The 288,358-nt window shown below is 45.3% G+C and overlaps 1 protein-coding gene across 5 annotated transcripts; it reads right to left on the minus strand.

The window, feature by feature from the left end:
• Positions 1 to 18,651: 18,651 nt before the first annotated feature.
• LOC147432085 (putative ion channel POLLUX-like 2) lies at positions 18,652 to 192,208 on the minus strand. Of its 5 annotated transcripts, none has more exons than XM_086492093.1 (24): positions 191,744 to 192,208; positions 174,493 to 174,572; positions 174,182 to 174,369; positions 173,800 to 174,089; positions 173,623 to 173,694; positions 161,307 to 161,382; positions 161,097 to 161,195; positions 141,775 to 141,896; positions 126,946 to 127,050; positions 91,324 to 91,410; positions 91,150 to 91,234; positions 41,109 to 41,256; positions 40,900 to 40,976; positions 40,733 to 40,813; positions 20,879 to 21,016; positions 20,691 to 20,804; positions 20,386 to 20,478; positions 19,910 to 20,069; positions 19,751 to 19,827; positions 19,623 to 19,670; positions 19,369 to 19,438; positions 19,218 to 19,291; positions 18,963 to 19,073; positions 18,652 to 18,876 (listed from the first exon to the last, which is right to left on the minus strand). In XM_086492093.1, the coding sequence occupies exons 1-24, from the start codon at positions 191,806 to 191,808 to the stop codon at positions 18,790 to 18,792; spliced, it is 2,547 nt and encodes an 848-aa protein (XP_086348219.1). In that variant the 5' UTR covers positions 191,809 to 192,208; the 3' UTR covers positions 18,652 to 18,789. The 5 variants fall into 5 exon arrangements, with proteins under 5 accessions (XP_086348219.1, XP_086348216.1, XP_086348217.1 ...); XM_086492090.1 differs by having other exon boundaries at positions 141,742 to 141,896; positions 191,744 to 192,204; XM_086492091.1 differs by having other exon boundaries at positions 141,742 to 141,896; positions 174,493 to 174,566; positions 191,744 to 192,202.
• Between the last annotated feature and the right edge of the window lie 96,150 nt (positions 192,209 to 288,358).

Here is a 288,358-nt window from a genome sequence, read left to right on the forward strand (position 1 = left end):
TCTCCCCATACCAGCATGCTGTATCTCCTTGCATGGCTAACTATCGAGAGGACTCAAGTGCAAGGCGGGCATATCTGTTTCTGAGAAGTTCCCACATGCGGTGTATGAAGGAGACAGATCTGGTGAGCGCCTCAACCACTAGTGGGGGGGCAGCTAGCTCTGCTCGGATAATGGCACGTGGTACTAAAGCCTTGGCTCTAATGAGCCGTGAGATCATAGAGATTAGTGGCTTCTCCATGTCCCCCCATCCATCAGTGCGACCCGTCCTCCCATGATGGTCCAATGACGATCCCCAAATCTCAGCTCCATAGAGAAATGCTGAAGCCACCAGGGTGTGAAAGAGCCAGAGCTTCGTCCGAGGCTCCTGAAACTGAACATGTGAACACATCCTCTCCAATCTACCCAATACTGCATGGGCTCTAGTCAATCTAGTCTCTGCTACTCTTCTCAATGAAAATGCTGGTCCACTAAAAACCACTCCAAGGTAGGTGTAAGCATCTGTATACTCCACTGTCTCCTGGCCGTATGTGAATGCGGGCGCTGACCTCCTGATCCACTGTGGGGTGGTATTAAATACCATGACCTTGGTTTTACCAAGGTTGACAAATAAACCACTTTCATGGGCAAACCTATGCAAAGCATCCAAGTGACGTTGCATCCCCTTCGGAGAGTCGGAGATCAACACAATATCATCAGCATATAACAATAGTGGAATCCATGTTCCTGCCAGTTATGCACCTCTATCACCATCTCTCTCAATGTAGTCAAAAACCTCATCCACATACATACCAAACAGAGTAGGAGAGAGCGGGCAACCCTGCTTCACCCCAATAGTGGAATGAACCCCTGTAGATAGGCCCTCTGAGGTGTGTACATGCCCCACTACTGACTTTTATAGTGCCATGAGCCCCCAAATGAGCTCTGTGGGTACTCCCATCTCTTGTAATTTGTGCATCAATCTAGCTCTGGGTACTGTGTCAAATGCTTTGCGGAAGTCCACAAAGCTGAAATAGATCCTCTCCCATGCGATCTGCCCTCCTCAATGATGGCTCTGAGCATCAAGATATGGTCAAGAGTAAAAAAACCTCTCGTGAATCCTGCCTGCCCGGTTGTGCATATCCTCTCCTTCTCTGCCCATCTACTCAGCTGCTGCTCAAGAATGGATGCGTACAACCGTGCAAATGTGTGTCCGATCATGATAGTGCGATAGTTCCCAGGCTCCATAGGGTCTCGTGACATGAAGATAGGTACAATCGTAGATAAGCTCCAAGTATTAGGCAAGCCCTCACACATGGCACGTTAAACATAACTGCTAGGAGCTCTGCTAGTAGATCTCTGGCATGCATGAAGTGCTCAGCCACTAAGCCATCATGATCATATTCTCTCCCAGTCCTCATCCTGTCAATGGCCTTCCTCACCATCTCAGCGGTGAAAAAAGCACATGTATGGGGGCATAGATCGGGGGGATCGGGAAGGGGCGGCTGTCCAGGAACTGTGTACAGAGATGACACGTACTCGCCCAAGTCTCTGTAGAGGTAATGGCGGGGGGGGGGGGGGGGGGGGGGGGGGGGGGGGGGGTTGCTCATGAAAGAGCCGCCATGCCTCACGTGAGTCCTAACTCAAGAAAGATCCTGCTCTAGGCGAGCCAAAAATGCCCTCTTCTTCCGTCGCACTAGGCGTCGGAAGTCAATTTGTGACTACCTGTGAGTGATGTCCCCCAAAACCACCTCCCTTTGAAGTCTAGCTCAAGTCTCGCAGCATTCCTCATCATACCAATTGTTTTGGGGCATGCTCCCAGCACGGCGTCTCTACTCAGGCTGTGTGTGTGGGTATGCCTCTACTGCTACATCATGTAACGTCTGTGTTAGTATAGTAGTAAGCTCCTTCAAAGGTCGCCCTGGCTCTTCTGTACACAAGCCTCTGTAGATCCCATCTATGTATACAAAGTCTGTCTCCCGCGTGAAGGTGTAGCGAGTAGGAGCTGCTGCCTGTGGCCTGTGTGCTACACTAAACTCGAAAGAGATGGTCAGCGACACAAGAGCATGGTCTACTGCCACACCAACAGGTCTGGGTCCAACTGTGAGGTCTTGGATACTAGAGATGAGACTCGGCTGCGCCATGACATAATCCACTGTGATAGCTCCGTGTCTGTGTGGAAAGCATGTAAAACCCGCCGCAACGGGAAATCTCTGTAGGCCATTCAAGATGACCAATCCATGTGCAGTCCCCATGTCTATCAAGTGTCGTCCATACTCAGTATGCTCCGCATTCTGTGATAGTCTGGATAGGCCCGTCTCTACAACATCCAATTCTCTCAGCATCTCCTCTGAAGTATCATAAAAAACTGTCTGATGATGAGCAGTCCTAGCATTGAAATCCCCTAGAATGATGATGTCACCATCTCCAGAGAACCCCCAGATGTCATCATCCAAAATAGAGAAGGGGGACTGTCCTCTGGGTGGTGCATACATTGACGTACTCGGGGGAAAGTAGCAAATAGCAATGTAAAGATATCTGCCTGTCTGTGCTCTCAATCTCACCCACATGTACCTAGCTTGCTCATCCCTGCGAGCTATATGTATCAATGGATGCGACTCCTCTCTGAATAACACTGCCCCGCCCTCTGTGCTCTGATCGTGTCTCCTGTCTACATGCGGTCTCCCATCTGAATCCACTAATGCGAGGCATAGACTGCCCAGGGGCCTGATGTGTCTCAGAGTAGAAGATGATATCTCTTCCACTAAAACTTTCCTCAAAAGCACCTATATCTAGACGCATAGATCCATTACAATTCCAGGTAGCAACTTTGAGTGTGGTCCCATAGGTCTCACACCGTCATGTGGAGCGTGGCTCCAATATCACCACTCTTCCATCTCGGTAAAAAGCAATCTTACCTTTTTCCCTTGCCGCTCTAATCTCTAGCATTACCTCCTGCATATGAGCTATCTGTGAGAGGGTAAGGTCATCCCCGAGGAAGATGCCCGTTTTCTTAAGAGTTGGTCTCTTCTTCAAAAAGTCCTTCACTTCCATGGATGGAAAACAAAGGATGAGTGCCCTTTCTTTTGAGGTTTCCCCCTTGCTCCCGTTTTTCTTGTTGCCTACTCTCCAGGCTCTTGAGTGCATCGGCTCATGAACCCCCATCAAAGCCATGAGTTCTTTTACCTCTTCGTCCACATTATCTTTGTCTTTAAGACCGCAGATCCTCACATGTAGAGAGCGCACACGCCTTCTTTGTTCCTCTTCAAGTGTCAGGTTAATGATGTTGGGTGTGGACGTAGTTGTTTCCTTGCTTTTCCCTTTCTTGGCAACCTCAATCCACTTCTTGGCCTCATCTGCCTTCTGTTGAGTCTTTGTAGTAACGTCCACCCAAGAGGTCGTCATTTCTTTGTGCTGCTCTTCCCCCTCTTTGATGGCTCGCACTTGCTCTTTGATCGTGTTTAGCTCTTCCATTACTGAAGGTTGCAATTCTCCCTCTTCGTTGTGTATTTCGTGATCGTGCCTCTGCGAGCTCCCTCTTGAGTGAGGCAATCTCTTCGTCTTGGGCCGTCACACGATCTCCTAGTGTAGCTATCTTGCTTTCTTGGGCCAACACGCGTTCGTCGAGCATTTTTATTGTGCCCAATAAATTGCCGTTGATTTTGTTAATTGTTTCGGTCATTTCTTCTTTGCATTTTTGAATTGCATCCTCTAAAGGATCAAGCTTATCATTCTGTTTCCGCATACTTGGTCGCCGCAAAAAACGAGGGGGAAATTTGCGATGGTAATAGGAGACCTCCCTATGTGCACCACACTATGCATACATGTTCTCCCCACTTTAAGCATACATGGCATACATTTGTCTTTCCTGCAATTTCTCCAAATCAAAACAAATTTTTTAATTTCCGCTTTCTGCATCTGTCAATTCTGCAATTTCTGTAAGTTTTGCAAATTCTGTGAATTTCTGAATTATGCTTGCAATTACTGTTTTCTTGTAGGGCTAAGAACGCCGTTTGAAACTCGTTTGGGAGTAAACTCGTGTGGGAACCTGCACCTGCCTGGGGGGGGGGGATGCTGGGCCACGCGAAAAAAGAAAACGGGGGGAGGTTACACGTGAAAAAGAACGTGCAAGGGGCTGCAAGTTGCGCGCGCGCGCGAGAGAGAGAGAGAGAGAGAGAGAGAGAGAGAGAGAGAGAGAGAGAGAGAGAGAGATGAAATGATATATTAATGTCTACAAAAGGCCAAAATGACCTACGAGACCAAACTAATAACAATGGTGAGTCTAGTACCAAGTCTGGGTACAAACAAAGAAAACTACAAACTAGAAACTGAGATAGGAGTGCTACCGACTCCCATGGGTGGCTGGTAGCTGAGCAATGGTATAATGCCGCAAAGGTACAAAATGGGGATAAGTGTCACCACGATACAATATAGCAGTAGCATGAGGTCTATCCTGATCGACACTCTGGGTGTCGTGCTAGAATCCTGTGGATCCTCTGCAGCAATCTCCGTCGGTGCTGCGCGGCTCCCCTCCTCAGTCGTGGTCGTCTCGATCTCCCCAACTCTATAGCTCGGTCAATGTGGGTACCACTGGTGTAAGTATGGGTGGGAACCGAGCCCTGTGGTGGTGGTGGCCCCTCTGCCTCTGTGGTATTCGGACTAAAGAAATCTGAGATGCGTCTCTGGGACTGTCTCTGTCTATGCCCTCTCAATAGAGAGTCTCTATGTCTCTATATCTCAAGTAGAAATAATCCGAGACATCTCTGATCCTGATATCCCATGACTCTATCTAACAAGTCCAAACCATCTCTGAATAAACAGTGAAAGCGTCCCCGTATCTCATAGTAGACTGTGCAATGACATATGTAGTGAAACTCTGTCTCTGGCTCTGCATGGCATAACTGGCATATCCTACTGTCTGCTGGTATGCCTCTGAATCTACTTGTCTTAATCCCAAGCTGGTGTAAAGATGTGCGTATCTGGCCTATGGCACATCGTAACCCATGAGATAGATGTGTGTCCATGTAGCTGGGCCGTGTGACAAATCCGTTTGTCGTGAGTTGGAGAAGATGCTCTCTATAGAAATCCCTCTTCGTACCCAACTCCCATGATGGCTCTATCCATGTCCTCCTAGTATCAAGCTGGATAAGATCCTGCCGAATGAGTCTAGTAATCTCCATCCGTGTAAGAGCCAAAGATGGTGCGTCAAGAGAAAACTAGAAACTGGAAAGAGAGAGAGAGAGAGAGAGAGAGAGAGAGAGAGAGAGAGAGAGAGAGAGAGAGAGAGAGAGATGAAATGAAATGTTATATTAACATCTTCAAAAGGCCAAAGTGACCTATGAGACCAGAAAGTTACAATGCGGTGTATCTGATACAAAGTCAGATTAACAAAATAAATTAAACTAGGATAACAAAATATAAATACTGCGGGATCCTAAACTAAGCAGTACAATGTGAAGACAATATGGGAGGAGAGTAGATATCCATCTTCATCTGCACTCTGGACAACGAAAGAGTATGGCTTGAATCCTTTGCTGTAGCCTCCTTCGAAACTGTGTAGCTCCTCTTCTCCATCGGGGTCGTCTAGATCTCCCTAGCTCCAATGCTCGGTCTATGAGAATGCCAGTAGTGCGGGTAGACCTCTCCACCGTTGGCTGCTCCTCTGTCTTCTGTCTCTGGTTCTAGATGGCATAAGCGGCATATCCTGCTATCTGCAGGTGTCCCTCTGAATCTGCCAGTCTCCATCTCGAGCTGATGTGAGGACGTGCATATCTGGCCAATGGCACAACGCAAACCATGCGAAAGATGCGTGTCCATATAGCTAGGTCGAATCACAAACCCATCCCCCGTGAGGTGGAGAAGATGCTCTCTATAGAAAGCCATCTTCGTGTCCAACTCCTGTAACGGCTCTATCCATGTTCTCCTCGTGTCCAGCTGGATCAGATCCTGACGAATGAGTATTAATCTCTACCCGTGTCAGAGACCTCAAGGGTGCCTGTAGAGAGTATTGAAAAGGAGGCAACTTGTCCATGTTGAAACCATGTGTCTGAAACCATGATGCCATCTGTGCATACCAGCATGATGTATCCCCATTAAGAGCTAATTGTTTGGAGGACTCTAGAGCCACCCTGGCATATCTGTCTCTGGTAGTATCCCACAAACTGTGTACAAAGGAGGCTGATCTGGTAAGCGCCTCAATCTCCATAGGGGAGGCAGCTACTTCCGCTTGAATGATATCATGCGGTACGGAAACCTTGGCTCTAATCAGCCGAGAGATCATAGATACCAGGGGCTTCTCCATACGCCTCCAACCATCCTGGCCTATAGAAGGTCCCCAAACCTGCACCCCATATAACATAGTAGAGGCGACCAAAGTATCAAAGAGCCATAACTTTGTCCTAGGTTCTTGGAACTGAACCTGCGAACACATCCTCTCCATTCCTCATAGAGCTCTAGTTAGTCTAGTCTCTGCTGCTCTTCTCAAAGAAAATCTCGGCCCAGTAAAGACTACCCCAAGGTAAGTGTATGCATCTGTATACTCCACAATCTCCTGACCATAATTGAAAGTAGGTACTGATCTCCTGACCCATTGCGGTGTGCTGTTAAACACCATAACCTTGGTTTTACCTAAATTTACACATAGTCCACTATCCTCTGCAAAACTGCATAGTGCATCCAAATGTCGCTGCATACCTTCTGGTGAGTCAGATATCAACACAATATCATCAGCATATAGCAACAATGGGATCCACGTCCTTGCTAATTGGGCACCCCTGTCACCCTCTGTGTCAATGTAATCGGACACCTCATCAACATACATACCAAATAGAGTAGGAGACAATGGGCAGCCCTGTTTCACCCGAATAGTAGAGTGAACTAAATCGGATACCCCTTCCGGAGTGCGTACATGTCCCACCACTGATCTGTACAGAGCCATAATCCCCTAAATCACCGCTATGGGCACCCCCATCTCCTGCAGTCTGCGCATCAATCGAGCTCTTGGTACCATATCAAATGCTTTGTGAAAATCCACAAAGCTACAATAGATCCGTCTCCCATGTGCTCTGCCCTCCTCAATGATGGCCCTGAGTGTCAGAATATGATCAAGGGTGGAGAAACCCCTCCTGAAGCCGGCCTGACCCTATGCTCGTACACCCTCGCCCTCTGCCCAATTACTCAAGTGTTGCTCCAGAATAGATGCATACAACCGTGCCAACGTGTGTCCAACCACAATAGTGCGGTAGTTCCCAGGCTCTGTAGGGTCACTAGCCTTGTAGATGGGCACAATATTAGACAACCTCCAAGTCTCAGGTAATCCCTCACACATGGCACGATTGAACAACACTGCGAGAATCTCCTTTAGCATATCCCTGGCATGTATAAAGTGCTCCGCTACTAGACCGTCATGATCATATGCCTTCACGGTCCTCATCTTGTCGATGGCCCTTTGTACCATCTCAGGTGTAAAGAAAGTGCTCGTAGCTGGGCAAGGCTTGGTAGGGTCTGGAAGGGGTTCCTGTCCAGGAGCCGTATATAATGATGTCGCATATTGGCCCCACACATCAGGTGAAGTAATCACTGGTGGAGGGGAGTGCTCATGGAAGAGTCGCCATGCCTCTCCTGAGTCCCTACTCAAGAACATCTGATATAAGTCTCGCTCCATCTGAGCTAGGTAAGCTCGCTTCTTCTGTCGCACAAGGTGTCGGAAAGGAATCCGAGACTATCTATAAGTGATAACTCCTAAAAGAAGATCCCTCTAAAGCTGGGCTCTCATCTCTCTGCACTCCTCATCATACCAGCTATTCTGGGGCATGCTGCCAGAATGTCGTCTCTTGCCCGGCTGAGTGTGTGGGTATGCCAGTGATGCAGCCTCATGCAGTGTCTCAGTCAGTAGAGTGGTGCACTCCTCCACTGAGAGGCCTATACCATTTGTGTCAGTTGTGCCTTCCAATAGACGGTCCCATATCTCCTCTGTATAAACGAAATCAGTCTCTGGTGTAAATGTATAGCTAGTGTGTGACCTGCCTCCTGATGTCTGGGTTGTACTATACTGAAATTTAACGGACAGTGTCAAGAGAGCTTGATCTACTGCTATGCCCATTGGCCTGGCTCCCACTGTGAAATCCTGAATGCAGGGGACAAAGCTTGGTTGTGTCATAACATAATCCACTGTACTGGCCCCATGTCTGTGTGGAAAGCATGTGAAACCGGCTGCTTCGGGAAATCGCTGTAAGCCATTAACTATGGCTAATCCATGTGTAGTCGTCATTTCCATGAGGTATCTCCCATACTCCGTCTGCTCTCTGTCATCTGAGTATCTGTCAAGTCCCAACTCACCCACATCCAGCTCTCTAAGCATCTCATCTGAAGTGTCGTACAAGACTGTCTGTGAGTTGCCCGTTCGGGCATTGAAGTCCCCTAGGAGAATGATATCACCATCCCTAGAAAACTCCCATATGTCATCATCTAGAATAGAGAAAGGCGACTGCCCTCTGGATGCAGCATACACGGATGTATCCGTACTGGGAGGAAAGTAACATATGGCAATATATAGGAATCGACCTGTGTCAGCTCTCAGTCTCACCCACATATATCTAGCATGATCATCTCTTCGTACAATATGCAGTAATGGTTGTAGTACCTCTCTGAATAGCACTGCTACTCCTCCTGAACCTCTACTCCCATGCTCAGACCTCACATTTGTCCTGTGAGCCGTCTCCCATCTGTATCCCATCACAGGTGGCATTACCTGTCCAGAGGCTTGATGAGTCTCTGAGAAGAATACAATATCCTTGTCTTTGAAATTGTCCTCAAATGCACCCACGTCCAACCTCATAGACCCATTACAATTCCAGGTAGCCATCTTCAGTGTGGTCCCATAGGTCTCGCACCGTCATGCAGTGCGTCGCTCTAAAATCACCACCCGTCCATCTCTGTAAAAGGCTATCTTTCTTTTCTCCCTTGCCGCTGTAATCTCTGGCATTACCACTCTCATTTGTGCGAGCTGTGAGAGAGTCAGGTCATCCCTGAGGAAAATACCTGTCTATTTGAGAGTAGGCCTCTTCCTCAAGAATTCCTTCTTCTCTTCCAACGAGGGGAAGCATAGTATGAGAGCTCTCCCCTTAGAAGACTCTCCCGTGCCGACACTTTTCTTACCTACCCTCCATGCCTTTGTGTGCAAAGGCTTCTCCATCCCCATCATGGATGTAAGGCTTGTGACCTCTTTCTCCACATTGTTTATGTCCTTGAGACCGGTCACTCTCACATGTAGTGCTCGCATCCGCCTTCTTTGTTCCTCTTCGAGGGTCATGTTGATAAGCGTCGGTGTACAAGGGGTTTCTTGACCTTTCCTTTTCTTGGCGACCTCAATCCATTTTTCAGCCTCGTCCGCCTTTTTCTGTGTCCTTGTTATCATCTCCGCCCATGAAGATGTCTTTGCAACACTCAGTTTCTCTTCCTCTGTGATCATCCTAACCTGTTCCTTGATTTCATCTATTACTAAGGGCTGAAATTCACCTTCCTCTAGTCCACTGCTTACTCTATCCACAAGCTCCTGTTTAAGGGCAGAGACGTCTTTTTTGAGTGTCCGTATCTCGGCATTTGGGTTCTCTTGTTTGAGGGCTGAGACTTCTTCTTTGAGTATCTGTATTTCTGCGTTAAGGCTCTTTTTCTCCTTCTTCCATTGTGCGCCTTCATTGAAGACTATCTGAAGAAGGTTGGCCTTCTCCTTCCACCATCCTTCCATCTCTGTTTTCCACTCCTTCATTTCCCTCTCCATCTGAGCCATCCGCTTGTTTGTGAGCACAAAGGTTGCTTTTGCATGCGACTTGCAAACAGGTGAGACATTGACGGCTTCTGTATCCTGTGCCGGGTCCTGTGCAAGGGAGATTGCTTCCATGTTTTGTTGTTCAAGAGATGTACCGGGCTCACTTATTTGCGGCCTATGCAACCAGCAAACACGTGGCCCCCTACTGGGTCAGCTCGCGGCAACAATTTCGTATCTACCAGAGCCCCGCAGGCTTCGCCAAATATCCAGAGAGAGCCTTAGTACATGTCCACACACAAGCAGCCTCCCACACCAAGCTCCCCCCTTGCTTGCAATAACCAACCACCCCCTTTGTGTACGTGAACTTGACACCAAAATTGCCTCTTTTTTGAAGCTCCCCCTCTGGTTAAGCTGCCCCCTTGCCTATGTTAAAATAGGCTTTAGTGTACGATCGTTTAACATATGGCTGGACAAAATTCTGTGCACGTAGCCTTGGAGACTTTGTAGTATCATACGGATTGCTGGGAGAATTTGCTGCGCTATCAGCTGCTCAGCCCCTCACGACACCATCACTTGCTCTGTGTGTGTGTGTGTGTGTGTGTGTGTGTGTGTGTGTGAGAGAGAGAGAGAGAGAGAGAGAGAGAGAGAGAGAGAGAGAGAGAGAATGCTTGCCATGTGTGCTGGCTGCATTTGCACATCTGCAAAGGGACCCACTTCTTGACGAGCTGCCCCTTTTTGCTTACATGAAGCTAACCCCCTGCTTAAGCAAGGGGGCTGCTACAATTGATTAATCAAAAGCTTAGATTAAAGGGGCAGCATACATGAGCGGAAGGAAAGTCCACGCGGCAGCAAGAGGACCCAGGAGTGACGAGAGAGAGAAAGAAGAAAGAAAGAAAGAAAGATTTTTAACGTCTATGTCAGGCCGAAATCGGCCTATGAGACAAATCAAATGTACATGGTGTGTATGTCATCCGTCTATCGGAAAGACAAATGAAACAAAACTGATACAAAACTGAACTGAATGTAGCTAGTGGGGTATCTGAGGAGGGATGGAGCTCTATCTCTAGGGGTATATGCATGTCTATATGCTCAAGGTAGTACAATCATGAGAATGCATCAAGCTATCTAGCTCCATCCTGTACTAATGGGGGGATGTAAGATGTGGTACATGGGCGGGTCTGGTGCCAAGGCTGCCCGGATGAAAGCTGTCGGGTCGGCCCTCATCTGGGCCACTCGCTCCTCAGTGGCACGGCGCTCCCGGGCTCGGATCTCCTCGATCTGTCGGTGGTGGGAGCTCGCGCCCCTGTAGCCTGTGACTCGTGGTCGTCGTCTAGCTTGGCTCACCTCCGCCTGTGGGAGTGTCACTCCCCTCTGAGTGTCTGGTGGGGGAGGGGCGGTAATCCTCTGAAAGAAGTCTGTGAGCTGCGACTGTCTCCCCTCTGTTTGTGTAGCTGTGTGTGGCTGTAGTAGTGTGTCCCGATGGCTCTGTATCTCTAGTAAGAACCGTCCGAGCTGTCTCTGATCTCGAGAGTCCATGATCTCTCGGAGAGTGGGCTGTCCTCTGAATAGGGCCTCATACCTGCCTCTGATCTCAGTGTATGCTCTGCATCTACATACAAAGTGCTCCTCACTCTCCACCTCCTCTGTGCAGGCTCTGCAGACTCGCTCCTCCCTAGAAACACCAGTATGTCTCCCGATCTCAATCTCTAACCTGTGTGAAGCCACTCTCAGCTGACCAATCGCCACCCGTGAGCTATGTGGCATATATGTGTCCATGTAGCGTGGTCTCTGTATGAACCCCCCAGACAATATGGTGAGAAACTGGTCTCTGTAATCTGACATCCTCGTCCCCAAGCCAGGTGACTCCCAGACTCTCCTAGTGTATAGCTGCCACAGATCCTGTCTCAGTACCAAGTTCCTCTCACTGCGATAGAGGTGAATATATGGTGAGTGGGGGTCGTACTGGAATGGTGGTAGGCTCTCCATGTCAAGACCGTGTCCCTCAAACCATGCTCTAACCTGTGAGTACCATGCTCTCTCATGCCCACTCTCTGATAGCTGTATAGCTGCCTCAAATGCTCTACGAGTAAGTCTGTCAGGAGGTAGCTCTCTCATCCTCTGGATGAAGCAGACTGTCTGGAATAGTCCCTCTACCACCATGGGTGGTGTGGCGAGCTCGGCTCTAATAATGTCATGTGGCACTGTCTTTTTGCTGCGGAGCAAGCGTGAGATCATACATACCTGTGGCCTCTCAAGCTGTGTCCACTGGTCAGCTGTCAATCTTGGTGCCCATACTGCCGCCGAGTACATCAAGGCCGGGGTGACTAAGGTGTCGAAAAGCCACCCCTTCGTGCGGGGTTCCTGAAAGTGTGCCTGGTGGCATCTCCGCTCTAGCATGGCCAGAGCTGCATATCCTCGGGTGAGCCTGTCAGCAGCAGCTTGCCTCATAGTGAAGGGTCCTCGTAGGCTGGTGAATGTGATGCCAAGGTAGACATAGGAGGTGACTACATCAACCTGTCCTCCTGCTGCTGTGAAGGTGGCAGCGCTCCTCACTGCACTGGATGTGTGAAAGATCATAACCTTGGTTTTGCCAAGGTTCACAGTCAACCCCCTGTGTGTGCTGAATTCGTCCAAGGCCTCAAGATGGCGTTGCAAGCCCTCGGGTGACTCTGAAATCAACACAATATCATCAGCATATAACATGATGTGGACCAGAGTACCTGCCAAGTCGCTCCCCTCTCCTCCTGCTCGCAGTATGTAGTCGGAGATCTCGTCGATGTAGAGCCCAAAGAGTGTCGGGGAGAGTGGGCATCCTTGCTTAACACCAATGGTGCTAGCAATGGTCTCTGAAAAACCGCCTGGGCAACGAACCCGACCCGTCACCTTCTCGTAGAGAGCATATATGGCCCAAATCATCTCTGTTGGTACCCCAATGCTGTGAAGGCGCTGGTAGAGTCTCTCGCGTGGGACTGTGTCAAAGGCCTTGCGGAAATCCACAAAGCAGCAGTAAAGCCTCTTCTTCTGCGCCTTTGCCCCATCAATGAGGCAGCGCAGAACGAAGATGTGATCAGTGGTGGAGAAAGCTTGTCTGAAACCTGCCTGGCCTGGAGCTCGTAAACCCTCAATCTCTTCGTAGCAGCTGAGCTGTGCCTCAAGTACTGCTCCATATAGCTTGGCCATCGTGTGGCCAATCATGATAGTCCTGTAGTTCCCTGGATCCAGGGTGTCGCCAGATTTGTGGATAGGCACTATGGTGTGCTGTGTCCACTCCTCTGGGAAGCCCTCCCCTATAGCCCGGTTGAAGACATGTGCAATCAACGGGGCTATAGTGGAGGCCGCATAAATGATGTGCTCACTCTGTAATCCAGTATGGTCAGCTGATCGTCTGTGCTGCATGCGGCGTATGGCCCTCTCTACCATCTCTGCTGTAAAGGAGGAGCACGTGGGGCGTGGCTCGTGCGGCTGTGGGATAGGAGGCTGTCCTGGCACCTCGTAAAGTCGCTCTGCATAATCATGCCATATCTGTGGATCCTCAATAACTGTAGTCGGACGTGGCTCGCGCAGGGTGCGCCATGCCGTCGCGCTATCCATGCTCATGAATAGGCGGTATAGCTCAAGCTCCTGTGCCTCTTCGAATGCTCGCCGCTTTTGGCGTGTCAGCGTCTTCATATGCCGTCTGGCCTCTCTCTCTGTGATCTCTCCTAAGGCTCGCTGTGCGTGGAGGCGTCGGTATAGCTCTCTGCACTCATCATCATACCAGCGGTTCTGAGGCATAGTCCTGCGGGGGGGAGTGCGTCCTGTGTGAGTGGTGTGTGGAAAAGAGCTAATAGCTGAAGTGTGGAGAACGGAAGAGATATGTGATGTGAGAACTGAGAGTGGTGTGGATGGGTGGAGGAGGCATAGGCCATGCTCGACCTCGGCCGAGTAAAGAGAGGCTAGCTCATGTGTGAAATGGATGGTGGTGTGTGGAGCTGTGTGGGATGGTATCTCCGGTGATGGAGAAAGAGAGGTATGTGTGGTCGGCTCCGATGGGTATGGGTGGAATGGTGAAGGATGTGATAAGGTGTGTAGCCTCCCTGGGTCCCGGAATATAGTCGACTGTACTCCCCCCTCCCTCTGCAACTCCATGTGGCATACAAGTCAAGCCCCCTGAGGTGGGCCACTGGACCATCCCATTATAAATAACGAGACGGTGCTGGGAGCCAAGTCGAAGTAGATGTCGTCCGTAGGCTGTGACTGGAGCTCTGTCTGCTGTATCTCTCATAGTAGCCTCCTCATCTAGAGTGTGTAGTGCCTCTGGGTCCTCGTGGTCATATGCCTCACACTGCTCACTGCGCGTACGAGCATTGAAGTCTCCCATAAGGAAGACTTCACCCAGTGTGGAGTACTCCATAATCTCCTCCGTGAGGCATGCGTACGGTGACTCCTGCTCAATAGGGGCGAATCTTGAGCCTGTGGGAGCAAAGTAGCAAAGGGCAATGTAGACGATCCTGTCTCGTGAGAGCTCGAGGCGAATCCACATGTAGCGGGCCTGTGGGTCCCGGGCAACAATCTGTAGTCTGCTGTGAAGCCCCTGTCTAAAGAGTATGGCCACTCCTCCTGAGCCACGAGTGGTGTGCTGGCGCATCCATCCCCGATGTAGAGACTCCCACTGGAATCCATGTATCCGTGGTAGCCCTCTCTCTGGGCTCTCGTGTGTCTCTGTAAGTAGAATGATGTCTCCTCCTCTCATCACCTCCTCAAGTCTCTCTGGGTGTGTCCATAGGTCTCCATTGCAATTCCAAACCGTGACATGAATCTCCTCGTGTGTCCCACAGGCCGCGAGTCCCTATGCGATGGTCTTGCCATCAATGATAACCCTACCATCTCAATATACTGCCTTCTTCCCTTCTTTGCGGGCTTGGTGGACTCTAGGCATGCACGCGCGACGGTGATCTTGTTGCATCTTTGTGAGGTCATCATCAAGATAAATCGGGGGGCCTTCTAGCCCTCTCAAGATGACCCTCTTTCGGAGGAAAGAAGTTCGAGACTCCTCAGAGGCGAATTGGAGGATGAGAGCTCTCTTCTTTGGATCTTTGCCGGCTCTCCAAACTTTGGAGAAAGGGATCTCTTCTTCCTTGTATCCCACTTTCTTGCATAAAGCTTTCCCATCGCTCTCGGGTGTAGACCCTTCTTCTTCTTTGATGCCGGTCACTCGCACATTGAGACGGCGAGCTTGTCGCATCTTCTCCTCCTCGATGGTTGTGTGTACGATGAGTACCTCATCTTTTTGGGCTTCCTCTCTTGCAACCTTCTTGATGTTCTTCTTGAGAGAGAGAGAGAGAGAGAGAGAGAGAGAGAGAGAGAGAGAGAGAGAGAGAGAGAGAGAGAGAGAGACGAACCTGGTGTGTGTGCCTTCTGCCGACTGCACGCTCTCTGCACGCTCTGTACTTGTTGCGTGTTCTACACAGGCTGCGAACCCTGCACCTCTTGCTCCTACGGGACCTGGCTTGCGCGTGCGAGAGAGAGAGAGAGAGAGAGAGAGAGAGAGAGAGAGAGAGAGAGAGAGAGAGAGAGAGAGAGAGAGAGAGATGAAATGAAATGATATATTAACGTCTTCAAAAGGCCAAAATGACCTATGAGACCAATCTATTACATATTGGTGAATTTGTTACCATGTCTAAGTACACACACACACACACACACACACACACACACACACACACACACACACAGAGAGAGAGAGAGAGAGAGAGAGAGAGAGAGAGAGAGAGAGAGAGAGAGAGAGAGAGAGAGAGAGATGAAGTGTTATATTAACGTCTTCAAAAGGCCAAAGTGACCAAAGAGACCAGGAAGTTACAATGCGGTGTATCTGATACCAAGTCAGATTAACAAAATAAATCCAACTAGGGATAACAAGATATAAATACTACGGAATCCTAAACTAAGTGGATAGGTGTGAAAGGCGAAAGGCGTGAGATGTGTGAACTGAGCTATACAATGTGTAGACAATTTGGGAGGGAAGTAGAGATCTATCTTCATAAAGATCCATCTTCATCTGCACCCTGGACGACGAAAAAGTATGGCTCGAATTCTTTGCTGTAGCCTCCTTCGAAACTGTGTAGCTCCTCTTCTCCATCGGGGTCGTCTAGATCTCCCTAGCTCCAATGCTCGGTCAATGACAATGCTAGTCGTGCGGGTAGACCTCTCCACTGTTGGTTGCTCCTCTGTCTGTTCTTCTGGGTGTACAATAGCTAGCGTAAAGAAATCTGTAATTTGTCTCTCTTCAGCTCTCCTCAGTAAAGTTTCTCTATGCCTGTGTAGCTCAAGTAGATAAATCCCAAGACATCTCTGATCCTCGTATCTCATGACCCTAGATAGAGGCCCAAAACCTTCTCTGAATAGACAATGAAAACGGCCTCGTATCTCATAGTACACTGTGCAGTGACATATGTAATGTACCTCTGTTTCTGGCTCTAGATGGCATAAGCGGAAATATCCTGCTATCTACAAGTGTCCCTCTGAATCTGCCAGTCTCAATATCGAGCTGATGAGTGGACGTTCGTATCTGGCCAATGGCACATTGCACACCATGAGAAAGATGCATGTCCATATAGCTAGGTCTGATCACAAACCCATCCCCCGTGAGGTGGAGAAAATGCTCTCTATAAAAAGCCATCTTTGTGCCCAACTCCTGTATCGGCTCTATCCATGTCCTCCTCGTGTCCAGCTGGATCAGATCCTGACGAATGAGTTTATTAATCTCTATCCGCGTCAAAGACCTCAAGGGTGCTTGTAGAGAGTATTGAAAAGGAGGCAACCTGTCCATGGTGAAACCATGTGTCTGAAACCATGATGCCGTCTGTGCATACCAGCATGATGTATCCCCATTAAGAGCTAATTGTCTGGAGGACTCTAGAGCCACCCTGACATATCTGTCTCTTGTAGTATCCCATAGATTGTGTACAAAGGAGACTGATCTAGTCAGCGCCTCAACCTCCATAGGGGGGGCAGCTAATTCCGCTTGAATGATACCATGTGGTACGGAAGCCTTGGCTCTAATCAGCCGAGAGATCATGGATACCAGGGGCTTGTCCATACGCCTCCAACCCTCCTGGCCCATATAACATAGTAGAGGCAACCAAAGTAACAAAGAGCCATAACTTTGTCCTAGGTTCCTGGAACTGAACCTGCGAACACATCCTATCCATTCCTCCCAGGGCCGCACCAGCTCTAGTTAGTCTAGTCTCTGCTGCTCTTCTCAAGGAAAATCTCGGCCCAATAAAGACTACCCCCAGGTAAGTGTATGCATCTGTATACTCCACAATCTCCTGACCATATTTGAAAGTGGGTACTGATCTCCTGACCCATTGCGGTGTGCAATTAAACACCATAACCTTGGTTTTACCTAGGTTTACACACAATCTACTATCCTCTGCAAAATTGCGTAGTGCATCCAACTATCGTTGCATACCTTCTGGTGAGTCAGATATCAGCACAATATCATCAGCATATAGCAACAATGGGATCCACGTCCCTGCCAGCTGTGCACCTCTGTCACCCTCTCTATCGATGTAATCAGACACCTCATCAACATACATACCAAATAGAGTAGGAGACAATGGGCAGCCCTGTTTCACTCCAATGGTAGAGTGAACTAAATCAGATACCCGTTCCGGAGTGCGTACCCGTCACATCACTGATCTGTACAAAGCCATAATCCCCCAAATCACCTCTATGGGCACCCCCATCTCCTATAGTCTGCGCATCAATCGAGCTCTTGGTACCATGTCAAATGCTTTACGAAAATCCACAAAGCTACAATAGATCCGTCTCCCATGTGCTCTGCCCTCCTCAATGATGGCCTTGAGTGTCAGAATATGATCAAGAGTGGAGAAACCCCTCCTGAAGCCGGCTTGACCCTTTGCTCGTACCCCCTCGCCCTCTGCCCAATTACTCAAGTGTAGCTCCAAGATGGATGCATACAACCGTGCCAATGTGTGTCCAACCATGATAGTGCGGTAGTTCCCAGGCTCTGTAGGGTCACCAGCCTTGAAGATGGGCACAATATTAGACAATCTCCAAGTCTCAAGTAATCCCTCACACATGGCACGATTGAACAACACTGCGAGAACCTCCATCAGCATATCCCTGGCATGTATAAAGTGCTCCGATACTAGACCGTCCTGATCATATGCCTTCCCGGTCTTCATTTTGTCGATGGCCCTTTGTACCATCTCAGGTGTAAAGAAAGTGCTCGTAGCTGGGCAAGGCTTGGTAGGGTCTGGAAGGAGTTCTTGTCCAGGAACCGTATATAATGATGTCGCATATTGGCCCCACACCTCAGGTGAAGTAATCACTGGGGGAGGCGAGTGCTCATGGAAGAGACGCCATGCCATTCCTGAGTCCCTACTCAAGAACATCTGATACAAGTCTCGCTCCATTTGGGCTAGGTAAGCTCGCTTCTTCCGTTGCACAAGGCGTCGGAAAGCAATCTGAGACTGTCTGTAAGTGATGACTCCTAAAAGAAGATCCCTTTGAAGCTGGTCTCTCATCTCTCTGCACTCTTCATCATACCAACTATTCTGGGGCATGCTCCCAGAATGTCGTCTCTTGCCCGGTTGAGTGTGTGGAGAAATGTTATATTAACGTCTTCAAAAGGCCAAAATGACCTATGAGACCAAAAAGTTACAATTGGTGAATCTGATACAATGTCTGAGTACGGAAATTACAAAGTTACAAAGTTACCAAGTTACAAAGAACTGACACTAAAACACTAAGGAGAAAGGAAATAAGGGGGAGGGAAGGGGGGGAGGAGGGTTTGTGGGTTTAGATGAAATCTCTCATCGGTCGCTGTCAGATCTCATCGACCTCCTCCATGAGAGAGAGAGAGAGAGAGAGAGAGAGAGAGAGAGAGAGAGCTGCCCGAGTATTTGAACCCACTAGTCATGCACACATACTTTTCAGAAATTTGTTCATAACAAATTTTACTGCAAATTTCTGCTGAAGCTTGAAGCTTCATCCTTTTATTTTGGCTCCATATTCCAAGTGGGCTTTATGGAAAGCTCTCAGGTGTATTGGTACTCCGATATGACCATGAGTGCATCCTTTTCAGAAAATTGTAGAGGAATGTCTTTTGAAGGAGGATTGATAACCTGAGCAAAAAAAATGAAACCGATGTGCAGTTCATGTGAAAAAGATTGCCTTATTCAATCTTTGAATAAGAAAGGTTTGCACCTACCGTCTGACCACCCATGGTGTATCCGATAGCAATCTCCTTCCGCAATTGAGCTCGCTCTGCAAGCTCGGCAAAACTTGCAGCCTCACCTGCTTTTAGGTACCGATTGATATCCTACATCATCAGTAATTTTTTATGATTAAGAAGATGACAGAGAGTAAGTCTGATAAAGCGCGATTGTAAGTAAATTAACTGACAAGTAAGAGCTACCAGAATGTAGCATTAAACTCGTATAACTTTTTGACATGATAAACACACCTTCACATAAATCTCGTCTCCCCAAGAATTCAACAGTTCAGTCCATACATCTCCTAATTCACTCTGCTCTGCAACTGTTTCCAGCATTTCAATGTAGAAGAAATTAAGAACTTCTATCAGCTTTCTTTTGGGTGATTGCATTTTCCATTACCTTGAGCTGTAACGAGTCCGGTAATCTCATCAGTCCCAATTGCTTTCAGATCAGGACAAAGATTCATAACCTGGGAGCACGAAGCCAAAATTTGTATCTTTTTCGGTTTTGGGAATGAAAAGTATGGCACTTTGTGAATAGAGAAAACACTGGCTTGGATGCTTCATGTATTTGTGAGTATCAGGATTTGCTCCAGCATGTAATCCTACACCAAATATTTTAAGTGATCTTTGCTATACAACCAGCTTTTCTACCTGCTTTCCAAGCTTATAATCCACAAATTCTGCCACAAGGCTGTTAACCTGCAGCATGAACCTTTATCACAAATTTGCTGTTTATAGTGCATGAACCAATAATGAGTTAACTCATCATAAATACTTACCTCCAGAGCCAACTTTTTGCACACATTCTCAGCAAGAAGCAGTGCCAACACCGATGTCTTATCAGGCCTTGACATATCTGCATACACAAATAAACTCACCGTATTTGATCGGTCTTCTCGACACATGACCATGTTTATAGTTAAAAAGGAATGTGCTACCTCCTGCTCTCCATTTACTGTCTGCAATTACTAAAATGGAGAGGGGCATCTTTGTGCTATCAGGCATCTTCTGCTTCTTGACCAAACATCCTGACTTCGATTTTGGCAGGGGGTGCATTATTGCTGCCTCCACGTCTGTCCTACTCATAGGGTTTCCGACCTATAGTTTCAGTCCACATTCCTAAATCAAAACTAAGCTCAAGTTTTCAATGCTGCAGAACAGACTAGAATTAAGTATGATGGTTTAGAGTGGCTGTAACATAAGGAAAGCTTAACTCCTCCCTTGCGTTTCCAAAGTGATTTCAAAGTGACGGTTTTCTTACCATTAAGGCCCTATCATTATCTGCAATACTTTGTGAACATTAAAGAATGGTTGAACAGGTACAATGTGGAAAGCACCATGCAGTAAAGTAACTGTTTTTCTTAACAAGTTCTACAGGTCTGCTTAAAGGAGCATGATAACTGTAAGAATGAACCTGGTGATTGACTTCAACATTCTGGAGTGGCTTGTGGATCTTCCGACTCAAAATGTGCTCCCTTTCTTCCTTCGGTGTTTCAGCCAGAATTATCTAACATCATCACCCTCTTATATCATTAGCAACAAGATTTTAAAACATTCCCTGACAAACTGTGGTTCACAGCCATCAGACATATGCTTTGATCAACTTCAAAAATCTGCACAGCTACATAAAAGCATGCATTGAATGCAGACATCTGTGACACAAATTGGGCTTCAACGCTCACAAAGTGCAGTCTGTTTGACAAAAAACATGAGTTTTACCAGCTCTGTTCCAGGGCCAACATAATCATCGAACTCTGTTATCATTTCAGATACCCGTGGATGCCACCCTAAAATTAAAATTCGCTCTTTGGGCCCTGCCCACCACTCTACAGCCTAAGCATACAACAATCATTTTAAATTGTTACCAACATTCACAAGACTCCTATTCCTTAAATAGCTTTACAGACCTTAGAAACACTTCCAGTTGAAGAAGTGGAAACAGTGTCCTTAGCAAGTTCTCCTTCTACATTACTTGATTCGATGAGAACTTGGGAAGAATTCTTGTAGCCTTCCTTTGCACATATCATCAACACCTGAAATAAATCCTAGAGGACTTTTTAAGGCTAATGATAACAGTAGACATAAGCCACCGCATGCTAAGTTCGAGAAGCATTTTCTTGTGCGAGACCAACAAGCATCCATCCTGTACATATGCAGTCTGGCCAGTCATCATTTGAAAGAGTATAACTTTATCATAAAACATGGATAAATTAATGCATGGAAAGCCACTTGGATCTCTTCACAATGCATGACTCTATTGTAACAAGTTCTGTTTTGGGCTTCAAATCTCATTTTCCCGTCTTAAGCTTCCAAAGTCAGATTTTCACAAAAAAGCAAGCCATTTCCAAGCTTTACGAGTCATTTTCCAACTCCAGATCATTTTCAGACAGGTTTCCCACTCCATGGGATTGTACAACATTAGTCAAGATGCGGTCCTCATCGCTAAAATAGTTAACCTCTTTTATGATCGTGGCTTCTGTGGACAGTTGGACTTAATAGCAGAGAGCTAGTTGATATCATGAACAGATGAAGGCAACTCTTGAAGAGTTGTTTTAAATGCACTAAGGCGAATTCCTTTGTGAAAATTTCTTAATCCTTATTCATACTACTAGCTTGCGCGACCCGCCTATCGGCAGGTCTCACTCGCTCTTACTATGACACAAATTAAATTAATCTAATGATAACTTGTTTACACGATGTCAAATGCCGATTTATTCCACTCCATGTTGGGTGCGAGAGAGAGAGACATCTACCTCCATTCCATGGAAGGCAACACACAAAATGTTGCTTGAGCTGCAACGAAATACAGACAGTGCCGTGGTGGGAGAAAAATACGTCAGGGCTAGCTTTCCTGGACATTCAAGCTTTTAGGGGCTAGACGTGTAGAGATAGTTAGGCAAGCTGCAGCTCGATGATTGCTCATTTACCAGCTATGCCCTTTGCAATGGGTCTTCTTTCGCCAAGTGGAAAGCTCGAATCCTTGTCCGCTTAATATATAGTATAGATAGATAGTATAAATTGGTAACTTTGGTGGGTAGAAACCGCACAGAGGGCATGCAAAATCTCACCACATTGTGGAAGCCTCTTGTCATTAAAAAATGCCCTTTGTGAGAGTAAAAATGTCAGAGTTCCTTTGTTTTCATGAACGTAGGGACACGTGGCCTCCCATTTGGCTAATACTCTTCTTTTTCATCTTTTTAAACTTTTACATATTGTAGCGCGAATAACGTGTCGTGCTCTCTATAGTGTGGGTGTCCCTCAATGCAATGTGCGTGACAATCTCACTCAAACAAATGGAAACTCTCTCAAACAGAATGAAACACAGAAACAATGGATAACAACAGAGATACAACAGTGAACTAGAACATGTAGACTCGACTAGCTCAAAGAACCATGTACAGACTCTGGCGTGGCAGCACACTCAGCTCCAGCCCAGAACTCACAGGTACAAGAGGGGTGTCGAGGCTCAGATGTGCAGGGATGGTGAAGCAGTGCTCTGTGTAAGACTCTCTCTAGACGACTACGTACAAGATAATAGAACTGCCCCAAAAGACTACTCATATGTACCACCGTAAAGAGCCACCAACGGCTCAAAAATGTCAGCCATGTGGTGACCTGGCCACGAGGTCCACTAGGCCACCGTCAGTCGTCGATAGGTACCTTGCCACGTGTCACTCCCAGACCAGGCGTCCATCCAGAGGGTCCGTCCAGTGTGAACCAATCCCAGTGTAACCCACTGTCCAACTGTATGTCCTGTGAAGTGACACTGTAGCCCTGCTACAGGTTGCCTGCCACAAGACCGCTCACCGTCTCGGTGAGAGGAATACTGAAAAAACTGTGAAAGAAAACCACTAGGTGCTGCATCTGTACATTTCTTGAAGCAGGTGCTAGGCCCAACCATGACCTTACATGCCTCAAAAGTGCAGTAAAACACTGTCCTGCTTGCAACGCCTTAAGCCTTTGAATAGGCAAGAACCCAATATGATTGCATAGTCCAAGAATCCCAATCGGCAAAACAGATTGAGGCTCCTCAGCAAAGAGATATGCTCGGTTTGGATCCAACGCATCTTTATCCTCTATAACTATAGTGAGAAGAAAATGACCTGGTCCGCACTTGCAGATGAAATTGTCGAAAAGAGGGATGATCAGAAGCTCGAGTAATAACGCGATGCGGTTAAGCTCCATCTTAATGGAAAAACGAAAAGCATTAACGGCATTGTGATGGCAACCAGGTGAATGCTTGAAATCCCAAAGGAAATAGCCAAAAAGGTTCATAAACTTGCTGCTGTGATAGGATTACACAAAATTTCTCTGCCCCTTTGTGCAGCATGCCATGTATTTACCATGCCGAGGATCACATTTTGCCATCATTGACGATGGCTTAAATGTGTTGGTTATCTCTGCAACGGACAACTGCTCATGATAGGCCTTAGCTGCCGAAATCACTGGGGCATATGATGAAAGCATGAAGTGAATTCTGGGGTAAGTAACCAGGTTGGTTCATCAATCACAGTGGGCTCTAAATCAACAAACACAACTCGAGGAACATGCTTTCCCGCTCCCATCTCGTCTCACTGAAGAAGGTGTCAAAGGCATCATCACCGCCACCAACAGTCTTGTTACTGGGCATCTGTCCATCTGGATAGAGCTCCCAGCAAGCATTTTGACCTGGATGTCAGTCTGACCAGGGGCAAGGGGGGCTGGTTAGGGCGGAGGCAAGGGAGGGGGTGGGTAGGGGCTAGGGGGGGTAGGTAGGGGCGAGGGTGGGGAGGGAGGGCTAGATAGGGGCGAGGGGGAAGGGGGAGTGGGTAGGGGCGAGGGGAGGTGAGGGGGAGGGTAGGGGTGAGGGGGGAGGGTGAAGGGGTGGGTAGGGACGAGGGCAAGGGAGGGGAGGGTAGGGGCGAGAGGGGGTAGGTAGGGGCGAGGACTTAAGGAGGTGGGTAGGGGCGAGGGGTGAGGGGAGGGTAGGGGCGAGGTCTTAAGGGGGTGGGTAGGGGCGAGGCGAGGGGTGAGGGGAGGGTAGGGGCGAGGTCTTAAGGGGGTGGGTAGGGGCGAGGGGTGAGGGGAGGGTAGGGGCGAGGTCTTAAGGGGGCGGGAGCCAATTGGATTGGGTAGGGGCCAATGGGAGAGGGTAGGGACCGATTGGATTGGGTAGGGGCCGATTGGAGAGGGTAGGGACGAGGGGATTGGGATTGGGTATGGACCAATTGGAGAGGGTAGGGGCGAGGGGATTGGGATTAGGTATGGACAAATTGGAGAGGGTAGGGGCGATAGGGACCAACTCGACGGGGTAGGGACCGATTTAATTGGGTAGGGGCCGATTGGAGAGGGTAGGGACCAATTCGAGAGGGTAGGGACCGATTGGATTGGGTAGGGGCCGATTGGAGAGGGTAGGGGCGAGGGGATTGGGATTGGGTATGGACCAATTGGAGAGGGTAGGGGCGAGGGGGATTGGGTAGGGGCCAATTGGAGGTGGATTGGGAAGGGACGAGAGAGGAAGGGTAGGGTGAATGAAGGTTGGGTAGGGGCGAGTGGGCGAGGGGGAGGGACTTAGGGCGAGGGCGAGGGTAGTGATGGGGACTAGGCGAGGGGGATAGTAGGGCGAGGGCGAGGGCGAGGGGGAGAGGGGGAGGGAGAGTGAGGGACAGAGGGTAGATGGTGGCAAACAAAGAGCACCCAACTATCAGGAGCACTACAGCTATCAAGATCTTGGAATTCATCTTGCAGGACGGGCTCTGAGAAGGGAGTTTGCTAGACACAGAGGAGAGCTTTCTTCTGGTCAAAGAAGCAGACACCAAAAGGGTTGATGTTTTAGGGGGGGTGAACTCCTGTAGAGGAGGTTTCTTACTGCTGCTATGCTTCTTCATAGGCGCAGGTGGCACAGTGGAACCATTTGAAGAGGGTGTTCTTTCAAGCGAAGAGTGAATAGAGACTCCATAACAAGGCATAGATTTTGTGGCCTCCAACCACTCGAGCAGATCTTCATCTTACCCTTCAGGTGTAATAGGCTGTTCTTGTTTAGGTTTGGTTTCCATTGACAAAGAAACTTGCTGCACCACGGGATCCATACCACCTTCTAAGAGAATGGGTTGCATGGAGGAGCTAGAATTATGTATCCACATGGCGTCGTTTCCCCAGTCGTGAAGTGCTTTTGTATGTCGCAACCATGGCCTACCAATCAGCAAGGGATAACCTCCCTCTACCTGGGGAAGATTAACTACCACAAAATCCAAGTTGAAAGTGAAATCTTGTACCTTCAGAGGCACCTTGTCGACTATGCCCACTGGGTAGACTGTTCTCTGATCGGCCAATGTAACAGTGAAAGTGTTGGGGTATAGGCGTTTGTGCCTTGCCCGGCCGCCCAGAGTCTGGGCACCCACTGACTTGTATACCTTATACATAGCATAAGTGTATAGGGCGCTGCTCACTCTTGGAGTCTCCCCACCCACATGTATGTGTATCTCCTTCTCTCTCTCTCTCTCACTCTCCGTCTGTGGTGCTCCCCGATCCCCTTCAATTGATATCAGAGTGTAGGTGTGGAGGGAGCGCGTGTGTGAACAGCCACCATGACAGCGGAGAGCCAGTTTCATTCCCGAAATCGCGTCCGCGCGCACGCGCACTTTCAAGAGTGCAAACAGGGTTTCGACTTCGGCATCGGCAAATTCAGCTTTTCGAGGGCGTTTCCACCGGGCGTCCTGGCGTTTTACCCCCCTTTCGAAGCCATTCGAGCCATCAGAAACCTCATTAGAGCTACGGTTGAGGAGCTGCATTTTTCAGCCCTCTTTTGGCAGTTTATGCTGCGTTTTTGGGTCGAAACGGAGGTTTTTGGCATAGCTTTCACACCCGGACTCGGATACATGTGATCTAGGAGTCTACCTTGGGGTTTTGGCACGCTCCGGACGCGCTCGTCATATCAGAATTTTAAAATTCTGAACGCTGAATTTTCTGCAGCAGCAATTGTTTATTGTGTGTCGAGGATTCCACACATGGTTTGCTCTCAGATGTGAGAGTGATATTTGCTGCAAGTTTCCTCACAGGTGGGAGGATACGATGTATGCCTTATGTGGTTTGATGCTCAGGGAGACTAATGTGATTGCATTTTGAGCTCGACAATGTATGCCTTGAGCATGTTTTTTGGCGGTCACAGGTAGAACAGATATTTGTGTACTAGATTTGCAGGTGTTCGCAATGATGTATGCAAAGTGTGGAGATTGGTGCATGCATTTGGAGTGTGGTTTGATGCGCTTTGGTTGCTCATGGTTTTGAGCGTGCAGTCAGTTTGGTTACTGGTTTTGTGGCCGTTTTACTGACGAAACTCTGGCGAAATTTTCCTAGGAGTTTTATGCGCATCATTTATGCGATCTAGGTAGAGATTGCGGGTTGCACTCAGCATTTGCGTGCGGTGTTCTCTGCAGGTGGGAGATTTGTGCATGTGTATGCATCGATACCGCACAGTGTGGGCTTGGTGATTAGCTCACGGGTTTGACAGGCGTACAGTTATCTTGGCACACTCACAGGAGTGAGTATTGTGATGTATGCTTGTGTGGCTACGAGCTAGGTAGCCGGATTCGAGCACTAATGGCTTGAGATTTTTCAGCAGGTTTCAGCTACAGGTTTACAAGTTTACAGGCAGGTTTGAGGGCTTATTTGGGCGCTGAATTTTCAGCCATTGTTTCCTCTTTGCAGGTGTCCATGTATGGCTCAGTTGTAGGCTGATCTAGGACACGTTTGTGACTTGTTTATGCAGTTGTTTAAGAGCTGAATTTTGGGGCTGTTTTGGGGCTGATTTGCAGCCATATCTTACAGCCATATTTGCAGACTTTTGTTGATGCGATTCGAGCCAGTTTAGGGCTGATTTGGTTGACATTTGCTACTCATTGTTGGTTGCTCTTTTGCGAGCATTATGGCTGATTTTTCATTTGACTTCCAGCGTTATGGTCTGACACACTTTGATGGTGCAGATTTTGTTGCTTGGAAGGAGCATATGCTTGTTGCATTGGCGGATTTGGGGCAGGATAAACCCTTGCGTGGTTTATCGGCGAAGCCCAAGTCTATGCGCGATGATGATTGGCAGGATCTTGATGAGTTAGCAATGTCTACGATTCGTTTGCATCTCGTTGAGTCTGTTGACTGGGCAAGTCTCGAGGGAGACTACAACTCATGCTTTATGGCAGAGTTTACATGCTATGTACGTGACATCCATGTCTGCAGGGGAGTCTAGTCCCACTTCTATGTCCATGGGAGAGATTGGTCCCACACGCAAGTCTCGACGGCATAGAGACTTGACATGTTGGCATTGTGGACATAGAGGGCACATTAAGCGTCGATGTTTCAGGCGTTTGAGACAACGGAGGCGACAGATGCGTGATGCAGATTTAGGCATGACAGATGCTAGTGAGATCAGTACGGTGGTTACTGATTATGCTTGTGACGGCGATGTCACATTTACATCTAGCTTGTCTTCAGACGATCTTATGTCTACGGATTGCATATCGGATTGCACATTGTCTTCATATTGGTTACTAGATTCAGATGCTACTTTCCATGTCACGTCGCATCGTGAGTGGTTTAGCACGTTTTCTAGTGGGAGACTTGGTTGTGTGCACATGGCTGATGGTGTTGTGTATGACATTGAGGGTGCAGGAGACGTATGTTTGTCCTTGCCCAGTGGTATGAGATTTACCCTGCGTCATGTGCGTTATGTGCCAGATCTGAGACGGGATTTGATCTCAGTCAGACAGTTACGGGATAGTGGATGTCAGATTTCGCTACGAGAGCAAGATTTTGTGATGCATTTGGGTTCGCTAGTGATTGCGAGAGGTGTCAGGAGTGGTACAGGTTACCCATTGCATGTGGATCACGCGAGAGACGGTGTTGTCTCTGTGATCATGCAGCCAGGTAGACAGCGAGAGAGCAGGCGAGTCTCTTTTGCTTGTGGGTTGCAGGATGCTTTGCATGGAGTGCAGAGTAGTGAGCTCGTTGTGCACACAGTTGGGGCACGACTTGAGCAGTCACACAGAGAGGTGACAGAGTCAGACATGCATGCTTTGCTAGTGATTGAGCAAAGCAAAGAGTCAGTTGTGCGAGATACTTCTATGCAGGATAGACAAGTAGAGCGGTCTTGCTCTAGTGAGTCACGACAGGAGGACGTTGTGCAAGAGTCTATGCATACGGAGTTAGAGCATGAGAGCTCTAGTGACTCACAGCAGATTGAGTGGTCATGTTTGCAGTGGATGATTGCAGAGGAGGCTGAGACGTCAGCGATTATGCAATCATTCCTTTCTATGCTCGACAGTGAGCATGGGGATATAGTTGTGCAGGATATGTCTTCCAGCAGACACCTAGAGCAGCTGGTTTGCTCTGAGGTTGCACGACAGGTTGATGCGTCTTTTGTGGACAGTCAGGAGATGCATGTGGCTGACACGCCTTGTCAGTCAGAGATGCCTATTGCCAGGGATATATATGTGGGTGCATGCTCCGTAGAGCTAGCAGGGCCCGCTAGCATTGCATCGGCATTCGGTGGTCTCATGTATGAGATGTTGATCTTGAGACTGGATATCGCAGCTACAGTGGGAGCATTTGCAGTTGGGGTTGTCAGTCGTTTGTTGACTGATGATGGCATAGTGCACGAGGGAGATATGCAGGTATTGCGTACATACTTGCAGTACGTGTGCGGTACGTCTGGTGGTGTATGGACTTACACGGGAGCAGGACAGCCGGATGCACACGATCACAGCCAGCCAGTGGGCATCGGTTGAGAGCGGTTTTCTCTCGCCTTTTGTAGTCTTTAGACTAGGTTATCTTGCTTAAAGGCATAGTCGCCTTTAAGTGGGAGGTTGTTGGGGTATAGGCGTCTGTGCCTTGCCCGGCCGCCCAGAGTCTGGGCGTCCACTGACTTGTATACCTTATACATAGCATAAGTGTATAGGGGACTGCTCACTCTTGGAGTCTCCCCACCCACATGTATGTGTGTCTCCTTCTCTCTCTCTCACTCTCCGTCTGTGGTGCTCTCCGATCCCCTTCAGAAAGGAGCAGGTCGGGTAGGTTTTAGACCTAAGGCCATCATAGTGAATTCGGACATCAAATTGATTCCAGATCCACCATCAACGATGACGCCGGATAGCTGGTGCCCAAGAATAGATACAGTGAGACGAGGACTTTTATAATCGGTGAGGGGAGCAGATGGATAGGAAATCAAATAAGACTCTGAGTGCTGTACAGGGAGGTGCCCACCACTAGGCCCAGCCCCTGGGTACAGAGACTGAATGACTGACAGGGTGTCACTTCTAAGTGTGGCGTCGAGCCTTAGCATATCGTATAGTGACACCTGTTGAAAAGTATTTTTCAAGATGGCTTCTGCTGTGGGCTTGGCGCCTTCGAACTGGGCTCCCTTTGGGGCCTTAATCTGTTCCAAGTCAGCCACTGCTTCCAAGAAGGCTCCATCGATGTCAGATAACAGGGAAGTTGGTTTGCTCTGAGCAATTTTGAAGGACTCGTCCTTTGGGTCAAATAGACCAGATTGAGGAAGTGGGGACTGGCGAGGTGGACCTGTGGGCAGACTGAGACCAAGAGCTGCTCTTTGTGCCCGAGTAAGGACACTAGCAGGCTCCTCCACTTGCAGTGGCTTAACCACATGAGTAGCAGGTGATGGTTGAGGCACGGTGTTCACAGTAATCAAGTTTATCTTCGGGAAGGTGAATTCTTGCTGGTTCTAAGTCGAGCTTGAAGACGTGGATGCCCTTTGCGTGGGACAATCCTTACTGTAGTGATCTTTTGAATCAGGGCAATGACGACAAGGAGGGGACCCCTCAGGTAAAGGACACTTGCTCTGATAATGCCCATATTCTCCGCATCTGTAGCAGAGTATGGGCCGATTGGAAGGACGAAACGGGGGACGAGGTGGTTGCTGCATGGAGTTGGAGGCTGAAGTGTAGAAGCTCTGAGGGGTTGAGGTGGCATTAGCATTATAAAAACTTTGAGTCGAGAAAGTACTTGACATACCTTGGACAGCAGGGGTATTGAGCAAAGGTGGCATGTAGTTGGGATGGTTGTAGTGGGAAACCATGTTGGATGCTGGTGCTAACCCCTGTTGGAGAGTAGGACCAAGACTTTGCTGTATTTTGTGCAATCCCTTTATATAGTAGCAATCCTTATCTTCATGACCCGATTTTTCGCAGAAGTGGCAATAAGAGCAAAGGGGACAGTCCTATGGAGGGTGTCCTGGAGAGCGGCATGAACTACACCATACCATAACCTTAGTCTCCTGCTGAGACCTGAGCTCTTCTAACTCCCTTTTAAGTTGATCATAAGCCTCTTGATGTGGAGGCTTCTCTTGTCTGAGAGAAAAGGATCTCTCTTCGTGAAGGGACCGCTGTAACTTTAGGGCTTCCAGTTCCCTTCTTAAAGAAGTCAAGGGGTCTGATGGACTGTCCATGAGTACAGGGGCAGTATCTAACTGAGGAGAGTCAGTGAATTGCCTTCTTGCTCCCTCTATTCTAGTAGCAGTAGTGACAAAGTCCTCGAGACTGGCTTCAAGACGGAGACTTTCTCTGAGCTTTGGTTGAGAAGTCTTAGGCAGAGCCTTCTCTAGCCACTTCTTCACCATGAATTCCCCTGGTTGCTGAGTCAGCTTGGCGACCAGGGACTTTGTTCTGGTCATGAGCTCTGCAAATGTCTCCTTGGGCTGGAGCAACAGGTTGGCCAACTCATCTAGAATCTTCTCTTGATAATCCCCTGGTCGGAAAGCTTCACAGAACTGCTGTCCTAACATGGTCCAAGTAGTAAAGTGGTTTTCAGCAAACTGACTGTACCATTTATCTGCAAGACCATCCAAGGTGGACGGGAAGAGCACCAGGTATGCGTCTTCTCTGTTGAGGCCACAACCTCTGCAAAGAGAGACAAACCTCCGAGCATGGTCGTCTGCATCTTCTGCGGAGAGACCTTTAAAGGTAGGGAACTTGATGTTCACCTTTGCCAGAACACTTGTGAGCTCCTCCATGGCCTCTTGCTCCTGGGTCTGTTGCTCACTAGCTTGCTGTAACAAAATGGGGGAGAGCCTTACCGGAGAAGGTGACGTGGAGGCTGTAGAACCGGTCGAAGGAATGGAGGTAGCCGTATGAGTAGGTATGGGTGATGGGGTTAATATGCTTCTACTAGGCACCAAGGGTTGACGCCGTTTGTTGTAGTACTTCAGAGGACTCAATAGTGCACTTTGACGCTCCAAAGACCTCCTTGTATGTGTCATGCACTAACCGCCAACCCCACCAAGCTTTGGGCAAGAATACCTTCACTTGGGCAAGACAACCTTCACTTGGCTGAACATTGGTCTAGACTCTACTAGACCAGGGCAAGTGACTAGACCACCTGGCCTGGACCAGGACGAGGAAGGACTAGACCAGGGACGAGAAGGACTAGACCAGGACGAGCACTGGGTGGCCCACGGTGAGAGAGGACCAGACCAACAAGGCGAGAGACTAGACCAGCTAGATTAAGCTGTCAAGGGTGAAACTGGACCAGACCAACAGGCTGCACAAGCGAAGCGAAGAACCCAGCTACTCAACAGCGTGAGACTTCAGTTGAGGTCCCACCGTGATCGCCAAAATGAGAGCACCTGTAGCGTGGATAATGTGTCGTGCTCTCTATAGTGTGGGTGTCCCTCAATGCAATGTGCGTGACAATCTCACTCAAACAAATGGAAACTCTCTCAAACAGAATGAAACACAGAAACAATGGATAACAACACAGATACAACAGTGAACCAGAACATGTAGACTCGACTAGCTCAAAGAACCATGTACAGACTCTGGCGTGGCAGCACACTCAGCTCCAGCCCAGAACTCACAGGTACAAGAGGGGTGTCGGGGCTCAGATGTGCAGGGATGGTGAAGCAGTGCTCTGTGTAAGAGACTCTCTAGACGACAACGTACAAGATAATAGAACTGCCCCAAACAACTACTCATATGTACCACCGTAAAGAGCCACCAACGGCTCATAAATGTCAGCCATCTGGTGACCTGGCCACGAGGTCGACTAGGCCACCGTCGGTTGTCGGTAGGTACCCTCCCACGTGTCACTCCCAGACCAGACGTCCGTCCAGAGGGTCCGTCCAGTGTGAACCAGTCTCAGTGTAACCGTGTGAACCAGTCTCAGTGTAACCCACTGTCCAACTGTATGTCCTGTGAAGTGACACTGTAGCCCTGCTACACATATATACCTGCAATTATAAGGTAAGTGGAAGTCTCTGTAATATGTAATTATCGCTCTCTATCTATGTTCGCTCTCTAAGTGTCTAAATGCCATTATTTGCTCTCTGACTCTTTTTCTCTCTACATCAGACTCCATAATAGTCACGACTATAGTCCGCCTCTTCAGGTAGAAGATTCCGACAGGATCAAGAGGCCGACCTAGGGTTCGCAGGGCAAGTTGACGCTCTTCCTGAGCACCCAATTCACCGCCGAGAGCTCTCGCAGTGCAACCTCTCCCACTAAGATCGCAATGTACTCCATTTTCATCAACATCCCCATCTACCGCTAACACATCATACCATGACTTTGAGACAGTTGAATGATCAAGTTCATTGGAAAACTAAAGATGCCACTATTTTGATTGTGCACCATAGCTATAAAAAGAAGCGATGACCAGGGGACCGTGCGTCATAAATGAAGTAGGGCAATCCTCTTTGGATGTAAGATTGCCCTCTCCAAAAGGGCAGCCACAAGGGACACAAAGCACATAAGATGTAGCTCGTTGATGGAGCTTTTCTTTTAATCTGAAGGCAACCCACATGCCCCCAAATTCATTATCAATGATGCATGGCCATTCATCTTTGGCTAGGCGCTCATCAACAATCTCAAAATCTCCTTCTGTAAATTTTGCACCCGGGGTAGAGCCTCCTTCTTTCTTTGAAAGATAATGACAGAGATTAGGAGGGGAGATTCTCTTATTAAAGAACAGAAGAAAAAGAGGTGAGAGAGGCTTGGATGTAAAGGAGGGAGAGCAACTAACAACATTGGGTGGCAATATAGTGCAAAAGGTATGCAAAAATGGAGAGTGTAAGGTAGCACCAGTAGATGCCTTACAACTTTGAGCAATAGAGAGTGTAAATGCGGTTGAAAATGGGAGGCAGTACTTGGCCTTTATCTGGGTTCCAAGCCATCTCCATTTTCCATCCACCTGCTGCTTGTGAAATGCTTGACAATGCCACCATAGGTTGAGAAAATATGAGAAAGACTAATGAGAGTGCGTGCTCGACCGGCCAAATGCGGCAATAGAAGCATTTCGGAGACGGATTGAATGCACGCTGTGTCTCTCATCATCTGCATATGCACCATCATCTATATAAACAGGTTCCGTCAAACGCGACAGGAGAGCAGAAAGAGCTGCTGGATTTGGGGTAAGACGAATGTCTGAGGCTTCTTGAATGATGATGATGACGGTCTCTACTTCTTGAGTGGGATGGGTTGTTGAAGTACGATCCTAAAATGAGGTCTGTCTTCTGGTTGCTCATCATCCAACTACTACCGGTGAAGCTCCCATGAATGCTTCCTGACCTCATTGCGATTTCAAGAGGAACTTCAAAGAGAGAGGGGGGGTGGGGGGAGAATGCATACCTTGACTTGCACAATCAGCACTGCTCGTCTTGCGAGTCACGGTATGCCAGCCTACTCACATGACACGGGAGCTATCTTGGGACGTGCAGAGAGAGAGAGAGAGAGAGAGAGAGAGAGAGAGAGAGAGAGAGAGAGAGAAATGAAATGTTATATTAAAGTCTTCAAAAGGCCAAAGTGACCTATGAGACCAGAAAGTTACAATGTGGTGGATCTGATACAAAGTCAGAGTAACAAAATGACAAAATGACAAAACAAATATACTATGGAACCCTGGACTGCTAGGTGTGAACGGGGCAGAGCAACTAGCTGGGGTAGGTAAATCACAAGAGATCCAGCATCGGTCGTTGGCGGATCTCATCAATCTCCTCCATGGTCAGTAATCTGACTGGGCGTCGTGCATGTCGGGCCAAAGTGATCCGAAGCCTCTGATGCAGCCTTTGTCGATACTGTGTAGTCCTCTGCAGTCGTGGGCGTCTGGATCTCCCCAACTCGGTCGCCCGGTCGATCAGTGTGCCTTTGGTGTGAGGCGACGGGCTCTGCTGTGGTAGTGGCTCCTCCGGGTGTCCAGTGTCTGCTCTAAAGAAGTCTGTGATGTGTCTCTGAGACTGGCTAGCCTCTCCTCTCATCAAGCTCTCTCTGTGTCGGCGTAGCTTGAGTAGAAACAAACCCAAGCATCTCTGATCCTCGTATTGCATGACTCTGGAGAGTGGTCCAAAGCCCTCTCTGAACAAGCAGTGGAAGCGGCCTCGTATCTCGTAGTAGACGTGGCAGTGGCATGGGCATGTCCTGGCCTCTGCTGGTACTCCACTGTATCTCCCAGTCTCGATCCGCAGCTGGTGTGAAGATGTGCGTATCTGGCCAATAGCACATCATATCCCATGAGACAAGTGAGTGTCCATGTATCTGGGCCTCGTCACAAAACCGTCCTCTGTAAGTTGGAGAAGATGCTCTCTGTAGAAAGCCATCTTCGTGCCCAGCTCCTGCGCTGGTTGTATCCATGTCTTCCTCATGTCTAGCTGAGCCAGGTCCTGTCAGATGAGCCTGGTGATCTCGGATTGTGTAAGAGTCAGAGAGGGTGCCTCTAATGAGTACTGGAAGGGGGGAAATCTGTCTATGCTGAGCCCATGCGCCTGAAACCATGATGTCATTTCACCATACCAGCATGCTGTATCTCCCTGCATGGCTAACTATCGAGAGGACTCAAGTGCAAGGCGGGCATATATGTCTCTGGGAAGCTCCCACATGCGGTGTATGAAGGAGACAGATCTGGTAAGCGCCTCGACTACTAGTGGGGGGGCAGCAAGCTCTGCTCCGATAATGGCATGTGGTACTGAAGCCTTGGCTCTAATGAGCCGTGAGATCATAGAGACCAAAGGCTTCTCCATGTCCCCCCAACCATCAGTGCGACATGTCCTCCCGTGATGATCCAATGAAGGCCCCCATCTCTCAGCGCCATAGAGCAATGCAGACGCCACTAAAGTGTCAAATAGCCAGAGCTTCGTCCGAGGCTCCTGAAACTAAACCTGTGAACACATCCTCTCTAATCTGCCCAATGCTGCATGGGCTCTGGTCAATCTAGTCTTTGCTGCTCTCCTCAGTGAAAATGCTGGTCCACTAAAAACCACTCCAAGGTAAGTGTAAGCATCTGTGTACTCCACCGTCTCCTGGCCGTATGTGAATGCGGGCGCTGACCTCCTGATCCACTGTGGGGTGGTATTAAATACCAGGACCTTGGTTTTACCAAGGTTGACAGACAAACCACTTTCGTGGGCAAATCTATGTAGAGCATCCAAGTGACGTTGCATCCCCTCTGGAGAGTATCAACACAATATCATCAACATAGAGCAATAGTGTAATCCATGTCCCTGCCAGCTGTGCACCTCTATCACCATCTCTCTCAATGTAGTCAGCAACCTCATCCACATACATACCAAATAGAGTAGGAGAGAGCGGGCAGCCTTGCTTCACATCAATAGTGGAGTGAACCGGTGCGGACAAACCCTCTGGGGTGCGTACATGCCCCACTACTGACCTGTACAATGCCATGATCCCCCAAATGAGCTCTGTGGGTACTCCCATCTCCTGTAATCTGCTCATCAATCTAGCCCTGGGTACTGTGTCAAATGCTTTGCGGAAGTCCACAAAGCTACAATAGATCCGTCTCCCATGTGCTCTGCCCTCCTCCATGATGGCTCTCAGTGTCAAGATATGGTCAAGAGTAGAAAAGCCTCTCCTAAAACCTGCCTGCCCAGCTGCACGTATCCCTTCCCTCTCTGCCCATCTACTCAGCTGCTGCTCAAGAATGGATGCGTACAATCGTGCCAATGTGTGTCCAATCATGATAGTGCGATAATTCCCAGGCTCCATAGGGTCTCCTAACTTGAAGATGGGTACAATCGTAGAAAGGCTCCAAGTATCAGGTAAGCCCTCACACATGGCACGGTTAAACATAACTGCTAGAAGCTCTGCTAGTAGATCTCTGGCATGCATGAAATGCTCAGCCACTAAGCCATCATGATCATATGCTCTCCCAGTTCTCATCCTGTCAATGGCCTTCCTCACCATCTCAACGGTGAAAAAAGCACATGTGTGTGGGCATGGATTGGGGGAGTCGGGGAGGGGCGGCTGTCCAGAAACTGTTTACAAAGATGATGCATACTGGCCCCAAGTCTCTGTAGATGTAATGGGAGGTGGGGGGGATTGCTCATGAAAGAGCCGCCACGCCTCACGTGAGTCCTGACTCAAGAATAGTTGGTAAAGATCCTGCTCTAGTCGAGCCAAAAATGCCCTTTTCTTCCGCCACACTAGGCGTCGGAAGTCAATCTGTGACTGCCTCCCTCTGAAGTCTAGCTCTAGTCTCGCGGCATTCCGCATCATACCAGCTGTTCTGAGGCATGCTCCCAGAATGGCGTCTCTGCTCAGGCTGAGTGTGTGGGTATGCCTCTGCTGCTTCATCATGTAAAGTCTGTGTTAGTATAGTAGGAAGCTCCTCCAGAGGTCGTCCTGGCTCCTCAGTGCACAAGCGTCTGTATATCCATCAATGTATACAGAGTCCATCTCCCGCGTGAAGGTGTAGCGAGTAGAGGCAGCTGCCTGTGGCCTGTGTGCTACACTGAACTGGAAAGAGATGGTCAACGACACAAGAGCATGATCCACTGCCACCCCAACAGGTTTGGGCCCAACAGTGAGATCCTGGATACTAGAGATGAGGCTCGGCTGTGCCATGACATAATCCACTGTGCTGGCTCCGTGTCTGTGTGGAAAGCATGTGAAACCTGCCGCAACAAGAAATCTCTGTAGGCCATTCAAGATGGCCAATCCATGTGCAGTCCCCATGTCTATCAAGTGAGGTCCATATTCAGTATACTCCCCATCCTGCGATCGTCTACATAGTCCTGTCTCCACCCCATCCAACTATCTCAGCATCTCCTCTGAGGTATCATAAAACACTGTTTGATGATGGGCAGTCCTAGCATTGAAGTCCCCTAGAATGATAATGTCACCATCTCTAGAGAACTCCCATATGTCATCATCCAAGATAGAAAAGGGGGATTGTCCTTTAGGTGGTGCATATACTGACATACTCGGGGGAAAGTAGCAAATAGCAATGTAAAGATATCTGCCTGTCTCTGCTCTTAATCTCACCCACATGTACCTAGCTTGCTCATCCCTGCGAGCTATATGTATCAATGGCTGCAGCTCCTCCCTGAATAACAATGCCACTCCTCCCGAGCCCCGCCCTCTGTGCTCCGATCGTGTCTCCTGTCTATAGGCTGGCTCCCATCTGTATCCACTAATGTGAGGCATAGACTGCCCAGGGGCCTGATGCGTCTCAGAGTAGAAGACGATGTCTCTCCCGGAAACAAAAGCACCTACATCAAGACGCATAGATCCATTACAATTCCAGGTAGCAACTTTGAGTGCAGTCCCATAGGCCTCACACCGTCATGTGGAGCGTCGCTCCAATATCACCACTCTTCCATCTCGGTAAAAGGCAATCTTGTCTTTTTCCCTTGCCGCTCTAATCTCTGGCATTACCTCCTGCATATGAGCGATCCGTGAGAGGGTAATGTCATCCCCGAGAAAGATAACCGACTTTTTAAGAGTTGGTCTTTTCTTCAAAAAGTCTTTCTTTGCTTCCATGGAGGGAAAACGGAGGATGAGTGCCCTTTCTTTCGAGGTTTCCCCATTGCTCCCATTTTTCTTGTTGCCCACTCTCCAAGCTCTTGAGTGCATCGGCTCATGAACCCCCATCAAAGCCATGAGTTCTTTTACCTCTTCGTCTACATTATCTTTGTCTTTAAGACCGCAAATTCTCACATGTAAAGAGCGCACACATCGTCTTTGCTCCTCTTCTAGGGTCAAGTTGATAATGGTGGGTATCGACGTTGTTTCCTTGCTTTTCCCTTTCTTGGCCAGCTCAATCCATTTCTGGGCTTCATCTGCCTTCTGCTGAGTCTTTGTAATAACGTCCACCCAGGAAGTCGTCATCTCTATGTGCTCCTCTTCCCCCTCTTTGATGGCTCGCACTTGCTCTTTGATTGAGTTTCGTTCTTCTATTACTGAGGGTTGCAGTTCTCCCTCTTCAAGTGTGTTTCGTGATTGTGCCTCTGCGAGCGCCTTCTTGAGTGACGCAATCTCTTCATCTTGGGCCGTCACACGATCTCCCATTGCAGTGATCTTGCTTTCTTGGGCAAACACACGATCTTCGAGCATTTTTATTGTGGCTAGCAGGTTGCGGTTGATCTTGTTAATAGTTTCTGTCATTTCTTCTTTGCATTTTTGAACTGCATCCTCTAAAGGATCGGGTTTATCATTCTGCTTCCTCATGCTTGGTCGCCGCCAGAAACGAGGTCTGCAGTTTTTGAGTTTCCTGTAATTCCCTGTAAAATTCCGAATATTGCGCTCTCTATTTGTTTTCAATTTCCTGCAGGTCTCTTCGGAATGCTTGATTGGGTGTGTGTGTAACGGTGTGTGGGTCGACCTCTGAAGCTACAGGCTACAGGCGGGGCGGGGGTGCAGGGACAGCGCGCGAGCAGGGGCAGGAGGAGGGTCAACGCGCGAGCGGGGCAGGTGCAGGGGCAGCGGGAGAGCGGGGGGAGGGGTGCAGGGATCACGCGCGAGAGGGGCAGTGGAGCAGCAGCAGGAGCAGCACTGTTGGGGGGGGGTGTGGGGGGGGGAGAGAGAGAGAGAGAGAGAGAGAGAGGGCTGGCGCTAGCGCCTCCCTGTATAGGGAGCTGACAGTGGCGCTCGTGCTGGGGAGAGCTCAGAGCACACCCGAGGCCGGAGGCAGCATTTTCTTCCACGTGGCCCCTGAATGTTTCTCTGCTTAATCTATAGTATAGATATGACGATCATGAAATGGTCTCAAGATTTTTAGGGATTGATAAAGATTTGATGTGCTTGATCCAAAAGTTTTCTTAGATTGATGAATTTTTGGCTGTAATCATTTAGAATAAACCCTTAATGCCAATATGATATCTCTGAAATTTCTTGAGACCAATTATAATGATCCCCAGGAATCCTGCAATGGATGTTGCAAAATCGATCATGGATTTAAGAGATCCCTTTTTTCTATGCCACAGCTTTACTGAGGAGTCTTGTAATTACTACATAAACAAAATGCATTTTGACTGTGAGCAAAACATATATACATTGTCTTGTTTGTAATCAATTGGGATTTTGCTTACTAACCCAAAATTTGAGGACAATGTTTTCATCTTAGAGGAAGATCTATAAAAGATTTAGTGTTTTAAAGCATACAGACTAAGGTTCCTGCTATTTTTTCTTGCTAGCACATGTTCAATAGGAAGCATAGTCTTTCTTCTTAAATCCCTCAAACTTGCTTAAATTAGATCTTTTCAAGTTCTCTTTATCTTGTGAGCTTGCTTTATATTTTCCCTGTGATTCTCATCAGAGATTCCAAAAAAGAAAACCCAACCGGTCAATTTGACTGAGGTTAGCTGCGGAGCACAATTTAGAGACAAACACCTATCGTGCATTGTACAGGAACTGCTGTGGAATTAACGGTATTTTCGAGGGTGCTGACATGAAAATTTAAGGAAACTCTCTCTGCAGGGTTTTCTGGCCCCACCTGTCATATACTAGTTCTTGAGTTACAGATCTCTCGGTGGTGCCCCACCCCCCCCCACCAAGACCAAACCACCTTTCCCCCTTTCCAATCGAAAAAAAGAGCTAGCTGGCTCTTGTGCATATCCACTTCACCTGAAACATGATAAGATTAACCCAATAAACAAACCTGTAAGGACTCTTCTGAAATGCTTTCCCCTCACCAGTGAGAGGGTCTCGCGTGTATATGGTCTGCTCTTCATAGAGCAATCGTCTACCTCCTCTCATTGTATGCTGGAAAAAGTGATTAGGGTTTGATAGTTCAGGCCAAAACAATACTACTCAGACCCCTAACACCTCAGCTAGCCGCCTCCCCTTCCATACTCATACATACTTTTAACAAAATCTCATGAATAGCAGGGTGAGTCACATTTTTCCGTTGCTACAATGCACCCTATTCCTCTGCCAGCTACAAGCTTCCATACCCTCATTTGTGGATACCACAAACACTGTCAAATTACTTTTATCTTTAACGTGGAATTAAAGGCTACCTTACATCAACCAAGAGTTGCATCTTTGTATGTGTGTATTGACACTACAAAAGACCCAACTACAAAATCGCTTAGCAAATCAACCCAGAGAATTCGATCTACGCAAGCAGAAACATGAATCCTCTCTATGACTCCCCACAGGGACACACAAACTCCATCAGCAAGTGCTTCATCAAATACATAAATAGAATGGCATCTGCCTCCACATCATCAAAAATCCTAGTATAAGTCTTCCAGGTGTGCAAACATGGAGCAATACTGTTTTCACCAATACTGATACTGAAAATATTGAGATTTCCATTTATAGATCAACCCCTATCAGAAAGTAAATTTCTAGGAGTTACTACTGGGAGAAGGTTTCTGGTCATCTTTGAAATTGTAGAAAATGATGCTAGGTCTAATAACTTGGCATTGCAGCAGAATATGACCTCTCATATATCTACTGTAAAATCATAAAAACTACACAACTTGCTAACGTAATTTTTTTTAATACATGGCTTTATTATTCAACAGAATTCTAGAGTGGAAATACCTTATCATATTCTTTAAGCAATAAATGGTCTGGTGGATGAAAATCAACTTTTCCTTCCCGGACAAGGCCACAAACAATAGCCTGAAAAGAGCAATCTAATTTGAGTCTTGTTATTCAATGAAATTTTTTATGCCTTAATGGCATGATACTGGCATACCAAAGTTCACCTGCGAAAGCCCCCTTCGTAACTGTTGATAAGTTATCCCAGCAAGGGTTGGAAAGCTTCTCACGTTTAATACCTGTTCTGTAATTGTGGGCAGCATAATTCAATAAATAGACAAGAAAGGATCTGTCAGGGTGAGAAAAATTTGTGTGAACTTCCTACTTGGTTGGCCATCTGTATTCATTTGTTTTAGAGTGAAGAGAGAAACTTTACTATCATGATCAAGAAGCTCTTGGTACACATCGATGAGTCCTGGCTGCCGAGAGCACTGAACTAGAATCTTGGATGAGAGATTTTGCAATGTATTTATTTTCAAGCCAGTAGAGGACTTAAGCAGCTCTGCAGTGCTCACATTGTAAACCTGTCACAATTAAAAACAATGCAATAAGATAAGAAAGCGGAAAGGAGAGGAGACTAAGAAATGTATATTGAATGTCTCCAAAAGGGCAAAAATCACCAGACTAAATGTGACAACTATTTAGACAATTAATGTGTTTGTGTACAGCACATAAAGAGAAGATAATTAAAGTATACTGGCTGGCCATAAACGGCACAGTAAACTGATATCAAAATTCAAACACAAAAGCACCAATTGAAAATCATTACGAAATCAATTCCATGGCTAGATAGGGTCATTGTTGCTCTGAAAAGCACAAAAACAAAGCTTTTTGATTCTTTTCTATGTTTCAAAGAACAAGAAAAATCTCTTTGACGTTCGGAATTTGGCCATATGGGTTCACAAACTCAAAGTTGATCCTCTTGATTGGCCCTACACATTGACAAGAACGAATTTTGATCACCTCCAAAAATTAGGGTTTTAAGCAACAAAGTAGGGTTTTCACAAAAAAATTCAACATGCCTTTAATTGATATTTCTAGATACTCATTAATCATTTGTAGATATCTTTTGGACCAAGAAAGAAGAGTTTACAAGCATTTGAAAGCATGAAGAGTTTGGAGCGAGCTTTGCGAGTGAGCTGTGGAGTGATCTTTTGAGTTTCTCGTGCCATGTGGCTGGTTCTTCCCTAAAATGCTCACTCAAAAAGCTCGCTTCCAACCAAAAAAGTTCACTCAGAAATCTTGCTCCCAACCAAAAAAGCTCACTAAAAAATATCGCTTGCAAAGCTCCTTTGAAAGATCGCTCCCAAGTTCAATATGGCATAGGCACCAACCTGTGTGTCCTCATTTTTGTGTCGTGAAGGAAAGAAGGTCCTCCCTTCATCTCATCCTCATGTCTTCGTCTCCTTGAAGTGCATCTTCTGCTATTCCTTTGTTTGACATGTGAAGAGGAAGCTTCTCTGTGTGTATGAGAATGTCTCTATTGACTTAGACCTTTATTTATGCATTTTGAAATGTAGAGAGAGAAATGAAATGAAATGAATGAATATTAAACGTCCTTAAAAGGCTCATCCCTACCGGATGAGCCTAGTGATCTCTACTGTGTAAGAGTTAGAGAGGGTGCATCCAATGAGTACTGGAAGGGGGGCAATCTGTCCATGCTGAACCCATGTACCTGAAACCATGATGTCATCTCCGATACCAGCATGCTGTGTCCCCCTGCAAAGCTAACTGTTAAGAGGACTCAAGTGCTAGGCAAGTATATCTGTCTCTGGAGAGGTCCCACAAGTAGTGTAAAAAAGAGACTTGATCTTGTAAGCGCCTCAACCACTGGTGGGGGGGACAGCTAGCTCTTCTTGAATAATGTCATGTGGTACTCAAGCCTTGGCTCTAATAAGCCGCGAGATCATAGAGACTAGAGGCTTCTCCATGTCTCCTCATCCATCAGTGCGACCCGACCTCTCCTGATGGTCCAATGAAGGCCCCCATATTTGAACTCTAGAGAGCAATGCGGAAGCCACCAAAGTGTCAAAAAGCCAGATCTTCGTCCGAGGCTCCTGAAACTGAATTTGTGAACACATCTCTCCAATCCACCCAATGCTGCATGTGCTCTAATCAGTCTAGTGTCTGCTGCTCTCCTCAATGAAAATGCTGGTCCACTAAAAACCACAAGGTAGGTGTAAGCATCCATATACTCCACTATCTCATGGCCGTATGTGAATGTGGGGTGCTGATCTCCTCGTCCATTGTGGGGTGGTGTTAAACACCATAACCTTGGTTTTACCAAGGTTGACAGATAGACCACTGTCGTGAGCAAACCTATGCAAAGCATCCAAGTGACGTTGCATCCCTTCCAGAGAGTCGGAGATCAACACAATATCATCAGCATATAACAACAGTGGAATCCATATCCCTGCCAACTGTGCACCTCTATCACCCTCTCTCTCAATATAGTCAAAAACCTCATCCACATACATATCAAATAGAGTTGGAGAGAGCGAGCAGCCCTGCTTCACCCCGATAGTGGAGTGAACTAATGTAGATAATCCCTCTAGAGTCCGTACATGCTCCACTCCTGACCTGTATAATGCCATAATCCCCCAAATCAGCTCTGTGGGTACTCCCATCTTGTCACAAACTGATGACGTGGCAGCTTGCAGGATCCTAGTGATGCGCCGACAGGCTGACCCTCGGAAAATGTGCCGCAATTTGCGCTGATAGACTGACACATGGCAGCTGTACGGATGCCGCAAATCACGCTGCTGACGTAGTAGAATTGTACGGATTTTCGTAAACTGCGCTAGCGGCAGTTTTTGGAGCCAGTTTCTTTATGGGGATTATTATTTTTAACAATAAAGCTTTTGGGGCTTAATGCTTTTGAGAGAGAAGATATTAAGTTAATGATTTTGGGGCTCTGCTTTTGGGCATCCCTTGTACTAATAAATGAGTTGGTTGGGCCTCACTTCTCAGAGCATCTGGACGTAGAGTCTGAGAGTGAGCACCCGCTGACTCTCTTGTACTTTGAACACAGATTAATAAAAAAAGAAATGCCGTAAGGGGCGCCAGTCTTTGGGGCCAATACCTTTGGGCATGGAACTACACCGGGCCGTGTCATCTTTGTGAATTGTTTTGAAGTGAATCTCTGTTGTGTCGCAGTAGAATCTTGACTTGGGGTGTCCAAGTCTGTTACAGAGGTATCAGAGCACAGAAAGATTCTTCTTCTACGGAGAATCCGATCCCATTTGCAGCACACGTAGACTTTTGTGAAAGAATCTTTGTGTCCCAACCCCAGACTTATTAGCAACTCCCACCCTTCATACATCGCGCATCGGGCGCACTCCCGTCTTCATCCCTCTCTCTTACAGGGCATAAAGCCATAAAGAATCCAAGATTACACATGGGTTCTCGTGAAGTATCTGACACAGATGACACCTCTCACTGGGAAGGCAAAGAAAAGTTGAAAATCCAGCACGGGAACTGAAGAAAAGAATGAAGATTTAGGAAAATGTTTTTTTTTTCAACGAACAAGTTTGCCAGAACGGAGTACAAACGTCAACTGCAGATTGGCACATGTGTGAATAGATTGATTAAGTACTCTAGAGCCCCGAAATTGGCGAGACACCTGAAGAATTACCTGATTGATAAGATTTTGAGAGATGGCATGTAGCCATTACTTCTCCTCTCAGGTAGGGAAGAAAGCCGAAAGGACAGATGAGTGGAGAAAAACAGAACCTGTACCCATAGAAAGAGATGGACAAGAACTCTTGAAAAGAAGATGAACCAAAAGACCACCAGAAGATAAATTTGAGAGTTACAAAACAGCAGCCGAGTGCGGAAGAAAAGGAAAGATGAAAGCAGAACTGGTACCACATTGCGTGGGGCCCGACCCGAATCCGATGAACGAAAGTACAAAACTTTGCCGCTCTTGGGGAAAAGTGAAAGATTAGGAAGCCCTTATTTTCTTTGATGGAGGAGCCAAGGCCAACTTCTTGAATTGGCGGCTCGACTTGGAATTACGCCCGACAGGCTGAGGCCACAGGCGGAGGCAGTTCTAGTGGCACCCGAACGGGATGTTGCCATTACACCGATCATTAACAAACTTTGTTTGCATTGTCAAGGGTCTTTAGGGCATGAGGACTTTTACGCAATGCCCTTGGGAGGTTGTGAAGTCCTCCTAGGAATCCCTTGGTACCACAAGAACAACGCTGTGGTTGACTATGGGGGTACGAAAGCGACTTTTGGCAAACGCAGGGCAAGAGAGATTGTACTTGATGAAATTCAGTTTCTTTACTCGATTTTTCTTGAAAAGACTGAATGATAATTGAAGGTCAAATATGTTTGACCTCGAAAAGAAATGACAAGATTCTTTTGCAATAGAAGCTGACTGTTTCTCTAAAGGCGTATAAGCGAGTTACCTCCTTTACATCGTGAAGATCACATGATTGATTCGTGGTAGTACACCACCGAACCGGCCACCCTACAGCGTTAGCCGAGGCCAAGATAAATAAACAATGAACCAGAACAGATTTCCACATTACGAGGATCGATAATATACTCAACAGACTTCAGAATTCTACTTGCCGAATTAATATAAAGAAGTGTTTATTATCAGATCTGTATTGCTCTTGGAGACGTCTACAAGACAGCTTTCAAGACGATTTCTTGGATTTTCAGAGATTACCGATCATTTGTGGGTTTTCCAGACACTGAGGAAGCATAAATTGCTTATACATTTGAAAAAGAGCGAGTTTTTCTTGCTTGAGATACATTTCTTGGGACACATCATCTCAACAAAAAAAGTACAGATAGATCTGGCCAAAAATGACACTGTCCGCAAATGGCCTGACTTGAAGAATGTTCATGAAGTTAGAAGCTTCTCGGGCTTGCGTTCTTACTACCGGTGGCTCATTCGAAAGTTTGCAGAGATCGCTTCCCCCTTTGCACATTCTGACACAGAAAGGAATCCCTTTCTCGTGGGGGGACCCACAGAGGTGACTGCCTTTTAAACATTGAAAGAGAAATTGACTACGGGACCAGTATTGACTTTGCCGGATTTGAAAAAGTCATTCAAACTATATTGTGATGCTTGTGGTTGTAGTTTGGCTGCGATCTTAATGCAAGAAGGCCATGTCATTGCCTATGAGAGCCGATTGTTTTCAAGGCCGGAATTGACAGCAGAGATTTATTAGAAAGAGCTTTTGGCGGTTATCCATGCTCTTGCTCAGTGGCGACATTACCTACTTGGAGCCGATTTTACGATATTCACTGATCATCAGAGTTTACGCTACTTCTTGTCACAGAAGCAACATTCGGCAAAGCAGATGCGGTGGCCTAACATCTTGTCACAGTTTCACCTCCAGATTGTCCATGTTCAAAGACAAAAGAACTTGGTGGCAGATGCTTTGTCCCGGAAGCCGTTAGTCTTAGCTATTTCCGCGATTCATCATAGAAGCTTCAAGGACATGGTGGATCAGTACGCCACAGATCTAGATTTTTCGAATGTATTCACTCGAATAGATGGCTGACATTTATGAGCCGTTGGTGGCTCTATATGGTTGTACATATGAGTAGCAGCTGTTGGGTCATCGGATGATATTCTAGCTCTATGGTCCAGCGTCGTCGTTAGGAGTAGCGAGTCTATACACACAACACGTCTTCACCATCCCTGCACATCTGAGCCTCGACACCCCATTGTACCTGTGAGTCCTAGGCTGGAGCTGAGTGCACTGCCACACTAGAGTCTGTATCCGTTCTTTGAGATAGTCGAGTCATATGTTGTGGTCTGCTGCTGTTGTGTCTCTGTGAGCTCAGTTTGTTGTCTATTGTTTCTTTGTTTTCAGTCTGTTTTGAGTGAGATTGTCACACACATTGCACTGAGGAGCACCCACTGTAGAGAGCACGACACACTATCTGCGCTACACGTGCTCTCATTTTGACAATCACGGTGGGACCTCACCTGAAGTCTCACTCCCTGTTGAAAATACAAACAGTGAAGCTAGTTGGTTTTACCTAGCTTCGCCTACCTTGCCTTGCACTGTGTGGTCTGCTGGTCTGGTCTCCTCTCGCCCTGGTCCAACTGGTCTAGTCCTCTCTCGCCCTAGTCCTTTCTCGGCTTGGTCCAACCAGCCCTCGTTCCTAGAATAGTCCTTCCTCGACCCTGGTCTAGTCCTCCTCGTCCCTGGTCCAGCCTGGGTCTAGTCACTTGCCTTGTCTAGTAGAGTCTAGACTTGTCTTTAGCCAGTTAAAGCAATTAAGGGTCTTCTTGCCCTAAGCTGTGTTTGGTTGAGCTTTGGTTGGATTTGTGGTCGCTGCATGACACATACAAGGCGGTCATTCGAGCGTCAAAGCGCACTATTGAGTCCTCCATAGTACTACAACAGAAGACGACCCTTGGTACCTAGTAGAAGTCCATCAACCTCATCACCCATACCTCCACATACGACATCACCCATTCCCCCATCCGGTTTCACATCTTCCAGGTCACCTTTCCCAGTAAAGCCCTCTCCTATTTTGTTACAGCAGGCTATTGTGCAACGGGCTCCTGAGCAAGTGGCCATGGAGGCGTTGGCCAGTGTTTTGGCCAAGGTAAACATCAAGTTTCCTACCTTCAAGGGACTCTCTTCAGAAGATGCAGACGACCATGCAAGAAGGTTTGTATCTCTCTATAGGGGTCGTGGTCTTAATAGAGAAGATGCTTATTTGGTACTCTTTCCATCTACCTTGGATGGATTAGCAGACAAATAATACAGTCAGTTTGCAGAGAACCATTTTGCAACTTGGGCAGCTTTAAGACAACAGTTCTGTGCAGCATTCAGGCAAGGTGACTACCAAGAGAAGGTTTTGGATGAGTTGGCCAACATGGTGCTCCAGCTAGAGGAGACTTTTGCAGAACTTATGACTAAAACCAAGTCTCTAGTTGCCAAGCTTCCCCAGCAACCCGGTGAATTTATGGTTAAGAAGTGGGTGGAGAAGGTGCTTCCCAAAACTTCTCAGCAAAAACTCCGAGAGAGTGTCCGACCCGACGCCACTCTCGAGGAGTTCATCGCTGCTGCTACTAGGATAGAGGGGGCTAGGAAGCTATTCAACAACTCCCCTCATGTAGAGACCCCCTCTGTGTTTTCGGAAAGTCCTACTGATCCAGTGACTTCTTTACGTAGAGAACTTGAAGCCCTAAAACTACAATGCGCTCTTCAAGAGGAGAAATCAATCTCTCTTCGACAGGAGAAACCAGCGTATCTTGAGGCTTTGGATCAAATCAAGAGAGAGCTAGAAGAGCTTAAGTCTCAGCAGGAGACTAAGGCTATGGTATGGTGCAGCTCATGTCGCTCTCCAGGACATCCTCCATAGGATTGTCCCTTTCGGGCTTATTGCCACTTCTACGAAAAGTCGGGGCATGAAGACAAGGATTGCTACTATATCAAGGGATTGCGGCAAATACAACAAAGTCTAGGTCCTTCTCTCCAACAAGGGATAGCACCTTCATCTAGCATGATTTCACCCTATGGCCATCAAAACCCGATGCCACCTCTGCTGACAACACCTCCTATGCAAACTATGCAAGGTATGCACAACAACTTTGCATCCCCCAGCTTTTATCATGCTAGTACTCCTTCAGTTCCCCAAAGCTTCTACACTTTAGCATCCGGCCCCATGCACCAAGGGCCGAGACCACCTCGCTCCTCCAATAGGCGGGGAGTATGGACATTATCAGAGCAAATGTCCGTTGCCAGAAGGGTCCCCTCCTTGCCGACACTGCCCTGAAGCTAAGGATCACTATAGTAAGGACTGCACAAAACAACGTGCATCCACATCTGCAAGCACAAGCCAGAACCAACAGGAGTTTACATTCCCAAAGGTTCACCTCATCACAGTAAGCACCATTCCACAGGCCCCGCCTTCCACTCTTGTAGTTGCCTCTCGCGATGGGTTGAAGCAGGTGGAAGAGCTGGCTGGTGTGCTCAAACGGGCACAGAGAGCTGCTCTTGGCCTTAGCCTCCTTGGCGGTCCAATTTTTTCATCTCCAGTCACACAAATGAGTCAAACTCCCTTAGTAGCTGACAAACCAGCAGGTAGTGTCGAGAGCCAACCTACCTCTCTTCTATCAGATATTGATGGTGCTTTCATGGAAGCAATAGAGGACTTACACAACCTTAAGATACCAGAGCAAGATCTAAAAAAAAGATAGAAGCCTACAGCAGAGTCTATCTTGAAAAACACCTTTCAGCAAGTGTCACTGTACGACATGCTTCTTTTTTATGCAAATTTTAGAAGTGACACCCTTTCCATCATCCAGTCTCTGTATCCTAGTGCAAGGCCTAGTGGCGGGCACCTACCTGTGCAACCCTTGGAGTCCTACATGATTTCTTATCCAGCTGCTCCCCTCACCAACTACAAAAGTCCTCGTCTCACTGTGTCTATTCTTGGGCATCAATTCTCAGGCGTCACAGTGGATGGTGGATCTCGGATCAATCTGATGCCATAATTTACTATGTTGGCCTTAGGTCTGTAGCCTACCCGCCCTGCTCCATTCACTGTTACATTGGCGGACCACAAGACAGTCTACACTGTGGGCATAGTAGAGAAGGTGCCTCTGATGGTACAAGACTTCACATTTAGCTTGGATTTTGTGGTGGTCAGTCTTCCTCAGGTGGAGGGAGGATTTCCTTTGCTTATTGGTAGACCATGGTTGCGGCATACTAAGGCATTTCATGATTGGGGAAACGACGCCATGTGGATACATACTCCTGGCTCCCCCATGCAACCAATTTGGCTTGAAGGAGGTATGGTGAAACCGGCCCATAGGGCGGTAGACGTTAGCTTTCACCCGATTCTTTAACACTTGACTATACGACACAAAGCAATGACTTAAAAGAAACATGTAACTGGGAATGGAATTACACTTCAAAACAAAAGCACGGCCAGGAAGCTAGAATGCTCCCAAGCAGACAGCGACACCTGTAGGCCCCAAAGGTTGGCACCCCTTCCCGTATTTCTTTATTCTTTAACAGAGGGAATAAAAGCTGTGATTTCCTACAAGCTGCCCTGCACAATCTGGGCTGAATTCTATCTATTCTGGCCCGATTTCAGCAACATAACTGTACTAGGTCACTTCACAGTCAGTATCCCCACGCAATAGATGACTTTCCCGACGCATAGACACTTTGCAAAACCTGGCGAGAATCTGCAGCACGCTGAATTCTCTGTTTTTTGCCCCGAAAACGCGCCAAATCACCTCTATAGCTGCCCCTTCGCGTCCTCGAACCTCCTGGGGGTATTAGGGACCGTTTAGGGCCGAAACCCTAAACCTGCAAAAATACACAGCAGGCTGTAATTCCCTGTTTCGGGCTCCGTTTCGCGTGCCGGTGACATTCGTAGCAAGTCCTCGAGCTCCCGCACCTGTAGGGCTACTTGCCCTTTGAATCGGACGAGATTTCGCACGTGAAACCTCTCCGAATTCACCTGTACCTGTGGGGGATTAGCCACTAGCTAATCCAATACCTGTGCAAGAGGCTCTTGCCTCGACAATCGCGCATGAACCCACACAACTGTACATTGGTCAAATGAGAAGCACACTTGAGGGGCATAACATAACTGCTCATAGGGGAGAGAGAGAGAGCAGTGCATAGCGTGCAGGGCATCACTCCTGGCACCGTATTGTACATAAGAGGGAAAGGAAGCACTCCATAGCTCTTAACCTGTGATAGAGAGCTTGTAAATGAGCCTCCCAAGTATAAATTCAGCGCCACTTCTTGCATGAGGAAAGTGCACAGAAATGTGCCACTTGGCGCGTTTTCAAGCCATTTCCCGTTTCGGGGTTGCCGCCTAAAAATCTCCCGACCGGTTGCCCAGTTGACTCCGTTGCAAAGTAATAAAATGTTCCCCTTGACATTCCACAGCTAATGACGCGAACACTTTTTCTGGTCCAAAAATAGCAGTTCTCTAAATTTTAGGAGATGCTTCCATGGCACACACTGGTCATCTAACCATCAGTCACCACTGGAACCACATCGAAAAATGCAATGTTGGCCAACTATCAGGTGATTTACACTCGTAGCCCCATCCTGGCTAACCTTAGTCCATTTGACCAACTTCAGTGCTCACTGGCCGTCTCGCCTAAACTCTCAATGTCCGCCTCACACCATGCACCTCGGGCATTGGCATTTCCAGAGGGGTGCTTTAAAACAAGTCAAATAAAATTCCCCAAAAAGAAATCAACAAGTAAAGTTGCCACAGACTTGTGACATACCCCCCTCTTGAAATCGCGAACGTCCTCGTTTGCATGAATATCAATCCATGAGTGTGTATAGCACTTCGTGGACACTGTATCACGGCTGTCAATATTTTCATGTGTACACACCTGGTTACCATGGTACGAGACATACATGCTCATAGTTAACACTCTTGTGTATTCAACACTTGTTAACTCATGTATGGTCTACCTGTGAGACTATTCCATTGACATAGTGGATAGCTTTCACACTATGCCACTGGCTTTAATAGAGTCCATAACTTTTAGTACACTTCGAATCCTTTCAAGCATAATAAACCAACAATTTAAAAATGCGTCAACATATACTCATTAGAAGCAATTGCTGTACTCTTGACAACTGCCAAGACATACTTACCTTTATAGCACTAAACAGACTTTTGGACAACTTTTATTCCCCAAGGGCAATTGCCAAGCAGGGTACACTGCTATTGCACTAAATCCATAGATACATAAGAAGTGCTAGCTCCTAAATCACCCCCCTCTAGCGCAAGTCTCTTTCCTTTTGACCTTAGCTCTACTTGAGTTGGAGAAAACGTAAGTGGTAAACCAAAGGCTTCAAGGTAGAGATGCACATTTGGTGACTCTAACAGTTCACTCTCTGCCATCCACTTTGCATCCATAGGTGGATAATTCTTGAACTTCACCAAATATCGCCTTGTAACCTTGCCTTTGACTTTTCTTTCCTTGTGTGCCATGATCTCTTCTGGGACCAAAATTTCATCAAGCTCTTCAACTTCTGGCTGCTCTTTAACTGGCATATCCTCTGGTACATCACCAATAAATGGTCTGAGAAGACTCACGTGAAAAGCATTGTGAATCTTCCAGTTCTCAGGCAATTTCAGCCTATAACTGACGTCACTGATCTTCTTTGTTACTTGAAAAGGACCATAATAGCGCATACTAAGCTTTGTAAAGAGACTTTCTTTACCTTTTCGCTTCTTTAACCGTGCCTTTTCAAACCGCAGCAGTATCCAATCACCAAGTGAAAACACCAATTCACGACGGTAGAGATCAGTAACTTTCTTTTGCTTTGCCTGTGTCCTTTCAAGGGCATGCTTTATCTTCTGGTACATTTCATCCATATTCTGTACATATTGATCTGCCTGAAAGATCTTTTCCTTGGTATGCAAAATGGGAGGAACTTTCACATGACCTTCGACAATTTCAAAAGGTGCTTTGCCTGTTGAAGAATGCACTGTATTATTGTACGCATACTCAACCAACGGCAAGTACTGCTCCCACTTCGCCTTGTGCTCTGACAATAGCACTTTTTTTTTTTTTCGAGAAAAAGATCCTTCTATTAGTTAATGAAAACTGCCCATAGGGCTACATCCACCTCTGCAGGAGAGGGCCACAACAACCATGATGGGGAGACTCTCCCAATGAAAAAACAACATATATACAATGAGGCTAAATCAAGAGATGGGGGGAGGGAAGAGCCACACAGGTGGACAGTAGTGCCATCTGAGCACCCCCTGGACAGTGGTGAAGAAAGGCCCAGGGCACCAGAGTCGAAGGAAAGCCTCGCGGTGCTCCCGCATCCGGTCGGAGCTGCCCTGTAGTCCCTCAAGCTGTCCTCTGAGAGTATGGATCAACTCTAGCCAAAAGTCACGAACAGTCTCTGCTGGTGGCACAAGGCGAGCCTCAAAGATGCGGAAACAGCGAGCCCGCCAGATGAACCAGAGAGCTAGGCCGCCGATGAGCTCCCAACACTCCTCTCTCTCACTGCACCACTCCTGTGGAGTAAGATCTATAGCAGGCTAGAGTGTAGGTCGCCCCCCCTGAATCACTATCATCATGCTGGTGGAAGATAGCCTAGACTGAAGTGCCGGGCCCGTGAGGGTGGACCAAGCCGCTGCCCCCCAAGTGTACTGTCGAGCCGTGGAGAGGGCAGGCATCAGCCGAAGAACTCGTAGCCACACCTGCTGGGCCGAGGGACAGTCCCAAAGACAGTGACGCTGACTCTCCACCAACTGGTCACAGGCTGCACATGCGGCCGAGAGACCACTATGCACAAGCCAGCTCCCTACTGCTGTGGCTCTGTGTGCGACCAACCACTGGAACAAAGTGACGCGTCTCGGCTGTCTGGAGTCCCACAACCTCTGCCAAAAAGCTGCCAAGAACTCGACTGTGAGGCCCTCCTCCTGCCAATGACGTGCTGCAGCGGGGCGGGCCTCTCTCTGTGATGCAAGTATATGACGTCCAAGCCGAACAGTGTACTGAAAGAAGGGCACTCATGGGCGGTCTACAGAAGAGAAGGGGTCCCTCCATAGCCACTCACCAGGATCCCACTGTACTCGTGCCAGTGGAAAGCACTCCAAAGCCCATAGCCTCCAGTGTCCTGTCTCAAGAGTTGCTGGGTCACGGTCTATGACGCAAGTCCTCCCACAGATGCCCACAACTCGGATCCTCTGGAAACAGCACCCTGCTACCTACGGGGCCTCTACTGCAATTCGCTGTAAACGTCCCCCACCCTGAAGCTCGAAGACAAGGGCTGGGACAGTCTCGAGCAAGCCCTGATTGAAATGAGAACCTCCAATCGTGTGAAGGCTCCCATCCACCGGGGTGCTACTGGCTCGAGAGGCGTGAGCCACTCAGCTGGAAGTGACTCTGAGATGTCCTTACACATGCTCTGCATCCCTCTCATGCCCTGTAGCTGGACAGCCTGCACCTCCTCTGACAAACCTGTGAACTCTAGCCAGTCACTTACAGAGCGCGTTGGACCTGCTGCCATGGGACCCCAAGAAACATGAGGCCGACTCCCAACCAGGTGGCCTCTCTGAGTGCTAACCATGGGGTTCCAGACGAGGGGCTGCCGTAGGCGCTCCTCCGTGCACGTCGGCTGTCTCTGCTCTAGGCCACGCCATAAGAGCTCCCAAGAACGAAGCAAACTCACAGCGAATCGGTCCTCCAATCTCCTGCTCAAACCAACTCGGCGCAACTCTGTAAAGATCCATCTGGTCGAAGGTTGCCAAGGGTCTCCTGACTGAGGCACCCTGGCACGAAGCCTCTGCAGCAAGAACTCCTTCCAGGGCTCCTCGCCTGGAAGAATTCCTCTGACGACGAACATCCCAAGAAGGGCTCTGCTCTGCTGTGCTGGATCAATGATCCCAAGCCCTCCCTGAGAACAAGTGTGATGACCGACCAAGCCACCTTGGCTCTGGCAATCTGAGTGTCGCGACCTGACCAAAGGAAGTTCCTGATCAGCCTCTCTACCTGGCTGATACAAGAACTCGAGAAGATCTAGCAAGAAGTGATGCACCAGATAGTCGCAAACAACACCTGGTTGGCAACTACTACTCTACCAGCCAGCGAAAGTCGTGCTGAGCTCCAATGTAACAGCTTTCTCCTGATGGACAGGAGAAGAGGAGCAATCTGCTGCTCGGGAGACAAGTCCAAACCAACCTGACAACCCAAGTACCGAACTGCAGTCCCTGGACGAATCCACCTGAAACCCTCTCCTGGCATCCAATCTGGCACAGGAGCACTGCCAACCGAGAAAGCCACTGTCTTTCTCCAGTTGATCAATGCACCCGATGCACAGCAGAAGGTCTCCAAAGCCTGCTCACATCTGTGTAAATTGGCCTCCTAGCCCTCTAAGTACAAGGCTGAGTCGTCGGCAAACTCAGCGTCCAAAAGCTCATCTCCTCGTATAGGGAGTGCTAAGCCCCTCAGACCAACCTGCTGTGACACCAAAAATCTGCTCATCGCCTCCGCATAGAACAGAAAGAGAAAGGGGGCAAGAGGACAACCCTGACTGACCGATCGTGTGAGCATGAATCGCTCACCTCTACCTCCTGCCAAAAGCACCTGACTGTGAGCCTGTCTATACAAAGCTGACACCCCCCTGATCCAAGCATCTGAGAAGCCCATCCTGCGTAACGTGCCCTCTAGAAAGTCCCAGTCAACTCTGCCATATGCCTTCTCAAAATCGAGAAGAAGAATCACAAGGTCCTCCCCACGAAGTCATGCCAGGGCAGAAGCCTCCGAGAAAGTGAAGATGTTGTCAAGGATACTGCGTTCCTTGACAAAACCTGTCTAAGTCCCATGTATAAGGCTCTCCAAAAGTGGCTGAATCCTCAAACTCAGAGCCTTGGTAACAATTTTGTAGGCTGAGTTGAGGATGGTGATGGGGCGCCACTGTCGAATCTCATCCAAGGAGCCACCCCCCTTTAGAATGAGGTAAACCAGGCCCTCACTCATGCTATCCGGCATCACTCCTGTGTGCAGAATGTACTGAAAGGCACTACAAAGATCCGGGCCAAGCAGGTCCCAGTACTCCAAGAAGAAGCTGGGAGTCAGCCCATCCTCACCTGGACAGCTACAACGAGGGAGGGCCCTAAGAGCCGTGTGCAACTCCTCAAGCTGAAGAGGTATCTCTAGCTTCTGGCGCATCTCCTCAGTCAGTAGACAAGGCATCTGTGCCCAAACCTGCTCCCTGCATGCATTCTGTCTCTCTGACTGGGGCTCAGCCGACAGTAACTCACGGTAAAAGTCAGTAGCAACTGCACGCATATCCTCAGGCTCACAAACAACTGACCCATCGGGTCTCCTCAACTGATTGACCTTGGCATGCGAGTGCCGAGGTCCCACTGTCTCAAAAAAAGCACCTATCACTCTGTCACCCACCTGAGTCCACTGAGATGCCTGTCGGTGAAAGGCAAACTCATGGCGCCTCTCCTCTGTGCAAGCAAGCTCCTGTCGAGCCTGCTGTAACTGCTCCTCCAACCGTGGACTGTCTGGATGCTGCTCCTGCATCCTCTGTAGTGAAGCAATGCCTCGTCTGAGACGCTGCTCCTCCTCTCTCGCTGCAGCCCGTCAAGCCAGAGACTCCTGGAGAAAAAAGTGGCTGAGCTGAGTTAGGCCTAAGGCCACTCTCTCTGCAAGAAGAGCCTGGTTGTGCATGCCCTCTGTCCAGAGAGCCTCTACCCTCTCTCTGAGTGCTGAGTCCAACAAGACCCGCTCTGGGATGCGAAGCATCGTGCTCCCACTCCTTTGCCGGTCTGCCACTGTGAGGATCACTGGTGCATGGTCTGAGAAGGATGTCCCTGCCAGGATGCCCACTGATCCCCCTAAGTCACTGAAGTGGTCACTAGTGTAGAAGCGATCTATCCGCGATAGATTCACTCCTCCCACTCTGCGGTCCGATCTAGAGAAGGCAAGACTCTCTAGAGGCCTCACAAAGCCAGAATGCTGCCATGTATCCGAGACCCTCAAAGTCATACACAATGTCTCCATGCACAGTAGCATGGCTGCCTCCGATCCTGCCTCCAATCCTGTCAGAAGGGTCCTCCAACATGTTGAAGTCCCCTCCTACACACAAATGGTCAACCTGTGGCAAAGACTCAACAATCTGTGACCAAAACTCTGCACGAGCACTCGCCACATTGGGCGCATAGATGTTCAGGAAGCCCACAACGCCACCCTGAACCTGCATAGTAATCCACTGAGCCCTGCCTGCCACAATAATCCCTCTGCCCACAATGGCCTGCTGCAATGAGTCCTCAATAGTCATACATACCCCACCCTGGATGCCTCCAGATCCAAAAGCAGCTGACCAAAAGGTATCTTAACGTCCACGCAAAATCTGACCACATCGCCGAATGCGGCTCTCAGACAAATGGTGCTCTTGAAGCATAAGGAGATCAATCTCTCCTCGCACAAGGTAACGCTGAAGCCCCTGACGCAATCAGCCCCGCTGTCGCTCAAACTGGGACCCACCTAGTCCGTGCACGTTCCACGAGACGATCCTCATGGGGAGCGAGAGAGAACACATGCTGCCGCAGCAACAAGACGGGCTATCTTCGAGGCTGGCTTGGATGGGGAGTAATCTGCATCCGAGCGTCCTCTAGATAGGCGAGACTGCAGTGAGTGTCTGGCCCAAGCCCAAGCAGAGCGAGCCGTGCGTAAAGCAACCTCCTCTGTCCAGGAGTCCTCATGAATGTATACATAGCAAGGTAAACACTGCGTATCAGCAAAAAAGTACACCACAATGTGCCTACATCCTGCTCAGTCGGGGTGTCACCGCAAACTTGGTCAATGGCCACAAAGTCTGCAGCAAATCTGTAACTCCAAGTTCTCCCATGTGGTGAGAGAACTCGAGAACCTGTGTATGCAACCATCCAACCACTAGGTCGAGGGACCACTCTGTCTCGGTCCTACCACAGAGGGGGAAGGAGAAACCAACTGCTGAGTCCAAGGCCGCTGTCCCCCTAGCGGCGAGGAACAAAGTGTGGACCCTGAAGCAGGCTGCCTCGTGGTCTGCTGCGGAATCGCCGAGAAAGCGAGTGAACCCGTAATCGAAGAAATCCCGGCGGTGTCGGAGGTCAATGCTCGTCAGACCACGAGGGATAGCTGCAACGGAGGATGTCTCAATCTGCAGAGGGGGGGCAAGAAGGGCTGACCCTCTCTCGCTAGGCGACTCGTGGCAAAGCCGCTGCCAAGAGATCTCCTAGCCGGCGGCGAGGGGCCAGTCTCCTGAGTCGACTGTGATACTGAAGCAGGAGGAGGGAGAGAAGGAGCCGGGGAGGGCGGAGGAGAAGAGAAGCGGGGTGGGGCGACAGAGACAGGGGGGCGAGGTGGGGAGTGGGCGGGAGCAGAGGACGGGGGAGGGGATGAGGAGGAGGAGGAGAAATCTAAAGGTGGGGCGGTTGGCGAGGGTGAAGCGGAGGTGGAGGCTGGCGTAGAGGGCTCCTCCTACTCAAGAGGACCAAAGCGGTTCCCACGCTGCTATTGAGTAGGCACGTGAGGGCCACTCTGAGTGCCAGACTGTCGCTGTGGCCCCTGGCGTCGACGGCCACGGGCCTGCTACCACCCCTCCTCCGCTGGAGCCCCAGGCTCGGAGGGTGGCTCTGACTCTGTGCGCTGTGCCGCTGGCTGTGGCTGCGGCCCAGCCTTGGCACGCTAGGGCTGAGGCTGAGGTGCAGGTCGTGGCCTCCTCCATGGACAGGCCTTCGCTAGGTGGCCCATCTGTCTGCAAATGAAGCACTGGTTTGGGAGACCCGAGTACTCCACACTCTGTCTAAACCAACCCCCACTCACCCGAGGCAGAAGGATGACCTTCGGGAGCGTGTAGGTATCTCTGACAAAAACTCGAACTGAAGGGATGCCAGCCGCCTTGGCAGCTACTAATGCTGCCGTACGAGGTGTCTCCAAGAGAGTGTCGATGACGGAGCCAATCCTGGAGAGAAGTGGAAGGTACTCCCTCCGTAAACCCGAAAAGCAGACTGAGATGGGGATGTCTGCCTCCTCTACTAGCACATCCGAAGTCGGGTCAAAACCATGTCGCCACTGTCGAAAGTGGGCGCGTGATGCTCGGATGGCCAGTGGACTCATAGCTATAACCTTGGAGGCCATCTCGGAAGTCTCGAACTCGATCTGGTAGTACCCCTGTCCGAGAATCTGGACATCCAAGATCTTGCCCACCTCTGCGAGAAGGCGGGCCTGGAGAAGGTCTCGCAGCTCTCCTCTGGTAGGACGGGTGCCAAGAACCTTGCAGATGATAGAAGTCTCCTGCAAGCGCTCTACCTCTGCGGCAAGGCTCGCTCGCTCTGTCGGCGAAAGAGCAAGTCGAATGGTGGGCTCAGCGGGGTTGGGCGAGGGGGCTCAGGCGAGTCCCTCTGTGGCGGAGCTGGAGCCTCCATCTGTGTCTACTGCTAAGTCGAACAAGCGGACGGTGAAAAAATTCTGCAATCGAGTGAGCCAAGTGCAGAAGACCTTCGGGAATGATGAGGACAGGGGGGGGGGGGGGGGGGGGGATGGGGGGACGGATAAAGCGGCAAGCGAGAGTTCAAGAGGCTGCGGGGGGGGGGGGGAGGGGAGAAGCGGCCAGGGAAGGGGGGGACAGCGGACGGGCTTGGGGGTAGCAAGGGGCGAGGGCGGCGGGCAGCAAAGGGCAAGGGTGGCGGGCTGGGCTGGGCGAGGGAGGCAACGCGAGGGCGAGGGGGGGAGCGAGAGGCAAGGGAGGCAGCGCGAGGGCGAGGGGGCAGCGTGGGGGCTGGAAGCAGTGCGAGGGCGAGAGAGAGGGGGGGGGGGGGGGGGGGGGGGTGAGGGGCAATGATGGCACAACAGGGGGGGGGGGAGCGTGCAGCAGCAGCGAGCCTCAGGGCGATACAATCTCCTTTCTCTGACACATAGCACTTAAGCAGATCCAAGACAGTAGAATTTGCCTCTTCTAACTGCCCATCTGTTTGTGGATGAAAGGACGATGAGAACTTAAGCGTAGTGCCCATATTCTCAAATATGCCTCTCCAGAATAGACTTGTCATCCGTGGGTCACGGTCACTGACAATCGATTGTGGCATACCATGGTACTTAAAGATATTGTACATAAAGAGACGTGCCATCTGATCTGGTTTTATCTTCTTCCTCACAGGAATGAAGTGAGCTTGCTTGCTGAATCTGCAAATAATGGTCGATATTCCATCATTTCCTGTCTGTGTTCTGGGAAGATCAAAGATAAAATCCATAGCCATACTTTCCCATGGTTTATCTGGGGTCGGCAATGGCTGTAACCGCCCAGGTGCCTTTTGCGTGTCAAACTTGACCTTTTTGCAAATCACGCATGCTCGCACAAAGGCATCCACATCTCTCCTCAAGGTAGGCCAATAAAAGAATGTCTCAAACGCTTTTACTGTAGCATCTATACCACGATGCCCTGCATACGGTGGGACATGACTCTCTACCATGACCTTATGTCGCAATGGCCTAGTGACACAGAGTCTGCCATGCATCATCATAAAACCATCTCTGAGGAGGTAGTGCTCATGGCGTTGTCCTTCCTATACTGTTCGAAGATCCTTGCAAAATCTTTGTCACTCGCATACTGTTCCTTCATGTCATCAAGCTGATGATGATAAGGAATTGACACAACTGAAATTTGTGGCTTTCTTATTAACGCATCAGCCACAACATTCTTTTTGCCTTCCACATGCACAATTTGGAAGTGAAACATGGAGATAATTTTTGCCCATCGCATATGCTTTTCCGATAGCTTTGACTGTGTCAGAGAGTATCGCAAAGTCTGATGATCCGTTTGGACAACAAAATCAGTACCTAGCAGATAGTGTTTCCAACTTAAGAGCGCATGAATCACAGCCAGTAACTCTTTTTCATAGACCTGCATTCGTCTTTGGCCCTTGCAAGATTCTGCTCTCATAGGCTACTACCCTGCCATCTTGCATTAGTAGCACTGCATGCACCAATGCTACTGCCACAAGCGTCGCACTGAACCACAAATGACTTCCTAAGATCTGACAAAACAATGACTAGATCTGCAATCATCTTTTCCTTTAAGAGATTAAATGCTGAAATCTCTTTTTGGGTCCATCTGAAAGTGACCTCTTTCTTTTGCAAAGCATGTAAAGGTGAAGCAATCTCTGCAAAGTTGCGAATGAATCTTCTGTAGTAAGAACGTAGCCCTAGGAAGCTACGGACATCGTGCACAGTCCTTAAAGCTGGCTATGTCTTGATTGCTTCCACCTTCGCAGGATCCATTCGGACACCATCCTTTGACACAATTTGTCCGAGGAAGTGGATCTCTTCCAAGAAGAACTCGCTTTTCTTGCCATTGATGAGCAATCTGTTCTTGCGCAACTCTTCGAACACAATGGTTAAGTGATGCCTATGCTCCTCTTCATTCTTCGAGTAGACTATCATGTCATCAAAGAATGTGCCAACAAAGTTCTGATATGGACGGAAGATCCTATCCATCATCCTATTGAACGTAGGAGGAGCATTTGTAAGAACAAATGGCATCACTAAGAACTCGTAGAGACCAAATGTCGTTCTAAAAACGCAGTCTTGTGCACATCCTCAGGCCTAATTCGAATCTAATGGTACCCACTTTTAAGGTCGATCGTGCTGAAAATCGCCGCACCCTCTAGGAGGTCAAGAATACCACCAATCCTTGGAATAGGAAACCTATTTTTGATGGTATTCTTATTTAACGCACGGTAGTCAATACACATGCACCACGAGCCATCCTGTTTTGGAGAGCAGTAGGGTGACGAGCCTAGGCTGAATCAGCCCTTTCTCTAAGAGGTCCTCCACTTGGCTCATAATCTCTTTCCGTTGCGCCTCACTAACCCTATAAGATGGCCTATTTGGTGGGCTACAACGTGGCACCAAATCAATCGCATGATCCTCGGGCCTCTCCGGCGGTAGTTGAGATGGTAATGAATCAGCAAAACAACCATTAAACTTTTGCAAAAATGCTAACCTGTCTTTATCTAACACATATAATTTGACTGGCAATTGTCTGAAACATCACGTGCAAAAACCAAGTACGCAGAAAGATGATTCTTTATTACAGAAGTGATAGCAGAAACAGATACAATAGAGACTCACTCTCCTCTTAGCTTTACATCCAAGATGTGAGTTTTGCCCCTATGCTGTACAGTGATCTTTTTGTTGTAGGCATCCAAGACTCCATGCTCTCCGAACATCCACGGGATCCCCAACAAGACATCACAGCCTTCCAGCGGCATGATGTAGAACTCTTTTGTGTCCAGATACGACTGAATATGCAGATGCAGCTTTCCAATGATGGGAGTAACACACTCTGAGTGGTCAGGACATGCCAATCCTACCTCTGTGGTATAGCCATCTCTTCAGCTCTGATGCCCAGCTTCATAGCTAATTCTAGCGTGATAAAGTTCGCTTTGACACCTGGATCAAAGAAGATAAATGCCATCTGGTCTCTAACTTTACCCCACGCTCTGCATAACTCACTGGCATCTGTACTAGGCCTGTCGCCCAACATGTCTGGCACTAAACCTGCCGAGGGCATAGGCTTCTTTCCTTTCTTATCCTCTTTGTCATCTGAATCAGCTGGCCTTTTCTTTTGTGGACAGTTGGCTGCAAAATGACCAGTCTGCTTTCATATAAAGCACTTGCTTTCAGCCATCAAGACCTTCTTTTCCTCGGGCGTCTTACGCATAAAAGGCTTGCTTTTCTGCTTCCTTGCCTGTGCTCTAGAAGTCTCGGCTGAACCTTTGCCTTTATTGAACCTAGCTGGCCCCTGGGACGCTTCGGGAGCCGCTCTCGTAAAGGGCTGCTTTGCTGCATTTTTCTTTTTCTGCCCTCCTTTCTCGTTGCTTGGAAACCCACCGTCTTCTCCTTTCAACAAAGCAAGACCAGTGTTAGCAACTTCCATAAGCTGAGTGAGGGTAGCCACTCTGTTCTTGGTACAGTAATCGCGAAGCCCTTTAGGCAGCCCACAACAGTACTTCTCTATCTGCTCTGTCAATGGCAAAAATATGTAGGAGGTCACTGAGAGTAATGCTTTACAAAACCTCCTATTGTACTCCAGCAAGCTCTTGTATGTAGCCGAAGTAAGCTGGTGCCAATCTGTCATGACATCGGCTTCAAATTCATCTGACAGCCAAGCAGATGCAAACATTTGCTTGAAGTAAACCCAAGTGGCGGGCGTCAGTCCTTGCATTAACAATGTCATCCACCATGTGAGCGCATTGTCCTTTAAGAAAGTGGCAGCTTTCCTTACTTTAGAGGCCTCCGTAAAATTCCCTCCTACATAAGCTATATCAAACTGCTGGAAGAAAGTAAGAGCCTTTGCTTTATCCTCGAAGCCATTAAAGGTGTTGAACTTCACAGCTGCACCTCCTTCTTTGTATGGTTTTGGCTTCTCTATTGGCCTCAAATTGTCATAGGGAAGTGTCTGCAGCATGGGCACTGTAGTAGGGACCATCTGTGGCCCTTGGTCATTGAGATTATGCATCAAAGGTGCCATATCTGGCTACTGTCCAGAAAAACCAGCCATGCCAAAATTGACTTGTGGCACCCCAAACTGGCCCTGATTGCCCTGAAAGCCTTGCTGCATGCCAATGTTACCATACATGGGGTTTGGCGTCATGCCATGCATACCCCCAAACACTGTTCCAAGTACGTACTGCTGGTTTCCAGGCGCATAACCAACCATACTTTGGAACACGGATCCACCCCCGAAATACCCAGGATGTACCGTGGGTGGTAGGAAAACCTGACGCATTGCCTGGAGACTGATTCACTGTCCATTCAATGCAACATTTTGACCCTGAAAGGTGGCGGGATGAACCGGCAAAACCTGTGGAGTAGGGATCCTCGCCACCTATTCGTGGACAGGAGGGACCTGTCTAGCAGGCGGACGTGACTCCGCAACATGTGAATGCTCCCTATCCTGCTCAGTCGCATGGGGGACCTGGGCTTGAGCCTCAACGGGCTCTGTACGCTGAGGGCATTCCCTTGCCTGCTGTGACTTTAATGGTGCTTGCAGATAATCCATAAACCTGGGATTCTGCACCAACTATGTGAAGACATTCACAGCAGCAACTAATTGTGTCCTAAACGCATCCTCTTCAAAGTGCCCAATCATGAACCCTTGAACTTGTTCTCGCTGTGCATTCACACTAACAAAAGGCGTAGACAGTGGCAGTCGTGAACTCTCGCCAACTTCATGCTGTTACCCTGGGAAGAGGAACCCTCTTCTCTCGCATTGTCTCTCCTGTCAACCATAGTGTAATTCCAAGTTCTTGTGCTTTGTGTCTTCGCTGCAAACCAACCAAGGCTCACTTCTTGAGGAAAAAGTGCTCTTGTCCCGGCGACGGAACCATGAAACCGGCCCATAGGGCGGTAGACGTTAGCTTTCACCCGATTCTTTAACACTTGACTATACGACACAAAGCAATGACTTAAAAGGAACCTATAACTGGGAATGGAATTACACTTCAAAACAAAAGCACGGCCAGGAAGCTAGAATGCTCCCAAGCAAACAGAGACACCTGTGGGCCCCAAAGGCTGGCGCCCCTTTCCGTATTTCTTTATTCTTTAACAGAGGGAATAAAAGCTGTGATTTCCTACAAGGTGCCCCGCACAATCTGGGCTGAATTCCATCTGTTCTTGCCTCATTTTGGCAGCATAACTGTACTAGGTCACTTCACAGTCAGTATCCCCACGCAATAGATGACATTCCCGACGCATACGGACACTTTGCAAAACCTGCCGAGAATCTGCAGCAAGCTGAATTCTCTGTTTTCTGCACCGAAAATGCGCCAAATCACCTCTATAGCTGCCCCTTCGCGTCCCCGAACCTCCTGGGGGTATTAGGGACCGTTTAGGGCTGAAACCCTACACCTGCAAAAATACACAGCAGGCTGTAATTCCCTGTTTCGGGCTCCGTTTCGCGTGCCGGTGACATCCGTAGCAAGTCCTTGAGCTCCCGCACTTGTAGGGCTACTTGCCCTTTGAATCGGACGAGATTTCGCACGTGAAACCTCTCTGAATTCACCTGTACCTGCGGCGGATTAGCCACTAGCTAATCCAGGTATAAATTCAGCGCGACTTCTTCTTGCATGAGGAAAGTGCATAGCAATGTGCCACTTGGCGCGTTTACAAGCCATTTCCTGTTTCGGGGTTGCCACCTAAGAATCTCCCGACCGGTTGCCCAGTTGACTTCGTGGCAGAGTAATAAAATGTTCCCCTTGACATTCCAAAGCTAATGACGCGAACACTTTTTCTAGTCCAAAAATAGCAGTTCCCTAAATTTTAGGAGATGCTTCCATGGCACTCACACTGGTCATCTGATCATCAGTCACCACTGGAACCACATCGAAAAATGCAATGTTGGCCAACTATCAAGTGATTTACACTCGTAGCCCCACCGTGGCTAACCTTAGTCAATTTGCCCAACTTCAGTGCTCACTGGCCGTCCGGCCTAGACTCTCACTGTCCGCCTCACACCATGCACCTCGGGCATTGGCATTTCCAGAGGGGTGCTTTAAAACAAGTCAAATAAAATTCCCCAAAAAGAAATCAACAAGTAAAATTGCCACAGACTCGTGACATATGGATCCAGTGGTTCATCACAGCTCATTGTCAGTACAGTCGAACCCCGACCCTGAGAAGCCCATCCCACCTGACAGATCTGACGAAGACCTGCTGTAGTGGTTGGAAGCTACCACATCGATGCCGTGCTATGTAGTCTCTATTCAAGCCTCACCTGTGCCTGTAACACTCTCTCTCCCAGCTCCTTAGGCCGACACCAGTGTCCCAAGCCCTACAGCCAAAAGTGTGTCAGTCAAAGAAGTAAGTGGGTTAGTCCCTGACGACCATGATTCGAGTGTTCATCTGATGGAAGCCGTCGGCCTTGGTGAACCTATAAAACATCACCAAAGGGGGAAGAAACCTCCTCTGCATGACCTCGCAATGTTCCACCTCTTCCTCTAACATCTCCCGGGGCTAAAGCCCCGCCCACTCAAAAGCACTCTGCTATGTCTGTGTTTGAAGACTTACCCTTCGAGGAGCTTCCACCAGGATGGTTATAAGAGGAGTATGCAGAGTTTCCAATCAATAAAACACCAGCCTATGATGTCTCAAAGCTCCAAGAGGCAGCCCACTTTTCATCTTCCGAAGCACCCTCCCCAATTACACCTCCTTACCCGTTCAAAGAAGTCAACCTGGGCGACCCTGACAACCCTAAGCACGTCCTATTAGGAGCCTGGTTATGGGAGCATCCTGCATTATTTGATCAGGTAATTTCTTTTATACACTCTTTTAAAGATATTTTTGCTTGGTCCTACAAGGATTTGGAAGGGATCCCACCTGAATTGGGTGTCCATACTATCCGTTTGGTTGAAGGGGCTAAGCCTGTCAGAGGCCGAGCTTACAAGCTCAACCTAAAGTATGCAGAGGCTGTCAAGTCAGAGCTCAAAAAAATGCAAGAGGTAGGGATCATTGTACCTATGGAGCACTCTGAGTGGTTATCACCCATGGTGATAGCACCCAAGCAGCGGTCCAAAAAAATCCGTGTGTACATAGATTACCGCGCTCTGAACAAGGTAACTATCCCATATGGTTTTCCCACACCTTTCACTGAGCACGTGCTAGAAGATGTAGTAGGGCATGTATTGTACAGTTTCATGGATGGGTTCAATGGATACAATCAGTTGGGCATCCATCCAGGTGATCAGCTTAAAAGGGCCTTCGTGACTCCCTGGGGTATTTTTCATAGTTACCCGGAACGGGAACGGGGAACGGGAACGGGAGGGTCCGGAATGGGACGGGAACGGGGAGGAGGAGGGGGGCCGGAACGGGAACGGGGCTGGAACGGTCCACCTAAAGTAAGGATTGAATTACCTCTATTCACCTTAGTCTCAAATAAACTCCTAAACAACCCCAAAACTGCCCCCTAACCTACCCTCAAACTGCACTAAGTATGTTCCCCGAACAGCCCTAAATCTACCCCCAAAAGCCCACTTTTTTTCCCAAATGCATACTTTTTCCCGTTCTGCCCCAAGTATCGCCGTTCCGCCTCATGTTCCGCCTATTCCGGAACACCGTTCCGGTTACACCCCGTTCCGGAACGGCGTTCCATTCCCATCTCCGTTTCGGGAACGGGACTCATCCGGAACGTCGTTTCGGAACGTTTGGGCTATGTTCCCCCCGTTCCCTGTTACAGTGGTATTTTTATCTACACTAGAATGTCGTTTGGATTGAAAAACACTCCACCTTCCTTCAATCGAGCAGTATATCTCATATTCTATCCTTTACTTACGGATCATCTTTGCATCTTCATGGACGATTTTTCGACCTTCTCAGGTGCTCAATGTTCAACCCCAGTGGAAAATCTAGAGGAGCATCTCGCTCAGCACACTACAGTTTTCCTCAGGTGGAGAGAGGCACGCCTAAAGCTCAATCCTAACAAATGTCATTTTTTGGTCACTGAGGGCACACTTCTAGGCCATGTGGTGTCTGCCAAAGGTTTAGCACATGACCCAGAGAAGATCGTGGCCATCTTGAAGTTACCACCTCCCATCGACCCGAAAGGTGTTCAGAGCTTTGTAGGCCTGTGTACCTCCCATCAACCGGAAAGGTCATCAGAGCTTTGTAGGCCACACAGGCTATCATCGCAGGTTTATACGAATGTATGCACAGGTGGCTCAACCATTGACCCGACTCACTAGTGCTACTGTACCCTTTGAATGGTCAAACCCTGAGGCTGAAGCATTTGAATACCTCAAAAAGCGCCTAACTGAAGCACCTATTTTAGTGGCTCCAGATAGGTCTCTCCCTTTTCATGTGCATACTGATGCCAGTCAACTGGCTGTGGGGGCTGTGCTAACACAGCCTAGTAAGGAGTACAACCTGGATCGCCCTGTTCACTATGCAAGTCGCCTGCTCACCAAAGCAGAGCGCAACTACAGCATCACAGAAAGGGAAGGTTTGGCTATGGTGTATTCTTTCCACAAGTTTCATCATTACTTGTTAGGGGTTCACTTCACTATCATCATGAATCATCATGCTCTACGCTATCTTTTGAATAAACCCAAGTTGCAAGAAGAGTCTGGAGGTGGCTACTGATATTCCAGGAATTCAATTTCGAAGTAGTTCTTAGTCCATGCAAGCGGCATGTCATGGCCGACCATCTCTCTCACATACATACAAGTGAGCCCGATACTAGGGTTGATGATGACTTTCCAGATAGTCATCTCTTTAAGGTCGACACGACCCCATAATGGTATGGAGATGTGTTACATCTACTCTCTACTGGCCTATATCCTGAGAATGCTTCTCCCTTGCAAAAAAGAAGACTCTTGCTGAAGTCTCGAACTTTCTCTTTGATTGGTGGACAGCTCTACAAATCTGGGCCAGATGGTGTGATGCGCAGGTGCGTCTCTCCTCACGAAGTGGACCACATTCTGGAAGATGCACACATTGGTCCTATAGGTGGCCATTACCCTGGTCACATCATGGTGCAAAAAATCTTACAAACAGGCTTATGGTGGCCCTATCTATTCAGAGATGCTATTGCTCATGTCAAAATTTGTGATGTTTGTCAGCGAAGTGCGCCCAAGCCGAGTAAGCAATCCAATCGCAGTCTGCAAGTATCTATGGCGTGGTTGCCCTTTGAGCGATGGGGCTTGGACTTCATTGGTCCAGCTAATCCACCTGCTCAACCCGACAATCGTAAGTATCTCCTATAGCAACGGATTATGCAACCAAGTGGGCCGAAGTGGTGGCTACCATCGACTGTACAATCGCCACTGTCGCAAAATTTTTGTATGAAAATATTTTTTGCAGGTTTGGGTGCCCTCTGGAAATCACCAGTGATCGAGGTAGTCATTTCGTCAACGACCTGCTCTCCACACTCCTCACGAACTATAAGATTTTTCATCGCAAATCTTGCTCTTACTATCCTAGAGCAAATGGGCAAGCTGAGAGCACTAACAAAGTGCTAATCGCGCTTCTCAGGAAAGCTTGTCAACTGCATCCAACTTCTTGGGCTCAGGCTATCCTCGGCACAGTTTGGGCTTATCGCACCTCCTTCAAGGCAACCACTAACTACACCCCATTCCAGCTAGCTTTCGGTTTAGAAGCATTGGCACCATATGAGTTCAACTCAGGTTCAGCAAGAGTGCGAAGTGTTCGCGTCACAGCGGGGATGGCTTCCACAAACCTCTCTCGTCTCTCAATGTCAGAAGAAAGCAGGATGTTAGCTTCACATGCCTTCCAAGCCGAGCAACTTCGTCGCAAAGCGTGGCGATCACGCCATCTTAGAAAGCCAAAAATAACACAAGGTTCCTTAGTGCTACTCTATCAGGCTAAATATTTAAAGAAAGCTAAGAAGCTGGTCCCAGCATCGCAAGGGCCATTCATGGTACAAGAGATTTTGCACACGGGGCTATCCAGCTAGTCACTCTGGCAGGCGTTCCCTTGCCACTAGTTCATGGATCAAGAATTAAGTGCTATCACTCACTTCCTTGAATCTTTAGAAATCTGGGTATTTTATCCCTCCCACCAACAACCTTATGACTGTCCCATCCTCAGATCTCTCCGGCTTTCGACTCTATAAGTCTTCCTCTTGTCAGTTCGCATCTCAGTTGTAATCGGTGATCTTCAAAATTCTCCTCGTTTAACTGCGTGCATCAATTTGCTCTCTTATCATTGATAGAATTGGGCTTTTAGATTCCTACTAGGATCTAGCGTTACTGCTCTGTTTGTTTCTACTGCCTCTCTCTCCTCATGGATTTGTTGAATGTCCGAGGTTCAGCTCTTGTTGATTGATCTTTGATTTTTGGTATTGTTCCTAACACATTCAAACCTGCTCTGCTGTATCTCCCTTCCCCTCTTATCTCTTATGGTGATCTCTCACACACACATTTAGTTCCTTGCCTTTCTAGTGCGATCTCTTTCGTAACACTCCTGCTCCCATACTCTTTTCTTTGCTCTTTCCCTCTCTCTCAGACGTACATACAAGTTTGCGCGAAGGTGAGAATGGTTGCTCTAACCTTTCTGATCGACCAGATCCTAGTTAAAGGAAGCAGGCATTTTTTTACGGGCAACCATTACAACTTCCTTTCTCTCTGGTGCACTATGCTGCAACACATCACAACTTCCTTTCTCCTTTCTCTCTAGTGCAGTATCTCCTTTCTCTCTGGTGCAGTATGCCTTTTACTCCTCACCACCCCTCTCTAGCTAAATTCCCCTCGCCCACCCTCAACTCCCTCGCCTTACCCCCCTTCCAGCGTTCCCTCTGCTCTAGCCCTTCAACAACCCTACCTCGCCCACCCTCTAAAACCCACCCTCGCCCTTACCCTCTATTGCCCTCGCCCCTACCCTCTAAACCCCCTCTCGCACCTACCCACTAAAAAAACTCCCTCACCCCTAGCCTCTAACCCCTCTCGCCCCTAGCCTCTAACCCCTCTCGCCCCTAGCCTCTAACCCCTCTCGCCCCTGCCCACTAAAACCCTCTCGCCCCTAGCCTCTAACCCCTCTCGCCCCTGCCCACTAAAACCCTTTGCGCCTTACTAAGCCGCAACCATGGTCTACCAATCAGCAAAGGGAATCCTCCCTCCATCTGAGGAAGACTCACCACCAAAAAATCCAAGCTAAATGTGAAGTCTTGTACCTTCAAAGGCACCTTCTCTACTATGCCCACAGGGTAGACTGTCCTCCCGTCTGCCAATGTAACAGTGAATGGAGCAGGGCGGGTAGGCAACAGACCTAAGGCTAACATGGTAAATTCGGGCATCAGATTGGTTCCAGACCCACCATCCACTATGACGCTGTAGCACGGATAATGTGTCGTGCTCTCTACAGTGGGTGGTCCTCAGTGCAATGTGCGTGACAATCTCACTCAAACAAACTGAATCTCCCTCAAACAGACTGAACAGAAAGGAAACAATAGACGTCAACAGAGCTCACAAAGACACAACAGCAGACCACAACATATGACTCGACTATCTCAAAGACTGATACAGACTCTGGCGTGGCAGCACACTCAGCTCCAGTCCAGGACTCACACGTACAATGGGGGTGTCGAGGCTCAGATGTGCGGGGAGGGTGAAGACGTGCTCTGTGTATCGACTCACTCTAGACGGCTACGTACAAGATAATGCCACTAGCCCAAAACGACTACTCATATGTACAATCAAGAGCCACCAACGGCTCATAAAGAACATCATCTAAGTCTATCCCCACTGGGTGGCGGTGGTGACCTAGCCACGATGTCCACTAGACCACCCTATCCCTGCCACGTGTCTCTGCCCAACGAGTCCGTCTAGTGTGAACCGATCAGACCAAAGATCAGAACAATGGGGGCGTTGAGGCTCAGATGTGCCGGGATGGTGAAGACGTGCTCTGTGTATCGACTCACTCTAGATGGCTACGTACAAGATAATGCCACTGGCCCAAAACGACTACTCATATGTACAATCATCAAGAGCCACCAACGGCTTATAAAGAACATCATCTAAGTCTATCCCCACTGGGTGGCGGTGGTGACCTGGCCACGATGTCCACTAGACCACGCTATCCTTTCCACGTGTCTCTGCACAACGAGTCCGTCTAGTGTGAACCGATCAGACCAAAGACCAACTGACCAAAGCCCAACTGTAAACTAACTGTCCTATGAAAGTGATTGTAGCCTGCTACAGGTTGCCCGCCACAAGACCGCTGCCCGTCCCGGAGAGCGGAACTAAAGAATTGAAATATCGGCGATCTACTGTTGGCGGTTCGATGATGGAGGAGGAGGAGGAGGCTGATAGAAAGGTGGGTAAGGAGATGGAGGCCAAGTGTATGGTGAGGGGTAGTGGCCATGAGGAGGGTACATCGGGTATGGAGTAGCCACCCCATGAGCAGCAGGCTGCATCGGGTGAGGGTGAGTAGGTGGAGCTGGTGGAAACCCAGGAAAAGACTGGGCAAGCTGAGAGGGTGGAACAAGTTGTTGGAATCGAGGGAAGCCGTAGAAGTGCTGAGGAAAGGTTGGGGACTGGGAGGGGGAGGAGGGTCCATGAAATTGTGATGAGACCGATCCTGCTGTCTTAGACTCCATATTGGTAGGATTTGCTTTCTCTGCTGTTTGAGAATCCCCTCAATGTGCTTTGGGAACGTCCGTCTGTGTCTGTATCTGTGTTGCCATAGCAGGAACTTGCGGAGAAACCAGGGTTGTAGTTGTAGTTTTAGCTGTAGCTAGAACTGTCTGTGAAATGGCTACAGCTTGGTATTTTGCACATGAGGGACACAGTGTATGTACCACAGGAGAGAGGTCCTCAACTGCTGCGGTCATATCATTTGCCTCTACTAACTGTTTTTGCTGAGTGTGGACAATATGTTTGAGGTCCACTACCTGTTGAGTTAAGATTCTTATGCGATCTTGAGTTGTAGCAATGAAATTGTCCCTATCCATCGCTCATTGAAGATGAGCTTGCACTTCCCTTGTCATACCGTCATAGCAAGCGCGATGCAGACCATTGGTACCTTGCAATGAGAGGGCTACATTCATAATCGTCGAAATGGCTCTTCTGTCCACATCTAAAATTCTGTCGGCCTGAGACGCAAAAGTCTCATATATGTCATGCTTTTCATACGTAGGTGTCCCAGAGCTAGATGCCCCTGCAGTACCCCTAGGTGCCCCTGCACTAAGAGTAATACGTGGTGCTGGCGACACAACTGGAGGTTGTGTTTTAGTGACTGCAACACTACTCACAAGAGGTGGTGTGAAAGTTGAGGTGGTCACAGAAGTAGACATACGCACTGTTGGTGTTGTAGTATGGACGTCAGAGATTTTGACCTGTGATTCTGAGAAGGGTAGTGTTGCTATTTGCTCAGACGAATCTTTTTGTACCTTTTCCCTCTTGCGCAAGATGCCTTTCCCTTTGGCCATTTTGGAACGGTCTTGTTCTTTTGGATCATCTTGAAGGGTGAGAACAACTGTTGCATCTGCCTTTTGCTCCATAATCTGCACTACCCAATACATAATAGGGGCTGCATAGCAATTGAACCTTTCCGTTTTCCCTTTACGCTGAGTCCGAAAACGCTTTGCCCTATCTTGTAGCGCTTTAAACAGCAGATGGTGAAATGGATACGGCAGGCAGTGGTAGAGACAAAAAAAAGCATCGCATATTGTTGGAGAACCTGGAGAAGATGGAACCCCCTTTCTTTCCGGTGTGCGCAGTAAAAAATAATACTGTAACACTGAATGTGAGTCTGGATGTGAGTCCAACAAAAGTTCGTGACAAGCATTTGCAGTTTCTTTTGGTGAGAGATTCGAGAAGGTTTTGGTTGCGGACAGAGGTGCCAGCACAGTCAATATTCCCATAGCCTGTCCGATATCCTCCACTGTAAGTGTAGTACCATTCAGCTTTGGAAAAGTGAGCAAGAGGGAACTTAGCTTAGCAGTAGAGATATTACAGGACAAACCCTGAGCCAAATTTTGAAGGCCCAAGTGTATCATTTGCTGCTGAGAGAACACATCCTTGAGTGCCGAGTTAGGCGCCTGTAAATGATATATTATTAGTAAAGGTATCTTGGAGAGGGCACCAGACGGGCGAGGCACCTGGAGAGTGGTGACCTTGTCAGCAGTGACTTATTGGGGTGAATCTTCCTCTGAAGATTCCTCTCAAAGCTGCTCTGAACTAGGAGCATAGTCTAATTTACTGTCAGAGCTATCCCCAAAGCCAGAGGACTCTTCCTCTGATTGGAGATGCTTTTCTCTATTCTGACTGTGCCAAGGACTTCCACTGAGAAACTTGGGTAGCAGGGTGACGGAGCTTGGGAGGCACCCTGGCTATGGGGAGAGGTTGGAGTCAGGAGTACGCTTGGCGCTTCTGATATGAAGAAGTTGAGGCTAATGTACGTTTAAATTGAAGCTAAAGCCAGGTAAGTAAGCTTTCGCTTTCTAGATGTTTTCTTTTTTTAATGTGCTTTTCTGGTCTTTGCTTTTTTTCTTTTTCTGATTGCCTTTGGCGCAGCAGCTAGGAGGCGAGGGCGCTGGGAGGGAGAGGGCTGAGGACGGCGAGGGACTTAAGGGGCTTTAGGGGCGAGGGCGAGGGCGAGGGGTTAGGTGAGGGCAAGGTGGAGGGTCGAGGATGAGGGGAAGGGGAGGGCTAGGGCGAGGGCGAGGGGAGGGAAAGGCGAGAGGCGAGGGCGAGGGGTTAGGTGAGGGCGAGGTGGAGGGTCGAGGGCGAGGGGAAGGGGAGGGCTAGGGCAAGGGCGAGGGTGAGGGGGGGCGAGGCGAGGGGGAAGGGTGGGCTAGGGCGAGGGCGAGGGGAGGGACAAGGCGAGAGGCTAGGGGGCTAGAGGAGAGGGCGAGGGGGAACAAAGGCGAGAGGCGAGGGGCTAGAGGCCAGGGAATGGGAAAGGGCGAGGGTATAGGGGCGAGGGCGAGGGTATAGGGGCGAGGGGTAGTGAGCGCTATAGGGGATAAGGGGGGTGAGGGCGAGGGGAAGGGGAGGGCTAGGGCTAGGGGCGAGGGAATGGGAGAGGGCGAGTGGCGAGGGAATAGGGGATAAGTTAGGGCGAGGGAAAGGGGAGGGCTAGGGGTGAAAACAGAGGGTGGTAGAGGAAGAAGAAGAGAATTTTAACGTGCAGGAAACTATTCAGAGATCATAAAGATCAAGCCGAGGAGTTGAACGCAAGACCTGCTATTGAAGAGGGTGCGATTGAAAAAGGTTTTTGAAGAGGAAAAAGAAAATGGCATAGACAATCTTCCCCACGTGGTTATAGAAAGACCGTTACGGAGGGGTTAGGGGAGGGGTTAATGGTATTTTCAAGGCACTCACAAGCAAAAAGAAGAAGAAATCAAAGGGAAGGAGTGAGTTACAGCAGAAGCAATACACATCAGGTACAGGTACAGCAACCTTCATAAATACCCCACTCAAGAATACTCATGCATTTATGCATAGTAAGAGAACTGAGTTTCACATGAGACGCTATAGATCAAGGAATTCTGTGCTTTGAAAAAGGCCCGAGTCGGGGTTGAGGAGAATAGGTTATGCCCCAGACTAGAATCATTCCTGCACACACAACACAAGGGATTTACACAGGACAGAGATTGAAGACAGAGAGGGAAGGGTAGAGTTGATCCAATTCCGGAATCAAACCCATTGAGCTTAACAGAGTCTGCAGAAAGAGAGGTGTTTAAGGAGAGGGTGTATGAAATAAGATGAAAAGGAACAGCAAGGATGCCGAAGATAGTGATTCTAAGGTTACTTAAAGGTTCAGAAATCGGCAAGCTCACATATGATTGTAGACCGGTTAGACCCTTGAGCGGCAGCTTAAGCATGATAGCATTTGATCCGAGATCCATTGACTAACGGCAGTGGAACTCCTTCGAGAGTGGCTAATTGTACAGCTCCGTGGGGTAGAATCTCCATCACCTTATATGGTCCTTTCCATGCTGGGACCAACTTCTTTGCTTTTTTTAGAAACTTGGCTTGATAAAGTAGCACCAGTGCTCCTTGCGTTATTTGCGGCTTTCTGAGATGGCGATCATGCCAGGCTTTACGACGAAGCTGCTCTGCTTCCAGAGCCAGTGAAGCCAAACTTCGGCTTTGTCCAAAAGGAAAAGACGAGAGACAGATGCCGACCCCAAATCTCCATTGGCAAAAGACTGCCCACTCGCGGAGATCCTGCGTTGAATTCGAAAGGTGCTATCGCTTCCAAACCGAAAGCCAAGTCAAATGGGGTATGATTGGTTGTGGCTTTGAAAGAAGTTCGATATGCCCAGAGTGTACCGTGGATAGCTTGAGCCCAAGTCGAGGGATGAAGATGACATGCTTTCCACAGGAGTGCTATCAGAACCTTATTAGTGCTTTCTGCTTGCCCATTTGCTCTAGGGTAATAGGAACAAGATTTTCGATGAAAAATCTTGTAGTTGGCAAGCAAGGTTGAAATTGTTTCATTCACAAAGTGACTACCCCTGTCACTGGTGATTTCCAAGGGACATCCAAACCTGCACAAAATATTTTCGTAGAGAAACTTGGCTATCGTAGTGCCAATGCAGTCCGTTGTTGCTAGTACCTCTGCCCACTTTGTTGCGTAATCTGTAGCCGCCAAGAGATACTTCCGTTTGCCGGGTTGGGCGGAGGGAGTAATTGGACCTACAAAATCTATGCCCCATCTCTCAAAGGGTTGCCATGCCATAGAGACCTGCAAAGGACGGTTTGATTGCTTGCTTGGTTTAGGGCCACAGCGCTGACATACATCGCATACCTTTACATAGGCAATTGCATCGCGAAAAATATAGGGCCACCATAAGCCACAATGGAGATTCTTCTGTGCAGTAATATGACCAGGGTAATGGCCACCAGTGGGACAACTGTGGGCATCCTCCAAAATAAACTCGACTTCATGAGGGGAGACACACCGCCTCAGAACACCATCCTACCCCGATTTGTATAGCTGGCCCCCAATCAAAGTGAATGGCCAAGATTAAGCAACACAGGCGTCTCTTCAACAGTGGAGAAGTGTTCTCTGGGTATAGGCCAGTAGAAAGCAGATGCAAAACATCGCCGTACCATTCCGGAGTGGTATCCACCTTAGAGAGACTGCTATTGGGAAAGTCGTCAGCAACCCCTGTTGCTTCTTCACCAATGTGAACGTGAGAAAGGTGGTCGGCAAGGACATGATGTTTGTCGGGCTTGAGTACCACTTCGAAATCAAACTCTTGAAATAAGAGTAGGCATCGCCATACTCTACCTGCAACCTGAGGCTTGTTGAGTAGATATCGCAGGGCATGGTGATCAATAATAGCTGTGTAGTGGACTCCTAATAAGTAATGCCGAAATTTTTGCAGAGCATACACAATAGCTAAACCTTTCCTTTTTGTAGGGCTATAGTTACGCTCTGCCTTGGTGAGTAGGCGACTCGCATAGTGAACAGGGCGATCCAGGTTGTACTCCTTACTAGGCTGAGTCAGCACCGCACCCACATCCAGTTGACTAGCATCTGTATGGACATGAAAGGTGAGAGACCAGTCGGGAGCTACTAAGATAGGTGCTTCAGTGAGGCGTTTTTTAAGGTATGCAAAAGCTTCAGCCTCTGCATTTGACCATTGAAAGGGAACAACAGCACTGGTTAGGCGGGTTAGGGGTTGAGCCACCTGTGCATACATGCGTATAAACCTGCGATGATAACCTGTGTGGCCTACAAAGCTCTGTACCCCTTTTGGGTTGATGGGAGGTGGTAGCTTTAAGATTGCCACGATCTTCTCTGGGTCAGGCGCTCAACCTTTAGCAGACACCACATGGCCTAAAAGTGTACCTTCAGTAACTAAAAAATGACATTTGTTAGGATTTAGCTTTAGGCGTACCTCTCTGCACCTGAGGAAGACAGCAGAGAGCTGAGCGAGGTGTTCCTCTAGATTTTCCATTGGGGTTGAACATTGAGCACCTGAGAAGGTCGAAAAATCGTCCATGAAGATGCAAAGATGATCCGTAAGCAGAGGACAAAAAATGAGATATACCGCCCTATTGAAAGAAGGTGGGGCATTTTTCAACCCAAAAGACATTCGAGTGTAGATAAAAATACCCCGGGGAGTCACAAAGGCCATTTTCAGTTGATCACCTGGATGGATGCTCAATTGATTGTCTCCACTAAACCCATCCATGAAACTGTACAATACATGCCCTGCTACATCTTCGAGCACACGCTCAGTGAAAGGCGTTGGGAAACCATCTGGGATAGTTACCTTATTAAGAGCACGGTAATCTACACACGGATTTTGTTGGACTGCTTCTTAGGCGCTATCACCATGGGTGATAACCACTCAGAGTGCTCCACAGGTACAATGATCCCTGCCTCTTGCATTTTTTCTAACTCTGACTTAACCGCCTCAGCATACTTTGGGTTGAGCTTGTAAGCTCGGCCTCTTACAGGCTTAGCCCCTTCAACCAGAGGTATAGTATGGACACCCAATTCTGGTGGGATCTCCCCCAAATCCTTGTAGGACCAAGCAAAAACATCTCTAAAAGAGTGTATGAAAGAGACTACCTGATTGAGTAATACGGGATGCTCCCATAACCAAGCTGCTAACAATACATGCCGAGGGTTGTCAGGATCTCTCAGGTTGACTTCTCTGACCGGGTCCAGGGGTGTAGCTGGAGAGGATGCTTCTGAAGATGAGAGGTGAGCTGCCTCCTCGAGCTTCAGGACATCATGTGCAGGTGTTTGATCCATTAGAAACTCTCCATACTCTTCTTGTAACCGTCCTGGTGGGAGCTCCTCGAATGGTAAATCCTCAGACCCAGACATAACAGAGTGCTTTTGTAGTGGGTCCGACTTGGGAGATGCTACAAGAAGGGGGAAATCTTTGGCGAGTGCATGCAGAGGAGATTTCTCTCCCCTTCCGTGATGTGTTATAGGTTCCCCAAGACCGAGGACTTCCATCGGCGGGTCATTCGAAGCATGAGAATTTGGGGCTGACAAACTTACTTCTTCGAGTGTTGTACTGTCCGCTGTAGGACTTTGGACATCTGTGTCCTCCTGAGGAGTTTGAAGAGAGAGTGTTACTGGCGGCACAAGTGAGTGTTGAATAGAGACCATGTAGCATGGCATCGATGTGATAACTTCCAACCACTATAGCAGGTCCTTGTTAGACCCGTCAGGTGGGATGGGCTGCTCAGGGTCGGGGTGTGACTGTACTGACAATGAGCTGTGATGAGCCACTGGATCCATCCCTCCTTCAAGCCGGATTTGCTGCATTTGGGAGCCAGGAGTATGTATCCACATGGCGTTGTTCCCCCAATCATGGAGTGCCATAGTATGCCGCAACTATGGTCTACCAATCAGCAAAGGGAATCCTCCCTCCACCTGAGGAAGACTGACCACCACAAAATCCAAGCTAAATGTGAAGTCTTGTACCTTCAAAGGCACCTTCTCTACTATGCCATAGGGTAGACTGTCCTCTGGTCTGCCAATGTAACAGTGAATAGAGCAGGGCGAGTAGGCTGCAGACCTAAGGCTAACATGGTAAATTCGAGCATTAGATTGAATCCAGACCCACCATCCACTATGATGCCTGAGAATTCATGCCCAAGAATAGATACAGTAAGACGTGGACTTTTATGTCGGTCAGGGGAGCAGCTGGATATGAAATCATGTAGGACTCCAAGGGCCTCACAGGTAGGTGCCTGCCACTAGGCCCTGTACCAGGGTACAAAGACTGAATTATTGAGAGCGTCACTTCTAAGGGTTGCATCTAGCCGGAGCATCTCATACAGAGACACTTGCAGAAAGGTGTTCTTCAAGATTGCTTCCGCTTTGGGCCTAGCTACTACAATCTCGGCCTCCTCGGAAACTTTGACCTGTTGCAAGTCAGCCACTGCTGCCAGGAAGGCTCCATCAATGTCCGAAAGCATAGAGATTGGCCTATTCTTTTCAGCACTTACGGGTTCGACATTTTGAACAGGTTGCGGAAAGGTTGGACAGGATGGTCCTGTTGGCAAACTTAAACCCAGGGCTGCTCTTTGTGCTCGAGTGAGTACGCCAGCAGGCTCTGCTGCTTGTTGTGGCCGAACTGTATGTGTAGCACGTGCTGGCTGAGGGGTGGTGTTCACTGTGATGAGATTGATTTTCGGGAATGTAAACTCTTGTTGGTTTTGATTCGGGCCTGAAGATGAGGATGCCCTTTGTTTGGGACAATCTTTACTATAGTGGTCCTTAGACTCCGGACAATGTCTGCAAGGAGGAGACTATTCAGGTAAAGGACACTTACTTTAGTAATGCCCATATCACCGCATCTGTAGCATAAGGTTGGCCGATTAGACGGACGAAACGGGGGACGAGGTGGTCACTGCTCTTGTTGTTGCATGGTGCTGGAGGCTGAGGTGTAGAAGCTTTGGGGAACTGAGGGAGTACTAGCATGATAAAAGCTGGGGGGTGCAAAGTTCTTGTGCATACCTTGCTGCATAGGGGGTGTTGTCAGCAGAGGAGGCAATGGGTTTTGATGGCCATAGGGTGAGACCATGTTGGATGCAGGTGCTAGCCCTTTTGGAGAGAAGGACCTAGACTTTGTTGTAATTGCCGCATTTCTTTGATATAGTAACAATCCTTATCTTCGTGCCCTGATTTTTCGCAGAACTGGCAATAAGCCCGAAGGGGACAGTCCTGTGGAGCATGTCTAGGAGAGCGACAAGAGCTACACCATACCATAGCTTTAGTCTCCTGCTGAGACCGAAGCTCTTCTAGTTCTCTCTTGATTTGATCCAAAGCCTCAAGGTGCGATGGTTTCTCTTGTCTCAGAGAGATTGGTTTCTCTTCTTGGAGGGCGCGTTGTAGTTTCAGGGCTTCGAGTTCCCTGCACAAGGAAGTCAAAGGATCAGCAAGACTACCTTCCAAGAACACAGAGGGAGTATCTATGTGAGGAGAGTTGTTGAACAGCTTCCTAGCCCCCTCTATCCTAGTAGGAGCTGCAATGAATCCCTCCAGAGTGGCGTCGGGTCGGAGGCTCTCTCGGAGCTTTTGCTGAGAGGTTTAGGGGAGCGCCTTCTCCACCCACTTCTTAACCATGAATTCACCGGGTTGCTAGGGAAGCTTGGCAACCAGAGACTTGGTTTTGGTCATAAGCTCTGCAAAAGTCTCCTCTGGCTGGAGCACCATGTTGGCCAACTCATCCAACACTTTCTCTTGGTAGTCACCCGGCCTGAAAGCTGCACAGAACTGTTGTCTTAAGTCTGCCCAAGTTGCAAAATGATTCTCTGCAAACTGGTTGTACCATTTGTCTGCTAAGCCGTCCAAGGTGGATGGAAAAAGTACTAGATGATACGAACCTCCGTGCATGGTCGTCCGCATCTTCCGAGGAGAGTCCTTTGAAGGTGGGGAACTTGATGTTTACCTTCGCCAACACACTAGCCAACGCCTCCATGGCCCCTTGTTGAGCCTGTTGCTTAATAGCCTCCTGTAGCAGAATAGGAGAGAGCTTTGCTGGAGAAGGTGATCTAGAAGATGTGGAACCGGATGAAGGAATGGGGGATGAAGGAATGGGGGGTGTCGTATGTGGAGGTATGGTTGATGAGGTTAATGGACTTCTACTAGATACCACAGGGCCTCTTCGGTTATAGTGCTTCAGAGCGCTCAGTAGTGTGCTTTGACGCTCAACTGGCCGCCTTGTATGTGTCATGCAATGAACAACATAGGTCTAAAACAGAACAAGTGAGGATAGTGACTACACCACCTGGTCCAGGACCAGTGACTAGACCACCTAGCTGGCAGGACGAGGAGCGCTGGACCAGGGCGAGGACTAGACCAGCACCAAGGACCGGGGACGAGGACTAGGATTGGTTGGACCAGGGCCAGAGAGCACCAGACCAGCAGACTATCTACCCAGTGTAAGCAAGTGTGCGGAGCCAGGTAACAACCAATTAGCTTCACGATTTGTATCTCCACAAGAGTGAGACTTCCTTTGAGGTCCTACCGTGATTCCCAAAATGAGAGCACCTGTAGCGCGGATAATGTGTCGTGCTCTCTACAGTGGGTGGTCCTCAGTGCAATGTGCGTGACAATCTCACTCAAACAAACTGAATCTCCCTCAAACAGACTGAACAGAAAGGAAACAATAGACGTCAACAGAGCTCACAAAGACACAACAGCATGCCACAACATATGACTCGACTATCTCAAAGACTGATACAGACTCTGGCGTGGCAGCACACTCAGCTCCAACCTTGGACTCACAAGTACAATGGGGGTGTCGAGGCTCAGATGTGCCGGGATGGTGAAGACGTGCTCTGCGTATCGACTCACTCTAGACGCCTATGTACAAGATAATGCCACCGGCCCAAAACGACTACTCATATGTACAATCATCAAGAGCCACCAACGGCTCATAAAGAACATCATCTAAGTCTATCCCCACTGGGTGGCGGTGGTGACTTGGCCACGATGTCCACTGGACCACCCTATCCCTGCCACGTGTCTCTGCCCAACGAGTCCGTCTAGTGTGAACCGATCATACCAAAGACCAACTGACCAAAGCCCAACTGTAAACTAACTATCCTGTGAAAGTGACACTGTAGCCTACTACAGACGCCTGAGAATTGATGCCCAAGAATAGATACAGTAAGACGTGGACTTTTATAGTCGGACAGGGGAGCAGCTGGATATGAAATCATGTAGGACTCCAAGGGCCTCACAGGTAGGTGCCTGCCACTAGGCCCTGTACCAGGGTACAAAGACTGAATTATTGAGAGCGTCACTTCTAAGGGTTGCATCTAGCCGGAGCATCTCATAAAGAGACACTTGATGAAAGGTGTTCTTCAAGATTTCTTCCGCTCTGGGCGTAGCTCCTACCATCTGGGCCTCCTCGGAGACTTTGACCTATTGCAAGTCAGCCCCAGTGCTACCAGGAAGGCTCCATCAATGTCCGAAAGCATAGAGATTGGCCTATTCTTTTCACCACTTACGAGTTCCTCATTTTGAACAGGTTGCGGAAGGGTTGGACAGGATGGTCCCGTTGGCAAACTTAAACCCAGGGCTGCTCTTTGTGCTCGAGTGAGCACGCCAGCAGGCTGTGCTGCTTGTTGTGGCCGAACTGTATATGTAGCAGGTGCTAGCTGAGGGGTGGTGTTCACTGTGATTAGATTGATTTTCGGGAATGTAAACTCTTGTTGGTTTTGATTCGGGCCTGAAGATGAGGATGCCCTTTGTTTGGGACAATCTTTACTGTAGTGGTCCTTAGACTCCGTACAATGTCTGCAAGGAGGAGACTCTTGAGGTCAAGGACACTTACTTTGGTAATGCCCATATCACCGCATCTGTAGCATAAGATTGGCCGATTAGACGGACGAAACGGGGGACGAGGTGGTCGCTGCTCTTGTTGTTGCATGGCGCTGGAGTCTGAGGTGTAGAAGCTTTGGGGAACTGAGGGAGTACTAGCATGATAAAATCTGGGGGGGTGCAATTTTGTTGTGCATACCTTGCTGCATAGGGGGTGTTGTCAGTAGAGGGGGCAACGGGTTTTGATGGCCATAGGGTGAGACCATGTTGTATGCAGGTGCTAGCCCTTGCTAGAGAGAAGGACCTAGACTTTGTTGTATTTGCCGCAATCCTTTGATATAGTAACAATCCTTATCTTCGTGCCCAGATTTTTCGCAGAACTGGCAATAAGCCCGAAGGGGACAGTCGTGTGGAGGATGTCCACGAGAGCGACAAGAGTTGCACCATACCATAGCTTTAGTCTCCTGCTGAGACCGAAGCTCTTCTAGTTCTCTCTTGATTTGATCCAAAGCCTCAAGGTGCGATGGTTTCTCTTGTCTCAGAGAGATTGATTTCTCTTCTTGGAGGGCGCGTTGTAGTTTCAGGGCTTCGAGTTCCCTACGCAAGGAAGTCAAAGGATCAGCAAGACTACCTTCCAAGAACACAGAGGGAGTATCTATGTGAGGAGAGTTGTTGAACAGCTTCCTAGCCCCCTCTATCCTAGTAGGAGCTGCAATGAATCCCTCCAGAGTGGCGTCGGGTCGGAGGCTCTCTCGGAGCTTTTGCTGAGAGGTTTAGGGGAGCGCCTTCTCCACCCACTTCTTAACCATGAATTCACCGGGTTGCTAGGGAAGCTTGGCAACCAGAGACTTGGTTTTGGTCATAAGCTCTGCAAAAGTCTCCTCTGGCTGGAGCACCATGTTGGCCAACTCATCCAACACTTTCTCTTGGTAGTCACTCGGCCTGAAAGCTGCACAGAACTGTTGGCTTAAGTCTGTCCAAGTTGCAAAATGATTCTTTGCAAACTGGTTGTACCATTTGTCTGCTAAGCCGTCCAAGGTGGATGGAAAAAGTACCAGATAAGCATCTTCTCTGTTAAGACCACGTCCTCTACAGAGAGATAGGAACCTTCGTGCATGGTCGTCAGCATCTTCCGAAGAGAGTCCTTTGAAGGTGGGGAACTTGATGTTTACCTTGGCCAACACACTAGCCAATGCCTCCATGGCCCCTTGTTGAGCCTGTTGCTCAATAGCCTGCTGTAGCAGAATAGGAGAGAGCTTTTCTGGAGAACGTGATCTGGAAGATTTGGAACCGGATGAAGGAATGGGGGATGTCGTATGTGGAGGTATGGTTGATGAGGTTAATGGACTCCTACTAGATACCACAAGTCGTCTTCGGTTATAGTGCTTCAGGGGACTCAGTAGTGCACTTTGACGCTCAACAGACCGCCTTGTATGTGTCATGCAGTGACCACCAATCCAACCAAGCTTTGGGCAAGAAGACTCTAACTCTAGGCTGAACAACACAGGTCTAAAACAGGACAAGTGAGGATAGTGACTAGACCACCCGATCCAGGACCAGTGACTAGACCACCTAGCTGGCAGGACGAGGAGGACTGGACCAGGGCTAGGACTAGACCACGACCAGGGACGAGGACTAGGACTGGTTGGACCAGGGCGAGAGAGGACCAGACCAGTAGACTATCTACACAGTGCAAGCAAGTGTCCAGAGCTAGGTAACAACCAATTAGCTTCACGATTTGTATCTCCACAAGAGTGAGACTTCCTTTGAGGTCCCACCGTGATCGCCAAAATGAGAGCACCTATAGCACGGATAATGTGTCGTGCTCTCTACAGTGGGTGGTCCTCGGTGCAATGTGCGTGACAATCTCACTCAAACAGACTGAACAGAAAGGAAACAATAGACGTCAACAAAGCTCACAAAGACACAACAGCAGACAAGAACATATGACTCGACTATCTCAAAGACTGATACAGACTCTGGCGTGGCAGCACACTCAGCTCCAGCCCAAGACTCACAGGTACAATGGGGGTGTCGAGGCTCAGATTTGCAGGGATGGTGAAGACGTACTCTGTGTATAGACTCGCTCACTCTAGACGACTACGTACAGCCCTCTAACCCAAAACTACTACTCATATATACAATCATAAAGAGACACCAACAGCTCATAAAGAACATCATCTAAGTCTATCCCCACGGGGTGGCGGTGGTGACCTGGCCACGATGTCCACTAAACCACCGTATCCCTGCCATGTGTCTCTGCCCAGCGAGTCCGTCTAGTGTGAACCGAGCAAACCAAAGACCAAGACCAAAGACCAACTGTAAACTAACTGAACTGTAAACTAATTGTCCTGTGAAAGTGACACTGTAGCTTGCTACAGGAGCTTCAGCGATGCCTTGTGGGTGGTACGATTGATATTCTTATGCTTCACGAGCACCATCTTTGTGAGAGCCGCATTCGGCGATGTGGTCACATTTTGCGTGGTCGGTATGAGACTTTTTGGTCAGCTGCTTTTGGCTTGGAGGCATCTAGGGAGGGATATGTATGACTATTGCAGATTCACGGTAGCAGGCCATTGTTGGCACATGTATTATTGTGTCACGCAAGGCCCAATGGATTACTATGCGGGCTCATGGTTGCCTCATGGGCTTCCTGAACATTTATGCGCCCAATGTGGCAAGTGCACGAGCTAAGTTTTGGTCACATATTGTAGAGTCTTTGCCGCATGAAAAGCAGTGGTGTGTCGGGGAGACTTCAACATGTTGGAGGACCCCTCAGATAGGATTGAAGGTAGCCATGCTACTATGCACGGGGCTAAATTGGCAGCATGGGAGTGTTTATGTATGGCACTGAGGATTTCAGATGTTTGGCAGCATGCAGACTTTGTGCGGTCCCCAAACAGCTTGTCTTCCTCTCGCCCTGACCGTGGAGTAGGAGTGAATCTATCTTGGATAGATCGCTTTTACGCCAGTGATCACATCTGTGACATGGGAGGATATGTTTGCATTCTGGCAGGGACTACATTTTCAGATCATGGGCCAGTGATCCTTACAATGACAGACAGACAGAGGAGTGGGAGCACGATGTTGCGTATCCCTGAGAGGGTCTTGCTGGATCTAGATCTTAGAGACCGGGTGGTGGCACTTTGGACAGAGAGTATGGGCACTCAGGGCACCCCTGCTGGTAGAGTGACCTCTCGACTTGTTGAGCTTAGTCGCTTCTTCCTCGAGGAGTCTGCAGCTCGCATGGCTGCAGCCAGGGAGGAGAAGTGTCTCCAACGCGGCATTGCTTCCTTATAACGGATGCAAGAGCACCGGCCAGACTATCCTTGGTTGCAGGAGCAGATGCAGCAAGCTTGACAGGAGCTGACTAGCATTGAGGAACAACATCATGAGTTTGCCTTTCATTGGCACGCAGCTCAATGGACCCAGGTGGGCGACAGAGTTATTGAGGAGCATAGTGACATAAGAACGCTTTTTGGCCCTCTAAAACGACAAAACAGCCGAAACGTTTCGGCAAAACGGGCGAAACGACTTGACTTTTTTTTGCCCCCCTTTTAACCTGTTGACCTCAAACCACCTTTTTGGGGATTTGTTAATCCATGTACAAAGGCCGCCTCGTGATCAAGTCTCACATCTAGATTTTGGTATTTCACATGCCTTGCGAGGTGATGCATAATTATGGGTACATACGTGTAAAACGAAACCTATGTTTTACTTTCTTTGAGCTTCGAAACGAAAGCTTTAAGAAACCTCGAAACCTTGAAACGCATGAAACCTTGAAATGTTTCATGTCACACTGCTGGGGAGTTCTTTGAGACTGTGGGGCCCGGCCATGCGCACACCAGAGATACCCAATTGAGGAGACCCGACGGGTCAATTGCCTCAGAGCCTGAGGATATGCATGCAGTTGCTACTAACTTTTACCGTGATTTGCTGACAACTAAGCCACAGTCCGAGCGTCACGGTGCATGTAGAGAGCAGGTTTGGGGACAAATGCCTTGCCTTGTTACTAAGGAGATGCGTCAGAGACTAGAGTTGCCTCTCCAGCCAGAGGAGCTCCACAAGGCCCTCAGGGGACTCCCTCGAGGTAGCTGTCCAGGGAAGGATGGTTTGACTCCTAGCTTCTTCTTGGAGTACTGGGACATGCTTGGTTCGGATCTTTGTAGCACCTAACAGTACATTTTGTACACTAGAGGGAGAGATGCCTGACCGTATGAGTGAGGGTTTGATACACCTTATTCCCAAGGAGGGAGCCTCCTTGGATGAGATTCGGCAATGGCGACCCATCACCATTCTCAACTCAACCTACAAAATCTTAGCCAAGGATTTAAGTTTGAGGATTCAGCCGCTACTTGAGAGCATTATACATGGGACTCAGACAGGTTTTGTCAAGGAGCGTAGTATCCTTGACAACATTTTCACCTTCTGGGAGACGTCCGGCCTCGCATGCCTTCGAGGAGGGGATCTTGTGATACTCCTCAAATTTGAGAAGGCTTATGAGAGAGTTGACTGTGATTTCTTGAAGGGCACTCTACACAGGATGGGGTTTTCTGATGCTTGGATCAAAGGTGTGTCAGCCCTCTACAGATCTACGAACAATCAGGTGCTTTTGAGAGGGGGAAGAGGGGAACGCTTCAGGCTCATGCGCTTGGTTAGACAGGGTTGCCCTCTTGCCCCCTTCCTCTTTCTCTTCTATGCTGAGGCGATGAGCAGATTTTTGACTTCGCATGAGCTTGGCTTGCGTGGTTTACAGCTCCCTAATAGGGGAGAAGAGCTACTTGACGCTGAGTTTGTCGACGACTCAGCCATATACCTTGAGGGCCATGAGGCCAATTTTGCACAGGTATGAGCAGGCCCTTGAGGTGTTTTGTTGTGCATCGGGAGCTTGATTCAACCGGAGGAAGACGGTGGCTTTATGGGTTGGCAGTGCTCTTACACTTGATTGGTCGCCAGGTGAGGGCTTCAAGTGGATCCCCCAAGGACTTCTGTATGCTATCTGGGTTGTCAAGTTGGCTTCGACTTATCCCCAGAGTAGCAGACGGCTCCCCTCTTGTCCATTAGGAGGAAACTGCTTCATTGGAGTTCTGCACGGCTCTCTTTGGCAGGTAAAGTTGTAGTGGCCAACCACGTGTTGTTGGCTACTATGTGGTACATCACGTCTTTCTGGATCTCCTCGAGCTCCTGCATCAATCAGCTGGAGAGGTTGATTAGGAATTTTTTGTGGTCAAGGCGTGACAATCAGTTAGCGCAGGCCAAAGTGGCTTGGCAGGTCATCACCTTACCATGTTCCCAAGGGGGGCTAGGGATCATTGACCCAGCATAGCAGAGCAGAGCTGGAAGCATTTGGCCAGAGGACTACTTCCAGGGAGGAGCCTTGGAAGGAGTTGTTGCTTCACCGGATTCGAGCTCAAGTCCCTCATGCGGGTGGGCCTTGGATCCCGTCCACCAAGTGGATTTTTACAAAGATGCGTAGAGTTGGTCTGAGCAAGAGATTGGGGGACAGATTTGTTGCGAGCCTGCTCAGATCCTGGGAGCAGCTGAGGAGTGGCCTGGAGCAGCATCAACCCACTTGCGCGGAGAAGGAATTCTCTTTTTTGGAACCCCATGGTTAGTATACAGAGGCCACTTGGTTGATAGCAGGCCTCACATCTCTTGGGGTCCCATGGCAAAGAGTCCAGCCCGCACTCTCGGTGACTGGCTCCAATTTTCAGGCTTGCCCGAGGAGGTTCAAAGCATACAGCTTCGAGACATGAGGGGGGTGCAGAGCATGTGCCAGGATATACCAATTGAATGGCTTACCCCTCTAGAGGTAGAAGTTCCCAGATGGATGGGGGCCTTCACGCGGCTGGAGGTCCTTTCGAGCTTGCTCGGAGTCAGTACCTTGCATGCTCTTTGAGGTTCAAGGTGAGGGTCGCCTTCACAGAGTCTCAAAAGAGGCTTCATAGGTTGCAAAGTGTTGTTTTAAGACGATGTGAGTGGTGGGTATCTGTGGGAGGACTTGTGTCATAGATCCTGACCTAGCAGATCTTGAAACAAGAGACTGGTGGCTTTGGGTTTGGGAGAGCCGACCTCGGCATGAGTGCAGTGAGACCCGGAAGAGTGGTTCTGACAGGATCCTTTCTCTTCAGCCGATCACCCATGGACTCCCTTTTTCCAAGACATAGCTCACTTGGAGTGTCACATACTGACAGCACGGAGGGAGTTTCGTCCTGCCCAACACTTCACTGGCAAGAGGAGGGTCTTACAGCCGAGTTCTTGTCAGGTTTCTGGGAGCGTTTGTGGGACAGCAAGCAGCCGAGGAGAGTTACTATGTTTCAGTGGCTAGTTGCACATAGATCTGGGAGTTGGTTAGTACAAAGCGGCTTCTCGGCATCATGTGCAGCTTGCGACCATCCGCTGGAGAGTCAGTGTCACTATCTGTGGGATTGCCCCATGGCACAAGAAGTTTGGCTTTGGGTTCTTGTGCTGATGTCCGCCCTTTCCACAACTCGACTATATACTTGGGGCACAGTAGCCTGGTCCACTCTCACGGGCCCTGCACTCCATTTTGAGTTTCCTTCCACCAACAGGATGATAGTGATTCCGGGGGGTCTACCTACACTCACAGCTTGCCACACAGAGCTCACACCCCAGGAGTATTGAAGTGATAGAGAGTAATGTTGGGAGCTCGTCTGTGGCCTAAAACTCTGGTTCATTTGGCACGCCCGTTGCTTCCACATCTTTGAGGCCCACCATGTCTCACCGGCAAAGATTGTTTGTGACTTTTGGTTGGAGCTAATTCATACACTCGGGGGTCAGTTTGAGAGACTTCAAGGTAGCTCCGACCGCATGCGGGAGCACTCAGAGGCTTTCTTGCAACTTTGGCGCCTAGGGCCTTTCTTCGCCATGGTCCAAGGTGTTCCTAGATGGCACTACCGACCACGAGTGTGGCTTTTTCCTCCTCCAATCTCGTGATTTAGCCCTGTTTGTACATATTTTGTTTCCTCACTGGGTAGAGGGGTTTGTAGCCCTATGGACAGTTTTATTAACTAATGGAAGGATCTTTTTCTCGCAAAGAAAAAAAGGTTTGCAGACCCTCTGTTTTGAGTCCTCTGCTTCTCTCCTAAGCCTCCTCTCCCTCATCTGCATGTGCTCACGTGCTCCCGCCGTCACCTGCCCACCTCCGGGCGCTCACACCAATGCACAGAGCTTCCCTGAGCTTACCTTTTTGCGAGCAAAAAGTGCAAAAAGTTCCGTTTTCACATGAAACTTCCAGTTTTCCACCGGATTTCGCCATGGATTCCTCTAGCTCGGATGCACAATGTGAAGACGCACCATGTAGCATTCAAATTCCATTTACGCATGCTCTGTACACATGGATTATGGGTACTCTCTAGAGCCTCAACCAGTGTATATCCGCTCTGGAAAACATAAATGTTTAGATGAATATTCACCTGTTCTCCCTTGAAAGGGGCCGTGCAAGGATTTAACGCCCGTCTTGTTGCTCTCAAAAATACTGCTTAGTTGACGAGTGTGCGTATTTCTGAGAACGATACCCATCTCCAGGAGTTGCTGACGCAGATTGCTGCTTTTAAGGGCTCACAGGGTGGTCCTACTGCCACAAAATCATACAAGACTACCAATTTCTCAGGGGAGGAGTGTACAGAATTGGCCATAAATAATTCGATTCACCAATGGACTACGTACTTTGATCTCCATGGGGAGCATGATGAACAGAGGATTCAGACGATTTCTCTCTATTTGCGCAATAAGGCGCTAACGTGGTGGTGTGATATGATAGAGAAGCCTACAACGTGGGCTGATTCCTGTGTGAAATTCAAGAAAGATTTCTCCAAAATGGATCCTTTGAAAGCCTATGCAAAATTATAGTGTCTTTCAATGAGAACTCTGACTTTTAATAAGTATACAACAGCTTTCAAAGAAGCACTTACCTTCAAAGAAAGTAGCTCCACTGAATACAACAATAAGATATGTATAAGAGTTTACATACTCCACTATCCTTAGTGTTAGCACCATGTCTATGGCCATTCAAAATGGCCAATCGATGTGCTGTGCCATCTCAATCAAATATCTCCCATACTCTATAAACTCAGCATCCTCTGAGGTCCTAGAGAGCCCCATCTCTCTGGAGTCTAGCTCTCTCAACATATCCTCGGAAGTGTCAAAGAAGGATGCCTCGTGACATGCTATCTTAGCATTGAAATCCCCGAGTAAGATGACATCTCCATCCCTCGAGAGAGCATAGGATGCATCATGCATCATGATTCATGATCATGCATGAGTGTCATCATCCCTTTGCCTCCATCGAATACCCTGGAACCCATGATTCATTAAGATGATGATGGACCTGAAAATGCTGCAAAAATGTTTGCGTCGTAAAGAAAGGAGGCAATAGAGCATCAGGAACAGCGGTTGTAGAGGCGGCGAAGGAGGCAAAGCGCTTAGAGGCTGAGGTTTTATGTTTGCTAGCTGGAGAATCAGGAGATGCACAACCTCATTGCTTCTCTTTCGTATTGACCTAATAGATCCTCTAAGCAAGCAGCTTGCTACGGCCACTGTGTGCTCAAACACGCCAATACCGCCCATCCATCGCATCACAAGCCCCTGGTATACAGGAGAATCAGGAGATGCACGACCTCATTGCTTCTCTTTCTTATTGACCTAATAGATCCTCTAAGCAAGCAGCTTGCTACGGCCACTGTGTGCTCAAACGCACCAATACCGCCCATCCATCGCATCACAAGCCCCTGGTATACAACGGCTGCTCCTCTCAAACCTTGGAAGGGACTCAATGCTTTCAAACAGATGCAAGGTATTGCGGATGTAGAAATGACTATTGGTACATGGACAAAAAATAAATTGTAGTTCGCTCAAATATAACTTTTTGTACTATCAAGATTTACCATGTTGGGAAGCTATGTCTTCTGCATTTTTGTAACAGTTACAAATATGGCAATATGTGCAAAGTAACTCTGAGTCTGAAGATTGAGGGGGGCCTCTGGTGAACATACCAGAGAGGTTTTCATGCTAAAAGACCATACCAGTGAACAGTTATTTTGGTACTGAAATGAAACCTGAGTACTGTACATGCTTCATGACATATTGCAACCAAAGTTGATAAGTAGGCTTAATTGTGGATAAAGAGATAAGAAGAAACCTCCACAACAAGCTTTCCAAAATAGCTATCCAATAAAGGTTGCAACGCAAGAACAGTGAGAACAGAATCTGCATCTGCTTCATACCTTTACATTCAAACATGAAAGGGTTATTTTCCGGAACTTACTAAGTAGAAGCATAAAAAGACATTACATAATCAGCGAATAAAAATTACTTGTTTGTATTTGAAGCTAACACAATGATAGATTGAGCTTTGTTGGCTCCCACCTTCTCAAATGAGGCAGTATCACTTAGACTACCACTGCAAAAGAAAATACCAAAAGTTGCACTTGAGATTAGATGCTAAGTACAGCATGTGTAAGAACTAACAGAAATTTCAGAACACAACCAGCCTTAAACCTTCTCAAATGAGGCTGTATTACTTAGACTACCACTGCAAAAGAAAATACCAAAAGTTGGACTTGAGATTAGATGCTAAATAAAGCTTGTGTAGAACTAACAGAAAAATTCTCAGATAGACGGAGACTCTACGCTCGCTGCCTGCTGCCGCTCGCCCTCCCTCCCTCGCCAGCACCTGTCGCCACCCCTCCCGCCATCCCTAGCTGCCCCCCCCCCCCACCCCCCCACCGCTCTTGCGCCGCCGGCACCCTCTGCTGCACACGCACTGTTTCCCGCCCTCCCCTTGCCTTGCGCTGCCCTCCCTGTCTGCCCCTCAGCCACCTGCCCGCCTGCTCGCTGCCCGCCATCCCCTCGCTGCCGCCGCCAGCCCGCTACCCCCATCCTTTGCCATTTCCAGCCCGCCCTGCGCCCCCCCCCCCCCCCCCCCCCCCCCCCCCTCCCGCCTGTTATCTTCGTTCTCTGCCACTCGCGCCGAAGTTTTCTTGTGATTGGCTCTGACAAGTGCTGGTTTCTGTACAGTGCTCGTTGGGCCTGTTTTGCAGAGAAAGTTTCTTTCCGTTTCTTCTCCGACACAGCAGCAGACATAGATGGAGGCTCAAGCTCCGCCACAGATGGACTCTGATGAAGTCCCCTTGCCCGACCCCACTAAGCCCACCATTCGACTTGCTCTTACTCTGACAGAGCAAGCGAGCCTAGCAGCACAGGTGGATCGTCTGCAGGCGACTTCCGTCGTCTGCAAGATTCTCGGCACCAGACCTAGTAGAGGAGAGCTGCGTGACCTTCTCCAGGCCCGCCTTCTTGCAGAGGTGGGCAAGATCTTGGACGTTCAGATCCTCGGACGAGGCTACTACCAGATCGAGTTCGTGACCCCCGAGATGGCGTCCAAGGTCATCGCCATGAGTCCATTGACCATCCGAGCAGCTCGAGCCCACTTTCGACAGTGGAGACATGGTTTTGACCCTGCTTCACATGTTCTGGTAGAGGAGGCAGACTTCCCCATCTCCGTCTGCTTTCCTGGTTTGCGGAGGGAGTACCTACCACTCCTGTCCAGGATAGGCTCAGCAATTGGGACTATCTTGGAGACACCTCGCACGGCAGCCTCAGTAGCTGCCAAGGCCGCCCACATTCCCTCAGTTCGCGTTCTGGTTAGGGACACTCACACTCTCCCGAAGGTCATTCTTCTGCCTCGGGTGAGTGGGGGTTGGTTTAGACAGAGCGTGGAGTATTCGGGCATGGAGTATTCGGGCCTCCCGAACCAGTGCTTCATTTGTCAATAGATGGGCCATCTTGCGAAGGCCTGTCCACGGAGGAGGCCTCGACCTACACCACAGACTCAGCCCCAGCCTGCAAGGGCTGGCCAGCAGCCACAGGCAGAGACAGCGCACACATGCAGAGCCACCCTCCAAGTCTGGGGCTCCAGCGGAGGAGGGATGGCAGCAGGTTCGTGGTCGACAACGGCAGGGGCCACAGCGACAGCCTGGCACTCAGAGTGGTCCTCAGGCGCCTGCCCAGCAGCAAATGGATTCCCACGGGGAACCGCTTCGGTCCTCTTGAGCAAGATGAGGTCCCTGCTCTAGCCCCCACCTTAGCTTCCCCCTCGACAGCGCGCCCCCCCCCCCCCCAGAGTTCCCCCCTCCTCATCATCCTCCCCTCCGCCTCCTGCTCCCGCCGCCTCTTTCCCTCGCCCCTCTACCTCTGCCGCTCCCCCCCACCCCTCTTCCCCCTGCTCCTACACCCCCCTCTCCTACTCCAATTCCACAGTCGACCCCGGGGGCAGGGCCATCTCCGACTGCTAGGATATCTCTTCGGAGCGCCTTTGCCACGAGTCGCTTGGCGAGAGAGGGACAGCCTTTCTTGCGACCCCCTCTACAGGTACAGACGTCTCCTTTTGCAGCAGTCCCTCGTGGTCTGATGAGCTTCGACATTCGACGCCGATGGGACTTCTTTGACAACGACTTTACACGTTTTCTCGGCGACTCCTCAACAGACCATGAGGTAGCCTGCTTCAAGGTTCATGTTCTGTTCCTTGCAGATAGGGGGATAGAGGCCTTGGACTCAGCGGTTGGCTTCTCTTTTCCCCTTTGAGGCAGGGACCACACTAAGTGGACTCTCGACTCAGTGTTGGAGTGGTTGCATACACATGTCCTAGAGTTCTCTCACCACATGGGAGACCTAGGAGTTATAGACTTGCTTTCTAATCTCTGACCATTGGCCAAGTTTGCGATGACTCCTCCAGATGCAGCAGGATGTAGACACAATGTGGTTCACCTCTTTGCTGATACTCATTGCTCGCCATGCTATGTATACATTCATGAGCACTCCTGGACAGAGGAGGTTGCTTTACGTACGGCTCGCTCTACTTGGGCTTGGGCCAGGCACTCGTTGCAGTCACGCCTATCTAGAGGACGCTCGGATCCGGATTACTCCCCATCCAAGCCAGCCTCGAAGATAGCACGTTTAGCTGCAGCAGCAGCATCAGTTCTCTCTCGCTCCCAGTGGGGATCGTCTCATGAAACATGCACGGACTTGGTGGGCCCCAGTTTCAGCGTCAACGGGGCCGACTGCGTCAGGAGCTTCAGCGTTGCCTTGTGGGAGGAGAGATTGATCTCCTTATGCTACAGAAGCATCATCTGTGTGAGAGCCGCATTAGACGGTGTACTCAGCTCTTGCGTGGACGATATGATACTTTTTGGTCAGCTGCTTTTGGACCTGGAGGCATCCAGGGTGGGGTATGTATGACTATTGCGGATTCTTTGCAGCGGGCCATTGTGGGCAGAGGGATTATTGTGCAAGGCAGGGGTTAGTGGATCATTATGCAGGTTCAGGGTTGCCTTGTGGGCTTCCTGAACATATATGCGCCCAATGTGGCGAGTGCACGAGGAGAGTTTTGGTCACAGATTGTTGAGTCTCTGCCGCAGGCAGAACATTGGTGCATAGGGGGTGACTTCAACATGTTGGAGGACCCTTCTGACAGGATTGGTGGTAGCCATGCTATTGTGCATGGAGTTGAGCTGGTAGCTTGGGAGAGGTTTTGTATGACTCTGAGGGTCTTGGATGTGTGGCAGCACTCTAGTTTTGTGAGACCCCCAGACAGCCTCGCCTTCTCTCGTTCGGACCGCAGAGTGGGAGAAGTAAATCTATCGCGGATAGATCGCTTCTACACTAGTGACCATTTCAGTGACTTGGGTGGGACAATTGGCATTCTGGCAGGGACTTCCTTCTCGGACCATGCACCAGTGATCCTCACAGTGGCAGACAGACAGAGGAGGGGGAGCACGATGCTTCGCATCCCTGAGAGGGTCTTGCTGGACTCTGCACTCAGAGAGCGAGTAGAGGGGCTCTGGACAGAGAGCTTGGACATGCAGGATTCTCCTGCTGACAGAGTGGCCTCAGGACTAGCTCAGATTAGTCGTTTCTTTCTCCAGGAGTCTTTGGCTTGCCTGGCTGCAGCGAGAGAGGAGCAGCGTCTCACACGGGGCGTTGCTTCCTTGCAGAGGATGCAGGAGCAGCATCCAGACAGTCCTTGGTTGGAGGAGCAGCTACAGAAGGCTCGCCAGGAGCTTGTTAGCATAGAGGAGCGGCGCCATGAGTTTGCTTTCCATCAACAGGCATCTCAGTGGACACATGTGGGTGACAGAGTGACTAGTGCTTTCTTCGAGGCAGTGGGATCTCGGCATACGCAGGCCAAGGTCAGTCAGTTGCGGAGGCCCGACGGGTGAGTTGCTTCTGAGCAAGAGGACATGCGTATAGTTGCTATTGACTTTTATCGTGAGTTGCTGTCTGCAGAGCCTCAGTCAGAGCATCAAGATGCATGCAGGGAGCAGGTGTGGGCACAGATGCCTTGCCTTGTGACTGAGGAGATGCGTCAGAGACTTGAGCTGCCACTTCAGCTTGAGGAGTTGCACACGGCTCGCCAGGAGCTTGTTAGCATAGAGGAGCGGCGCCATGAGTTTGCATTCCATCAACAGGCATCTCAGTGGACACATGTGGGTGACAGAGTGACTAGTGCTTTCTTCGAGGCAGTGGGATCTCGGCATACGCAGGCCAAGGTCAGTCAGTTGCGGAGGCCTGACGGGTCAGTTGCTTCTGAGCCAGAGGACATGCGTATAGTTGCTATTGACTTTTACCGTGAGTTACTGTCTGCAGAGCCTCAGTCAGAGCATCAAGATGCATGCAGGGAGCAGGTGTGGGCACAGATGCCTTGCCTTGTGACTGAGGAGATGCGTCAGAGACTTGAGCTGCCACTTCAGCTTGAGGAGTTGCACACGGCTCTTAGTGCACTCCCCCGTGGTAGCTATCCAGGTGAGGATGGCTTGACTCCCAGTTTTTTCTTGGAGTACTGGGACTTGCTTGGCCCAGATCTCTGTAGTGCTTTTCAGTACATCTTGCACACAGGAGAGATGCCTGACACCATGAGTGAGGGTCTGATCTACCTCATTCCCAAGGAGGGTGGCTCCTTGGATGAGATTCAACAGTGGCGCCCCATCACCATCCTCAACTCAGCCTACAAAATTCTTGCCAAGGCTCTGAGTTTTAGGATCCAGCCACTTCTTGAAAGCCTTATACATGGGACTCAGACAGGTTTTGTCAAGGAGCGCAGTATCCTTGACAACATCTTTACTTTTTTGGGAGGCTTCTGTCCCAGCACGGCTCTGTCGTGAGGATCTGGTGATTCTTCTTCTCGATTTTGAGAAGGCCTACGACAACAGAGTTGACTGGGACTTTCTAGAGAGCACTCTACGCAGAATGGGCTTCTCAGATGCTTGGATCAGAGGGGTGTCAGCTTTGTACAGACGGGCACACAGTCATGTACTTTTCTCAGCAGGTAGAGGTGATCGTTTCATGGTCACACATTCGGTCAGACAGGGCTGCCCTCTTGCCCCCTTCCTGTTTCTGTTCTATGTTGAGGCGATGAGCAGGTTTTTGGTGTCGCAGCAGGTTGGTTTACGCGGCTTGGCACTCCCTATTCGGGGAGATGAGCTACTGGACGCTGAGTTTGCTGACAACTCAGCCTTGTACTTGGATAGCCAGGAGACCAACCTTCACAGGTGTGAGCAGGCTCTTGAGACCTTTCTGTTGTGCATCTGGCGCACTCATCGACAGTGGCTTTCTCGGTTGGTAGTGCTGTTGTGCCCGACTGGATGACAGGTCAGGGTTTCACGTGGATTCCCTCAGGGACTGCAGTTCGATACTTGGGCTGTCAGGTTAGTTTGGACTTGTCTCCCGAGCAACAGATTGCTCCCCTCCTCCTGTCTATCAAGAGGAAGTTGTTACATTGGAGCTCCACACGACTTTCTTTGGCTGGTAGAGTTGTAGTGGCCAACTCGGTGTTGTTGGCTACTATGTGGTACATCACTTCTTGCTGGATCTTCGCGAGTTCTTCTATCAGCCAAGTAGAGCGGCTGATCGGGAATTTCCTTTGGTCAAGGCGAGACACTCTGACAGGCCGCGCCAAAGTGGCTTGGCAGGTCATCATTCTTCCTTGTTCACAGGGAGGGCTTGGGATCATAGACCCAGCATAGTAGAGCAGAGCCCTTCTTGGGAAGTTTATTGTCCGAGGTCTTCTTCCAGGTGAGGAGTCTTGGAAGGAGTTCTTGTTACAGCCGCTTCGTGCTAGGGTGCCTCAGGCAGGAGGCCCCTGGCAACCTTCGACCAGATGGATCTTCACAGAGATGCGTAGAGTTGGTTTGAATAGGAGACTAGAGGATCGCTTCGCTATGGGGTTGCTTCGATCTTGGGAGAACTTGCGGCGAGGCCTGGAGCAACGTCAGCCTACTTGCACGGAGGAGCGCCTAAACCAGCCCCTTGTTTGGAACCCCATGGTTAGCACTCAGAGAGGTCACTTGGTTGGTAGTCAGCCTCATGTTTCCTGGGGTTCCATGGCAGCGGGTCCAGCACGCTCTTTAGGTGACTGGTTCCAGTTTTCAGGCTTGTCAAAGGAGCTACAGGGCTTTCAGCTATAGGGTATGAGAGGGGTACACAGCATGTGCCAGGACATCTCAGAGGCAGTACCAGCTGAGTGGCTCACGCCTCTCGAGTCAACAGCACCCAGATGGATGGGAGCCTTCACGCGACTGGAGGTTCTCATCTCTGTTCGGGCTTGCTCAGAGACTGTTCCCTCCCTGTTTTTCGAGCTACAAGGTGAGGGACGCTTCCAGCAAGTTGTAGTAGAGGCCCCGCACGTGGCAAAGTGTTGTTTTCAGAGAATCCGAGTGGTGGGCATCTGTGGGAGGACTTGTGTCATCGATCCTGACCCAGCTGCTCTTGCGACTGGACATTGGAGACTGTGGGCTTGGGAGTGTTGTCCACTAGCACAAGTACAGTGGGATCCTGGAGAGTGGCTTTGGAGGAACCCCTTCTCTTTTGCAGACCACCCAGGTGTCCCTTTCTTTCAGTACACTGTTCGACTGGGACGTCGCATACTGGAAGCACAGAGAGAGGCTCGCCCTGCTGCAGCACCTCATTGGCAGGAGGAGGGTCTCAGAGCTGAGCTCTTGGCAGCTTTTTGGGAGAGGTTGCGGGACTCCAGACTGCCAAGGCGAGTCACTCTATTTCAGTGGTTGGTCGCACACAGAGCTACAACAGTTGGGAGCTGGCTTGTGCATAGTGGCCTCTCGTCCGCATGCACAGCTTGTGACCACCTTGTGGAGAGTCAGCGTCACTCTCTTTGGGACTGTCCCTTGGCACAGCAAGTGTGGCTTCGTGTTCTTCGGCTGATGCCTGCTCTTTCCACAGCTCGGCAGTACACTTGGGGGGCAGCTGCTTGGTCCACTCTCACGGGCCCGGCACTTCAGTTTGAGCTATCATCCACCAGAAGGATGATAGTGATGCAGGGGGGGCGACCTACACTCCAGCCTGCCACAGAGCTTACTCCACAGAAGTGGTGCAGTGAGAGAGAGGTGTGTTGGGATCTCATCAGTGGCCTGATACTCTGGTTCATCTGGCTGTCCCGTTGCTTCCGCATCTTTGAGGCGCGGCTTGTACCACCAGCAGAGACTGTTCGGGATCTTTGGCTTGAGCTAGTTCATACTCTCAAAGGACAGTTTGGGAGACTCCAGGGCAGTTCCGACCACATGCGGGAGCGCACAGAAGCTTTCCTTCGACTTTGGCGTCCTGGGCCATTTTTCACCATGGACCAAGGTGTGCTCAGATGGCACTACAGTCCACCTGTGTGAATCTTCCCTCCTCCCATCCCCTGATCTAGCCTCATATGTTGTTTTTTCATTGGGAGAGTCTCCCCATCATGATTGTTGTAGTCCTCTATTGTAGAGGAGGTTGTAGCCCTATGGGCAGTTTCATTAACTAATAGAAGGATCTTTTTCCCGAAAAAAAAAAGAACTAACAGAAATTTCAGAACACAACCAGCCTTAAACCTTAAGCAAGAAGGTTTTGTACACCGTGGTAGGGAATTTTGACTGCCACGTGGGAAATACTGTCACAAAATTTCCTTCTTGGTGATCACCTGATCTCACCACCTAGGAAACAAGTTTCTATTTCGGAGAAATTCCTGCCACATTCGGGTCTTTGCTCGACAAGAGGAGTATTCATGTCTACATCAATTTAATTATAGTGGCTCAAGGTCTGTGTCCGTGTCAAATTTGACCATAGTGGTTCAACATGATATTTTGCGATTAAATCATACTCTGTTGTTTGGTGAACTCTCATGAGTCATACTTGTTACAACATATTCAGTTTGATAAAGACTGCAGTGTTTTCTGTTTTCTGTTTTCTGTTGCACGGTCTGTTGGTTTATATGTGAATTGTGGGAAAAGTTCCTAATGGAATCTGTAAGTACTAACCGTATGCGTGAGCTCGCTGCTGCTGTTCGCTACCTTCTGCCATCGCTGAACACCCCCCCCCCCCCCCCCCCCCCTTTCGCCCTCGCGCTCCCCTGCTCCCTGCACGCACTGCCCTACTCTGCCCGCCTCCTGCGCCCCTGTCCTCCCGCCCCTTGGTGGCCCTGCCTGTCTGCCGCTTCCGCTCCACGTGCTCCTCCCCCCCTGCCTCATCCCGCTTGGGTGTAGGCTGGTATTTCAGCCTCCTTGAAAGCGCCTTGACGCCAATGCCATCCTCTTTACAACAGTAGCCACAGAATGGCGGCTTCTGCTCCACCTCCAAGGGACTCTACAGAAGCCCCCTCACCCGACACCACGAAGCCGACCCTTCGACTTGCTCTTTTGCTAGAAGAGCAAGCGAGCTTGATGGCCGAAGTGGAACGCTTGCAAGCCACCTCGGTTATCTACAAGATCATTGGTACTCGACCCAGTCGAGGCGAAGTTCGAGATTTACTTCAGGCCCAACTCCTCTCTGATGTGGGCAAGATCACCGCCCGATGTCCAAATCCTCGAGAGAGGGTATTACCAGATAGAGTTCGAGTCTCCAAAGATGATGGCCAAGGTGATTTCGATGAGCCCGCTTGGCATCCAAGCAGCTCAAGCTTACGTCAGACAATGGCATCATGGTTTTGACCCCACTACAGATGTGCTCGAGGAGGAGGCCGCCTTGCCTATACCAGTCTGCTTCCCAGGTCTGAGGAGGGAGTATCTCCCCTTACTTCCCACGATTGGTTCCATGTTTGGGACGGTTTTGGAGTCACCGCGCACTGCAGCTTCAATTGTGGCCAAGGCCGCAGGTTTGCCTACTGTGCGGGTTCTTATTCGACACACACTCCCTCTCGAAGGTGATATTGTTGCCTCAGGTGAGTGGAGGTTGGATTAGGTATTGTGTGGACTATTCGGGTCTCCCGAACGAGTGTTTTATTTATAGACAGATGGGCCACTTAGCGAAGGATTGTCCTCGCAGGAGATCTCGACCCACAGCAGTTGCGCAGCCTCCCAAGGCTGCACAAGCCCAATAGACAGATACCCAGGACACACAGGCTGTCACCAGCGTGTGACTACTATCTATCCTTTTTGTTGATTTCTTTCTTATTATCTATTTACTTTCACTTTTTGGAAACACCCCTCGGGAAATCTAACTGCCCTGCATTGCATAGCTAGTGTGGAACTGTCCAGAGGGAGTCCAGGCCTGAGGGCAAGAGAGCACTAAGGTTGGACAAGGACTATGGTTAGCCAAGTGGGGTCATTGACTAGCCAAAGTGGAATCCTTTGCTACAGAGGCTACATTTCAGTTTTGGATGTGGCCGCAGTGTACAAAGAGGGTCGGATGACCTAGAAAGATACAATGGCAGCATCTCCTAAAATTTAGGGAACTGCTATTTTGGGACCTGAAAATGTCTTCGCGTCATTACGTGCAGTTTGACATGGGGATCATTTTGTTACTCTGTGGCCAAGTCAACAGAGGCTGCAGGTGAGATATTTTTAGACCCGAGGGTCTAAAGCGGGAAAATGCACAAGTGAGTGACACTTGGCACTCTGAGGCCAGTTTACTACTTATAGAGAAGGCAAAAACGTGATTTATAGCTGGGAGGCTCATTTTGCAAGTCTCTGTCACAGGTTAAGAGCTATGGAGTGCTTGCTTTCCCTCTTATGCACAGTGCGGTGCCAGGAGTGATGCCCTGCACGCTACGCACTGCCCTCTCTCTCCCCTTTGGCAGTATGTTATGCCCCTCTAGTGGGCTCTTCATTTGACCAATGTACAGTTGTGTGGGTTCATGCGCGATTGCCGAGGCAAGAGCCTCTTGCACAGGTACTGGATTAGCTAGCGGCTAATCCCCCCGCAGGTACAGGTGAATTCGGAGAGGTTTCACGCCAGAAATCTCGTCCAATTCAAAGGGCAAGTAGCCCTACAGGTGCGGGAGCTCGAGGACTTGCTAGGGATGCGACCGGCACGCGAAACGGAGCCCGAAACAGTAAATTACAGCCTGCTGTGTATTTTTGCAGGTTTAGGGTTTTGGCCCTAAACGGACCCTAATACCCCCAGGAGGTTCGGGGACGCAAGGGGACCGCTGTACAGGCGATCTGGAGCATTTTCAGGGCTGAAAACAGAGAATTCAGCGTGCTGCAGATTCTCGCCAGGTTTTGCAAAGTGCCCGTATGCGTCGGGAAAGTCAGTCAATGCGTGGGAATACTGACCGTGAAGGGTTCTAGTACAGTTATGCTGCCGAAATCGGGCTGGAACAGTGGAAATTCAGCCGAGTTTGTGCGGGGCAGCTTGTAGGAACCACAGCGTTTATTCCCTCTTTTGAACAATAAAGAAATACCGAAAGGGGCGCCTAAGTTAGGGGCCAATCTGGTGTCCGTCCACTCATACAGGTGCAATCTAGCAGCCTGTATCCCTCTCCCCTTTGTTGTGTCTTGAAAGTACAGGTAAAATAGACGACTAATAATGGGTGAAAGCTAAATCAAGGTTTAAAGTAAAGTCTACCGCCCTTTTTGGATCAAACAGGCCGGTTTCATGGTTCCATCGACGGGATTAAATCACTTTTTCCCATAGAAGTGAGCCTTGGGCAGTTTTCGGCTTGAAGACACAGGGAATTGCAATTATGGCTGACAGACCAGATGATGTGACTGAAGAGGTTTCCTCTTCACAGGGTCAACAGACACATGAAGTGGGTGAGTCCTCAAGACCACCACAGACTGATGATGATATATTGAGGACCCAGTTGGCTACTGCTGTGGCTATGTTCACACAAGTAATGCAGAATCCGAGGTTTTTAGCCTTTCTGCAACCTCCTGTTCCGTCTCAGCAAGTTGGGTCACTGGATCATATTCAAAAGCCTGTTAAGGCTCGAGCACAGGTGATTCATACCGCACAGTCAATGGAAACACCTGTACACTTGACGGAGAACATGCAGTCTCCACAACGTATGCCTAAGGTGCAAGAACAGGTGGCTGAGATGCCAGTTTTTCAAGCTGTACCAGTTCAGCCCGCCACCTTTCAACAGCCTATAGCTGGTTCTAATGGGCAGGGAAGCAACTTACAGGCTATGCAACAGGTCTTCCCACCACCTTCAGTACACCCTGGCTATTTTGGAGGTGGATCGGTATTTCAGAGCATGGCTGGTCATGCACCTGGAAATCAGTTTTATACGCCAGGAACAGTGTTTGGGGGTGCTCAAACGATGATGCCTAACCCCATGTACAGTGTCATGGGTATGCAACCAGGGTTTCAAAGCACTCAGGGACAATTTGGGATGCCACAAGCAAATTTTGGTATGGCTGGAATTACAAATCAGCAGCCAAATATGGCATTTCCAGGTCAAGTTAATAGCGGCCAAGGAACACAGATGAACCCTATTAGTGTTCCCATGTTTCAGTCACTTCCATATGACAATTTAACGCCGCTGGAGAGGCCAACTCCGTACAAAGAAGGTGGCAAAGGAGTGTCATTCACGACCTTTACAGGGTTTGATGACAGGAAGAAGGCTCTTTCATTCCTCCAGCAGTTTGACAAGGCCTATGCAGGGGGAAACTTTACAGAGGCTTCAAAGGTCCGCAAGGCAGCCACTTTCTTGACAGGGAATGCGGGACAATGGTGGACAACTTTATTGCTTCAAGGGCAAGCTCCGTCCACATGGATTTACTTCAAGCAGATTTTTGCAGCAGCATGGTTATCTGATGATTTCGAAGCAGATGTCATGACAGAATGGCACCAGCTTAATGCTGCCACTTGCAGAAATCTGGATGATTACAATCGGAAGTTTTGGAAAGCTCTACTTCCAGTAACTTCCTATAGGTTTGTGCCATTGACAGAACAGATTGAAAAATACTGTTGTGGCCTACCCAAAGGATTGAGAAAATACTGCACGAAGACAAAAGTCACTACTTTGACGCAGCTCATCGAGGTAGCAAACACTGGCAATGGTTTGCTCAAGGGAGAAGATTGTGAATTTAACACTGGCGTCAAGGTAGGATCAGGCAAGAAAAATTCAGCCAAGAAGCACGTTCCCAATGAGGCTCCTAAAGGGACTCAGGAGTCAGCCAACGCAGGGAAAGACAAAGCTACGGCTGAATCAGAAAAAGGACCAGCAAAGAAATGGAAAAGACGTTTTCCTCGCAAGTCAGAAGAGCAAAAGAAGGTCCTGAGGACAGAGAACAAATGCTTTATATGTGAGCAGCCTGGCCACATTGCTTACAACTGTCCTACAAAGAAAAGGCCAGCTGATTCTGAAGACAAGGAGGACAGGAAGGGAAAGAAGCCCATGGCTGGTCTAGTGCCAGATATGGTGGGCGACAAGCCAAATTCAGATGCAAGTGAGCTTTGCAGAGCATGGGGAAAGGTTAGGGATCAAACAGTGCTTATCTTCTTTGATCCAGGTGCCAAAGCCAACTTTATTTCCCCAGAATTGGCTTCAAAGTTGGGAATCAGACCTGAAGAGATGGGGTATACAGCAGAGGCAGGTTTGGCATGTCCTGGCCATACAGAGGCTGTGACACCCATCATTGGAAAGTTGCGTCTACATATCCAGTCCTATGTAGATGCTGAAGAATTTTACATCATGCCATTGGACGGATGTGATGTGTTGTTAGGTATTCCTTGGTTGTTTCGTGTACAGGGAATCCTGGATGCCTACAACAAAAAGATCACTGTACAGAGCAGGGGAAAGACTCATATTCTGGATGTAAAGCTTAAAGGGGAGTCTATTCCTACTGTATCAGCTTCTGCTATTACTTCTGTAATGAAAAAGCATCTTTCTGCGTACTTGGTTTTTGCACGTGAAGTGTCAGATTGTGATGAATCAAATTTATCTGTGCTAGATAAAGAAAGGTCAATGTTTTTACAACAGTATAGTGACTGTTTTTCCGATTCATTACCGTCTCAATTACCGCCAGAGAGACCCGAGGACCATGCGATAGATTTGGTGCCAGGCAGTAGCCCACCAAATAAGCCTCCGTACAGGGTTAGTGCGGCTCAGCAGAAAGAGATAATGGGCCAAGTACAGGAGCTGTTAGAAAAAGGGCTGATTCAGCCCAGTTCATCTCCATTCTGTTCTCCAGTATTGTTGGTGCAGAAAAAGGATGGCTCATGGCGTATGTGCATCGACTACCGTGCACTAAACAAGAATACCATCAAGAATAGGTTCCCTATACCTAGAATTGATGATATTATGGACAAATTAGAAGGAGCAGCTATGTTTAGCAGGATAGATCTAAAGAGTGGGTATCATCAGATCCGCATTAGATCAGAGGATGTGCACAAGACTGCTTTTAGAACGACGTTTGGCCTTTACGAATTTTTAGTGATGCCCTTTGGTCTCACAAATGCTCCTGCTACGTTCAATAGGATGATGGACAGAATTTTCCGTCCACACCAGCAGTTTGTTGGTACATTCTTTGATGACATGATAGTCTACTCAAAGAATGAAGAGGAGCATAGGCATCACTTGGCCATTGTGTTCAAAGAGCTACGCAGTCATAGGTTGCTCATCAATGCAAAGAAAAGTGAGTTTTTTCTGGAAGAGATTCACTTTCTGGGACACATTGTCTCAAAGGATGGTGTCAGAATGGATCCTGCAAAAGTCGAAGCGATTAAGTCATGGCCAAATTTGAAGACGGTGCATGATGTCCGAAGCTTCTTGGGACTATGCTCCTATTATAGACGGTTTATCCGAAATTTCGCTGAGATTGCTTCACCTTTACATGCTCTTCAAAAGAAGGCAGTCACCTTCAGATGGACACAGAAAGAGATTTCAGCTTTTAATCTCTTAAAGGAAAAGATGACTTCAGATCCAGTCATTGTGTTGCCAGATCTTAGGAAGTCATTTGTGGTCCAATGTGATGCCTGCGGTAGTAGCATTGGTGCTGTGCTAATGCAAGATGGCAGGGTAGTAGCCTATGAGAGCAGAATTTTGCAAGGGCCAGAGATGACCATGCAGGTCTATGAGAAAGAGTTACTGGCTGTGATTCATGCGCTCTTAAGTTGGAAACACTACCTGCTAGGTGCAGACTTTGTTGTCCAAACGTACCATCAGACCTTGCGATACTTCTTGACACAGACAAAGTTATCTGAGAAGCATATGCGATGGGCAAATATCTTGTCCATGTTTCATTTTCAGATTGTGCATGTGGAAGGCAAGAAGAACGTTGTGGCTGATGCCTTGTCAAGGAAGCCACAAATTTCAGCTGTGTCGATTCCTTATCATCATGAACTTGATGATATGAGAGAACAGTATGCAAATGATGAAGATTTTGCAAGGGTCTTCGAGCAACTAATGGATGGACAACGTCATGAACACTATCTTCTTAAAGACGGGTTCATGATGATGCATGGCAGATTGTGTGTCACAAAGCCATTGCGACGCAAAGTTATGGAAGAGAGTCATGTCCCACCGTATGCAGGGCATCGTGGTATCGATGCTACAGTTAAAGCGGTTGAGACATTCTTCTATTGGCCTACATTGAGAAGGGATGTGGATACCTTTGTGCGAGAATGCCTAATATGCCAAAAGGTCAAGTTTGACAGGCAAAAGGCACCAGGGTTATTGCAACCACTACCTATTCCAGATAAACCATGGGAAAGTATTGCTATGGATTTTATCTTTGATCTTCCGAGAACGCAGACAGGAAACGATGGTATTTGGACCATTATTTGCAGATTCAGCAAACAGGCTCATTTTATTCCTGTCAGGAAGAAGATAAAGCCAGATCAGATGGCACACTTGTTTATGAGCAATATTTTCAAGTATCATGGCATGCCACAGTCGATTGTCAGCGACCGTGATCCACGCATGACAAGTTTGTTCTGGAGAGGCTTGTTTGAGAATATGGGTACCACGCTCAAATTCTCTTCGTCATTTCATCCTCAAACAGATGGACAGTCAGAAGAGGCAAATTCTACTGTCCTAGATCTGCTGAAGTGCTATGTGTCAGAGCATAAAGGAAAGTGGGAGCAGTATTTGCCATTGGTGGAGTATGCATACAATAATACAGTGCATTCATCAACTGGCAAGGCACCTTTTGAGATAGTTGAAGGTGGCAAGAAAGTTCCTCCCATACTGCATACAAAGGACAAGATATTTGAAGCAGATAAGTATGTTCAAGACATGGATGAAATGTACAAGAAGGTCAAAGTGGCCTTAGAAAGGACTCAGGCAAAGCAAAAGAAAGCAGCTGATCGTCACCGTCGTGAAGTGGTATATTCACTTGGTGATTGGGTGCTTCTACGGTTTGAAAAGGCAAGGTTAAAGAAGATGAAGGGCAAGGAAAGACTATTTCCAAAGCTCAGCATGCGTTACTATGGGCCTTTTCAAGTATGCGACATAATCAGTGATGTTGCATATAGGCTGAAATTGCCTGACAGTTGGAAGATTCACAATGCGTTTCATGTGAGTCTTCTCAGACCCTATGTGGGTGATGTGCCAGAAGATATACCAGCTGAACATCAGCCGGAAGTCGAGGAACTTGACGAGATCTTGGTCCCTGAACAGATTTTGGCACACAAAGAAAGGAAAGTGAAAGGCAAGGTTGCTAGGCGTTACTTGGTAAAGTTCAGAAACTATCCACCAATGGATGCTAAGTGGATGGAAGAAGGTGAACTTGCAGAGTCACCAACTGTGTTATCACTCTACCTGGAAGCCTTCGATTTGCAACCTACCTTGACCCCTTGAGTTTCAAAGCTACATGGATTGTCAGTGTGACAATGGCTTCTGAAACAAATGATGTACATGGTATTTAAAGTGAGCTCAAATGAAATACCTGTTACATGAATGTTAGAGCTGTACAGATTGTCAGTTTGGCAATTGCTCTTATGGAATGTCCAAAAGTTTGGTTAGTGCTATAGAAGTGAGTATTTCTTGTCAGTTTGTCAAGGATACAGTGATTGCTTCTATTGAAGAGTACATGTGTAACTGCATTCTTAAACTATCGGTTTGGGTATGCTCGAAAGTGTTACAGGATCCAACGTGTACTATAAGACAGTGGCAAAATGTGCAGCTACCATTTTGTCATTGGAAAGTTAGTGACTCAAAGCAATGGCAGAGTGCGAAGCTACCACTATGTCATTGGGACAGGGTTCACACGCAGGCAATACATGAGTCGACGAGGTGTTGAATACACCAGGGTTGACAATGAGCATGTATGTGTCGTATATGTGTCGACAGGTGTTGAATACATCAGTGTTGACAGTAAGCATGTACGACATAGATGCAAACGAGGACGTTTGAGATTTCAGGAGGGGGGTATGTCACCAGCGTGTGACTACTATCTATCCTTTTTGTTGATTTCTTTCTTATTATCTATTTACTTTCACTTTTTGGAAACACCCCTCGGGAAATCTAACTGCCCTGCATTGCATAGCTAGTGTGGAACTGTCCAGAGGGAGTCCAGGCCTGAGGGCAAGAGAGCACTAAGGTTGGACAAGGACTATGGTTAGCCAAGTGGGGTCATTGACTAGCCAAAGTGGAATCCTTTGCTACAGAGGCTACATTTCAGTTTTGGATGTGGCCGCAGTGTACAAAGAGGGTCGGATGACCTAGAAAGATACAATGGCAGCATCTCCTAAAATTTAGGGAACTGCTATTTTGGGACCTGAAAATGTCTTCGCGTCATTACGTGCAGTTTGACATGGGGATCATTTTGTTACTCTGTGGCCAAGTCAACAGAGGCTGCAGGTGAGATATTTTTAGACCCGAGGGTCTAAAGCGGGAAAATGCACAAGTGAGTGACACTTGGCACTCTGAGGCCAGTTTACTACTTATAGAGAAGGCAAAAACGTGATTTATAGCTGGGAGGCTCATTTTGCAAGTCTCTGTCACAGGTTAAGAGCTATGGAGTGCTTGCTTTCCCTCTTATGCACAGTGCGGTGCCAGGAGTGATGCCCTGCACGCTACGCACTGCCCTCTCTCTCCCCTTTGGCAGTATGTTATGCCCCTCTAGTGGGCTCTTCATTTGACCAATGTACAGTTGTGTGGGTTCATGCGCGATTGCCGAGGCAAGAGCCTCTTGCACAGGTACTGGATTAGCTAGCGGCTAATCCCCCCGCAGGTACAGGTGAATTCGGAGAGGTTTCACGCCAGAAATCTCGTCCAATTCAAAGGGCAAGTAGCCCTACAGGTGCGGGAGCTCGAGGACTTGCTAGGGATGCGACCGGCACGCGAAACGGAGCCCGAAACAGTAAATTACAGCCTGCTGTGTATTTTTGCAGGTTTAGGGTTTTGGCCCTAAACGGACCCTAATACCCCCAGGAGGTTCGGGGACGCAAGGGGACCGCTGTACAGGCGATCTGGAGCATTTTCAGGGCTGAAAACAGAGAATTCAGCGTGCTGCAGATTCTCGCCAGGTTTTGCAAAGTGCCCGTATGCGTCGGGAAAGTCAGTCAATGCGTGGGAATACTGACCGTGAAGGGTTCTAGTACAGTTATGCTGCCGAAATCGGGCTGGAACAGTGGAAATTCAGCCGAGTTTGTGCGGGGCAGCTTGTAGGAACCACAGCGTTTATTCCCTCTTTTGAACAATAAAGAAATACCGAAAGGGGCGCCTAAGTTAGGGGCCAATCTGGTGTCCGTCCACTCATACAGGTGCAATCTAGCAGCCTGTATCCCTCTCCCCTTTGTTGTGTCTTGAAAGTACAGGTAAAATAGACGACTAATAATGGGTGAAAGCTAAATCAAGGTTTAAAGTAAAGTCTACCGCCCTTTTTGGATCAAACAGGCCGGTTTCACAGGCTGGTACCTCGACAGAGGCCAGCGATCAGCCAACTGATGGTTGGCAACAAGTGCCTGGCCGCTGCCGACAAGGACGGGCTCATCACACTGCACCCCCTAGCGGCCAACCTCCTGCAGCTCAACAACATTGGGTTCCGACTGGGAGCCGTTTTGACCCCTTCAGCAGGACCCCCCTGAGGAGGCTCCCACCACCCCAGCTTCGTCGCCTCCACCGCACCCCCTCCCCCCCCCCCGCCCCCTCCGCCCTTAAATGCCTCCGTTCCGCCTCCCACTCCTCCACCCCCACCGTCTCCTCCCGCTCCTCCTCTCTCCCCGGTGGGGCCCTCAGCCTCATCTCTCGACCCATCCCGCTCTCCTCCTCAGGCGCAGGGGACTGGACACACTTTTGCAGCGCGGTGTTCTCTTGGTGATGCCTTTGCTTCGAGTCGCTTCGCTCGAGAGGGACAGCTCCATCTGAGACCGCCACTTCTGGTTCAAACGTCTCCCTTTGCAACAGTCCCTCTCAGGGGTTGACCAGCTTCGACATTGGTAGGCGTTGGGACTTCTTCAATTACAGCTTCACGCTTCCTAGGTGATTCTTCTCCCAACCTGGAGGAGGCTTGCTTTCGAGTCCATGTCCTCTTTCTTGCAGCCCGAGGCACTGAGGCTCTCGATATAGCGGTAGGTTTCTTCTTTCTGCTATGCGGCAGGGATCCTGCGAAGTGGACCCTGCACTCAGTTCTTGGCTGGCTTCAAATCCAAGCCACTAAGTTCTCACACCACACAAGGGACTTAGGGGTGACAGATATGGTACAAACACTTTGGCCTCTGGCCAGGTTCAGTGTGATGCGGCCTGATGCAGCAGGTTGCGCACATTGTAGTGCATTGTTTGCTAGCACCCAGAGCCCCCCTTGCTATGTCTTTGTGCATGAGGATGCTTGGACACAGGATGTAGCCCTACGGGCTACACACTCAGCCTAGGCCTGGGTAGGACAATCACTTCAGACACCCTTATCTAGAGGTCGCTCGGATGCGGAGTACTCCCCTTCCAAACCGACCTCAAAGATAGCGAGGTTGGCTGTTGTGGCAGCATCTTTCTTTTCTAACCAACCCCATGAGGATCGTCTCATGGAATGTACAAGGATTAGGAGGGCCCTAGTTTCAGTGTTAGAGAGGTCGGTTGCGTCCAGAGCTTCAACGATGCCTTGTGGGAGGTGAGATTGATATTCTTATGCTACAAGAGCATCATCTGTGTGAGAGCCGCAATAGACGTTGTGATCAGATTTTGCGTGGTCGCTATGAGACTTTTTGGTCAGCTGCATCTGGACCTGGAGGTACCCAGGGAGGGGTATGTATGACTACTGCCTTACATATATGCACCCAATGTGGCAAGTGCACGAGCAAAGTTTTGGTCTCATGTTGTTGAGTCTTTACCGCATGCAGAGCAGTGGTGTGTTGGGGGGGATTTCAAGATGTTGGAGGACCCCTCTGATAGGATTGGAGGTGATCATGCTACACAGTGTTTCTGATGTTTGGCGGCACTCAGGTTTTGTGAGACCCCCAAACAGCCTCTCTTTCTCTCGTTCTAACCGGAGGGTAGCAGGAGTTAATCTATCTCGGATGTATCGCTTCTATGCCAATGACCACATTTGTGTTATGGGGGGATCTGTTTGCATCCTGGCAGGGACTACTTTTTCTGACCACGCGCAAGTGATTCTCATTGTGACAGATAGACAGAGGAGGGGGGGTGTGATGCTACGCATCCCCGAGAGGATCTTGCTGGATCCAGAGCTTAGAGAGCGAGTGGAGGCACTTTGGATGGAGAGTCTGGACACGTAGGACACCTTTGCTGGAGCCTGGTCGCGTGGCCTCTGGACTGGCAGATCTTAGTCGCTTCTTCTTTCAGGAGTCTGCAGCTCGCTTGGCTGTAGCCAGGGAGGAGAGGAAGTGTCTTCAACGGGGCATTGTTTCCTTACAAGGATGCAGGAGTAGCATCCATACAGTCCTTGGTTGGAGGAGCAAATACAGCAGGCTAGGCAGGAGTTGACTAGCATTGAGGAGCGGCGTCATGAGTTTGCCTTCCATCGACATGCATCTCAATGGACCCAGGTGGGTGACAGAGTTACTGGGGAATTGTTTGAGACAGTGGGGCCACACCATGCGCACACCAATGCTAGTCAGCTGAAAAGACCTGATGGATCAGTTTCTTTAGAGCCAAAGGATATACATGCAGTTGCTACAGATTTCTACCACGAGTGGTTGTCAGCTGAGCCTCAGTCAGAGCACCAGGATGCATGCAGAGAGAAGGTTTGGGCAAAGATGCCTTGCCTTGTTACCAAGGAGATGAAACAGAGACTTGAGCTTCCCTCCAACTAGAGGAGCTCCATGAAGCCCTCAGAGCACTCCCTTGAGGCAGCTGTCTAGGGGAGGATGGCTTGACTCCCAGTTTTTTCTTTTGAGTATTGGGACTTGCTTGGTTCAGATCTTTGCAGTGCATTCCAGTACGTTTTGCACACTAGCGAGATGCCTAATAGCATGAGTGAGAGCTTGATCTTCCTGATTCCCAAGGAGGGCGGCTCCTTGGATGAGATTTGACAGTGGCGACCCATTATCATCGTCAACTCATCCTACAAAATTCTAGCAAAGGTTCTGAGCTTGAGGATCCAGCCACTACTAGAGAGAATCATACATGGACCCAAACAGGTTTTGTCAAGGAGCGTAGTATCCTTGACAACATCTTCACTTTTTTGGGAGGCGTCTGCCCTCGCCCATCTCCGAGGAGAGAATTTGGTGATACTCCTCGATTTTGAGAAGGCCTACAACAGAGTTGATTGGGACTTCCTGGAGGGCACTCTACGCAGGATGGGCTTCACAAATGTTTGGAGCAAGGGTGTGTCAGCTCTCTACAGGCATGCACACAGTCGGGTGCTTTTGGGACGGGAAGAGGCGAGTGTTTCTTGCTGCACGTTCGGTCACACAGGGCTCCCCTCTTGCCCCCTTCCTCTTTCTGTTCTATGCTAAGGCGATGAGCAGATTTTTGACTTCTCAACAGGTTGGCTTGCGTGGTCTTGAGCTCCCTATTAAGGCAGATGAGCTTCTAGACAATGAGTTTGCTGATGACTAAGCCTTGTACTTGGAGGGCCAGGAGGCCAATTTGCACAGGTGTGAGCAGACTCTTGAGGTTTTCTGTTGTGCATCAGGCGCACTGATCAACCGGAGGAAGACAGTAGCTTTCTGGGTTGGCAGTGCTCCTACGCCTGATTGGTCACCAGGTGAGGGTTTTCGGTGGGTTCCCTTAGGGAGTGCAGCTTGTTACTTGGGCTGTCAGGTTGTCCTGGACTTGTCCCCTCTGAGCAGCAAACTGCTCCCCTCCTCCTGTCCATTCGGAGGAAGTTGCTGCATTGGAGTTTAGCACGGCTCTCTTTGCAGGTAGAGCTGTAGTGGCCAACCAAGTGTTGTTGGCTACTATGTGGTACATCACGTCTTGCTGGATCTTCCCGAGCTCCTGCATCAGCCAGCTAGAGAGGCTGATCATAAACTTTCTTTGGTCAAGGCACGACACTCAGTTAACCCGGGCCAAAGTAGCCTGGTAGGTCGTCAATCTAACATGTTCTCAGGGGGGGTTGGGGATCATAGACCAGCACACCAGAGCAGAGCCCTCCTTGGGAAGTCTGTTGTCAGAGGGCTGCTTCCAGGGAAGAGCCCTAAAAGGAGTTGTTGCTACAGCAGCTTACAGCTCGAGTGCCTCATGCAGGAGGCCCTTGGAGTCCTTCCATCATGTGGATTTTTACAGAGATGCGTAGAGTTGGTCTGAGCAGGATACTGGAGGATCGATTTGCTGCGAGCCTGCTTCGCTCTTGGAGTGGCATGGAGCAGCACCAGCCCAGATAGTTGGCCTCATGTTTCTTGGGGTCCCATGCAAGAGGGTCCAACCCACACTCTAGGCGACTGGCTTCAGTTCTTAGGTTTGCCAAAGCAGGTACAGAGCACCCAGCTACGGGGCATGAGAGGGGTGCAGAGCATGTGCCAAGACATTACAGAGGCTCTTTCAGCTGAGTGACTCACCCCTCTAGAGAGCAATTCCCAAATAAATGAGGGCCTTCACGCGACTGGAGGTCCTCATTGCAGTTCGTGCTTGCTCCGAGTCCGTTCTTCAAGATCCAAGGAGAGGGTCGACTTCACTGTAGCAGGCTACAGTGTCACTTCACAGGACAGGCAGTTGGACAGTTAGCTACAGTTGGTCTAGTTCACACTGGACAGACCTTTGGGCTGGGAGTGACACGTGGCAGGTACCTACGGCGGTCTAGTGGACATCGTGGCCAAGTTACCACCACCACTCAGTTTGGAGATAGACTTAGTTGGTTGGACATTTATGGGCCGTTGGTGGCTCTTATGGTTGGACATATCAGTAGTCGTTTTGGGGCAGTTCTATCTTATCTTGTACGTAGTCGTCTAGAGAGAGTCTTACACAGAGCACGGCTTCACCATCCCTGCACATCTGAGCCTCGACACCCCATTTGTACCTGTGAGTCCTGGGCTGGAGCTGAGTGTGCTGCCACGCCAGAGTCTGTACATGGTTCTTTGAGCTAGTTCTGGTCCACTGTTGTGTCTCTGTTGTTATCCATTGTTGTTGTGTTTCATTCTGTTTGAGAGAGTTTCCATTTGTTGAGTGAGATTGTCACGCACATTGCACTGAGGGGCACCCACAATGTAGAGAGCACGACACATTATCCGCGCTACAGGTGCTCTCATTTTGGCGATCACGGTGGGACCTCAACTGAAATCTCACTCTATGAGGTGCAAATCTTGAAGCTGGTTAGGTTGATCTAGCTTCGCCTCCCTTCTTCCCCGACCTTGCTTTGCAATGTTCCCCTCTTACCTGGTCCATTAGTCCTTGGTCTAGTCCTTTCTCGCCCTGGTCCAACTTATCCTCATCCCTGGTCTAGACCTCCTCGATCCTGGTCTGGTCCTCCTCGTCCCTGGTCTAGACCTCCTCGACCCTGGTCTAGTACTCCTCGTCCCTAGTCTAGACCTCCTCGACCCTGGTCTAGCCTTCCTCGTCCCTGGTCTTGTCCTTGGTCCAGCCGAGTCTAGTCATCTACCTGGTTAGATTGGTGGAGTCTAGACCTGTCACAAGTTTCTTGCCCAAACTTGGTTGGACTGGTGGTCACTGCATGACACATACAAGGAGGTCAGTTGAGCCTCAAAGCCCACTACTAAGCCCTCTGAAGTACTATCACAGAAGACGACCTTTGACACCTTGTAGAAATCCTTCCACCTCATCACCTATACCTCCACATATCACATCACCCATTCCTTCATCAGGTTCCCCATCTTCCCGATCACCTTCTCCAGAAAAGCTCTCACCCATTCCTTCGTCATCAGGTTCCCCATCTTCGCGATCACCTTCTCCAGAAAAGCTCTCTCCTATTCTGCTACAGCAAGCTATTGTGCAACAGACTCAGCAAGGAATCATGGAGCCACTAGCTAGTGTTTTGGCCAAGGTGAACATCAAGTTTCCTACCTTCAAAGGGCTTTCTTCAGAAGATGCTGACGAACATGCAAGAAGATTTGTATCTCTCTGTAGGGGACGTGGGCTGAACAGAGAAGATGCTTACTTGGTACTATTTCCATCCACCCTGGATGGCCTAGCAGATAAATGGTACAGCCAATTTGCAGAGAACCATTTCGCAACTTGGGCAGCCTTAAGACAGCAGTTCTGTGCAGCTTTCAGGCTGGGTGACTACCAGGAGAAGGTGTTGGATGAGTTGGCCAACATGGTGCTCAAGCCTGAGGAGACCTTTGCGGAGCTTATGACTAAAACTAAGTCACTGGTGGCCAAGCTTCCCCAACAACCCGGTGAATTCATGGTTAAAAAGTGGGTGGAGAAGGCGCTTCCCAAAACTTCTCAGCAAAAACTCCGAGAGAGTCTTTGACCCGACGCCACTCTTGACGAGTTCATCGCAGCTGCTACTAGAATAGAGGGGGCTAGGAAGCTCTTCAACAACTCTCCTCAAATAGATACTCCCTCTGTGTTCTCTGAAGGTAGTCCTACTGATCCTTTAACTTCTTTACGCAGGGAACTGGAAGCCCTAAAGCTACAACGAGCTCTTCAAGAGGAGAGTTCCTTCTCTCTTAGACAAGAGAAGCCTACACATAATGAGGCATTGGAACAGATTAGGCATTAGAATAGATTAAGCGCGAGTTAGAAGAGCTCAAGTGTCAGCAAGAGACTGAGGCTATGGTTTGGTGTAGCTCATGCCGCTCTCCAAGGCACCCCCCACAAGAATGCCCCCTTCGCGTTTACTGCCACTTCTGTGAAAAATCTGGACATGAGGATAAGGATTGTTACTACCTCAAGGGATTGCGACAAATACAGAAAAATCTTAATCCTTCTCTCCAACAAGGGCTAGCACCTGCATCCAACATGGTCTCACCCTACGACCATCAAAACCAGTTGCCTCCTCTGCTGACAACACCCCCTATGCAGCAAGGTATGCACAACAACTTTGCACCCCACAGCTTTTATCATGCCAGTACTCCCTCAGTTCCCCAAAGTTTCTACACCTCAGCCTCCAACTCCATGCAGCAACCACCTCGTCCCCCGTTTCATCCTTCCAATCAGCCCATACTCTGCTACAGATGCGGAGAATATGGGCATTATCAGAGCAAGTGTCCTTTCCCCGAGGGGTCCCCTCCTTGTCGTCATTGCCCTCATTCGAAGGATCACTACAGTAAGGATTGTCCCAAGCAAAGGGCATCCACGTCTTCAGGCTCGACTCAGAACCAGCCCGAATTCACCTTTCCGAAGATAAATTTGATTACTGTGAACACCGTGCCGCAACCTTCACCTGCTACTCATGTGGTTAAGCCTCTGCAAGTGGAGGAGCCTGCTGGTGTCCTTACTCGGGCACAAAGAGCAGCTCTTGGTCTCAGTCTACCCACAGGTCCACCTCGCCAGTCTCTACTTCCTCAATATGGTCTACCTGACCCAAAGGACAAGTCCTTCCCAATTGCTCAGAGCAAACCAACTTCCTTGTTATCTGACATTGATGGAGCCTTCTTAGAAGCAGTGGCTGACTTGGAACAGATTAAGGTCCCAAAAGGAGCCCAGTTAGAAGGCGCCAAGCCCACAGCAGAAGCCATCTTGAAAAATACTTTTCAGCAGGTGTCACTATACGACATGCTAAAGCTTGACGCAACACTTAGAAGTGACACCCTGTCAGTCATTCAGTCTCTGTACCCGGGGGCTGGGCCTAGTGGCGGGCACCTCCCTGTACAGCCCTCAGAGTCTTACTTGATTTCCTATCCAATTGCTCCACTCACCGATTATAAAAGTCCTCGTCTCACTGTATCTATTCTTGGACAGCAGCTATTTGGCGTCATCGTTGATGGTGGATCTGGAATCAATTTGATGCCCGAATTCACTATGAGGGCCTGAGGTCTACAGCCTACCCGACCTGCTCCTTTTACTGTTACATTGGCTGATCAAAGAACAGTCTACCCAGTGGGCATAGTCGACAAGGTGCCTCTGAAGGTACAAGATTTCACTTTTGACTTGGATTTTGTGGTAGTTCATCTTCCCCACGTAGAGGGAGGTTATCCCTTGCTGATTGGTAGGCCATGGTTGGGACATACGAAAGCACTTCATGACTGGAGAAACGACGCCATGTGGATACATACCCCTGGCTCTCCAATGCAACAAATTCGTCTCGAAGGTGGCATGGATCCAGTCGTTCAGCATAGCTCTTTGTCAGTAGAGTCCAACCCTGACTTGGAGCAGCCAATCCCTCCTGATGGGTCCGATGAAGACTTACTGCAGTGGTTAGAAGCTACATCTTCGATGCCATGCTATGTAGTCTCTCTTCAACCCTTGACAGCAGATTCACCCTCTTCCCTTGATCCTACACTTGAAGCCAGTAATCCCAGTCAGCCAAGTGCGCCAGAAAAATGTGGGCCAGTCTCTGATGACCATCCTTCAGAGGGTCCATTGATTGAAACCATCGGCATGGGTGAGCCTATAACCCACCATAGAAGGGGGAAAAAGTCTCCCTTGCAAGAGTTGGCCAACATCCCACTTCCCTCCTTAACCTCCATTCCATCTGAATCTCCACCCATGCCGGAGCACTTTGAGGTATCTAAGGACTTACCATTCTCAGAGCTTCCATCAGGATGGTTGCACGAAGAGTATGCTGATTTCATCATTGATCAAACGCCAGCTTATAATGTCCAGAAGCTCACAGAGGCGGCACAGTCCTCTATCCCTGACGTAGCCTCGCCCACTGCACTGCCTGACCCAGTCAGAGAGGTCAACCTAGGTGGCCCTGACAACCATCAGCCCATCTTGTTAGCCGCTTGGTTATGGGATCATCCCGCTATACTCGACCAGGTAATCTCTTTCATGCACTCTTTCAAGGATGTGTTTGCCTGGTCTTACCACGATTTGGAGGGAATTCCAGCAGAGCTAGGAGTCCACACAATTCCTCTGGTTGAGGGGGCTAAGCCAGTCAGAGGAAGGGCTTACAAACTGAATCCCAAATATGCAAAAGCAGTCAAAATCGAGTTGGAGAAAATGCAAGAAGCAGGTATTATTGTACCAGTAGAGCACTCAGAATGGTTGTCCCCTATGGTTATTGCCCCAAAGAAGCAGTCCAACAAAATTCGAGTTTGCGTCGACTACCGGGCTTTGAATAAGGTCACAATACCGGATGGATTTCCAACCCCTTTCACTGAGAGAGTCCTTGAAGATGTCGTTGGCCATGTACTGTATAGTTTTATGGATGGGTTCAGTGGCTACAATCAGTTAGGAATACATCCTGACGACCAAGTCAAAACAGCTTTTGTAACTCCCTGGGGTATTTTCATCTATACTAGAATGTCTTTTGGGCTTAAAAATGCACCGCCTTCTTTCAATCGCATAGTATATCTCATCTTTTGTCCTCTGCTTACTGATCACCTTTGCATATTCATGGACGACTTTTCCACCTTCTCGGGTGCTCAATGTTCAACCCCATTAGAAAATCTCAAGGAGCATCTTGCTCAGCTCTCTGCAGTCTTCCTCAGGTGCAGAGAGGCACGTTTGAAGCTCAATCCGAACAAGTGTCATTTTTTGGTCACCGAGGGCACACTGTTGGGCCAAGGTTTAGCACCTGACCCAGAGAAGATAGTGGCCATCTTGAAGTTACCTCCTCCCATAAATCCCAAAGGTGTTCAGAGCTTTGTGGGTCACACCGGCTATCATCGCAGGATTATACGTATGTATGCACACGTGGCTCAACCATTGACCCGGCTCACCAGTGCTGTTGTTCCCTTCCAGTGGTCTACATCAAAGAATGAATCATTTGCATACCTCAAAAAACGCCTCACTGAAGCGCCCATTCTAGTTGCCCCGGATTGGGTCCTACCTTTGCATGTGCATACTGATGCGAGTCTGCTGGCTGTGGGTGCTGTGCTGACTCAGCCTAGCAAAGAGTTCAACTTGGATCGACCTGTACATTATGCAAGTCGCCTACTCACCAAAGCAGAGCGCAACTATAGCACCACAGAGAGGGAAGGTTTGGCTATAGTATATGCTCTACACAAATTTCGGCACTATTTGCTAGGGGTCCACTTCACAATTATTACTGATCACCATGCCTTGCGCTATCTGCTTAACAAGCCACAGGTCGCAGGTCGAGTATGGCGATGGCTCCTCCTATTCCAAGAGTTTGATTTTGAAGTGGTACTCCGTCCTAGTAAGCAACATGTAATGGCTGACCACCTCTCTCGCATTCACACAGGTGAAGAAGCTACCGGAATTGCGGACGACTTTCCCGATAGCAATCTTTTTAAAATAGATACAACACCAGAATGGTACGGCGAGGTCTTACATTTTCTATCTACTGGGCTGTACCCAAAGAATGCATCTCCACTCCAGAAGAGGAGATTGCTGTTGAAGTCCAGGCCTTTCACTCTGATTGGGGGCCAGCTCTATAAATCGGGACCAGATGGTGTGCTGAAGCGTTGTGTCTCGCCTCATGAGGTGGAGCGTATTTTGGAGGATGCCCACACTGGTCCTACTGGTGGCCATTACCCTGGTCACATCACTGCCCAGAAGATTCTACAGAGTGGTCTGTGGTGGCCCTACATTTTTAAGGATGCAATAGCATATTCTAAGGTTTGTGATGTGTGCCAGCGATGTGGGCCGAAGCCGAGTAAGCAATCCAACCGTCCTCTGCAGGTCTCGATGGCGTGGCTACCTTTTGAGAGATGGGGGTTGGACTTTGTGGGACCAATATATCCCCCGACTCAACCAGGTAATCGCAAATATCTGCTAGTGGCTACAGACTATGCAACAAAGTGGGCAGAGGTACTAGCGACAGTAGATTGCACTGGCAATACAATGGCCAAATTTGTATATGAAAATATTTTATGCAAATTTGGCTGTCCCTTGGAGATCACCAGTGATAGGGGCAGTCATTTTGTCAATGACATGATCTCAACTTTGCTGGAAAATTACAAGATTTTTCACCGCAAGTCGTGCTCTTATTACCCTAGAGCCAATGGGCAGGCCGAGAGCACCAACAAGGTTCTGATCGCCCTACTAAGGAAAGCATGTCATCTCCATCCAGCATTTTGGGCTCAGGCTGTGCACGGTACCCTTTGGGCATACCGCACATCTTTCAAAGCAACAACTAATCACACGCCTTTTCAACTGGCTTACGGTTTGGAAGCCATAGCTCCTTTTGAGTTCAACTCCGAATCCCCTAGAGTGGGCAGTCTGCGTGCAAGTTCGGGTATGGAATGTGCTTCTATATCCCGTCTCACCTTATTGGAGGAAAGCCGCCGCTTAGCTTCACATGCTCTGCAAGCGGAGCAACGTCGTCGCAAAGCGTGGCATGATCGCCACCTCAGAAAGCCGAAAATAACGCAAGGCACATTGGTGCTACTCTATCAAGCAAAATATTTGAAAAAAGCAAAGAAGCTGGTTCCAGCTTGGCAAGGGCCCTTCGTGGTGGAAAAGATTCTGCCACAGGGGGCTGTGCAGTTAGTCACCTTGACAGGAGTTCATTTGCCACTGGTCAACGGATCCAGGATCAAGTGCTATCACTCGCCCTAATCATATACAAAGCTAATGATGATAGCCATCTCACCAACATACGATTATCAACTTCCCAGCTCGGTAATTCTCTAGGGCTTATCATCTTCATCTCTTCTCCAAACTTCATCATGGCAGTTCTTATCTTGGAAAACTCCCCTTGTTTCACTGACCAATAATTGACTCTGTCTCTGCTACATTCTGTTCTTGTAATTTTCGAATTCAAGTCTCATTTAATAGCCATTTTAATTATGGATAGTGTTCGCAGATTTAAGCAGCTCAATTGCATCTCCCTTTCAGCATTTAAATCTAGCTCTTCTCTCCTCCCTGTTCCTTCCTTTTCTACTGAATTGGTCCCTTGCTCAGTAAGTATCTTAGCATTTCTTAACCTTCCCCGTGTTCTCGTGTGTTCCTTGGCTTAAATGGAAACCACATAACCCTGCGGTAAGAATCGGCCCAGATTCTTAATTCCCCTCACTTTTTCCCTTATCTCCACCTCATCCTAGTCATTCTATTCCCCCGCCCTATTTTACCCCTATACCACCCCTCCTCGCTTCAGCCCTCGCCCTCCCTCTCCAGCCCTCGCACTCGACCTTCCCCTATCGACCCCTAGCATCAGCCCTGCAAAATGCGCCCCTGCCTGCATTGTTAGAAAAAATATTCTCACACAGAAACCCTCTCGCCTCCTACCCTATACCCTCGCCCCCTACCCTCACTTAACACCCTCTCGCCCCTATCCTCCCCTCTCCCCCCTACCCTCTCCCACACTCCTCTCGCCCCTACCCTCTCCCGCACCCCTCTCGCCCCTACCCTTAACTCTCGCCCCTACAATCTCCCTGCCTCCCCTCTTGCCGCTACCCTCCCACACCCCCTCTCGCCCCTGCCCTCCCATCTCGCCCCTACCCTATACCCTCGCCCCCTACCCTCACTTAAACCCCTCTCGCCCCTATCCTCCCCTCTCGCCCCTACCCTCTCCTAGCACCCCCTCGCCCCTACCCTCTCCCAGCAAACCTCTCGCCCCTAACCTCCCAACCTCTCGCCCCTATCCTCCCCTCTCGCCCCTACCCTCTCCCACACCCCCTCTCACCCCTAACCTCTCACAGCACCCCTCGCCCCTACCCTCTCCTAGCAAACCTCTCGCCCCTATCCTCCCCTCTCGCCCCTACCCTCTACCCACCCAATTGCGCCCCTGCCTGCCTGTCTTTTTTTCGGTTTGAATTCGACACTACCTAAATTATTCAGCCCTTCTGTCCAACCTCTGCCTAGTCCAATCCCAAACATTTTGCAAACCAAGCTGTGGCCCGTGTGCCTTTCCATCACTTTCTACTCAAAAAAAAGAACGTGTCTACTCAACTAACTGCCCTGTTTGTCATCCAAGACCCCACCATGGCAGGGGGTAGCAAGCAGGAGAAACAGCAAGAAGGAAGTAGCAAGAAGAAGGTAGAGTTGAAGAGGAGGAAAGCTTTGGTTGAAGAATCAAAGAGCGAAGCAGATGAAGCATCTGCAAGCAGCAGCAGCCATGACATAGATGACTTTACCTCCAGTGACCCAAGTGATGAGAGCTACAAAGCAAACTCAGCAGCATCTGATGATTCAGATGTAAATTCCGAGTCAGGTGCTTCCAGTGATCAGGAGGAACATTCAAAGGTGGCTCAGAAAAAAGAAAAGCAGCAAATCATCACTCATAAAATCAACAGGCCTGCTTCTTCAAAAAATCGCATAGCATTCTCATTACATTTTCATATGCAGCAACCTCGACCATCTCTCAGTGAGGTGCTTTCGACTGCTCAGCTACGGACTCTGGGCCTCACAGCATTGGCTGATGCAAATTTACCTGATACTATTCCAGCAGAATTGATACATCAACTGTTGAAAAACTTTCCAAAGGTCCGGGGTCACAAGCTAACAGCTACACAAGGCTTGGCCATGCCATGGGTATGACCAACTTTCCAGCTGTGAAGTCTACTACTCGCACCTTCTCTTTGTTGTCCAAGGATGCGACAATTCAAGCATGTCAAGAGCTATTGAGCTCGGATCACCCAAATTATGAGCGAAACAGACGGCTTCTCGCAATCTTCAGGTATTACTTTCTGGCTCGGGATGCCAAAGAAGACAAGGTTCAAACAGATATTCTCACTACATTCTCCCACTGCGACGGGCTATACTGTTTAATCCACACTATCCCATGTGGCTTCCACCAAATTCTCTTCAGCTCTTTGCAGTCTAGGGCTAAAAGATTTCGAGCCCAAGTGCAGTCTGTGCAGTTAACTTTTAGATGTTTTGCGGCACCTCTCTTGGCATGGATCATAAACATACCTATTAACATAAATGAAGTGGATGAGGAACAGGGAACCTCGAAAGGGAAAAGGAAAACCGTAAGCATGCAGGTTGACTCCACAGTCACCAAGAGAAAGAAGATCAAGGCGAAAGTGGTGAAGGATACAATGAAGTCTCTACTCTCCTTGCCAATTTCTGAGAGCCAGCAGACTAGGGTACATCCTCAGGGTCATACGTCTACTTCTACACCTGGTTCTGCTGTGCCGGCACCAGTGTCTACTGCCGCTCCTCAGGACAGGATGGTCACTTCACCCATACAGGATCCTCTTCCTTCTTCTCCCATCTTCACTCATACACCGGTCAACATATCACTCGCTCCACCTACAACAACAATGCCCGAGGCACCTACTACACCAAGTGTCCCTAATTCTAGCTCGCCGATTGTGCCACCCATTGCACCTAATTCTAGCTCGCCGGCAGTGCCACATGTGCGCCCTCCAGCATCACATCCATCTGAGGGATCTTCAGGTAGGACCGACTCCACTTCTCTGTTTCAGCTTTCAGAGAAGTTGCTTCAGGACTCCAGAGCTGCTATTGCCACCATCGAGCTAGGCGCGGAGCAGCTAGCTGCAACCCACCAACATCACTCTGCCACATACGCAGCTATGGAGGGATCTCTGCGAGTTGCCAAGAGTGCCATCGCAGATCGAGATGCAACAATTTTTGCACTACAGCAGGCATTGAAGATAAAGTCGAGGATTATTGATGACCTAAAAGCACAGGTGCACGGATTTCAAGAAATGCTTATGTATGATAACAGGCCTACCCAGGCTCCCGTGGGATATGGATGGACTGGGCCAAGGATACAGGTCCAGAATCCAACAGGCTTTGGAGCGCCAGCAGGTCCCTCTCAGCCCTCTCAGCAGTTCATGGGACACTACCCACAGGCCCAGTTCCAGTACTTCACTCAACAGGGGGCTCAGGTCCAGATGCCACACATGCAGAGCCAGAGTGTTCCTTGATGTGACAGTGTTGCTGGTGCACACCGCCATGGTTGCGTTACTAGGCGTCTGGAGTTCACTTCAGGGCAGGTGCTCCCATCTGCTGTGCAGCAGATGGCTGCTACAACCACAGGAAACGAGGTTATGCAAAGCACAGTACAGCAACCGAATAGTTACACTATCGATCTGATGGCTCCTCCCGATCCGGATACTTTTGGAGCAGCAGTGGCGACGACACTTTCCCTTGGGTGACAGGACTGTGCTCTTACCCCACCTTTCATTGTACATATAGTTACTTTTGCAGTTTCATTCAGTTTTGGCTCACCGAGACGGTGACCAGTCTTGTGGCGGGCAACCTGTAGCAGGCTACAGTGTCACTTCACACGACAGGCAGTTGGACAGTTAGCTACAGTTGGTCTGGTTCACACTGGACGGACCTTTGGGCTGGGAGTGACACGTGGCAGGTACCTACGGCGGTCTAGTGGACATCGTGGCCAGGTCACCACCACCACTCAGTTTGGAGATAGACTTAGCTGGCTGGACATTTATGGGTCGTTGGTGGCTCTTATGGTTGGACATATCAGTAGTCGTTTTGGGGCAGTTCTATCTTATCTTGTACGTAGTCGTCTAGAGAGAGTCTCACACAGAGCACGGCTTCACCATCCCTGCACATCTGAGCCTCGACACCCCATTTGTACCTGTGAGTCCTGGGCTGGATCTAAGTGTGCTGCCACGCCAGAGTCTGTACATGGTTCTTTGAGCTAGTTCTGGTCCACTATTGTGTCTCTGTTGTTATCCATTGTTGCTGTGTTTCATTCTGTTTGAGAGAGTTTCCATTTGTTGAGTGAGATTGTCACGCACATTGCACTGAGGGGCACCCATACTGTAGAGAGCACGACACATTATCCGCGCTACATTCACCGAGTCTCAATAGAGGCTCCACAAGTTGCATAGTGCTGCTTTTAGAGGATACGAATAGTGGGCACCTTTGGGAGGACCTGTGTTACAAATCCTGGCCCAGCAGACCTTGAGACAGAGGCCACTGGAGGCTTTGGGCTTGGGAATGCTGCCCATTGTCACGAGTGCAGTGGGACCTTGGAGAGTGGTTTTGGAGAGACCCCTTCTCTTCAGCTGATCACCCTGGGATCCCTTTCTTTCAGTAACTGTTCGACTGGGGCGTCACATACTGGCAGCACGAAGAGAGACTCGTCCTGCTGCAACGCTCCATTGGCAGGAGGAGGGTCTCACTGCTGAGTTCTTGAAAGGCTTTCGGGCACGGTTGTGGGACTCTAGACAGCCAAGGCGAGTCACTTTGTTCCAGTGGCTAGTTGCAAAGAGAGCTACAGCAGTGGGGAGTTGGCTGGTACATAGTGGCCTTTCAGCAGCCTGTGCCACTTGCGACCATCCTTTGGAGAGTCGGCCTCACTATCTATGGGACTACCCCATGGCACAATAGGTTTGGCTTCGGGTTCTTCAACTGATGCCAGCTCTTTCCACAACGCATCAGTACACTTGGGGAATTGTTGCCTGGTCCACCCTCACGGACCCGGTGCTACAGTTTCAGCTATCATCCACCAGCAAGATGATAGTGATCCAGGGGGATCGACCTACACTTCAACCTGCTACTACAGAGCTTACCCCCCAGGAGTGGAGCAGTGAGAGAGAGGTGTGTTGGGAGCTCCTCTGCGGCTTGACACTCTACTTCATTTGGCGGGCCCGTTGCTTTCGCATCTTCGAGGCTCGCCCTATCCCACCGGCGGAGGCTGTTAACGACTTTTGGCTGGAGTTGGTCCATACTCTCGGGGGCCAGTTCAAGAGGCTTTAGGGCAGCTCCGAACGCATGCAGGAGCGTAGAGAGGCTTTTCTGCAACTCTGGCGCCCTGGGCCCTTCTTCACCATGGTCCAGGGTGCACCCAGATGGCACTGCCGTCCACCTGTGTGGCTTTTCCCTGTTTTCTCATTGGGAGAGTCTCCCCTTGTTTTTTATGTAGCCCTCTCTAGTAGAGGTGGTTGTAGCCCTATGGCCAGTTTTAGTAACTAATGGAAGGATCTTTTTCTCGGAAAAAAACAAAGTTCCTAATACGCAGTTACGAATATTTAGCACAGGTTGACGTACATGCTTTGAGTTTGTTATTATGCTTTTGAAGTACATAAATTGCGGTTTAAGAAGTTGGTACAGATTTTTCAGTACAGTTTGGTATTTATGTTTGTATATAAACAGACAAGCAAAAAAATTAAAACTTACTAGCGTGGCTTCTGACACAAAACTTGCCCAGATGGCAGAGCAGCAGCCTTTAGAGACACATCATGCTCAAACTCGAGAAACAGCTATTGAAGAACTACTAGTCTTTCTTGAAGAAACTTTAGAACTTTGTGTTGGATCAAATGCAAAATATGGGGGAAAACAAACTTATGAAAAAGAAAAACAAGTGCAGATGGCAGGCACAAGATATGTACCCATGGTTGATTATGGGGAGGCAGGATCTAGGAAGATGCTTGCCAAGGTGCCAAGATGGAAAATCAAAGACATAAAACCCCAAAAGTACAATGGATCCCTACATAATTGATCTGCAGATGCGTTTGAGCAATGGCTCTCAAATGGGATCAATGTTTTTGTTTGTGCGAGATACATGGCAATGAGGCTCTCCTTGAGGCCATTAAGATGTTAGAAGATGGAAAATTAGGCTCTCCGCTGATGGCAAGACAACCGAGATTCGCGGAGAGCCTAATTTTCTAGTAGTGAATCTCCTTGAGGCCATGAAGATGTTAGAAGATGGAAAAGTTAAAATAAATTTGAGGACCGATCAAGGTGGTTGAGTTGGTCCAAGACTAGGCATCAGATGGCGAGGGGTAGAGATGCCCAAGGCCAAGCTCGGGGGATATTCCGAAAGGAGAGCAGCCAAGGTATGAACAAGGCCAATTTCTCTCAAAATGGGGAATATATATTAGATGGGTGATGAGTTGGAACTTATGCCATTGAGTCTTTTATATTTTACTCGGCCACTTTGATTTGTCCTTAAAGTTTCTAATACGTGCAACATAATTTCTTCACTTTTTGAAGTGTGGCTGTGATCTGTTTGAAAATTAGGGTTTCAACGATAGGTCAAAGAAGCAACCTACATCTGGTCTAATCTGGTATCCCTGTTCTTAAAAAGGTTCTTAGCCTAACCCTGAGACTTATCAAGACTCCTCCCTGGCTACACATTCTCTCTCAAGAATGCTACTCGCCCTTTTAACTTAAGTTTCTCTTCCGAACTCAGACTTTCCTCTCAACATGTTCTCTCTTTCTAGAAAAGATTTCCTCTATCTAGACCTATTTACTCTGTCTAGGCCAGAATACCTCTGCTTGTTTGCTTTTTAAAAGTCCTTTTCTGGCTTATTTTCAATCCAGAAAACATATGCTTTTTCCGAATGACATCAGCTTTTAATTGCTTTCTTTTTCCCAATGCATATAAGTGCTCTTGACTAATTAAAACGAACTTACAAGAATCCATTTTGAACTCTAAACTAAAAATAACATTATTTTTTTTGTGGGTATGACCTCCGAATCAGAACATTGAGTTGACGCAGATCTTTCAAAGCGTCAGACACCATCTTCTCTGTGAATTTTCTTTCATTCTCCGAGAGCAAAAGAACCGTCTGTTTTCTGTCAAATTCACATCAGAAAAATACTTAGTCCATGGCAGATTGAAATAAAAGCAGAAAGTTGTAAATGACTATTTCTTCAAACTTCTCTAATCATGGTCACATGCAGAGTATACAAATACAAAGACAGACTTGTAACAAGTAGAGAGAGATGGGGTTTGTAGTCTGCAAAGTCTGAGCTCAGGATCTTCTTCAACCATCCTCTCAATCTCCTTGTTTCTTAGCTGCCGTAGAGGGTGGTTTTTCCCCGAGTTCCATCAGCTTCTCCATCCCCCAATCACTACTGTCACAAAGTGATGACCTGGCATGACCTAGAGGACAGACTCCGAAAAGAAAGAGGTCAAAGCCCCGTTGAAAGATGCAGAAGAAGTTTAAGATCTTGCAGAACCAATCTAAGAGGCCAAGTACGAAAGGACACCAGTTTTTATGAGTTGTACCAACTTATGGGGTCCTATCCGATGCGGCCCAAAGGGATTAAAGGCGTAAATGGCTGACGTGGCAGCTGTACGGATCCACAAATTGTGTTGCTGACCTAGCTGAACGAACGGATTCTTCGCGATTTACGATGCTGACTTGGCACCTATACGGAATTCTGCGATCTGCTAAGGCGCTAGCTTTTGGGACCCAGATGCTTTTAGACTTGAAGCTTTTCATGTACATTGCTTTTGGAAGGACCAGGGCCTATAAATTATATGCCAAGGCCTCAGTCTCAAGCAAATACGCCTGGGAGCACTACTGAGATCACCACTTTATTGACGGAGATCTTGCATGGGGCAGCAGCAGAGGCATACCCACACACTCAACCAGATCAGAGAAGACGTTCTGGGAACATGCCTCAGAATAGTTGGTATGATGAGGAGTGCAGAGAGATGAGAGTTCAGATTCAGAGCGAGCTTATACTTGGAGTCATTACATATAGACAGTCTCGGATTGCCCTTCGGCGTTTAGTGCGACGGAAGAAGCGGGCCTTTTTAGCCCAGATGGAACGTGATTTGTATCAGCTCTTTTTGAGCCGAGATTCAGGTGAGGCCTGGCGTCTCTTCCATGAGCACTCACCTCCTCCAGTGATTACCTCTCCCGAGATTTGGGGTTAATATGCAGCATCATTATATACAGTACCTGGGCAACCACCATTACCAGACCCTCTAGAGCCATGTCCAGCCACTAGTACCCTTTTTACCACCGAGATGGTGAAGAACGCCATTGACAGGATGAGGACTAGGAGAGCATATGATCATGATGGTTTGGTGGCACTTGATACATGCTAGAGATTTACTGTCAGAGGTTCTTGCGCGGTTGTTTAACAGTGTCATGTGTGAGGGACTACCCGAGTCCTGGAGATTATCTACTATTGTACCTCTTTTCAAGGCAGGGGACCCCACAGTACCAGGGAACTACCGTACTATTATGATAGGGCACACATTGGCACGGTTGTATGCATCCATTCTTGAACAGCAACTGAGTAAATGGGCAGAAAATGAGGACATACGAGCAGCAGGTCAGGCTGGATTCAGGAGGGGTTTCTCCACTTTGGACCATATTCTTACACTCAGAGCCATTATTGAGGAGGGTCGGGCACATGGGAGACGGATGTATTGTTGCTTTGTGGACTTCCGCAAGGCATTTGACACAGTGCCGAGGGCCAGATTGATGCACAAGCTACTGAAGTTGGGAGTATCCACAGAGATCATATGGGGGATCATGGCTTTATACGGCTCAGTGACTGGCCAGGTACGCACTCCTGAGGGGATTTCTGACATTGTTCATTCCACTATTGGAGTGAAAGAGGGGTGTCCTTTGTCCCCTACACTTTTTGGTATGTATGTAGATGAGGTCTCTGACTACATTGACAGAGAGGGTGACAGAGGCGCTCAGCTGGCAGGGACATGGATCCCTTTATTATTATATGCTGATGATATTGTGTTAATGTCAGAGTCGCCAGAGGGCATGCAAAGACATTTGGATGCATTGCACAACTTTGCAGAGGATAGTGGACTGTCTGTGAACCTTGGTAAAACCAAGGTTATGGTGTTTAACACCACACCACAATGGGTCAAGAGATCGGCACCTACACTCGTATATGGCAAGGACACTGTGGAATACACAGATGAATATACATATCTGAGGGTGGTATTCACGGGACCGAGGTTTACCCTGAGGAGAGCAGCAGAGACTAGACTATCCAGAGCCTATGCGGCATTAGGAGGGCTAGAGAGGATGTGTTCGCAGGTTCAGTTTCAAGAACCACGAACAAAACTATGGCTCTTTGATACTTTGGTTGCTTCAGCTATGCTTTATGGGGTCCAAGTTTGGGGACCATCTATGAATCATGACAGTTGGAGGAACATGGAGAGACCCTTGGTATTTATGATATCCCGGATGATTAGAGCCAAGGCCTTTGTACCCCATGCGATTATTCGAGCGGAGGTAGCCGCCCCTCCTATAGAGATTGAGGCTCTTACCAGATCAGTGTCCTTTATGCACAGTCTCTGGGATACACATAGAGGCAGATATACTAGACTGGCTCTTGAGTCCTCTAGACAGTTAGCGATGCAGGGAGATGCATCATGTTGGTATGCACATATGACCTCATGGTTTCAGAGGCATGGTCTCAGCATGGATAGATTTCCTCCCTTTCAGTATTCCTTAAATGCACCCTCCCTGCCAGTCACACGGACGGAGATCACCAGACTCATTCGTTAGGATCTTATACAGTTGGACACCAGGAGGACATGGGTAGAGCCGATACAGGAGTTGGGCACGAAGATGGCTTTCTACAAAGAGCACCTTCTCCAACTTTCAGGGGATGGGTTTGTGACTCGTCCGAACTACATGGACACTCATTTATCTCATGTTCTGCGATGTGCTATTGGTCAAATTCGCACATCCTCACACCAGCTGGAGATTGAGACAGGTAGATTCAAAGGGATACCACCAAAGTCTAGGATATGTCAACTATGCAGTAGAGAGCCAGAGACAGAGCTACACTACATATGCCACTGCACTGTGTATTATGAGATACGAGGGCGCTTCCATTGCTTATTCAGGGAGGGTTTTGGACCCCTAGATAGAGTCATGAGGTATCAGGACCAGAGATGCCTTGGCTTATATCTACTTGAGCTACACCGACATAGAGACAGTCTGTTGGGGAGACATGGAGTACGACAGTCGCAAAGATAGATCACAGACTTCTTTGGATCGAGGGAGCCAAGAGACCAACCACCAGCACAGGGTTGTACCCGCATTCATACCAGAGGCACCCTCACTGACAGGGCGATTGAGCTCGGGAGATCGAGACGACCACGACCGAGACACAGGAGCACACTACATCGACGGAGACTCCAGCAGAGGATCAGAGGCATTCTAGCACGACACCCAGATTGTCATTGAGGGCCTATTCTACATTTTCACATTTCACATTTCACACTTCATTTCAGTTTTCATTTTTACTTTCAGTACTTTTTGTACTTGTACTTCAGACATTGTATTAGATTCACCACTTTGTATTTGATGCTCTCTCTCTCTCTCTCTCTCTCTCTCTCTCTCTCTCTCTCTCTCTCTCTCTCTCTCTCTCTCATCCCCATTAGTACAGGATGGAGCTAGATAGCTTGATGCATTCTCATGATTGTACTACCTTGAGCATATAGACATGCATATACCCCTAGAGATAGAGCTCCATCCCTCCTCAGATACTCCACTACCTACATTCAGTTCAGTTTTGTATCAGTTTTGTTTCATTTGTCTTTCCGATAGACGGATGACATACACACCGTGTACATTTGATTTGTCTCATAGGCCGATTTCGGCCTGACATAGACGTTAAAAATCTTTCTTTCTCTCTCAGTTTTGTTCAATTATTTCAGTTTTCTCACGTGTGTTGTGGTAGATTCCCGACTTGGAGTGTCCAAGTCTATAACAGTGGTATCAGAGCTCAATCGATTCTTCTTCTACGAAGGATCCAATCCCTTTTACTCACAACACGCATGGATTTAATCGACAAATCCCGCCAGGATGAAACTATGGCGCTCGACCATTCGGGCCCGGGCGAGAGCAATGAAGATTCCATTGAACATCGTCCATCTTCTGAAGATTCAGAGCAATACGGGCCATCTCCTCCTACTGAGTACGAAAGGATGGAGATGCAGCAGCAACAGTAGGTTGACGCTTGTGCCCAGTAGATGCTTCGATACTCCAAGGATCCACAGTATGAAAATTTTTTGGCCAAGTACCCGCTTGATGAGATGCATTCCAAATGGCACTCCGTCATCAGATCACCTCTGAAGTGAGCATTGAAGAAGTCAACTACACCTAAGTTTCCTGCCCAGAAGGTGTATTCAGAGGATGAGTTTGAAAAAGCAATACAACGAGGAGTCAGCAGACTCATGAAGACCAAGAAATTGCCGGGAAGGCAAAGTCGAGCAGGAGACTATTCGAGCTACTTGGGTCGGAGATCTACTTTTGAAAATGCCAACGCAAAGAAACGAGTTAGATTTGAGGATGATTCCAGTTCTTCTAATAGCTCTGACAGTTCTTCCACCTCCAAGTCCAATGACGAGTGAAGAAAGGGCACAAAGAGGAAAAAGATCCACACACACAGCAAAGGCAAGAAGAAGGCAAAGAAGAGTCGATCCCATAGAAGATCTCAGAAGTACTTTGACGGTTCAGACAAGGATTCTTCTTCCTCGGACAGTTCAAAGTCTGATGGGCCAGTGTTTGCAAAGAGAAATCATTTTTACAGAGCCAACCAGTATGATTTCCTTGAGGGTAGGAAGAATAAACCCAAAGATTTGGAGGAGGGTGGGCAAGCGATAAAGTTTGACACTTTTTCTGGCTTTAAGGATACTGACAAGGCCCTCGCTTTTATTCAACAATTTGCTACCGCATACTCCGGAGGACGCTATTCAGAGCACTCCAAAGTCGAAAGGACGGCATCCTACCTCTAGGGGAACGCCCAAACTTGATGGTCTACCCTGCTTCTACGAAGGGAGGCACCAACAAAGTGGCTTCAGTTCAAAAGAGTATTAATACACTTCCTCATGGCTCACTCCAAAATACGAACGTGATGTGATTACAGCTTGGAATCATCTAAGGAGGACCAAGGAAGACACCCTAGATACTTATTGCCAGAGATTTTGGGACACTTTCTTACTAGCCTCTTCTTTCAAGAAAATTACATTCAAGCAGCAGATAGAGCGATTACCTAAAGAGATACGAGATTATTATCTACTGCAGAAGTCCGAGTCCATGCAACAACTAATGGGACATGCAAAGAAAGGGTCCGCAATGCATGGGGGCACTCTTACGTACCCCACAGATAGATTGGTCACAGGTCGGACCGGACAAGATACGAACAACAGTAACAAAAGAGAAAGCCGTATAAGAGAAGACCTTGAGGCCCTCAACTGTCGATCGAGCAAGGAGCCGAATACCTTAAGGAGGGTAAATTTTACGGTTGTGGGAAACACGGGCATGTGTTAGCCAGGTGCCCTAATAACGCACCAAAGGAACAGCAAGAGAACAAGCCTGAGAGTTCTAGAGCAGCAGAGGAGTGAGCGAAGAAGGGAAAGACAAAATCTGAATTGGTAGCAGATTTTGTGGGGATTGACCCTGAGAACATAAATGAAAGTACGGAGCTCTACAGAGCGTGGGGCAAAGTACAAGATCAAGAAGCCCTCTTTTTCTTCAACGAAGGAGCCAAGGCCAACTTCATTTCGACTGAATTGGCGGCTCGACTTGGAATCACGCCAGATAAAATGGGACCACCAGCAGAGGCAGTTCTAGCAGCACCCGGTCGGGATGTTGCCAATGCACCTATCATAGGCAAACTTTGATTGCACTTTCAGAGGATTTGGGGCACGAGGACTTCTATATCATGCCTTTGGAGGGGTGTGATGTTCTGTTAAGAATCAAGAAAAGCAACTTTGAAGAATGAAAAGGGTAGAGAGATAGTACTTCATGTAAAATTGAAGGGTGAGTCAGTCCCACTTGTATTGGCTTCCGCCACTTCCAGATTGATAAAATCTAGTATGTCTGTTTACTCAATCTTCTTAAATGAGATAGATGACAAGAAAATGTCAAATTTGTCAAACCTTGAGAAGGAACACCAAGAATTATTGCAAGCTAAGGCTTACTGTTTCTCAAAAGGCTTTCGAAGAGAGTTACCTCCTCAACGTCCTGAAGATCACACAATTGATTTGATGCTGGGCAATACGCCACCGAACCAGCCACCTTACAGAGTAGACAAAGCCCAAAATGAAGAGATTACGAACCAAGTGAAATAATTATTGGAAAAAGGGTTAATTCAACCCAGTACAACACCATTTTGTTCGCCAATGCTTTTGGTTCTAAAGAAAGATGGATCTTGGAGAATGTGCATTGGCTACAGGGCTCTCAATAAAATCACCATCAAGGACATTTCCGATACCTAGGATCGATGATATAATGGACAAGTTACAAGGTTCTACTTGTTTCAGTAGAATCAACCTTAAAAGTGGCTATCATCAGATCAAGATTGCTCCTGGAGATGTATATAAGACCGTATTCAGGACGTCCTTTGGTTTGAACTTTGGTGATGCCTTTTGGTCTCACAAAAGCTCCTGCAATGTTCAACACGATGATGAACACGATTTTTGGAGATGGGCAACTTTTTTGACGTATTGTTCAAGAATGCGGCAAAGCATCGACATCACCTACTACAGGTCTTTTAGGCACTGACGCAACATCGGTTGGTGGTGAATGGAAAGAAGAGTAAGTTTTTCTTATCAAAGATTCACATTGTCTCTGCGGGTGTCAAAATGGATCCGGCTAAGGTTGAGACCATCAAAGATTGGCCAGATTTGAAGAATGTTCATGAGATTCGCAACTTTCTAGGTTTGAGTTCTTACTATCGGCGATTCATTAAAAAGTTTGCGGAGATTGATTGCTTTGACACAAACAGGGGTTCCTTTCACTTGGGGACAATCTTAGAGACTCTCAAGGAGAAGTTTTGCCAGAGTTGCAAAATCCATTTGAGGTATATAGTGATGCATATGGCCGCAATCTGGGAGCGGTCTTGATGCAAGAAGTCCATGTTGTTACCTATGAGTGCTCAATGTTTTCTAGACCAGAACGGGTTGCACAAATTTACGAGAGGGAGCTGTTGGCAATTATCCATGCTCTTACTCAATGGCGACACTTCCTACTCGGAGCCGATTTTACAGTGTTCACCAATATCAAAGTTTACGCTATTTCTTGTTCTAGAAACAGCTTTCGGACAAGCAAATGTGATGGGTAAATATTTTGTCACAATTTCATTTCGGAACATATACTGGCTCACAAGGAAAGAAAAGTGAGAGGTAAGCAGATACGCCGCTATTTAGTCAAGTTCAAGAACTGCCGGCAGTGGATGCGAAACGGGGATGGAGGAGGAGGACCTAGCACATACTCCTCGGATTTTAGAGCTTTTCCTTGAGTCTTTTGGTCTAGCTTCGACTATTCCAAGAGTTATCATTGATCAGCGGGTTGAATTTGGTGCAGTGCGGACTGCACAAGAGGGGTGTTACTCTGCTCCTTTGTCACAGATTACCCAGATGGATTAAAGTCACTGATTTCTCCTCAAACTTCAGGGGTACTGATGGGTTGACAGTATTCTGTTGTATCACTTTAAGAAAAGAAGTACTTTGAAATAGGAATTACCTAAATAGATTTGAGAAATATGCTCTCTCATGTGTGTAATGTTTGAGTGCATGATTGAAAGACGAAATGATTGTAGCATTTCGGTCTTGTTCACTTGAGAGAGGGGTGATGTATTAACAAGATTTAGTCAATTCCGACATCTGCTAGAGATCAGTGAGATCTAGATGTGATTGCTAAATACATTACGATGATCATGATTCTCATCAAATATCTTGGAAGGGGATATTGATGTGAATATTCAGTTACTGTCATCTTTGTGCAAGTATTAGATATGTGTTGTCCAGTGCACCAGTACTTAAGAGTCAGAGTCTACTGAACCGGTTGCTGGCTTATGTTGGTTTTGCAGGCGTAATCGAGGGCGATAACATTTCTTTCAAGAGGGGTGTATGTCACAAAGTGATGGTGTGACCTAGAGGACAAACTTCGGACAAAAAGAGGTCAGAGCCCCACTAAAAGATGTAGAAGAAGTTTTAACAACTTGCAGAACCAATCTGAGAGGCCAAGTATGAAAGGACAACACTTTTTATAAGTTGTACCAAATTATGGGGTCCTGTCTGATGGGCTCCGAAGGGATTAAAGGCGTAAAGGGCTGAGGACATAGCAACTGTACGGACCCACAAATTATTGTTGACGTGACTAACCGTACAGATTTACGTTGCTGACGTGACACTTGTACGAAATTCCGGGATTTGCGCTCGCTGTTGGGGTGTTAGCTTTTGGGACCGAGATGCTTTTAGACTTCAAGCTTTTCATGTACATTGTTTTTGGAAGGCCCGGGGCCTATAATTAAGTGTCAGGGCCTCAGTCTCATACAGATACGCTTGGAGCACCGCTCAGACAAGGACCCTCGCACATTTGTATTTTGTGAAGCATTGATAATAAAGAAATACCGAAAGCGGCGACAGTCTTTGGGGCCAATCTCTCTGGGCGTAGAACTTCGCCATGCCATGTCGTCTCCCTCTGTCAGTTTTGTTCAATTCTTTCAGTTTGCTCATGTGTGTTGTGGTAGATTCCCGACTTGGAGTGTCCAAGTCTGTTACAACTACCCTCTCTGGCATCTACCTCAACCAGCTCATCATCAACCTTATCACCTCCCCCAATACACTTTCCACCAATTGTGCTACAGCCGGCTTCTATGCAGCCTACAATGGAGGAGCTGACAAGCATTCTGGCTAAGGTGAGCATCTGGACATGAATACAAGGATTGCTACTACCTAAAAGGATTGCGACAACTATAGCAAAGCCTTGCTCCTACCCTTCAAGAAGGGTTGGTACCTACATCCAATATGGTTTTCCCCTACTGCCATCCAAACCACATGCCACCTTTTCTGACTACACCCTCTATGCAGGGTATGCAAAGCACTTTTCCATCTCAGAGCTTTTATCATGCTAATGCTTTGTCATCCCCTCAGAGATTCTATACCTCAACATCCACCTCCATGCAGCAGGAGTACAAACCACCTCAACCCTCAACTCGACCATCCAATCGGCCCATTTTGTGTTACAATTGCGGGGAATAAGGGCATTACCAAATCAAATGCCCCCTGCCAGAAGTGTCTCTCCTTGCTGTCATTGACCTAGGGCTAAGGAGAGTCCCAAACAACGCACATCCACGTTTTCAAGTTAGAGCTAGCCTAAATTCACATTTCCCAAAATCAATCTCATAGCAGTTAGCACCATCCCTCAATTGCTACGTTCTACTCATGTGGTGGCCCTTGAAGACAAATTGCAACAGGTTGAGGAGCCTGCTAATGTCCTCACTCAGGCACATAGGGCAGCCCTCCGTCTCAGCCTTCCAGCAAGTTCAACTCTTCCACCCAATATCTCACTAGTAAATACACCTCCTCCAGTAACTAACAAGTCATTTCCTAGTGCCAAGGGAGGATCTTCATCTCTACTCTTCGATATTGATACGGCTTTCTTGGAAGCAGTAGCTAACCTACAGTAGATCAAGGTACCAGAGAAGGTACTAATACAAAGAGACAAGTCTACAGCACAGATCAAACACCTTACAACAAGTGTCTCCCTATGAGATGCTTCGGCTAGTTTTTGAAGTGACACCCTCGTATTTATTCAGTTACTTTATCCCAAAGCAGGTCCTAGTGGCGGATATCTCCTAGTGCACCCATCAAAGTCCTATATGATATTCTACCCCGTTGCTCCCCCCACTAATTATAGAAGCCCTCGTCTCATCATGTCCATCTTGGGGCAGCAATTCTCAGGAGTAATAGGGCATGGTTGATTTGACATCAACCCAATGCCTGAGTTCACTATGTTGGAATTTGGTTTGCAGCCTACTCGGCCTGTCCCCTTCATAGTTGCATTGGCCGGCTCGAGGAAAGTCTACCCATTAGGCATAGTGGACAACGTGCATCTGCAGGTATAAGACTTCACCTTTAGCTTGGATTTTGTTGTATTTCGCCTTCCCTAGGTTGAGGGTGGCTTTCCTTTGCTCATCGGTAGACCATAGCTGTGGCACACTAAAGCACTAAGTGATTGGGAAAATCACGCCATATGGATACATACTCAAGGCTCCCAAGATGGATCCAATGGTGCATCATAGGTCTTTGTCAGTGGAGTCCAATCCCGAACTCGAACAACCTACCCCATTTGACGGGCTAGAGGAAGTGGAACCGGCCCACAGACTCATTAGAGGGCAGTAGACTTTAGCTTTCACCCGATCTTTACATTGCTAAACTTTACGACACAGAAGCACTTCACAAATAAGCCTGTGACTGGAAATTACACTTCAAACAAAACACGGCCTGGGAGCTAGAGTGCTTCCAAGCAGACAGTGACACCGTGTTGGCCCCAAGGTTGGTGCCCCTCTCGGTTTTTCTTTATTCAGTTAAAATTTTGGAGAAAACTTGTAAATTTCTACGAGCTATCTCACTTTTATTGGGCTGAAAATGACCTACTCTACCCGGATTTCAGCAACATAACCGCATTAGGAGGCTTCACAAACAAAATCTCCAAGACAAAGATGACTTTCCCTGCGCATTTCAGCACTCTCCCAAACCTGGCGAGAAATTGCAGCACGCTGAATTCTCTGTTATCTACCCCAAAAATGCGCCAAAACACCTGTACAATAATCCCCTAGCTTCCCAAAGCTCCTAGGGATATAAGGGGTCAAAAAGGGTCAAAACCCTAAACCTGAAAAAATACACAGCAGGATGTAATTTCTTTTTTCGGACTAGGTTTCGCGTGCCAATCGCATCCGAAACAAACCCTCAAGCTCCCGCACTTGTAGGGCTACTTGCCCTTCGAATCGGACGAGATTTCTCGTGTGAAATCTCTCCGAGTTCACTTGTACATGCGGGGGATTAGCAATTAGCTAATCCAGTACCTGTGCAAGAGGCTCTTGCCTCAGCAAGCGTGCATGCACCCACACAACTGTATATACAAATGAAAAGCCCTTGAGTTGGGCATCACGATTCTCTATTCTAAAGGGGAGAGAGGTGCACGAGAGTGGAATCATTGTGCTACATAGAATAGGGGAGAAGGAAAGCTTTCCATTAAAGCTGTGATCACCATAACTTTATGTCGCAATGGCCTAGTGACACATAGTCTGCCGTGCATCATCATAAAACCGTCCCTGAGATATACTGCTCATGGCGTTGCCCATCTTGCAACTCTTCAAAGATCCTTGCAAAACCTTCATCAGTAGCATATTGTTCCTTCATGTCATCAAGCTCATGATGATAAGAAATTGACACAGCTGAAATTTGTGGTTTTCTTGATAACGCATCAGCCACAACATCCTTCGTGCCTTCTACATGCACAATTTGAAAGTGGAACATAGAGAGAATGTTTGTCCATTGCATATGCTTTTTGAATAACTCGATTGTGTCAAGAAGTATCGCAAGGTCTGATGATCTATATATACCTAGATGAACCCATAATAAGCCCAAACTCACCTTTAAAGGAAAGTGCAAGGTTTAATGATCTGTCTGGACAACAAAATCAGCACCTAGTAGGTAGTGTTTCCAACTAGAAAGCACATGAATCACGGCCTGTAGCTCTTTCTCATAGATTTGCATAGTCTTTTCCAACCCTTGCAAGATTCTGCTTTCATAAGCTACTACCCGTCCATCTTGCATTAAACTGCCCCAATACTATTGCCACACGCATCACACTGGACCACAAATTACTTCCTGAGATCTGGTAGAACAATTGCTGGATCCGAAGTCATCTTTTTCTTTAAGAGATTAAAAGCTGAATCTCTTTTTGTGTCCACATGAAAGTGACCTCTTTCTTTTGCAAAGCATGAAGGGGTGAAGCAATCTTGGCAAAGTTCCTGATAAACCTTCTGTAGTACGAACATAATCCCAAGAAGCTACGGACATCGTGCACAGTCTTTAAGTCTAGTCATGTCTTGATTGTTTCAACCTTAGCAAGATCCATTCGAACACCATCCTTTGACACTATGTGGCCAACAAAGAGGATCTCTTCCAAGAAGAATTCACTTTTCTTAGGATTGACGAGCAGCCTATGACTGCGTAATTCTTCAAACACATTGGTCAAGTGATGCCTATGCTCCTCTTTATTCTTCTAATAGACTATCATGTCATCAAAGAATGTGCCAACAAACTTTTGATGTGGGCGGAAAATCCAATCCATCATCCTATTGAACGTAACAAGAGCATTTGTAAGGCCAAATGGCGTCACTAGAAACTTGTAAAGACCAAATGTCATCCTAAACGCAACCTTATGCACAACCTCTGGCCTGATACAAATTTGATGGTACCCACTTTTAACATATATCTTGCTGAAAATTACTGCACCCTCTAGTCGGTCAAGAGTATCATCAACCATTAAGATAGTAAACTTGTTCTTGATGGTATTCTTATTCAATGCACGGTAGTCAATACACATGCGCCAAGAGCCATGCTTCTTCTGCATTAGAAACACTCGCGAGCAAAAGGGTGAAGAACTAGGTTGAATCAGCCCTTCCTCTAGCAGCTCCTCTCCTTGGCTCATAATCTCTTTCTGTTGGGCTGCACTAACCCTGTAGGGAGGCCTATTTGGTGGGCTACAACCTGGCACCAAATCTATCGCATGATCCTCAAGCCTGTCAGACGGCAAGTGAGACGGTAATGAATCAGAAAAACAATCGCTAAAACTCTCGCAAAAATGCTAACCTTTCTTTATCTAATATAGATAAATTTTGATGACAATTATATGGAACATCAGGTGCAAAAATCAAGTATGCATAAAGATGCTTCTTAATTACAGAGATCATAGCCAAAGGAGATACAACAGGGACAGACTCCCCTTTAAATTATACATCAAGGATGTGAGTTTTGCACCTATGTTGAAGGGTGATCTTTTTGTTGAAGATACTAGCACTCCCATGTAAACGAAACATCCACAGGATTCTCAACAGCACATCGGACCCTTCCAATGGCATGATATAGAATTCCTCTGTCTCCACAGATGACTGAATATATAGACACAACTTTCGAATAACACATTTTCAGTGGCCAAGACATGCTAACCCTACTCTGTTGTATACCCCATCTCTTTAGCTTTAATGCCCAACCTGATAGCCAACTCTGGTGAGATAAAGTTTGCTTTAGCACCTGGATCAAAGAAGATAAGTGTTATCTGACCTTTGACTTTACACGCTATACATCACCCACCATATCTGACACTAACCCAGCCGTGGGTTTGGGCTTCTTCCCTTTCTTGTTCTCTTTGTCCTCCGAGTCAGCTGGCCTCCTCCTCTGAGACAATCTGCAGTGAAATGACCAAGCTGCTCGTATATAAAGCATTTGTTCTCAGCCATTAAAGCCTTCTTTTCCTCGAAAGACTTGCGCACAAAAGGCTTCCTTTTCTTTTTCTTAGCCTATCCTTCAGGCGTCTCGGCTTTTGAGCTTTTGATTTTCAGCTTTTGGGGCTCTGCTTTTAGCAACCCTTGTACTCTTTAAATAAGTGGGTAGGCCACTCACAACTCAGGGCATCTGGACGCAAAGTCTAAGTGTGAGCGCTTGCCCGCACTCTTGTACTTTGAACTCCAATTAATACAAAAAGAAATACCGAAAGGGGCGCCAGTCTTTGGGGCCAATATCTCTAGGCACGGAACTCGCTGGGCCAGTGTTGAGTCAATTGTAAACTATTTACTGTTTTGAAGTGGTTATTTGGTGCTGTCGTGGTAGATTCTTGACTTGGAGTGTCCAAGTCTGTTACAATGGTATCAGAGAACGGCCGATTTCTCTTCTACGGGAAATCCGATCCCAAATTTATTTTTTTCCCGCGGCACCTATGGCTTCAGGCAAATAAGATGAATGGAGTCCCCAAGAGATAGTGTTTCCTGATCTATATTGTTTTCATTCTGCTGGAGTGAGGTTTCATGCATATTGCACTAAAGAGAACCCACAGTAGAGAGCACGACACACTTTCCTGCTACATAGACAATTTGCTACAAGTCTAGTGTCATCTGCATAGAGAAAAAGGTTATCCAAGTGCCAGAACAGCTGAGCCGCTCTATGCTCCTTAAGTGATAAAGTCCAAGATCTCATCAAGGTTGCAACAAAAGAGCTGCTCTAATCCCTGTTTCACCCAAATGCTGAAAGGAATGGAACCTACCTCTCATAACAACACAAACAATGATAATCAAAAGATGGCACCATGGACAACCTGCATCACTAAATACAAACTGGACGTATTTCAAGAGAAACATAAGAATGGTCAATTCATGTATACCATACATAAAATAGCGCATCCAAACCTTCTTACTAACGAATGAATTTTTCCACAAGGAGGTACTTCAAAGGTTGCCAGTGCAAGCAAAACCCTCAATAACCAAAGCACACAGAAAAAATGGACATTACCAGGCACTCCAAGATTGCTACACGATACAAATGACAACCGATAAGAGTCCACATGTAAAAATTATGGCATTTTAAATGATTGCTTCCTAAATGTTTCGATCAAGCATACACATTACAAGCATTTGTATACTAGATGACCCAACAACATAAATGCATCACAAAATACAATAGTTAAGAGAAAATACTGCAACTTGGTTGAATGTTCACGAAGCGCTAACTGATGAGACTTGTCCAACTGCCTCAAGACTGTGGCAAGGTGATTATTTGCCCCACAAATTACAACATGTCCTTCTTCCATTACTTCAGAATGAGCCCCTTCTCGCAACCATTCCATGCGGCTCTTGGAGCATCATCAAAGCACAAAATTATGTCACATAGTTGATCCCAGATAATGCATACAAATATTGAAGCAGTTGGTAACCTGTTGACTTTTGAGCTATTATGTAGAAAAACCAGCAAGACTTTGATCTTAACTCATACTAATCAATACACCTTTGTATGCACATGTTGCAACTTTGGGGGCTCTAAGTATAAAGCTCCAGAATTCTTGTCCATTTTCAGTTCAAGAACTGTCAAAATAAATAAACAAAAAGGGCATCTAGCTTACAATACAGCAGGAAACTATCAAGGGAAATTGTAGAAGGATACATAAGGTGCCCCAGGTGTATGGCAAGCTCTTTACAAAATTAAGATCTAGAGAGAGACTTGTAAGCCAGTGTTTCATATACTGCAGCCTTAAGTCATGTCTTGCAAGATGCTGATGAGTGTGAATTATGTATACTAGAGACTAGAGATTAAAACTTTCTTTCTGGCTCGCCCCGTAGACAAAAATTATGCCTCAGAATCCACACAAAGCAGGCTTATGTTGTTTACTGGCAACTGCAATGGAAAAGGGAACACACAAATGCAGCATCAATTTATACAGCTACCTATCAAAGGGTTAAAAACGGGGGTTTTACTCTAGTGAAGTGACCCGTGTTTCAATGAGTGCTCAATACTGCACAGAATAACTTTAGAAATGCAGTAAAAATTTGAAGAGCTTTGCGTAGCCACCTTCTCAAAAGTTTGCAAAAAGGGGCTTACCATAATTTCCACTCTTTTTACTGCATTCACAATTTATAAATACCCACTACCTCAATAGCGCTAAAAGCCTTCCAAGTTGAAATCAAAATCTTACAAATCTTTAATCCTCCTCAAAACCAATAATTTGTCTCACAAGCCCAAGACAATCTCATCAAAGTCTTGTGGCCCTTTGTATGAGGATCTCCAGCCCTGTGTAAATTTAAGGCGAGTTTAATATCACCTCCTCCCACTTTGAAGGAGGAGATAAGTTTCCGTAAGAACTTGTTTCAGGTCTTCCATAACCTATCACAGTCCTCATACACAGATTTCTAGGTTTCTCATGTGATCGTGATTGAAATTGTTTCTGTACAGTGCCAGAAGTACAATGGGAGCCTTCCTTCCATTGCATAGCCAAGCCAAGCACTTCAGTTTAGGCTTAAAGTGCAGGCATCCTCTCTGATAAGTTTCTAGCAAACAAAAACGCAAATCTCAAAAGACCTTCTAGGCTGAAATACAAATATCCTTTCCCTCGGCATGGGAAAAACACAAAGAACTCCCCTTCTCCAGCTTCGATTTGCAAATACAATGATGTCTTTACGTTAAACACAACACCAAATCCTCCTGCCATGCTACGAACCTTTCATCTCAAGCTGGCTAGGCATCTCACTGCAAATACTACCACAGCGGTTGCCCGCACCCCTGTCAAGAAGAAAACTCAACCTCAGATCCTTCTTTCTAGCTAGAAACAAAGGTTCATGGCAGAAATGGCAGCGCCCTACTCTGCTCCATCAGATAGAGCATGACTGCAACCCTCTATCACATGCTCTTGAGCTCCTCTACACTTCTTCATTCATGGGTGGAACATGCCGAGACCCAAGGCTGAAAAAAAGCAGCAACTACGTCAAAACAAACCTCAATTCACTACCCTGGCCCACATGAGATCTGATACCATGTCAGATGTGCAGAAAAGAGATAATAGACGCACAAGGCTTGAGAAAACATGAAGGCGAAGGAAAGATAGAGGCCCATGCAAGGGAAGGGGGGGAAGTTGCTTTTGGAAATAAGGTGCTTTTGGAAATAATATGCTTTTGAGATCAATTGCTTTTGGAACTTGTAACAAACTTGGACACCCCAAGTCAAGATTCTACCGCGACATAGCAGAGATTCACTTCAAATTAATTCACAAATCACAAGAGAGTCAACACGGCCCGGCATAGTTCCGTGCCAAGAGATATTGGCCCCAAACTCTACGTCCAGATGCTCTGAGAAGTGAGTCCCTAAGGCCACTAATAAACATTACAAAGGGTTGCTAAAAGAAGAGCCCCAAAAGCATCTTAAAATCAAAAGCAATGGTCTCCAAAAGCGACTGGTCAAAAGCTATCAACGTAATTTGCGGAAGATCCGTACACTGTCAGCGCAAAAAACAGGGAGTCCGTATGCTGCTACCACGTCGGCACAGTGAGCGTGTATCGTGGACATCCGTACAGCCACGTTAGTGCCAGATGCGGAATTTCGTACTGCCACGTCAGCCTGTCGAGGCATTTTTCGGGCGTCCGCATTGGGTGCCACGTCACCATGCATGTATGTGTGTTTGGGTGGCTCTGCCACGTCACCAATTTGTGACATACCCCCCTCTTGAAAGAATTGTAATCGCCTTCAATTACGCCTACAAAACAGACAGAGGCCATAAACTGTCTTAGTAGACACTGACTGTTAGTACGGACGCACTAGCCACAACACATCTAGCACTTGTACAAAACGACAGTCACATCACAGGACATCACTCGACATCACATGACAAATCAGAGAAAAATTCATTCCAAATCTCAGACCATGACCATCGGCAACGTATTTAGTAATTGTCTCTAGATCAATTCCGGACCTCACTGATGCCCGATTAACTAATCCTTATTGCAATCATGCCTATAGAGATTTATGAGACCGAAATGCTACAGTCATTTCGTCTTTCAGTTCCTGTACTCAAACAAGTCAAGTACAAATCAATCATATTCATTTTCGAGAATTCCTGTCATAAAGTCATACAACAGAATACTAGTCAGCCCATTAGTATCCCTGAAACCCAAAGGGGACATCAGTGACCTTATTCAAAAATCGGGGTAATCTGTTGACAAAGGAGCGGAGTAACTCCCCTCTTGTGCAAACCCGATGCACTAGATTCACCCTCGCTGAACTAGGGGTTCTATCAAAGTAGACTATGCTAAACCAAATTCTTCAAGGTGAAGTTCCAAAATCTGAGGAGTATCTGCTAGGTCCTCCTCCATCCACTTCGCATCCAATGCAAGATAGTTCTTGAATTTAATCAAGAACCGCCTAATCACTTTACCTTTTATCTTTTTGTCCTTGTGTGCCAAAATCTGTCGTGGAACGAGTATCTCCTCGCTTTCCTCCACTTCGGGTTGCTCATCAAGCTCCCCATCAACAAGCACATCGCCTTTAAAAGACTTCAATAGACTCACATGGAATGCATTGTGAATCTTCCAAGTATCGGGCAGCTTGAGTCTAAAGGAGACATCATTTATCTTTTCTTTTATCTGGAAAGGGCCATAATACCTCATGCTAAGCTTTGGAAAAGCCGCTCCTTTCCTTTTCGTTTTCTTAGGCGTGCCTTCTCAAAACGTAAGAGCACCCAATCGTCTTCCTTTAATTTCAAATCTCGTCGATGTCAATCTGCTGCCTTCTTATAGCGTTCTAGAGATTTCGCTAAAGCCTCCCAGACCTTGGCAAAAGCAATGTCCAAGTCCCTCGTGTACTGGTCGGCTTCAAAATCCTTATTCTTTAGTGCTAAGGAAGGGTGGAACCTTCGAAGCACCTTCAATTATCTCAAATTGCGCCTTTCCCGTCAAAGAGTGAATCGTGTTGTTGTAGGCAAATTCCACCAAAGGCAAATATTTTTCCCATTGAGTCTTTTGATCGAAGATGTAAGACTTCCATAAATCCAGAACAATTGAATTTGCAATCTCACATTGCCCATTTGTCTGCAGGTGGAATGATAACGAGAACTGCAACGTGTGCCAATGTTCTCCCAAATAACCCTCCAAAACAAACTCGTGAATTGGGGATCTCTGTCGGAGACTATTGTCTCAGGCATGCCGTGTAGTCGGAAAATCTGTGCAATGAACAATCTCGCTAAATGATCCGGTTTGACTGTTTTCTTCCCTGGAATGAAGTGAGCTGCTTGCTTAATCTGTCGATGACAACCCAAATGCCATCATGCCCACTTTGTGTCTTCGGGTCATTGCAATAATTTCCCAAGGGCGGGTGGGAATGGGTAAAGGTTGTAGTAATCCCTGTGCCATATGCATGTCAAACTTGAACTTTTGGCATACTGAACAACTACGAACAAAGTCGTCCACATCTTTCTTGAGTCTCAGCCAAAAGAAGTAACACTCCACACCTTTCAAGGTAGTGTCGATGCCACGGTGACCCGTAAAAGGTGGACAATGGCACTCAGTCAAAACCTTTTCCCTCAACGTCTATGTGACGCTCAACATCGTTTTCTTCATCAAGTAGCCATCCGGTATGGAATATCCCGCTACTACCTCCCCATTTTGTATTCGTGTGAATACATCAAAAAAATCCGGATCTATGGCGTACTGATCAACCATGTCCTTGAAGCTTCTATGATGAATCGTGGAAATAGCCAAAACTAGAGGCTTCCGAGACAATGAATCTGCCACCAAGTTTTTCTGTCCCTGAATATGGACAATCTAGAAGTGAAACTGTGACAAGATGTTAGCCCACCGCATCTGCTTTTCCGAAAGCTACTTCTGTGACAAGAAGTAGCATAAGCTTTGGTGATCAGTGAAGACCGTGAAATCGGCTCCGAGTAGGTAATGTCGCCATTGAGCAAGAGCTTGAATCACCTACCAAAAGCTCTTTCTCATAAATCTGTGTTGTCAATTATCGCCTTGAAAACAATCGGCTTTCATAGGCAATCACATGGCCTTCTTGCATTAAGACTGCTCCCAGACTACGACCACAAGCATCACAATATACTTCAAATGACTTTTGCAAGTCCCGCAAAGTCAACACTAGTCCAATAGTCAGTTTTCCTTTAAGTGTTTGAAAGGTAGTCACCTTTGTCGGTCCCCACGAGAAAGGGACTCCTTTTTGAGTCAATATGTGCAAAGGGGAAGCTACCTCTACAAACTTTCAAATTAACCGCCAATAGTAAGAACACAAGCCCAAGAAGCTTCTAACTTCATGAACATTCTTCAAATCTGGCCACTCACGTATAGTGTCAATCTTGGCCGGGTCCATTTGTACTCCTGCTGCTGAGACGATGTGTCTCAAAAAGTGTATCTCCGAAAAGAAAAATTCACTCTTTTTGACATTGATAACTAATTTGTGATCATGCAATGCTTGAGAGACCTGTAGCAGATGGTGTCAATGTTTTGCTTCATCCTTGGAGAAGACTATAGTGTCATCAAAGAAAGTGCCGACAAAAGATCGATACTCTCGAAAATTCCTATCCATCATTTGGTTGAAAGTCGTTGGAGCATTGGTAAGGCCAAAAGGCATCACCAAAAATTCATACAAACCAAAACTTGTCCGAAAGGCTGTCTTATAGACATCTCCCGGAGCAATTCTGATCTGATGATATCCGCTTTTCAAATCAATCCTGTTGAAACAAGAGAATCCCTTCGGTCAAGAATATCATCGATCCTTGGAATCGGAAATCTATTTTTGATAGTGATTTTATTGAGAGCTCTGTAATCAATGCACATTCTCCAAGATCCGTCTTTCTTTAATACCAACAACACCGGAGAGCAATAGGGTGAAGTACTCATATGGATAAGACCCTTTTCAAGGTCTTTCACTTGGTTCATGATGTCTTCATTCTAGGCTCGGCTTACACGGTAAGGTGGCCGACTTGACCGTGTGCTTCCAGGAATCAGATCAATAGTGTGATCCTCAGGACGAGATGGGGGTAACTCCCTCGCAAGCCCTCAGAGAAACAATCAGCATGTGTGTGGAAAAAATCTTGGTGTTCTTTATCAAGTTCAGACATGTTCGTCCTGTGTTCATCATTCAACTCTTTCAAATAGATCGAGTAAACAAAGAGACTAGATTTCATTAATTTGGAAATGGCCGAAGCCGATACAATAGGGACGGAGTCGCCCTTCAGTTTTACACCAAGTAAATTTTTCGGCCCTTTTCATTAGTCAAAGTTGCTTTCTTAGCCCGATAGTCGATCACAGCGTTGTTCTTATGGTACGAAGGGACTCCTAGGAAGACGTCACACCCTTCCAAAGGCATGATGTCCTCATTCCCTAAATACCCCTGACAATGCAAACGAAGTTTGCCAATGACAAGCGTAATGGCCATGTCCCGTCCAGGCGCCGCTAGAACTGCCTCTGTTGGTGGTCCCATCCTGTCGGGTGTAATCTCGCGCCGCACCGCCAATTCGGGTGAAATGAAGTTGGCCTTGGCTCCTCCATCAAAGAAAATAAGGGCTTCTTGATCTTTCACTTTGCCCCAAGCTCGGCAAAGTTATGTACTTTATCTATCTAGATTGGGTCAGTACCCATGCAATCTGGTACCAGTCTTGCTTTCATCTTGCCTTTTCTGCCACGTTCCTCTGCTGCTCTAGAACTCTCTGGCCTGTCTTCAATTTGTCCTTGCTATGCCTTTTTGGGGCACTTTGTAGAGATGTGCCCTTGTTCCCTGCAACCAAAATACTTCCCCTCTTTGAGATAGTTAGCCCTTTCTCAAAGAGTCAGTCGGGGTCATGTATCCTTCTTTTCTTGGGAACTCTTTTTCTTTCTACTTTCATTGTTAGAGGTCTGTCTGGTCCTCTGAGTCAAGATCTCATCAGTGGGGTAAGTCAAATTCCCCGAATGTATCGAGAAACCCCGTTTCTCAAGACCCATTAATTCTTGGATAGAATTCAACTTTTGTTCAAGGCAATAGTCTTGGATCTCTGTATGGAGTCCGTAGCAAAACCGCTCAATATATTCCTTAAAGGTGACCTTCTTAAATGAAGAGGTTGGAAAAAAAGAGTCCCAAAACTTTTCGCAATAAGCGTCCAAAGAATCTTCCTTGGTCATCCGAAGATGGTTCCAAGCGGTTCTTATATCCTGTTTGTACTCTCGGGTCAACCAAGAAGGAATAAAGAGCCTTTCGAATTTCAACCACTTGGCTTGAGCTTCTTTCCTCTAAAGAAGGGTGGACCACCATGTTCAAGCATTTCCTTTGAGAAAAGATGCATCCCTCCTACTCTTGGAGTGCTCTCAGTAGTGCCCTCCAGAGAAGGCTATGTCGAACTGCTGGATGAAAACCAAAGCCCTCAGAGCATCTCAGAATCCAGAAAAGAATTTGAATTTTATCAATTGTCCACCTTTAAATTCTTTTGCTTTCTTGCTCTCGTCTTCGAATAAGTCATATTGGTTGGCTCTATAGAAGTGCTTCTCCTTTCCATAAATCATATGGTCAGCGGAGTCCGAATTGTCACAGGATGACTCCTCCGTAGAGCTATCAGAAACTGGGCGGAATCTGAGTTTCTTTGCTTTTTTCTTGTCCTTTCCGAAGCTTTGCTTTTTGCTTCGCTTTTGCCCTTTCTGTCCTCCTCGCTCAAGTCAGAAGAGCTAGAAGAATTGTCACAAGAAGAGGAAGAAGAAGAACTGGTTAGTCCTTCAAAGCGTACACGCTTCTTCTGCATTCTTGCAGATGCAAAAGAAGATTGACGGCCCAAATAAACACGGTAATCAGTCCCCTTCTTGCGCTTTTTCAATTGCTTTTTGGATTGATTCCTTGTGTCCAAAAGCTAATTGATCTGAGTTTGAACTACCTCTTGAAGTTCTTGTTCTGTAAATATCCTCGGAGGAGGAGTTTCTTAATTGCCAGTTTGATTGGTGGTTCAGTGGCTTTCTGCCATTGAGTGTGCACTTCAGCGACAGATTGCTGAGACAAAAATTTTGTAGTCTGAGGGTCTTTCGCAAATTTAATCATCTGCTTTGTGCACTCGTCAACCTACTGTCGACGCTGCATCTCTTGAAGTTCATACTGAGTGGGCTGAGGTGGCCCGTACTCTTCCTATGTTAATTTATTCAAATCTTCTACGTGGTCTCCTCCCGCATCAGCGGATGCAAAAGAAGTCGACTGATTCTTTTTAGAATCCATACGTATCACGAGATAAGGGATCGGATTTCCTAGTAGAAGAGAAATCGATCGTGCTCTGATACCATTTTAACAAACTTGGACACCCCAAGTCAAGATTCTACCGCGACACAGTAGAGATTCACTTCAAATTTATTCACAGATCACAAAAGAGTCGACACGGCCGGGCGTAGTTTCGTGCCAAGAGATATTGGCCACAAAGACTGGCGCCCCTTTTGGCATTTATTTTTATATTAATATTTGAGCAAAATACAACTGAGGCCGCGCGTGCTCGCTCTCAGACTCTGCATCCAGATGCTCTAAGAAGTGAGCCCCTAAGGCCACTTATAAACATTACAAAGGGTTGCTAAAAACAGAGCCCTAAAAGCATCTTAAAATCAAAAGCAATGGTCTCCAAAAGCAACTGGTCAAAAGCTGTCAACGCAATTTGCAGAAGATCCGTACATGTCAGCGCAAAAAGCGAGCAGTCCGTGCGCTGCTGCCACGTCAGCATAGTCAGCACGTGGATTAACGCCAGACGCAAAATTCCGTACTGCCACGTCAGCCTGTCAGGGCATTTTTCGAGCGTCCGTACTGGGTGCCACGTCACCATGCGTGTGTATGTGTCTGCCGGTGGCTCTCCCACATCACCAATTTGTGATAGAACTCTTTGCTTTTGAGTTTGATAGCTTTTGGGCTCTGCTTTTGGCATCCCTTGTGAGAATAAAAAGGGCCCAAGGGCCTCACTCTTCACAGCATCTAGACACAGAGTCTTAGAGCAGAGGACCATTTGGTAGTTGTACTTTGATCAGGCATTAATATAAAAGAAATACCGAAAAGATAATTGATAACACTTATTGGTGGATTAGGATCGATTCCCCGCTGGCTCACTGCTGCTGCTGCTGCTACCTTCGTACGCCATAAACCCCACCCCCCCCAGCCCGCTGCCTCCCCCTCGCTGCCCTTATGCCTCGCTGCCTACCCCCACGCTGCCTGCCAGCCTCTGCCGCCCCCTGCCTGCCTGCCTACCCGCCCGCTGCTTGCTCCGCGCTGCCTTCTAGCCAGTGCCGCCCCCGTCACCCCCTCGTGCTGCCGCCAGCGCTTCCACCTTCCCCAGCCCGCTGCCTCCCCGGCCCCCGTCTTCCCACCCGCCTCGGTTTCTCCCCATCAGTCCTTGCAATTCGGCCTCTTCGGCATTGTTTCAATTTTTGGGGCAATGCTTTCTGCGCCTGATTGCAGCGTCCACCCGTCGACCTCTTCTTACGACACAGCAGTAGACACAGATGGAGGCTCCAGCTTCGCCACAGAGGGACTCGCCAGAAGCCCCCTCACCCGACCCCGCTGAGCCCACCATTCGACTTGCTCTCTCGCCGACACAGCAAGCGAGCCTTGCCGCAGAGGTAGAGCGATTGCAGGCGACTTCGGTCATCTACAAGATTCTCGGCACCCGACCTAGCAGAGGAGAGCTGCGAGACCTTCTCCAGGCCCGCCTTCTCGCAGAGGTAGGCAAGATCTTGGATGTCCAGATTCAGATCGAGTTTGAGACCTCCGCGATGGCGTCCAAGGTCATAGCTATGAGTCCACTGGCCATCCGAGCATCACGCCCCCACTTTCGACAGTGGCGACATGGTTTTGACCCGGCTTCGGATGTTCTAGTAGAGGAGGCAAACATCCCCATCTCAGTCTGCTTTCCGGGTTTACGGAGGGAGTACCTACCACTTCTTTCCAGGATCGGCTCCGCCATCGGGATTGTCCTGGAGACACCTCGTACGGCAGCATCAGTAGCTGCCAAGGCGGTTGGCATCCCCTCAGTTCGAGTTTTGGTCAGAGATACCCACACGCTTCCGAAGGTCATCCTTTTGCCTCGGGTGAGTGGGGGTTGGTTTAGACAGAGTGTGGAGTACTCGGGCCTCCCGAACCAGTGCTTCATTTGCCAACAAATGGGCCACCTAGCGAAGGCCTGTCCACGGAGGAGACCGCGACCTGCACCACAGCCTCAGCCTCAGCCTGCCAGGGCTGGCCCACAGCCACAGTCAGCGGCACAGCGCATAGATTCAGAGCTACCCTCCCAGCCTGGGGCTCCAGCAGAGGAGGGGTGGCAGCCGGCCCATGGTCGTCGACGCCAAGGGCCACAGCGACAGCCTGGCACTCAGAGTGGCCCTCTGGTGCCTACTCAGCAGCAGCGAGTTTCCACGGGGAACCGCTTTGGTCCTCTTGAGAAGGAGGAGACCCCTGCGCCAGCCTCCACCTCCGCTTCACCCTCGACAGCCGCTCCCCCCCCCCCCCCCCCCCCCCCCCAGAGTTCCCCTTCTCTTCCTCATCCTCCCCCCCGCCTTCTGCTCCCGTCGCCTCTCCACCTCGCCCCTCTACCATTGTCGCCCCATCCCGCCCCTCTTCTCCTCCGCTCCCCCCAGCTCCTTCTCCTCCCCCCTCCTGCTCCAGTTCCACAGTTGACTCAAGAGACTGGTCCCTCTCCGGCGGCTAGGAGATCTCTTGGCAGCGCCTTTGCCACGAGTCGCCTAGCGAGAGAGGGTCAGCCCTTCTTGCGGTCCCCTTTGCAGATTCAGACATCTTCCCTTGCAGATATCCCTCGTGGTCTGACGAGCATTGACCTCCGATGCCACCGGGACTTCTTCGACTACGGGTTCACTCGCTTTCTCGGCGATTCCGCAGCAGACCCCGAGGCAGTCTGCTTCAGGGTCCATGCTTTGTTCCTCGCCGCTAGGGGGACAGAGGCCTTGGTCTCAGCAGTTGGTTTCTCCTTCCCCCTCTGTGGTAGGGCCGAGACACAGTGGTCCCTCGACTCAGCGTTGGGATGGTTGCATACACAGGTCCTCGAGTTCTCTCACCACATGGGAGAACTTGGAGTTATAGATTTGCTGCAGACTTTGTGGCCATTGGCCAAGTTTGCGGTGACACCCCCAGACTCAACAGGATATAGGCACATTGTGGTGTACTTCTTTGCTGATACGCAGTGTTTGCCTTGCTATGTATACATTCATGAGGACTCCTGGACAGAGGAGGTTGCTTTCGCATGGTTCGCTCTGCTTGGGCTTGGGCTAGGCACTCACTGCAGTCACACCTATCTAGAGGACACTCGGATGCGGATTACTTACCATCCAAGCCAGCCTCGAAGATAGCTCGTCTTGCTGCAGCGGCAGCATCCGTTCTCTCTCGCTCCCCATGAGGATCGTCTCATGGACCGTGCAAGGACTAGGTAGGCCCCAGTTTCAGCAACAGCAGGACCGATTGCGTTAGGAGCTTCAGCATTGCCTTGTGGGAGAAGAGATTGATCTCCTTATGCTTCAGGAGCACCATCTGTGTGAGAGCCGCATTCGGCAATGTGGTCAGATTTTGTGTGGACAATATGATACCTTTTGGTCAGCTGCTTTTGGACCTGGAGGCATCCAGGGTGGGGTATGTATGACTATTGCGGACTCATTGCAACAGGCCATCGTGGGCAGAGGGATTATTGTGCCAGGCAGGGCTCAGTGGATTACTATGCAGGTTCAGGGTGGCCTTGTGGCCTTCCTGAACATCTATGCGCCCAATGTTGCGAGTGCTCGTGCAGAGTTTTGGTCACAGATTGTTGAGTCTTTGCCGCAGGCCGATCATTGGTGTATAGGAGGGGACTTCAACATGTTGGAGGACCCTTCTGAGAAGATTGGAGGCAGCCATGCTACTGTGCATGGAGTCGAGTTGGCAGCTTGGGAGAGGTTGTGTATGACTTTGAGGGTCTCGGATACATGGCAGCACTTTGGCTTTGTGAGGCCTCCAGACAGTCTTGCCTTCTCTAGATCGGACCGCAGAGAGGAGTGAATCTATCGCGGATAGATCGCTTTTACACTAGTGACCACTTCAAAGACTTGGGGGAATCAGTCGGCATCCTCGCAGGGACATCCTTCTCGGACCATGCACCAGTGATCCTCACAGTGGCAGACAGGCAGAGGAGTGGGAGCACGATGCTTTGCATCCCAAAGCGGGTCTTGCTGGACTCAGCACTCAGAGAGAGGGTAGAGGCTCTCTAGACAGAGGGCATGGACAGCCAGGTTCCACCTGCAAATAGAGTGGCCTCACGCCTAGCTCAGCTCAGCCACATTTTTCTTCAGGAGTCTCTCGCTCGCCGGGCTGCAGCGAGAGAGGAGGAGCAACGTCTCAGACGAGGCATTGCTTCATTACAGAGGATGAAAGAGCAACATCCAGACAGTCCATGGTTAGAGGAGCAGTTACAGCAGGCTCGACAGGAGCTTGCTAGCACAGAGGAGAGGCGCCATGAGTTTGCCTTCCACCGACAGGCATCTGAGTGGACTCAGGTGGGTGACAGAGTGACTGGTGCTTTTTTTGAGACAGTGGGACCTCGGCACTCGCATGCAAAGGTCAATCAGTTGAGGAGACCCGATGGGTCAGTTGCTTGTGAGCCCAAGGATATGCGTGCAATTGCTACTGACTTTTACCGTGAGTTATTGTCGGCTGAGCGCCAGTTAGAGCGGCAGGATGCATGCAGGGAGCAGGTTTGGGCATAGATGCCTTGTCTTGTGACAGAGGAGATGCGCCAGAGGCTAGAGATGCCACTTTAGCTTGAGGAGCTGCACACGGCTCTTAGGGCCCTCCCTCGTGGTAGCTGTCCAGGTGAGGATGGGTTAACTCCCAGCTTTTTCTTGGAGTACTGGGACCTGCATGGCCCAGATCTTTGTAGTGCCTTTCAGTACATTTTGCACACAGGGGTGATGCCTGATAGCATGAGTGAGGGCCTGATCTACCTCATTCCAAAGGAGGGTGGCTCCTTGGATGAGATTCGACAGTGGCGCCCCATCACCATCCTCAACTCAGCCTACAAAATTCTTGCCAAGGCTCTGAGTTTGAGGATTCAGCCACTTTTGGAGAGCCTTATACATGGGACTCAGACAGGTTTTGTCAAGGAACGCACTATCCTTGACAGCATCTTCACTTTCTGGGAGGCTTCTGCCCTAGCACGGCTCCGTGCAGAAGACCTTGTGATTCTTCTTCTCGATTTTGAGAAGGCATACGACAGAGTTGACTGGGACTTTCTAGAGGACACTCTACGCAGGATGGGCTTCTCGGATACTTGGATCAGAGGGGTGTCAGCTTTGTAGAGACAGGCTCACAGTCAGGTGCTTTTGGCAGGAGGTAGAGGTGAGCACTTCATACTCACACGCTCGGTCAAACAGGGTTGTCCTCTTGCCCCCTTTGTCTTTCTGTTCTATGCGGAGGCAATGAGCAGATTTTTGGTATCACAGCAGGTTGGTCTACGAGGCTTAGCACTCCCTATTCGGGGAGATGAGCTAATGGACGCTGAGTTTGCCGATTACTCAGCCTTGTACTTAGAGGACCAGGAGGCCAATCTGCACAGATGTGAGCAGGCTTTGGAGACCTTCTGTTGTGCATCGGGCGCACTGATCAACTGGAGAAAGACAGTGGCTTTCTCGGTTGGCAGTGCTCCTGTGCCAGATTGGATGCCAGGAGAGGGTTTCACGTGGATTCCCCCCGGGACTGCAGTTCGGTACTTGGGTTGTCAGGTTGGTTTGGACTTGTCTCTCGAGCAGCAGATTTCTCCTCTTCTCCAATCCATCAGGAGAAAGCTGTTACATTGGAGCTCAGTACGACTTTCCCTGGCTGGTAGAGTAGTAGTTGCCAACCAGGTGTTGTTGGCGACTATGTGGTACATCACTTCCTGCTGGATCTTCTCGAGTTCTTGTATCAGCCAGGTAGAGAGGCTGATCAGAAACTTCCTTTGGTCAAGATGTGACACTCAGATTGCGCGAGCCAAGGTGGCTTGGTCGGTCATCACACTTCCTTGTTCTCAAGGAGGGCTTCGGATCATTGATCCAGCACAGCACAGCAGAGCCCTTCTTGGGAAGTTCGTAGTCAGAGGACTTCTTCCAAGAGAGGAGCCCTGGAAGGAGTTCTTGCTACAGAGGCTTCGTGCCAGGGTGCCTCAGTGAGGAGACCCTTGGCAACCTTCGACTAGATGGATCTTTACAGAGTTGCGCCGAGTTGGTTTGAGCAGGAGACTGGAGGACCGATTCGCTGTGAGTTTGCTTTGATCTTGGGAGCTCTTACGGCGTGGCCTGGAGCAAAGACAGCCGACGTGCACGGAGGAGCGCCTACGGCAGCCCCTCGTCTAGAACCCCATGGTTAGCACTCAGAGAGGCGACTTGGTTGGTAGTCAGCCTCATGTTTCTTGGGGTCCCATGGCAGCAAGTCCAGCGCGCTCTCTAAGTGACTGGCTTGAGTTCATAGGTTTGTTAGAGGAGGTGCAGGGTTTCCAGCTACAGGGCATGAGAGGGGTGCAGGGCATGTGTCAGGACATCTCAAAGTCAGTTCCAGCTGAGTGGCTCACGCCTCTCGAGCCAGTAGCACCCCAGTGGATGGGAGCCTTCACACGACTAGAGGTTCTCATTTCAGTCAAGGCCTGCTCAGAGACTGTCTCAGCCTTGTTCTTCGAGCTTCAGGGTGAGGGACAACTACAACGAGTTGCAGCAGATGCCCCGCAGGTAGCAGAGTGCTGTTTTTAGAGGATCCGAGTAGTGGGCATCTATGGGAGGACCAGCGTCATAGACCCTGACCCATCAGCTCTTGAGACTGGACACTGGAGGCTATGGGCTTGGGAGTGTTGTCCGCTGGCACGAGTACAATGGGATCCTGGTGAGTGGCTATGGAGGGACCCCTTCTCTTCTGCAGACCACCCACGAGTCCCGTTCTTTCAGTACACTGTTCGACTGGGACGTCATATACTAGCAACACAGAGAGAGGCCCGTCCCGCTGCAGCACGTCATTGGCAGGAGAAGGGTCTCACAGTGGAGTTCTTGGCAGACTTTTGGGAGAGGTTGCGAGTCACCTTGTTTCAGTGGCTGGTCGCACACAGAGCTACAGCAGTAGTAGGGAGCTGGCTAGTGCATAGTGGTCTCTCGGCTGCATGTGCAGCTTGTGACCATTTGGTGGAGAGTCAACGTCACTATCTTTGGGACTGTTCCTCGGCCCAGCAGGTGTGGCTACGAGTTCTTCGGTTGATGCCTGCTCTCTCCACGGCTCGACAGTACACTTGGGGTGCAACGGCTTGGTCCACCCTCATGGGCCCGGCACTTCAGTTTGAGCTATCTTCCACCGGCAGGATGATAGTGATGCAGAGGGGGCGACCTACACTCCAGCTTGCTACAGAGCTTACTCCATAGGAGTGGTGCAGTGAGAGAGAGGAGTATTGGGAGCTCATCAGTGGCCTGACACTTTGGTTCATCTGGCGGGCCCGCTGTTTCCGCATCTTTGAGGCTCGCCCTGTGCCACGAGTAGAGATTGTTCCTAACCTTTGGCTAGAGCTGATCCATACTCTCAGAGGACAGCTTGAGGGACTACAGGGCAGCTCCGACCGCATGCGAGAGCGCCGCGAGGCTTTCCTTCGACTCTGGCACCCTGGGCCTTTCTACACCATAGTCCAGGGTGTGCTCAGATGGCACTACCGTCCACCTGTGTGGCTCTTCCCTCCTCCCATCTCTTGATTTAGCCTCATTGTATATATGTTGTTTTTTCATTGGGAGAGTCTCCCCATCATGTTTGTTGTAGCCCTCTCTTGCAGAGGTGGTTGTAGCCCTATGGGCAGTTTTCATTAACTAATAGAAGGATCTTTTTCTCGGGAAAAAAAAAAAAAGAAATACCGAAAAGGGCTCTTTGGGGCCAATCTCTTTGGGCATAGAACTACGCCGGGCCATGTTGACCAAAGTGAACTATGATTTTTAAAGTTGTGAAATATTTTAAGTGATTCTCTTGTGTGTCGTGCCTGATTTCCAACTTGGGGTGCCCAAGCCTGTGATAGAAACACTATTGTAAGCATAAAATCCCCTGTGTACACACAAGGCAGCTAACAACTAGGTCATCAACGAAAACTGGCGGCAGGGAGGCAACCCACTCACCATGAGGAAGGACTCCACACGCCATAAAGGTGAATGCCAACCATAATGGGAAAGTGTCAAAAGTTTTGACGTTGCAAAAATTGAAAATAGACTAGCTGCAAGACCAATATAGTGACAATCTTTTGTAGGTCCATGGCTGAGTTTTGATGGGAAATCATGAATCAGCTCGCATAGCCTTTTTCACAAAATGTGAGCCATCATAAGATGGAAAGAGCCCTGTAAACTGCCTACCTAGAGATTTATCCGTATAATTCACCATAGGACATGTTGCAATGGCATAAAGCAATACATCAAGTAGATAACCTTGCCGCAACAAGCATCCCAAATCCCTAGGCTCTAAAAGTTGTGAATCAAGACTGTATCACGTTGTCCGTAGGCTCAAAACCCATCCTTTCCATATCAGTTGCAATAAAATCCCGATGGATTGTATCAAAGGCCTTACACTTGTCAACTTACATGATTGGGACATCTTGCTTTGTGTAGTTTACATTTTGAATCCCCCTGTACACATTGGCAATATCATCCAAGATCTGACACCTAGACACAAAACCATGTAGGTCACAATGTAAATCAGACACAGGTGACCTTTAAGATGATTGACTAACATCTCCGTCACCAATCTATTAAAGTACATCCATAAACAAGATAGGTCTACAGTCTACCAGCGTTTCATACCGTTGCTTTTTAAGGTAACAAAATCAATAATCCTTCCTTCCATGAAGCAAAGAAGCATCTTGGATTTCCAGTAAGCATCTGATGATGTTCAGGAATGAAACCTTGAGGTTATCCCAAAATCCATGAAAGAATTCCATAGTGAGACCATTCGAACTTGGAGGTTTCCATTTACCTAAATAATTGATTGGCGCATTCAATTCATTTCAGTGAAAGAATCTTTGTAATATAAGTCTTTGTGGGAAAATAAGTCAAGGTGATTTATGCTTGAAACGCATTGTGTGCAACAGAGCATACTATGCAAGTGATCAAGTGATCGAGGATGCGCAATAAATCTTGACTAAATGAAAAACATTATTCAGCCAAGTGTTGCAATTTGTTTGTCCTATACAATGATGGTTAAATCAGGATATGGGAGGAGGAAACAACCACACAAGTGGCCTGTAATGCCATCTAGGAGCCCCATGGACCATGGTGTAGAAGGGCCCTAGACGCCAAAGTCGTAGGAATGCCTCGTGGTCGGAGCTGCCCTGCAGCCTCTCGAACTGACCTCGAAGTGTGTGGATCAGCTCCAGCCATATATCTCGTATAGTCTCCACCGGAGGGATGGGGTGGGCACGGTCGGAGCTGCCCTGCAGCCTCTCGAACTGACCTCGAAGTGTGTGGATCAGCTCCAGCCATATATCTCGTATAGTCTCCACCAGACGGATGGGGTGGGCCTCGAAGGTGCGGAAGCAGCAGGCTCTCCATATGAACCAGAGAGCCAGGCTGTAGATAAGCTCCCAACAAAGCTCTCTATCGCTGCTTCACGCTTGGGGCGTAAGCTTTGTGACACGCTGCTGGAATGTAGGCTGGCCCTCCTGTATCACAATCATCCTGCTCGCTGAGAACAGCTCAAGACGAATTGTTGGGCCTGTGAGGGTGGACCAAGCAACAGCACCCCAAGTGAATTGGCTGGCTGACGACAGGGCTGGCATCAGCTATAGAATCCAGTAAAAGTCTGGTAAGAATCTGGTAAGGCGTCAAGAACAGTCCGCACAAGGGAACTGTCTGAAATGACTTCACTTGCAGAAATAAGTTGCTCATTGATATCCTTGACACCAGCAAGGAAAGTGTCCATATCATCTTCCTCATGCATAATCTTCGATTCCAGCTCTTTACGCAGCAAAGCAATTTTAGCCTCATTGCGGCTTGCATAAAGACCTGCTAGAATATCCCAAGCCTATTTTGCAGATTTTGTTGAACGAATGTGAGAAACAATGGTGCGCTTCACAGACAACGTAATCAATGCATGAGCCTGTGCATCCTTTATATCCCAACGAGGTTGTTCAGCCGTAGGCAAAACAACTCTAATAGCAGCAAGACCTGCCACATCCTCAACATCGCCTGCATCCTCAGAACCAAGACGTGCATCCTCAAAACTAAGACGTACATCAATGCCCTGCACAATATTCCAGACGCCCTTTGACACAAGAACATGTTGCATCATGTAAGCCCACATAGAGTAATTGTCCCCATCCAATCTGTCATCAGCAGCAAACATCTTGAACATATCTGTGTTGTTGTCAGACATGGTAAATATTGCACCTGATGTGAAATCTGCCCGAAAAGAGGAGAAACGAAGTGGGAACAACACGTGCTATATAGCACAAACCGTATAAGACTATAAGGCACCTGTTATGCAGAAAACGGCACTGATAGAAATTCTGCACAAAATGACGAAATAGCCTGTGCAGTACTGCCTATAGTGGAAATGGAGGCCGAAATGAGCCCGAATCAAAAATTTGAGCAGACTGAGCTCTTCAAAATCTTCCCGAAATATTTGTCGACCTGCGAACGCTCGCCAAACCTCATTGAAATCGGAGAAAGTGAGCAGGCGTGTGCTTGAGCTGCTGGCGACTAAGCTCGGGAGGATGCTAACCTGCTCTGATACCAATTGTTGGAATTAGGGTTGCAGGAAAACACACACATCTTGGAGAAGACGAAGGAAGCTCAAGGCAAACAATAGAGAGCGTATTACTTAGTGTGCAATGGAAAGATAGATAGTCCTAGAGTGATAGGCGTATATACAATGTACGGGGGAAAAAAACCTCCTAAAGAGGGAAAAAATGCCCCGGCGGTCCTAGTGTGTTCACACACATCACTACCACATGTATATGGTAACAAATGCGTTAGAAACCAGAAGCGAGGCATGCTAAGGACCTATTATCATAACCAAAGTAAATTTCTGAGAGCCTGGACTAAAGGTTATCCGCCAGTGAGACTGATGATGGATATCCTATGACTTGATGGTCACACATTGTATCAGCCCTTCACTCATTGCATCAGCTATTACTCATACTCTACACACTTCTAGCTAGTTGCTTAGCTCATTTCCAACAGTTTAGGATGGTACAGTATCTTTTTCAGTACCTTTTTCTTAGTACCATTTAGTCTTTTCTTTTTCAGTACTCAGACACTGTATCAGATTCACCACTATGTAACTTTTTGGTCTCATAGGTCACTTTGGCCTTTTGAAGACGTTAATATATCATTTCGTTTCATTTCATTTCTCTGTTTTGGAGGCTGAACTCGGGAAGTCTTAAGTATTCACCTAATTGCTATCAGCTCCTTGTGTGCTCAATGCTGCTGGTGTCCAGTTTGAGTTTCCCCTCAGATGCTGTGTATCCTCAAGTAACATAATTTTTTTCTGTTAAATTTCAGTATATTTGAAATGTAAAGAACATTGTTGCTCATGAACAAAAGGGTAAAAAGGGAAAAACCTTGAACTGGGCAGTCATGGTGCTTGTCAAGAGGGAGTAAAAAAGTAAACCGCCAACAGCCAATACAAGACCTATGCCACGTTCTAACGGTGTTTTTTCCTGCATGAAAAGAATACTTCTTACAGATTGGAATAAAGTTCCTCAGAAAAATACTAGGAAAAAGTAATGCTAATAAAAACAAGACAATATCCACATTCTTGCTGTACGCACCTTAAGATGTGTGCTAGAAGAACATATACATGCCCAAGCATCCCAAAAAGAATCACCAGGTTTCTGCTTAAAACTCCTTCATTGTTCAAATGCAAAAGAATACAAAAAGGGTAAGGGACCTTATTCTTCTTCTTTTCATGACAACAAAAGGAGCAACTTCAACGGAAAAATGTCAGGCTTTCCATTTGCTTGATAAGTAAAGTTTCCCCCCACCTTCGATGAAAAGATGGACAACTGCAACCTACTACTGCTCAGCTATGCAAGCCACCCTGACCCTTTTACTTGAAAACCACAAGATGGTTTTCCTCACGGTCAGGAAAATAGCATGTTTGTAAGGGGCAAAATAACACAATCTTTTCAAAAGGATTCAAAAAGCCATTACTATAATAAAGTGAGAGGTCATGTAAAGCAAGACTATTATAATATTTATATCTAGAGAAGAACTCACTGAGAATGGAACTTGGAAAGAAATTTGCAGCCAACATGTTCAAAGTCCAGGCCAAGGGCCCCCACCAGCTACCTCTTTATTAGACCTTTGGTAAGGGATAGGACACTCATTGATTGGGCAGAGAAGAGATCTCTAGCCAAGGACAAGGAAACGAACTTAAGACTGGCCTACGTTTTCAAGTTCCACTTATAAAGACTTCAGAAGATCATAGAGTAGCAGTGTTTTATCATTTTATCAGAAAAACAAATTATACTGAAGACCAAAATTATGGATGAGAAAACGTGATGCACGGAGGTGGCTAAAATTTTAAGCTATTCTATAGAGGAGTATGAAGGCATTTTCTAGAAAGGACTGGATGTGAGCGAGTTCCATTTTTGAAGGAAAGACTCTTGCCACTTTCTCAACAATACAGCTTGAAGGAGAAAGAATGAATGTGAGTTCATTCCACTCTGAAGGAACGAGTCTTGTTAACTTCCTCCACAATAAAGCTGTAGAGGCTGATAGGCCTCACTATCTTAGAGAACTTCTAAGGTATTCTTATAGAAACAAGAAAATGCTAGGTTGCATGTTGAATTCGATATTTTATTGGCTAGAAGGAGAAAGAATTGATGTGAATGATTCCACTTTTGAAGGAAGGACTCTTACAACCCTAAGTTCAGTCCTCCACAGTGGAGCTTGAAGGAGAAAGAATCGCACGAGAAAATTCCATTTGAAGGATGGAGTCCTGCTGCAACCTCCACAATACTGCTCCCTGATACCATTTCATGTCACAGAGACTGGTACAAAAAGTTTTAAAAGCCAAGGTGTGGCCAATCACTTCAAATTCTTCTACAGCATTGAAAAGACTACCTTCACTCTGTGAATGTGAATGGTCAAAGGGATGCACAAGCGAAACAAGAAAATTCTAATCTGTGAAAAATGAAAGATTGGCAAGGGAAGAGAATCGAGATTGTAGCAGGGCTACAGTGTCACTCACATTGAACAGGCAGTTACAGTTGGTCTTGGGTTCACACTGCGTGGACTCTCGCCTAGGCAGTCACACAAGGTATACATGGGAAGTTGTGGTCTAGAGGACACTCTGTCCAGCTCACCACCACCACAATTCGGAGATAGGCATAGTTGGACTGTCAGAGATATTTGTGTTAGCCATTCGCTACTCTTGGGCTGGCTGTGCCTGCAGGCTGAAATGCTGAAATACTGACGTGGTAGTGACGTGGCAGCAGCGTACGGACCCCCGCAATTTGCGACACATTTCACGCCGGAATTTGCTGCAGCTGTAGGGACAGTTCTCTACGCAAAAGCTGGGCTGCTTTTTCTACGCAAGTGACTGAAAAATTCCTACGCAACGTTTATTGGCAGCTTTTGGAACTTGCTTTAATTATTAAGCAAGGCTTGAGAGTAAGAATTGCTTTATTTTTTAATGCTTTTAATTGGCAGCTTTTGGGGCTCTACTTTTGGCATCCCTTGTAAACCTTTATAAGCGTGGGCAGGGCTCCCACTCTACAGAGCATCTGGACGCAGAGTCTGAGAGTGAGACCTCTCCCACTCCTTGTACTTTGAGTTGCAGATTAATACAAAAAGAAATACCGAAAGGGGCGCCAATCTTGGGGCCAATATCTCTAGGCACAGAACTCCGTCGGGGGCCGTGTCAAATCAATTGTGAGCTGTGAACTGTTTTGAAGTGAATCTCTACTGTGTTGCGGTAGAATCTTGACTTGGAGTGTCCAAGTTTGTTACAGTGGTATCAAAGCACAAAAAGATTCTTCTTCTACGGAGGACCCGATCCTTTTTACAATGCACACAGCCCCTACATAGCTTTTTACAGTGCACCCCGGACTTATTAGCCACTCCCACCCTTCATACATCGTGCATCGGGCGCGCTCCCGTCTACATCGCTCTGTCTTACAGGGCATAAATCCATTAAAAATCCCAGATTACACATGGGTTCTAGTGAAGAATCTGAAAGAGATGACACCTCTCAGTGGGAAGGCAAAGAAAAGTTGAAGATCTGGCGCGGGAACTGAAGAAAAGAGTAAAGATTTGGGCAAAAAAAAATTCAGACAAGTTTGCCAGAAAAGGAATACAAACGTCAACTGCAGATTGGCATATGTGTAAACAAATTGATTAAGTACTCAAAGACCCGAGATTGGTGATACACTTGAAGAATACCCGATTGATGGCGTGTGGCCATTGCTTCTCCTCTCAGGTAGGGAGTAAAGCCGAAAAGACAGACAAGTGCAGAAAAGCAGAACCTGTACTCACAGAAAGACATGAACAAGCCAAGCAAAAAGCAAAGCTTCGGAAAGGACAAGAAAAAGGCAAAGAAGCCTAGATTTTGCCCAGTTTTTGACAGTACTACCGAGGACTCATCCTCAGATACTTCGGACTCCGACGATCACATGTTTTATGCAAAGAAGAAACATTTTTATAAAGCCAACCAATATGATTTCCTGGAAGATAAAAGCAAGAAAGTCAGAATTTAACGAAGGTGGACAGTCGATTTGAATCCTTTTCTGAGTTCGTGATGCTTGAACATGGTGGTCCACTCTTCTCCTGAGAAAGGAAGCTCGAGTTAAATGGTTGAAATTCAAACGGCTTTTTATTTCCTCTTGGTTGACTCGGGAGTACGAACAAGATATACGAACCGCTTGGAATCATCTTCAGATGACCAAAGGAAATTCTTTGGATGCTGATTGCGAGAGATTTTGGAGCTCTTTTCTACCAACTTCCTCATTTACGGAGGTCTTGTTTAAGGAACAGATTGTGAAAACTTCCTACAGAGATCCGAGACTCCTGCTTGGAACAAAAGTCGAATTCTATTCAAGAATTGATGGATCATGAGAAACAGGGTTTTGCCATACACTCTGGCAATCTGACTTACCCCACTGCTGAGATCTTGTCTCAGAGAACTCAAAGACTTCTAATAATGAAAGTAGAAAGAGAAAGAGTTCCCTAAACAAAGAAAAGAAAGATACACGTCCCCGACAGACTCTTAGAGAACGGTTTATCTATCTCAAAGAGGGGAAGTGTTTTGGATGCGGGGAACATAGGCACATCTCCGCAAAGTGCCCCAAAAAAGACACAGCAAGAACAGACTGAAGACAGGCCAAAGAGTTCTAGAGCAGCAGAGGAATGTGGCAGAAAAGGCATATGAAAACAAAACTGATTCCACATTGCGTGGGGCCCGAACCAAATCAGATGGACGAAAGTACAAACTTTGCCGCACCTAGGGCGAGTGAAAGAACAGGAAGGCCTCATTTTCTTTGATGGAGGAGCCAAGGCCGACTTCTTTTCACATGAATTGGCGGCTCGATTTGGAATTACACCCGACAGACTGAGGCCATAGGCGGAGGTAGTTCTGACGCGGACGGGATGATGCCATTACACCAATCATTCGCAAACTGCGTTTGCAATGTCAGGGTGTTTAGGGCACAAGGACTTCTACGTAATTCCCTTGGGAGGATGTGACATCCTCCTCGAAATCCCTTGGTACCAAAAGAACAATGCCGTGGTTGACTATCGGGCTGAGAAAGCGCCTTTGTCAAATGAAGGGCACACAGATTGTACTTGATGAAATTCAGCTTCTTTCCTTGATTTTCTGGAGAGAACAGAATGATGATTGAAGGTCGAATATGTTTTGACCTTGATAAATAAGGCCAAGATTTTCTCCACACTCATGCCGATTGCTTTTCTGAGGGCCTGCCAAGCGAGTTGCCACCAGCTCGTCTTGAGGATCATACCGTTGATCTGATACTTGGAATACACACCACCGAAGAGGCCACCTTACCGTGTGAGCCGAGCCCAGAATAAAGAGATTATGAACCAAGTGAAAAACCTCTTGGAAAAGGGTCTTATTCAGCCGAGTACTTCACCTTATTGCTCTCCGGTGTTGTTGGTTTTGAAGAAGCACGGATCTTGGAGAATGTGTAGCAGGCTACAGTGTCACTTTCACATGACACACAGTTAGTACAGTGGGTGTGGTCTGGTTCACACAGGACGGACTCTCTGGGCTGGGCAGTGACACGTGGCAGGATACGGACGGTGGTGGTTTAGTGGACATCGTGGCCAGGTCACCACCACCACTCAGTTTGGAGATTGGTTTAGGTGGCTGACATTTATGAGCCGTTGGTGGATCATCTTCTACCTCTATGGTCCAACGTCGTCGTTAGGAGTAGTGAGTCTATATACACAGCACGTCTTCACCATCCCTACACATCTGAGCCTCAACACCCCCATTGTACCTGTGAGTCCTTGGCTGGAGCTGAGTGTGCTGCCACGCCAGAGTCTGTATCAGTTCTTTAAGATAGTCGAGTCGTATGTTCTGGTCTGTTGTTGTGTCTATGTGAGCTCAGTTGTTGTCTATTGTTCCTTTGTTTTCAATCTGTTTTGAGTGAGATTGTCACGCACATTGCACTGTGGAGTACCCACTGTAGAGAGCACGACACATTATCCGCGCTACAGGTGCTCTCATTTTGGTGATCACGGTGGACCCTCAACTGAAGTCTCACTCTCTGTTGAGAATACAAACAGTGAAGCTAGTGGTTTTTACCTAGCTTCGCCTACCTTGCCTTGCACTGTGTGGTCATCTTCAGCCAGTTAAAGGTTTTCTTGCCCAAAGCTTGGTTGGATTGGTGGTCGCTGCATGACACATACAAGGCGGTCAGTCGAGCGTCAAAGAGCACTATTGAGTCCTCTGAAGTACAACAGAAGACGGCCCTTGGTACCTAGTAGAAGTCCATCAACCTCATCACCCATACCTCCACATACGACATCACCCATTCCTCCATCCGGTTCCACATCTTCCACACCACCTTCCCCAGTAAAGCTCTCTCCTATTCTGTTACAGCAGGCTATTGAGCAACGGGCTCCTGAGCAACGGGCCATCGAGGCGTTGGCTAGTGTTTTGGCCAAGGTAAACATCAAGTTCCCTACCTTCAAAGGACTCTCTTCAGAAGATGCTGACGACCATGCAAGGAGGTTTGTATCTCTCTGTAGGGGTCGTGATCTTAATAGAGAAGATGCTTATTTGGTACTCTTTCCATCTACCTTGGATCGCTTAGCAAACAAATGGTACAGCCAGTTTGCAAAGAACCATTTTGCAACTTGGGCAGCCTTAAGACAACAGTTATGTGCAGCATTCAGGCCAAGTGACTACCACGAGAAGGTTTTGGATGAGTTGGCCAACATGGTGCTCCAGCCAGAGGAAACTTGTGCAGAACTTATGACTAAAACCAAGTCTCTGGTTGCCAAGCTTCCCCAGCAATCCGGTGAATTTATGGTTAAGAAGTGGGTGGAGAAGACGCTTCCCAAAACTTCTCAGGAAAAACTCCAAGAGAGTCTCCGACCCGACGCAACTCTAGAGGAGTTTGTCGCGGCTGCTACTAGGATAGAGGGAGCTAGGAAGCTGTTCACCAACTCTCCTCAGGTAGAGACCCCCTCAGTGTTTTTGGAAAGTCCTTCTGATCCTTTAACTTCTTTACGCAGGGAACTGGAAGCCTAAAGTTACAGCGAGCTCTTCAAGAGGAGAGGTCCTTCTCTCTTAGACAAGAGAAGCCTCCACATCACGAGGCATTGGAACAGATCAAGCGCGAGCTAGAAGAGCTCAAGTCTCAGCAGGAGACTAAGGCTATGGTTTGGTGTAGCTCATGCCGCTCTCTAGGGCACCCTCCACAGGAATGCCCCCTTCGGGTTTACTGCCACTTGTGAGAAGTATCGACATGAGGACAAGGACTACTACTACCTCAAGGGATTGCGACAAATACAGCAAAGTCTTGGTCCTACTCTTCAACAAGGGCCAGCACCTACATCCAACATGGTTTCTCCCTGTGGCCATCCACATCATATGCCACCTTTATTGACAGCCCTTCCTATGCAAGGTATGCAAAGTACTTTTCCCTCTCAGAGCTTTTATCATACCCATGCTCCCTCATCACCTCAAAGCTTCTATGCTTCCACCTCAAACTCCATGCACCAGGAGCAAGGACCACCTCGCCCTGCGACTCGCCCATTGAATCGGCCCATTTTGTGCTACAGATGCGGGGAATATGGTCATTACCAAAGCAAATGCCCTCTACCCGAAGCGTCCCCTCCCTGCCGTCATTGCCCTGAAATGAAGGATCACTATAGTAAAGATTGCCCTAAACTTCGTGCATCCACGGCTGCGAACCCAAGTCAAAGCCAAAATGAGTTTACCTTTCCCAAGCTGAATTTGATAACAGTTAGCACCACTCCTCAACCACCCCATTCTGCCCATGTGGTTAGCACTCAAGAGAAGTTGCAGTTGGTAGAGGAGCCAGCGGGCGTCCTCACCCGGGCCCAGAGAGCCGCTCTCGGTCTTAGTATTCCAACACGTTCAACTCCCCCACACATTCTCACACCAGTGGATACCCTGCCTTCAGCTATTAACAAGTCATCCCCAAGTGCCATGAAAGAATCCAAATCTTTGCTCTCCGATATTGATGAAGCTTTCTTGGAAGCAGTTTCCGATCTACAAAAGATCAAGGTACCCGAGAAACCACTGGTAGAACAGGAAAAGCTTACAGCAAAGACAGTCTTGAAGAGCACCTTCCAACAAGTGTCCCTCTATGACATGCTGCGACTAGATGCGAGTTTTAGAAGTGACACCCTTGCTGTTATTCAGTCACTTTACCCTGCAGCAAGTCCTAGTGGTGCGCACCTCCCAGTGCGACCATCAAAGTCTTATATGGTATCCAATCCCGCTGCTCCCCTCACTGATTATAGAAGCCCTCGCCTGACAGTTTCCGTCTTAGGGCAACAATTTTCAGGAGCAATTGTGGATGGTAGATCTGGCATCAATATGATGCCTGAGTTCACTATGATGGCTTTAGGCCTACAGCCTACTCAACCTTCCCCCTTCACAGTAACATGGGCCGACCAGAGGACAGTATACCTTGTGGGCATAGTGGAAAAAGTGCCTCTGCAGGTACAAGATTTCACTTTTAGTTTAGATTTTTTTGTGATTCGTCTTCCACAGGTGGAGGGCGGATTTCCCTTGCTCATTGGAAGACCATGGCTACGACACACTAAAGCACTTCATGATTGGGGAAACGATGCCATGTGGATACATACTCCTGGCTCCCCAATGCAACCAATTCGTCTAGGAGGCATGGATCCCGTCATACACATAGTTCTTTGTCCTTAGCAACCAGCCTTGAATTGGAACAGCCTACTCCACCTGACGGGTCAGATGAGGAACTGTTGGAGTGGTTGGATGCTACCAAATCTATGCCCTGTTTTGGAGTTTCGATTCACTCTTTGCCTGAATGTACACCCTCTTCCAATGTTTCCACAGTAACAAAACCTAATGAGCCACCTTAGCCAGCTCAAAGGTCGAAGGTCAAAGAAGCTACTCTTGATGCGCCCTTGGTGGAAGCCTTTGAATTTGGTGAGCCTATGAAGAATCATAGAAACGGGAAGAAATCACCTCTACACGAGTTCACCCCCCTTCAAACATCAGCCCCATTGGTGTCTGCTTCTCCAACCAGAACGAAGCTCTCTTCTGTGTCTAGCCAAATCCCTTCACAGAGCAGGTCCTGCTTGATGAATTCCCTGCTCCTGATAGTTGTCTTGCTCAGAATAGTTGGCTCTGTCCTCAACCTGCACTTTGCTCATAATGGTCTTCTCCCTCCTCGCCCTTACCCAACCCCCAACTCATCCCCTTTTCCAAATTGATCCATCCCAACTCTCCCAACTCGCCTCTACCCTCCCCCTTACACCCCCTCGACCCTACAGACTTACCCCTCGCCCCTACCACCCGCTCTCTTGCCCTCGCCCCCTACCCTCCCCCTACTCGCCCCTACCCACCCCCTCTCTGCCCTCGCCCCTATCTAGCCCCCCTAACCACCCCTTTCCCCCCTCGCCCCTACCTAGTCTCCCCCTCCCCCCTACCTCACCACTACCTAGTGAGCATATCTCTTTGCTGTGGAGCCTCATTTTGTTGTGCCAATTGGGATTCTTGGACTATGCAATCATACTGGGTTCCCGCCTATTCAAAGGCTTAAGGCATTTGCAAGCAATGCAGTGTTTTTAACCCCACTTTTGGCTTCCCGCCTATTCAAAGCCTTAAGGCATTTGCAAGCAGTGCAATGTTTTTTAACACCAATTTTGAGGCATGTAAGGTCATGGTTGGGCCTCATACCTGCTTCACGAAAGATGTATGGATGCGGTGCCTAGTGGTTTTCTACCACAGTTTTTTTAGTATCCCTCTCACCAAGACGAGGTTTTCTTTCACAGTTTTTCAGTATCCCTCTCACCGAGACGGTGAGCGGTCTTGTGGCGGGCAACCTGTAGCAGGCTACAGTGTCACTTTCACATGACACACAGTCAATACAGTTGGTTTGGTCTGGTTCACACTGGACAGACTCTCTAGGCTAGGCAATGACACGTGGTAGGATACGGACGGTGGTGGTTTAGTGGACATCGTGGCCAGGTCACCACCACCGCTCAGTTTGGAGATTGGTTTAGGTGGCTGACATTTATGAGCTGTTGGTGGATCATCTTCTAGCTCTATGGTCCAGCGTCGTCGTTAGGAGTAGCGAGTCTATACACACAGCACGTCTTCACCATCCCTACACATCTGAGCCTCCACACCCCCATTGTACCTGTGAGTCCTAGGCCGGAGCTGAGTGTGCTCCCACACCAGAGTCTTGTATCGGTTCTTTGAAATAGTCAAGTCGTATGTTCTGGTCTGCTATTGTGTCTCTGTGAGCTCAGTTGTTGTCGATTGTTCCTTTGTTTTCAATCTGTTTTGAGTGAGATTGTCACGCACATTGCACTGAGGAGCACCCACTGCAGAGAGCACGACACATTATCCGCGCTACAGAATGTGCATTGACTATAGAGCTCTCAACAAAATCACCATCAAGAACACATTTCCGATTCCCAAGATCGATGATATTCTAGACCGACTATAGGGATCCTCTTGTTTCAGCAGGATCGATTTGAAGAGCGGATATCATCACATCCGAATCGCGCCAAGGGATGTCTACAAGACAGATTTTCGGACCACCTTTGGTTTATTTGAGTTTTTGGTGATGCCTTTCGGTCTTACCAATGCTACAACGACATTTAACCGAATGATGGACAGGATTTTTCGAGAGTACACACTATCTGTTGGCACTTTCTTTGACGACATCATTATTTTCTCCCAAGGATGAAGCAGAACATAGAGAACATCTGCTACAGGTCCTTCAGGCATTACGAGATCACAAGTTGGTGATCAATGCAAAGAAAAGTGAATTTTTCCTACCCGAGATACACTTTTTGGGACACATCGTCTCAGCAGCAGCAGGAGTGCAGATGGACCCGGCCAAGATAGAGACTATTCGTGATTGGCCCGATTTGAAGAATGTCCATGAAGTTAGAAGCTTCTTGGACTTATGTTCTTACTACCGGCCGTTCATTAGAAAGTTTGCAGAGGTTGCTTCCCCTTTCCATATTTTGACACAGAAAGGAGTCCCTTTCTCGTGGGGACCTACAGAGGTGACTGCCTTTCAGACTTTCAAAGAGAAATTGACTACAGGACCAGTTTTGACTTTGCCGGATTTGCGGAAGTCATTCGAAGTATATTGTGATGCTTGTGGTCGTAGTCTAGGTGCGTTCTTAATGCAAGAAGGCCATGTCATTGCCTACAAGAGCCGATTGTTCTCAAGGCCAGAATTGACAGCATAGATATATGAGAAAGAGCTTTTGGCGGTTATCCATGCTCTTACTCAATGCCGACATTACCTACTCGGAGCCGCTTTTACGGTCTTCACAGATCACCAGGGATACGCTACTTCTTGTCACAGAAGCAGCTACCTGAAAAGAAGATGCGGTGGGCAAACATCTTGTCACAATTTCACTTCCAGATTGTCCATGTGCAGGGACAAAAGAATTTGGTGGCGGATGCTTTGTCCCGGAAGCCGTTGGTTCTGGCGATTTCCGCGATACATCATAGGAGCTTCGAGGATATGGTCGATCAGTATGCCACAGATACAGATTTTGAAGATATTTTCACTCGGATACGGAATGGGGAGGTAGTAGTGGGATATTCCATTCGGGATGGCTACTTGATGAAGAAAACGATGTTGTGCGTTACACAACCGTTAAGGGGAAAGGTTTTAACCCAATGCCATTGTCCACCATTTACGGGTCACCGCGGCATTGCTACCACCTTGAAAGGTGTGAAGAGATACTTCTTTTGGTCGAGACTCAAGAAGGACGTGGACGATTTTGTACGAAGTTGCTTGGTTGCCAAAAGGTCAAGTTTGACAGGCATAAAGCACAGGGATTGTTATAGCCTTTACCCATACCCACCCGCCCCTGGGAAAGTATTGCAATGGATTTCATTTTTGATCTCCGGAGAACACAGAGAGGACATGATGGTATTTGGACTGTTATTGACATATTTAGCAAGCAAGCTCATTTCATTCTAGTGAAGAAAACAGTCAAGCCGGATCATTTACCGAGACTTTTTGTGGCCTAGTTCTTCAGATTACATGGCATGCCTGAGACAATTGTCTTTGACAGAGACCCGAGATTCACGAATTTGGTTGAGTGGTTCAAAAAGGGAAAGTGTTTCCAGTGTGATGTACATCAAAAGAGAACTAGAGCCTATCTTCTCTATGATCATTTTAAGTAAAATAAAGTCCAAATTTGGAAAGAATGTACACTTTGATTTGTATAAATTGTTGGTGAAAGCATCAGATGAATGAAGACAAGAAGACTCATGACAAGTTCAGTTTTTGGTCTTCAAAGGTTTATACACGATCGCATTAGAGGTAAGTGTTGATATTTAGAAAGTAAGATACACTTGGCTGAAATTAGAGTAAGATAAAAGAGAAGATATTTTGGAGGTGGGCCAGAGGGCAATATTCTTGGTGGTTCCCACTAGTTTAGAATGATAAGGGTTGAGTTGTTTTGACGGTGTAATTGATGGCAAATACTCTTCTTTTTCTTTCGTTTTGGGGGGGGGGGGGGGGGGGGGGGGGGGGGGGGGGGGGGGGGGGGGTGGGGTTGTTATGGGGTTTCACAAAGTGAAGTGATGACATGGCATATCTGCCACTGAATAGAAGAGTGGAGCATAAGGACAGAAGCTGATGCAAAGGCACTACCTAACAGATTGTACAGATGGCTGATTGTTGATGTGGCAGTCACTGTACTGATGCTGATGCGGAAAACCTGTACGGAAGCACCTGCTGATGTGGCACTATTGTGTGGCACTAAGTGGTGTTGATACGGACGCACCCGCTGATGTGGCACGAAGTGCTGATATGATAACCTCAACATAAAAAATTTATTGACAGCGAGTCCACATGTTTCTTTTGATTTTATTTATGGCTTTTCAAGTGCTTCTTTTTTACCAACAGCTACAAAATCAAGGCCAGGCTGCCGATTGTACTCAGATTGTGCGAATGGTCTCTCTGAGCTAGATCAGTTGCTCTCTGTCTTGCTTGACATCAGTATCAATAAAGTAAAGAAACAACCTTAGGGGGGCCTACATTAGGGGCCAATCATCTCCGAAAAAAACTGTGTCTCTCACGTATCTCTTGCAAGTGTTTCTGCTTGCAGTGGTTTGTCAATTCAGTTTGATTCAAGTCTGTTTCACTCATTCACTGCTTGTGTTGTAAGTACCAATCAGTTTCATAAAAGGTCAGATTCAGCAAAACCATCAAGCCAGAGTTCCACTTTTAATCATTCCAAACAAGGTCCTAGTATGTTCATTCTACATTAGATATCACTGATCATGTGTTCCAAAACAATCAAAATATTTGCTTGCCCTTACTCAAGTAACATACCAACTTTATGTAAAGTTCTTCTTTGACTACAGTTCTAACCAGAGACTTGTAAGACAGAAAGGCTTCTTACCTGAAATTGGTAAAGAGAAAACCCCCTATACAAATCAATGTTAAGCACACTGTTGTCAATAAAATTATGTATCTGCAAAATTATGATAGCACAAAATCAAATTGTGAAGGACATTAGAGCTGCAAACATCACCTAATGAGAAGGAAAATCTTTTCACATTACAATGCTGGGGCTTACGTAATTGGATGTTGCTCAAGTAGTATATCAAATATATACGAAAAACGAGGAACCCCCTCTTTGACATATCCCAGATTGAGCGTAGGAGTCCACAAAAATGATAGTTTGTCAAGAGATGAGGTTAAAGTGCTGAATTGTCCAAGATGAAGTGGTGTTGCCACGGGCAAACCCCTTTTGCTGTTAGTCACAAAAATTGAAAAACAGGTCTGGATAGTTAAAAAGAGGGTCTTTGCAACTGATCTTCTCATCTTTACGAGGAGGAACACAACTCCAAGCAACCCTGCCACCACCTATAAGCAAGCAACTAAGTTTTAACTCAGGCGTAGCTTTTAGTGCTGTCAAAAATTAGCTGAGGATAGACAAGAAAATGCAATAATGTTACCTTCAAAGATAGCATAAGTGCCTGCCCATCCTCAATGAGGACATCCTTTAGAGACTTCAATGCATCCTGATTCAAGTTGCAAGAAGAAAGTACATGATCCCAACACGTGATAACCTTTTTCCACCAGCCCTTCTTTAAACCTTTGCTTCCAAGGGACTGATCTCCATTCCAATTCTGGAGGTGTCTCCCTGTGGGTTAACGGTAAATGTTAATGAAACCGTACCATCAGGAGCCCGTGACTGGGCTGTAGGCAATTTTCAGATATCACTAAATCATAAAGCATTATTTTTCACATCTTTTTGAAAGTCTACCTTCACTTGCCAATGCACGGGCTGCAAGCCTCCTTTGTTTGAACAAGGCCCTCTCTATTGAAAATTTTTGGCTCCTAAAACTAACATTATGGTTAATAAATTGTTGAGAAGAAAAACATGGAACTCACATATAAAGATGAGCCAAGGCAAAGAACACAACTTTCTCAATTCAAAGTTAATCTATTGTATGGAGGTCCTTCCACAGTGTCCTATAATAATTTGCCTCTTGTTAGTGGCAAAAATAGCATACACCTAATTCTAATCAAGCCAAGTTATGTGCCGCCGTGCTAAATCGCTGGACGACCTATTCGCAGTTCTTTCTAGTGATACACACTGTTCTTCTCCCCTACCCCCCACCCTCCACCTTTGGTTTGCATGTGCGCCTGTGATTCTTTTTTCCAGTTTTTGTTTTGTGTGCAGTTCTTTCTAGTGATACACACTGTTCTTCTCCCCTACCCCCCACCCTCCACCTTTGGTTTGCATGTGCGCCTGTGATGCTTTTTTCCAGTTTTTGTTTTGTGTTTTCAATGCAGGCGTTTTTTTTTCATTGTATTTGTTTCTTGCTTGTTTTCATTTGTTTGGTTTGCTTGTGGTTTTTTATTTGTGTGTATTGCCTACGCATCGCATCGCAAGGACGCTTGGGTGTGTACTGCTTGGTTTCCTGTGAGTGAGGTGTGTCTGTGTGTGCTTGCACGTTGCTTGTTTTCTTTATATTCCCTTGTTTATTAGACTAACTTTAGGAATCATGGTGTCACAAGTGTGACGACATGGCATAACAGTAAGTGGATTGTCATCAGCTTTTGTAAACGAAACCCATGAATAAAAGAGATTTATGAAAGATTACATATGTTGTCTTTCCGATTGAAAGATCACATAATTGGACATGTGTTCTTGTGTTTACCTAACCAGACATACTTCTATCCCAAAGTGGCGAAGTATGAATGGCCATTGATAAGCTTGAAAAGCATAAAGGACTATATCCTCTCACCTTATTGTGGGGGAGAGATATAGATAGATACAAGTGTATGGAGTAGCTCCGTTGATGAATGATGAGGAGAGGCTATTGCATAGAGCTCCAAGAAAGTAGCATTGCTAGAGGAGTCCGGACCGATGATGCCCTTCCTTAATAGATATTCCTTGGCAAACACAATTGGGTCTCCAAAATCAAAACTTTTACTAAAATCTTCAAAGAGAGATACCTTTGAATTTGTGATTGCCTTCCTAACGACCACCAATTGCACATCAAGATCTGACAACAAACTCTCCATCTCTTTCATAGGTTGAAGAAGCTTCTTTTCAAGCTTTAGGGATCCATCTTCTCTATGACTATGAGAATGAAATGATGACTGAGCCTTTTCTCTATATCAGCTCGTTAATTTCCCATGGCTGCTACTATTGAAGGACCATTCTCTTTTTGAGGAATTCGATCAACTATAATGTGTCGTTGACCTCGATCTCTCTCGATGGCTTGACATCTTTTCGGTAGCAAAAGTCTTAAAATCCAAGACCCCCTTCAATTACCCAAATGGTAAATAAGGTAACTCCCCTCTCATACAAATGAAACTTGCCCTTGATACATCACAAGCTTATATATATATATATATATATATATATATATATATATATATATATATATGTGTGTGTGTGTGTGTGCGTGTGTGTGTGTGTGTGTGTGTGTATGTATATGTGGAAGAAAACGAGTTCACTGTTGCTGCTACACCTTGCGCACGCCATCACTGCCTCCCTTTGCTTCCTCTCGTGCACGCCTTGCCTAGATAGTCTGCCTCATCCCCCCCCCTCGCGCGTTGCCCTGTGCTGCCCGCCCAACCTGCTGCGCGCTGCCCTGAGTTGCCTGCTTAGCCTGCTACGTGCTGCCCAATGCCGCCCGCCCGCCCGCCCCCTCACGTGCTCCCTCCTTGCACTGTCTGCAGCCTACCCCCGATCCCTCAAACCCACCCACCCACACCCCCCCCCCCCCCCCCCCCCCCCCCCCCAAAACTCCCTCCGCATGCTCTCCTTTAATGTTGCTTCACAGCGGCATAGGCTCGCCGTATCGCTTCACCTCGCCCTCATCGACGACCTGGACTCCCTTTCGCTTCCCTTTGTAGCAACAAACATAGATGGAGTATTCTGCTCCGCCACAGAGGGACTCCACTGCAGCCCCCTCGCCCGACCCCGCAAAACCCACCATCCGACTTGCTCTGTCGCCGACAAAGAAGCGAGCTTAGAGGCAGAGGTGGCGCGCCTTCAGGCCACCTCTGTTATTTGCAAGATTCTTAGTACCAGACCCAGCAGAGGAGAAGTGCGCGATCTCCTTCAGGCCCACCTTCTCGCAGAGGTGGGCAAGATTCGCGATGTTCAGCTTCTCGAACATGGCTACTACCAAATAGAGTTTGAGATTCCCGAGATGGCATCCAAGGTCATTGCAATGAGCCCCCTGTCCATCCGAGCAGTTCGAGCACACTTTCGACAGTGGCGCCACGGTTTCGACCTAGCTACCAACGTTCTTGTCGAGGAGGCAGACCTACCCATCACAGTCTGCTTCCCCGGCGTGAGAAGGGAGTACCTTTCGCTCCTTGCCAGGATAGGCTCAGCGATTGGAACTGTCCTAGAGACACCTCGCACGGCAGTCTCTGTTGCTGCCAAGGCGGCGGCATCCCCATAGTACGTGTTCTGGTTTGGGACACCCACTCTCTCCCGAAGGTCATCCTACTACCTCGGGTGAGTGGAGGTTGGTTCCGTCAAAGCGTCGAGTATTTGGGCCTCCCGAATCAGTGTTTCATTTGCAGACAGATGGGCCATCTGGCAAGGGCATGTCCTTGCAGGAGACCTCGACCCACAACTCATGCGCAGCCTCCCAAGGCTGAGCATGCCCAGCAGCCAGATACACAGGACGCACAGGCTAGTACCTCGACTGAGACCAGCGATCAGACAACTGACGGTTGGCACTGCTCCCCCTGGTGGTCGACCTTCTGCAGCACAGCAACACCGGGGTCTCCTCCACTCCTCCTTAGCCTCAGCTCCCGACCCCTCCTCTTCAGCTGGCATATCTTCTGGCACATCACCCACATAGGGTTTGAGAAGACTCACGTGAAACGCATTGTGAATCTTCCAACTCTCAGGCAATTTCAGCCTTTATGCAATATCACTAATTTGCATACTGAGCATCGAAAACAATCTTTCTCTGCTCTTCATCTTGATCTTTGGAGATTAACCTGTGATCTACCCTTATGCTGTCACTTTTATTGGGCTGAGAATTCTCTTTTTGACCCAATTTTGGCAGCATAACTGTAGTAGAAACCTTCACGACCAAAAATCCACATATCCAAGTGATTATCCACGCATAATAGAGCACTTTTGCAAACCTGTCTTGGAAATTCAGCACGGTGAATTCTCTGTTTTTAGCTCCTAAAATGCTCCAAATCACTTGTATTACTGTCCTCTAGCTTCCCCGAAGCTCTTGGGACAAAAAGGCATCAAATAGGGTCAAAACCCTAAATCTGCAGAAAAATACAGTAAGCTGTATTTTCTTCTTTCGGGCTCTATTTTGCGTGCCAATCGCACCAATTCGTAGCCTTTGATCTTCTGCATCAGTAGGACTACTTGCCCTTTGATTTACACGAAATTTCTCGCAAGAAATTTTGTTAAATCATCCTGTGCCTATTTTGAATTAGCCTTTAGCTAATTCGGTACCTGTATGAAATCATTCTAAGTGGAAGGAGTCTGTCCTTGTAACAACAGTGTATTCCACCACTGACTTGCATTTTTTTTTCAGAAAAGTGGAAGCTTTCCTGACTTTAAATGCTCCTTCCAACAAATGCTTTGTCAAATTGTTCGAGGAAAGAGAAAACCTTTGTCCTCTCATCAAAGCCATTGAATGTGTCAATGGACTCACTGATCATCTTCTTTGTATGGCTTTAGCTTATCCATTGACTCCAAATTGTCAAACGAGACAGTTTGCATAATGGGTACACCTGTGGGAGCCATCTGTACTCCCTGTTCAGTAACATGTTGATGTCCAGGTGTCATATTCACTGATGGGATTGAAAAACCAGCCATACCCAAGTTCCTTGTGACACCCCAAACTGACCTTGTGTGCCCTGAAATCCTAGGTACAAACCAATGTTTGCATACATGGGGTTGGACACCATGCCTTGCATACCCCTAAACACTGTTCCTAGCATGCCAAAACTGCCTTGAACTTGATGTGCTATTGATGAAGATCGTATGAACTCCATAAATCTGGGATTCTCCATCAATTGCTTGAACATGGTCACAGCAGTAACAACCTGCAAAGCTTTCTTTGCTTGGCCTGAACTCTCGCCAATTTCATGTGCAGTTGGAATAGGTTGTCTATCCTCTGAAGAGGAACCCTCTTCCTTGTTACCATCCATCTTGTATCCAAAGAAAGACTTGTAGCCTTTCTCACCTGTATCCAAAGAAAGACTCACGTAGCCTTTTTCACCTGTAAATCCAAAGAAAGACTCGTAGCCTTTCTCACCTGTATCCAAAGAAAGACTCTCGTAGCCTTTCTCACCTGTAAATCCAAAGAAAGACTCGTAGCCTTTCTCACTTGTATCCAAAGAAAGACTCTCATAGCCTTTCTCACCTGTAAATCCACTCGATCTACTTTCAAACTCTCTGTGTTTTCAAGGTCATCCCAAACTCTCTCTGTGTCTTTAACCCAAACTGACCAAGGCTCACTTTTTTAGGAAAAATTGATTTAATCCCGTCGATGAGACCATGTAACCGGCCTGTTAACTTCAAAAAGGGCGATAGACTTTACTTCAAGCCTTGATTTAGCTTTCACCCATTATTAGTCGTCTATTCTACCTGTGCTATAATGACACAAGAGAGGGGAATGGGATACAGATGCTAGAATGCATCTGTTTGCGAGTCAAACACTAGATTGGCCCCAAAATTGGCACCCCTTTCGGTATTTCTTTATACTTTGAGAGGGTAAATTTACAAAGTAGAGTCCTGGGAATCCTTTGTCTATATCTAACTAGATACCACTTGATTTGGCCAAATTTCGGTAACATAACAGCCCCAAAACTTGCGCGAAACCAATTCCCCTACTGGAACTCACTTCCACTGACATAAACCCTCTGATTCCAACTCAAAAAGAGCAATTACAACTCGCTGGAATTTCTGGTTTTTCACTTGTTTTGAGTCCCAACACTTCCCAGAGGTGTTCTCTGACAATTGGGCACTGTTTCCAATGCATCTGACATCCATACGGCTGCAAAACAGTAAATTTCAGACCGCTGTATTTTCTGGTTAGGACCTGTTTTTGACCTAATTTCAGCTGTCAACTATCCCTGCACTATTCCCAATGCCTTGGACTACGTGCCCCTTGATTCTGGCACGATTCCGAGCACAAAACAGTCCCAAAACAGCCCAAAATCAGCAATAAAACAGTGCTGATTTTTGTGTGTTTACTTGAGAGGTTATCACCCTCTTGTTTCCCTGCTTTGGAGTAGCAATTAGCTACTCATGTTCCTGTTCAGGGAGGCTCTTACCTCAGCAATAGAGCATCAAACCACAAGACTGTACATGGTCAATCTGATGAGCCCACTAGAGAGGCATAACCATAAAGAATAGGGGAGAGAGAGAGCAGTGAGAGGTGTGCAGGTCATGACATCCTGCACCTCACTGTCCATAGAGGGTAAGCCAGCACTCCATTGAAGCTCTCCCACCTGTGACAGTACTCAAAAACGAGCTCACAGCTGAAAAATCACGTTTTTGCCTTCTCTTTAAGTAGTAAACTGGCCTCAGAGTGCCAACTGTCACTCATTTGTGCATTTTTCCGCTTTAGACCCTCGGGTCTAAAAATATCTCACCTGCAGCCTCTGTTGACTTGGCCACAGAGTAACAAAATGATCCCCATGTCAAACTGCACGTAATGACGTGAAGACATTTTGCCGTCCAAAAATAGCAGTCCCTAAAATTTAGGAGTTTCTACCATTACATTCTTCTAGGTCATCTAACCCTCTTTGTACACTGCAGCCACACCCAGAACTGAAATGTAGCCTATGTAGCAAAGGATTCCGCTTTGGCTGGCCAATGACCCCACTTTGGCTAACCATAGTCCTTGTCCAACCTTAGTGCTCTTTAGCCCTCAGGCCTGGACTCTCTCTGAACAGTTCCACACTGGCTATGCAATGCAGGGCAGTTAGATTTCCAGAGAGGTGTTTCCAAAAGGTAAAACAAACGAAATTCCCCAAAGAAAGAGAAAATAAACAAAAATGGAATTGCCACTAGCTGGTGACAACTATCCTCAAAAGCACCCACATCAAGACGGATAGATCCATTACAATTCTAGGGAGCCATTTTGAGTGTGGTCCCATAAGTCTCGCACCGTCATGTGGAGCGTCGCTCTAGTATTACCACTCTTCCATCTCGGTAAAAGGAAATCTTGCCTTTTCCCCTTGCCACTCTAATCTCCGGCATTACCTCCTGCATATGAGCGATCTGCGAGAGGGTAAGATCATCCCCGAGAAACATGCCCGTCTCTTTAAGAGTTGGCCTTTTCTTCAAGGACTTCCTCGCTTCCATGGAGGGAAAACGGAGGATGAGTGCCCTTTCTTTTGAGGTTTCCCCACTGCTTCCATTTTTCTTTATGTTGCCCACTCTCCACGCTCTTGTGTGCGTCGGATCATGAACCCCCATCAAGGCCATGGGTTCTTTTACCTCCTCGTCCACATTGTCTTTGTATTTAAGACCGCAAATTCTCACATGTAAAGCGTGCACACGTCATCTTTGCTCCTCCTCTAGTGTCAGATTAATGATAGTGGGTGTCGACGTGGGCGTTATCTCCTTGCCTTTTCCTTTCTTGACAACCTCGATCCATTTCTCGGCCTCATCTGCGTTCTGTTGAGTTTTTGTAAGAACATCTACCCAAGAAGTCGTCATCTCTTTGTGTTGCTCTTCTCCCTCTTTGATGGCCCGTACTTGCTCCTTGATCGTGTTGATTTCTTCGATTACTGAGGGTTGCAATTCGCCCTCTTCCAGTGTGTTTCTTGATCGTGCTTCAGCGAGATCCTTCTTGAGTGACGCAATCTCTTCATCCTGAGTCGTCACCCGATCTTCCAGTGCATTTATCTTGCTTTCTTGGATTAAAAGCGTCCTTCGAGCATTTTTATTGTGCCCAATAGATTGCGGTTCATCTTGGTAATGGTCTCCGTCATTTCCTCTTTGCACTTTTGGATGGCATCCTCTAGGGGGTCGGCTTTATCGTTCAGCTTCCTCATGCTTAATCGTCGCTCGGAAAACGATAGCCACTAAGCGCACATATGCATCCACATTACGCATACATTATCTCCCTCATCAAGCATACATTTTGTGCGCTTTGCAATTTCCTGTGAAATCTGCCAAGAAAATCTGCTATCTGAATTTCTGAATTTTTTAGGGTTTTTTGTATTTCTGGAATTCTGTCAGCAGATTTCTGAGAATTCCTAAAAATTCCCTGCTGCTGGAAAATTGCTGGACCTGGCAACCGATTTCTGAAAATTCCCTAAAATTCCCTGTTGTGTGTGTGCTCTGCTCGTGTGTGCTCTATTCGTGTCAACCTGCTGCAATTTCACCTTGCTGCTGTTCGTGTCGAGCAACTCTACCTGACGGCGAGTGGCGAGCACCTATTGGGCGAGCACCTTTGGAAAGGGCGAGCAACTTTGTTGGACTAGCAGCTTGGACGAGCACCTTTAGAAAGGACGGGGCGAGCAGTCAGGGACGAGGGGCGAGGGCGAGAAGTCAAGGGCATGGGCGAGGGCGAGCAGTCATGGGAGGGGCGAGGGGCGAGCAATCAGGGGAGGGGCAAGGGCAAGCAGCAGAGACCTGCGAGAGAGAGAGAGAGAGAGAGAGAGAGAGAGAGAGAGAGAGAGAGAGATAGCTTTTCCAGAGAGAGAGAGAGAGAGAGAGAGAGAGGCACAAGCCCTACGAGGCACAAACTATCACAAGTGTGATGATGTGGCATGGGTTCTGAAGGACCATATAAGGGCCACTAAAGAAGCCAGATGATGCAAGAAGCTCATGCCAAACGCTGACGCAAGTCAAGCACAAAATCCGCCACAATTTGTAGGCTGACATGGCAATCTGTACGGATCACTTTAGAGGAATTTTACACGAAAGTTTTTAGTAAATGAACCGTAGCTAGGGGCGCCTTGTTTTAGGGGCCCTTGTAACCCTTTATAAGAGTGGCTTGGGGGATCCCTCTGCAAATTAGCTTGGGAGCAATTGCAGAGGATAACCCCCGGCCATTGTATTTTTGTGATCATCAATCAAGAAAGAAATACCGATAGGGGCGCCACTGTTTGGGACCAGTGCATCTAGAAGCAGAACTCCGCCGCCTCCCTCTCTCCCCCCCCCCCAAGGAACATTCACCAACCATCACCTCCACAAAGACATGGGGGGAATATGCCATATCTCTCTACACGGCATCAGGGCTGCCACCTTCGCCGGACCCACCAGAGACACGTACTTTGTTTACTGCTGAGAGGGTAAGGAAATCCATTGATAGTATAAAGACAGGGAGAGCACATGATCATGATAGTAAGGTAGCAGCGCACTTTATCCATGCCAGAGATATGCTTGCAGAGCTTCTTGCTATGATGTTTAATCGACCCATATATGAGGCTTTTCCTGAGACTTGGAGTATGTCCACGATTGTGCCTATTTTCAAGTCAGGAGATCCAATGATTCCTGGGAATTATCGCACAATCATGGTTGGTCACACATTGGCTAGGCTGTATGCATCTATTCTTGAGCGGGAGTTGAGGAGATGTGCAGAGAGAGAGGACATACGAGCATCAAGGCAAGCAGGATTCAGGAGAGGTTTCTCTACTCTGGACCAGATTCTGACACTCAAAGCTATTATCGAGGAGGGTAGACACCATGGTAGGAGGATCTATTGTATGTCACAAAGTGATGACGTGGCTGCCCGCTCCAAAGGAAAATCAAAAACCCTAATTTGCTGAAACCCTAACCCTAACTGCAAAAAATCAGAAGCCCTAATTTGTTGAAACCCTAACCCTAAAAATCAGAAACCCTAATTTTCTGACGTGGCCTGACACGTGGCAGCTGTACGGACCCCTGTGAATTGCGGCGTGATTTTCGGGCAGCAGGGCGGTAGTTTTTGTTTTCAGCTTTTGGACTTGCTTTTACTACGCAAGTTGAGAAAGAGAGAGAGAAGCCTCTTTGCTTTATTTCTATTTAAGCAAGAGAAGAGTTCTTTTGTTTGCTTTATTCCCTCTCAAGAGAGAGATTGTGAAAAGCAGAGAAAGCTTTTGCTTTATTTTCAAAGCTTTTAAATTTCAGCTTTTGAGACAGCTTTTGAAGCTTTTGGGGGCTCTGCTTTGTAGCATCCCTTTGTACTCTTTAAGTACGTGGGCAAGGCCTCATAACTCCGAGCATTTGGACGCAGAGTCTGAGTGTGAGCGCCTACCCTCACTCTTGTACTTTGAACACAGATTAATACAAAAAGAAATACCGAAAGGGGCGCCAGTCTTTGGGGCCAATATCTCTAGGCACGGAACTCCGCCAGGCCACTGTCGAATAAATTGTGAACTGTGAACTGTTTTGAAGTGGTTATTTGGTGCTGTCGCGGTAGATTCTTGACTTGGAGTGTCCAAGTCTGTTACATGTAGCTTTGAGGAATTCCGCAAAGCTTTTGACACAGTCGAGAGCCAGACTTAAACGTAGACTACAAGCATGGGTGTGCCCACAAAGTTGATATGGGGGATCTTGGCTTTATATATGACAGTGGTGGGGCGGGTACGCACTACTGAGGGCATGTCTGACATGGTCCACTCCACTATTAGGGTGAAGCAAGGATGCCCCCTATCTCTGACTCTATTTGGGATATATGTGGATGAGTGTCCAGACTATGTAGAGCGAGAGGGAGACATAGGGGCTCAGCTAGCAAGGACATGGATTCCGTTGTTATATGCTGATGATATTGTGCTGATTTCAGATTCTCTAGAGGGGATGCAGCGTTATTTGGATGCATTACATGCTAAATACCACGAGCACATGGATACAGCCGATACAAAAGTTGGGCACGAAGATGGATTTTTATAGTGAGCATCTTCTCCAACTCACGGAGGACGCATTTGTGACTAGGCCTAAATACATGGATACACACTTATCTCACGGGATACGGTGTTCTATTAGCCAGATACGCACATCCTCGCATCGGCTTCAGATCGAGACTAGTAGATTTCGAGGAGTACCAACAGAGGCCAGGATATGTTATTTATGTCATACTGAGCCAGAAACAGAGTTGCACTACATATGCAATTTCCCAGTGTACTATGAGATCTATGGCCACTTTCACTGCTTCAAAGAGGGTTCGGACCACTTTCTAGAGTCATGAGATACGCAAACCAGAGATGCCTAGGCCTATTTTTCATGATGGTCTAGTAGCAGAGCACTTTACACATGCTAGAGATATGTTGGTAGAGGTTCTTGCAGTGTTGTTCAATCGTGCCATGTGTGAGGGGTTACCTGAGACTTGGAGATTATCTACTATTGTGCCTATCTTCAAAGCAGGTGATCCTACAGAGCCTGGGAATTACCGCACTATTATGGTTGGGCACACATTGGCACGGTTGTATGCATCCATTCTTGTGCAGCAGTTGAGTAATTGAGCAGAGGGTGAGGGTGTACGAGCAAAGGGCCAGGCCGGTTTCAGGAGGGGTTTCTCCACTCTTGATCATATTCTGACACTCAGAGCCATCATTGAGGAGGGCAGGTCACATGGGAGACGGATTTATTGTAGCTTTGTGGATTTTCACAAAGCATTTGACATGGTACTGAGAGCTCGATTGATGCGCAGACTGCAGGAGATGGGGGTGCCCATAGTGTTGATTTGGGGAATTATGGCTCTATACAGATCAGTGATGGAACATATACGCACTCCGGAGGGGATATCTGATTTAGTTCACTCCACCATTGGGGTGAAACAGCCATTGTCTCCCACTCTATTTGGTATGTATGTTGATGAGGTGTCTGATTACATTGACAGAGAGAGTGATAGAGGTGCCCAGCTGGCAAGGACGTGGATCCCATTGTTGTTATATGCTGATGATATTGTGTTGATCTCTGACTCATCGGAGGGTATGCAGCGACAGTTGGATGCATGACACAAATTTGCAGAGGATAGTGGATTGTCTGTAAACCTTGGTAAAACCAAGGTTATGGTGTTTAACACCACACCACAGTGGATCAGGAGATCAGCACCGACTTTCACATATGGTCAAGAGATTGTAGAGTATACAGATGCACACTTACCTTGGGGTTGTCTTCACTGGGCCGAGGTTTTCTTTGGGGAGAGTAGCAGAGACTAGACTGACTAGAGCTTTTGCGGCCTTGGGAGGCTTGGAGAGGATGTGTTCGCAGGTTCAGTTCCAGGAACCTCAGACAAAGTTATGGCTCTTTGATACCTTAGTAGCCTCAGCTATGTTGTATGGGGTGCAGACATGGGGACCTTCTGTAGGCCAAGATGGTTGGAGACGTATGGAGAGGCCCTTGGTATCTATGATCTCTCGACTGATCAAAGCCAAGACCTCCGTACCCCACGCTATCATTCGAGCAGAGCTAGCTGCCCCTCCTATGGAGATTGAGGCACTTACTAGATCAATCTCCTTTGTGCACAGCTTGTGGGATACTACTAGAGAGAGATATGCTAGACTGGCCCTTGAGTCTTCCAGACAGTTAGCTCTTCAAGGGGACACTTCATGCTGGTATGCACAGATGACATCATGGTTTCAAGACGCATGGTTTCACCATGGACAGGCTGCCCCCTTTCCAGTACTCTCTTCAGGCACCCTCGATGTCTCTTACACGGGTGGAGATTACTAGACTCATTCGTCAGGACCTGATCGAGCTGGACACCAGGAGGACATGGATAGAGCCGCCACACGAGTTGGGCACGAAGATGGCTTTCTATAGAGAGCATTTTCTCCACCTGAGAGAAGATGGGTTTGTGATTCGACCCAACTACATGGACACACATATGTCTCATGGTTCGCGGTGTGCCATTGGTCAGATACGCACATCCTCACATCAGCTGGAGATTGAGACTAGTAGATTTGGAGGGATACCAGCAGACAGCAGGATATGCCACTTATGCCAGTTAGAGCCAAAGACAGAGCTACATTACATATGTCATTGCACAGTGTACTATGAGATACGGGACCGTTTCCATTGCTTATTCCGAGAGGGTTTTGGTCCTTTCTCTAGAGGCATGAGTTATGAGGATTAGAGATGTCTTGGGCTATATCTACTTGAGTTACAAAGATATAGAGACACTTTACTAGGAAGAGATAGAGAGAGACAGTCCCAGAGACAGATTACAGGTTTCTTTTCACTAGATATGGGACAGCCAGAGGAGCAGTCATCATTGCAAAGCTCGGTCCACACTCATTCGGCCACTACCGGCACTCTCATCGACCGAGCACTGGAGCTACGGAGATCCAGACGGCCAAGATTGAGGAGAGGAGCTACACAGCACCGACGGAGACTACAGCAGAGGATTCGAGCCATACTCTCTCAATATCCAAAGTGCAGACGAGAATGGATTCTAGAAATAGTATCTAGTTTTTTTGTACCCAGACATGGTATTTAGATTCACCATTTTGTAACAGATTGGTCTCATAGGTCATTTTGGCCTTTTGAAGACGTAAATATAACATTTCATCTCTCTCTCTCTCTCTCTCTCTCTCTCTCTCTCTCTCTCTCTCTCTCTCTATGTGTGTGTGTGTGTGTGTGTGTGTGTGTGTGTGTACACACACACACACACACACACACACACACACATATATATATATATATATATATATATATACACACACACACCTCTGTGGGCTGTTGGTTCACCTGCGTGGGTTGTGGGTTGCAGTGTGGGCTGCTCCCTCTCTCTCTCTACCTGCGGGCTGCTGCCCCTGCGTGCTCTCTTTCTTTCTTCCCACGCTGCTCTCCCTGTTCACCCTCAGCCCGCACAGCCCTTATGAGCTGCTCACGCAATGAGCTGGGAGCTGCTCACGCCACCTCCCTCTTGTGGGTTGGGGGCTGCTAGCCGCCCCTCGCAAGGACAAGCAGGCTACCCTCTGCCTACGTATCCATGGTCTTGCTGGGTATTGCTTCGCCCTCACAGAACATGGAAACCATCTCCCTTGCTCCACCTTCACAAGACACGGAAGCCATGATTGTTTCACCTACTTGCAAGCCGCGAGCAAAGGCCACCTTCATGCTCACAAACAAGAGGATGGCGCAAATTAAAAGGGAAATGAAGGAATGGAAAACAGAGATGGAAGGATGATGGAAGGAGAAGGCCAACGTCCTTCAGATGGTCTTCAACGAAGGCGCACAATGGAAGGAGGAGAAAGAGAACCTAAACGCAGAGATACAAGCACTTAAGGCGGACTCACAAAGCACTCAAAGAAGAAGTCTCAGCCCTCAAACGGAGCTTGTTGACAGAGCAAGCAGTGGACTGGAGGAAGGTAAATTTCAGCCCTCTGTGATAGAGGAAATCAAGGTAATCAAGGACCAGGTAAGGATGATCAAAGAGGAAGAGAAACTGAATGTGGCGGAGACATCCTCATGGGCGGATATGATAACAAAGACACAGAAGAAGGTGGACGAGGCCGAAAAATGGATTGAGGTCGCCAAGAAAGGGAAAGGTAAGGAAGCTCCATGTACACCGACGCTTATCTCATGACCCTCGAAGAGAAACAAAGAAGGTGGATGCGGGCTCTACATGTGAGAGTGACCGGCCTCAAAGACATGAACAATGTGGACAAAGAGGTCACAAGCGTTACATCCATGATGGGGGTGGAGAAGCCTTTGCACACAAAGGCATGGAGAGTAGGCAAGAAAAGTGATGGCCCAAGAGAGTCTTCAAAGGAGGGAGCTCTCATACTACGCTTCCCCTCCTTGGAAGAGAAGAAGGAATTCTTGAAGAAAAGGCCTACTCTCAAGAAGACGGGTATTTTCCTCAGCGATGACTTTACCCTCTCATAGCTCACACATGTAATGCCAGAGATTACAGCGGCAAGGGAGAAGGGAAAGATAGCCTTCTACAGAGATGGTCGAGTGGTGATTGTAGAGCAGCGCGTTGCATGACGGTGCGAGACCTATGGGACCACATTGAAGATTGCTACTTGGAATTGTAATGGGTCTATGAGGTTGAATGTTGGTGCGTTTCAGGACAGTTTTAGAGACACGGACATTGTATTCTTCTCAAAGACTCACCAGTAGGCCCTAGACAAGTGATGCCACATGTGGTGGGATATAGATGGGAGACAGTCCACAGGACAGCTACGAGATCTGGCATGGGTGTAGAGGTTCAAGAGTAGCAGCAGTGCTATTTAGAGAGGAGCTACAGCCACTACTACATATTGTACGGAAAGATGATCATGCTAGATACATGTGGGTGAGACTGAGAGCTGACACAGGTCGATTTCTATACGTTGCCATATGTTACTTTCCTCCCAGAACGTCAGTATATGTTGCATCTAGAGGGCAGTAGCTTTTCTCTATACTAGACAATGACATATGGGAGTTTTCTAGGGATGGTGATATCATTCTCCTAGGGGACTTCAATGCCCGAACGGGCAACTCTCAAACAGTCTTCTACGACACTTCAGATGAGATGCTTAGGGAGCTGGATGTGGGTGAGTTGGGGCTTGACAAACACTCACATGACACAGAGCAGACGGAGTATGGCAGATACCTCATGGAGATGACGACTACACATGGGTTAGCCATAGTTAATGGCTTACAGCAATTTCCCGGAGCAGCCGGTTTCACATGCTTTCCACACAAACATGAGCCAGTACAGTGGACTATCTTATGACACAGTCGAGTTTTGTCCCTTGCATTCAGGATTTCACAGTGGGAGCCATGCCAGTGGGCGTAGCAGTGGATCATGCTCTCTTGACACTGTCCGTTTCATTTCAGTATAGTACAACATAGACATCAAGAGGCAGGTCACACACCCGTAATACATTTACACCAAAAACTGATTCCGTTTATACAGAGGAGATTTGGGACCGCCATCTATGGGAAGGCACAGCTTGCACAGCTGGTACATGCCTCTCAGTGAAGGAGTGCACCACTCTATTGACTGAGACACTGCATGGTGCAGCATCAGTGGCATACCCACACACTCAGCCGGGCAGAAGGCGACATTCTGGGAGCATGCCCCAGAATAGTTGGCATGATATAGAGGAGATTTGGGACCGCCATCTATGGGAAGCCACAGCTTGCACAGCTGGTACATGCCTCTCAGTAGAGGAGTGCACCACTCTACTGACTGAGACAGTGCATGGTGTTGCATCAATGGCATACCCACACACTTAGCCAGGCAGGAGGCGACATTCCGGGAGCATGCCCCAGAATAGTTGGTATGATAAGGAGTGCAGAGAGATGAGAGCCCAGCTTCAGAGGGATCTTCTTTTAGGAGTCATCACTTACAGAGAGTCTCACATTGCTTCCCGACGCCTTGTGCGACGGAAGAAGCGAGCTTACCTGGCTCAAATGGAGCAAGACTTATATCAAATGTTCTTGAGTAGGGACTCAAGAGAGACATGACGACTGTTTCATGAGCACACCCCCTCCCCCGGTGATTACTTCACCTGATGTGTGGGGCCAATATGCGACATCGTTATATACGGTTCATGTCCTTCCAAACTCTACAGAGCCATGCCCAGCTACGAGCACCTTCTTTACCAATGGGATGGTACAGAGGGTCATTGACAGGATGAGGACCGGGAGGACATATGATCATGACGGTCTAGTAGCGGAGCACTTTAAACATGCTAGGAATATGTTGATGGAGGTTCTTGCAGTGTTGTTCAATCGTGCCATGTGTGAGGGGTTACCTGAGACTTGGGAGGTTGTCTACTATTGTGCCTATCTTCAAGGCAGGTGATCCTACAGAGCCTGGGAACTACCGCACTATTATGGTTGGACACACATTGGCACGGTTGTATGCAGCCATTCTTGAGCAGCACTTGAGTAATTAGGCAAAGAGTGAGGGTGTACGAGCAAAGGGTCAGGCCGGTTTTAGGAGGGGTTTCTCCACTCTTGATCATATTCTGACACTCAGAGCCATCATTGAGAAGGGCAGGTTACATGGGAAACGGATTTATTGTAGCTTTGTGGATTTCCGCAAAGCATTTACCGAGAGCTCAATTGATGCGCAGACTACAGGAAATGAGGTGCCCATAGAGTTGATTTGGGGGATTATGGCTTTGTATAGTTCAGTCATGAGACATGTACGCACTCCGGAAGGGGTATCTGATTTAGTTCACTCTACTATTCGGGTGAAACAGGGCTGCCCATTGTCTCCTACTCTATTTGGTATGTATGTTGATGAGGTGTCTGATTACATTGACAGAGAGGGTGACAAAGGTGCTCAGCTGACAGGGACGTGGATCCCATTGTTATATGTTGATGATATTGTGTTGATATCTGACTCACCAGAGGATATACAACGACATTTGGATGCACTACACGTTTTTGCAAAGGATATGGATTGTGTGTAAACCTTGGTAAAACCAAGGTTATGGTGTTTAACACCACACCACAGTGGATCAGGAGATCAGCACCTACTTTCACATATAGTCAAGAGATTGTGGAGTATGCAGATGCATACACTTACTTGGGGGTAGTCTTTACTGGGCCGAGATTTTCTTTGAGAAGAGCAGCAGAGATTAGATTGTCAGGAGATTGCGGAGTATGCAGATGCATACACTTACCTTGGGGGTAGTCTTTATTGGGCAAGATTTTCTTTGAGAAGAGCAGCAGAGACTAGACTGACTAGAGCTTATGCGGCTTTGGGAGGATGGGAGGGAATGTGTCAGGACAAAGTTATGGCTCTTTGATACTTTGGTTGCCTCTACTATGCTATATGGGGTGCAGGTTTGGGGACCTTCTGTAGGTCAAGATGCTGATGTGGCAACGAGTCACCTTCTCTTAGCAAAGTCAAAAATGTTGAGGTTGGTGCGCACCACTCACTCACGCACGCACGCCTGCACACATGCACAGAAACTCAAGTACATACGCATTTATTTCTGAGCATCCTATTTGGGATTGGAATGGCAAACTCTCGCCAGCAAAGATCAGCTTGCATGCATTTTATTGAGCTTGATTGCTCTCCAGTACATTAAAGCTGCTGCACCTAGTGAAGCTAGGGGCAGAATCAATCGACCGTGTGAATGCAGCCGTAGAGAGAGAACGAGAGAAGTACCTGTTAGGAAGAGGCAAGCTGAGGAGGTGGAGTGGGGGTGCGTCGTGGAGGTGGAGAGGCACCATGATTAAGAGGCCAAGGAGGTGGGTAGCTGCTGCTTACCAAATAAAAGGGAGGAGCGGATGAAACAGCATCTTGGCGTCTCCAAGAATTAGAAGGGCATTGACGGATGGTGATGATGGAATGGAAGTCCACATGATGAAAAAGGGACCCGTAGTGCACCATACGAGGCACGGTCTGCAGCTTGTTGTCTGATGTGAGAGCAGAGAGACCCACTGCATAAGCTTTCATTTGTGCCACCCTTTTGCGCTTTGTACACGCAATTGTGGAATCACTGGAATGAGTCGCCGTGGAATCCCTTCTTCTTCTTCCATTACAAAATTGTGTTCAAAAAGTGGACCTTCATGATTAGCACCATCGCCGACCCCACTTTCCAATTGATGAGAAAAAAACAGGAAGGGTAAAAAGTGAAATGCAGCTGCGCAGCCAGCAGATTATTGCCAGGCCTGACTATCCATATGGATGAAGGTCGTCCAATTTTTAATCGAGGTTAGTGGAGGGAGGCTGATCGAGTGCCATAGGAGGCTCATTGCATGGCCAGGTCACGGACTCATGGGTGGTGACAAATGCCACTTGGTGAAGGCTACAAATTTATTTCACATCAACTACCTTAGTGCTTTGAATGGCCCTATTTTTGAAATTGGTAGAATGTTCCTCTAGAAAATGGCTATCTATATGGATGAAGGTCGTCCATTTTTTTCAATCGAGGCTAGTGGAGGGAGGTTGATCGAGTGCCATAGGAGGCCGATTGCATGGCCAGGTCACGAACTCATGGGTGGTGACAAATGCCACTTGGTGAAGGCTACAAATTTATCAACTACCTTAGTGCTTTGAATGGCCCTACTTTTGAAATTGTTAGATTGTTCCTCTATAAAATGGTAAGGATATAACATCCAACAGTTCAAGAATGTGACTATTTGAAGATTTGTTGAGTAGATCTTTGATATCTATTCGAATTAATAAAATTTATCTTCTTCTTCCCACACACACACACACACCTACATGCACACAGAGTTTTGAGGTTGATACTTGTTGAGTGATCTTTGAGAGATCTCTCAATGAATAAACGAAACTATAATAACCATTGATTGTGGTAGATTGGTTATCACAATTCGCTCTTAAAAAGTAGCTCTTAAATTATAGACTTGTCAGGTTAGCGATTTGAGGTCGCTTGATGTGTTCTTATGATATTAAAATCTCTCTCTCTCTCTCTCTCTCTCTCTCTCTCTCTCTCTCTCTCACACACACACACACACACACACACACACACTTTTTTTTGTAATGTCATTTTGAATTACCCATGGGAAACCTCAAGACGAGGAAAACCCATGAAAAATACTACAAACGGGAAATCAGAAACAGTCAAAATAAAGCTCGTATTGACTGAGAGTAATCTCATCCAAGTCATAAGCCACTCGGAGAGACTGGAACAGAGCTGTCTTGAAGAAGAAAACAGAATCGACTCGCATCTGCTGAAACATGAGGGAATTACGTACCCTCCACACCATCCAAAGCGCCCAGAATCTGACCCAGCCAAAAAAGTATGCATACAGCCGAAGTAATGGCGGAAGTACTCCAAAGATCCAGAAAGATCTACCAAAATGCATGCCAGGAAAACGCGTGCGAAGAGCACTAGAGATGCAATCCACAAACTGCAGCATATGAGAACAAGACCACAGTAAATGTGGAATGGTCTCAACTGTTGCACCACATCTAACACATCGTGAAGAGGCCAATCTCCTAGAACGTAGAAATTTGCCAATCGGGAGAACCCGAAGTATGCATCTCCACATAAACAGTCTCTCCTTCAGAGGCAATTTCGCATGCCACACCTTCATGACCTTACTCCGCCACCAAATATCACACTTGTTCATATTCCATACCTTATTACAGTGTTCGTACATCCAAGAAAATGATTGCAAATGACCATACACTTTCTTTGCAGAAATCAAAGAGGCCGAAGAACCATCATATTGCCAATCACAAATTCGATTTTCTGCAACCAGTAGTGGAACAGGAGATATGGAAGCAACCAGATTTTTAATGTTGTCCCACATACGCCTACAATGCATCCCAAGTCCAAAGATATGAGCAGCCTGTCTGAACGAAAGCATCCGTCCATCAGCTTCCAGCACATCAATTACGCTACAAATACCTTTTTGCGAGAGAAAATAAGCCTGTCTTGGAGAGCATTGAACAAGAGTTTGATCAAAAACCCGACTCCAATGTAAACTTTCTAACCAAAGCGAGTTGCCACATACGTCATCTCTACCATGCCACAAAAAGTCTTGTGTGACTACTTTCCAATCCGCTACAAGACTGGAGGTAAAGGACATCCAGGTATCGTGGCTTGAAACTTACCAAAAACCACATCCCAATACGATGTGGCTGCCAATGGCCAAAAGCCGGTGTAGAAACCACATGAGAGCACAAAAACGCAAACATTTGCGTCCAAGGCTACTTTTGCTCAACCAACACCAACAACAATGTGGCCTTTCTTGCTATAACATGAGAACCCAGATGCAGAATATTCAAACCACCACAACGCTTCGGAGTACATAATTTATCCATCGCAAGCAAACGCAAACCCTTTTTCTGAGAAGAAGTAGACCAAAAGTGCTCCAGTATCTTAGACATCAAAGCTCGAATACGACGAAGTAGCCAATGCAACATAGACAAGAAAAATTGCACATATGCCACCAACATAGACCGTACTATTCTGAGTCTTACATGTAGGGGCCAAGTGGATAATTTCCAACATTGTAATTTAGACCTCAATTTGTTCTCAACCCAATCCAATAGTTTTGTATTATTAACTGACCAAGCCAGTGGGTATCCAAGATGTCTCACAATTTGGTCAAGCTTTACTATCTCCCCTGGCCATAAAACTGAGTGCCAATCCATTTGATGCAACGGTAACAATTTAGATTTTCAAAAGTTTACTTGCAATCTGGCAACCTGTCCATAAAGATGCAATGCTTCCATTATACATTGAACATCCTCCGATGTATTTCTAGGCCAAAACATGGAGTCATCCACATATGCTTATGCCACAAAATGATCTCTAGATGGCAATTCCAACCCATGTAAACGCCCAGACACAGTCAAGGAGTCCAAGTACAACAAAAGAGGGTGCCTAACAATAGCATACAACATAGCACTCAAAGGGCACCCTTGCCTAACCGATCTACCAAGATCCCATAATCGAGTCAACTCACCATCAATGATTCCAGCAGATTGACTACTCTCATATAGGAAATAGACCACTCGACACATCTTGGAACCAAAGCCCAAAGCCTTCATAGTCTGAGCGATGAAATCCCATTGAATCGTGTCAAATGCTTTCTCTATATCAACCTACATGATAAGTACATCCTGTACAGTATATTTTACATACTCAATCCCAACAAAAGCATTAGCAATATTATCCATAATTTGCCTGCGAGGAATGAATCCATATTGAGCAGGATGTATGCCTGAGAACAAATGATCCTTAATACGAGAAGCTATCATTTTTGACAACAATTTATAAACAACCGGCATAAGCGTGATCAGATGCCAGTGCGAGAAGTATTCACATAATGTCTGCTTAGGCAACAATTTCACCAAACCTTCTTTTCACGATTGCGGAAATGACTGTTTAACCCATGCCTGATTAATCATGAAGAGTAGAGGCTGCTTAAGTGACTCCCAAAAGCGAAGGAAAAATTCAACTGTAAGATTGTCCCATCCAGGGGATTTCCAGTGCACAAGATGCAACAAGTTGTCATGCAGCTCAGCCTCAGTAAAACTATCCTCAAGGATAACTGCATCATTCCTCGTCAATATAGGATGCACATACAACAACAATAGCTGTCTGACTTGCAAAGCTTCACTTGAAGGAACCATAGTCCCAACAAAAACCTGTTGAAAATGATCAACCATGCAATCCGCGAATTGATCTTTATTGGTCGTCCATTGCTCAGTATCAATCTTAACCCTTTTAATAGACATAAATAACCTCGAATGATGCAAATGCTTAAAGAATTGCTTCGATGAACGACCTTTATCCATAAAAGCATATTGTCTTGATCCTACTTTCCATTTTTCAAGTTTCCTCCTGTTATTATGCATTAAAGAGGCTTTAGCTGCACATAATTCATCTTGTTCTAACCAAGTAAGCCGTCGAATATTTGCAATACTTTCCAAAGTTTGAGTAGTCATCTTATCTTCCTGCACTTTATCTCTCATCCGGTGCATATACCATGAACCATAATCCTTTATGACTGCTTGAATCTGCATGACAAAGCGGTATCAAGCCATAGCCACATCTATAAACATATGAGAGACAAGTGGCGGAATCACTGCATCAATCAAGGTTTGAAATGCCTCGTGCGAGAGATAAGCATTATTAATATGCAACAATCGCTTAGTAGGAAACAAGGAATTTGTATCCAATGTCTCAGTATGGATCAAGAGCCAAAGAGGAAAATGATCAGATAGAGTAAAGGAACAATCAAGCCTCATATCACATGCAAACATATCATATTGCTGAGAGCCAAGTACATACCACCGATCCAATCTAGCTCTATATTTCGAACGAGCATTATGAGCAAAAGTGTAGCCTCGCTCCAAACAAAGAGAGCTAGTCCACAGATCCAACACTCCTGTACCACTAATCAAAGCATCCCACGAAGAATGTTCCAAGTTTAACATATGCGAATGGCCAGTTGTATTATCCGTATTTGCCAGCACATTATTAAAATCCCCACACCAAAAAGCATGTGAACGCCAGGGATATTTGACCAAATCTTGCCAAAGACGAGATCTGTGTGCCTAAGCAGTATAAGCATAAATACCAGCAAATTCAAAAATATTGCCTTGCACAAGACATTGAACAACCATCCAGCGTCCTGTCGGGTCATTATGAGCCAACACCGGCTACAATTCATGACGCACCATCATTAAAAACTTCAAAAAAACAACCAGTACCAGCATAAGAAATCCAGAATCCTGCATAATACAATGATTGACCAACAAAATCATGTTGATTATGCTCCTGCATTACCACTATATCTGCTTTCTTTGTATGTACATAATGCCAGATTAGCTTCCACTTACCATGGTTTCACAATCCGCGCACGTTATACGTCAAACATCTAATAGGAGAATGCATATGTACAATATTTACAAACGATCCACGAGGCACAATCATCCAGTAGTGTTGCCCAGAGGTATTTCCGCCTTCATACTACCATTCAATACAGCAGAATCCATATGCATCCCTTGTTGGGGATTTGGATACAAAGCGTCTTTATAGGAATGAACCACTTTATCCCACGCTTCAACCAACGACTTATGATCATGGGATGTAGATGCAGAGGTTCTACCACCTCTTCCATCCATAGCAGGTACATAATTCCTTGAAATAGATGAAACACGAGGTTTTGACGGCTTCTTGGGAATTTGCCAACCATCATTAGACTCTACCAGCTTAGCTTTACCTTTATTATCAGTCTTCCCAGTAGTCTGCGTATTAGCCAAATTCTTAATGGAGTCTTTGCCTTGCTTGGCCTGCATGTTGCCATTAGACTCCCCCGTCTGCGACTTCACAGCCGAAGCAGACAGAGGAACAACACGAGTTCCAATCATAGGAACAGCAAATGGTGGCAGTTTAAACAAAGATTCCTGAAATTCAGACTGCATATGGCCAAACTTTCCACAACCAAAACAAGCACCTGCAAACTTCCCCCATTTAAGTTTAAATGGCCTTTTGCTACCATTGGATCACCAGAGTCAACTGTAATTCCTGACGGTGTGGGCACATCTGTATCCCATAGTACGCAAAATATATTGAAATTAGTATCCAAATTTGGGGGGCAAATCACTTTTCCTAATTGCACAGCCAAAATAGGCAAGAAATGTTTCCAAGTCCTCGGAAATCTGACTATGTCCACCCAGACCGGGCACCTGTGTCATATCAAGCTCTGGTAATCTTTAGTAAGCGCCCATGGCAAAACATGTGTTATTTGCATGTTGAAAAACAAAGGCGACATTTCCAACAAGCGCCTCATAAAACTCGTAGGCACCAAAATACACCCCTCGAACTGCTTGTCTTTTCAACAAAAAGTCAACCCATTGACCTACATCTTGTGACGATGGCATGTTGCCAGGGAAAAACAAAATAACGGCATTCAATGCATACTGCGCAACCAGATCCATCAACTGCTGAACCGGAATAATCACTTCAGTAGTGGGTTGTTGGCCTTCCCACGCATCCTGAGCATCCGCGAAATCCTCCGACAAACACTCTTTAATAATATGTGCAGCATTCATGGAGGAAAGGTCAACCTGTTTCCTACGTTTATATATACAGCCTCTTCTGCCATGACCAAAAAAACCTTCCCTTTGTACTGACAAAATCTATTGGATTATAAAGACAACTGAACTTCGAAAAAACACACTCTTTTTGTTTTTATATGAGCAGACTTTCTCTGTACCAAGTTACCAACCTCAAGACTGTACATACAGGACTGCTCTGTACAAAATTCCAAACAAGTGAGACTGCTAAAGTTGAGAAGAAAATCTTCTAAGGCCCAAAACCCATTTTTGCAGAAAATACAGTAGACAGTTATAACCTGCACACTTGTAAAGGCTGTTTTGCTGGCGACAAAAGTCCTTTGCAGATGTTCATCAGCGAGCGCGCAACAAAACCCCTCACACAGAACAACCAAGTCAAAAGGAGCCTGAAACTGCAGACAAGACGAATTTGCAGCAATTCGCAGGTAGGCAGACTCACACGAGGAAGCACTTAGCGCAGGGACAAAGTGGCGTAGGGCAATTTTCGCGCGCAAGGGCAATTCACGCTGGGGAACTTCTCGTGTCAGGGCAGCTCACGCAGAGGGGAACTCCTCGCGTCAGAGCAGCTCGTGCGTAGAGGAACTTCACGCTGCTACACACACACACACCAGCACGCACACACACACACACACACACCCATTGGTGCAGTCACAATGAGCGACGCAGCGCACAGGGGAAGCTTGCGATTGTAGACGGAACAAACCAATACACACACACACACACACACACACACACACACACACACACACACACAGGCCTTTACTACACACACACATGATGGAGTACAGCCCCTGGACCTTCTCTATCTCCCTCCGTCAATTTTTCTCCTCTTATGGGCAAATCAAGGCCTATAAGGAGTTGCAACTTCTCTCTCTCTCTCTCTCTCTCTCTCTCTCTCTCTCTCTCTCTCTCTCTCTCTCTCTCTCTCTCTCTCTCTCTCTCTCTCTCTAATTCTACAACTTAGGGAATTGCAATTAGAAGCATGTCATACAAATTGTCTCTAAAAAACTATACATGTGATACATTTCTAACAGTTGATCCTCGTTGAGCAATGATACGATATCTTATTTAGTAAAGGTATGCTTAGTTGCATGGCCTTGATCCCTTTATGTGGAAAAAAACTTCAAGAAAATTGATCCTTCAGGAAAACAATGCCTTGATATGAAAGAAATCTTCAAGAGTTCTATGTCAAAAGACAATATCTTATGTATGAAATCACTATCTGGATATTTAAATTCTAGTGGTAATATTATTGTGCACACACCAGCTAAGTTCATGACCAAAGCCGCATTCTTAGGTAACACGTCTCATATCGCTTTATTTCAAGCCTGACCTACAGTGTAACCATCTCAATCCACCACAACAGTTTCACCATCTTGTGGTGTTTGCAACCTCACGTCCTTGAGAAGTAATGAAGACTCTATCAATGTGTATTAGGATACTTTATCTTTGGCTTTCCACAATCTTTTCCTCGCAAAGCTGACATGTATACAAACTCTAACACCTCTTTTATTTTATGCAGTATATGAAAGAGAAAGTAATGAGTGCTAGTTAGATAACACATTTCTCATTGCAGAACAATTAACTTCCTTTTTCCTTGAAATGGTATGTAGTTGCTTTTCGAAGGCTGTCAGGGAATCTCTCTCTCTCTCTCTCTCTCTCTCTCTCTCTCTCTCTCTCTCTCTCTCTCTCTCTGCAATTCGTAACCCTAGCCGCTTCTCTTGGCCTCCCCGTAGGTGAGGGGCTGCCCTATGGGGAGGGTGTCAATGCACAGCCCTACCCTCAACTAGCTTGCAACTTGCTAGCGCTTCTCTACTCCCCAACTTTGCTCATGCTCCTCTTCTCTGACTAGAACCGCCTATGCCATCGCTGCCCTTCTTGTGACGTTTTGCCCCAACCCAGCAATGCACTCGCGGATCACTGCCCTGCTTGTGATGTATTGCCCCAAGAATCAGCATTGTACTCGCGACTCTCAGCCCCCGACTGTCCAGCCACGACCTGATCATCTTTGCTCACGTCCCTTGTCCTCGACCGTTCGGCCCCAACTTGAACTCACCATAGCAGCACTGCCAACAGTCCGGCCTTGACTTGAACTGGTAGCACTGTCCTCAGACCCTACCATTGGGTACATCTTCTAAGCAACAAGCATGGACACTCGGGCTTCATCCCAAGGCAAACTCACCTTTGTTGGGATCATGGCACCATCCCCAAAGATGGACTTTACCGCTCATCTCCAAAATGAAGTCGAAAGGCTCCGCAAGGAGAACGACGAGCTGAAACACATAATTATTGACATTGAGGCTCGGCTCACCACAATGTAGAATGGTAAGAAGGAAGAGATGGAACAGATGCAAGTCAAGCTCAACAAAACAAAGGGAGAAGTAGAGACCACTCTCATAAAGGCTATCAAGAATCAAGTGCAAAAATCCATCTCTCACAAGGTTGAAGCTCGTGTGGCATCCACATTACGCAAACGAAAAAGGCAAGCCCCCAATGTTCGCATTGACAGGCTTCCAAGCGACTACAATGGGGAGGGGGGCCTCATGTTCAATGAGTCCTTTGCTCACATCCAAACGACAACCCACATACAATGGGATCCAGGAACAACTACCTCTCTTACACACGAGCATCGCACCAACCATGCAATCCTTACTTTCAAAGACAAAGCAGACCGAATCAACCTCCTCGAGCAATCCAGACTTCTCAAGGACACTAAGATCTCGTTTTCACAAGACCTTACACCCGCTCAACTCAAACAGAAGAAGGTAGAATTACAAAAGGTGTGAGAAGCGCACATGGCAAGAAAATGGGTAGTTAATCAAGGAGGTAAAGCCATTATTTATGGTTCCGACCTCTTAGGTTTTCGTATTTTCTTCTCTCCACCCCTTGCTCGACCCTCAATCCTTAACTGAGATGTATCTGACTCTCAGTCCTGTTTGTTTTTTGTTTCATAGGTCATATATGACCTCTGTGGATGATAATTCAATCTCAATCTTTTCTCTCTCTCTCTCTCTCTCTCTCTCTCTCTCTCTCTCTCTCTCTCGTTGGTGTCCCACCCGAGGGTGTAATAGATTTTTTGATAGGTGCACCTCTCCTCTTTGTGCATAGCTTGTGCTTGAGGTGGCAAGAGAGTGGCCATGAATATACTAAGCGCCCAGCTTGGTGTATTTTTAACCGGCTAAAATTGTAAAACCCGTGCTACATTTCAAGATTTCCTTGAAGAAAAATGATAAATTTCTCAAGTTTCAGAATATTGACAATTCTTAATATTTTAACCTAAAACTTGGAAGAGTTTTCTTTGTGCCCTTATTTATTAGCAAATTTCAATTAGGAAAAACACTATAACTAGATGAAGCATTTCTTATAGTAGAATTGAATGGGAAACTAAATGGGAAGCTTTCAAGAAAGCTATTTTTTCTTGTGCGGAAGAATGCTTTGCCATAAAGCATCTCCATGGTATCAACAAAGATAGATCACGCAAAAGGTGGTTTGATAAAGAATGTCAAGATGCTCGAAAGTCCTTGATAAAGCTTGATGCAACTATGGACAAAGACAACTATCAAAGTCATTTGCATACATACAAGGCATTGATTCAAAAGAAGAGAAGAAGATGGGAAGTAAAGCAACAAGAATTTCAAGTCCAAGAAAAGGCACATGCATGTGGAAGATTTTGGAGAAACTTGAGAGGCAAGCGGGTTGAGAATTTTGGTAACTTGAGTCTAGTGGATATGTACACACATTGTAGGCAATTATATGAACAAGAAAATACTGAAAAAATGCCATTTTATGGTTCACTCCCATGTATGCCATCTTTTTTTACTATTGAGGATGTATGCGGTGGGCTTGAAAAGTTGGCCACTCGCAAAGCGGGAGATCTTCAAGGTATCAAGCCGGAGATGATCAAATGGACGGGAGATTTTACCCATGAGTGGATGTGTGATATGTTCAACCTTGCACTTCAACATGGTATGCCTTATGATTGGAGTACTAATTGGGTTAAGCCTTTGCATAAAGGAGGGGATGTAAAGAATGTAAGCAACTACCGGACTATAATGATTGGGTCTCTTATGGCAAAGTTGTTTGGGTGCATAATGGAGATGAAATTGAGTGATTGGGCTGAAGAGAATGGCAAGCGTGCAAAGGGACAAGCGGGTTTTCGTCGATGCCATAGCACCATTGATCATCTTGTCACTCTTCGTGTTCTCATGGAGGAAAGTCGGTTGAAAGGCAAGCGATTGTATTGTTGTTTTGTAGACTTTAAGAAAGCCTTTGATATGATTCCACGTAACAATTTGTGGAGAAGGATGGAAGAACTCCAAGTGCCAAGTGAGTTTATGCTTGCGGTTTCTCGAATCTATGAGAAGGTGATTTGTCAATTGCGCATGGGAAGAGAAATTTCAGAAATTTTTGTAAGCACTATTGGGGTTAAACAAGGATGTCCATTGTCACCAACTCTCTTTGGTCTATGCATCGATCAATTGGAACAAATGGTACTTGACTTTATGCAAGAAGAAGGCATTGAAGAGGTCACTATTTGCAATGCGGTAATCATGCTTTTGTTGTATGCGGATGATGTAGTGCTTCTAGCACACACTTTAGAAGATGCACAAAAGCTTATGGTTGTCCTTGAGAACTTTTGCTTGCATAGTGGGCTGATTGTAAATGAATCCAAAACAAAGGTTATGCTTGTGAAAACCAACCATAAGGAGAAGCCATGCATTGTGTACAACAACGAGACACTTGAAGTTGTTGAGAGCTTTAAGTACCTTGGCCTTGAGGTTCCATCCAATCACAAGTGGCATGAATGTGCTATGCGTCGTTTGGAAGCGGGAAAGAGAGCATATTATGCATTTGAGAACATGTGTAATGCGGGAAACATCAAGTGTTGGGTTCTCAAGAAGTATCTTTTTGATGCATTGGTGACACCAGTTCTTCTTTATGGAGTTGAAGTGTGGGGCGGGAGCATTTCAAAGTCTACTTGGAAAGAGTTTGAGAATGTCCAAAAGCGTTTTCTTACAAACTTTCTCCAAGTTAAGACACAAACACCATATACGCTCCTACTTCTTGAGTCAGGATCTCTTCCAATTGAGGTTATGGGCATGGAAAGGGTTGTGGAGTACATGATAAAGATGCGTCAAAACCCCTCACATCGACTTCCTACAATTGCATGGGAAGCAAGCAAAAAAGTTCAAAAGACGCATAAAAGCAAGATCTTGAGCACGGGATGGATGCAAGACATAAAGAAGTGGTTTGGGAGATGGGATGCATTACACTTGCTACATGATGCTTCAATTGACTCTCAAGTGAATGAAGCTTTTCTACAATGCCAATGTATTACGGCTTGGGAGAAATCCGGTGGGTCACGCTTCATACATTACACCACCTATATTGCCCCCAACTACAAAACCATGTTCTTCGCTGAGAGAGGAAACCGTACTCACACTTACATGCTTGAGCCTATTCCCTTGTCCGCGATACGCACTATCGCAGCAATTCGGCTTAGCTCCCATTTCCTTCGATGCGAGATAGGGCATTGGGGCAATGGAGAAGAGTCAAATCGATTGTGCACGTTATGCTCACTGCAAGTTCGAGAGTCTGAGTACCACACACTACTAGAGTGCTCAGCTTTTGATCACATCCGAACTTGCTTCTCTCACATTTTCAGCCATAACTTAGACCTACACACTTTCCTCTCCCAGCCAAAGTGTGGGCTCTCCATTGCGATTCTCATCACTACAATTTTGGAGCATCGAGAGTCACTCATCAGTCATACACATACTACATCACATGTAACTTTGGTCCCATAGGTCATATTTGACCTCCGAGGACGATAATAAAATCTATCTATCTATCTATCTCTCTCTCTCTCTCTCTCTCATGCCAGTGTCCCACACAAGGGTGTAACGGATTTTCGATAGGTGCACCTCGTCTCTTTCTTCATACCTTATTCTCAAGGTGGCAAGAGAGTGATCGTTGATGTACTGAACATCCCGGCTTTCAGTGCCTCTCATGCCCTTCCATTTTGGGTCTAATGGAGACAAGTGTTTGTTAAAAAGAGGGGGTTTGGTGTATTTTCAACTGGCTAAAATGGTAAAACCCGAGTTGCATTGCCTTGAACAAAATCCATAATATTTTGCAAGTTTAGTGTAAATACGTACAATTCTTCAATTTTTGTTATGCAATTTTTAGTGTAAATATTGACAACTCTTCAATTTTAACCTAAACATCAAAAGAGTTCTTAGTGTGTCCCTTGTTTGATATAAAATTATTTCAATTAGGAATAAAGATTTGGCACCCTCTTCGACTCTGTGTGTGTGTGTGTGTGCGTGCGCGCGTGTGTGTCTCTGGATGCTCATGTTGTCCCACATGAGGTACATATAATGCCAATCTAATTCCAAGGCCATTCAACTTTGCAAGTTTGTGCAAACCTGTATGCAATGTGTATATACTGAGGGCTAGTAGGACAATGATGCGTAGACATATCCAACACGAGATTTTACCTCAATAGTATCAGATCACACAAGGAGGCATATAAGTTGAAGGCAGCATGTGGATTTGTATAGAAACAAAAAGGGATCACAAGGTCTTGTTGACACATTTACATGATTACAGTAAACATGATCACACATAAACCGGTTTAGGGTGACCTGCAAACCCACAAAAATCCCACAGTGCTTTTCTGTTTCCTCGGCGGGCCCTCCGGGTATTATAATTTTCCCTACGGGCCCGCCGGGGAAACAGGAAAGCCCGGCGGGCTATTAGCGTTATATATACGCGGGCCCGATCGGGCCCGCTGGGTGTATTAGCGCTTTTGTCTTCTGAGAGAGAGAGAGAGAGAGAGAGAGAGAGAGAGAGAGAGAGAGAGAGAGAGAGAGAGAGAGAGAGAGAGCGATTGCGCCACCTTTGCAGGTACATCGAGAGGAGAGAGGAGAGAGGGAGAGAGGGGGTCGTGTGGGAGCGTGCTCTGCGTCGCAGTGCGCGGCAGCAGCAAAGTACCTGACCACACAATCCGAGTATGTGTTGTGTGTTTGTATGCGTTGTGTGGTAGCGTGCCTTTTGTAGTAGTGCGCGGCAGTAATAAGGTACCTTACCACACAATGGGAGTGTGTGTGTAAGCTGTTCTACGGAACAGTGCTTATCACGGGGGCATCACCTCGGTGACGCGGGGAAGATGGTGTCCTTGTGGTAAGTATTGGCTTACTGTTTGGGTACTACGTCGGTAACGCGGCGAATCTAGTATCCTTATGGTAAGTCAACTTTCCTTCCCCTTTCCCAAAAAAACATATGGGCATCGGTCAGTAACGCGGCTATATGATGTTCGTATGTAGGCCATTGTTTTTCCTTAGATTCAGGCGGCACTCGATCGGTAACGCGGTTAATAGAGTGTCGTTTGTTAGAAGCATATGCATTTGCATAAATGTGGCGTTCAGGTCGTTAACCCGGCCATACGAACGTCATATAATTTTTATGTGCATGTGCAGTTAATTTTTTAAGTATTAAGTATATGAAATACTTGCTCGGTAACGCGGCTGTGAAGAGTATTTCATATACAAAATGTATGAATTGTTTGATTTTGTAGTTTTTAACTGTCCATTTGAAATTATATACTAGCTAATCATATTCAAAAGAATACTTTATTCATCAATTATTGCTATTTTAAATGTTCCATTTATATAAAATACTTTATTCATCAATCATCACTATTTTAAATGTTTCATTTATATAGGATACTTTATTCATCAATCATCGCTATTTTAAATGTTTCATTTATAATGAATACTTTATTTATCAATCATCGCTATTTTAAATGTTCCATTTATATAAATTACATGTAAAAAAATATTTGCACACAAATTGCATGTTTAATATTTGTTTTTAATCTTTTTAAAGGACTCTCAAGCATTATCGCTAGTTTTAATGCTTCATTTACATAAATTCTCTGCAAAAATTCTAAATACATACAATTTGCATGTTAAATATCATTTTTTATCTTTTAAAGAGCATCAATTATCATCGCTTTTTTATTGCTACATTTACATAAATTCTGTGTAAAAAAGTGTGTGAACACAATTTGCTAGTCCAATTTGTATACTTCCAATGTTTTTAATGGTTTTGAAGATTTTAAGTCGGTGTGTGCTTTATTTAAATTAGTATGTGCGCACGGAGAAAAATGTATTCTTTGGTCTGTATTAAGTTCTTATAAACCATTTGTTTGAACTGCATTTTACATGTGTAACAGATTGCAATTTTAAGTGAAGATTATATTCAATGTTTATCAATATTTCTATAACATTTGTTAAAGTCTTCAAGTGGTGGGTCTTCAAGTGGTGGTTAAGAGTTTACCTGAGATAGTGTGAGAGTGTTAGTGTCATTAGCAACCATGAATTTGTGTTTGATATTGTTGACCGCTAGGTCAACAACACAACATAACTCAAGTTTCGTATCAAAGTCTTATCTTTTGCGAGTTATGAAATGCTGCGGATTATGGCTATAAACGTCATTTGTAATGAGTAGTTATTATAGTTTCAGAAGCCGGGGTGCAATGGCACTTCCAGATTGTAAATACAAAGCCATTTGACCCTTTCAACCCCAATTTTGGTTAAACCTAAGGTAGCCTTAGTATATAAGGTACCTAGGTCATTTTGTAAAAGGACTTTTTATCATAATCAAACTTAGCGCTGCCGTCTACTGTGTGTGAGAGAGAAAGAGAGTGAGTGTGAGCTTCATCCTCCTGCTACGCCCGGCTCGCTCAACACATTGGAGATCCGACAGCACCATTGCTGTAGGCTCGAGGAGAGCTACGCGACAACGCCAAGCATTCCACGTGAGACGAAGCGCACACGCCGACGCATCTACGAGCTATTTGTGGCCGTAAGTGTATCAAACGATGTCTGTTTTCTGCGTGCTAGTAGTCTATAGAATCGTGGCGACATAAGCTACGCATAGGTACTCATAAATTTCAGTCTCAGGCACTTTCGGAATTCGGCTCTGTCATCCTACGCGTTTTCTGCAGATGGGTTTTGAGTGAGGGTTTTGAGTGTAGAAGCTTAGGGACAAGTGTATCCTAGTGAGGGGATGGTGTTCCTTAAGTTTCCTACGAATCTGGCATGATTAGGTGAGCTACCTTACGCATGTGTGTATGTGGCTAGGTGGTGTAGTTGAGGGCAGTGAGGTTCTTGATTGTGGTTTAGTTGGCCTTCCAGAGTGTTGTATGTGTAGGATGGTCTCAGTCTGACAAGCTTAAGAGATTTCCTCCGTGTGCCTATCGTGTCATCTGTGTCCTCGATTGACATTATGTTGATCTAGGTAGTGTTTGCATGCACTTCATGGGTGTGTGAGTCTCTTCCGTCCAACATTGGCGCCGCTGCCGGGGACACAAGGACCTAAGTAGGTTTCCTACTAACACTCGTGTAATGGTTGCTTGATTTAGTTTCGTCTAAAGAAAACGTTTTTCTCAAGTGGATCCGGAAGAGGATATTCCCTGATCAAGTGGATAGCCAGGAAGCGTGTGTCTTGCCAAGGGTCTGCGACTAGATAGGTTTAGTTAGGATCTGTGGATTAGAGTAGTTGTTGGTGGGCGAGTGATTTGTGAGGTGATAAAAGCGTTTACTAGTCCGTGTGTGGTAGTGAAGCGTTTTTCTACTCATAGATGCAAAACCCCATATGATTTGTAGGAGTAGCTTTAGGTAAGTGATCCGATTCTGATCTAGAGCTATTCATCATTGAATTATTTGCTAAAGTGCTTGATTGCAATTGAAATCACGGAAAAGTGTACTTTTGAGGGTAAAATTGCATTAAACAAGCTTTTGTGGATATTTTTGTATGACTGACTGATGCTGTGCATATAAAACAGCATTTGCAAGGGTTCTGTGAAGAAACCTGCAATTCTGTAAACATAGACATCCTACGCGTAGGATTTCTCAAGGGGGTTCTGGAGACCAAATTTGAAAATTTTGACTGCACCAGTGGGTTCAGAGGGTAGGTTTTACCCTAGTAACATATTGACTTGGGTGTTTTTCCCTAATTTTGTTGACCAAAAGCCAAAAGGCGGAGTCAGAAAACGTAAAATTTCAGCAAAGGCTTAATTGAGTGATTTTTGCATGTTTTTGCAATTGTGATGCATACTTGCACTTGCTGAGAGCATAAGGAAGCATCAAGGACACACTTCAGTCTGAAAAAATCAGCAGTAGACATCCTACGCGTAGGATGTCTATAGGGTGATTTGGTGGAAATTTTGAAATTCTGAGTTGACCAATGTGTTCAAAAGGTAGGTTTCACCCTATTTTCACATGGAAAGTGGAAATTTGACCAAATTTTGACAGATCAAAGCCAAAACGAGAATTGCCAGACATCCTACCCAAATTGTGTCCAGGGCATAATTTTTGAAACCAAGCCATAGGATGACTCCAAAGGCATGTTCTAAATGTTGTATTGAATGCATGTGAAAGTTTTCAGCTCATTTGGGTGAGAAAATTGAGTTCAAAGCGGACTTTAGCACTTTTGACTAAAAAAAGCAAGAACAGCTAAAATTTGGGACTTTTGAAATCCAAACCAAAATCTAAGCATACCATTGGGTTGTTGACATCAAGAGGAAGCTGTGGGACAAGTCTACGCGTAGGATGTCTTCTGTGTGATTTAAGACTCTAAACACATTTCTGAGCATACCACAGTGATCAGCACCTTAAGGAGAGTCTGTGATTCAAATTTGGGGTAATTTTGAGCAGTTAGACATCCTACGCGTAGGATGTCTAAGGCATAATTTTGAAACCAAAATTCTATTGTGACCATACCATGCTGTCATATAGCCTTAGATAAGCCTCCTAGGCAAATTTGGTCCAATTTGGAGTTGATTTGACTTTGGAATTCATGAGAACAGACATCAGGCTTCTGGAACAGATTCTTGATCATTTGACCAGCATATAGGTGTCAGAATCAAAAAGTAAAAATAGCTGTGAGTTAAGCACATCAAGGGGAAGCTACAGTGCAAGTTTGAGCTGAAACAGAGCAAAAAGACATCCTACGAGTAGGATGTCTTGAGCTTGATTTAGGACTCCAAACCAACTTATGAGCACACCACTGTGATCAGCACATCAAGGAGAAGCTGGGGTGAAAATTTCAAGTCATTCTGAGCAAAAAGACATCCTACGCGTAGGATGTCTCAAGGCCATTTTTAAGTCCAAATGAAATTTTGAGCATACCATTGTGTTGCTGGACTTAAGGGGAGTCTCTGGACCAAATTTTGTTAAATTCTGAGCATATAGACATACTACGCGTAGGATGTCTCTAGGCCAGTTTTAGGGTCCAATTGTACTTTTGACCATACAAGAGTGTTCACAGTGTCATAGAGATCCCAAATATTTTTTCAAAATTGAATTTGGACTCATTTTGACCAGTCCAAACTGCATTTCACTATTTTGGCTATAACTTTCACAAACGGTATCGGATTGGAAAAGTTTTTATATCAAAACGTAGCCTGACAGCGGCTCTAAAGATCTTAGAGCAAAACTTGAACTAAATGTATGCCAATGGCAACCATTTAGTTCAACTTTGAAAAAAACATCGTTTGAGGCCTCAAAATTCATCCGAAAGTTAGGGGTGTCTAAAAGCGACAATTTACGAGAATTGTGACGAAACGGTTGCGCTTTTGGTTATTACTAAGAAAAAATAAAAAAATCCATAATCCACATGAAGAAAAGACTGACGAGAGGCCTGAGCACTACAAAGAGAAGAAGGTACAGGAAAACGATGAAACTTCACGAAGTATGTCTCAGCAGCCACTACAACAGCCGAAGAACTTGTCACAAAGCAGTGTCAACAGGCAACCGACAAGTCATAAAAGTCAGAATCGAGTCGCTAAGCCACAAAATGAGTGAGGTGTTAGTCCCAAAGCTTCAAGTAATATTCTCTGTGGTCTAAGCATCTTAGCTATTCTAGGTACTGCTCAAGCTGGAAGAGTTGAGCATATTTACGTTGTGTCGCTCATGCTGGTATATGTGAGCAAAAGAGTCGAAGTCTAAGTACTTAAGTCTGGTGAAGTGAAGGAGAAGGCACTCACGTACTGAGCACAGTGAGATACGAGTGGAGAAACTCTACATCGAAAACCCTTCTTGGAATGGTGGAAGCTATTGAGACATCTTTTGATGTCACATGTGCTATATTTATTCCTCGAAACACCCATCATCTCCTTCTGTCACATTGCATGCTTTTGTTGACAAATTTCTCGTATGCATATAGAGTGTCCCATAATTGGCACTTGCATCAGGCACTCTTTCCGTGTTTCACCCAAGCACTCACCTTTCATGAACATGTACTTCACGTTCAACTGCTCAACTCCAATAAGAGGGTATACCAAAGGCATTTTTTTCCCACCGGGTTTTTTCTCTTTGGTCATCCAGGTTTTAGACCCTAATCTAAAGACACCTATCACCATCCTATTGTACATATTCCTTCTACATCAACAATAAGGAAATGCTACTCAAATCAATTGACAAATGAATTGGAGCACCAATTTCAGATCATAGCATACTTCTCCTCAATGGCGAGTCGAAGAATGACCTACAATGACAAAGCTGCAGACAACACTAACAACATGATTGCACAGAACAAAGAAGTCACCAATGAAGAAGAGCAGACATAAAAGTAATCAGAGGATCTCAAAAGATGAATGGTTATGATGATAGATGTCCGCTCTAATGGATCATAGTTCTTGTTGTGGTTCGACAAAGATACAAGCAGTGCAACAGATGAAGCCAAAACAATAGCAAAGTGTTGACCGCTGGGTCAACATCACAACATAAATCATACAAAGTTGTCATTGCCTCACAAGATCAAAAAGCCAATCACTCAATTCTACAGATTGTAGAAGTTGTTTCTGAGAATCACAAATACTTTGAATTGACAGATTTGCTAGAGCAAATAATGGATGGAGCTTTCTCTATCCATGATGATAAGAGTCAAGTTAAACGACATTGGGATCTTTTTGAATTTAGATCTGCCAGTAGACCTATAATGATAGAAACAGATGCTGCAGCTCGGAGCGTGGATGTGAAAGACATAAAGTTCGTCATCAGTTATGATTTTCCTGAATCATGTGAAGACTATGTACATCGGATTGGACGAACAGGACAAGCTACTGCAAAGGCTATAAGTCTATACTTTCTTTCCAACAATAAAACGACAGCAAAGACCACATCACCATCGACAATCAGGTCATGTCGGGGACGACATGAACGCGGAAGGGGGGAATGTTGACCGCTAGGTCAACAACACAACATAACTCAAGTTTCGTATCAAAGTCTTATCTTTTGCGAGTTATGAAATGCTGCGGATTATGGCTATGAACGTCATTTGTAATGAGTAGTTATTCTAGTTTCAGAAGCCGGGGTGCAATGGCACTTCCAGATTGTAAATACAAAGCCATTTGACCCTTTCAACCCCAATTTTGGTTAAACCTAAGGTAGCCTTAGAATATAAGGTACCTAGGTCATTTTGTAAAAGGACTTTTTATCATAATCAAACTTAGCACTGCCGTCTACTGTGTGTGAGAGAGAAAGAGAGTGACTGTGAGCTTCATTCTCCCGCTATGCCCGGCTCGCTCAACACATTGGAGATCTGACTGCACCATTGCTGTAGGCTCGAGGAGAGCTACGCGACAACACCAAGCATTCCACGCGAGACGAAGCGCACACGCCGACGCATCTACGAGCTATTTGTGGCCGTAAGTGTATCAAACGATGTCTGTTTTCTGCGTGCTAGTAGTCTATAGAATCGTGGTGACATAAGCTACGCATATGTACTCATAAAGTTCAGTTTCGGGCACTTTCAAAATTCGGCTCTGTCATCCTACACGTTTTCTGCAGATGGGTTTAGAGTGAGGGTTTTGAGTGTAGAAGCTTAGGGACAGGTGTATCCTAGTGAGGGGATGGTGTTCCTTAAGTTTCCTACGAATCTTGCATGATTAGGTGAGCCACCTTACGCATGTGTGTATGTGGCTAGGTGGTGTAGTTGAGGGCAGTGAGGTTCTTGATTGTGGTTTAGTTGGCCTTCCAGAGTGTTGTATGTGTAGGATGGTCTCAGCTTGACAAGCTTAAGAGATTTCCTCCGTGTGCCTATCGTGTCATCTGTGTCCTCGATTGACATTATGTTGATCTAGGTAGTGTTTGCATGCACTTCATGGGTGTGTGAGTCTCTCCCGTCCAACAGATATGTTGTTTTTGTATTGTCCAGTGCAAATATGATGCCAGATCAAAAGAAATGTATCATGCGTGCCATTCGTAAAGAATGTATTTTGGCAATCTCATCATGTGCAGCTGATCGCATACAACAAATTAGTGAAAGCGATGTCTACATCAAAGACATCACTAGCGCTATATGGGAGAACACAGAACGCAGGCTATGACTTGAAGTCAATACGAGTTGTTGAGTCCAGCTGGGATACGAGAATTTGACTCCCACCACAAGGTCAGGACAGTGTTGGGCAATATGAAAGTATGTTGCAAAGACTTAAAGGAAGATATCCCACCTGCTTGGGATATGTCAAAATTAGAGCTATGGGATAAATTGTGGGAAGAACAGAAGGTAAAGATGAAGCATGTGAAAGCGCAGGACCAAGCAGCTTTACCCAAGATGCGCAAGCAGCTTTGGGAGGTCGATCTGATGCTAGCGGCACCGGCACAATCATGCACACTGCTTTGAATGCAAAGTGCGCTCATCTTGTTGGCATCCCTCACAAAGCCTTGGTAGAAGGTATGAGGATTGGAGCAAGCTCCTTTGGTGTGTGTACATTGTACACTATCAAAGGCATCTCATTTTTTCCAGACCACATTTCATGTGGGAAAATGTTACAAGGGAGGGAGTGAGGCGAAATTTGACAGCTTTCAGACAGAGCAAGGAATGCAAACGCTTCACCCCTCCATTGTAAGGTGCATTGGGTTTACTACAGAAGCTCCTTGGATCACGATATTCCCATACTACAATGGGGGTAACGTGGGCGACATGATGTGCCGCTTACTGTTGGCTCACAGATTGTTCAGACGACATATGCACAAGCTACAACACGGCTGGAGGTCATTGCCTGTAGCAAACAATCCTGTAAGCGAGATAGACACGGTGCAGATCAAAGCAGTGGTCGAGAAAATGCCGGCAATTTGTCATGCCTTAATCGACGGCGTTGCGGCTGCCCACTCGGCCGGTATAGTGCACAGTGACCTGCACTCGTTCAACGTAATGTTGGACTTTACTCGTGCCAATAAACCCTGCGTGGATATCATTGATTGGGGTATGATGCTGAGAACACCTGCTCAGCGTGTAGCAAATAATTATTTGTCTCCAAGTGCACAGTCGGACGAAGCAGTTTTGAATGTACACAGAGCAGGGAATGCCGAGATGGCTAAGCGACCGTGGATTGCTCCCGAACTATACGATCCACGGGTGCGCAGATGCATACACTAAAAGCCAACGACATTTATGCATTGGGCTATCTGTTCGACATGCTGGCAGATTTTTGGAGTGCAACCAGAAAATTTTATTTTCCAGACGAAGTTTTTCACCACCCGGACGAAGATGTTATGAGAGCTATTCGAATTAAAGTAGATTGTTGGATGAAGTTAAAAGAGCGGGACCAAAGAAGGAATGTCTCTGACGTGTTGATATTTTTCAAAGAACATTTAAAGACAAACCCTAACCCTATGCAACGTCCACTTGTTGAACGTGCACCATCATTTTATACGATTTAAACATTTCTATGATATACATGTCTTGTCAAGTGTATTCTTTTTTTTATTGAAGTGTATTATCAATTTATCTGGTTTGAAGTGGTTCACCTAATTGAGTCAATTATCTTTAATCATTTCAAATTTGTCATTTAACTGTCAATATTTCAAATTTGCCTTGTGGTTCAATTAGTCGCATTTGAAGTGGTGGTTTTTAGTGGATTCCGCGCAGTGTCCCAATATATATTTGCCAATGATATTAAATATTTGCCACTCTGTTGACTGCAGCTCTAAGAGAAAATGGCCGATCAAGAACAAGATATTGGCACCCAATCATTTCCTAATGATCAACAACAAGCGGTTGTTAATGCATTTCAGCGCATGAAGTCTCTGGCACACGGCATGTCGGCACAACAAGCGACGCATACTGCTCATCGACTCTCAAAGTGGGCAAATCCAAACCATATGCAGTGGAAAGAGATCAATAAAGAAGTGACAAAGGACATGATCAAGACAATATGGCCATGTGAGGACGCAAAGATCAAGAAAGAAAGGTGGAAGGTTTCGAAGTGCACCCATGATGGTATCAAAGATAACACTGAGAGGATTTATTTGGAGGTTCATGGCCATCCCATGCACAATGCAGATTGTGCGCTATATTTTGCCAAAATGTTATATGTTCACTTTGTGCAACAGCGACTAGTAGACTTCTCGTCAAAGGAGACAACTGTTGCCACTCATGATTTAAGGGAGAGTTGGGTCACTTTCACTCGAGATGAGCTGGCATTGATAGTGGAAGGCGCCGACCTACAATTAAAGAGAGAGAAGGATATTTACACGACACAGTTGGCAAGAAAGATGCAAAAATAACACGTCTTTCTATAGCCACCCAGACACCGCAACCCCCACAAATCCGGATGGAGAAAATCATTCACCGCTTAAGTCAGGACGTTCAAACCCTAACACAGCGAGTGATTCCAACACCTGTACAAGGGACACACATCAACCACCTTGTCTTGCATCCAGAGTTGATCCCCTCGTCTACTTCATATGCATCCTCATCTTTCCAATGTCCAGTGCGCTATAAAAATTTTGATGGATGCAGTGGGTACTATACATTGACATGTGGTCACTATTATCATTTAGTTTGTCTTATTCGTTTGATGCAAAACAATAGTCGATGCGCAATATGTTCACAAGATATTCCACAAGGAATATATATTACGTTTGGCATGGAAAACGAATATAAATTCAAGCAAGCACGCCCAGATACCCCTAGCACAATTAGAAATCTGTTTGATGAGCAAGATGCTGCTTTAGGGCAACACAATTGAGATCAACAAACTATGCAATATCATGACAAACTATGTACTATCGAGAATATTTTGTGGTGTAATTACTCAAAACACATTTGAATACAAGGTCTTTACAATGGTTTTTGACATTTACTCATTCTACTCTCAAGCTATATTGAATCAGTTGAGTTGTTATCTGGTTCTAAGTCTGAGTGTTGTGGTTCTCCTTGTAATTCAACCTCCACATCTATTATCAAATTCTCTTCTATTTCGTCTACAGTGCATTGAGATACACCAACATTGAAATCTTCTTCATTTTCGTTTTGACAATCATACAACCAGGTTGGCATTTCCTCCTCGTAACCAGCACTTTCGATGTGATTCAGTATCTTTTCGTTGCAATACATATACACTAATTTCTCTGCTCTGTCTGCTAATAGTCTGTTGCGAATAGTGCTGTGAACATACTTGTACATACTCCAGTTTCTCTCTGAACTTGAATTTGTTGCACATTGGGCGAGTACTTTCATTGCAAGAGGACGTAAGGTAGAGTAATGCTCTCCACTATTCATCATCCACCACTTCCATGCAGGTTGCTCTTTTGTCATTACCTGTACAAAATCATTCGCAAAAGGTCCTTCTTTTAATCTAAATGCACTCATTTCTTTGATGCAATCAATTCAGTCCTGAACGTTGGAGTAGAACGTGTTGACCACGTGATAGAAATCGCCTACCACCTCCATATTGGACATCAAATCTAAATTCCAACACTCTGGATCGAGCATGTAAGCCACGCTATGGAGTGGACTATGAGCACTCTTCCACCTTGCATGAAAATACTTAGCCAAAATTTTCCGTTGTTTGCGAGAGAATGGTAATCGCCAGTCCTTATCTACTACAGACTCTTTTAGCTCTTCAGGATTTTCAAGACTCTGTTGGACTGACCACCATGTCATTCACACTTTGCCCAAGTTTGGCGCCCTTTGATCAAGATTGCGGATCGCGAACATAATGGGCATCATTACATGGTATGCATCCATTACACTCCTCCACCAAGCAACCTTGTTTACATTGCCACATAGACATGTAATTTTATCTTTCACTGTTTCTTTCTGCTCAAGCTGCCATTCATCGAAGGCTGCGCAATTGAATGTGTCAATCACAGCACATTTATTACGGAGAAGTGATTCCAAGGTATAAAAGTGTGTGCAGAACCGATTTTCAGTAGAAAGTTTCAGCATCACTCACATGCGCATCCTATACAAATCGAGCACTGTCTGTCGTTTCAAGATAAATTTCACAACCTGACGTGCTGTATCAATTATTTTGGCAAACCATGTGGTTTCTGCGCTAGTGTACCAATGTTTCAGCACCAAGTTCAAGTTGTGCGTATTACAACCATTGGCAAAAATGTGTGGAGAGCACTTCTTTATTAATTTACTGGCGCTTTTACAATTCTTTGCATTGTCCATCACAACTTGAACGACATGTTCAACACCAATTTCTTTAATTACATCAATCAAGACCTCAGAAATGTATTTGCCACTTTTAATTGCACCAGAACTATCAATCGCCTTTATAAACATTTCTCTCCTTGGACAAACCAGCATTACATTGATCAATGGTCTTCTCTGAACATTTGACCAGCCATCACTCACAATTGTACATCCTAAAAGCGAAATATTTCGAAGTATTATTTTGCCAACACGCTCTTTGACTTCGATGTAACATTTGTCCAAGAAAACATTTCTTATTGTGTGATAAGAAGGAGCTGAAAATCCTGGACCAAACTCACCGATTTTCTTCCAAGCAGCCTTCCAATGATTGCTGTCTACCATGACCAAAGCACTTCCAATAAAGAATATTGCTTTGGCGAGTGTTATTTGTGCTTCTTCTAGAGACTGCACTCGAATCTTTGATGTAATGATTTTTGACGCATTTGACAAAGTCCACCTTCATTGTGACATTTAAAAGGAATACTGCGTGGAATTTCCTCTCCTTGTGCAGCTTGCTCTCCAAGGTTAGTTGGTGTCACTACAAGATCTGCGGAGTTAATATTTGACTCTGGGAACTTTTGATTCAAAGGCACAGAGCTATATATATGTCGTCTCTTCCCACCCTTTTTGGTGAGCTCTTCTCTCAAACGCTTTGCAACTGCAGGTGCCTGAGAATGTTCACATTTTCTACAATTGTTTTTAGCGCTACCCAGAAAATGATCCCTAATACGTGGTGCACCGCCATATTTTGTTGTGTGACAAAATTTACATTGCCACTCCATATATCGGCCGCATATGTTGTGAGCATAATCCCACTCTTTGCCAGGAGCTTTTTTATTCTTTGGCTTCTTCGTACCACTTGTGCCCACATTTTGCTCCATTACTTTTAAATTAAAACTGAAGAGAAAAGAACAAGATGTTACAAACTGAAAACAATTTTTTTATTTTCAATATATATTATAATTTAAAAACCATTCAATATGAAAGTAACCATGATGCACAATATGAGATTTTCAATGCACGCTAGTCAATCCACATATCGATCACCTATATTGTGAGCAACCATACACATTGCAATGTAATCTATACATGGCGTAATAACCATAACAATGCTATGAATCTCTCTATGCAATTATTATTATAATGATTATTTATATGTCCACTTTGATTTGCAAACAATAAGACACATCTAATTTCATTTGCTACAAAAAAACAAACGAAAGCAATAAAATATATAATTGGTCATTTCATGCACTGATCATCTATCGTAATAAATAATGCAATCTCTATATAAACCAATGCATGAACTAACGCAAATAAATCTTCAATATAATCACCCAATTGGGGACTACTTGTACCCAGTGAAGGATTGTAGCCCACCCATGCAACCAATTCAATATATAAAAGCTATTTTAACCCAATCAAGGATTATAGCTCTTATATTGTAAATCAACTCAAATATAAGACTTCAAGGCTTTATATGCCCGACACACTAGTAGAGGACATCCGACCCTTGACTATCGACTCGTCATTTACATATGCTCATCTTCTAAAAGCAATTACAGCCCTCATTTGGACCAATGGCTTCTTCTCAATGAGCATGATTCCCCAAGTTTTCAGTTGTTTTGGTTTCGTACCTTTATGTCGATAAACGAATAAAATTTTTTTAGAAGTGGTTACCGAATTAAGAATCACATCAGGCCCAAAAAAGGACCCGTGACTCTGTAACCTTAGGTCAATTCACAAGGAGATGACAATACCTGGCACTCGGATACACTCCCCAAGGATTTACCTAGCTAAAAGACCGGGGTTAGCACACTATTTACTATGTATAATTACTCCTGCCGGGCTACTTCATATACCCAGTGGGCCCGCCGGGAAAATGAAAAAGCTCGGCGGGGCCCGCAGGGAAAATCTAAAAGCCCGGAGGGCTATTCGGCTCTATAGGTTTTTGCAGGTCAAAATCAAAGCCACGTTAACTATTAACGTGATCACGTGATTTTTTTGTGTAAATACTAGAGTTAATAATGTAATCAGCCAATCGTGATTACATTAATGAAATCCCCGATTTCTAGGCCAAAACATGGAGTCATCCGCATATGCTTGCGCCACAAAATGATCTCTAGATGGCAATTCCAACCCATGTAAATGCCCTGACACAGTCAAGGAGTCCAAGTACAACAAAAGAGGGTGCCTAACAATAGCATACAACATAGCACTCAAAGGGCACCCTTGCCTAACCGATCTACCAAGATCCCATAATCGAGTCAACTCACCATCAATGATTCCAACAGATTGACTACTCTCATATAGGAAATAGACCACTCGATACATCTTGGAACCAAAGCCCAAAGCCTTCATAGTCTGAGCGATGAAATCCCATTGAATCGTGTCAAATGCTTTCTCTATATCAACCTGCATGATAAGTACATCCTGTCCAGTATATTTTACATACTCAATCCCAACAAAAGCATTAGCAATATTATCCATAATTTGCCTGCGAGGAATGAATCCATATTGAGCAAGATGTATGCCTGAGAACAAATGATCCTTAATACGAGAAGCTATCATTTTCGACAACAATTTATAAACAACCGGCATAAGCGTGATCGGATGCCAGTGCGAAAAGTATTCACATAATGTCTGCTTAGGCAACAGTTTCACCAAACCTTCTTTCCACGATTGCGGAAATGACTGTTTAACCCATGCCTGATTAATCATGAAGAGTAGAGGCTGCTTAAGTGACTCCCAAAAGCGAAGGAAAAATTCAACTGTAAGACCGTCCCATCCAGGGGATTTCCAGTGCCCAAGATGCAACAAGCTGTCATGCAGCTCAGCCTCAGTAAAACTATCCTCAAGGATAACTACATCATTCCTCGTCAATATAGGATGCACATACGACAACAGTAGTTGCCTGACTTGCAAAGCTTCACTTGAAGGAACCACAGTCCCAACAAAAACCTGTTGAAAATGATCAACCATGCAATCCGCCAATTGACCTTTATTGGCCGTCCATTGCTCAGTATCTCTCAACCCTTTTAATAGACATAGATAACCTCGAATGATGCAAATGCTTAAAGAATTGCTTCGATGAACAACCTTTATCCATAAAAGCATATTATCTTGATCTTACTTTCCATTTTTCAAGTTTCCTGCTGTTATTATGCATTAAAGAGGCTTTAGCTGCACATAATTCATCTTGTTCTAACCAAGTAAGCCGTCGAATATTTGCAATACTTTCCAAAGTTTGAGTAGTCATCTTATCTTCCTGCACTTTATCTCTCATCCGGTGCATATACGATGAACCATAATCCTTTACTGCTTGAATCTGCATGACAAAGCGGTATCAAGCCATATCCACATCTATAAACATATGAGAGACAAGTGGCGGAATCACTGCATCAATCAAGGTTTGAAATGCCTCGTGCGAGAGATAAGCATTATTTATGCAACAATCGCTTAGTAGGAAGCGAGGATTTGTATCCAATGTCTCAGTATGGATCGAGAGCCAAAGAGGAAAATGATCAGATAGAGTAAAGGAGCGATCAAGCCTCATGTCACATGCAAACATATCATATTCCTGAGAGCCAAGTACATACCAGCAGATGTCGACCCAAGCAAAGCGTATTTATAGGAATGAACCACTTTATCCCACGCTTCAACCAGCGACTTGTGTTCATGGGATGTAGATGCAAAGGTTCCACCACCTCTTCCATCCATAGCAGGTACATAATTCCTTGAAATAGGCGAAACAGGAGGTTTTGCCAGCTTCTTGGGAATTTGCCAACCATCATTAGACTCTATCAGCTTAGCTTTACCTTTATTATCAGTCCTCCCAGTAGTCCGCGTATTAGACAAATTCTTAATGGAGTCTTTGCCTTGCTTAGCCTACATGTTGCCATTAGACTCCCCCGTCTGCGACTTCAAAGACGAAGCAGACAAAGGAACAACATGAGTTCCAGTCCATAGGAACAACAGATGGTGGCAGTTCAAACAAAGATTCTTGACATTCAGACTGCATATGGCTAAAATTTCCACAACCAAAATAAGCACCTGCAAACTTCCCCCATTTAAGTTTAAACGGCCTTTTGCCTACCATTGGATCACCAGAGTCAACTGTAATTGGACATTCTGTATCCCATAGTACACAAAATCTATATGAATTAGTATCCAAGTTTGGGGGGCAAATCAATTTTCCTAATTGCGCAGCCAAAATAGGCAAGAAATGTTTCCAAGTCCTCGAAAATCCGACTATTTCCACCCAGACTGGGCACCTGTGTCTTATCAAGCTCTGATAATCTTTAGTAAGCGCCCATGGCAAAACATGTGTCATTTTCATGTTGAAAAACAAAGGCGACATTTCTAAGAAGCGCCAACGAGCATCCATGTCTTCCAATAGCACCTCATAAAACCCGAAGGGACCAAAATACACCCCTCGAACTGCTTGTCTTTTCAACAAAAGTCAACCCATTGACCTACATCTTGTGCCGATGGCATTTTACCAAGGAAAAACAAAATAATGGCATTCAATGCATACTACACAATCGGATCCATCAACTGCTGAACCGGAATAATCACTTCAGTAGTGGGTTGTTGGCCTTCCCACACATCCCGAGCATCTGCGAAATCCTCCGACAAACACTCTTTAATAATATGTGCAGCATCCATGGAGGAAAGGTCAACCTGTTTCCTACGCTTATATATACAGCCTCTTCTACCATGACCAAAAAAACCTTCCCTTTGTACTGACAAAATCTATTGGATTATAAAGACAGCTGAACTTCGAAAAAACACACTCTTTTTGTTTTTATATGAGCAGACTTTCTCTGTACCAAGTTACCAACCTCAAGACTGTACATACAGGACTGCTCTGTACAAAATTCCAAACAACTGAGACTGCTAAAGCTGAGAAGAAAATCTTCTAAGGCCCGAAACCCGTTTTTGCAAAAAATACAGTAGACAGTTATAACCTGCACACTTGTAACGGCTGTTTTGCTGGCGACAAAAGTCCTTTGCAGATGTTCAGCAGCGATCGTGCAGCAAAACTCCTCACACAGAACAACCAAGTCGAAAGGAGCCTGAAACTGCAGACAAGACGAATTTGCAGCAATTCGCAAGCAAGCAGACTCACACGAGGAAGGACTTGGCGCAGGGACAAAGTGGCGTAGGGAAATTCTCGCATGCAAGGGCAGTTCACGCTGGGGAACTTCTCGTGTCAGGGCAGCTCACGCAGAGGGGAACTCCTCGCGTCAGAGCAGCTCGTGCGTAGAGGAACTTCATGCCGCTACACACACACACCAACACACATGCGCGCGCACACACACACCCCCTCTGGTGCATTCACAGTGAGCACCGCAGCGCGTAGGGGAAGCTTGCGATTGTAGACGGCACAAACCAATACACACACACACACACAAACACACACACACACATATGATGGAGTACAGCCGTTGGACCCTCTCTATCTCCCTCCGTCATTTTTTCTCTTCTTATGGGCAAATCATGGCCTATAAGGAGCTGCAACTTCTCTCTCTCTCTCTCTCTAACTCTACAACTTAGGGAATTGCAATTAGAAGCATGTCATACAAATTGTCTCTACAAAACTATACATGTGATACATTTCTAACGGTTGATCCTTGTTGAGCAATGATATGATATCTTATTTAGTAAAGATATGCTTAGGTACATGGCCTTGATCCCTTTATGTGGAAAAAAACTTCAAGACAATTGATCCTTCAGGCAAACAATGCCTTGATATGAAAGAAATCTTCAAGAGTTCTATGTCAAAAGACAATATCTTATGTAGCACAAACACAAGAGCCTCTAAAAGTTGTTGAAATCAGTATCTGAATATTTAAATTCTAGTGGTAATATTATTGTGCACAGACCAGCTACGTTCATGAGTCCAAAGCCGCATTCTCAGGTAATACGTCTCATATCGCTTTATTTCAAGCCTGACCTATTGTGTAACCATCTCCATCCACCACAACAGTTTCACCATCTTTTGGTGCTTGCAACCTCACGTCCTGGAGCAGTAATGAAGACTCTATCAATGTGTATTAGGATACTTTATCTTTGGCTTTCCACAATCTTTTCCTCGCAAAGCTGACATGTATACAAACTCTAACACCAACACTCTTTTATTTTATGCAGTATTTGAAAGAGAAAGTAGTGAGTGCTAGTTAGATAACACATTTCTGATTGCAGAACAATTAATTTCCTTTTTCCTTGAAATGGTATGTAGTTGCTTTTCGAAGGTTGCCAGGGAATCTCTCTCTCTCTCTCTCTCTCTCTCTCTCTCTCTCTCTCTCTCTCTCTATGCGAGTCATAACCCTAGCCGCTTCTCTTGGCCTCCCCCAGGCAAGGGACTGCCCTATGGGGAGGGTGTCAATGCACAACCCTGTCTTCAACTAGCTCGCAACTTGCTAGCGCTTCTCTACTCCCCAACTTTGATCATGCTCCTGTTCTCTGACTAGAATCGCCTCTGCCATCGCTGCCCTTCTTGTGACGTTTTGCCCCAAGACCCAGCAATGCACTCGCGGATCAGTGACCTGCTTGTGATGTATTGCCCCAAGAACCAGCACTGTACTCGCGACTCTCAGCCCTCGACTGTCTAGCCACGACCTGACCGTCTTGAACTCACCATAGCAGCACTGCCAACAGTCCGGCCTCAACTTCAAATGGTATCACTGTCCTAAGACCCTACCATTGGGTACATCTTCTAAGCAACAAGCATGGACACTCGGGCTTCATCCCAAGGCAAACTCACCTTTGTTGGGATCATGGCACCATCCCCAAAGATGGACAGCACCGCTCGTCTCCAAAATGAAGTCGAAAGGCTCCGCAAGGAGAACGATGAGCTAAAACACAGAATCATTGACATTGAGGCTCGGCTCACCACAATTTAGAATGGTAGAAGGAAGAGATGGAACAAATGCAAGTCAAGCTCAACAAAACAAAGGGAGAAGTAGAGACCACTCTCATAAAGGCTACAGAGAATCAAGTGCAAAAACCATCTCTCACAAGGTTGAAGTTCGTGTGGCGTCCACATTACGCAAATGAAAAAGGCAAGCCCCCAATGTTCGCATTGGCAGGCTTCCAAGCGACTGCAATGGGGAGGGGGACCTCATGTTCAACGAGTTCTTTGCTCACATTCAAACGACAACCCACATACAATGGGATCCAGGAACAACTACCTCTCTTACACACGAGCATTGCACCAACCATGCAATCCTTACTTTCAAAGACAAAGCAGCCCGAATTAACCTCCTCGAGCAATCTAGACTTCTCAAGGACACTAAGATCTGGTTTTCACAAGACCTTACACTCGCTCAACTCAAACAAAAGAAGGCAGAATTACAAAAGGTGCGAGAAGTGCACATGGCAGGAAAATGGGTAGTTAATCAAGGAGGTAAATCCATTATTTATGGTTCCGACCTCTTAGATTTTCGTATTTTCTTCTCTCCACCCATTGCTCGACCCTCAATCCTTAACTGAGATGTATCTGACTCTCAGTCCTGTTTGTTTTTTGTCTCATAGGTCATATATGACCTCCGTGGATGATAATTCAATCTCAATCTCCTCTCTCTCTCTCTCTCTCTCTCTCTCTCTCTCTCTCTTGTTGTGAGAGAAATTGTGTGATTCAATGTTTATTTGCAAGTGGATCAAGACATAGTGTGTGTCATCCTTGGCTATAAAGAGGCAACATTGTGTGCTCTAAGTTTATTTTTGCTTTCCCCTTTCCATTTTTTGGTGCCCCCACCGAGGAGCATCATCAAATTGCTCTATGGTCGAGGAAAAGGTAGTATTTGAAGCTTGTAAAGATGGCATCGTGGATTTATTGGCCTCTTTTCATAGCTAAAGAGAATCCCGATGAGTGAATTGCAAATTTTGAGTAATGAAGAGCAATGAAAGCAAGATGTAGAATATGCATCTTGTGATAAGAAGTAAAGATAAAGCATGGTATGATGCGCTTGAGGAAGAACCTTGACAGGCATGGTTGGCTTTAAGAACACATTTTCTTTAGAATTTTTGGAAAGAGGTCTCTTTGATTGACATGGATGTGAAATTGAAGGTGCTAAGAAACATGTAAGTGAAGATGTCAATACCTTTCTTGATAGATGTGAAATTGAAGGTGCTAAGAAACATGTAAGTGAAGATATCAATACCTTTCTTGATAGATTTGAAGAATGTTGGACAAATTTGGCCAATGGCAACAACTATGCAATTACACAATTATGAGTACTTCAAATTGGACAAGTTTATGGCATGGTTGCATCCAAAGTTCAAGAGAAGGTAGACTTTGAGAGTCCACACAACACAGTAGTGCTGTGGCAATTTCTTGGGCAAAGAGTCACAAGATAAAGAAGAAGATGAAGCAAGGTGCTTTAGGCTATGATATAGTTTCCTTTACATGTCAAAAAATAAGCAAAGAATCACGCTAGTAGAGGTATGTCAGTCATTCCACAACATTGGGTATGCACTATACATGATTGGTTTGAGTAGAGGCAATAATTGCAGCTAAGTGTTATGAATATAGAGGGCAACCAAGAGGAGAGGAAGAGGTAGAGCTAGGCCTTTGCTACAATTTCAGGGAAGAGAGGCACTATCCTCCTGATTCTCAGCATCCACCTTAAGAGTGAGGAGGTATGTAACCTTTGTTTGGCAGAGGAAGAGTGCAGGGGCCACCCAATGGTGCAAGAGAGCAACTGATTGATAATCAAGCACCTCAATATCCTCTAGGTAATAGAGATGTACCTCTTTTTAGCATAATTGGGGTTGATAAGCAGGATGTTGATGTTTTGGCAAACAAAAGAGCTTGAGAAGAAAGAGAAATAGAGACTGAGCATGAAACCCACAATGGTAGTGGTAAAGAGAAGGTGGACAAAGACAGAGAGAAAGAAAAGACGATCAAAAGAAGAAGACACCTCAAAATGAAGCAAGTAGACTTTCAACTTGGGTTAGGTCATCCGGAGTATGATTTGGTGAGTGATGTCATGAGTCAAAGGGAAAATATTACTTTTGATCAGTTGTTGGCAATAAGTCCAAGGTTGAGAAGGTACCGGCCCACTAGTGTCAATACCAGATGCACTACATGCCATGCAGAATATGGCAGTGAGGATGAAAAATCCCATTGATGTGCTTCTTCTTGTGATGTTCTTATAGAGAAGAAGATGCAAGTTCATGCATACATTGATGGCCAGGCTCAAGTATATGTTATAATTTTCCATGGGAGAAACATATGTTAAAGTGGTTTCCAGGTCAAATGTGCACATGATAAGGGCTAATCATGCAAAGGCGAGATGCTTGGACCAACATAGCTCAAGATATGAATATAAAAGCTATGGGAATTGGTCTCCTTACTTACTTTTTTGTGATGAAAATAGGAGACAATGTATATGCTATCATTTTAGGGAGGCCATGGTCATGTGGGCTAAACAAAAGTGCAAAAGCAACACGTTTATCTTGCCTAAAAAAGAGAATGGGTGACAGCTAGTGTTGGCTTTGAAGACCAAAGAGATCCATTTTCATCCAAGGGTAGCTGAAGTCAATGAGGATTTAACTCAACTATGAGTAAGATTACCTATGATGAAGGGTACACATGTACATAATAATAAGAGAGTGTTGATGATCTTTTGAAAAGTAATGCAGATCTACTTGGAGTCTCTATAGACACATCTAGTAGAAGAAAAGGTATGCAACCTCAAGTTCATGGTATAGATGTTGTAGAAGTTCATAGTATGTTGGGGGAAAGATTTGACTGAGTAGGAAAAAGAAGGCTGTGTGTATATGCACATCTTAACCAAAGCTATTTGCTATGGAATAAATGGACTCGCGAGGAGATAAAGGATTCCACTCAAAAAGGTTGCAAGTCGAAAACACAAAAGCTAAACAGGTTGGGTGATATTCAACAGGAAGCTTCATCGCAAGACACATAAACAAGTTAGTTGAAGAAGGTTTTATTTATCCAATGCATGAGTCGTAGAGGGGCTCACCTATTTTTATTACATCTAGGAAGAATGGTTGGAGGGTATGTGTTGACTACAAGCCACTCAATGTTTTTACACAAAGATATCATTATCCTTTACAAATTCAAGATTAGATCTTGAACTAAGCTATAGGTCATGGAAGGTGTTCTATTATAGGTGGCTTCTTGGGATACTTTCAAGTCATTATAGCCCTAGAAGACTACTTTAAGATGATATTTATCACTCCATAAAAAAAGAATTTTATATCCATAGATGAGCTGTCATCTACCGAGTTGTGTAATAGCCAACTAGGCCATATGAGCCAAAAGGGAATGGAAATGTTTACACCATTTGGTTATTTACGTATCTTAAGTTTGTTATACTTTTCTATATGTGAACATTGCATCTATGGCAAATAGTCTAGGAGCACTTCATCACCGTTGAATACGAAGCATTTGTAGCCACTTGTACATAGCAATGTGGTTCTATGCCGACCAAATCTCTAGGGGGAGCTAGCATTTTGTGACCTGTATAGACGATTCCACTAGGAAGGTGTGGATTTATCCTTTGACCAAGTCTTGTCTACTTTCTAGATATTCTTATCATTTGTATAGAAATAGTATGGTATGAAGATTAAATGCTTCAAGATTGATAATGGTGGAGGGTAAGTCTCCATGGAGTTTGAAAACTTATGTAGCAGGAGAGGTAGTAATAGGTACGTTACTGCTCCTTACACACCTAACCAAAATGGAGTTGTAGAAAGAATGAATTGAATGATGCAGGAATGATTCACAGCTTAGAGACAATACTGATAGCAGCACATTATCATTAACATCTCACCTAGTATTCCATTGAATTACCAAATTCTAGAGGAGTGGTGGTAAAAAAAGAAGGCACTCTATGATCATTTGCGTGCCTTTGGATGTGAGGCATATAGACATGTGCCAAAGGATCTTCAAAAAAAGCTACACCTGAAGTCACATAAATGTGTTTTCCTTGGTTATGGTGCAGATGGAGAAATGTGATATCATCTTTGGCACCTAGAATCTTGTAAAGTCATTCATAGTTTATCTTCAATTGTTCAAAGATGCCCAAAAAGCCTATTAAAGAGGTTGAGTATAGAAAGGTCACATTTAAGGACGCTTCCTTAAATTCAATGAAAATTCAAAAAACTAGTGATGTACCTTCCACTAGCAATGCTCTAGTTGATCGGGTAGAGAGCAGTAGTCCACTATTGAAACAATCTAGCAGATTTTTGCATCCACATGAGCAAAGTATGACTTGATTTCCAACAATGAGACATGGGACTTAGTTAAGTTTCCAAAAGTCAAGTAGGCCTTACCTTGCAAATGGGTTTACAAGAAGAATACATATGAAAATCCTAAGCTTAAGTACAAGTCTAAATTGGTTTAAAGAGGTTCAAGCAACAAAAGGGAGTTGATTTTGATGAAATCTTCTCTCACATGGTCAAGATGACTACACTGCATATTGCTTGGAATAGTCGTCATCTAGGACATGGAGCTTGTCCAAATGGATGTGAAGAGGGACTTTCTTCATGGGGATCTTGAGGAGAATGTTAATATGAGGCAATTTGAAGGTTTTGAGTAGCTTAGCAGGGAGGAGCTTGTATGCAATCTCAAGAAAGTGTTTTAAGGATTAAAGCAAGGTTTAAAGCAATGGTATCAAAGGATTGGAACTTTTATGGGTCCCAAGTGTTTAGAAGGAGTCAAGAGGATCATTCCTTATATACACAAAAACTCAGCGAGAGTTCATTGCTCATTCTCATCTTAGGCCTGTGTCACACACATTTGCCCGGACGTGTGTGAGACTGAGGTGGCAAAAAAAAAGTGTGTTTGTTGCACTGCAAAGTCACCCAAGGCAAGCCCCTCACCCATCGTTGCATCATAGTGAACATGCTAAAAAAGAATAGTGTACGAGGTGTGTTGAACAGAGTTGAGCCGCTGAAGTCGCGCAAAAAATGTGGATGCTATAATAGATGGCTATGCCCATTCGATGAACATACACTCATACACTTTAATAAATAAAATTTTAGTTGTTGTTTGCCTCGCATGACAACAAAAACGCCCAAAGCTGCCTTTTTGGGCCCTATCCGATGCCCGCGTTTGACAGGGGCCTTATATGTAGATGACATGCTAATTGTAGAAAATTCCAACAAGGAAATTGCCAAAATGAAGAAAAGGTTGAGCAAAAACTTTTCTACAAAGGATTTGGGAGAAGAAAATCATTTTCTTGTATGCATATGAAGAGAGATAGGAAAAGGGAAATTCTTGATTTTTTTTCAAGAATCTTTATATCCACAAGGTCTTGTAGTGTTTCAATATGCAGGGGGAAAAGGTAGTGAGTATCCCACTTCCATCATATTTGAAACTAAGCAAGGAAGATTCTCTTAATTCAGATGCTGAGAGAGGAGAAATGGGAAGTGTGCCATATTCTTCAGCTTAGGATGTCTTATGTATGCTATGGTAGCTACAAGGCCAAACATTGCATTTTGCAATAGGAGCTGATCCTGGGGGTCAAGAAGCACTAAATAGCAATGAAATATATCCTCAGGCACTTGAAGGGTACAATAAGAAAGCACTTATGATTTGATAATAGAGTTGCATCTATTTTTGGTTACACGAATGCAAATTATGCAGGTTGCAAAGATAGTAGGAGATCTACATTTGGTTATGTAATCATATTTGCAGGTGGAGCCATTTCTTTGAGGTCATCTCTCCAAGATTGTACCTCTTCTTCCACTACAAAGACCGAGTATGATGTAGCGTGAGATGCTACTAAGGAATGTATACAGTTTCCATGTCTAGTGGAAGACTTAGACATTCAACAAGGTCTAGTTTTGCATTGTGATAGTTAGAGTGCCATTGCTTTGCCAAGGAATCCCGTGTTTCACTTTAAGTCAAAACACATTGGGGAGGAATCATCTCAATTGTGATGTATTGATAGATAAGTGATTGGAGCATATCAATGTCTACATTAATGGCAGCCCAACAGACTCTCTTATAAAGACCTTATCTACAAAGTGATTTTCACATTGCATTGAGTTAATGGGTGTAGGATGAACAAAATTGTACAAGGGTGAAGATACCGTCATGCTTAACGATTGTAAATAACTTTAGTCATAGCCACTTACAACCACATTGACCTTAAGGTGAGAGATTGTTGGGGTAAAGGGCCATAGTGGTCATTTGTCCCCTGTCATGATTCATCCTACATCTACACTAACTCATTTACTTACCACTTTCATATACAATAAAGGATGCAATCACACACACTACTTAAGTGTGGTTACACCCATCTCTCCTCTTGGTCTCTTCTCTTTTGCATGCACACATCACACACCACCACACCTTCACCAAGAAATCCTAAAATTCCTTGTAAAAGCTTCTTGGGCACTCGTACTTGTATGGTTCCATGCATGCCTGTTCTTATAGGTTCTTGTGGGTTTTGGAGCGTTGGTAGGGTTTTTTTTAAATTTTTGATTAGAAGGAAAACCACTATGATAATTAAAGGGGTTTCTCTCCCAATGTAGTATTGTATTGTATGTCCATATCCATGGGGTTCCTAGGAAGCCAAAATCACAATATAGGACATAGAATTGATGTTGACAAATTGTGCCATCTACTACAATGTTGAATCAAGCTCAGGAGCATACATTGGTTAGAGTGTCTGTTGAGCAAGAGGTCTAAAATAGGCTGGATGAGATAGTAGAAACAATTGTAGAGAGTGTCGCCGAGGAAGTGAGGCAAGTCAAAAGAGACTTGGTCAAAGCTAGGAATACTAGCCTAGGGATGAAAAATTCTTGAGAGCAATCCGAACCCTCACCGAACAGTCAATCAACCACCAAATTGCAGGAGGTCAGCTGAGTGACACTACGAAGATAGTCAGTTGGAAGAGAGGTCTTCCAGCTCAAATAGCAGTTCTGGTAATAAGCAAGACAAAATTTATGTCGAGGTGTGAGAAAATACAGAAGCTCACAACTGAATTGGATGATATCAAACAAAAAAACAAGTTCATTAAGAAGAAGAGAAAACAAGTAGGAGAAATCATAACAATGGATTTATCAGCCATCAAAGATGATGAGGTACTTGTTATCCAAGTTGATTACAAGATAAAAAAGAAATGGGAACCCTTGTCAGGAGTAATAACGGATGGTGGGGCAAGAGCGAATATCTTGGGATAGAATTATCTGGTAGATGCAGCTAATGGGCACCCTCCTAGCCAACCACACCTTGCCCACGCCTAAAATTTTGATGTAATCCATATCATTTTTCCCAAAAAGCCTTGTAAAAAAGACATTATGACTTGTGAGCCGAATGTTTTAAATTCAAAGATGTATTCTTTTATCATGATCCTAAAAGCCTTGTGAGCCAACCATTGGCCATATGAAAAGCCCTAGGTATAATGCTAAAAAAACCCTTAATTTGAGACAACATTATGACATTATGTGAAAGTGTTTGAAGAGCTTTTGTATGTACAACTATGAGCGGCTACTCAGCAACAACGTGTAGCTATTTTTTATCTCAATTTGGTAATAAAATTATGTTCCAAGAATTGCATTGTGTTCCTTGTCTCATTATTTTTCATTTAAGTATAATCATTCTCAATTTTGGATGTGGTTTGTGACTACCTGTTTCTGAGTTAAATCTCCAAATTTGAGTATTTTAACCATGGATGAGTGTTCCTAGACCTTAGGACGACCTATATGGATTGTTCTATTGCAGTTTTCAAGACTTGGACCATAATGAATTGGGATTTTGATACCTTGTTGGATGACCTCTAGGCTTTGTAGATTTGTGTTTTAGACCTAATACACCTTCCCCTAAAGTTTCATTGTAATTCAAGTTTGTTTGGTCAACAAAATGGCGGGGTGACTTAGAGTGGTGAGATATGACAGGTGGATTTCCTAGGCTAGAGGGTGATAGTTCATTGGCTGTATTAATGGCTTAGTTCACTAGGTTCACTTCTTGAGGTTGACACCCTCAATGAGTCTCCGTGCCCCACCCGAGTCATTTCCTTGAGTATCGACATATTATGCTAGTGCCAAATAGCTATGCTATAGACGTTTGATTGCAGTGACACACTAACATTGGCACCATTGCCAAAGATATGACCCTTAGGTGGTGAGTGACCTAGTCATCATAATCATAGACTTCTTTTCTAAAGATTTTGTTGTCCATTCCGTTTACACCTTAGCAATGAAGCAGCTAGACATAAGGTTTAAGTGCTTGGTAGAGGCTAGAAGTCAGGGACTTGCTAGATCTACTCTTGATAGACAAAGAGAGTCGTGAGTAAGAGACAAAAATCATTTCATTCTTCAATTTTCTTGATGCATTGAAAGTACTATTATGCATTCCATTTCACCTTCAAATTGCATTGTTTTGTCTGTTTTTGTTTATAAATTCATCTCATTTTCTAAGAGTAGGGTAAGCAGGAACTACTACCATTGAATTTAAGCTAAAAGTTAAGAGTAAACTGTCAAAAATCATATTTGGGAAAAAGAGACCATAACTCTGAAAGATAGATAAATTTAATGGTCAAAGTACAAAATCTAATCAAAACCAAAAATTTGGTGCCAAAGGGTAACAATGATTTCACAAGAAGCAAATTTTCATCCAGTCTTGTGGAGGAACATGGGATGATCCATACACCTCTGAGGCTGTATGACAAAAAAAAAAGTTACCCTTTGATAGAGGATGCCTCGAAGAAATAGAAACCAAAATTTGGGCAAATTGATACGAAAATCACAGTCAAAATAAGGAAATTGGACAAAACCTTCAAAAGCTTGGAAAATTGACCAAAATTTGAGGGTCTTCATTTTTTAGTGACCCAAATTCAAAAGGTTCTGGAAATTAGCATCTACAGAGCATAGACAACCAGTATCTGACCAAGCTTCATGCCAAAATGAGGTGAAACATGGATCATGATCCATGAAAGCTTGTCATGATTTTTGGCCTAGATTTGAGCAACAAGTAGCTAAGACCATTTGAAACATTTTAAAGGCACATTAGCAAAAAACTAAAAAGTTATCCAAAAGAATAAAAAACCAAAACTAGTCCAAAATCGTAGAATAGACACAAAATCTCACTTTTGATTGGCAAAAAGTGATCCAAATCCAATTTTTTTTTGGGAGTAGGCTATTGGCAACATAAGTAACCAACATGCCAAATTCCAGGTTCATATCTCATCGAATATGGATCACAATCCTTGTACCTTTTTTGAGTTTTTGGACAAAAAATGTACTTGTCTATAACAAAGAGTAGTGTGAGAAATACTTCCAATATCTAAGTAGCTAAAAGAGTTCAAAATTTGGGTCCAAAGGAACAAAACACCTCAAGACCAAAAATTGCCAGGACAAACCTAGAGTTTGAGAATTAACTGGCTTAAACTAGTCCAAACCATACAAAAAGCATAAATCTAGGGTCAGGGTACCAAGGACAAACTTGCGTGTCAAGTTTAATCACATCTTTCCATAAAGGTACATGGGCTGCAATTTATGTTCCTTTCTCAAAAAATGAGAGCACACTTGCGCCATAGCTAGAGCTACTCACGAGGAGCCCAATGGTTTTTTCAAAATTGAATTTGAAACTGATTTGAGGATTCCTCAAGAAAAATTAATTTTTTTGCCAAAAGCACCATTAATTTTGTCGATTCCAGATTTTTTACTAATAGAGCGGCTATAAACTCATAGCCACCAAGTGTTTTGTGTAAAGATTGCAAGGGTTAGAGTGTGTGGCTTAAGGTGATTCTGATTGGAGGATTTGGGAGCAACCAAAGAGGTAACAGGTCAGGGTTTTGCAATAGTGTATTTCTTGATGTATTTGCGATCAGGCAGATTATATCAAAGTAGAAGCCTTATTGTAGGAGACTAGGTTAGCCACATTTCCACGAAACAGAGTGTGAATCAGGGGCTATTACCGACCTGAGAGACAATTCCAAACAAAAATCTATCTGTTCTTTAGAGAGATTTTATACCTATATGGCTGAGGTCTTCAAAGGTGTGAGTTTCAATGAAGGAACTAACATGGGAGTAGGACCATCCCAACCCGCACCAACCATGAAACTATTGCACTTGAAATATCAATTTGAAAATGAACAGAGTGCAAAAATTGACAAGGATGGTATGGATCACTATTGTGTAAAGTTAAAAGAAAGAGAAGAAGTGCACTGGCATTTTCACTTGGAATTCAACAGCCGCTACCTTTGGGGACATGATTCACAAACCAACCAAAGATCCTATGGGGCTCTACCTCCAACTTTGTAGCCAAGAGGCCTCCGAGGTACACTGTAACTAGCCATGCAATGGCTTTTGCATTACAACTACCCTAAAGTCCAAGTAGCCAATGACCATTGACCACGCCTAGTACATGCTCAACACCCTAAAGATCACCAAGAAAAGTAAAGGTGTATCCTATATTGGGGCTCCCAAAGTGCTTACATGGATAGCATATCACGCAGTGGGCATGCTTGACAACATGTCACCCACACTTGACAAAAATGCATGATTAATTTTTGGTGTGGGCAATGAAGATGATGAGGAGGAAGAAGTTGAAGTAACCAAGTCTCCAGCCATCAGATCAAATAAGAGACTAGTAGAAAGCAGAAGAATACTAGGAGTTGGATGAGGATGACCAAGAGGACAAGGAGGAGGAATCTTCACCATCAAAATTAGGAGAGGAGAAGAAAAGAGCAGCTAAAGGCAAGTAGAAGGTGGAAGAAAGGCAAAGAAAAAGAGCATGAGTACCCCTACTAGTACAAATTGGAGAGCCATCCCAAAGGGCAGCTCGATTACAAAGGGAACGAGAAACGTTTGAGCTAGAAAAGGGGGTTGTAAGCCAACTTTGAAGAATACTTGACCTCAAAAAGCTCCATACTAAAAACCCCTTGCTTAGACATGAAGATGACCCATCGGCAAGGCTAGAGTATCTATATGGCCTTGAGAAACAAACCAGAGAATATACAACCACTGAAGATGAAGCGCGCACAAATAGACACAAGCCACCAATGTTGTTGACACCCCCAAGGAAAAAGAGTCTATTTCACAAAGTAGCTAGCTTTTCCCCCCATGCAAGAAGATCCCCTAGATAGTGAATTGTGTGTGGATATGGAACTCAATTAGCAAGAAGATGATATTGAGGACCAGAGAACACAGATTCCAAGGGAATCCATCTCAAATGAAGATGAAGCAAAACAAGAAAGTAAAGCTAAATAAAGAGAATCTCAAGAGGAGGCCATCACATTTTCTGCCAATAAAATGGCTCCTCTAGAAGACATTGATAATTTTACCGAGCATATCCACTCAATGGTGGAACTTTTAAAAATCAAAGTACACTCTTAGCAATAGAGCATCCATACTCTAGAGACCAGGAAACATTAACATAGATGCTGCATGAGTATTCACAGGCAATACTCTTAAGGTCTACAAGAAAAAAATTAGAAATACACAGAGGAAATGTAGACCATGGCTGCCATTATGGAACAACTCTATCTACTACAGAAGATCAAGAAAGAAATCTACAAGAAATGAACAAGACTCTATTGGAAACAAATGCACATGGCCAATGGCTGTAGAATCAATTAGAAGACCTACATGTAGCTTAAGCAAAAACTAGAGTGAAGGATCAAAATGATCTCCTTAAAAAACTCAAATCCTACACAATAGTCTTAATGCTACAAGTTTTAGATCTGGCTTACAAGGCACTAGAGAAAAGGAATAAAGATCTAGAGATGGAATTGAAAACTGAACACATGGAGAGGACGGAATTAGAAATTAGTTTCATGCAAAAGGAACAAGCTTACCGGTCATCAAGTTGACAAAGAGGATGAAGCACTAGAGCTACCCATGGGGGATTCTGAAGCTCTACAATATGTGCAATGCCTAAAGAATCCAAGTGGTGCATCCACCCAGATTCTAGTGATCACACCAATTAAAGTGGAAACCTTGTCAGTGCCTAGTTTAAGCAGTTTCGCTGAATTAGAGCTCTCAACAATGGCACCAAAATAGTGAGATTACATATGGAAAAAAGCCATGCATTGGAAAGAGCGAGTTATTCATTCCCTCACTGTTATCATGATCACTCCTAAAATGATCAATGAAGAATAGCATCAATAGTCTCTTCCCTATCCATTAATCAAATTTGAGCTTCTCTTTATCAAGGAAAGATGCGGAAACACTAGTAAAAGAGCAGGAGGATGATCCATCCATAACACATCCTAACCGACAGTGGATCTGGCTATTAAAGTACCCAAGATACTTGATACTTTACACAAATGTACCAGAGGATATGATCCCACTCAGTTCTTAGTTCCACAAATGTATACTTGGGAGAACCACAAAGTCACCACAAAGAAACATCCAATGTGTTTGAAATACCCACAACTGACACCACCAAAGAATGGGAATCCCACTGAAGCATACATGGTCCAAATTTTCATAGAGGAAATGAAAATTTTAGGAGGATTCAAAATTTGGCCTACATCATTCTCATCAAGATTGCAAGAATGTTGCTGACATGCCTAAAGACCTTCTAAGAGGTAGAGCAAAGTGACATCACTTGGATGTCCTTCGTTGAGGGTAATAAAGGATTGTGCTATGATCTATCTAGCCTATTACGAGATTAAGCACCCTCCTGTTGTATGTGGTTAGCATTACAATTGGGATATTTTGCACGTAACGGTTAATTATGGTACTGCCATTTATTTTTATTAAAAGTGATATTGATGTTGTGTAGATTGGAATTTTAGGAACTCATGAGAAGGCACCAAATAATCTATCTTGGCAATTTTTATTTGCACAGTGTTTTAGTTATTTTGCCAATAAGGTTTCATTGTATATATCTAGTAATGACTCGTCCTAAAAAGGGCCATGCAAGAAGGAATAGCCACCACTCATGGAATAAACTGTAAAGAGAGGCTCAAATACTTGACACCTAAAATAGGTTTCATAATAAAATTAAATATTCAACTCCACAAGAGCTGCCATGGAGTTTGGGGGACTACAGTTTTAGGTCATTCTTGTGCAAGATTCTTCTCTCTCACTCTGATGCTAAGTGTATGTGAAGAAATCATGTCTACTTCTCCTCTCTTACATGCTTTCACTATCTACTCTATTCTCTATTGTGTGTGTGTGTGTGTGTGTGTGCACATGTGTGTGGTAACCTTGTCTAGTTGTATGTACTTGGGTTTTGGGAAAGATGGTGAAATGTTGATGGTTATGTGTGTGAAGGGTTTTAGCTTGCTTCTCTGTGCGATTATCCAAGTTCATTAAATACAAAATCTGAGGCATACCTTCACAAATGAGGTCAATTAAAGCGGTAGTAGAGGTTGTGATAACCGCTACAGTACTCTTTTTGCTTAAAGCGTCGACCACGAGGTTTTTCTTTTTAGGTTTATATTCAATCCCAAAATCATACTTGCATAATAACTCCATCCATCTCCGTTGTCGCATATTAAGATCAGATTGGGTGTAAATCCACTTGAGTCTCTTATGATATGCATGTAATTCAGGTCTCCTCCTAAGAAGATACTTTTGTCATACTTTAAGAGCATGAACAACGGCCAACAATTCCAAATCACGCATAGGGTAATTCAACTCTCGAATACGTAACTAACAAGATTCATAAGCTACTGGCCTTCCTTCTTGAGATAGAACACCACTGATTGCTTGTCCACTTGCATCAATGAGCACAATTAATGCCTTTGAGAAGTTTGGAAGTTATAATATTGGCGCGTTCACCAAAGCTTCTTTGGTTTCTCAAAGCTAGCTTGAAAACGTTCATTCCAAGTAAACCTTTTAGTCTTCTTAAAGGTATTAGTCAATGGAGATGCAATCTTAGCATAGCCTTCAATGAAAGTATGATACCATCCTCTTAAGCCAAGAAATCCACGTACTTCTTTGATAGATTTAGGTGTAGGCCAAGCTACAACAACCTCAATCTTACTTGATCTATAGAAACACCATCCTTGGATACAATAAATCCCAATTAGTCCTCTTTGTCTTTGAAGAAGGTGCATTTTCTACGTTGTTCATGTTGTTCATTTTCTAGGTTATTCAAGTACTCGTCTTACATGTTGTTCTTTTCTTTCTTTGTTCTTTGAGAGAACCAAAATATCATCAAATAAGATAATAAAAAAATCATCAAGATGTTTTCTAAACATATTGGTCATAAGACGATTAAAAGTTGCAGGAGCATTTGTAAGTCCAAAAGGCATGACTGTAAATTCATAATGTCCAAATTGAGTGTTGAAGCTTGTCTTTGGTATATTCTCCTCCTTGATTTGGATTTTATAATACCCGGACTTAAGATAGAAGCTCCAAGTAATCAATCAAGTAACTCATCAATCCTTGGTATTGCATACTTATTCTTGACTATTACTTGATTCAATCCATGATAATCGATACAAAGACGTAGAGTACCATCTTTCTTTGGAATGAAAAGAATAAGAGTACTCCATGGAGAAACTCTGGGTTGAATGAAGCTTTGGAGTCAAGAACTTTCAATTCCTCTTTGAGTTTTGCGAACCGAGGCACCAACATGTTGTATGGTCTACGAGCAACTGGTTGAGCTCCTAAAATAAGCTCTATTGCATGATCAGCTTCACATTTAGGTGGTACTTGTGAAAGTTCTTTAGGAAATACATCATCAAATTCTGTTAGCCACTTGGGTTCATATGTGTCTGACTTCTTTTCTACTAGGTTAAGCTTTATAGCATAAATAATTTCATTCTTTTTGTAGCCCTTCATTAGTTCGTTAAAATTCACTAGTTGAAGTTTAGGTTTCCCTCGTTTCTCAATAATTGTAACTCTAGAGTTCATGTCATTTATGAAAGTCAATGAAGCATTTTTGCAATGTATGTGAGCATCATTGGCCTTAAGCCAATTCATTCATAATTCCATCATAGACTCCTAGAGGTAAGACTCTAAAATGAGCTGAAGTAGTGTGACCATCCAAAACAAAATTCAAGTTACCCACTGAAGTAGAGACTTAACCTTCCTACCCATAGATAATTCCACCGTGAGGTATGAATAACGCCGTTTAGGTAGAATGTGGTTTCTAATGCATCTAGGAGAGATGAAAGAATGTGGACTCCCATAATCAACCAATAAGATAAAATGGTTACCTTGATGCTCTATTGGGGTTTCAATCACTGAAAATTGTTCATATACTCTTTGATGTTCGATCACAGCATGAACATATGCATTTGCTTGATTCCCTTCACCTATAGCATCTTGAGGTTTGTAGGCTTGAGTGCTTCTTTGAGGTCTTTGATTTCCTCCTCCTGGACGAGGTTTATGGTTGAAGTTATTCCCATTCAAGTTACCCACTGAAGTAGAGACTTAACCTTCCTACCCATAGATAATTCCACCGTGAGGTATGAATAACGCCGTTTAGGTAGAATGTGGTTTCTAATGCATCTAGGAGAGATGAAAGAATGTGGACTCCCATAATCAACCAATAAGATAAAATGGTTACCTTGATTCTCTATTGGGGTTTCAATCACTGAAAATTGTTCATATACTCTTTGATGTTCGATCACAGCATGAACATATGCATTTGCTTGATTCCCTTCACCTATAGCATCTTGAGGTTTGTAGGCTTGAGTGCTTCTTTGAGGTCTTTGATTTCCTCCTCCTGGATGAGGTTTATGGTTGAAGTTATTCCCATTGTTGTGGTTGTTTTTAAGTGGTCCATTTTGCACAAAAGGTGGATTTCCTGGTCTAAAGTTCCCTTGGTTTTGAGGAGGTACTGATTTTGGTTGAAGTTCTATTGAGCTGTAGGCGGCTATCTAGGTCTAAAATTATTGAAGTTCTGGCTTGGATTAAAGTTTCTGGGTTCATAATATCCAACAACCCTGTGAAGCTCGAATTTTTGAATGGAAAATCCCTGGATTGATGGTCAGGGTGAAGACAAGTATAACATATATGATCTCTTCTAGCCTTCATACGCAATAAGTTTTTTCTTCTTTGGTGTAAGTTACCACACCTTTGTTTATCCTCATGACAAGTTCTTTTGATTTTGCGAACATGATCAGGTTCTTGTTTTCACTTTTAGGCTTCTCATATTCATCAAAAGTTATAGTGACATTGTGAGGATTGAACTTAAGGATATGTCCATAGACTCTACTAAACTAGTCTTGAGGTACATAATAGAATCTGTTTCCTCTATTTAAATTCTTTCAGACCCGGGTTATGACTCTCTCATAGAAGCCATATCTTTGGTTGAGATTGAGTGACTTCTTACTAAGGATGATTTTGCGGCTTGGTATATCCAGGAGTGGTATAGGTTAATATACAGGACATATCCCTATACTTTGATGTTGCCCTCCTGAATCTTCTCTTTGATCCATAACTGTGGTTTGACTATGTATTATTAGGCACTTGGGTTCGGTGTTCACATTGTGCTTCAACATACAGCTCCCATGCTATATAGGTGTTTGAAGCAAGATAATATCTAGTCCCCTTTGAAGCTCGAACCATTTCAACTCCCCAATGAACATTGAATACAACCTCTTAACTGAGCGGATGTTAGTTAACAGAAGTGGAGAAGGAATATCAAAGACATATGCGGAGAAGTAGTGAAGATTGAAGTTATACATTTTTTACAATTTTCCAAAATGGCCATGTATTGTAAATTTTTGATTTATTTTAAGCCATTGTAATATTTGTAACATGTTACGGGCTGAATGGGACTTCCAAGCTATAAAGAATAGGTCAGTTAGGGTACCTAGGTTGCAGATTCAATAAGTTGTAGAGCCCTAAAGGCTTTGGGTGCCCAGACATTGCATATTTTTACCCTAGGTATAGAAGGTAGTGTGTAAATCAAATTAGGGTTCTTAATTTCATTTGTGGAGACCACTCTTTGGTGAGAGCTCATGAGGTGTGTGGCTATGGAGTGATTAACACTAATCAAGGCTTAATTATCTTTCACTATGCCTCTCTCATACTCTCTTATGATTGCTAATGATGCTTGATTAGCTAGATTGTAATTAATGTCAAAAACTTGTCGAAGCATTTACCCAAGCTCGTGATCAATCTCGTTGGTGCCCCGTCAACACCAAATTTCAATTTTTACCGAAAAATGTTAAATTTAGACCGAAAATTAGCCGAAAACACTAAAAACCATCCAAAAATCCACAAAAATCCAAAAATTCTATAAATCTTATAAAATCATTAGCATCACACTCGAAGACTTTCAACATGCACAAACACACCAAAAATACCAATGATAGTTGTAATAACCCGATCTTCGAAAATAGCAAAACGCACAAAACTCAACCAATGAGGGCACAAAAGCGCTCAAAATGATGTCATCAATATGCACGCAAAACACCTCGTTAAATGGCAAGATATCAATTTTTTATAGAATTAGTAAAAAACTATTGCAAAAATTAGCAAAAAATATCATTTAAAAAAAAAATTCTATTAGCAGCCAAATCAAATCACAATAATAACAACAATTCAATTGTCAATCAATTTTATCATTAAAAATCAAAATTAAACAATTAAATTGGAAGTTTTAGGTCAAAAATTGACGCAATCGAAGTGTGTAAATCCTTGTTTTGAGCTAAAAACACAGTAATTAACCATTACACACTCAAATTTGTAATCAAACATGAAATTAATCATGCACATTAAGTACTTTATAGGTGCACACACACACACACACACACACACACACACACACACACACACACACACACACACACACACACACACACACACACAATTAATTGGTAGTTTTTACCAAGTTTTAGGTGCGCACACACAAGGTTTAATCATGTCAAATTTGCAATTTACAGTTTTGCGCACACACAAGGTTTAATCATGTCAAATTTGCAATTTGAATTCACAAATCTCTAATTGGGCATGACCACAACACAAATCAATCATCACATTGGAAAAAAAAGTAGGCACACATTGACTTTTTGGTACACATACAAGTGGAAAATAGTGCACACACACCTAAAATTAGACGTACATACTTGATTTTGATGCACACAATTGTAATTGACCATGCAAGCATGCAATTAAGCAAATTAACAATGCACATTAGCACATGAAACCATCAATTTTCACATTCAATTCCAAGAAAATTTCGGCATTACGATGGCATGCAAATGTGAAAAATCAAAATTTTCAAATCATCAATTTGACAATGGCTACGCATACTACGTAGATATTGAGTCCATTGACACCATCTAGTTGCCGATTACACCATGTATAGGCCACTTCTGTCAATGCTCTAAAGCCCTAATCTTGCATTCCAAAATCAACAAATCAATAAGCGATTAGCACAAACCGACACTGTTAGACTCCAATCCAAGCCTCTAATTAGGTAAATATCCAAGCATAAGCACAAAATGTTAGTGAATTACTAAGAAATTAGTGTGTAAGTTAGCAAAAATTAGTGAAATTAGCAAAGGGGTTAGTGTGAATTTAGAGTGTGTAAGCACACAATTAGCAAGATATAGTATCAAATTAGGGGAAATTGAACACATTTCTTAATCCACAAAACATAAACATACAAGTGAAATTAGTGAGAAAATCAATCCGATTATGCCATTGTTACACTAGGATAGGCCATCACTCCCCGATAACGTCACCAAATGTTGGGGGTACTATCATAGCATAGCTCCAATGATCAACAATAATTGTCAACCTAGAGAGATGAGCTATCCGACTAGGGCATGGAAAAACTCATCGATTGGTGAACTAATCATGGCAACACGGATGGAAACTCTATGAAGTGGGCTTCTCGACCTATGGAGGAGCTAGGCCACGGTGTTTGGCAATCTCCACATCCACTTCTCTTCACCTCAAATCAACGCAATCACACACACTAACGATTGCAAAGTCGCACACGTCACTAATTGTAACATGCAACACACTAGTCACAAGCGCACACACATAGATCTATTGAGCATCCGCACTCCAATCAAACCTACATGCACACACAAAAAATAGAGGGAAATCACGCAATATTAAGTCTCACGCTTTTTGGTGCAAAAAACGAGCTTCGATGGCTAGTTTAGGTGAGAACTACCTCCTACGATTATTAAGGTTTAAATAATTATATATAAAAAAGGGGACCCCTCCCCATCCCATCTTAGGTGCGCCTAAGATGGCTGAGGGAGGCCCTTGGACTTTCTCCCACTCTCTCTCTCTCTCTCTCTCTCTCTCTCTTTCTCTCTCTCTCTCTCTCTCTCTCTCTCTCCCTCTCTCCCCTCTTGGTCAAACACTGAAGGTACCTTCTCTCTTACTCTCTCTTTCTCTCTCGTCCCACTTGCTCCCTCTTTCCCTCTCTTTGATTTGCCTTTCGGTGCTTTATCAGAAGTCAACCAATCCCTCTCTTTTTGTCTTATTGCCCACATACACACACTCACAAGATGCCGCCTGCCTACGTGCATGACTTTATGGATGAGGGCCTACGTGACTCTCTCTCTCCCTCTTTTTCTCGTTCCATGCACCTACACCCTCTCTCTTATGCTCTCGTTGTCCATCTTTTGAGTGGCAGGCCCCACCCACACACAAACGACGATGGCCATTCTCCCTCTCTCTCTCTTTCTTTTGCTCACTTGCAGAGCATTGGAGTCACTCTCTCTCTTCCTTCCCTTGACAACGCCCACATCGGCATCATTTTAGTCTCCGAGTCTCCCACCTTGCACGCTAATAGCCCTCACTCCACGTCGTTGTTGCCGTCATGATCACTTGCTGATTGCCATTAATGCTGCACCCCACGAGCCAGTGCAATCCTTCTCTCTCCCTTCTCCTGCTACAATGTGCTAAACACACACTCTCACCCTCGTCTCCTCTGATGAGCGCCATCACTGCCCTCGTCATTATAGGTCACGTGCAGGTTAACGCCATTGCTGACAGGCACGCAAGTAAGCAAGTAAGAGATTAGTTTAAAGTAGTTTAGTTTAATTTTTTTTTTCGTTTTATTTCATAAAAGCTCTCTCCCCCCAAAAAAAAGAAAAAAAGAAAAGAAAAGAAAATTCACTACGAAAAAAAGGAATCACAAAAAACTTTAAAAAAAATCTATAAAAATTACAAAAAACAATAAAAAGCTAGAATATAAACTTTTTTTTCAAAAATATAGTTTCAAAATCACAAGAAGAAATTCAACCAAAATTCGTGAAAAGTAAAAAAAACTTCAAGAATTCACAAAAAAAATAAAAAACTGTATAGATAATTCATTAAAAACTAGAAAATTCATAAAAACTCTCAAGAAATCTATAAAAATAAAAAAAATTATAGAAAAATCATTAAAAATAAAAAAAGTCTAGAACAACTGTAAAAAATCACAAAAACTAGAAAAATTAATAATTTTACAAAAGAATAATAAAAATAAAAGAATCGAGTCGAGATAGACAATTTTTTTTAAAATTTGTCGAAAACAACTGAAAAGGAAACCACAAAAATCTGAGAAATTGAAGTTGTGTCGAAAGTGATCGGCTAGGATATGTTCACACAAAACTCAATTTGAAACCGAATTATGATCAAAATTTGGCCATTATGGCATTGGTCATGTGCCGAAATTGCTAATCGAGACTGAGATTAGGAGATTTTGGACAAAAAATGGAAAAATTTTGGGCCATAAATCTTGCCAAAGCTTCAAAATTGGACCTAGAAATTGGGAGAACCCTTCCAATTGGGCTCCAATACCTTCGTCCAAGAACATCACGGCTCTAGCCTAGAGCTAGTCAATAGCAATGGCAACATAGACATAAGTGCAACATAGCAAATCTTACAACTCTATGGCTACAATGGAGATAAAGTACTATATGCAGATTCAAAAGGCCATGGGTATGTTATGAGTAGCAAAAGCAGCACATGAGCCAAGATCCTATTGATCCGAGTAAAGCCATATCCAGAGAACTCCGAGATTTTCTCAGATTTGAGTGGAGCTAGGTACTGTAAGTTCAAAGATGAGGTGCAGATAAAAGTGCAAAAAATCGACCCAAGTGTTTATCCAGGTATCTGCATAGGCCAGCAAACCATATAGTTGGTAATCAGGATCATTATACATGGATTACAATGGTCGAATTCATAGGCGAGAACCAAAATTGGAAGATCCAATAGATCAGGTAATAGAAGAAAGTCTAATTGGAGAATCGATTTAAAGACAATACAAAGGTCAAGATGAAGCAGTCTATAACTTGATGCTTAATGTTTTGAAATAAGACACTAACAACTTGGCAGACACGAAGGCAAAAACTTCTCAAAAAGAGCTAGGGATAAACGAATCAATTAAAATACCACTAGTCATGGTGTATTGCTCAGATTGTGGAAGAAAAGGTGGGCATTTTCTAGAGGATTGTCCAAGAAATCCAACCAACAAGGACACAACAATTGTGAAGAAAAATGTAGAGCAAATTGGAAATGAAAATCCCGATGTAAGTGCATCTAAGTCATCATTTTTGGTGCAATCAGATGTTCCTGCATTACCATTAGAAGCATCACTAAAATCTCGACAAAGTAAGAATTTGCATAAAGATGCACAGACACCTAAAAAGCTTAAAATTGACCCTATCAACAATAAATTCCTACGTGAATTTTGTCAAAACATCCAATTATCATCGAAGATAAAAAAGACTATTAGGTTTGCAAATGATTTTGCATCCACTGCCACTAGTGTGCAATCATTCACGAGTTTAAGGGACACATCAAAGCAAATGCTATTAGCATTGTATGACACACATACTTCATGTGCACACTATGTAGATCGAGAAGGGAAAATGTACAAAAAGGATCGACCAATGTTTGAAAGACACACATAAGAGCTCATAGAATTGTGCCTAGTAATAGATCAAGAAGGATGGTTTATTTCAGAAGAAAGAATCTTTTATAGCCTATCCTCTCTAGAGCTGAATGACTTATCCTAGTGAGCCCTGAAATTTGTTCAGAGCCAAACTCTCCTCCATAAAAGATCAAGCTTCGATGTTCTGACCCGACGAGCATATACTTTGACCAAAATAGCCATTGATAAAGACAAGAGTCTAAAATCTATGATTCCTTGGGTCCTGGAACAACATAATCATATTAGGAGAGACCCATGGAATAGACATATCAAGGTGAAGATAATGCTATCTACAGCTTGACTTGGAGAATCATATGTCATGTTTCAAGGAGATACATTGAAATCTACGCAGAAGGTTTACAAATACGGAACATCAACAGTGCTATCCACAATGTGCCTTCACAGTCTGAAAAGATGAGATCAAACCAAAGTCAAACAGTCTTGAGCCCAGCTCATGGAGAAAGCTATAGTGATCACCCAAGGAAGGGGGGGGGAGGGAGGAGCTGCATATCCATCAAGCTTAGCTCTTGTACCAAGAACCATAATGTCAGTTAGAAGCCCTAGAGTCTCTAGCCAGTAGAACCCTTCAAAGTAGAAACCATTAAAAGACCATATGGTTGTTGGACGTTTCTAGTTGACACAAATTCCTATAGAATTTGATGACAAATGCTTCTATAAACATCATCAGGGACAAAGGTTTCAGTTGATCTCCTCAAGTCAAAGTCACAAGCCAAGCAACCCAATAGTGTTCAAGCAAATGCATGTGATCAAGCTCACATATTCATATCGAGATGCAGATGGAACTGAATACCAGTAGGTTCACAGCATTGTACAAACCCCTATGGATGGTAAAACCAAAGTCAAAGACTATCTAAAAATGATGCAAAACCTCAAGCTATTAAAACAGGTGATAGATATGTCAAAATCAATAGAAGCTAAAGCTTAGAAAGTAACACAATAGTGACCACCAAAATCTCCTCCAAAGAGACAAATTTTGCCAAAATGTACAGTGGATCTTTTAAGGTCAAAGGTTACTCATATGCATGCAGACAACACTCAACAGTTGCAAGCAAAGGTGCAATAGCATAAGCAAATGAGTTAACACCAATTGAAGTAAGTGGTCAAAGAAAAGAAGATGGAAAAAAAGTTCAACCTAAGGAAACAACCACTACAAAATCAGTCATTTCAGAAAGAAACCTCGAGAACATCAAGTGCAACATCATCGGTGAACATGAAGAAAAGATGTCAAGTGAAATAAAGCTAGATTTTCAGGTAGACAAGAATCTCATGTCTTTTTGCACTTGAAAAAATGTGGCCAACCACAACTAGAATATGCTCTTGAATTTATTAGCAAATCTAGAGACAAATGAGCAGAATGTTTGGGATTCGGCTCTATCGCCATTCAAATAGGTTCCAAATAGGTTCACAGACCCTCATAACTCAATTTCATGTGATGACAATTAAAGATGTATCAGACCGCATAATATTGGGAATGCCAATGGCCCAAAAGTTCTTTGAGATATAGAGATCAAATAAGATGTAGTTGTCACATACAACAAATAATGAAGACCAAGAATGGTCACCCGCGGACAACAACACAAAGAGTCCTTGAGTAAAACTCGAGATTGATGATAAAGAAAAGTTTATTAAAGGTAAATCATCTCCACCCAACATAACTTTAGAAGAGCTTAAAGAAAATCAAGCAATAGCAATGGTAGATCAAATAGAGAGCAAAGAGCAACCCCACAAAAGATATTAAGCAGAGAATGCCACCAAAGCCAAAAGTTAAGAAGAACAAACAACCACCTGGCAATAGGAAGTCCAAAGATCAATCATTGATTTCCAATTGAATCAACTGATGTAAGTTAGATTGGGAACAGAGTCTCAAGTCACCTTCCATAGAGACCAAGCTAGATCGGGATGAGACTATGGCAAAACACGAACTGAAGTCTTCAATAGAATCACTAGTGAGAATAGCTATATCCACAGCAGTGCAAATGGAGAAAGTGTCAGATGCAATGCCCTATTAGACAAAGAAGAAAAGTGCAATATGGTTGCAAACAACATGCAAAGGATCCTCCAGATCACACCATGCAAATATGACAGTAAAGCAATGCTAGGTATGGACGCAAGTTGATAAGGAATGGTTGCTTCTCTTAACATCCAAAAGCATGAAGAGCAGGTAAAGTTTAAGGTAAAGTCTTCAAACAACATGCATGCAGATGTCATCCTTGGACATCAATGGTTAGACCAACACAAGGTGTACAGAGAAGAAACAATGCTATTACTCTACTTTGCAAGAGGTAGCAAGCAACAAATACAGGTACTATAAATGCTAGATTCAGAGTTGGAAATGTCACAAGAATCAAAGACCAATCTTGCAAACAAAGGTAAAGCTAAAGTGGACCTTCAACCAACTAGCACAAAAGGTGTGACATCATATGCCTCTACATCAAAGAACCCTCATGGATCAGCTTCTTCAAGCAAGTCACGCTTTCAAAACTTCAAGTCAATTGCTCACCCAAAGAAAGCTTCTAGGGAGCCACTTAGAAAAACAAAGGTTTATCAACCCAAGTACTCAAGAAAGCAAAAGAAATTCAAGCAAGTGTTTGTTTTGAGCACTTTAGTCGAAGGCAATGATCCAGTGTGGATTGAAGATAACAGATCAACACAACAAGACAAACCACATGGGATGGATAGCATCACAATGGATCTTAAAAGAACAAGAGTACTATAGAGGTAATCGACAAATATGGGTACCAAAACCAAAGATCAGGGAATATGAAGTGCAATCAAGAACCTCCCAAGAAAGAAGGCCCACTAGGTATCAATCTTGAAATCATCTCAGGATACCTAAGCAACAGGTCTACAATAGAATAAAATCAAATGCTACTAAAGCTACCACAACTCTCAAGAAGATACAGAGCAGAAAGAGGTCTCAAAGAATCTTCCTCTAGGACAAGGTTTCTACATAGTCTATACAAAGATTTAGCTACCAATCAACCACATGACAACTCCAACTGTAACATAACTGCATGAAGATCTCAAAAGCTCAACAAGACCTAGACCCAGGCAAAGTCATCAAGGAACCTATGAAGGTAATTGGGAGATTTGGATTCCTAAGTCTTCCAATGCTCCAAGTCAAAAGCAAGATGTCGACAGCCAACAGAGGCCTACAACAACCTTAAAGACTCCTTACAACATGCCTAATTAGAGAATCAAATAGACGATGGAGTCTTCACCATCAACGAAGGACAACTCAATTGAGAAAGCTTCAAATTCAAAGCTGAAATAGGTATGGAAAAAGAAATCTTCAATGCCAACTTGGTCGTTCAATAGTCCTCTTTTTGAGGATTCCAGCTTACTTTTATGAAATGAAATGTTTGTAGTAAGCTCAAGAGTCTAAAAATGAAAGTCACTAGGGTGCAAAAAACACCCTTTGGTATGGTCAAAGGTGGGCCGCCAAGCCAAAAAAGCAGCAAAGCGTTAGTCCCAAAGCTTCAAGTTATGATAAACTCTATGCTAAGAGTCGTAGTTATTAGGCTTACACTCAAGATGGAAGAGTTGAGCATATCTAAGTTGTGCTCTCATGCTGGATGAGATGAGCATAAGAGTCAAAGTCTATTAACTTAATCATGATGGAGTGACGTAGAGTTCAACACTCACACAAAGTGCACAGTAAGATGAGAGCACATATCCTTGACAACACAATCCCTTCTTAAAGGGGTGCCAGCTTGTAAAGCCATGTCCTATGCTTTTATAGCTACACCTTCTTTATGAAGAACCCCTCACAAAACTTTCTTGCACAACATATTGTTGACCACGCATTTTTGTGTATGCATATATAGGATGTCCCATCATTGGAAATTTGCATTAGACACTCTTTTTTGCTTCCACCTATGCACCTTGAGTGGACTACAATAGGCAAAACAACTTTCCATATTTCTACCCTCACATATTTGCTACCCTCTTATTTTCATATCCATCAACAAATAATACCTTCAGCACTTTATTTAGATTCTCCGGCATGCTAACAAGCATTCCAATAATGCGCATATCCTAAAGACACTTTTTTCCCACTAGGTTTTTTTTTCCTTTGGTCATTCAGGTATTAGAACCTAATTTAGATCCTCATCATTCTACTTCCCTTGTACATACTCTTAATAAATAAACATAAGTCTCACCATATACACAAATGACATCATCTCTCACATCGAAAACAAATTTTGACCAATGAAGATGCTACAGTAGAATGGACCCCATCAACAAATTCAACAACGAATGACGACAGCCCGTCGGAAACCAATCAAAAACCTTCCACAACCTCCATAGACACTTCGCAATAGTGTCCAAGGATGGGCATTAAAGACGGAAGGGGGGAATGTAAATTGAGCCAAGAGTCACACATTTGTTACAATTTCCCAAAATGGCCATGTATCGAAAATTTCCAATTTATTTTAAGCCATTGTAATTTGTAATGTGTTACGAGCTCAATGGGAGTTCCAAGCTGTAAAGGACAGGTCAGTTAGTGTACCTAGTTTGCAAATTTAGTAAGTTGTGGAGCCCTAAAGGCCTTGGGCGCTCAGATATTGCAAATGTTTACCCTAGGTATATAAGACATTTTGTAAATGAAATTAGGTTTCTTGGCCTCATTTGTGGAGATCACTCTTTGGTGAGAGCTCATGAGGTGTGTGGAGATGGAGTCCTTGAGTTTCTCTTTACTCTTGTGACTTGATTAACACTAATCAAGGCTTAATTATCTTTCACTATGCTTCTCTCATACTCTCTTGTGATTGCTAGTGATGCTTGATTAACGAGATTGTAACTAATTAGTGGTTATTCCCACTAATTAGTTACAATAGATCTTTTCCCTCTATTCTTTATGTGTGCTTGTAGGTTTGATTGGAGTGCGGATGCTCAATAGATCTATGTGTGTGCGCTTGTGATTAGTGTGTTGCATGTTAGGATTAGTGATGTGTGGGTCTTTGCAATCATTAGTGTGTGTGACTGGGTTGATTTGAGGTGAAGAGAAGTGGATGTGGAGATTGCCAGACACCATGGCTTAGCTCCTCCATAGGCCGAGAAGCCCACTTCATAGAGTTACCAAGATTAGCTTAGTAATTGGTGAGTGTTTCCATGCCCTAGCTGGGTAGCTTATCCCTCCGGATTGATGATTATTGTTGTTCATTGGAGCTATGCTACTATGGTAGCCCCAACTCAACCGCATAGTTGAAAAATATATTTCGTGCAAAATCACTTAGGAGTTCATCCAAAAGATCCATCTAAAAACAAGATAGGGAGAGAGAAGACTTAGTACACATGTATACCAAATTGATTATATGCTCACTATTCATCAAAATTTTATTTTTAGAACATTAATGGTGTTTTGGGGCTAACTCTCTAAATACTCTTTTACCTCTCATGATTGGATATTCCCTTGGACCTCCCAAACTACAACGTGGTCTATATTTATTTTCTAGTTTGTCTTTCCCTATGATAGCTGCAAGTGCTTCAAACTTCTTGGCAACCTCAGCAATCCTTAGTATTTGTGAATGCATTGCCAAGTAGTAGTAAATATCCTCTAGGCCTAGCCACATTCTAAGTTGAAGTAGTTTAAGGTTGACAAACCAATCCCTGGGACTATCATCAATATAGATAAAGAATTGGTAGAAAGGCTCTTGATGACGAGTAAGGTAACTACGATCAACACTCTTCCAACAAGTTGTGGTTCCTAGCATTGCAAAGACTTTTGTTCCATTTTTAGATAAAAGAGTTCCCTCGCATCCCTCGGTAATCGTGTTGCCATATTGTTGAATATTGTGGCCAAAACCTCTTCCCCCTTGCTAAAGCATTCATGCATCACCTTAGGAGCCATTTGTTACTACAAAACAAACATTCAAAGAAATTCTTAATACAATTGTTGAACACTTTAATGACTTTATCATAATGCAAGACCACAGAAACCCATACAAGAAGACACGTCAAGCAGGTATCACCAATCATTGTCACTCATAGATGCATCGTGAATACAAATTTCTTTCTAAAAAAACATGCATAAATACATGCATGATGTATAACTAACCCAGCTAGTATGAGGCTTTAGGCTATCCCCATAACCTTTGGCTTTGATACCAGGTGAGAGATACCCCTCCCCCTAAAAAGGGTCATGCAAAAAGTGATAGCCACCACTCATGGCCTAAAGTGTAAAGAGGGGCCTCAAATACTTGGCACCTAAAATAGGTTTCATAATAAAACTGAATACTCAACTCCACAAGAGGTACAATGGAGTTTGGGGGCTACAACCGTTGTGCTAAGTGTATATGTAAAAATCATGTCTACATATCCTCTCTTACATGCTTTCACTATCTAGTCTTGTGTGTGTGTGTGTGTGGTGTCCTTGTTTAGTTGTATGTACTTTGATTTTGGGAGAGATGGTGAAAGGTTGATGGTTATTCTTATGAGGAAATATTGAAGGGTTTTAGCTTCTTTCGTTCTTCCTGTTGTTATGGCATAAGCCGCACAGTGCGGTCCTGCGGAGGTTTGGACATTGCAGACTAGGAGTCATGCGGCTTTGGGGCAGACTAGGAGTCATGTGGCTTTGGGGCAGTTCTTCATAGGATATCATGGGACAGGATGGGGTTTTTGCACCATTCTCTATCTGCGCTGGAGCAGCGGTTGTATATGGGGGGCATACCTATCTTTGGGATATCTTGAATATTCATGTTATCAATACATCTTCTCTCTCTCTTGTACTATCTATTCATTTGCATATCAATGAAGAAGATGGTGTTCTATTTTTGTAACTTGTCTTCTGTTCTGCCTTCTTGTGTTCCGATGTTCATATAATGTAAAGCAGTTTGAGGGTAATCATTCCCGTAATGCTTATTGCTCCTCTGCGGGCAATAGCCATTACATCTGGCAACCACGATGCGCGATGGGCGACCTGTGGTGAACATGCATGCGCACTAGGTCGCACGGTCCTCCTGACCCTGTGGTTCCAATTGTGGGGAGATGGTCGGAGGAGAGGCGGTTCGGATGAATTCGTTTTTTCTATACCGCAGGCTGAGGAACATGTATCTCCATCACCAAGTCCAATGCGTGGTTGGCGTATTTGGTGTGCACGGCGTACTCCATGTAGTCAGTCATGTCCTCTTGCCGTGCGTTCACCCTCACCCACCCATGTTGCTCCACCACCGTCTCCAGTAAGCAGTCCCAGGGTTTCACCGCCATTTTCCCCACCTCCTAGTGTTCATTAGCTTTTTCCAGGAGGGGGTACAGTTGGGCAAGGGACTGTGCCCCCTTCCGGAAAAAGCCATTTTTGAGGTCTTTCAAAGGAAGACCCTGATGCACATTTGCGACAATTTAATAAAGTGTATGGATTGAGTCATCCTGGGGTGGTGATTCCTCTTCATCAACAATCAATGTTTGAATCTACACTTTCCGAGAAAGCTGCCAAATGGTTGTCAGAATACCCTGATGATCACTTTCAGACGTATGACAAAGGGTCCAGAGCGTTTTTGAGACAGTTCAGAACGGTAAAAATGGTCCCTCAACATTTGGAAAATCTTCGTACGCTGTGTCAAAAGTCGTTGCCAGTGGAGGATTATGCTGCAAAATTCCGGATGCTTTTGCAGCAGGTACCTCAGGCACAAAGGCCAGCAGCCCAGGTGTTGAATGATTATTTTTTGCGAGGACTCAATAAGGATCTCATAATTGCTATGCCAACTGTGGATAAGGTAACTACTCCACTGGATAATGTAATTGCAAGAGCTGTTGTAGCAGGAGAAGCTTTGGAGGATATGAAATCCCCAAAGAAATCAAAGAAAAAAGAGCGGAAGAAATCTTATCGTAAGTCCCAGGGAAGTGGCAGTGGTAGTTCGAAGTCGGAGACTGCAGACTGAGATTCCTCAAACTCAGGCAGCAACGATTCGAGGAAAGAATCGGAGGAGGCACCTCGGAGAAAATCCCAGCGTCAAGGGAAAGATGTTCCATCCGGGTCGTCATAATTTGCTGCGGAGGTTAAAAGTTTGAAGGAACTATGGTGTACTCAGTGCCGAAATCCGGGACATGCAGCTCTAGAGTGTGCAATGAATCAAAAATGGTGTACGATCTACACGACCAACTCATAATATAGTGGAATGCTATTTTAATGGTCGGGGTCGTAGGAGTTGGGATTCTTCTACATGGCACCCACCATAGTCAGGGTAGGGACAAGAGTTAGCGGTGGCGATGGCTCATGCTCATACATCTGAGACACCCTTTCAAGGACAAGTAGGGGGACGGGGTCAAGAAGGGTGTCGCGGTTGTGGAAGAGGTGGCCGAGATCCTAATCGACCCAAGACATGCCTTTTCTGTTTGGCGGATGGACATTGGCGGTCCGAGTGTTCAGAGGCTATGGAATATGATCGGAAGAAGCAGGAACGTGCTGCAGGAAAACAGCCTAGTGTGCCTATGGTTCATATTGAAGGGTTGGAGGAGTCAGATCCGGTGGTTTCACTGATTACGCGTTCTAGAAAAAATGTGGTTCCAACAGCAGATGTTAAGCTTCCGGATTGGGCGACTCAAGAAGATGTACAAAAAAAGACTGTAACGTGGATGCCACACTCATCACCACCATTGCAACGATTAGGACCATCAAGTGCTGGTCTGGAAACAAACAAGGGGAAAGCCAGAAACAAGGTTGATACTAGGGAAGGAGATAATTTGAATTCAGTTTGGAAAGAGGTCCTCCATTCGCCAATACAAGTACCTTTGGGTTCATTACTAAAATTGGTTCCGAATTCTCATAATGCCTTGCTAAGTCAGATGTCCAAGGAAATGATGGAAGTTGACATTGCAATAGCTGAGGGTGAGAGAGACAAGTCAGTCCTTGCCGGCAAATAGGATCACGGATACTCGCGTCCCGGAGCTTTTAGTCAAATATCATGGTACATACATAGACAAAGTACTATTAGATGGAGGCATGGGAGTAAATATTATTACTCAAGCAGCTTGTGAGCGTTTTGGACTCAGTGATTGGGAACCTGCACCCTTTGTAGTCCGCATGGCAGATCAAAGACGCAGATCAAAGACGAGTGCAGCCAATAGGATTACTCTGGGTATTGTCCTAGATGTAGCTGGCTTATCTTTTGCTGTTTCTTTAGTAGTCTTGAATATTGAGGATTATAGTTAGGATTATCACATTATTTTGGGGAGACCATGGTTACGACAAGCCAGGGTAAAGCATAACTGGGAGGCAAATACTCTTACAGTTAAAAAGGGTCGCAAGAAAGTTTGAGTGATGTTGGGAACATGCAGGCAACTAGTTCAGGCAGCATGGCCTGTGATAGCAGAGATAGTAAATATGGTGGAAGGATTGAAAGAGGATGAAGAGGAGCAATTTTTGCAGGCTAACCTGGATTTAGTTTCTTTATATCTGACAGACATTTCTATGATTTCGGAGGGGAAATATTTAGGGGCTTCAAGAATTTCACCAGAAACAGGGGTGCAACAAGAAGCTTTGCCTAGTCCCGAACCATTGGAGGACATTATTAAGCAAGAACGTGCGATTGAAGCACAGATGGAAAAAGTTACAAGGCTCAAGGAAGGTGAATTGGAGAAGGTCTTTCTAGGAGGGCAAGCGGAGTCTCAGCCATTTATATTAATAAGCAGCTTGAGATAAGCTTTTGAAGAGACTTGATTAATTTACTGACAGAATTTAAGGATGTTTTCGCATGGGAATATGCAGATATGCAAGGATTGGATCCAAAGTTTTATCAGCATACCATTAATCTGAAACCAAATGCGGTGCCAGTGAAGAAACATGCATATAGGATGAATCCGAATGTGGCAAAGGAAGTTAAGGTGGAAATTGATTGTCTCTTGGAGGTTGGTTTTATTACCCCCATTGATAATCCTGAGTGGATTTCCCTCATTGTGGTGGTATAAAAGAAAAACAAGTAAATTCGTATTTGTGTGGATTATCGGTAGCTGAATGCAGCTACCGTTCTGGATCCTTTTCCTCTTCCATTTTTGGATTCTATTTTGGATGGCAGGGCACGAGATGTATACTTTTTTGGATGGATTTAGTGGATATAACCAAATTTGAATGGCGTTGCGAGATCAACCCAAAACAGATTTTATTACAGCAAGGGGTGTTTTTGCATGCACAGTGATGTGGTTTGGGTTAAGGAATGCGCCCTCAACTTTTCAAAGGGATATGTTTCAAATTTTTGGTCTCTATTTGACAGATTTTATGCGAGTTTTTTTGGATGATCTCAGCGTTTTTGGAGAGCAATTAGAGCATTTGAAGCAATTGCGGTTATGTTTTATGAAATGTCGAGAGGTGAAATTCAGTTTAAATCTCCTGAAATGTGCATTTGCAGTTAGAATTGGAAGGTTGTTGGGACATATAATCTCTGAGGATGGCATTTCTGTGGATCCTGATAAAATAGCCGCAATTATGGAAGCGCCTCCGTCGGTGAATTCGAAACAGTGTCAAGTATTTCTCGGCCAAGCTCGTTGGCATGGGAGGCATTCGAGGTTTGTCGCGCATTTGGAAATCCCTATTAATTTGACAGCACATGCTAAATATTTTGAATGGACGTGGAATGTGATTTGGATTTTCAGAGATTAAAACTTTAGCTGTCCAAAGCTCCGATTATGATCCATCCGAATTGGGGTTAGGATTTTCATGTATTTGTGGATGCTTCTGACCGGGTAATTGGCAGTGTGCTGATGCATGAAAAAGTTAAGGGTGGTTTCGTCCTGTCTATTACGCCAGCAGAAGATTATCTTCTGTAGAAGTGAATTATTCAGTGATAGAAAGAGAATGTTTAGGGATGATTTATTCAGTGAAAAAATTCTGGCATTATCTGTTGGGCTGGTGGTTTTTCTTTCATGTGGATCATTCGGCTCTTCTATATCTGGTACGCCAATAGAATTTGATTGGAAGATTGGCCAGATGGGTGCTCTTGTTGTAGCAATTTGATTTAAAGGTTATACATCGTCCAGGAGCCCAACATGCGGTGGCTGACTACCTATCTAGGCTAGATTCCGGTGAGCCACCGACGGGGGTGGCTGATGAATTTCCGGACGCAAATCTTTTTTTAACAGGAGCTGTTGCAGATGATCTACTAGCTACGCAACAACCTAGAATCATCCCCAGCATTCCATGGACTTGGTATGAGGAGATGTTTCATTTTCTCGACAGTGGGGAAATGCCTTCATTCTTGTCCAGTCATCAAAGGAAACGGATGGCTATTAGAAGCAGGAATTTTGAGATTATCATGGGGAAGCTGTATTATCACACGATTGCGGAGGTCTTGCTAAGATGTGTTCTACCACAAGAACAGGAATCGGTTTTGGAGGACGTCCATACCGGCATTACAGGGGGCCACTTTGCAACATTGATCACGGCTAGGAAAGTTTTACAATCAGGATTATGGTGGCCTACATTGTTTCAAGATGCAAGAAGCTTTGTGCAAAAGTGTGATGTGTGTCAGCGGTTGGGACAACCTACTAAAATGTCCAGAATGCCTTTTCAGCCGATATTGCCTTTGGAATCTTTTCAAAAATGGGGATTGGATTTTATTGGATCTTTTAAACCAGTAGCAGCTCACACTAGTAATAAGTACATTTTGATAGCTACGGATTATGCTACCAAATGGGTGGAGGCATGGCCTTTGAAAGATAATACTTCAGTTTCTGTTGCTGAGTGTTTATATAAGGATGTTTTTTCTAGGTATAGCTATCCTATTGAGCTGGTCAGTGATTGTGGTAGCCATTTTTTGAATAAGGTGATAGAAAGAATGCTACAATTTTACTTTGTATTGCATAGGAAATATTTCCCATATTACCCACAGGCAAATGGGCAGGCAGAATCTACTAATAAGCAATTAGTTCGTATTTTAACAAAGTTAGTGAATATGTATAGAATAGATTGGGATGTGAAACTTCCTTCCACATTGTGGGCTTATTGGACAGCATACAAAGTGGCAACAAGATTGACTCCTTTCAAGTTGGCATTTGGTATGGAGGCAATTACCCCAGTGGAGCATGTGGTTTCGAGTTTGAGGATGCTGATTGCGGATAAGCTTCTTTCGAAAGATTCCGTAATTTATCGTTTGGATGTTTTGCATGAACTGGATGAAGAGCGGTTGCGCAGTTTTGCGGTGTTGCAAGATCTGTAGTCCAGGCAGAAGAAATGGCTGGATCTCCCTAAAGCACGACAATTTTTACGGAGGTACTTGGTCCTTGTATTTCATTCTCGCCTTGAGAAGATGCCTGGGAAGCTAAAATAACGGTGGTCAGGACCATTCTGGATTTTTAAAGCATGCGGGCCTACTTCTTTTTATTTGGAAGATTTGCATAGGGAGGTGATTTCTGTGCCGGTGAATGGATTTCGACTACGCCATTATTTCTCACCTACCTCAATTCCGTGCCCCTTTGTTGTGGTACAAGAGCCGGAAGCCGCCTTAATCATGATTGGGAATTCTTTTGCATGCAATATTGGAAAGCAGAAAAAGGCCAATGATGATTGCGACATCATGGCACGCTCTATTTTGAGAACTCTTTGTGAGCGGTTTAGTGCATGTAGTCGTTACCTTATACTCTCCTCACGTATTTTGCATCACGCTCGCAAGGTTCTCTTGTCTCATTTCTCTGTGCTTCTGTGTCTCTTCGCTACCATGACGGCTTCCCTGCTGCAATGCATTCCATTTACTCCAGTGCAATAGCTAGCTCTTCGTAGAGTGGATGCTTGGTTGAAGAATTTACACCTGTGTGTTTTTGCCAACCTAGATTGGCAAGCAATCCCTGTTCACCCGTAGGCCACAACATTGATCGAGCAACTCCCTACTGGTGACATGGTGCAAATCAACAACCAGCAGATTTAGTTGACATCAGAAAGGATTTCAAGATGCTACTGTTTGCGCGGTGATGGTGTTGTGCGAGCATGGCATGTTATACCTATTGCAGAGACCGAACAAGAGTTTGGTTTGGAAGTTAAAGGATAATACAAATTATCAGGGCTTACAGATACAATGATAAGGGATGCCTATCGCTGGTTTCTTGAGGCAATTTGGCTGCAAGCCAAAACGTATACAATTTCGGCCAAAGCACACAATGTTTTGCATTCAGCCAACTTTGGGCCAGTAGCGTGGGCAGCGATCGTCAGAGAGTGGTTGCTAGTAGAGTGCCAAAGTGTGGTGGCACAGATGGGGCAAAGTACTCCAACAAATACAAAAGTCGGCCAGCTGCTTACATTAGTGTTTCCATTGAGAGAAGTTTTCCCTCTCAACCTTCGGCCTCTATGTCACTTTGAAGATGACAGATTTGTAGTACGTGGTACTGCTACATGCTTGCCACAAACTCAAAGTCAGGAAGTGCCTGATGTGCGGGTAACTCAAACCCCTGTTCGCATTGTGGATATGCCTGGTACATTGACTGCAGTGGTAGCCTCTAGTACACAGGAGATGGCCTCTGCAGGAACATTGAACCGAAAGCGAGGTCGGGAGGAGAACTTGTTTTCCACACCACCTCCTGCTTCGACATCCGCCTTGTTGGAGGATTCTGCTATTGCGCGCTGGAGACGCAGAATGTAGGAAAGGGCGACAACCTCCACTCCGGCTGGGACTGGCTCTGCGGGTGCGGATACTTCCTCGCAACCAGAAAATTTTGGAGTCACTATCACCGCTGCTCCGACGGAGGACACCCTTCTGGTAGTTTTGCCCTGGGAGACGACGGCCGCAAACCCCTCTGATCAGTTCCAAGCGTGCGGTACATTTTTGCAGCGTCTTGTGGAGTCTATATGTTCGGCCTGGCCAGCACGCACAACTGAGGCATGCGTCACTGATCTGGAAACGCAGGTAACGGCTTTGCAGGCTAGCATCGCTAGTTTAACAAATCAAAATGTAGCATTAACTACGTCAGCTTGGTGGCAAACTGAAGAAATCCAGGCACTCAGGGAAGCTAATTCTATGTTTGTTGATTCTATTCAAGAGGAATTTCTTCAATTGCGAACAAGAATAGCCTTGCCACTTACTTAGCATCTCATCCTGGTGATGTGATGATCAACATGAATGATTTGGATGCGTTAGCAATGGAGATGCAGCAGGACCTCCACAATTTTTTGGAGACTCAAACAGAGTTGGAGAGCAAGGTTGTCTATCAAGGTGATAACGGAGCAATAAACTCAACAGGTTGTGATGAGGCAACCCGAGCCATCGAATAATGACAGAGGTAAGAATATTGTCTTAGAAGGTTTTGATATTGCTGATTGGGTGAAAGCTACAGAAGATTGTGCTGAGGCCCAAGCTCATGTCTCTCGTTTGCAGCGAGTGATTCATCGCCTTCCTAAGGAGCGACATAGAGTATGTTTTTGGGTGGAAACTTTGGCTCATTCATTCTCCCCCAGTCTTCCGCCATGTATTCCTTTTTGACATGCACTAAACATATACTTGTCTCGGTATTATCCTCTACATACGCCTCTTGCTACCTTGCCACAGTCACCCCAATTTATTTCTTTGCCAACACAATTTATTCCAAGGGATCCTTGGCCAGAGCAAACTGAGATAGATCCACATTTATTGGCCGAGGTGTATCGGACTCATCTTGAAGATTTTTGAGGATTTGGCTATATCGACATTTCCTCCTCACCAGAGCAGGTGGAGGAAGAGCAGCTAGAACCTTCGACATGGAGGGGCTAAGGTGTGGGTTTGCACAATCCACCGTGCGTGCCAGGTGTTACGGCATAAGCCGTATTGTGCAGTCCTGCGGAGGTCTGGACATTGCGGACTAGGAGTCACGCGGCTTTGCGGCAGTTCTTCATAGGATATCATGGGACAGGATGGGGTTTTTGGACCGTTCCCGATCTGCGTTGGAGCAATGGTTGTATATGGGGGGGCATACCTATCTTTGGGGATATCTTGAATATTCATGTTATTAATACATCTTCTCTCTCTTGTACTATGTGTTCGTTTGCATATCAATGAAGAAGACGGTGTTCTATTTCTATAACTTGTCTTCTGTTCTGCCTTCTTGTCTTCTGATGTTCATATAATGTAAGGCAGTTTGAGGGTAATCATTCCCGTAATGCTTATTGCTCCTCTTTTGCGGGCAATAGCCATTACACCTGTGAATACCCAACGCAGCGAGCCCTCACATGAACTGCTTTATGGATTCTCTACTCAGCTTATGTTTTTGCCCCCATATTACATGCAAAAATTTGAGGAGGCTTTCTACCTAGAGTTCTTTACTTTTAGATCCCAAATATTTGGCTCAATAGTACAAAATCTTAGAGCTAGGTTTGTGGCTTACTTTGCCTTTGAAGAAGAGAACAAGATAAGCATGCAGGTCATCACCACTATAGAAAAAGAGCTTCAAATTAAGTACCACAAATCTCTAGAAGACCTCTACAAGTGCCATCAATCACGCACGCCTTAGCACTACTTAACTATTAGCTAGCTATGTCACAGACGAACCAGACTAGGAGGGGGAGAAAAGTTAGTTGCACTACTAACAAAGGAGCCCATGTAATAGCCTATATTGTAACCTCCTATTTTTTGGAGCAATCTGGATGTCTCTAGCTATGCGCCTTTGTAATTTATTGATTCTTGGGCTAACAATGTAAAAGATTATGTGATTATGAGCTAGATGAAGCGGAGCTAAATTTTTCCAAATTGTATTTGTAAACTCCTAGGCTATAAAAGAGTTAGAATATTACCCATATTTTTTACCTAAGACATTTGGCTAAGGTATAAAAGCCATTCCTTGTAAAATTTTTGGATAATAAAGTGTACAACGTTTTTGCAGAAAACTTTGTACTCTCTTTCTTCTTTGCAAGCTTATAACTCCCTTGCAGATTGTCCATTTGAAGTGCCATTTGCTTCATTGCATTCATAGGTAAAAGGTCTTTGAGGGATACCCCTCCCCAGGGTCTATGCACAAAATACACAAGTTACACTTTTATAGAAATTTCAATGTACAATCTTAATATACATCAGAGTTGAAAAAGCGTTTGCATAGGGGAGGAAATCTCAACGCTCGACCTAGCATGGAGTTTAGGTCATAAGCCACACTACTTCCATAGGCACCTAATAGTGACTAGTGCTACCTCTGAATGAGTGATATGAATAAAAGCGTACTAAAAGAAACTAACATTGTGGAGGGTGAATATGTGTGTGTGTGTGTGTGTGTGTGTGTGTGTGTGAGAGAGAGAGAGAGAGAGAGAGAGAGAGAGAGAGAGAGAGAGAGAGAAAGAGAGAGAGAGAGAGTGTGCAGAGACATAGGAGAATGAAAATAGAGAAATTTTAAATGCCCCATCTAAATGAAACAGGAAACCATGTATTAATGCAATAACAAAATCTAGGTATACCATAGAATCAAAAATATGAAATGACTAGTAGAGAACTGACCCTGTGTAGGGATCAATCGGTCCGTTCATCCACTTCCTCTCTACTACGGACATAGAGAATATTACTTTGCCGAGAGCGAGCCAGACATAGGATGAGGCCGCTTCACCTCCCTCCAATATCAGGCTTCAGGCTATCCCCATAACCTTTGGCTTTGATGCCAGGTGAGAGATACCCCTCCCCCTAAAAAGGGTCATGCAAGAAGTGTTAGCCACATTCATGTACTAAAGTGTAAAGAGGGGCCTCAAATACTTGGCAACATAAATAGGTTTCATAGTAAAATTACATACTCAACTCCACAAGAGGTGCAGAGGAGTTTGGGGGCTACAACCATTATGCTAAGTGTATATGCAGAAATCATGTCTACATCTCCTCTCTTACATGCTTTCACTATGTAGTCTTTTGTGTGTGTGTGTGTGTGTGTGTGTGTGTGGTGTCCTTTTCTAGTTGTATTTACTTGGGTTTTGGGAGAGATGGTGAAAGGTTGATGGTTATTTGTATGAGGAAAGATTGAAGGGTTTTATCCTCTTCCGTTCTTCCAAAATACCCAACATAGCGAGCCCTCAGACAAAGTACTTTATGGATTCTATGCTGAACTTATGTTTTTACCCCCATATTATATGCAAACATCTGAGGATGCTTTCTCGATAGGGTTGTTCACTTTTAAATCCCAAATACTTGGCTTGGTAGTATAGAATCTTAGAGCCAGGTTTGTGGCTTACTTGGCCTTTAAAGAAAAGAGTTCCTTTCTTATCGATTCTGGTAACTCAGATTCATTTTTGTCACCTAACACTGTAAAAAGATTGCAAGTCATCTGCTAGCCCACTGGTTGTAAGCTACGGGTTTCTCTCGCAACTGGATCTACCATCTTGGCAGACAAACAGACAATAGATCTATCCTTTCAACTATAAGGCCACTCAGCCCAACAAAGATTTATAATCCTAAATATGGGCCGATTTGAAGGAATCCTAATGATGGATTGGCTAAGAAAAAATAAAGCAAACATCCATTGCACTGAAGAAGCATCTCTTTTTCAAACTCAAAGGGCAAACAAGTCTTAGTACAAGGCAGAGTAGGGAAAGCTCCCCTAAAGGTGGTCAATGCCAGTCATTTACTTAAGGGTCTAAAGAGAGGACTATCAATTTATGTTATACTGATCAATAAATTGAATTCCGAATCAGAAGGATAAAAGCCTAAATGGCTAAATGAATATCAATATATTTTTCCAGAGGAGTTGAAAAATCTTCCCCCGCCTTGGGAACTAGTGTACGAGATTGAGCTCATTCCTAGTGCCCAACCAATAGCAAGGAGCCCCTACAAGATTTCTCCTTCTCAATACATAGAGCTGAAGGACCAATTGAATCAACTTTTAAAACAAGGTTTCATCAGACCCAGTGTCTCTCCTTGGGGTGCTATTCTTCCAAAAGAAAAAAGATGGGACGTTCAGACTTTGCATAGATTTTTGAGGCCTAAAACAATGCACTCTCAAGAATAAGTATCAGGCTTGCCCCGCATAGACGAGCTACTTGATCAACTTGGTGGTGCGAAATATTTCACCAAGATTGATCTCAGGTCAGTCTATTACCAAGTTGGGAGAAATAAGGAGGATATTCCTAAAACACTTTCAACACAAGCTTTGGGGATTATGAGTTCACCGTCACTTTTGGCATGAATAATGCCCATACCACATTTAACTATTTCATGACTGACCTCTTGAGGAGAGAGTTAAATAATTTTTTTCCAGTCTTCTTTAATGACATCCTTATATATTCAAAGACTAGAGAAGATCATGAATGGCATGTATGCCATGTCTTGGAAATTCTCAAATAAAGATGTCTTCTTTGATGACATCCTTATATATTCAAAGATTAGAGAAGATCATGAACGGCATGTACACCATGTCTTGGAAATTCTCAGAAAAGGCCAACTCTATGCCAAGCGGAGCAAATGCTATTTTTTTGTAGAGAAGGTTGCCTATTTGGGATTCATAGTTTCTAAGAATGGTCTCTCCCTTGACCCAGTTAAGGTGGAATCTATAGTCTAGTGGCCCTTTACCAAGTCTATTTCAGAAGACCAGGGATTCCTCAGCCTCACTAGATGGTGTATAGTATTTATCAAAAACTATGCAATCATTGCAGTTCCTCTCACTGAACTCACCAAGAAAGACAAACCCTTATCTAGTCTATAAGAGAGATATAGCCTTCAACACATTAAAAGAGATCTTGGCCAGTGAACTTGTTCTCAAATTTCTAGATTCTCTAAAAACCTTTGAGGTGATAGTGGATGCTTGCCTACAAGGTATAGGTGGGATCCTACAACAAGAAGGCTATTCATAGCTTATGAATCTTGATAGCTTGGGATCCATGAAAAGAATTATCCCACCCATGACCTTGAACTACTAGCTGTGGTTCATGTCTTCAAGAAGTGGAGACACTATCTTTTAGGTCAGATGTTTGAGCTTGTTATTGTCCACAAAAGTCTCAAGTGGATTTTCAGATTGCCAGATCTCAATATGCGACAAAGACAATGGGTTGAATTTCTACAAGAATTCACTTTGAGATCAATTTTGACCAAAAGGAAAATCACCTTACGAATGCTCTAAGCTGATGGGTAGTGGACCTTGCAATCTTGCTAGTCCATTCAAGAAGTTCAAAACGCTCTCCAGCAGCAGACTGTTGAGCAATTTGGTCCATTGCTTCAAGAAATCCAAGCTCAAGTTTAGAAAAGATATCTAGAAGACTACTCTATTCAAGATGGACTCTCATTCTTCAGGAATTGATTGTGCATACCTACATGCTTAAGGATGCAAATTCTAAAGGAAGCTCATGAAACTCCGATTGCAGCTCACCCAGGTTATCACAAAATGTTTGCTTCTCTTAAACAAAATTTCTACTAGCCTAAGATGAAAAAGGATACCCTAAAATATGCTAAGAAGTGTTTGATATGGCAGAAGATGAAAGCTGAAAGAGTTAAAATTCTTAGGAAGCTACAACCACTAGATATACATGCAATAAAGTGGGAGTGCATTAGTATGGATTTTGTAGCAGTGTTACCCAAGATTGTTGGAAATTTTGAATCAATTTTTGTGGTGGTGGATAAACTCACCAAAGTAGCTTACCTTGTCCCACTCAAAACCACTACCTTTGCAAGTGTTCAAATTTTTGTAAAAGAAATTATCAGATTACATGGAATCTTTGTTAGGATAATCAATGATCGCGATGTCAAGTTTACCTCCAAGTTTTGGAAGGACGTGCTCCAATCCTTAGGCACTCAATTAAACCTAAGTTCAGTCTATCATCCAGAGACAGATGGACAAAGTGAAAGAGTTAATCAAGTCATAGAAGATAGGTTGAGATCATATTGTAGTCAGCAGCATCGCCTTTGGATTAAATATTTAGTCTTAGTGGAGTTTGTCTATAATTATTCGTACCTTAGAACCTTCAGTATGTCCCCATTTGAAGCTCCTTATGGACAATATTTCCTCATTCCTCTGGCCGACCAAGGTCTCCTAGTGATTGCAACCAAGAATAACTTGAATAAATGGATCACCAAATTGAAATAATAAGAGAGAAACTTAAGAGAGAAAGTGACAAGCAAAAGAGTTATGCTGATTTTCATAAATCTCTTAGGATTTTCAAGACAGGAGATAAAGTTTTTCTTAGGGTCAAACCAAGGAGAAGTTCACTCAAATTGGAAAAATACAAGAAGTTAGTATATAAATATTATGGATCCTTTGAGGTTTTGAAAAGGATAGAGGATCAATCTTACAAACTCTCTTTACCCCTCACTTGCATGTACACAATGTATTTCATGTTAGCTTGTTGAACGAATATGTTGCAGATCCTCTTCATATCTTAAATGATGAGGATAATATTCTTATCACACAGGAAGAATTATAGATGGATTTAGGGTAAATTTTAGATGTGAAGGAGCGAAAGCTATGACACCCAATAATTCGGGAGGTTTTGGTCCAGTGAAAGGGTTATCGTGTTGAAGATGCCTCTTGGGAAGACTGGGAACGCCTTACTTCTTAGTTTTCTCATCTTTTTTAATGAGAATTTTCCTCTTTTTGTGTTGAAAGTGAATCTTGTCAGCCCATGTAATTACCACTACAAGATCTATCTTACTAAACATTTGTGTTACCCATGCAATGTAACCTGATTGTTTTTGCTACATAATAACCAGATTAGTGTTATCTTTTATATTTTGTAATTCGGATCATTGTATGGAATTGCAAAATAAATATATAAATAGATTTAGCTATGTCTAAAATTCTTTCACGGACTTCTATAAAATACCAAATATAGAAAACTAAGAATGAATTTTATTATATTCGTAAAGAGAAATCAGAGAGAGAAGGATTCAAGACAAGAACCAAGATCTTAATATACAACGAGCTTGTTAAAAGAAACAATGAAGATAGATTTTTTAAACAAGTCAATAAGCCTATCCATCACATGATCACAAAAGCAACTATCACAAGTAGAGCACATATTAGGCTTTCATCCATGGGAAGAATTTTCCGTGAAATTATTGCATTGATATCTCGAGTATGAGGTTAGAAGTTAAAGGGCACTCTAAGGGGTAAACTAAAGTCAGGGTAAAGATATATCTTTTGATGAGGAAGAAATTGTGCAAGCAAAAAGACTCATTCAAAAAGCCTCCGATGAATTGATCTTATCACGCAGTAATATTGAGGATCCAAACCCATAACTTCAATAACCATAGCCAAGTTAACATTATTGCAAAAGTGATTGTGATCCCAAAGTGCCATCTTGGTATACCTCAAATGTCCACCATTTGGTTTGTGCTATTGGAATTCCCAAGGGAGGGAAGATCATGTGCTCATATCTCTCTACAAAATCTCTCCGTATAGATTACTTGATTGTTGAAGATGAGGAATGGACACAAATAAATTCAACTCTTGCCACTGATCCATAAAGTAAGTAATGAGCAAAGAGACACCCTAAAGGATTAAAAGAGACAATCCTAAGACGTTCTTGACAAGGAGATGGGAAGAAAAGAGAAAGATGAAGGTAGGAATATTGTAAGAGATGAGAATAGATTGGACTTTATATAGATGATCCAACTAGAAAAGACTAAATTAGCATTACCTAGAAGTTAAAAGTGTAACTTGAGGTTGAAAATTTACAACGACCTTCCTTATTTGTTCCGAGTTAAGGACAACTCTTTCTTTTTGTTGGGGATTTTGTAAGGGCCTCCTCCTAGCCCTTATGCATGGCCAACATATCTAAGCCACCGATTCAAAAGAAAAAAAAAGATAATAATAATAATAATAAACAAATAAATTTTGGCTAAATCCAATCTTCAAAGTTTACTCACGAGTCACTTCTGACTTATGCCATGGGGATAGAGGTATAACCAATGCATGAGATATTAGCATTTTTCTCTCAAGAAAATTAACAAAAGAAAAAAAAGAAGAGAAGATAATGATAATGATAAGGTGAGTAAGTAACTTGTTGAAGAAGTTTTGAAAATGAAGAAAAGATATCAAGTTATATAAGAATGACTTACCACGATAAGTTAAGACCTTTATCAAATTAAGCATAAAAAGAGGGCTTGCCTACTTGTTCAACACATCTTTTCTCATTTTTTGAAGGGCAACCTTGAGAGTTAGAGGTAGAAGAATCTTGTGAAAGCCAAAGCTAATCCTCTTTGAGACACCTTCTACATACACCTCTCTCTCCAAGAGAAGCCATGGCCAAAAACATAATCAAACTTTTCATTACACTGTCCCTCTCCTCTCTCCTAACCTTCAAGCTTTCCATAGATTGAATCTTTCTTATCCTCTCATTCCAAGTAGCACCATTGGTGGTCTTCAACTAAAGCAAAGAGGGAGAGAGAAGACTACATCACCAAGCTTCTCCAATAAATTCCAAACAAGAAGAAGTTTCTACCATACACACACCAAGGTAAGTTTTGTTCATCATATTCATGCTATTGCACACCGTAAACGATTAGGCTAATTTTACTTCATACTTAAGCTCTCATGCTCCCTAAGCAATTTTTCCTCTTACTTTAAAGAACAACTTATTAATGTTTTCTTGATTGTTAACTGACAATGTTACCAACCACTAACTATGATGTTATTTCAAGTTTCAATATTTCAAGTTTCTTTAGATTACCAGACTAATATGGCATAGAGAGAGTAGAAAGCACTCTCTTTTACCATAGGTGATTGGAGATCATACTTATCTAAGTAGTATGCATGATGCTTGGTGAACCCGCAACAATGTCTTAAAGATTTCTAAATTACTCTTTTTCTTTTACCTAAGTTAATTAATGGAGATAAATGCCATAAATAAAAGGCAATTAAGTATTTGAATTTTTGAAACTAGCTTTATTTTGGAAAGAGGCTTTATAATTTCTCCAAAATGAAATGCTCTAATGAAAAGTTTACACATTTTTCTTGATCATGCATTCAAGTTAAATGAAAAAATAGCATCTAAGAAGATATGCGTGTATTTTCTCAAGAGGAGGTTGAGTTCTGAAGGGTAAATTAGCGGTTTGTCTATTTACTTTTGGAAGGGATATTTATCTCCTAAATACTTTGCACCATTTGATGCTTGAAAAGGATAGTAGGTTTAAGTTAAAAAGTTTTCTAGTAGGACATGGATAGAAATTGATAGGTTTGTTGACACTTGTAATATGTATTCAAGCCTTACAAATCTGCTATCTTGTTTATATGGATGCAGGTGAGAATTCTACATTTACTTAGAATCTTTTTGACTTACGTGCTATTCTGCAGTGAAGAACCTGGATTCATCCACTTTAGAATTATATTTTCTGATTATCTCATGTATAAATGCAATGCAATGATACTTCATTCTTACTTTGATGTACATCAATGAAATTAAGACTGAATCTTTTTTGTGCTAATCTCTATCTTTTTTCTAAAGCCAGTTGTCTTTTGAGCTTTTATGTTCTTTTGTGTATAAGTTTAACACACACACACACACACACACACACACACACACACAAGCACACTTATTTAAACAAGACAATGCCAGTGCTGGTCCTTGGATGACTATAGCTCTCTATTCACTCTTGCATATCTAGTCACACCTAGTCACTTGAGACTATAGACTATGCAAGAGCAAGCATAGAAACAATCTAGTCACTTGTGTACACACACACACACACACACACACACACACACACACACACACACACACACACACACACACACACACACACACACACACACACACACACACACACACACACACACACAGAGACATAGATGGGTACTGTCTTTTTCTCTCTCCCCCACCCTCGCACCAACAAGAAATCTACCTATAGTTTGACAGCCCCTTTGAAAATCTTACTTTGGTTGCATCCCATACAACATGATAGTTTTCTTTTCATGAGGTTCAAGTGAAACCTTAGATGCCGGCCTACAATAGAGCTTCCTGGTGAACAAAATGATAATGGGAGTAAAATCATGTGGTCTTTATTAAAAACCCCATGCTATTGTTCATATTTACCCATATGTTCTTAACTCTCACAAGGCACCAATTTCCATGGTTTACCTGCACACATCCCAATCCACATGCTATATAGAATGGTTCAAAACTTTCACATCTAAAGAGAATCTCTACAATTGGAAAATTTCTTACTCTTCCTTTGTTGTTTGGTGGACACAGCGGAATGTCACTTAAAAGGCGGATATACATCAAACTTTGTTGTACTCAATCATTTTTTCAAAAGAAGCGGTGTAATTTTGCTAATGAAGATTCTCGAATCGTAATATAACCATCTTTCCTCTTAGTCTCTATGAGCCTACAAACCATGTAAGTGGTCGAGCGGCCGTGGGAAAGAGTTCCAAAATCTTAATTCAAAACCCTTAGTTTTGTAAGAAACACTATCATTACCTTTGGAAGTAATTGGACATCAACTGAGAGATGCCTTGCTGCTACAAACTGTAATCAATCTTGCTCCTTGTTTGGTAATCGGAATTTGATTTCAAATAGCACATTGTGTTCTGTGTCTCTTGCTCTTCAATCTAAGTGTAATCATTTTCAATTTTGTTGTGGTTCATACATCTTGTTTGTGAACTAAATACATTGATTTGAGATCTTAAATGCTTGTTTTTTGATGTTTTGACCTTGGAAGAGTGTTTCTATGCTTGAGAGGAACCTTTTTGTGTAGTTCTATGTCAGTTTTCTATACATTTTTTGGGATGGATCGTGATTTATGTACCTTCCTAGATGACTATGAAACTTGGTAGGAATATGCCCTTAGGTGTTGTAATACCTCTCCTTAAGTTTCCTTGCATTCCAAATTCATTTGGATGCGAAAAGGTGTGATGACCTAGAGCGGTGAGATTGGACATAGATTGATTTTCTGAGTAGGAAGTGGTTGATTTGCTTTTGTAGAAGTATGAACAGTCCTTTAGGTTCACTTTGGTGAGATTGATGATCTCATTAAGTCTTGGTGCCCCATCCCGAGTCACTTCCTTTGCATATTGACATTATGTTAGTAACAAAAATCTATGCTGCAGATGTCCATCGCGGCGACCCGCTAACATTTGCACCATACACTTTGTTGTTGTTTGATTTTTCCATGGTTGGAAAGGACTATTTTACCATACACTTTGTTGTTGTTTCTGTATTGTTAAATTTATTTATGTTTGTGCATTTACTTTAGTTTATAGGATTATGTTAAGTAAAAAATTTCACCATCAATTGAGGCCAAAAGAATCAGGGTATAAATTGTCCAAAACCTTATTTTGGTGCCGTAGACCATAACTCTAAAAAGTTGTAAAATTGATGGGTCAGAGTTTCAAAGATGAACTAAACTCAACAAAACTTGGAAAAAGGGGATATACAAGCTTGCATGAGACAAACTGTGCAGATTTCTTCCAGTTTTCTTGCCCAACATGGATCGCTATCCATGTACCTTTCAGGCCAAGTGAGTAGAAATTGTCTCCTTTGCTTAAACTAACTCTCAGACATCAGAATCTTGAGTTTGGTTAGAAATAGGATGCTAAAGAACATTCAAATCAAGAAATTGGATTAAGCAGAGCAAAGCTGTGAAAATTTGGGAAAACTGAACTTTTATTTGTCCAAATTCAAAAAGGGGTAAGAATTGGGTTCAACTAAAAGCAGGGAACCAACATGACAAAAAGGCATGACTTGATGCTGCCAAACATGGATTGTGATCCATGTACTTGGTTGACAATTGTAAAAGAAAATTGATCAATGCACTCCTGAGAACTAAGGGAACAACTTTTCTCAAAGGGTCCACAATAAAAAGTGTAAAAACTTGATCAAAATACCAAAAAAGGAGTTGCTTGCAAGAAACCGCAAAGTAGACACAAAATCTTGCTTTTGGCCTGCAAAAAAAAAGTGGGTCAAATCCAAAAATATTTGGGGAAGAGCATCACCACACCCTCTGTCACAACCTCACCAAAGATCATGACAAAATCATGCCAAACTTGGATCGCAATCCATGTACCTTTTGGAAATTTTGAGCTGATATTTGACAGGTAAAAAGGTGATAAGATTTGAAGTATTTTTTCCTAAACCACTATTATAAAAAAAGGTCAAAAGGTGGACCAAAAGGGTATAAAATAGATCCAAGGGGATCCATTGGAACATACCCAAGAATTGACTTTTGGCTGACCTAAAAAAGTCCAAATACTACAAAAACCCTAAAGCTGGCATCAAGGAGCCAAAGAAAAGCTATGTGCTATGGTTCAGTTCAATTTGCCAACTAGGTACATGGATCGCGATGCATGTTCCTCTAACACAAATTGATACAAAATTTGCACCATAGCTAGGGAACATCTAGGGACTCTATTAATCATTTCAAAACTGAATTAGGATATCCAAATCCAAGCCAAAGTCCAGAACTGTCAAGTATTCTGAGCAGGTGACAAAGCTGACTTAATTCTAAAATCCAGAAATCCATTTTCAAAAATTCTAGTACCAAATGACCTACTAATCATGCTGATTGTGTTGGTACCAAGAAAAGTTAGTTGGGCCTCCAAACATGGATCACGATCCATGTTCCTCTGAGTCAGCATAAGAGCCAAATTTGACCACAGAGAGAGGTAGTCCCCAGGAACCTGGTGGCTTTTTCAAAATTGAAATTGGACCTGAATTCTTGATGTTGTGAGTAAAATTGTGGAGTATTGAAAAACCTAGTTAAATTTTGTCGATTGAAAGTTCGAACTAATAGAACGACTGTAAACTCATAGCTGTCAAGCATTTTTTGACAGGTGCAAGTGCTAGAGAATACGACCCAACAAATAAGACCAAAATGGGGAATTCAAATTATCTAATGAGGTAATCCGGTTTGGATTTTGAAATATCAATTCTTCATGTATTTGCGATCAAGAAGACTGTACCAAAATAGGAATCCCAACATCATAGGCCAAGTAAGCAATCACTCATCTGAAGGTAGCGTGAATCAAAGACCCCTGCATGCTTTAGAAGCCATTGTAGAGGGAAGATTTTCTGACACACCTCATTAGAAAGATCATACACCCTAATGACTAAGGAATCCAACAAGTTGAACCCTAAGAAAGTAAGTTCCATGGAGGTAGGTCCTTCACAACCTGCATCTGACGTAAAATTGATGTATTTAAAGTTTCAATTTGAAAATGGGCTTAAGGACAAAATCTATAAGGATGGAGTGGACCGCTACTGTGTTAAGTTGGAAAATAAGCCAAGCAAGTTCAAGGACCTTGTAGATGTGGATTATGACGGAGACAGATACTTTGACAGAGAGGGAATAATGTACCTAGTGGTTCACAACCCCTTTATTGTGGACAAATGGGGAATGACTGGCACCAAGGACAAGGTAGATGAAGAGCTAGCAGATGAACCACCCTAAAAGGACAAGAAAAACGTGGTGCTCAGATGCACTAACAAGACATAACGGCTTAATACAAACAACATTTACCTGGGGCTATATAAATTCAACAATGGAGAACAAACGCTCTATTATAGGTGCAATGAACCTCGCATCAAGGAACTAACTGAACGCAAAAAACTATACGTTTTTACTTACACAAAGGGGAGAAGTATCCAAGTGGTCATAATGGATAATCATGGCCGAACATACTCTCCTATGGACTGTAAGGAGCTAGAGAGATATACATATTTTGGGGGAACACTCCACCAATACTGTGTAAATTCAAGAGAAGTTAAAATCGTGACTACTCACATGAGACCAGAAACTGGGAATGTAAGTCCAGTAAGAACCAGAGTGGACCGAACATAGGGTCTATGGGGTCAACGGTGTTTAGGGCTTCTATGAACACACAAAGGGGCAGTACAGCATCTGATTTGACTTACACAACTAGAATCCCTTCGGCTATTACACGAGATCAAACAAAATGACTTGATGAAAAGTATGGCGGATATGATACCAATTATAGTTCTAAGGGAGAATATGAAGCTACATAGGCCACATTAGGAGGACTAGGGATGGTGAGTACAGTTGTGGAGTCCAGATGTATGCGACCGTCTGAAGTGGAAAAATGTGTACCCAAGAAGAATAGTGGATCGGGAGATCCGTATGCTCATGTTTCAATCTTCAAACAAGTGTTGATGACGGAACATGTAATCGATTTCTATACTCAATATGAAGGATTTGGGTTGACTCTAGAAGACCTTGACCTGGTTTCAACCTTTAAACAGCCTAGAATTCCCAAATATCTAGCAACTTCTCTGAGAATTCACTGAGGAATTCTCAAAGAGAGGAATTAAGCATAATATCGTCTCCCAGATCTATGCATTTAGACAAAAGGAGAAGGAAAAGGTGACGGAAGCCTCGCCTTGATTTAAGCAATACATAGAAAGATGCCCTGCTAGAGAACTACCTCAGGAGGAGAGACTGTCAATCCTTTTCATAGAAGGATTGGAAAATGACACCCTAAAAAAAGACTTGCACTTAAAGGCATGTGCTACTTTTGAGCAAGTCACAAAAGAGGCATTGTATTTGGTAGACAATTGCAAGGCATATGGAGAGGTGATGGAGGACACAGACCAAGGGATGAGTAGCACCTCTTCAACAACTAGTGAATCCACAATGAAATTGGGAGGGAAAAATCCAATTGTGTTGGACATTGATCAAATGATCAAGGAAGTGATCAAAAGGATGAACCAAGGAAACATGACGAACCCTAACACACGATAACAATCCATAAAAAAAAGTGACACTTGTGGAAGAGATCACCCAACTCAGTGGTGCAACCTCCAACAGAGGCCAAGAGTAAACGTACCACGTGCACTGGAAGTGAACAGAAATGGACAAACCATGAGACCCACGAATGTTTCTATAATAGAAACTATGTTTGAGAAAGACAATACGGGCCACATGGAGGGCTACAGTTACCATCCCCTCCAAGATACCAAGTAGGACAAAATAACTCAGTCCAAGGACATGAAAAATCTCAACCTGTGTTGGGGCATCAGCCTCCTTTCCCCCAGGAAAACAAGGCCATGGTAAGGATTTCAGAATTTATAGAAGCACCTTCTGATCAGATTATAGTCCAGGTAGTTTCTACTACTGTGAAGATTTAGACAATACCTAAGAGAGAGGGTTTGACACAAAATGCATATGCTTTGGAGGGACAAATTCCATGGGTAGTTTCTGAGGATATGCCAAAATCGTCATACATAGCACAACCAACAAAAAACCATTACTTGGTCAATAAAAATATGTTTATGTTCATGGCAACCCAGAACTACAAACCTAGGGGATATCCTCCTAGAAATGGACAACCAATGGGGGCTCCACAAGCTTCTCCACCACCAGTAGGACCATGCTATGAATGTGGTGGTGATCATTGGGCAAGAAGTTGTTCACACAAAGAAGAGCATATCAAACTTTTTGGTAACTGTGAGGGGTGCACAAATGGCCATCTCATTCCACATTGTCCAAAAAAACTTGATAACAAAGGGAAAGCAACCATGAACACAATCAGAATTGTACTAAGCTGAAGTGGATCAGAAACAAAACCAGCCATTCCAATAAACACGGTAATAAGAGCCCAAGCACATGAGGCTGCACAAGGAATGTCCCAGCCAGCCAAACTGAGATAGAAAATTTGTCTGTCAGAATCCCTAGGAAATCTTGGAAGGCAAAACGAGACAAGATAAAAGCCAAAAGAGAGAGAGAGAAAAAACGGCTTTGAAAACCAAATTACTAGAGACAGAGGAACATTTGAGAATGGAAAGAGACTTTAAGGAAAAGGGTGATGTAACAAAGCTATCAGCAATATAGTCGGGAGGATCTACCTTGGTGGAAAAGGTCTTTGAATCCTTGGATACGATCTTGAAAGCTTATGAAGCTAGGTTAAAGCTTAACCAAACCCATGAGGATAGGTGGCTAAGGTACCCTCACCCAGGGTATGGAAAAGAGAGGTTAAAGATGTGCAAGGAGCTCATCCAAGTCACTCAAGCTCTTATGGACCCACCAATTCCAACTGCTCCAAGGACTGAGGGGTTAATCCGTGAAGAAATTCAAGAGTTAAAGGAGCAAGGGATTGAAGACGGAGACCAAAAAGATTTGAAAATGGAACACCTTTGGATACGAGGATGTCAGCCAATACAACAGATGTAATGTATTCACAAGCACCTATGCCAATTCCTGAAGTGGAAGAACAATGGCCACAAGCTCTGTGGAAGGTTATGCAAAATAGAAAAGATGGAAGTGCAACACTTCAGTCAACTCCTATTACTGAGATCCACCTCAAACATGAGCTCTACCCAAATGATATCCAATCACTGTATGGTGATGCAGGTACAAAACTGTCGGAAGACAGCAAACCTCAGTTGTTGAAGACATTACCTTCATTCATTGGCAACCATGAAACCAGATCAAACATAAAAGAAGTACCATCTCAATGGAAGGCTAATCCTAAGATGATGGATACTAATACTCTTCATGAGCTGATGTCATCCCCTATCTGTTGTACGCTAACTTTATCTGAGTTACTGCAAATAAAACCTCATCTTTGAGAAGAGGTGGAACTTTTTTTGGATAAAATAGGGTTGGTAATTCTGCCACCAATTGTTTCTCCAAAAACACTAAATAACCAAACCTCGAAACAAACCAAACATGAGCCAATGCCAGTGAACAAGGTAGGATACTATTGTGAAGGAGAAGAAGGAAACACGACCATGCCTGTGGAGTGAAAATAAATAAAAATGATAGCGATATTGGATAGTGGAGCCGGAATTGCCATAGCCACCAAAGCAATGTGGGAAAAATGGGAAAAGCCTGCTCCAAGGAAAACTAGAATGCAACTTCAATTAGCGAATGGGTACCTCGAGAGACCTATTGGCATTTTGGAGAAAATTGTAGTAACCTCTTACGAAATCGCTTATGAAAACACATTCACTATTATGAATTTTAATGAGAGCACAATTTTGATATCATATTGGGAAAACCGTTTATGCGTCAGCTCAAAATGGTACAAGAGTGGGGTTACGACTATATCTACCTAAGACACAAGGATGTCACTACGAAGATCAGTGTCACGGACCATAGTTATAGAGATGTGGAACGAACCTGTGGAGAGGAATTAAACTCCACAATTGACCAAGAAGGAGAAATACCTGTTTGGCTGCAAAACAAAGCTCACAATTGGACATGTGGAGCTTTTGAGGGTGGTAGTTTGAAAAAAGAGGATAGCATTAATGATAAGCCATTATAAGACGAGGCATATGTACCATAGCCTTTTTCGAAAGAGATGTTTGAACCTTTTGGATGGCAGTAGATACTGGCCACTCTTGATGTGTGCGTGAATGAGGTGACTCTGACCAAATTCTGTGATGAGGAAGGACATGATATCATTCCATTCCAAATGATGAGTGTTAGCCTAAGTCCAAAATCAAAATTTGAAGTCCCTGATAGGGAAGGGGTTGTAGATTGCTATAGTGGATGAGATCTTAGAAAGGGACCTTGACCAAACTGATAAGGAAGCATTCAGAGACTCCACTGATAAGCTTTTAGAAGACAACCTAGACGATGAGCTTTCTAGTAGTTCAAATCAAGACATCATACAGGAGAATCGACAAGTGATCTACTATGATTTTCAAAACCAAAATCCTCGAAGACAGTGTAGATATCTGAATAAACGCATGAACAAACAAAACAAAACAAAAGAGTACACATTATTTAAGATTGGTTGAAGCAAGTGATTGCATTAAGGATGGGATATTGAAGAGGTACATGAAACTTGACTCAACCAAAACAAAGTTAAAGAAGAAGAAGAACAAGAAAAATTCATACGGAAAGTATTTTTTTAAAAGGAAACGAAGTTATCCAAAACCGAGTGCAAACACAAATACAATGAATTGAAATGAACTTTGAAAGAAGTTTGGACAACAGAGTTGGAACTTGATGTGAATCAAATGATGATAAGTTTGATGCACCTTCCCACTACAGAAAGTACACTATTCAAGATAGAAAAATTGTAGTGAAGAAGCCCAAACAAGACCCAAAAGAGTCTGGAACTTCATATGATGGGCTTGAAAAAGCCAAATGCATGAACTTAGCAAAACCTGGCGAAGAACCTAAACCGGCATACATTGCCATGGACCTCACGAAAGAAGAAGAACGGCTTCTGATAGATACACTCAGACGGTATAAAGATGTGTTTGCTTGGTTGTACAAAGACCTGAAGGGAATAAAAATAGAGATGTTCTCAGCACACAACACCCTTAAAAGTGATGCTAGACCACACAGACAACATCCTTATACGTACAATGATACTTTTTCCAAACAAATTAAGGAGGAGATAGAAAAACTGAAGGATGCGGAGTTTATCTACAAGATTGCACACACTGGATTGGGTGTTCCCGATTGTGGTAGTACCCAGAAAGAATGGTAAATTACGAGTCTGTGTGAACCTTAAACAGATAAATGCTACCCCCATCAGGGACAACTATCCAGTACCAATAACAGACCATGTAATCGAGAGAGTTTCTAGGAAGGAGGCTTGATGGGTTATCAGGCTACAACCAATTGACCATAAAACCAGAAGATCAGTATAAGATAGCTTTTGCAACAGAGTGGGGCATGGATGATCTTTGTGTTCATTCTCACTAGAGAAGTGATCACATAATGCACCTAGAGAAAGTCTTCAAAAAGTGTAGAACTTATTGTATTTGCTTAAACCCTGAAAAATGTGTCTTCATGGTAAGACAAAGTAAAATTTTGGGCCACATTGTGTCCAAAAACGGGATTTCCACCGATCAAGAAAAGATACAAATAATTGCCACACTACCAAGACCAACAAAAATGAAAGAAGTGCAGGCATTTATGGATCATTGTGGGTACTATAGGTGCTTCATATACATGTATGCTATAATAGCTAAGCCTTTGTATGCCCTCATTTTGCTAAATTTGAATGGACGGAAGAATATGAGCAAGCTTTTCCCAATTGAAGCAGGGATTAATTTCTACTCCAATTTTGCAAGCCCCTGATTGGAGCAAGATCTTTCACGCTCATGTTGATGCATCAGGCTATGCCATAGGGTGCATATTAGCCTAGCCACCACCAGGAGAGAAAAAAATGGATTTTTCCATTTGCTACTCTAGTAGGCAGTTGAACAATATGGAGAGAAATTATACCACTACCGAGAAAGAAGGTCTAGGAAGGATATATGCTGTCAAAAAATTTAGACATTACCTTCTTGCAAACAAGTTCATTTTCTTCGTGGATCACCAAGCACTGTTATATCTGGTAAACAAACCTTGCAACACTTGAAGGATTTCTCACTGGTTTATCCTATTGCTTGAGTTTGATTTCATAGTAGTCGTAAAAAAGGAAGCTACACACACACACACACACACACACACACACACACACACACACACACACACACACACACACACACACACACACACACACACACACACACACACACACACACACACACGAGCAAATTATCTTTTGAGACTATTCCATGGGGAAGCACGTGAAGGAATTGATGATGATCTTCTATATTCTTACCTGTTTAACATTGAAATGGTTCCGAGGTGGAGTAAAGAGGTCATCCCTCTACTTACAATCGGATCATTACAGGTAGAAAGACAACCATCAATCATAAATTGAACAAAAAATCTCTAGCTTTTAGTAGGACGACTGTACAAGTAGGGTAAGGATGGGATTTTGAGACTATGTATATAGCCGTGTGAATACAAATAAAACCTCAAACAGGCTCATATGCAACATACGGGGTTTCACAATGAAGAAATTCAAACATACCAAAGACTAAAAAGACTAGGGGTCTAATGGAAAAACATGGAAAACAGTGTCCATACTTATGTAAAATCATGTGATATCTGTACAAAGCAACCTCCAGTGGAACATGCCACCCTGTTTTGAGTAGTACAAGCACCCAAATGGAGTACTAATCAAGTACTTAAAAAGCAAGACTTTCCTAGAGGGATGGGGTAAGGCAAGAATGAGAGTTGTAGAAGAAGAAGCAAATCATTATTTGGTAATTGCAAACCAACTGTATACTGGGGAAAGGACAAAAAATTACGGTTGTGTGCAACGGAAAGGGAACAATTCTTTATCCTAGAACAAGCACACTTCATGTAGGTATTGGTGGCTAATGTTGTTTAGGGATGCGGAGGCATATGTCAAAAGATGTGATGAATGTCAATGCACAAAACCACACCTACAAAGAGATGAAATGGCAATATGGCCAATGATGGGAGTACACACTTTTGCCAAATGGGGCATAGATTTTACTGGCCCTATCATACCTCCTGCATATAGAACACACACAATACATCATAGTAGCAACATATTATTTGACCAAATGGGTGAAAGCAAAGGCAGCATAGAAAAAGGATGCATGGATTATGGCTTGGTTACTTTTTGAACATATCTTTACCAGATATGGTCTACCCATTGAAATAATGAGTGATAGAGGAACACACTTTGTGAACAACGTCATTGAAAGCTTACTTGATGAATCCATGGTGATCCATCGCAAATCCACACCATATCACCCACAAGCTAATGGACAAGCCGAGAATACCAATAAAATTTATGCACGGTGCTCACCAAAATAGTGAGTGACTCAAGAAATGATTGGGATCAAAAGCTACACCCCGCAGTATGGGCTTACAAGGTAGCTTTTACAACTTCCATGGGAACCACTCCTTTTAACCTTGTGTTCGGGATTAATGCAATTCTACCCATTGAATTATTAATTAACACATTACGAGTCGCAACACAATCAGGATGGACAGGACATGAGCTATCGGAGAGACTAGACATCTTGGAACAGTTAGATGAAACCAGAATGAGAGTGATAGCAAGTATATATGCTCAAAAAATACAAACAAAAGCTTTCCATGATCAACATGTGATTAGCAAGGAGTTGCAAGAAAGGGATTAGTTTTGGTGTATACCCTAAAACAACACTCCAAAAAACTCAAAAATCAAGGGATGGGGCCTTTTGTAATACATGATATATCACAAAGTGGTGCCATCAAGCTTGCAATATTGGCAGGTGAGGAGATGCCTAATTGAGGGAGTGGCTGTAGGTTAAAGAAATATCTTCTTCCATTGACACTAGAAGAACTCCAAACAATACATGCAACAGACCAACAAAGAAGTCAGGCCCATGATATTCAGGAACAGGCACTGCAAGAAGCCAAGATTAGAATATTAAAGCGGAAGGAGCGGGCAAACCCTCAAAGAAATAACCAACATAATAATTGTACCAATTCCTCGCCAATCGCATCCATAAAAATGGAGATCTACAAATTGTGTTGCAACTTGACGATGGTACCACCGAGCACGCATTAGAGGAAACTGGGGCAAGAACAAATGTTGTCAACTACTACACCTTTATGAAATTAACAAAAGAACCTCTGATGACAAATACTATTGGGTTCAAAGTGGCAAACAAAGGAACAATGAACATCTTGGGACATGTAAATTTATCAATAACTATTGATGGAACAATTTATCCTCATTAGTTTCATGTGGTCTAAAATACAGATCTTAACAAAGTGGTTATTTTGGGAGTGCCGTGGATGCGCACTTATCAAGACACACCAAATTGGCAAGATAATACCTTACAACTCATGGTAGATGACAACTCTTTCGCTACACCATTTGTACAATTAGACTACATATGGGAACCTCTCCAATCAACACCTGCTCCAATCCAGCGATGTTCTAGTGGTTAGGAAAATTTGGGTAAAGGAGTCCATTATGCAAACCCATCCAAAGGATGTCAAAACAAAAAGGCACTACAAGTCTACACACGCAGCATCAACCAAACCCAACCCTCAACAAACCACCCAAGGCTTTTGTCAAGCAAACACGGTCTATCCAATCACACCATTGACAACCAAAAGACATCATTTGGATATGGAAACAAAAACCAACTTGCTCACTAGATGACTTGAATCTGAAGTCAACATCAAAGCAATTTCAGTGGCATCCAAAACAATGCCCTCAATCAAAAGACAATGCAGTGTCACAACTTCTAGATGCCACAATCAAAGAACGAGCGCGTCTTCTACAACTACTTTTGTTTGGACCACGTAGCTTCAACCTAACCTCATCATCAAAAGCCCCTAAATTTGTTTTTCAGAACCCATATCTTCCACAACACTTTGTTATCCCATGCATATCTTCAATTTGCATCATAGAGTCACAATATACGGCTATGCATAGACACTTACTTCGTACCCATGCACTTTGACACATGTTCGTCTGGGATGACTCACTATAGGAAGGGGAAAAAACATAGCAAGATACTCATCATTTTGTATATATTATTTACTTTACTTTTCTTTTTCTTTTTCTTTTCCTTGAATAGTTTTTTAGAGCTTTTAAACCATTAGCAGGCATAATCATGAGCCATAGTGACACCATCTAAATGCAGGGTTAAGAATATGTATATATGAGTGATTACAATAATTTTAGCAAAATTTTAACCAATTAATAATAATTGTGGGTAATTTTCTTTTAATTTTAGAACTAAAAAGCTAAAAAGGACAAATAATCAACAAAAATTAATAAGCTGAGCCAGGAAAGTCGGAATCGACTTTTGAAAGCAAACGCCAAAGCAAAAGCTTCGAGCATTGCAAATATGAAAAGGTTTGGCACATGATGGATTTTAAGCCAACTTCTAAGGATCAAAATTGCAGATTAAAGGCCATTTGTCGATCGACAATCAAAATGGAGAACGGATTGAATTGTAGGTGATATGAACATCAAGATATGATCAATGGAGGTGAGTATGAATTGGGCATTCCGGGTAGATATGGAACATATAGTCAAATGGGGCAAAATAAGCTCATTTGCATTGAGAGAGAGAGAGAGAGAGAGAGAGAGAGAGAGAGAGAGAGAGAGAGAGAGAGAGAGAGAGAGAGAGAGAGAGAGAGAGAGAGAGAGCCATAGAATCATAGAGTTTCTTGCTTTGGTTTTGCCTGCTGTGACCACCTCGGTAGCTCTTACTCCACCAAATTTGATAGGTATGATCATTAACCCTACAAGAACAATTGTTTATGCTCCACACTGCACCAACATTACCAAAATAGCAAATCAGAGTAGATCAAAGTCAATTTTTTTTGCAATTTTCCAAAGCCAATGGGGGGGTTTAAAACTTGCCCAAAACAAGAAACTTTCTTTAGTAGACCCCTTATAACTGGCAGAATCACTGCATGCAAAAACAGTTGCAAAAGGGGTTGGAACATGGATCGCGATCCATGTTCCCCAAACCCTAAAATCAAAGAATTTTGCATAGTGAGTTCCCCATAAGCTAGTAACAACTTCCACTAATTGGAATTGAAAAATTCTTCCCAACATGGATTGGGATCCATGTATCTTGATGACTAAATCAAGGTAGAAGCTGATCACTAGCTAGAGGATGCAAAAGTATAACTTACCATGCACAAAAAGTCACAGAAAGGGGTCTTAAGATCATTAAAACCTAATGATTTTTTACCTTTAGTCTGCAAATGGTCATTTGGAAGTAATGACGGGGAAAATGGTCAATAGATCCATAAAAAACATTATGAAATAGGGTTAGGAGAAGAACATGAAGCTACCCCACTAGCCAGATCAGCAATTGAAACATCTTAAGGCTTTATTTGAAAGCATCCTAAAACAAGAGGGAGTGCGGAAGAGGGTGAACACAAGCATTAGGGAGATATGACACTAAAGGTCTAATTAGGGGCAAAGAAAAGCAAAATAGTACCTACAAAGTCGTGCAAATTGCCTGGATCAATTTTCCCCTTCAGGTGAATTCTGAAATTGATGGAAGTTGGTGGGGGGATAGGGAAAACCGTGGTTTTCAGGCACAAATCATCCAAAGTCAAGGCATTATCAGATGTCATCCAAAGGAAGTGCCCAAAAGTTGTTCCTGAAAAACCAATATGGTCAAGACAAGGAAAACATGACCATAAACTGGGAAATTTATTAAACATAGGAAAAACAAGTCCAAATTTGAAAAAATTTCACCAGTGTCCTAGAAATACCTATAGGAATATGTGTGCAAAAGGCTACCCCAATATCCTTCCCAACATGGATCGCGATCCATGTACCTTTCTGCCCAATCAGAGAAAAATTTACATCATTTGGCTCATAATACTAAAGAAGGTCTAGCCATGAAGTATCAATTCATTTGGATTCCAAAATCCACATCAAAACGCCAAATTTCTATAACTCTGAGGATAATTACCAAGAATTGACCTAAGTACCAAACCAATGATCCAAATCCCAAAAAAATTGGACCACGGCACCACCTTGATGATCCCTACCACCTGGTATCACCAGATCTTCAAAATGTGTCCCAACATGGATCGCGATCCATTTACCTTTGTGCTAGATTTCATAAGTGATCTCATGTCCTTGTGACTATAGTAACCCTAGATGCACTGGTGAAGTTTGGCCAAATTTGGGGTAGTTTTGACAAAGTTATGCTCATTTATCATTTTATGGTCAAGTTTGTGTTTTTTTCAACTTTTCGACAGTTTTTGATCATTTGCTAAACCTATTTTCAATCTGAAACTGGCCTCAGGATGTCCCAAAGAAAGGCACAAAGGGAGTGGGAAGTGGATCCATACGAGATCACGGAAATATCCTCAAATGAGAAAGCTCATATCATAGAACAGGCGCTAGAAACAATACCTGCAAACATATTCATTGGAAAGTTTCAAGCAGTAGACGAAGAGATAGTAAAGGCCACCGTTTTTCCAAGGGAATTGTGGGCATTACACCAGAGGTGCGAAGTAGTAGCAGGGGCCAGGTGTCTACAACTAGATAGTTTTCTATGACTACCTCCATGGGGAACATATTTTAGAAGAGCACATGAACTCATCAGCTCTATTCAGTACAATGGAGAAGCCACCCTTATAGACAAATACGGATCTACGTTCAAGGTTAAAATCACTTCGGAGATAATCAACAAAGCTCTCCACCTATAGCAGGGAGCACACAATCTATTGCAAAAGACCAAAGCAATAGATAATGACAAAGCATTTCTAAAGCAAAGAGAACACAAATTGACCTATCAAGACTTGATCTACTCAGAGACAAAACTGACGTTGTGCCTCATATCGCAACATTTTAAGGTACAAAAGCCACCATGATACACTGAACCACTTTTGCACATGGCAGTAGTGATGGCAATGGGTTTAGTGGAAAGAAGAGTAATCAGCTCTGTGACTTTGGCAACTACCTACTTGACAACATAGTGGAATCAAATATCAAGGGTAGCCAAAAGAGCAAGAATTACATGAATGTTGGACCAATGCTGACTAGAATTGCTTACCAAGCGTTGATGAGCTACCACCTGTGAAAGCACAATTGGATTTGATCCACAAATCAAAAAGAGCAGTAAAGCCGGTGGCAGGACCATCAAGAAGGCCACAACCGAAGATCAAACAAACGAGGCAAAGCTCAAGGAGACATGACACTGACAGGAAGACGGAATCAAAGGCACCAATCAGAGAAGAAGATGGGTCAAGAGAAAGAGAAACTCCTTCAGAATATCAGCCTTTAGATGAGGAACATGCAAGTGAATTTTCACTTAGACACATAAAATTGAAGAAGAGGTCAACTCGGGTGGCAGAGGCAATCCCCATCACTCAAGCCCGAAGAACAATGGAAGAAGCACATGCACAAAGGGAAAGACTCCGCAACAAAAACATGAGGAAAAGAGAAGTCAGGGAACAAAAGCAGATGATGAAAGAGAAGAAGAAGAGGATGTGCCTCTCAACACATAAAATTAGAAGCTTTGGAAAGGATCAAACAATGGAAAAGAAAGGAAGCAAAGGAAAATCTAAACATTGCCAGCAAAACGGCAACAATTTAGAATGAGCTTAAGGGCAAAATGAAACAAAGAGAAAGAGAGGATGCAAAATGGCCACGCGTCGATGATCTCGAATCATCCAACGAATCTACTAAGCAGGGGTTAAAGTAGAAAACCAAGAAGAGAAAGGTGATCAAGACACCCTTGACCAACAAGAATATAATTTTGAATCACCAAAGAATGAAAAGGTACCTTCAGAGGATGAAACAAAAAGAAGTGAAGAAGCCTTAGATCTTCCATAACAAATGGTAGACAAAGTGATGTCACAAAAGCAGGCAGTTCAAGAAAAAGAGACAGCACTACCAGAAATCACTACAACCCAAGCTGCTCATGAAGCACAAAAAACAAAACAAAGAACGAGGGATGATGTTGGTACCTCTGACCATGGCCAAAGAAGTTAGAAACAACCAAGATCACCTCGTTTGCAAGCTGTGGTAGAGGAGGAAGCAAAAATGATCAGGACGCTTGACATTGTTGCACATTTAGACCAAATCAAGCTCCAGTTCCAATGCCAAAGAGCTCTCTACAACTTGCATGAACTAGAGCTAGAGGACACAAAAAAAAGGCAACAAAAGCAGCCGAAAGCAAATTGAAGCTGCAAAACAAATTCGAGGAATTGCAAAAGGTCCAGTTGCAATTCCAATCAAAATATCAAAGGGAACAAGAGAATGCTGCATATTACTACAATGAAGTCCAACAATTTAATGAATCCAACACTACCTGCAGGTTGAGCAACAAAGACTAGATGAGGAGCTAATCAAGGAAAGGGAACAGAGTGAGAAGCTGCAAGAGTCTTATGCGGTGACCCGTAAGATTCAGACCCAACTTTTAGCCTTGCAGGAGACAATGAGCTCTACAAGCATGACAGCTAAATCGACCTCGTTGACCAAAGAGGTCTAGGATCCAAAGGAGGCCCTTGCTCAAGAGAAATATGACAGGCAAATTATGACAACAGGGCATAGAGCATTGCAAAAAGCTAAAGGCAAAGAAATTGAAAATATAAGAAAGCAGCTGGTAGAGGCAAAGGAAGATTTGGATGCTCTAAGGGCAACATAGGTGAAGCCAATACAAATAGTCCCTGTGGAAGCTGAACAAACAGATGGACTGGAACAATTCACTTTGAAGCTCACCACATAGATACGCCAAGTACAAGCACATGAACGACAATGCATGAATCTGAATATCCAACCATAATTGCATCTCGGATACTGCAAAAGAAGAAATTCAGTGGTGGATCTCAGAAGTCAAAGACCCTTTACACAAGGAATATTTGCAATATGAGCTCAAGGTGTTGGAGTCAGCAGCCCTTCTCATGATCACTCTCTACGAAGTGGTGAAAAACCTTAGGCATGAGATGATTGCACTACCACTGATGAGGCAAGAGGCTCTATTATGGAAACAAAAAATGCTACCTACCCTTGAGACAAACCACAGAGGAGATTACAAGGATGTTCGTGTCACTGCCATACAGATTCAGACTATCATCGACAATCAACCAATCTAGCAAAGGAAATGGTTTGAGCAACGCCCAACTGATGAAACATATTATAGAAATGCTCCGTAGCATCTCAGGATTGACCCAACTTATTGTCCCTTCAACAGACGACGATCCTAGGAAAGCTTTTATTCATGGCAAAGCAAAAGGACAACAGTTCTGAACTACCTAGTTATAACGAAGCCAAGCAATAACATTCTCCCATCAGAAAAGTATATGGTTCAAACGCTTAAAGGAGTCATCAACATAATGAAGGAAATACCAGATCTGGCATGCTAAATGCTAGTGAAGATTGCAAAGATGATAATCACCTGCATTATGGCATTCAATGATATAGAAGCAGCGGAGGATCCTTGGCATGTTTTTGTGAAAGGTACAAGAGGGTTCTACTGGAATATGGAAACAAAAATTCTCAGAAAAAACGTCATCATGGGATTGTATGCGAGAATCATGTTCTTGCCCTCCCACTACATGCAAACTTTTGACGAGGCATTCATGATAGAATTTTTTGAAGTCGACTCTTCCATATTTAATCCCCTAAACAAAGAATTACCAACTCGACACATAGCATACAGAGCACTCTCAACAATAATACTTTTAGAGATCTGGCAACGAAGAAGGAGATCAAGGCAAGGGCACAAAAATTTAGGCGACTCACTGGGACACTGGAAAAGAGGCAGATCAACCACTAAGGTGTCAGTCAAAGGCAAATTTCACGAGGACGTGCAATGAATAGGAAGGGGGGGATGTTTGGTGGACACAATGGAATGTCACTTAAAAGGCGTATATACAACAAACTTTGTTGCACTCAATCATTTTTTCAAAATAAGCGGTGTAATTCTGATAATGAGGATTCTCAAATTGTAATATAATCTATCATTCCCTCTTAATCTCTCTGAGTCTACAAACCATGTAAGTGTCTGAATGGCCATGGGAAAGAGTCCCAAGATCTTAAGTCAAAAACCTTAGTTTTGTAAGAAACAACATCATTATCTTTGGAAGTAATTGGACGTCGACTGAGAGTTGCCTTGCTGCTACAAACTGTAATCAGTCTTTCTCCTTGTCTGGTAATTAGAATTCGATTCCGAATAGCACATTGTGTTCCCTGTCTTTTGCTCTTCAATCTAAGTGTAATCATTCTCAATTCTGTTGTGGTTCATGACATCTTGTTTGTGAGATAAATACATTGATTGAGGTCTTAAATGGTTGAACCTTGGGAGAGTGTTTCTATGCTTGGGGGGAACCTTTTTGTGTACTTCTGTGTCAGTTTTCTATACATGATTTATGTACCTTCCTAGATCATTGAAAAACTTGGTAGGAATATGCCCTTAGGTGTTGTAATACCTCTCCTTAAGTTTTTTTGCATTCCAAATTTGTTTGGATGCCGAAAAGGCGTGATGACCTAGAGCCGTGAGATTGAACATAGACTAACTTTTTGACTAGGATGTGGTTGATTTGCTTTTGTAGAAGTATGAATAGTCCTTTACGTTCACTTTGGTGAGATTGACAATCTCATTAAGCCTCCGTGCCCTATCCCGAGTCACTTTCTTGCATATTGACATTATGTTAGTAACAAAAAGCTATCTTGTAGACAACAGTCACGGCAACCCGCTAACATTTGTCGAATGTAATAATTAGTCTTGCTAGAATGGGTCAATAAGACAATCATTTATGTTTTGAAATATTGGTAGGAGTAAAAAACTTAGT

The sequence above is a fragment of the Adiantum capillus-veneris genome, chromosome 20, assembly GCF_014529385.1.
Source record: "Adiantum capillus-veneris isolate H3 chromosome 20, ASM1452938v2, whole genome shotgun sequence".
NCBI classification, from domain to species: Eukaryota; Viridiplantae; Streptophyta; class Polypodiopsida; order Polypodiales; family Pteridaceae; genus Adiantum; species Adiantum capillus-veneris.

Coding starts and splice junctions, on each gene's coding strand:
- LOC147432085 (XM_086492090.1), bottom strand. CDS start 191,808: ATGGTGCCTCTCCACCTCCACGACGCACCCCCACTCCACCTCCTCAGC. Junction 141,897..161,096: donor CCATGACTGCCCAGTTCAAG/GTTTTTCCCTTT, acceptor TGATGCTCCAAG/AGCCGCATGGAATGGTTGCG. Junction 20,805..20,878: donor CAACTGGAAGTGTTTCTAAG/GTCTGTAAAGCT, acceptor TTGTATGCTTAG/GCTGTAGAGTGGTGGGCAGG.